General features: G+C 58.0%; 5 protein-coding genes and 1 pseudogene across 10 annotated transcripts; 2 read left to right on the top strand and 4 right to left on the bottom strand.

The window, feature by feature from the left end:
• Positions 1–7178: 7178 nt before the first annotated feature.
• Positions 7179–48667, bottom strand: LOC140911996 (B-cell differentiation antigen CD72). The gene is made up of 8 exons (XM_073346150.1): positions 48568–48667; positions 48386–48484; positions 33243–33332; positions 28166–28522; positions 26426–26574; positions 21632–21732; positions 8542–8693; positions 7179–7950 (listed from the first exon to the last, which is right to left on the bottom strand). The coding sequence occupies exons 1-8, from the start codon at positions 48650–48652 to the stop codon at positions 7937–7939; spliced, it is 1047 nt and encodes a 348-aa protein (XP_073202251.1). The 5' UTR covers positions 48653–48667; the 3' UTR covers positions 7179–7936.
• A 13977-nt stretch (positions 48668–62644) lies between these two features.
• LOC140911994 (killer cell lectin-like receptor subfamily B member 1B allele C) lies at positions 62645–67737 on the bottom strand (annotated as a pseudogene).
• Positions 67738–84912: 17175 nt separating this feature from the next.
• Positions 84913–95407, bottom strand: LOC140911058 (beta-1,3-galactosyltransferase 5). Of its 2 annotated transcripts, none has more exons than XM_073343280.1 (2): positions 95361–95407; positions 84913–89667 (listed from the first exon to the last, which is right to left on the bottom strand). In XM_073343280.1, the coding sequence occupies exon 2, from the start codon at positions 89022–89024 to the stop codon at positions 87990–87992; it is 1035 nt and encodes a 344-aa protein (XP_073199381.1). In that variant the 5' UTR covers positions 89025–89667; positions 95361–95407; the 3' UTR covers positions 84913–87989. The 2 variants fall into 2 exon arrangements, with proteins under 2 accessions (XP_073199381.1, XP_073199382.1); XM_073343281.1 differs by lacking the exon at positions 95361–95407 and adding an exon at positions 91167–91436.
• Positions 95408–122005: 26598 nt separating this feature from the next.
• On the top strand, positions 122006–129368 carry GGT6 (gamma-glutamyltransferase 6). Its single transcript, XM_073343279.1, has 4 exons — positions 122006–122314; positions 124618–124886; positions 126368–126481; positions 127630–129368. The coding sequence occupies exons 1-4, from the start codon at positions 122091–122093 to the stop codon at positions 128817–128819; spliced, it is 1797 nt and encodes a 598-aa protein (XP_073199380.1). The 5' UTR covers positions 122006–122090; the 3' UTR covers positions 128820–129368.
• Positions 129369–132911: 3543 nt separating this feature from the next.
• On the bottom strand, positions 132912–190372 carry TMEM8B (transmembrane protein 8B). 2 transcript variants are annotated; one of them, XM_073343270.2, is made up of 13 exons: positions 190286–190372; positions 184943–185132; positions 184379–184586; positions 179602–179702; positions 178857–179128; positions 177946–178292; positions 177533–177629; positions 176892–177015; positions 145207–145349; positions 143939–144061; positions 134997–135143; positions 134151–134267; positions 132912–133618 (listed from the first exon to the last, which is right to left on the bottom strand). In XM_073343270.2, the coding sequence occupies exons 1-13, from the start codon at positions 190338–190340 to the stop codon at positions 133074–133076; spliced, it is 2469 nt and encodes an 822-aa protein (XP_073199371.2). In that variant the 5' UTR covers positions 190341–190372; the 3' UTR covers positions 132912–133073. The 2 variants fall into 2 exon arrangements, with proteins under 2 accessions (XP_073199371.2, XP_073199372.2); XM_073343271.2 differs by having other exon boundaries at positions 133193–133618; positions 143939–144117; positions 179602–179735.
• A 19294-nt stretch (positions 190373–209666) lies between these two features.
• On the top strand, positions 209667–231141 carry FAM221B (family with sequence similarity 221 member B). 4 transcript variants are annotated; one of them, XM_073346146.1, is made up of 6 exons: positions 209667–210114; positions 211637–211780; positions 211995–212105; positions 213197–213400; positions 214555–214674; positions 230924–231141. In XM_073346146.1, exons 1-6 carry the CDS (start codon positions 209730–209732, stop codon positions 231106–231108), a joined length of 1149 nt encoding a protein of 382 aa, XP_073202247.1. In that variant the 5' UTR covers positions 209667–209729; the 3' UTR covers positions 231109–231141. The 4 variants fall into 4 exon arrangements, with proteins under 4 accessions (XP_073202247.1, XP_073202250.1, XP_073202249.1 ...); XM_073346149.1 differs by having other exon boundaries at positions 231068–231137; XM_073346148.1 differs by lacking the exon at positions 211637–211780.
• Positions 231142–269429: the final 38288 nt, after the last annotated feature.

Genomic DNA, 269429 nt, shown 5'->3' with positions numbered 1-269429 from the left:
CTCCCTGGAAACCGTGGGGAGCTGAGAACACACGGGCCTGTGAGTCCACAACAACTTGGGAGGAGCGGAGTGATGGCCTGTCCCCGTCTCCTTAAGAAGGACATTGTAACCCTGTGCAAAAAGAGAGGGTTGAGCATTGGAAAGTTCACCAAAGCAGAGTTAATCGTGCAGCTGGAGGAGGATGACCGCTCTAAGGAACAGATTCCTGACCCCAAATGGGGCTATAGCAGGATCTGGGAGCAGCTGGAGTGGTAGCCAGGCATCGCCAAGACTCCTGTCCCCGACCAGACGGGGGTCTTCACGATCGGGTTCCCCACCGGGGGATCGGAGACGGACGGGATTGGAGCTGAGTCCGAGGGAGCAAGAGGACTATGGGAGACAGCGAGAGCCCGAGAAAGAGCTGCAGAAGCAGCAGCAGCATGAACTGGCGGTGGGGGAGCGGAGAGGCCTAGGGGACCTCCCCGGGGTGAGTGGGGATAGACCCCGGGGGGCCAGTTCCGCAGGGAACCTCGAGACTAAATTGCTGCCCCTAGTTAAGGAGGGGGGGGTGTAGATGCCACCTCACTGCCTTTGAGCAGGCTGGCGATTTGAACCAAGGGGACCCTGTGGAAAAGCCCCGGTGTCTAGCTCCCTTGCTGGGTCCCAAGGCCACAGACTCCGTCAGCCAGATGGGTGGGGAGGTGGACAGGCTCCCACTCCTGACCCCAACCTATATGTCTGTGTGGAGTTTCCTGGGGCCAGGCCCCTCGGACCCCCAGTGGGAGCAGAAGGTGATGGTCAATGGGGAGACATTCCTGGGGTGGCAAGATCCTGGGACAGAGAGAACTGGTGTCAGGCCCTGGGTGGTGCAGCCTCAGAGGCTGAGGGGCTGTGTGAGCTGGGTGAGGGTCCCAGGGACGAAGCCCCTCGCCCTTCCTATGGCCCAGATCCCTGTGCAGACCCAGGAGGGGTGGGGCTGGCTGGTCGTTGGGGTGCCCCAGGACACCAGCTGCGAAACCCTGTTGTGGGGTGACTGTGTCTCTTTGGGACAGGATCCAGGCCCTGTTCCTGTAACTGCCAAGGGTTTGAATTTGAATCCAGGGAACCAATCGGCGGAGAGGGAAATGGTCAGTGAAAATGCAGATGACCTGGCTGGCAGCAGGGAGGAGCCGCTAGGCTCAGGATACCTGCCTGCCTGTAACCAGACCCCTGGGGCTGGGTGGGACAGAGAGATGCTCCCTGCCCCCTTGCACACAAGAGTGGGGACTCTCGCTGGCTCTGATGCATTGAGGAAAGCAGTGGCCTGCCCCCACTGGGACAGCAAGGGCAGCGCTGAGCACAGTGGGAGCTGAGACCCCAGCTGAGTGGGGGGAGACATAGGCAGGGCAGGGGATCTGTGGGGAGTGGCAAGGTGCTTGGTAAGGAAAGTTTGGATGAGCCTAGGCAGCCTTGTGATCTGATGGCTGTGTCCAGTCAGCAGGGTGGGAAGGCGAGGAGAGTGGAAGATGAAAGTCCCTGGACCTTACCTGTTAGCTGGGTGGAGAATTGGGACAGTGAAGGAAATGGGTCTCTGTCTGTCAGGGGTATTGACTTGCCTATGGAGGGAGCTACCCTGATCTCCAAGCAGTTGTCTGTGACCAGCCTTGTGTGCTGGGACAAAGGGAATGAGATCCCAACCTGTGTGTCTGGTAAAGGAGAAAGTGTGTCCGGCTCTTCTTGGTCTGTGGAGCAGACAGAAGGGGCCTTTCAGCCTGTGATGGTTGAGGGTCATGCAGTTGTCACAGAGCTGGTTCTGGACTCAGCTAAAGCCCAGGAAGGGAAGGGTCCTAAGTTTCTGTCTGCTCGGGAGAATGGGCCTGTAACTAGGTCGCATCCAGTTAGGGTCTATGTAAAATCCCCGAGACCCGACAATTCTGGTGCTTGTATTTTGCCTGTTGCTAGTGTGTTGTTGGAAAGGGTGGAGCAACTCTGTCTAATCAGGGTGAGATCCTAGCCAGGGCACAAGGAGAGCATGAAGATGTGTGATTGTGTTACCTACTGAGGGTGTGGAAACCTGTAGCAAGGAGGAAAAGATTCCTGAACTTGTGTGTGGCAAAGGGAAGGAGAATGCTTCTAACCTTTTATCTAGGAAGTCTGTAAGTTTGCCTGAAAGGGGATTGTGTAGGAATCCGCCTGATGGACCAGAGGTGATTCTGGATATAAGGGAGACCCAGAAAGAGTCTGTTGTTGTTCAGGAAAGTGTTCCCCTAGAGCAAGCCCTAGGTAAAGAGGGTAAGAGCAGAATTTCTGGGAGGGGTGAATTGTTGCATAGAAAAGCCCTTGGGAAAGGAATCCTCATGGAGTCTTTGCAAGCAGTTTACTGCAAGTGAAGGGTGTGAAAATGATTTAATCAAGAAAGTTTCAGTTCCTAACAGCCAGAAATTTTCTGTTGTGAATGGATCCACTGACTTTCCTGTTGAAAGATCCAGTGTGGATAACTTTGAGAAGGTCTCAGATGGAGTGAAAGCTGTTAAGAAAGGTATACCGTCCTATAACCAAGTGGCTGTGTTTGGCCAGCTTGTTGGGGAGCCAAGGTTGTGGAGAAAGGGATGTCTCCATGCTAGTTCTGTAAGTGAACAGTATGTAGCCCAGGTCAAGATGGGGGCCCTTAACCAAGAGAGCCCGAATTGCAGCCCTCCAGACTGGAGCTCTTGGAGAAAACCCAATCCCCGTTTGACCCCCTGGGGTTTTGGGGTGGCCAAAGGGCACGGGCTGCAGAAACCTTCCCACATGTAGCCTGCTAGTGCTATCGACCACCCCCGACCTAAGGGAGGGCGTGAAACTGGAAGGGCCTGGTGTAACTCCTACCAAGGAATGGGAGAGATGCTGGGGCATCCATGGGAACATTGGTGGCTTCGAACTTCCCCAGGTCACGGGGTAAAGTGACCCCGCTCAGTTCCATCTCTAAGGGGGGAGAGATGTGACGAAGTGGGCCTGTTCTTAATGTTTCCTCCGAATATTGTGGGGGTGCCTCAGTTTCCCCTAGGCAGTTCTTAAGTATCTAGGGGGTGGGATAAGGGTGTATGATCATTGCAGAGCCCTAGAGGGCAGGTGTGTGCAGGGGTCTGGACACAGAGAATGGCCAACACCCTGTTTCCTGGCAACTGATGGCCTGGGCCCTTCTCCCCTGCAAGGTGAAAGCTGAAGGGTTGGAGAACAAAGGAATCAGGTGACCACCTGGCCCAGGAAAGGAACAAAGCCCAGAGGAGGAGGGGCTGGAGGGAGTTTCAGTTTGGGGCTGGCTGGGACATGGAGTGAAGTGCAGACGTGGTTGTCTGGCTCACTGGCCCCAAAATGGACCCAGCTGAGGGGTCCCGTTCTCTGCACCTGTAAGCTCTGTTTTAGACCATGTTCCTGTCGTCTAATAAACCTTCTGTTTTACTGGCTGGCTGAGAGTCCCGTCTGACTGCGGAGTTGGGGTGCAGGACCCTCTGGCTTCCCCAGGACCCCGCCTGAGCGGACTCGCTGTGGGAAGCGCACGGAGGGGCAGAGGATGCTGAATGCTCCGAGGTCAGACCCAGGAAGGTGGAAGCTGTGTGAGCTGTGTGTCCTGAAGACAGGCTGCTCCCAGAAAGGCGACTGCCCCAGAGTCCTGCCTGGCTTCATGGGGAGCAGTTCCAGAGCATCGCCCAGGGACTCCGTGACACAGAGTGTGGGAGAGTCCAGGCCCTGCACCCCTCTTCCTGGGATTCACCGTGACTCTCAGCCAGCCAGTTAAACAGAAGGTTTATTGGACGACAGGAACACAGTCCCAAACAGAGCTTGTGGCTACAACCAGGACCCCACAGTCAAGTCCTTCTGGGGGGCAGGGAGCTTAGACCCCAGCCCTGGGGTTCCCTGCGTTCCACCACCCAGCCCCAAACTGAAAAAAAAACCCTCCCGCAGGCTCTCTCCCCCTCCCCCCAGCTCCTCCTCTAGCCTTTGTCCAATTTCCCAGGCCAAGGTGTCAGCTCTCCCAGCCCCCCTCCTGGCTCAGGTTAGAGCCTCAGGTATCTTCCTTCAGGGGAAGTCTCCCATCGCCAATGCCAATGCCGACAGTCCCAGTGAACCTCCCCGGCAACCCTCCTGGGGCAAATCCGCCCCACTCCCTGCTGCGTCACATCTGGCGATTGGATTTGCCCCTGTTGTCTCAGATGCTCCACTGATGTGGGGATTAAGGCCCAGACACCTATGTCTGTTCACCTGCCATGAGAGGAAACAGTCCCCTTCCACCCACCAGGTAACAATGCAGCAGGTAGGGGAAACTGAGGCACACACAGGCTTCACACAAATATTACAAACGATTTCCAATTTTGTCACCGTCTCACTGCAGACACTGGCTGGCTGCGTCAATCACTAAAGAGTGGACGTGTCTCTCCCAGGGCTCTGTCTCAGTTGGACTCGCTGGGCAGAGCTCACAGCACGAAGCAGGGGGGCTGGAGCCCCAGAGACTCAGTCTCGGAGGCGGTGAGACCACGTGGCTTACTCTGGAGGAAGAGTGAGACCCGTAGAGGGCCTGTCCCACTGACGGGCGCCTCCTAGAGACTGGTCCAAAGCTGGGGGCGTAGCACCGATCCTGTGGGACTGGGACCACACGTCTTGAGACAAAGTTCTCCAGTCCAGACTGGGCGGGAGACACCTCCAGGGTGGACCAATGTGCATTGCACGTCCTACAATAGGTGTCTGTTAGCATTCAAAGTCTGATGCCACTGACAGCGGGCAGAGCCTGCAGAAGGACGCTGCCAGGAAGAGGTAAATAGTGGGGTGGGGGTGGGGACCCTAGGTGAACATCACAGGTCTGGTCTGGTGCATTTGGGGGAAGACACCCCAGCACCCTTCAACTAGGCAGTGATCTGACGGCAGGTTTTCTTCATGAAAATGGACTTCAGCCAGGCTTGGTTGTAAAGACCAGGGTGGATTCAGAGGCAGGCCACCCAGGTGACCTTTGGGTGAGAAACTTCGTTAGACAGGAGGAGAACTTGGTAGTTCGGTTCATGAGAACACGCCTTCTGATGTGTACGGAACTGTTTGCTCCCATCTCTCACGCTGGTTTCTGCTTGAATCGCTTGTGTTACTGTAGTTGAACTCAAGCGCTGTGTCTGGTACCGGGGAGGGAGCGAAGGGAAAGCTGGGGTACACTGCTCCTTTGGAACAGGGGATCTTGGATCTCTCGGGGGATGCAGTGACTGGGGCTGGATCACAGAGCGGAGGGGACACTTTGCAGGGCCTTGGGGGCTGGGGGGATCGGTTGGCAGCCTGCAAGGCAAAGGCAGGGCTGGTACAGCCTGGTGGAGAGGACTGGAGGGCTGCCAGGCTGGGGGCAGCAGGGGGCTGGCACCGGCAGGGATAACAAGGCGACTCTCAGCCCTGGGTGCCCTGAGAGGCGTCACAGTACGTGCACCCTGTCCGGGCAAACCCCTCAATTGTCCCTGTCTGCCTGGGGTTCTAGCCTGCATCTGCCTTGCAGGGGGACGTTTCTCCCAGGGACGCGAGAGAGCCACCCTCAGTTTTCTCCCTTGCTCCCACTTCGCGTCGGCCTTTCTCCTGGCCAGGGCAGCATCAATCCCCAGCCACCTGGCTTCCGGCTGCTCTTCCCGGGTTCGCCAGGGCTGCCTCCCTGGCTCCCCCGGCACTGCAGGGTACAGCTCTCCGCCCTGGCTCTGCCGCCAGCACAGGGCCTGGCTCCGGTGGGGGGAGACTGGGGGCTGCCACAGCGATGCTCAGTGCAGCCTGGCTGTGCTCTGCCTCGGTTGCTGCCGCTTGCGGCTGCCTCTGGCTGGGACTGCAAACCAGCCGGACACCCCCTGCCCTCCGCCAGCGCCTCGCCCTCCCCAGCACAAGCCCAGCGCCCCCAGCCGCTGCTCTCCAGCCTCTGCTGGCGCACGGGCAATGGACCATTGTGACGAAGTGGGACTGTTCTTAATGTTTCCTCTGAATAGTGTGGGGGTGCCTCAGTTTCCCCTAGGCAGTTCTTAAGTCTCTAGGGGGTGGGGTAAGGGTGTATGATCATTGCAGAGCCCTAGAGGGCAGGTGTGTGCAGGGGTCTGGACACAGAGAATGGCCGACACCCTGTTTCCTGGCAACTGATGGCCTGGCCCTTCCCCCCTGCGAGGTGAGAGCTAAAGGGTTGGAGAACAAAGGAATCAGGTGACCTCCTGGCCCGGGAAAGGGACAAAGCCCAGAGGAGGAGGGGCTGGAGGGGGTTTTCAGTTTGGGGCTGGCTGGGACATGGAGTGAAGGGCAGACGTGGTCGTCTGGCTCACTGCCCCCCAAAATGGACCCAGCGGAGGGGTCCTGTTCTCTGCACCTACAAGCTCTGTGTTAGACCATGTTCCTGTCGTCTAATAAACCTTCTGTTCTACTGGCTGGCTGAGAGTCACGTCTGACTGCGAAGTTGGGGGGCAGGACCCTCTGGCTTCCCCAGGACCCCGCCTGAGCGGACTCGCTGGGGGAAGCGCACGGAGGGGCAGAGGAGGCTGAATGCTCCGAGGTCAGACCCAGGAAGGTGGAAGCTGTGTGAGCTGTGTGTCCTGAAGACAGGCTGCTCACAGAAAGGCGACTACCCCAGAGTCCTGCCTGGCTTCATGGGGAGCAGTTCCAGAGCATCGCCCGGGGACTCCATGACAACCATCCCTTGCAGGAGTGAGGCGGGGCCTTCAGGATTCGGCCCCGCATCGGCGACCCAGGAGCCTCTCCGGCTGCAGGCTGCTGCCCATCCTGGCAGCGTGGGGCGAGTCCAGTGAGCCCATCAGCCCCAGCCAGCCGGGGACTGACCCCAGAAAAGAGCTGGGGCTCCCCTGTTCTGGGAAGGGGGCTCAGCCACGGCACGGCTCTGTGCTGTCCTGGGAGGAGCCCCCGGCCCGGGTCCCTCTGTCGCTCACCCTCTGCTGAGAGGTGGGTGGGGGAATGATGCTCCGCGCTGCCGTGGGGCTACCCTAGGCCTTGAGCGACTGGGCTCTGCCTGGGCTGTGAGCCGCTGGGGCACGGCTTCCCTGGGTGCTGGTGAGGGCTGCGTATGGGTGCGCTGAAGGGAATGGGTGCAGGGGTCCCCGACACACGGGCTCCCAAGAGAAGGTGAGACGGGAACATTTTAAGTGTTTATTGGTGAGCTTTACAGAGGTGGGGTGGGGGAAACAGCTTCCCCCTGGCTGCTGCTGCCCATCACCATTGCAGCTGGGTGCCTTCCCATCAAATCTAGAGCGACAGCACGGTCCTTAGGGGGCTTCACGGAGCCTCTGGCATCCTTCCCCTTTGGGGATAAAATCGGGGTTGGGGGATGCAGTGGGGGGCGGGGGGTTCGGACGGGGAAAGCCTTGTCGAAGAGGGAGGTGTTGCAGAGTTCCTCGGAGAGGCTCTGACTCCGGATTCACCTGATCTCCAGAAGCTCATGCCACCGCCGGTCCCCTCGCCCGGGCATGCCGGGTCCCGGCTCAGACACTGTGCCCTGGACTCTGCGGTCTGCACTGCCCCAGAGGAGCGCAGCTGCCGGGGGGCCAGAGAGCGACAATCTGGCTCTGGCGGAGCGGGGGCTTGATCCGGTGATTGCTCTGACGGTTAGGCCTGGGCAGGACCTGGGGGCCGCTGGATGGAGTGGAGCATGGGTCTGACGGGCTCATGGGAGCCCAGACCCTGGGGCGGGCGGTAGCGTGGGGGTGCATGGGTCACTGGGCTCCCAGGAGGGCAGGAGCACCGGGAGCAGAGGGGAGCAGGTCACCAGGTGCAGGGTCCTGGGTCTGGGCCCTCAGCCGCTCTCACTGGGGATCGAGGCAGGTGTAGGTCGTGTTCCCCACCAGGAAAGTGGGAGGGGCAGAGCCGTGGACCCACTGCAAGGTGAGGGCACTCTGCTCACAGATCCAGCAGCAGGGGTCTGTGCACGACCCGCCCGACAGCCCAGGGCCCGACAGCCTCCCACAAGCCAGGTAGGAGGCGGTGGAGCGCGTCACTGGGAAGAGCCTGGGCGGAGAGAGCAGAAAAGGCAGCGTCAGGACGTCTCCTGGGTCCTCCTTCATGGAGATCCCTGGGGGCAGCACCCAACCCTCCACCCCACAGGGGCTCGGACAGAGCCGCCCCACAACCCCCCCTCTCCACCACCCCGCGTGTGCCCTGCTCCCCAGCTCCGCCCCACAAACCCACGGCTCCCCCGCTCCCTCTGTCCTGCCCCCCAGCTCCACCCCGCAAACCCCCCACTCGCCCCCCATGTGCCCTGCCCCCCAGCCCCGTCCCGCAACCTTCTGCTCTCCCACCCCCCGTGTGCCCTGCCCCCCAGCTCTGCCCCGCAAACGCCCCACTCCCCCGCCCCCTGTGTGCCCTGCCCCCCAGCTCCGCCCCGCAAACCCCCCGCTCCCCCGCCCCCCGTGTGCCCTGCCCCCAGCTCTGCCCCGCAAATGCCCCACTCCCCCGCCCCCCGTGTGCCCTGCCCCCCAGCTCCGCCCCACAGGCGTGGACTTCGCCCGGGATGTCCCTAATATGGGGATGGTGCTCCAGACTAACAGGACTGTCCTGTCATCAGGGCCAGCGGCTCTCATTGATTGTCTCTCCGGGTACCGTAAGGAGGCAATGGTCTGTCTGGGCTGGGTTTGCCGGGTGCCTTCTCACAGATCCATGGCTTTCGATCATAGCACGAGTCCCTGTTTATGACGCCATTTCTTATTGCTCCACACGGCATATAACCCGTGTAACGCGGGTAGCTCCAGTCTCTGGAAAGAGAAGGGGCATTGCTGAGACGGCCCGGCCCGCCCTACGCTGGCTGTCAGCTCTGCCACCTGGCGCACTAAGGCCAGGTCACCATCGATTTCAAGGCCAGAGTCGCTTCACCCAGCGACAGCCGCAGCCCAGCCAGGAGCCCCTCCTTCAGCAAAAGCGACACCCACTCGTCACGGAAACCCGGGGGATGGAGACTCCGCCGCGTGCCTGGGTGAGTTGTTCCACTGGTTAATTCCCCGCCCGGTTTTCTGCCTTATTTCCTGTCTGATTTTTGTCTCTCTTCGTCTTCCAGCCACTGGGGCTTGCTCTGCTCTCGTCTGCAGCTAGATTGAGGAGCCGCCTGCCACCAGAAATCTGCTCTGTATGTAGGTGCCCTGGGCCCAGATCCACAAAGACACGCAAGTCCCAGGCCTCGGCACCCTGCGCTGCAGAAAATCCCCCCTCGGCTGCCGCTGAGCCCTGGAGGAGCCTAAAGTCACTCAGCACCTAACCTTTGGCTGTCAAGGTTTCCTGGCCCTGGCTGCTGTGGTCACAGCTGAGCTTCTGCCTTGGAATCCTGTCCCCCCTGGGCATTCACACCTCCCCTGCTTGCTGCTGCTTCTGCCGGCTCCCTTCAGCCTCTCCTGCCCTTCTGCCCCTCTCGGTGGGCTTGGCACAAGGCTCGTCTCCCTGTCCACCCTGGTCCAGTCGTGCTGCTTCTGCCCCCAGCTCTGCGGTGACTCAGCTCTGCCTCTCCATACTCAGCTTCATGGATTCCCGGGCCAGCAGGGACCACTGTGCAAATCTAGTCTGACCCCCTGCACAGCGCGGGCTAGAGACCTGCCCCTGTACGGGGAGACTTTGGCAAACCAGTAAAGTGCCTGAAACCACTATGGCTTATTGCGAAAAGCAGCCAAGTCAGCAGGCTTAGCTTAACAAAGGTGTGTGTGATGGCGGTGGTGGAGGGGGTTGGGTGCCACAGAAAGGGCAGCTTGACCCCGCGTCCTTCCTGATAAGAATTGTGTTGAAGTTGCTGATACATGCATCTTAGAAGAGCAGGATGTGCCCCAGGAATATCTATTGGGGCCTCAAAGCTGCAAACTCTGGAAAAACCCACACCTGGTTAATCGATAATCAGAAGGAACCTCTCGCTTCAGAAGGAGTGAAATCAGGAAGGCCACTCACAACTGGAGTTGTGGCTAGCAAGAGATGTTAAGAGTAACAAGAAGGGTTTCTACAGGTATGTTAGCAACAAGGTCATCAGGGAAAGTGTGGGCACCTTACTGAATGAGGGAGGTTTCAGAGTAACAGCCGTGTTAGTCTGTATTCGCAAAAAGAAAAGGAGGACTTGTGGCACCTTAGAGACTAACCAATTGACTTGAGCATGAGCTTTCATGAGCTACATCATCCGATGAAGTGAGCTGTAGCTCACGAAAGCTCATGCTCAAATAAATTGGTTAGTCTCTAAGGTGCCACAAGTCCTCCTTTTCTTTTTGTGAATGAGGGAGGCAACCTAGTGACAGAGGATGTGGAAAAAGCTAATGTACGCAATGCTTTTTTTCCCTCTGTCTTCACGAAAAAGGTCAGCTCCCAGACTGCTGCACTAGGCAGCACAGCATGGGGAGGAGGTGACCAGCCCTCTGTGGAGAAAGAAGTGGTTCGAGACTATTTAGAAAAGCTGGACGAGCACAAGTCCATGGGGCCGGATGTGCTGCATCCGAGAGTGCTAAAGGAGTTGGCGGCTGTGATTGCAGAGCCATTGGCCATTATCTTTGAAAACTCATGGTGATCAGGGGAGGTCCTGGACAACTGGAAAAAGGCTAATGTAGTGCCCATCTTTAAAAAAGAGAAGGAGGAGGATCCTGGGAACTACAGGCCAGTCAGCCTCCCCTCAGTCCCCAGAAAAATCATGGAGCAGGTCCTCAAGGAATCAATCCTGAAGCACTTAGAGGAGAGGAAAGTGATCAGGAACAGTCAGCATGGATTCAGAAGGCCAATGGCATTTTGGGATGTATACGTAGGGGCATTGCCAGCAGATCGAGGGACGTGATCGTTCCCCTCTATTCGACATTGGTGAGGCCTCATCTGCAGTACTGTGTCCAGTTTTGGGCCCCACACTACAAGAAGGATGTGGAAAAATTGGAAAGCGTCCAGCAGAGGGCAACAAAAATGATTAGGGGACTGGAACAGATGACTTATTAGGAGAGGCTGAGGGAACTGGAATTGTTTAGTCTGCAGAAGAGAAGAGTGAGGGAAGATTTGAGAGCAGCCTTCAACTACCTGAAAGGGGGGTTCCAAAGAGGATGGCTCTAGACTGTTCTCAGTGGATAGCTGATGACAGAACAAGGAGTCATGGTCTCAAGTTGCAGTGGGGGAGGTTTAGGTTGGATATTAGGAAAAACTTTTTCACTAGGAGGGTGGTGAAACACTGGAATGCGTTACCTAGGGAGGTGGTGGAATCTCCTTCCTTAGAAGTTTTTAAGGCCCAGCTTGACAAAGCCCTGGCGGGGATGATTTAGTTGGGGATTGGTCCTGCTTTGAGCAGGGGGTTGGTCTAGATGACCTCCTGAGGTCCCTTCCAACCCTGATAGTCTATGATTCTATGATAAGTAGACAAGAATAAAGGTATAACATAAAGTACAATAATAATAAAAATCAACTATAAATAAAAGTATATAACTGCAATGTTTTCAAATTTCATACCATGAAATGCGAATATGTTTTATTATTTTGCCTTTCAAAGTGTAGGAGTGCCATTTTGGTCGGTGGGGAGGCCGAAGAACAATGTAGAAAGCGATGGAACTTTTTAAAACTTCCTAGCTCACTCGTGAGAGTGTTTGAGACTGTTCTATCGTGGGAGTGGTTACCTCTACCACTCACCGTGCAAGACCAGCTACTTACCAGACTGGTGGTGGGGTATATGTAGGGCAGCACGCATCCGTACATAATTGTAGTAGTTTACCATTCGCGATAACTCAAATTAACTTGCGTCTGTTATTATTCACGAATCAGGAAAATTATTTTTATAGATTTTTTTTTATTGTGGCCACGATTAAGAAAAGGAAGTACGATGAAGACTACATTATGTATGGTTTCACCATCATGGAAAAAAACCAGGATCGATCATCCTCAATGCGTAGTATGCCATGCAGTTCTCAGCAATGATGACTTGAGACCTAGTTGTCTTGAGCGACGCTTGACAAAGAACCACAGCACTTTGAAAGACAAACGAAAAGAGTTTTTTGCTGCTAAACTTCAAAATTTAAAACGCATGAAGCTGGACACTACTGGAGCTTTTCACCAAGTGTCGGCCAAAGTGGTAGAAGCATCTTATGCACTCTCATTGCTCATCGCTAAAGCCAAGAAAGCGCACATAATAGGAGAAACTTTTGTGAAGCCTTGCTTGTTGAAAGCAGCTGAGATTGTGCTTGGTGCCGAAAGCAAGAAAAAAAATTTGGAAATTTCGCTTTCTGACAATTCCGTGAAACGTTGCGTCGATGACATAGCGAAAGATTTAAAACTTCAAGTTGTGGAGGCAGTGAAAGCTTCTTCTTTTTTCGCAATTCAGTGCGACGATACCACTGATGTAGCACAATGCTGACAGTTGCTCGTCTACGTTTAATTCATTAATGATGGAACTGTGAAAGAAGAACTGCTTTTTTCGAAGGAATTGACGACCACATCAAAGGCCTCTGATGTTGTTATGAAAACGGTTTCCGACTTTTTTGAAGAAAATGGACTTTCATGGGAAAAACTGGTTGGTGTATGCACAGACGGTGCGTCAGCGATGCTTGGCTCTCGCTCTGGATTTGTGACATTGGTGAAAGAAAAAAATCCAGCTGTAACCACGACTCACTGCGTCATACACATACAAGCGTTGGCTGCTAAAACTCTTCCAGATGACCTACGTGACTTATTGAATTTGGCCATCAAAGTTGTAGATTTTGTGAAGAGCAGCGCTTTAAATACGAGACTTTTTGCAGCTCTTTCCGCGGACTTGGGAGTGGATCATAAAATTGTTTTGTTTCACATGGAGATACGATGGCTTTCCAAAGGGAACATGCTTTTGAGATTATTCGAACTGAAAGACGAAGTGGAAATTTTCCTCAAGCAACAGAAAAAAGAAGAATTATATCATGCGTTTACGGACCAAACGTTTCAACTTTCACTGGCATACCTCGTGGACATTTTTGAATGTTTGAACAATCTCAATTTGAAGCTGCAAGGAAACAACGCTGCAAACATTATAGCGCACCACGATGCCATCAAAGTGTTTATGGAAAAAATCAAGCTTTGGAAACGTCAAACGCAAGCTCAGATGTCTAGCTTTTCGTCTTTTCCAACATTTTCATCACTCACTGAAAATGAAGGTTTCCAAGAACTTTGTAAAGAGGATGCGAAGAACAAAAGTGTGTTTCATCTGGACTGCCTTGCTGACAAATTCATCCGCTATTTTCCAGACAACTTTTCTGGCAACCCCTTTCATAAATTAGCACATAATCCGTTCAACGTTGATGTCGATTCATTGCCAGAAGTATTGCAAGTACAAGCACTCAGAATGAAATACGATTCAAGTGCGAAAGATATTTTTGAAAACTTACACCTGGAGGAATTTTGGATGAAATATTTCCCAATTTACCTGAAAGTTGGAGAAGAAGTGCTACGTATACTTCTTCCGTTTTTGTCAATGTACCTCTGTGAAAAAAGCTTTTCAAGTTTAGTCATAATAAAAACGAAACAGAGGAATGAACTGGACGTCGAAAACAATTTGTGTTGCGCACTTTCATCTTTCAAACCTAGGATTTCCCAACTCGTGAAGAAAATGCAGCATCATCCTTCACATTGAATTTGTTTTGTTTATGTTATTTCTTGTTTTAAATTACATTTTTGTTAAACTTTTGTGCCAAGAAAAACTATTTGTGCTTATTTTTAAATTTAAATACAAAATTTTATATCAAGTTTTTGTGTTTATTTTTAATTTTAAATCACTAATTGAATTTGTTAAAAGGGGGGTTGGATGATGGTGAAGGAGAGGTGGGGGCATGAGGGTTTCTCGAAAATTAAAAAGGGGGCGTGATGCCAAAAAGTTTGGGAACGAATGGTTTAAAAAGTTAGGAAAGAAGTCTGTGTAAAAAAAGAAGCAAAGCGAAGGGGTGACTGACCCCTCGGGCATGGCTAAGGCAGAGTACAGTGCATGGATCACTGCTCGTCTTATCTGCTAGTCTGATCTGTTTTTACAATGGAGAGCAGCGGTGGCCAACCTGGGGCTCCGGAGCCACATGCGGCTCGTCAGAGGTTAATGTGCGGCTCCTTGTCTAGGCACCGACTCCGGGGCTGGAGCTACGGGCACCAACTTTCCAGTGTGCCGGGGGGGCTCACTGCTCAACCCCTGGCTCTGCCACAGGCCCTGCCCCCACTCACCCTTTCCTACCCCCTCCCCTGAGCCTGCCGTGCCCTCGCTCCTCCCTCCCCCCAGAGCCTCCTGCACCCCAGGAAACAGCTGATGGGGAGGGAGGGGAGGTGCTGATCAGCAGGGCTGCCAGTGGGTGGGAGGCACTCGGAGTGGGGGGGAGCCGATGGGGGGCTGCTGACGTGTTACTGTGGCTCTTTGGCAATGAACGTTGGTAAATTCTGGCTCCTTCTCAGGCTCAGGCTGGCCACCCCTGATTAGGGAAAGCCACAGCTCCAGCCTGCGCTGTATTAATTTAATAAAATCTATGGACCCAAAACAAACACAGGAGCTTGTCCCTGTGTCTCAGCACAAGGGTTGCAAACATCTAAAAACAAAGATATTCGGGGGCCATTTAGGGATTTGGGCAAAAATTCGGGATTGGTCCTGCTTTGGGCAGGGGGTTGGACTAGATGACCTCCTGAGGTCCCTTCCAATCCTGATATTCTATGATTCTATGAGTCTAATAATGCAACAGAAAAATTCATTCTTAAATCTCAAAGTCCTAAAAAAAGGAAAGCTTAATAGAATTTTCACACGGATTTGTTGAAAAGTGGGGAGGAAAATCAACTTCTCTCTGATCCACTGGATTACAGAATAAGGGGAATATAAATTAGCTGTTAACACGGTTCTGTGCTTTTCACTCTGGGGCATTTCTCCATGCTCTCTCTTTCTCTCTCTCTCTCTTTTTTTATTGAAACACACATGTAAAAATGTTAAATAAAGGGATGTGTCTTCACATAGGCTTGTCTTTTAAAGTGTTTATTCCTTTACAAAACTTCATATAACTTTCACTTGCTTTTGTTAAAAAGTGGGGGAAGAAGCAGCCTTCTTCTCTCTGATCCACTGACTCACAGACACTGTTTTTGCTAATGGGCTTTGCTGCAGCTTCAAATTCTCCTCACTAAAAAATGACCAATGTTAGTCTAAAACATAGGGGGGGAACTTTAAAACCTGTTTGTTACGAAGGGTTTATGGTTTTAAGCTTTATTAAAGCACCTGTGTAAAAGTGCTGCCTGGCGGGAGAGATGCTTGGGCTCTGATTTTTTAGATAAGAGTAAGGCAGTTAAAGGGGGGTACTGAGGGGAGGGGAGGGAGATGGCTCATGTTTAAAAACCTTGGGACTACAGGATTGGTTCAGGAAAATGTAATCTATGACGCAGCTGTAAAGCAGCATCTGATTGGTCCGATCCAAAGGTGGCGATAACTAGCCTGAGGGGTTGTGAGCCTTGGGAGCTCCCTCTTTCCGCAGAACAACCCAGATATCTCTTTCTGACTCAATCATGTGCTGTCTATCTTTACCCTTTGCAAAGGGGGCTTTCTTTTCCTTTTCTTGCCCTGTTCTCTGTTTTAACCTATCGTTATATGTTTCTCTTTTATTTAATGTTTTTAAATGCTCTTTTCTTAACCTACCAGACCAGTGGGGTACAGGAGTCTGGTCCTGTTGGGATCCAGGACGTGGGCGGGCGAAGCTCGTCCACTATGAAAGGATCCCCCCCCAGCCTAAGGGGGGGATCCACAGGACCTGGAAAGCCAACTAATTACGGGGGACAACTCATGAAAAACAGGGACGGGAGTGCGGTCAAAGGGTCAAACGAAGGGAACCGGACGGGGACACCGAGCAGAGAACCCCAGACAGCACCCACCGCTCCTCAAAGGCGTCAAGGGAGTCGGTGGACGCCGCCCAGAGGAACTCCGCTCGGAGGCGTGAACGGACAGAGGATCGGAAATAGGCCCCGCAGTCGCAGGAGACTCCATCGGCCAACCTCCTCACCCTGGTTTTATAGATGGCCGCTTTAGCCAGGGCCAGGAGGAGGTTGACCAGGAGGTCCCACGACTTAGTGGGGCCACGGACAGGGAGTGCGTAGATAAGGAGGTGAGGAGAAAAGTGCAACCAAAACCATAACAAAAGATTGGTGAGGAGCCGGAATAGGGGCTGCAACCTGGCGCACTCCAGATAGACGTGCGCCAGGGTTTCCCTCACGCTGCTAACCACTAGACCACCAGGGATACAGGAGTCTGGTAGAAGGGAAATACACTGGCCACTGGATGAATAGTTTTCTGTTCCCTGAGTGACCAGAGCAGGGGCTGCACTAGAGCAATCAGGAACCCGCTAGATTAATTATGGCAGGTAGATTAATCAGGACACCTGGTTTAAAAGGACCTCCCATCAGTTAGTGGAGGGGTGCAAGGAGCAGGGAGTGAGAAGGCATGCTGCTGGCGGACTGAGGAGTACAAGTGTGATCAGGCTTCAGGAGGAAGATCCTGCTGTGAGGATACAGAAGGTGCTGGGGGGAGGCCATGGGGAAGTAGCCTGGGGAATTGTAGCTGTCACGCAGCTAATCCAGGAGACATTGTAGACAGCTGCTATCCACAGGGCCCTGGGCTGGAACCCGGTGTAGAGGGCGGGCCCGGGTTCCCCCCATCCCTCCAACTCCTCATCGGACACAGGAGGAGTTGACCTGGTCTGTGAGCAACACTAGAAGGGAAGGTCTCATTTGGAAAAGGATCTGGCCTGTCCCTGACCCGCTAGGTGGATCAGCAGAGACTGTGGAGACTGGTCTCCATTTCCCCCATGCTGACCAGCGATGAGGTTAGCTGAGTGAACGGCAGGTTTGAGCCTCTAGCAGAAGCGGCCAAACTGAGGGCTGCTGTGAACATCTGAGGCGACCAAATCTGCCAAAAAGCGAGGACCCACCAAGGCAGAGGAGGAACTTTGTCACACCTTGTATTTAATATTTTAAATGCTTTTCTATTAACCTCTCTTTACTTTTTTACCATGTGCTTACTAAATACTCTTTGCTTTAGTAAATGCCCTTTTTTGGCTTGTGTGTTCTTTTTTAACCCCTCTTTATATTTTTCTCTTTTATTTAACTCTTTGTAAAGGCTCTTAAACTACCCTTATATTTAATACACCTTTTAAATTTATCTCAAAAATTTTTATTCTTTAATAACATGCCAAATTAGGCATTTAAAATCATCTCTCCTTACTAACCCTAACCAAAAGTCTATTTTCTTTAATAACCATTCTTTCCTTTTTTCCTCTTAACCGTACCAAAGCTTTCTTTTTTTAATCTTTAAGCTCTCTCACTCTATTCTTTCAACCGTTTTCTCTAAACAATCAACCAAAAGTATCAAAGCACAAGCATGCAACATTCCCCCTATTCAAACATAAAAAATAATTTAAAAAAATTCAAAATGGCTGACAGCGCCAAACTTCTACACCAACGGAAACAGGAATGTAGGGTGGGACATGAGCCCTAAAGGGGGCATGGAAACCTGTCAAAAAATGCATGGTGATGAATACTATCGAGGCGTATACTACTCAGGGGGAGTGAAATGGTGTTATCCATGTTACCTTTATTGTATGACTAAAGGGCAGCCGAACCATGCTGAGCCTGTCCTGATTGAGGGGGTCACCCTCAACTGAAAGGAGCTTGCTAAGCCAGGGGCTTGAATGCCAGAGTCCTCCCCTGTGAAAGTAAGAGGGGTGGGGACAGGTGTCCCTGCTAGGAGGTGTGAATGATACTTAAGGGTCCCAGGTACAGTTTGACCTGCCCCTCCCCACTGTTCACAGATACAGCTGAGTGCAGCGTCTTTCGTTACGTGCTCACTAGCACTGACATCACTTGTGGGGGGCAGCGTTTCTGCCCAGCATGCTTCAGCAAGGCAGTTCCCCCTCCCCAAGAGCTGACAGTCCCTGAGAGCTGGGGGAGCCTCAAGGGACGGACCTGCCGAGGTCACAGCAGAGAGGAAGGAGGCAGTGGAAGATGACAGGGTGCAGCGGAGCAGCGAGTGGCTGGCAGAGCAGCAAGCGGGTTGGCCAGAGGAACCGCGGCTGGCAGGGCAGCCAGACAGAGCAAGTGCTCAGAGGCCGGAGCAAGCCAGGTGCCTTCTCCCCCGGGTGGGAGGGGAACTCACACAGCTGCGCCTCTGAACCCTGGGTCCTCACTGACCCAGGACAACCCCTGTGAATGGGGTGTGGTGAGGGAGCAGAGGGGGGCATAGAAAGGGAACTGTTCGTTGTAGATCTCAAGAACACGAGGCGGAAGCTCTGCCCCACGCACTCTGGGCTGGGCGTCCTGCTCACAGTTTAGGTTTATGAATCCTGCTTGTGGCATTTTCCCTAATTAATGTCAGGTGACTTTTTCCTTTCATTAAAAGTTTCTTTCCTACACTCAGACTCTGTGCTTGCGAGAGGGGAAGTATTGCCGCTTGAGGTGCCCAGGGGTGGGGGTGTAATTTTCCCAGGTCACTGGGTGGGGGCTCGAGCCAGTTCTGTGTTGTATTGTTGAAAAGGGACGCCTAGATATTGAACCCGGCCCTGGTTGCTGCTGGCTCCACTTGGCAGAAGGGTTGCAAATGGAACTAATAGGGCACATGTTAGATGGATTAAAAACTGGCTCACTGGGAGGTTGCAAAATGTCTTTGTTCCCAATGAGCGGGCCCATTTCTAGTGGGGTCTCCCAAAGATCGGTTCCTGGTCCAACACTTTAATATTATCAACAATCTAGATCATGATATAAAATCTTGGCTGGTAAATATGCAGGTGACACAAAGTTTGGTGGGGTGGTGAGTAGTGAAGAAGACAGGAGATTGTCACAGTCATCTGTATTGTCTGGTTAAATGGTCACTATCCAACAAAACGTGATTTAATACAGCCAAATGCATGGCAGTGCATCTGGGAACCAAGAACACTGGTTATTTCTACAGGACATGTGTAACGTTATTGACATGAACTGTTACCGTATAGATCATTGTTGCAACCACTGTTATATATTTGCAGCAGATTTTGTACAAAGGTTGTCGTGTGAGGTGTCTATGGAAAGGTTATAATTTGCTGATTATGATGATGCTATCTGTATGGGTGTGTCATTTTTGTAGTTGAAGTTATGAATATTGGCTATGTACTTGTATCTTAATGTGTTTTCATAGAATCATGGAATATCAAGGTTGGAAGGGACCTCAGGAGGTCATCTAGTCCAACCCGCTGCTCAAAGCAGGACCAATCCCCAATTTTTGCCCCAGATCCCTAAATGGCCCCCTCAAGGATTGAACTCACAACCCTGGGTTTAGCAGGCCAATGCTCAAATCACTGAGCTATCCCTCCCCCCTCAGTAGCCTCAGTGAAGCATTTGGTCAGCTTCTTGACAAAGGACTATTCTCAGTAAGTGCCCAGTCAAGAAACACCTAACTGACAATGAACTTTGGGGGACGCCAATCCACATCTGAGCTTTCCTGGGAACGTTCAAACTAACATGTAAACAATGGTGTTGGCCTGTAAAGAACTGAGTCATGCATGGACATGTGACTCCAAACTCCATCTTGCCGCTGTGTCCGTCTATGGGCAGAGAATATAAAATGCCCTGAAAACACCTCCATCTTGTCTTCAATCCTGCTTCTTAATTCTGGAGGAACCTTACTGCAAACTGAAGCTCTCAACAAAGGACTGAAAGACCACCCCAGCTGTGGATGTTCTCCAGAGACTTGATTTGAACCGGAAGTTTATTCCATCCCTGCTACAAGCCTGACCCAAGAACTCTGCCATTACTGGATGTCATTGATTCCATTGAACCACTTCTAGCTCTCATCTCTCTCTTTTCCCTTTTATGAATAAGCCTTTAGATTTTAAATTCTAAAGGGTTGGCAACAGTGTGATTTGTGGGTAAGATCTGATTTGTATATTGACCTGGGTCTGGGGCTTGGTCCTTTGGTACCACTGGTAGTGATACTGGGCAACTGGAGTGTCTGAGGGAATTGCTTGTATAACTTGTGGTTAGCCAGTGGTCCTCTTGTCTGGCTGGTTTGGTGTGCCTTAGAGGTGGAGAAACCCCAGCCTTGGGCTGTAATTGCTCTGCTTGAAGCAATTTGTCCTGAACTGGTACTCTCAGAAGTGTCCCACCAAGGGCAGAATCGTTACAACATGAGACTTTGTCTTGGGAAGCAGCGACTCACAAAAGGACTTTGTGTGGCCTCAACGTGAGCCGTGAGTGCAAGGCTGTGGCAGAAAGGGCTAACGTGCTCCATGGGTGTATAAAAAAGGGACTTTCCAGTAGAAATAAGGAAGTGATCTTAGCCTGACCATGCTGCGTACAGAGGGGATACTAGAATACTGTGTCCAGTCCTGGTGTCCGCACCTCAAGAAGGATGTGGAAATACCAGAGAATGTTCAGAGGAGGGTCACAAAAATGATCCAGAGGATGGAAAACAGGATGTATGATCCGAGGTTTGAGGAGCCCAATCTAATCCGCTTACCAAAGACAAGGTTGAGAGGTGACGCCGTCTCAGTGTCTAGGTTCTGACACATGGAAAAGAGAGCTGACACCAAGGGGCTTTTCAGGCTAGCAGACAAAGCCATAACAAGGTCCAATGGCTGGAAGTTGGAGTTGGACAAATTCAACCTTGAAATAAGATGCTGTTTCCTAGCTGTGAGGGTGATTAACCACTAGAACAGCTCACCATGGGAGGGGGGGGGTGTCTCCATGGATTGGAGTCTTTAAATCGAGGTCAGATAGATTTCTAGAAGATACGTTTTAGTGCATCTTTGGGGAGCAGTGCTCTGGCCTGTGTGTGACGGATGTCAGGCTAGATGAACATCGTGGTCCCTTCTGGTCTACGAATAAATTACTGGTTGGGACTGTCCTCTGTGTGCCCACACTGAATGTGATCAGGTCGTGAGACCTCCCACACCTCTCCCAGACTGAAGTCCCTCATAACACAGGTTTTCTTCCCACGTCACAGACAAGAGGTTAGTGAGTATCCCATTCTGTTCTCTGGTTTGATTTGGTGTCTGTAACAGACCCCACCCGTGCACCCGCTGGGCTTTGTTAGCACATTCATCCATAGGCATGATCCTGCACTTCTGAGTTAGCAACACCTCTAAAACAGGTGATGCTGCCTTTCATGCAGAGTGCCCCCCAAAAACCTTCCTAAAGAGGCTGTAACCAGTGAGTTTAACATCCCCGTCCTGTGACTCATCCCGCCAGGCCTCAGTGATGACAATAATACCTCATTTCTTCTCATCAGTGAGAATTTCCAATTCCTCTGGCTTGTTAGCCAGATTCCCAGCATTGGGTCAGAGACAATTAAGAAATGTCTCCTCTTCACGTTCCCTGCCAGCGCTGTTCAGTACGTTCCTGACATCTGGATTTGTGTTTTACACTCATTTGCTCTGTGGTTTTGCCCCTTGCCCTCCCAGGAACCACCTGACTTACGCTTGGGCGCTACCGATAAAGAATTTACTCAGAGGACTTGAAACTGCTTGAAACTCGTTATTTTGCAGCTTTCAAGTACATGGTGTTGCTTTAAATATTCCCCCCTGGCAAAGGGTCCACATGAGGAACTGCAGGCCCATTGGTTCCATTATGGGAAGCCACTTCTAACCCTTCCAGCGCACTTTAGTCAGTGGCTTTAGCTACAGCTACTAAAGTGCATATTTCTTTTGGATGGTGCCACTGGTTAGCACATGGAGCATCTAGCTTAAGAAATAAATATGATACTTACTCTTCGAAGCGTGAGTTATCAACCCACTTCCACTGCCACTGTGATTCCTGATTCCGGACTAGTCCAATCCAGTACTGGACATTAGTATTTTTCAGAAAATTCTAGGAAGAAAAGAGTCACATAATGACACCCCTGCATTCAAGTGACTGCGGTGAAGAAGCAGAGAACTGCAGGGAAGGGATTAGCTGGTGGAGAAAAGGATGTTTCCATGAGCATGATCACATTGCTCCAGAAGTGGGGTTACCCAGCTAGCCAGGTGTGGGGCAGCGAACAGCATCCTCCCAGCGCACCCTGCTATTAGTTATCCATCGTACTGGAGCCCACTCACCCCAGCTCCCAGAAATGAGAGGCCCTGGGTACTTTCCCTGCTGCGATCGGCTGTGCTAACTGGGCCTACGAGTTTCCCCGAAGTGTGAGCTCAGCTGTGAAAAGTGGGCAACGGTTCCTAAGATGTCACAATACCCCTAGGACAAGAAACGTGATGGGAAAAGGTGGAAAAAGGAGACAGACTGAATTAGTCCAAATAAAAAGGCCCCCTGGTGTAACTCAAGGACTGCGTTAAGGCCTTGCCTGATAAACAAGAGACGTGTGGGACAAAAGTCAAGGAGCCAAAATTGGTGTGTCAGAAATTAGGTCTAATTGGTAGACAAAACAAGGAGGGCAGGGGCTGTTCTACCCACTACTCCCTTCGGCATCCTTAAAGAAAGAGACTTTGGGAGACAAATTGCCTGCTGAAGCCAGCTTCACCATCCTGGCTGCCCTTCACCCATCTTCTGGGACCATCATTTGGACCCTGAGAGATGTCCTGTCCTGACCAGACTGGACCAGAGAGAGGGACCCAGATGACACCAGCTCTGGCTGAGTCCTGAACACCATTTGGGATGTGAGACTTCATCTCTCCATCTCCCTTGGGCGTCCCTTTCCTTCCCCACCTTATTTCTTCCCTCCCCTGTCCTTCTCCTTTTGACTTCTGTCTAATAAGAGTCTGGGTAGCCAGCCAAGACTGTACATTTTGCAGCAAGGCTGTGAGCCTGTGACCAGGGAGGCAGAGGAATGCAATGCCCTAACCAGCCCAATGGTGGTACGAGTTTGTCAGGTCTCAGAGTGGCCGATCAGACCTTGTGCTGGGCCTGAGTCTCTCCAGCAGTGAGGCTGCACGTGAGAGTCAGCACCAGAGAGAGAAGCTGCATTTTCTCTCTTTGCTGTTCTCTTCTCTCCCCCTTTGGGTGTTTGTCTCGTTTTGTCTTTTAGGAAACAGGACTGGACTTTAACAGCAGCGCTAGCCCATCTCAGCTAACGTCTTCTCCTCTCCCCAGAAGGACAGTTATCACCATCTTTGATACCATCTGAGACAGTGGTTGTCAGGCAGGGAAACATGTACCCCTGGGGTACACAGAGGTCTTCCAGGGGGTGCATCAATTCAGCTAGATATTTGCCTAGTTTTACAACAGGCAACAGAAAAAGCACCAGCGAAGTGAGGACAAACTAATATTTCAGACAGACACTGACTTGTTTGTACTGCACTGTATGCGATACACCAAAATGTCAGTACAATATTTATATTCCAGTGGATTTATTTTATAATTATATGGTAAAAATGAGAAAGTCGAAATTTGTCAGGACTAGTGAGCTGTGCCATGTCTGTATTTTTATGTCTGATTTTGTATTTAAGTAGTTTTTAAGTGAGGTGCAACTTGGGGGTACGCAAGATAAATCAGACTCCTGAAAGGGGCGCAGAAGTCTGGAAAGGTTGACAGCTGCTCATCTAAGAGACTGTCAAAAGGGAGACAGGTTCTTTTTAAAAACTCTCTCCAGCTGAAAGGAAAGGGAACAAGGGATGTTGTTCAAATGCAAGCCTTACATAATACTTTAATTCCAAAGGCTTTAACTGTTTTTCCCCCTTTTCTGTATCTTTAATGAAAGGTTAAGAGGCTGTTGAATGGGGTGTTTGCCGGGGCACTCAGCAGGCCGAGGTCTCTGTAGACCAAACCCTGAACGTTGTTTAAAACTGTTCAATGCTGGACAGTGACAGGGTCGTGTTAACACCTTTGACTCTTTGGGCTGGTACACTCCCTCTAAATCAATACAACAGACCTGCAGGCCCGGACCAGCCCAGCGCTCCCTGGCTAGAGCGGAGGCTGGGAACTGGCCAGTGGGAGCCACGGGGACGGCGCTTGCGGACGCGGGCAGCGCACGGAGACACACTGTCCCCTTCCCCGCAGGGGCCGCGGAGACGTGCTAGCAGCCGGCCACTTCCGGGAGCGCCGTGGGGCCACAGCAGGCAGCCTGAGCCCAGCTGTGCCGCCGGGCGGGAGCCGCCTGTAGTAAGTGCCTCCCGGCTGGAGCCTGCACCTCACACCCCCTCCCGCACCCCAACCCCCTGCCCCAGATCAGAATCCACCCCTGCACCCCAACTCCCTCCCAGACCCCGCACCCCAACCCCCTGCCCCAGATCAGAATCCCCCTCCTGCACCCCAACTCCCTCCCAGACCCCGCACCCCCTCCTGCACCCCAACCCCCTGCCCCAGATCAGAATCCCCCTGCTGCACCTCAACTCCCTCCCAGACCCCGCACCCCAACCCCCTGCCCCAGATCAGAATCCCCCTCCTGCACCCCAACTCCCTCCCAGAGCCCGCACCCCAACCCCCTGCCCCAGATCAGAATCCCCCTCCTGCACCCCAACTCCCTCCCAGACCCCGCACCCCAACCCCCTGCCCCAGATCAGAATCCCCCTGCTGCACCCCAACTCCCTCCCAGACCCCGCAACCCTCCTGCACCCCAACCCCCTGCCCCAGATCAGAATCCCCCTGCTGCACCTCAACTCCCTCCCAGACCCCGCACCCCAACCCCCTGCCCCAGATCAGAATCCCCCTCCTGCACCCCAACTCCCTCCCAGAGCCCGCACCCCAACCCCCTGCCCCAGATCAGAATCCCCCTGCTGCATCTCAACTCCCTCCCAGACCCCGCACCCCCTTCCGCACCCCAACCCCCTACCCCAGATCAGAATCCCCTCCTGGACCCCAACTCCCTCCCAGAGCCCGCACCCCAACCCCCTGCCTCAGATCAGAATCCCCCTCCTGCACCCCAACTCCCTCCCAGACCCCGCACACCCTCCTGCACCCCAACCCCTGCCCCAGATGAGAATCCCCCTGCTGCACCTCAACTCCCTCCCAGACCATGCACCCCAACCCCCTGCCCCAGATCAGAATCCCCCTCCTGCACCCCAACTCCCTCCCAGACCCCGCACACCCTCCTGCACCCCAACCCCCTGCCCCAGATCAGAATCCCCCTCCTGGACCCCAACTCCCTCCCAGACCCCGCACCCCCTCCCGCACCCCAACCCCTGCCCCAGATCAGAATCCCCCTCCTGGACCTCAACTCCCTCCCAGACCCCGCACCCCAACCCCCTGCCCCAGATCAGAATCCCCCTCCTACACCCCAACTCCCTCCCAGACCCCGCACCCCCTTCTGCACCCCAACCCCCTGCCCCAGCCCCTCCTGCACCAAACTCCCTTCCAGAAAGAAGACTTGTTTACAGGGACCCCACAATATCTAATAGCCCCGGGCCCACAGGAGAGTTAATCCGGCCCTGACTAGAAGTCATGGCCTATGAAGAAAATTATGACTCAATTGGCATTAAGGGGACTTAGTGGGACAGCTCCCATGACTCGAGTACCAGCACTGAGGGATAGAGCTTGTTCCAGAAGGACAGATATGGGGACAAAGGAGGAGGTGTTTGCTGTAGGTCAGGAACGTGCACACTTGCCGCGAGGCGAAGTACGTGGCAGAACTACGGAGAGTCTCTGGGTGAGGATAACAAGGGAAAAGAACAGCAGAGATCTTATGGATGGGCGTTGTCTGTTATAGACACCAGATCAGGACGAGGAAGTGGACAAGTCATTCCACAAGCAGGTAACAGGATTAGCTAACACGCATGAGCTCGTATTAATGGGGGATTTTAACTTCCCTGGCATCTGTTGTAAGACTGTTACAACAAGCCATAACATGCAAGTTCTTAGCACGTGTAGGGGACAGTTTTCTGATTCAGGAGGAGTTGAGCAAACAACGAGGGGGTCATCCATGTTGGATCTGGTGTTGACCAACAGGGATGAACCAGTTGCGACCGTGAAGGTGGGCGGGAGCTTGGGAGGAAGTGACCATGATCTGATGGAATTCAAGACCCTAAGGAAAGGAGGACACGAGAACAGCAAAACAAGGACACTGGACTTCAGAAAGGCGGATTTCAGCGGAGTCAGCCAAATCGCAGGCAGGGTCCTGTGGAGGGGAGAGAAGGAGTCGAAGGGGGCTGGCAGTTCCTAAGAGCTGTAACACTCAGGCTATTCGGAGGCAGAGGAGAGAGAAGAGGAGCGGCAGGAGGCCAATGTGGCTACACGAGGAGCTTTCTAGCTCTCTACAAACCCATAGGGACAAATCCAGGGAACGGAGGGCGGGGCACGGCTCCAAGAGAGTGGACGTGGCAATAGTGCAAGCATGTAGGGACAAAATCAGGAAAGCCAAGGCAAGGAACGAGTTACAGCTGGCAAGGAATGTTAGAGACAACAGGAAGGGGGGTTCTTCAAATCTGTCAGACACAAAAGAACAATCCAGGACAGTGCGGGTGCGCTGCTCAGTGGAGAAGGTGAGCTGGTAACGCTCCTCCAGCCCCTGGATCATTGCCATTGCTCTTCTCTGAGCCCCTGCCTATTTGCCAACGCCCCCCCCGCCCAGCCTGGAGACACCCCCTCTTTACGCAGTGTTCCGGCCGCGCTCGCTCCGGCCGTGCATGTACCGTACCGGCATTGCCCTCGAGTCCCAGGATTTGGTGATAAGAAGCCGAGCAGAGTTCCCTTTGCAGTCTTTCTTGCTTTCTTCCCAAGTCTTCTCCTCCTTCGAGACGAACAAGCACTTTCCTCTGTACAACACCCAGTCTGCCGGGCAGCAGCCTGGAGGGAAGAGGGAGTGAGAGGCTCAGAGGCGCTCCTGGCCCTGAGTTCAGCTAACAGGCTCATGCCCTGGGCCGTACAAAGAAGGCCTGGTCCCTCCCCAGGGGCTCACACTCCCCCAGACTCCAGGCTGCCCCAGGAGCTGCTCCGAGCAGGTGGAGGGCGGGGGGGGAGGGTTCTCGAGGGTTTGGGGCAGGCTGGGAGCTGAGTCCAGGGCTCAGATACAAGTGTAACTGTTCATGGGGTTCAACATTTCCCTGGTGGGGTAAACGAGCGGCATCTCCCTGTCCTTTTGCTCTCCCCCACCCCCGGGGATTCAGCCACCGTGAGGACGTGGACACTGCTCCGTTACAGCTCTGGCCGGAGGGCTGGGCAGTGATGCGCGGACAGACTGAGCCCTTCTAGGGATCGGGCTGTTTCCCTCGTTCTGACAGAGCTCCTTGTTCCGTGTGAGCAGACGGCGACGCGCTGCCCGTGTCACCTGGCAGCCGCCTCCTCCCCGTGCCCCGCTCTGCCCGTTGGCGAGGCCCCAGGCTGTCTGCGATGGTGCGTCGTCCTCAGGGCTGGGATTCTGCCCTTGGCGAGGGTGCAGGGCCCTGGGTGTCTCCACCGCACCAGAGCCCCGGCTGGAGAGTCGCCCAGCTCGCCTGCCTGGGAGCCCGGGCCAGGACTGGCAGGGGCAGCCTCAGGGAAGCTGATCTCATTTTTTATTGCCTGGGATAGTTTCTTTGCCTGGGGTGGTTGAAGCACCAAGCGCGTCATGGGCACAAAATATGACTCAACCTGCCCCGTGTGTGGGCATTTGCTACAAGAAGTCCCAAAGGCGAACGGGCCGTTGTGTGCTGGGCCCCATGGGCTGTTTGTGCGCGTCGCCCACTTCTGAACACATGGGAGAGAGGCCTGGACCTGGATTGTGGGGCTGCAGGTCGGGTCTGAGGAGCGCCAGCAGATCGGGGGGGTGGGGGCAGGGAGAGCAGGGGGGTGCAAGCAGAGCTCAGTGGTGGAGAAGCAGCCCGAATTCAGTTAGTCCAGGTGTTATCTCTTAGCCAGACTGAATCATGGGAGCTCGGCTGACTAATTAGCATGTTCATAGTTTGTATTTGGCCAGCACCCTTTCTCCAAAGATCCTAGCTTGTGTCTACAGATAAACCGTTAGACAGGCTACATGTGGCAGGCATTGCTTCGTGCACCCCTGAGACGCAGCCACCTCTGGGGTGGGATGCAGCGTGTTTAACAGCTGAAACAGCAGGGGGATTTAGGGGAGCTGGTTGGAACTGGGCCAGGACAACGGGTTCACGTCCCAACTCTTATTCCATGGAACCAGCCAGTGCCCACCACCCGGGGTTTTCTGTCTCGTCTCCAGCACTGATTGCCGCCCCCACCCCGCCCTCGCCATCAATACACACACACTCCCCTGCACCATGCAGACCTGGGGGCCAGCACTGCCTGGGGGAAGAGCTGCCCCTCCTGAATGACCAGAGCCACTTGCTGCAGCACGGCCCTGGCCCTGGGTGCTCCCCCGCCCCAGAGCTCAGCTGTCCCTGCTGGGGGGTGGGGTGCCCCAGTGACCCCCACCCCGGGAACCCAGTACCTGTTTGCTCGCAGGGGCGGATGCTGGACAGGGCGCTCTCCGTTTGGTTCAGCTTCTCTTTAATTTCTCTCTTCTCCTCCTGTACCCTCGCCAGCTCCTCCTTCGTTCCCTCTAACGCGGCCTCCCGCTCTCGCAGCTGCTCCTGGGTGCTGTTCTCCTCCTGCCGCATCAGCTCCAGCTCCCGCCTGGCCTGCTCCAGCTCCCTCGCCGTCTGCTCCAGCTCCCTCGCCGTCTGCTCCAGCTCCCTCGCCGTCTGCGCCAGGGTCGCCCCCTTGGTGCTGACTTGCTGGGAGAGGCGGCTGCTCTCGGCCTCGTGCGCTCGGGACGCCTGCTGCAGATGCTGGGAAACCTGCCAGTCTGCAGGGGACAGACAGCGTGAGCCTGGCCGGACGCATAGGCCGACGGGCACGTGCCAGCAAGGCAGGGTGGGGCCGGGAGGGCGACTCAAGAACTGGGCTCACTCATCCACCCCAGCAGGGCCCTAGGGGGACAGGGACCCTCCCGACCGTGGAGAACAGCCCCGTAATGCTGTTGTATCAACCAGGCAAGGTACTAACAAGCTTCAACAGGACTTTATTTTTGAAGTGGAAACCTCTTTACCAAGCTGCTGCTGCACCCTCGGTAGTTTTCTCCCAGCCTCTCAACTCCTCCCCGCTCCTTCCTGATTCCTGTCCTTTCAGACTCCCAACAGCCAGAGCTCCCAATTCTAATAATTACAAGCAACATCTAAACACCACATTCACGCCTCTCTTAAGAAACTCTCCCAATTAAAATAAACATTATTGTTCTAACCACAGGAACAAATATGAAACAAGACACTATACTGTTGGCAGAAATATGACACTGAAAACACTGTAGATACTACATAACCTAGTCTCTAGTCCAGACAGGTGGTCATCTGGGTCTGACAGGCCGTCTCTCAAGCCCCGGTTCCAGGTCAATGTCTTGTTGTGTTGGTACCACGGTGAAGTCATCCCATGCAGACTGGGCGTTGGCATAATCTCCTCTTGGTGCATAGGCAGGTGCAAGATAAGAAGCATTCCATACTCGCCCATCAGAAAGTCGATAGGTGTAAGGTCCCTTCTTTTCTATGATTTTAAGAGGAGCTGTGAATTTATGGTCCCCTTTGCGTAAAGCTCCAGGTTTTCGTATTCTCACGAAGGAACCACACTCAAACTTTGGTTGCTTAGCACCCCGCCGCTTGTCTGTGAAAGCCTTAGACTTTGCTTGGTTCTGTTCAACTGTTTTTCTGACATCATCCTCGGTTGGGGCATCAGGTCGTGCCTTTAACAATCCAACAATGTTCAGTTTAGTATTCATCTGTTTCCCATGCAGTAACTCTGCAGGCGATCTTTGCGTGGTGGCATGTCGTGTAGCCCGGTATGCTTGCAAGAAATCAGTTGTGAAGGGTATCCACAATCGCCCTTCCAGTTTAGCCATTTGCAAACTCTCTTTCAAACTTCTGTTAAATCATTCAATTTCCCTACTGGCTTGAGGGTACTATAGGGATGACCTTCTGTATAAAATGTTCCTCTGTGCTAGAAAAGTTTCAAACTCCAGGGAAGTAAATTGACGACCATTATCTGAAACCAGTTCTTTGGGGTTACCTTCCCTGCTAAAAACTGAAGAGAGGAACTTAATTACTGTAGCAGAAGAGATTTGCGATGTAAACGCTACCTCAGGCCATTTACTGAAATAGTCTATTAAGATGATGGCATAATGGCAGTCAATTGGAGCAGTATCAAAGGGTCCTACAATGTCAATTGCCACTTTTTCCCATGCAGATTCAGGAAGAGGAACAGGCTGTAATGGAGGGGTACATGTCACTGCTCTCTTATCATGCATTTGGCAAGTGACACAGGATTTTATGACTGCTTCAGTTTGAGAGTCCATCCCTGGCCACCAATACAGATCCCGTAGTCGTTGTTTGGTTTGGACAATTCCTGGATGAGTATCGTGTGCCAGGTGTATGAGTTTTGACTGTAATTCTTCTGGCACAAGGAGCCGGTGTGTACCTGGTAGCACACAGCCATCAAACAAAGTTCATCCTGAACTCTAAAATAAGGCAGCAAAACCGGGTCAAGGTTTTTAGGGTGACTGGGCCATCTCTTTGTCAGAAATTCCTGTAGTTTTTGTTGAATTGGACACGCTGAACAAGTAGCTTGAAATCGTTCTCTTGTAACTGCAGTGAGAGCACTTGTAATAAGCGCAACCACGACATCCTCATCCTCCGGTGGACCATCTGGTGAAGGCAAAGGCAGGCGAGAAAGGCAATCGGCGACCACGTTTTGGTTTCCAGGCTTATATTCCAGTTCATAACTGAAAGAGAGTAGTCCTGCAGACCCTCGAGCAATACTATATCCTGCTCTTCCCAGTCCTTTCGTGGTGAGCAACGTCGTCAAAGGGCTGTGGTCTGTGCGCAACTTGAACCTGCGGCCCCACGGGTAAGTTCTCCATCTTTCCATAGCCCAGACACAAGCAAGTGCTTCTTTTTGGACTGTAGAATATTTCCTCTCAGCATTACTTAGTCTCCTTGAACCAAACGCAAGCGTCCTCTCTGTGTTGTCCTCACGCAGTTGTGTGACAACAGCCCCAAGGCCATAATCAGAAGCATCAGTAGTTACAATTGAGGGCAATGCAGGACTGAACAGTGCAAGTACTGGACTATGAACAATCAAGTCTTTCACCGTTTCGAAACTAGCTTGTGCGTCTTCTTGTCCACACTAAGGTTGAACTTCTCCGTAGTAATTCCCGTAACAGTTCAATGACAGAAGCATAACTGGAAATGAGTTTTGCATACCAGGAGGTAAGACCCAAGAATGAATGTAAGGTTTGCAAATCTGTTGGAGAAGGAGCATTTGAAATTGCCAGGATATGATCTGGATCAGGTTTTAGTCCAGCCTGTGAAATTGTATGCCCCAGAAAGGAGAGTTCAGTTTGTCTAAATTTGCATTTGGACCTATTGCGTTTGAGGCCTGCTTTGCTGAGGCAGTTTAGTACAGACTGCAGGTTATTGTCATGCTCCTCAGAAGTATTTCCAAACATGATAATATCATCCAGATAGCACTGAACTCCATGTTGATTCTTCAGAATCAATGACATCATTTTTTGGAAGGCACTTGGGGCAGATGCGAGACCATATGGAACACGTTTAAAACGAAATAGTCCCTTATGTGTAATAAATGCTGTGAGGTCTCTGCTATCTTCATGCAACGTAACCTGGTGGTATGCACTCTGCAAATCAAGAGTAGAAAACATCTTTGCTCCACGGAGTTCTGCAAATGCTTCTTCTATGTGAGGAAGAGGATGGCTGTCAATCACAATAGCTTTATTTGGCTCCCTTAAGTCCACACAAAGGCGAATGCCTCCACCCTTCTTCTGCGTCACTACGACAGGTGAAACCCATTCCGAGGAGTCGATCTCTTCAATAATGTCCTTTTGAACAAGTTTTCTCAGTTCCTCTGAAACAGCTTCCCTGCCTGAAAATGGTAAGCACTGTAACTTCTGTTGCACAGGCATCACATTATTCCGCATTTTACCTTTATGCAGAAACCCATAAGCACAGCCGCATTTCTCCTCAACTTGGTGTTGGGTCCCAGCTGAAACTGGTGTGTGTACCGCAGGAGCGCTTTGCTGAGGAAGATCAATTCGTCCATTAACTACCCTGAGATTTAAAGCAGCCAATAAATCTCTGCCAAGGATAGGAGTGCCTTTGTGGACAATGTAGAACTCTGCAGTTACACAGCAATCACCAAAAGTAACTATTGCTGGCAGGCAGCCATGTACTGGAATATGGTTTTTCAAATAGCACACCAAGTGAAGTCTGGGTTCAGTAAGAGGCACGTCTTTAAAGTAAGGCAGAAAGATGGAATCAGGTAGCATAGATACTGCTGAGCCAGTGTCCAACATTAGCTGAATAGAGTGTGGTTTGCCTGAGGGTATACCGGAAACGTTTACAGTGCACTTTATTTGTTCTGGAATATGTGCAGTAGTGATTTTGTCCACGCTCAGCACAGTAACATCTGGTATTGTAACTGTATGCACCTGTTTATTGAACTGGCTACTGCGACATACTTGAGCAAAATGTCCAGTCTTTTTGCAATAATTGCACTGAGCTACTTTTGCTGGACATCCTGTGTAGCTTGCAAGGTGTTGTGGGGATCCACAGCAAAAACATGCTTTTCCTGTATTTTTAATTTGCTGATTCGGTGGTTTTAGCAACATCTAAACACCACAAATGCCAGAGCCTCCAGCAGCGGTGACGGAGACTCAGGAACGCTGGGCCGAGGCAGTTCAAACAGCTGGGAGGTGAGTGGGGGCTGCAGCCAGCAGGCAGCCTCCGAACCCACAGCGAGGGGCCCCGGGTGCCGGCCAGCGAGGGGCTGGGCAGAGCGCCCTGCAGGCAGCCAGCCAGGGCCAGCCGAGTGCCCGCCCAGCAGCCTTTCCTGGCCCTGCCAGGGACCCGCCTGTGCCCTACAGCCCTTGGCCAGCGGAGCTGGGGAAGCGTCAGCCCCACCATGCGCTGACTGGCCCCAGCAACATCTGTGCCGGTGGGCGGGTGCCAGGCGGGCAGCGGGTAGAGGGCCCAAGAAACAGGGCCCCGCCCCTCCCCCCATGGGCCCCTCCCCAGAGAGGATTCCCTGACAGGGGCTCCCATGGCTCCCTTGTGACAGGGCCCCCCACATTTTCCTGGTAACAGGGCCCCCACCTGCCCTGGGACAGGGCCCCCCACATCTCCTTGGTAAAAGGTCCCCACCTGCTCTGGGACAGGGCCCCCCACATCTCCCTGGTAACAGGACCCTGCCTGCCCCAGGACAGGGCCCCCAAATGCCCCGGACAGGGCCCCCCATGGCTCCTCAGCTGGATCCGTGTTGCTGCTGGGGAGGTTTCCTGAGCTGCAGCCCAAACTCTCCTTTGCTCGGGTTCACCCCTCCCCGCGCCCTGTGTTGCCCTGACCCCCCCCCATGGGGCCCCCTGCCCCCCACATCATCACTCCCCACATGCAGCTCCTTCCCTCTCTCCCCTGGCCGGGCGTTTTGTCCCCACAAGCCCCCCACAGCCCGAGTCCCCTACTCACAGCGAACCCCCAGGCCGATGGTGGTGGCCAGAAGGAAGAGGCAGGTCCCCAGCAAGCCAAGGGGCAGGTACCGTGTGCTCCACCATGGCTCTGCTGGAGAGAACCAGCTGCGTTAACGCAGGGGAACCCTGGGCACCAGGTCCCCCATCTCCTTCCCCCAAGAGGGCAGCGTGTCTGGGAACCCAAACCCACGGCCCAGCTCCCCCCTCTGGCCACCCAGGGAATGGGGCTCAGCCCCCCAGGAAGGCAGTGGGAGCCAGGGGAGAGCTCCCAGTGCCATGGGGCTGCAGGGACACGACCCACCCGGGCTTAGGCTACCAGCTCCGGTTCCCCCACAGTGCGTGGCTGGCAGCGTGGTGGGGTGGGCGCCGAAGCCCTGCCCATGCAGTGGGCCACGCACCCAGGCTTTGCCCTGTGCTCCTGCCCACCCAGCTGGGGCCTCTGCCCTCACCCAGCCACACTCCCCCATCCCCATCCCCACCAGGAACAGGGACACCCTGCCCAGGGGCCGGGACAGGCTCCTGGGGGCATGGCCAGCACCAGCTGCTGGAGTGCTGGGGAGCGCCCCATGGGCAGGTCTGGGCTAACCCCAGGTGCTGGGTCATTCCAACCTGATCCCTGAGCCAGCCGGGCGAGGACCCCGCAGACAGAAGAGCCCCAGCAGCCCCCCAAGCCCGTCCCCGGGGCTGGGCCAGGTATCGCCTGGGGCCTGGCCCAGCCCCCTAGGGAGACAAGGGACAGTTCACTATAGCGCCCGTCCCTGCCCAAGAGGTCTGTTCTCTCGCGTTCAGAGCCTGATGGGGGCCGTGTCGGAGGGGGCTGCGTGGGGGGTCTGAGCTCCTGTGAGTGGGCTCTCCCCACGCATGCCCCACCAGCCGCTGGATTTCCTCTCTGTGGCCAGGCGGCCTGCTCCAGACACTGGGCCTGGGGCCTCGTGCCTGGCTGGCTACTCTGGGCGCTCACAGCTCCACTCAGAGCTGGGTGAGCGGCAGGGCCCAGGCCCCAGCCCCTCCGAGCGGCAGCGGGAGGCAGCTCCAGCCGGGCACCCGCAAAGGAGGCTCCAGCGAGCATCGGCCGCAGCAGCTCTGTAGGGCTCCACGCCCCAGGGGCTCTGCAGCCAGTGGGGCACAGGACACAGCCCTTGTTATCCTATACGGCAATTCGTTACCATGGCCCGCTTGTGTTGAGGTGTGTGTGGATCTACCTCACGTACCTGTTATATGTGTAACCCTTCTGCCCATCAGCGTTGGCAGCAAGAAGGGCCGGGTTCAGTATCTAGGGGATCCATTCCCAATAACACAGTGCAACCGGCTCGAGCCCCCACCCAGTGACCTGGGACAATTACACACCACCCCCTGGGCACCTCTGAGAGGCAAAACTTCCCCTCTCGCAAGCACGGAGTCTGAGTGCAGCCAAAGTCTTTTGATAAAGGAGGGAAACAATGCAGCATTATGTTGGGGAAACACCCCCAACAGGATTCATAACACCAACCATGAGCAAAAGACCCACCCCCAAGTGAGTTGGGCAGTGTCCTCTTCCTCTCAGGGTCTTAAGTCCAGCAACCCAAAAGTCACCCAATTCTCAGCCCCTGTCCTTAGTCAGTGCAGCCCCAGAGTTCAGAACTTCATCTGCAGAGTTCACCTCCCAGCCCAGGTGGAAGGTACGGAGGCACCTTACACGCTCCGCTGCTCAGGGCCAATTGCCTCACTGCTGTGTGGGGTCCTGCTCTGGTCCTCTCCACCCGCCACTCACCAATGTGCCCTCAGGGCCACCCCCCACTTAACACAGCTCTCAGTGAGTTCAGCTGTTCGCAGAGGAGCCTCACTGCTAGCACACCTGCATAAGCTTCTTGCACCAGAATCACTCGCCCAGAGCAGATCTCACGCTTAAACCCAGGTCTCAACGATTTCAGCTCAACAGCATTTTACAAGACTCTTATCTGAATCAGCTCTATTATTACACAGTGTTTAAAAAAAAAAAACCCACCCCCAAGAAGACAGCATTTCAAAGCCCAACTACCTCTCCTAAGCCCCAGGCCTTTGGAACCCATGTCCCTTGCCTAGTGAGTGCTTCTCAGCTGAGGGAGAGCCCCTCAGGCATAAAATGCCAAGTACAGTTCTACTGTCCTGGATTCAAATAACCAGGATAAGAACACTTTATTACTCCTGCCCCAATAACAAAGAGACCGGGGATCCCACAGCAGGCAACGTGACCTTTGGGCAAGCAGTCCCATCATGCTAGGCGGGGTGGGTATGCCCATGCAAACGAGATCAGCCCCTGAAGGCCTTTTCAGCTCAGCACCAGATGTCAGGGGAGAGCTCATTCTGACTCTACTTACAGAGATGTCGATTCACTGCCACGACACTCTGGTGGTTGGTTGTTCCTGTGGTCAGAAATTCCCCTTAAACCCTCAACTTTCAGCTCCCCAATACTTGGTGTTTCCGTTGGGTCGTTGATCTCTTCAAAGCTCATAGACCTCAAGACGTATGCTAACTGCAGACGCTAATGTCTTACAGGAGACAGGCCTGTCGGCTGACTCTCACTACAGCAGCTAAATATCATGAAGGTGTGACCAAGTGGGACAGTTCTTAATGTTTCCTCTGAATAGTGTGGGGGTGCCTCAGTTTCCCTTAGGCAGTTCTTAAGAATCTAGGGGGTGGGGTAAGGGTGTATGATCCTTGCAGAGCCCTAGACGGCATGTGTATGCAGGAGTCTGGACACAGAGAATGGCCGACATCCTCTTTTCTGGCAACTGATGACCTGGCCCTTCCCCCCTGCAAGGTGAGAGCTAAAGTGTTGGAGAACAAAGGAATCAGGTGACCTCCTGGCCCGGGAAAGGGACAAAGCCCAGAGGAGGAGGGGCTGGAGGGAGTTTCAGTTTGGGGCTGGCTGGGACATGGAGTGAAGGGCAGACGGGGTTGTCTGGCTCACTGGCCCCAAAATGGACCCAGCTGAGGGGTCCCGTTCTCTGCACCTACAAGCTCTGTGTTAGACCATGTTCCTGTCATCTAGTAAACCTCTGTTTTACTGGCTGGCTGAGAGTCACGTCTGACTGCGGAGTTGGGGGCAGGACCCTCTGGCTTCCCCAGGAGCCCTGCCTGAGCGGACTCGCTGTGGGAAGCGCATGGAGGGGCAGAGGAGGCTGAATGCTCCGAGGTCAGACCCAGGAAGGTGGAAGCTGTGTGAGCTTTGTGTCCTGAAGACAGTCTAAACCAGTCGGAGAACACTTCAATCTCTCTGGTCATGCGATTACAGACATGAAAGTTGCTATATTACAACAAAAAAACTTCAAATCCAGACTCCAGCGAGAGACTGCTGAATTGGAATTCATTTGCAAATTGGATACAATTCACTTAGGCTTGAATAGAGACTGGGAGTGGCTAAGTCATTATGCAAGGTAACCTATTTCCCCTTGTTTTTTCCTACCCCCCCGCCCCCACAGACTTTCTTGTTAAACCCTGGATTTGTGCTGGAAATGGCCCACCTTGATTATCATACACATTGTAAGGAGAGTGGTCACTTTAGATAAGCTATTACCAGCAGGAGAGTGGGGTGGGAGAAGGTATTTTTTCATGCTTTGTGTGTACAAAAAGATCTTCTACAATTTCCACTGAATGCATCCGATGAAGTGAGCTGTAGCTCACGAAAGCTCATGCTCAAATAAATTGGTTAGTCTCTAAGGTGCCACAAGTCCTCCTTTTCTTTTTGCTCACAGAAAAGCGACTGCCCCAGAGTCCTGACTGGCTTCATGGGGAGCAGTTCCAGAGCATCGCCCAGGGACTCCGTGACAACTGGTGGCAGACATGGGATCTACTGCACCCCATGGGTGGCACTTCCTGCAGTAAGTGACTGGGGAGCAGTAAAACGAAGAGGGATTGACGAGAACCAGGCATGCTGAAGGCTCAGAGAGGAGCGGTTTCAGAGGGCGGTTAATCCCTGGGAGTGTGTGACCAGCAAGAAAGACTGTGCAGTAATGGGGTCCCCCTGGGGACTGCAGTGAGCAGTCTCACGGGCGGAGGAGCCTGCAGCTTGGCCCTGGGAGAGAGAATCATAGAATCATAGAATATCAGGGTTGGAAGGGACCCCTGAAGGTCATCTAGTCCAACCCCCTGCTCGAAGCAGGACCAATTCCCAGTTAAATCATCCCAGCCAGGGCTTTGTCAAGCCTGACCTTAAAAACCTCTAAGGAAGGAGATTCTACCACCTCCCTAGGGAACCCATTCCAGTGTTTCACCACCCTCTTAGTGAAAAAGTTTTTCCTAATATCCAATCTAAACCTCCCCCACTGCAACTTGAGACCATTACTCCTCGTTCTGTCATCTGCTACCATTGAGAACAGTCTAGAGCCATCCTCTTTGGAACCCCCTTTCAGGTAGTTGAAAGCAGCTATCAAATCCCCCCTCATTCTTCTCTTCTGCAGGCTAAACAATCCCAGCTCCCTCAGCCTCTCCTCATAACTCATGTGTTCCAATCCCCTAATCATTTTTGTTGCCCTTCGCTGGACTCTCTCCAATTTATCCACATCCTTCTTGAAGTGTGGGGCCCAAAACTGGACACAGTACTCCAGATGAGGCCTCACCAATGTCGAATAGAGGGGAACGATCACGTCCCTCGATCTGCTTGCTATGCGCCTACTTATACATCCCAAAATGCCATTGGCCTTCTTGGCAACAAGGGCACACTGCTGACTCATATCCAGCTTCTCGTCCACTGTCACCCCTAGGTCCTTTTCCGCAGAACTGCTGCCTAGCCATTCGGTCCCTAGTCTGTAGCTGTGCATTGGGTTCTTCCATCCTAAGTGCAGGACCCTGCACTTATCCTTATTGAACCTCATCAGATTTCTTTTGGCCCAATCCTCCAATTTGTCTTGGTCCTTCTGTATCCTATCCCTCCCCTCCAGCGTATCTACCACTCCTCCCAGTTTAGTATCATCCGCAAATTTGCTGAGAGTGCAATCCACACCATCCTCCAGATCATTTATGAAGATATTGAACAAAACCGGCCCCAGGACCGACCCCTGGGGCACTCCACTTGACACCGGCTGCCAACTAGACATGGAGCCATTGATCACTACCCGTTGAGCCCGACAATCTAGCCAACTTTCTACCCACCTTGTAGTGCATTCATCCAGCCCATACTTCCTTAACTTGCTGACAAGAATACTGTGGGAGACCGTGTCAAAAGCTTGCTAAAGTCTAGAAACAATACATCCACTGCTTTCCCTTCATCCACAGAACCAGTAATCTCATCATAAAAGGCGATTAGATTAGTCAGGCATGACCTTCCCTTGGTGAATCCATGCTGGCTGTTCCTGATCACTTTCCTCTCATGCAAGTGCTTCAGGATTGATTCTTTGAGGACCTGCTCCATGATTTTTCCAGGACTGAGGTGAGGCTGACTGGCCTGTAGTTCCCAGGATCCTCCTTCTTCCCTTTTTTAAAGATTGGCACTACATTAGCCTTTTTCCAGTCATCCGGGACTTCCCCGGTTCGCCACGAGTTTTCAAAGATAATGGCCAATGGCTCTGCAATCACAGCCGCCAATTCCTTCAGCACTCTCGGATGCAACTCATCCGGCCCCATGGACTTGTGCACGTCCAGCTTTTCTAAATAGTCCCTAACCACCTCTATCTCCAGAAGGACTTTTGCAGTAACAGGGTTCCCCTGGGGATCGCAGCGAGCAGTCCAAGGGGCGGAGGAGTCTGCGGCTCGACCCTGGCAAGGAGGTGGTGACCTCGAGAAGGGCTGGCACATGAGGGGTTCTACCTGGAAACCGTGGGGAGCTGAGAGCACACAGGCCTGTGAGTCCTCAACAACTTGGGAAGAGCGGAGTGACGGCCTGTCACCGTCTCCTTAAGAAGGACATTGTAACCCTGTGCAGAAAGAGAGGGTTGAGCATTGGAAAGTTCACCAAAGCACAGTTAATTGTGCAGCTGGAGGAGGATGACCGCTCTAAGGAACAGATTCCTGACCCCAAATGGGGCAAGAGCAGGATCTGGGAGCAGCTGGAGTGGGAGCCAGGCATCCCCAAGACTCCTGTCCCCGACCAGACGAGGTTCTTCGCGATTGGGTTCCCCATTCGGGGATCGGAGATGGATGGGATTGGAGCTGAGTCCGAGAGAGCAAGAGGACTGTGGGAGACAGCGAGAGCCCGAGAAAGAGCTGCAGAAGCACCAGAAGCATGAACTGGCGGTGGGGGAGTGGAGAGGCCTAGGGGACCTCCCCGGGGTGAGTGGGGATAGACCCCGGGGGGCCAGTTCCGCAGGGAACCTCGAGACTAAATTGCTGCCCCTGGTTAAGGAAGGGGGGGATGTAGATGCCCATCTCACTGCCTTTGAGCAGGCTGGAGATTTGAACCAGGGGGACCCTGCGGAAAAGCCCCGGTGTCTAGCTCCCTTGCTGGGTCCCAAGACCATAGACTCCATCAGCCAGATGGGTGGGGAGGTGGACAGGCTCCCACTCCAGACCCCAACCTATGTCTGTGTGGAGTTTCCTGGGGCCAGGCCCCTCGGACCCCCAGTGGGAGCGGAAGGTGATGGTCAATGGGGAGACATTCCTGGGGTGGCGAGATCCTGGGACAGAGAGAACTGGTGTCAGGCCCTGGGTGGTGCAGCCTCAGAGGCTGAGGGCCTGTGTGAGCTGGGTGAGGGTCCCAGGGACGAAGCCTCTGTCACGGAGTGCGGGGGAGTCCGGGCCCTGCACCCCTCTTCCTGGGATTCACTGAGACTCTCAACCAGCCAGTAAAGCGGAAGGTTTATTGGACAACAGGAACACAGTCTCAAACAGAGCTTGTGGGTACAACCAGGACCCCTCAGTCAAGTCCTTCTGGGGGAGCAGAGAGCTTAGACCCCAGCACTGGGGTTCCCTGAGTTCCTCCACCCAGCCCCAAACTGAAAATAAACCCCCCCAGCAGGCTCCCTTCTGCAGCCTCTGTCCACATTCCCGGGCAGAGGTGTTACCTCCCCGTCCCCATCCTGGCTCAGGTGACAGGCTCTCAAGTCTCCCATCCCCAGGACACATTCCCAGGTCAGCACTCCCCCCTCCTTGCTGCGTCACATCGTCACATCTCTCCCCCCTTCGAGACTGAACTGAGCGGGGTCACTGTTACCAGTGACCTGGGGAAGTTCAGGGCCCCCTCTCCGGGACAGCGCATCCGCTATCAGGTTGGCCCTTCCCTTCACGTGGACCACGTCCATGTCGTAATCCTGCAGGAGCAGGCTCCATCTCAGGAGTTTGGCGTTGGCTCCTTTCATCTGGTGCAGCCAGGTCAGGGGAGAGTGGTCGGTGTAGACGGTGAAGTGTCGCCCGAAGAGATAGGGCTCTAGTTTCTTGAGGGCCCACACCATGGCCAGGCACTCCTTCTCGATGGCCGCGTAGTGTTGCTCCCGGGGTAGCAACTTCTTGCTCAGGTACATGATGGGGTGTCTCTCCCCCTTTTCATCCTCCTGCATTAACACAGCCCCCAGTCCCGTGTCGGAGGCATCGGTGAACACCACAAAGGGCTTGTCAAAGTCTGGGTTTGCCAGAACTGGGCCACTGACCAGAGCCTCCTTCAGCGCCCGGAAAGCCTCCTGGCACTGCTCGGTCCAGACCACCTTGTCTGGCTTCCCCTTCTTGCATAGCTCAGTGATGGGGGTGGCTATGGCGCTAAAGTGGGGCACAAATCTTCGGTAGTATCCTGCCATCCCAATAAAGGCTTGGACCTGCTTTTTGGTGTGGGGAGCGGGCCAGTCTCTGATCACCTCCACCTTGGCTGGTTCCGGCTTTAGGCGGCCACTCCCCATCCGATGGCCCAGGCAAGATACTTCAGCCATCCCCACCTTGCACTTCTCCGCTTTTACAGTCAGCCCAGCCCCCTGGAGTCAGTCCAGCGCTTGTCTAAGCTGGGACACGTGGTCCTCCCAGGTCTGGCTAAAGACACAGATGTCATCAATATACGCCACGGCAAAACTCTCCATCCCCCTCAGGAGCTGGTCCACCAGGCGCTGGAAGGTGGCCGGCGCTCCCTTGAGGCCGAAAGGCAGGGTCAGGAACTCATAGAGCCCCAGAGGGGTGATAAAGGCCGATTTCAGTCGGGCATCTGCATCCAGCGGCACTTGCCAGTAGCCCTTTGTAAGGTCCATGGTGGTAAGGTACCGAGCTCCTCCCAGCTTGTCTAGGAGCTCGTCCGGCCTGGGCATGGGGTAGGCATCAGATACAGTGATGGCATTGAGCTTCTGATAGTCCACACAGAACCGGACCGACCCGTCCTTTTTGGGGACCAGCACCACCGGCGAGGCCCAAGGGCTGGCAGATGGCTGGATCACCCCCAAAGCCAGCATGTCCCGGACCTCTCTTTCCAGGTCCTGAGCAGTTTTCCCTGTGACTCGGAAGGGGGAGCATCTTATCGGCGGGTGTGACCCTGTCTGCACCCGGTGGACAGTCAGATTAGTGCGTCCAGGCTGGTTGGAAAACAGCTGTCGGTAGGGATGCAGCACCCCCCTGACCTCAGCTTGCTGGGCAGGGGTTAGCTGATCCGAGAGGGGAATTGTTTCCAGGGGGGAACCAGCTCTGGTCCCAGGGAATAGATCCACTAAAGGGTCATCTCCCTGCTCTTCCCACTGTCCACACACGGCCAACACCACATTCCCCCTGGCATAATATGGCTTCATCATATTCACATGGTACACCCGGCGGTGGCGCGCCCGGTTCGACAGCTCCACCACATAGTTTACCTCATTGAGCTGCTTGATGACCTTGAAAGGGCCCTCCCAGGCGGCCTGTAGTTTGTTCTTTCTCACGGGGATGAGAACCATCACCTGATCCCCGGTGGCGTAGGCACGGGCCCGTGCCGTGCGGTCATACCAGACCTTCTGCTTCCTCTGGGCTCTGGCCAGATTCTCCCTGGCCAGGCCCATGAGTTCAGCCAGTCTCTCTCGGAAGATCAGGACATACTCCACCACTGACTCTCCATCGGGAGTGGCCTTCCCCTCCCATTCGTCTCTCATCAGGTCCAGGGGTCCCCTCACCCTCCTGCCATATAACAGTTCGAAAGGCGAAAATCCGGTCGACTCCTGGGGCACCTCCCTGTACGCGAAGAGCAGGTGAGGTAAGTACTTGTCCCAATCCTGCGGGTGCTGGTTCATAAAGGTTTTCAGCATCATCTTCAGCGTCCCGTTGAACCTCTCCACCAGACCATTGGACTGGGGGTGATAAGCTGAGGCCCAGTCGTGCCGGACCCCACATTTCTCCCACAAGCACCGGAGCAGGGCCGACATGAAGTTGGAGCCTTGGTCTGTCAAGACTTCCTTGGGGAACCCCACGCGGCTGAAAATGGTCAGGAGCGCATCGGCCACGGTGTCGGCTTCAATGGAAGCTAAGGGCACTGCCTCGGGGTAGCGGGTGGCAAAATCTACCACCACCAGAATGTATTTCTTCCCCGACCGGGTCGTCCTGCTGAGAGGCCCCACGATGTCCATGGCCACCTTCTGGAAAGGCTCCTCTATGATGGGCAAAGGTTTCAAAGCTGCTTTCCCCTTGTCCCGGGCCTTCCCCACCCTCTGACAGGGGTCACAGGATCGGCAATACTGACTCTCTCTCTCTGCATCGGGGGGCGCCTGTTCTTTTGGGACTCCTCCCGGCTACCCCCTGACCGACTGTTCACAAACTCGTCGGCCAGCTGCCCTGCGTGCTGGGGGTTCTCGAGCTTTTTGTCCACCAGCCACAGCCTCAGGTCGGAAGGGCACTGATCATACAGTTGCTCCAGTACGATTAGGTCCAGCAGGTCCGCTTTAGCTCGGGCCCCAGCTGTCCACTTGCGGGCATATCCCTGCATCCGGTTGACCAGTTGTAGGTAGGTGACCTCAGGCGTTTTACGCTGACTCCGGAACCTTCTCCGGTACATCTCGGGGGTCAGCCCAAACTCACGGAGCAGGGCCTGCTTGAACAGTTCATAGTCCTCTGCCTCCGCCCCTGTCATCCGGCTGTACACCTCCACGGCTTTGGGGTCCAGTAAGGGGGTGAGGAACTGGAGCCTGTCTGCAGGGTCAACCCTGTGCATCTCACAGGCCTTCTCAAAGGCCGTCAGGAAGCTATCTATGTCCTCCCCCTCCTTCCGCTGGGCCAGGAAGCACTTATCAAAGCTCCTTGCAGTCTTGGGTCCCCCCGCACTCACCGCAGCCGCAGCCGGGGCCCCACTGCTCCTCAGCCTGGCCAGCTCCAGTTCATGCTGTCTTTGTTTCTCCTTCTCCTGACGTTCCCTCTCCTTCTCATCCTGCTCATGTTAACATTGTTTCTCCTCATGTTGACGTTGTTTTTCATGGACCTCCAGCTCCCTCATTTTCATCTCTCACTCCCATTCCAGCCGCATCCGCTCCAGGGATGGGGAGCTCCGCCGGGAGGATCCCCTGCTGGCTGCCGGGGTCAGGGTGCCCTCAGTATTCACTGGGCTTCCCCCAACCCCTTCCCCAGGCATAGGTAGGAAGGGTCTCGGGATGTCCTCGGCAGCAGTCTGACCCCTACCAGCCCGGTCAGACCCCAGGGCCCACGCTGCGTCTGCCGGGCGGCTTCCCTCCGGGACAGGGATCGGGTCATCCAAGCGATCCCTCTCCTCCAACTGGGCAATCAGCTGTTCCTTGGTGGACCTCCCGATGCGCAGCCCCCTCTGCCTGCACAGCTCCACCAGGTCGCTCTTTAGGCGTTTAGCGTACATCTCCCTGCTGGCCACTCGCAGGCCGGGCAGCTTTCCACGGTTTCCAGGAAAAGCCCCTCGTGTGCCAGTCCTTCTTGAGGTCACCACCTCTTTGCCAGGGTCGAGCTGCAGACTCCTCCGCCCCTGGGACCGCTCGCTGCAATCCCCCGGGGGACTCTGTTACTGCAAAAGTCCTTCTCTCTGGTCACACACTCCCAGGGGTTAACCGCCCCCTGAAACGGTCTCTCTCTGAATCTTCAGCACCCCTGGTCCCCGTCAATCCCCCTTTGTTTTACTGCTCCCCAGTCACTTACTGCAGGAAGCGCTGTTCACGGGGTGCAGTACATCCCACCGCTGCCACCAGTTGTCACGGAGTGTGGGGAGTCCAGGCCCTGCACCCCTCTTCCAGGGATTCACTGAGACTCTCAGCCAGCCAGTAAAACAGAAGGTTTATTGGACCACAGGAACACAGTCTAAAAGAGAGCTTGTGGGTACAACCAGGACCCCTCAGTCAAGTCCTTCTGGGGGAGCAGGGAGCTTAGACCCCAGCCCTGGGGTTCCCTGCGTTCCTCCACCCAGCTCCAAACTGAAACTAAACCCCCACACAGCAGGCTCCCTCCTGCAGCCTGTCTTCACATTCCTGGGCAGAGGTGTTACCTCCCCCTCCCCCTCCTGGCTCAGGTGACAGGCTCTCAGGTCTCCCCTCCCCAGGGCCCATTCCCAGGTCAACACTCCCCCCTCCCTGCTGCGTCACATCCTCACAGCCTCTCGCCCTGCCTGTGGCCCAGATCCCTGTGCAGACCCAGGAGGGGTGAGGCTGGCTGGCCGTTGGGGTGCTCCAGGATAACAGCTGTGAGACCCTGTTGTGGGGTGAGTGTGTCTCTTTGGGATAGGATCCAGGCCCTTTTCCTGTAACTGCCAAGGGTTTGAATTTGAATCCAGGGAACGATGCAGTGAGGAAAGCAGTGAGCTCGCTGCCTGCCCCCACTGGGACAGCAAGGGCAGCGCTGAGCACAGTGGGAGCTGAGACCCCAGCTGAGGTGGGGGAGACACAGGCAGGGCAGGGGATCTGTGGGGAGTGGCAAGGTGCTTGTGTGACGAAGTGGGACTGTTCTTAATGTTTCCTCCGAATATTGTGGGGGTGCCTCAGTTTCCCCTATGCAGTTCTTAAGTATCTAGGTGGTGGGGTAAGGGTGTATGATCATTGCAGAGCCCTAGAGGGCAGGTGTGTGCAGAGGTCTGGACACAGAGAATGGCCGACACCCTGTTTCCTGGCAACTGATGGCCTGGGCCCCCCCCACCCCCAAGGTGAAAGCTGAAGGGTTCGAGAAGAAAGGAATCAGGTGACCACCTGGCCCAGGAAAGGAACAAAGCACAGATGAGGAGGGGCTGGAGGAAGAGTCAGTTTGGGGCTGGCTGGGACATGGAGTGAAGGGAAGACGTTGTTGTCTGGCTCACTGCCCCCCAAAATGGACCCAGCTGAGGGATCCTGTTCTCTGCACCTACAAGCTCTGTGTTAGACCATGTTCCTGTCGTCTAATAAACCTCTGTTTTACTGGCTGCCTGAGAGTCACGTCTGACTGCGGAGTTGGGGTGCAGGACCCTCTGGCTTCTCCATGAGCCCTGCCTGAGCGGACTCGCTGGGAGAAGCGCATGGAGGGGCAGAGGAGGCTGAATGCTCCGAGGTCAGACCCAGGGAGGTGGAAGCTGTGTGAGCTGTGTGTCCTGCAGACAGGCTGCTCACAGAAAGGAGACTTCCCCAGAGTCCTGGCAGGCTTAGAATCATATAGAATCATAGAATATCAGGGTTGGAAGGGACCCCTGAAGGTCATCTAGTCCAACCCCCTGCTCAAAGCAGGACCAATTCCCAGTTAAATCATCCCAGCCAGGGCTTTGTCAAGCCTGACCTTAAAAACCTCTAAGGAAGGAGATTCTACCACCTCCCTAGGTAACGCATTCCAGTGTTTCACCACCCTCTTAGTGAAAAAGTTTTTCCTAATATCCAATCTAAACCTCCCCCACTGCTTCATGGGGAGCAGTTCCAGAGCATCGCACAGGGACTCCGTGACAGCTTGGTAAGGAAAGTTTGGATGAGCCTAGGCAGCCTTGTGAGCTGATGGCTTTGTCTAGTCAGCAGGGTGGGAAGGCGAGGAGAGTGGGAGATGAGTGTCCCTGGACCTTACCTGTTAGCTGGGTGGAGAATTGGGACAGTGAAGGAAACGTGCCTGTGTCTGTCAGGGGTATTGACTTGCCTGTGGCGGGAGCTACCCTGATCTTCAAGCAGTTGTCTGTGACCAGCCTTGTATGCTGGGACAAGGGGAAAGAGATCCCAAGCTGTGTGTCTGGGAAAGGAGAAAGTGTGTCCGGCTCTTCTTTGTCTGTGGAGCAGACAGAAGGGGCCTTTCAGCCTGTGACGGTTGAGGGGAGTGCAGTTGTCTCAGAGCTGGTTCTGGATTCAGCTAAAGCCCAGGAAGGGAAGGGTCCTAAGTTTGTATCTGCTCGGGAGAATGGCCCTGTAACTAGGTTGCATCCAGTTAGTGTCTCTGCAAAATCCCAGAGACCAGACAATTCTGGTGCTTGTATTTTGCCTGTTGCTAGTGTGTTGTTGGAAAGGGTGTCGCAACTCTGTCTAATCAGGGTGAGATCCTAGCCAGGGCACAAGGAGACCATGAAGATGATGTGATTGTGTTACCTACTGAGGGTGTGGAAACCTGTGGCAAGAAGGAAAAGATTCCTGAACTTGTGTGTGGCAAAGGGAAGGAGAATGCTTCTGACCTTTTATCTAGGAAGTCTGTAAGTTTGCCTGAAAGGGGATTTGCAAAAAGAAAAGGAGGACTTGTGGCACCTTAGAGACTAACCAATTTATCTGAGCATGAGCTTTCGTGAGCTACAGCTCACTCATGCTCAAATAAATTGGTTAGTCTCTAAGGTGCCACAAGTACTCCTTTTCTTTTTGCAAATACAGACTAACACGGCTGTTACTCTGAAACCTGAAAGGGGATTGTGTAGGAATCCGCCGGATGGGCCAGAGGTAATTCTGGATGTAAGGGAGACCCAGAAAGAGTCTGTTGTTGCTCAGGAAAGTGTTCCTCTAGAGCAAGCCCTAGGTGAAGAGGGTAAGAGCAGAATTTCTGTGAGGGGTGAATTGTTGCATAGAAAAGCCCTAGGGAAAGGAATCCTCATGGAGTCTTTGCAAGCAGTTTACTGCAACTGAAGGGTGTGAAAGTGATTTAATCAAGAAAGTTTCAGTTCCTAACAGCCAGAAATTTTCTGTTGTGAATGGATCCACTGACTTTCCTGTTGAAAGATCCAGTGTGGAGAGCTTTGAGAAGGTCTCAGATGAAGTGAAAGCTGTTAAGAAAGTTAAACAGTCCTATAACCAAGTGGCTGTGTTTGGCCAGCTTGTTGGGGAGAAGACCCAATCCCAGTTTGACCCCCTGGGGTTTTGGGGTGGCCAAAGGGCACGGGCCGCAGAAACCTTCCCACATGCATCCTGCAAGTGCTATCGACCACCCCCGACCTAAGGGAGGGCGTGAAACTGGAAGGGCCTGGTGTAACTCCTACCAAGGAATGGGAAGGATGCTGGGGCATCCATGGGAACGTTGGTGGCTTCGAACATCCCAGGTCACTGGCTAAAGTGACCCCGGTCATTTCAATCTCGAAGGGGGGAGAGATGTGTTGAAGTGGGACTGTTCTTAATGGCTCCTCTGAATAGTGTGGGGGTGCCTCAGTTTCCCCTAGGCAGTTCTTAAGTATCTAGGGGGTGGGGTAAGGGTGTATGATCGTTGCAGAGCCCTAGAGGGCAGGTGTGTGCAGGGGTCTGGACACAGAGAATGGCTGACACCCTGTTTCCTGGCAACTGATGGCCTGGGCCCTTCCACCCCCTCCCCGCCCCCCAGAAGAGAGCTAAAGGGTTGGAGAACAAAGGAATCAGGTGACCTCCTGGCCTGGGAAAGGGACGAAGCCCAGAGGAGGAGGGGCTGGAGGGAGTTTCAGTTTGGGGCTGGCTGGGACATGGAGTGAAGGGCAGACGTGGTTGTCTGGCTCACTGCCCCCCAAAATGGACCCAGCTGAGGGGTCCTGTTCTCTGCACCTACAAGCTCTGTGTTAGACCATGTTCCTGTCGTCTAATAAACCTTCTGTTTTACTGGCTGGCTGAGAGTCCCGTCTGACTGCGGAGTTGGGGGGCAGGACCCTCTGGCTGCCCCAGGACCCCGCCTGGGCGGACTCGCTGTGGGAAGCGCAGGGAGGGGCAGAGGAGGCTGAATGCTCCGAGGTCAGACCCAGGAAGGTGGAAGCCGGGTGAGCTGTGTGTCCTGCAGACAGGCTGCTCCCAGAGAGGAGACTTCCCCTGACTCCTGACTGGCTTCATGGGGAGCAGTTCCCGAGCATCGCCCAGGGACTCCGTGACACCTGCCTGGCTTGCTCCCCCCGGGACCCCGGGCTAGGGGCAGGGCGAACAGCCACACACTCACCTTTGCTCTGCTCCGCCCCTTGCCCCCGCCTCACCTCCCCAGGCTGGGCCAGCTGGATGTTCGCGTAGGTGAGCTCTGCCTCCTCCTCGTCTGCGGGCGCTGCAGGGAGAGGGCGCTGGTCAGTCTGCAGGCCTGGCTCAGGGCAGGGGGCGGCACCGCGCAGGGGGCAGGTCAGCTCTTACCTGCCTCCCGCGCCCTGGAGCACACGCTGCTCCCCACAGGGGCCTTCACGAACTTCAGGTCGGCATAAACGACGCTCTGGGCCATCTGGGAGCCGGCTGCAGCTCCGGGGCTCGCTGGGGAGGGGCTGGCAGTGCCTGTGCAGTGCTGGGAAGAGAGAACCCGGCTGTGCCCGCAGTGCCGGCTGTGGAGGGACCGGCTGTGTCCGCGGTGCCGGCTGTGGAGGTCCCGGCTGTGTCCGCGGCGCCGGCTGTGGAGGGACCGGCTGTGTCCGCGGTGCCGGCTGTGGAGGGACCGGCTGTGTCCGCGGCGCCGGCTGTGGAGGTCCCGGCTGTGTCCGCGGTGCCGGCTGTGGAGGGACCGGCTGTGTCCGCGGTGCCGGCTGTGGAGGGACCGGCTGTGTCCGCGGTGCCGGCTGTGGAGGGACCGGCTGTGTCCGCGGTGCCGGCTGTGGAGGGACCGGCTGTGCCCGCGGTGCCGGCTGTGGAGGGACCGGCTGTGCCCGCGGCGCCGGCTGTGGAGGGACCGGCTGTGCCCGCGGTGCCGGCTGTGGGGGAACCGGCTGTGCCCGCGGTGCTGGCTGTGGAGGGACCGGCTGTGTCCGCGGTGCCGGCTGTGGAGGGACCGGCTGTGTCCGCGGTGCCGGCTGTGGAGGGACCGGCTGTGTCCGCGGCGTCGGCTGTGGAGGGACCGGCTGTGTCCGCGGCGTCGGCTGTGGAGGGACCGGCTGTGCCCGCGGTGCCGGCTGTGGAGGGACCGGCTGTGTCCGCGGTGCCGGCTGTGGAGGGACCGGCTGTGTCCGCGGTGCCGGCTGTGGAGGGACCGGCTGTGTCCGCGGCGCCGGCTGTGGAGGGACCGGCTGTGTCCGCGGCGTCGGCTGTGGAGGGACCGGCTGTGTCCGCGGCGTCGGCTGTGGAGGGACCGGCTGTGCCCGCGGTGCCGGCTGTGGAGGGACCGGCTGTGTCCGCGGTGCCGGCTGTGGAGGGACCGGCTGTGTCCGCGGCGTCGGCTGTGGAGGGACCGGCTGTGTCCGCGGCGTCGGCTGTGGAGGGACCGGCTGTGCCCGCGGTGCCGGCTGTGGAGGGACCGGCTGTGTCCGCGGTGCCGGCTGTGGAGGGACCGGCTGTGTCCGCGGTGCCGGCTGTGGAGGGACCGGCTGTGTCCGCGGTGTCGGCTGTGGAGGGACCGGCTGTGCCCGCGGTGCCGGCTGTGGAGGTCCCGGCTGTGTCCGCGGTGCCGGCTGTGGAGGGACCGGCTGTGCCCGCGGCGCCGGCTGTGGAGGGACCGGCTGTGTCCGCGGTGTCGGCTGTGGAGGGACCGGCTGTGTCCGCGGTGCCGGCTGTGGAGGGACCGGCTGTGTCCGCGGTGCCGGCTGTGGAGGGACCGGCTGTGTCCGCGGTGCCGGCTGTGGAGGGACCGGCTGTGTCCGCGGTGCCGGCTGTGGAGGGACCGGCTGTGTCCGCGGTGCCGGCTGTGGAGGGACCGGCTGTGTCCGCGGCGCCGGCTGTGGAGGGACCGGCTGTGCCCGCGGTGCCGGCTGTGGAGGGACCGGCTGTGTCCGCGGTGCCGGCTGTGGAGGGACCGGCTGTGCCCGCAGTGCCGGCTGTGGAGGGACCGGCTGTGTCCGCGGCGCCGGCTGTGGAGGTCCCGGCTGTGTCCGCGGTGCCGGCTGTGGAGGGACCGGCTGTGTCCGCGGCGTCGGCTGTGGAGGGACCGGCTGTGTCCGCGGTGCCGGCTGTGGAGGGACCGGCTGTGCCCGCGGCGCTGGCTGTGGAGGGACCGGCTGTGCCCGCGGTGTCGGCTGTGGAGGGACCGGCTGTGCCCGCGGTGCCGGCTGTGGAGGGACCGGCTGTGCCCGCGGTGTCGGCTGTGGAGGGACCGGCTGTGTCCGCGGTGTCGGCTGTGGAGGGACCGGCTGTGCCCGCGGTGCCGGCTGTGGAGGGACCGGCTGTGTCCGCGGTGCCGGCTGTGGAGGGACCGGCTGTGCCCGCGGCGCCGGCTGTGGAGGGACCGGCTGTGTCCGCGGCGTCGGCTGTGGAGGGACCGGCTGTGCCCGCGGCGCCGGCTGTGGAGGGACCGGCTGTGTCCGCGGCGTCGGCTGTGGAGGGACCGGCTGTGCCCGCGGTGCCGGCTGTGGAGGGACCGGCTGTGCCCGCGGTGCCGGCTGTGGAGGGACCGGCTGTGTCCGCGGTGCCGGCTGTGGAGGTCCCGGCTGTGTCCGCGGTGCCGGCTGTGGAGGGACCGGCTGTGTCCGCGGTGCCGGCTGTGGAGGGACCGGCTGTGTCCGCGGCGTCGGCTGTGGAGGGACCGGCTGTGTCCGCGGTGCCGGCTGTGGAGGGACTGGCTGTGTCCGCGGCGTCGGCTGTGGAGGGACCGGCTGTGCCCGCGGTGCCGGCTGTGGAGGGACCGGCTGTGTCCGCGGTGTCGGCTGTGGAGGGACCGGCTGTGCCCGCGGTGCCGGCTGTGGAGGGACCGGCTGTGTCCGCGGCGTCGGCTGTGGAGGGACCGGCTGTGCCCGCGGTGCCGGCTGTGGAGGGACCGGCTGTGTCCGCGGCGTCGGCTGTGGAGGGACCGGCTGTGCCCGCGGTGCCGGCTGTGGAGGTCCCGGCTGTGCCCGCGGTGCCGGCTGTGGAGGTCCCGGCTGTGTCCGCGGTGCCGGCTGTGGAGGGACCGGCTGTGCCCGCGGTGCCGGCTGTGGAGGTCCCGGCTGTGTCCGCGGTGCCGGCTGTGGAGGGACCGGCTGTGCCCGCGGCGTCGGCTGTGGAGGGACCGGCTGTGTCCGCGGCGCCGGCTGTGGAGGGACCGGCTGTGTCCGCGGTGTCGGCTGTGGAGGGACCGGCTGTGTCCGCGGTGCCGGCTGTGGAGGGACCGGCTGTGTCCGCGGTGCCGGCTGTGGAGGGACCGGCTGTGTCCGCGGTGCCGGCTGTGGAGGGACCGGCTGTGCCCCCGGCGCTGGCAGAGGATCTAGCTCACTCGCTCTGTGGCAGAAGAAAAGGGATCTCACAGACAGCAGGAAGCAGAAGTTTGCATAGAGCTGGGAGTAGGTGGGGCCGGCCAAGCGCAGATGGGCTCTCGCCAGCAGCCAACTTCTCTTTTACTTTCTCCAAGCAGAGAAAGTCCCGACCCCTCCCCTGGAGCTAATGAACTTACAGGAGCAGGTTGGAGGGGCTGGAGCGATCCACCCCACGCTCTGTACGGAGATGCCCAGCCTGGCGGAGGCAGAGTTGGTCCAGACCCCACCGGGTTACCGGGGAGGGGCCTTTGTGGCTGGGTGACTCTGGGGAGAGCAGAGCAGCTTGTCTGCTGGCAAGAGCTGCAGCATTGATTTGCCACCCCTGGCCATGTGCAAGGCGCTGCTCAGACAGGGACGGAGACGCTCTCCCTGCCCTGGGAGCTACGCTCGGCACCGGCTCCATGCAGAGGGCAGGGCGCTGGGAAGAGAAGTCTCTGGCTTGGCCTGTGGTTGAAGCTGAAGACTTTGTGAGTCGCTGCCATGCAGGGCTGGGGCCGACGCTCACCGATCTGCCAGCCTGTCTCTGTTGGTTCAGAGCGTGACGACGTCACCCCGAACCCCAGCATGGATGCGGTTATCCCGGCTCCAGGGGCCGTAGCCGGGACAACGTGTTCCCTCCAGGGCACTGGTCTAAGCTACGCCGGCAGCCGCACCCTCTGGTCAGCCCAGCGGCGTCTCCCGCGTGTCGGGGTGTCTGGTCTGGCAGGGCCTCTCAGGGCAGACAAGGGCTCTGGGGCCCGTGGAGGAGGAGCGGCCGGCAGGGCCCGGTGGGGGTTTGGTGCCAGGCACAGGGAGCAGGCTGGCTTGGACCAGGCAGTGAGATGTTTGACTTTGGGGCAATAGCTCGGGGCAGCCGGCCCCTGTCTACCTGCGACGGGCTTCTTTCCGGAGAACCAGCCCATCTCAGCCCAGCTGTGAACAATCAACTGGCTGCTGGCTGGCGGCTGCCTGGCTAACAAGCCCCTGGGCCCCATAGGAGGCGACCGGAGCTCAGTGGACGAGGGGCTCGGGGAGAGAGATGCTCCGGGAAGGGAGGTGGGGCGGGACCTTCCCGAGAGCTGCGGGAGGCCCAGGCTGTGAGGAGCCGTGTGCTGGGAGAAGGGCTGAAGCTGGCAGGAAGGCCCTGGCTCCAGGGACGGGATAACGGGGGGTGGGGGGTGCCTTGGGGGTGCGGCCGGGGCGTGGCACTGCCGGACTCAGCCGGAGGCGTCCGGGGAAAGGTCTTTCTCATGTTCCTGGGAATTGTCTGTTCATGAAACCGGTGCCTCCGAAGGGGGCTGCTCTTGGACTGATGGCAGACTGGCTGAAGCTACAGGCGGGGCGACCCGCCTGGCACCCCTGCTCTCCGCATCTGGCCCCAAGGGGCGCCCAAGGGGCGGGTGTCAAGGAGTCCCCGGGTGATGCTCTGGAACTGCTCCCCATGAAGCCAGTCAGGACTCTGGGGCAGTCGCCTTTCTGTGAGCAGCCTGTCTGCAGGACACACAGCTCCCCCAGCTTCCACCTTCCTGGTTCTGTCCTCGGAGCATTCAGCCTCCTCTGCCCCTCCGTGCACTTCCCACAGCGAGTCTGCCCAGGCAGGGTCCTGGGGAAGCCAGAGGGTCCTGCCCCCCAACTCCGCAGTCAGACGGGACTCTCAGCCAGCCAGTAAAACAGAAGGTTTATTAGACGACAGGAACATGGTCTAACACAGAGCTTGTAGGTGCAGAGAACAGGACCCCTCAGCTGGGTCCATTTTGGGGGGCAGTGAGCCAGACAACCCCGTCTGCCCTTCACTCTATGTCCCCAGCCAGCCCCAAACTGAAACTCCCTCCAGCCCCTCCTCCTCTGGGCTTTGTCCCTTTCCCGGGCCAGGAGGACACCGGATCCCTTTGTTCTCCAACCCTTTAGCTCTCACCTTGCAGGGGGGAAGGGCCAGGCCATCAGTTGCCAAAAAACAGGGTGTTGGCCATTCTCTGTGTCCAGACCCCTGCACACACCTGCCCTCTAGGGCTCTGCAATGATCATACACCCTTACCCCACCCCCTAGATACTTAAGAACTGCCTAGGGGAAACTGAGGCACCCGCACACTATTCAGAGGAAACGTTAAGAACATTCCCGCTTCATCACACCCAGTCCTTTGATCTGGAGCTGGGGATTGTTCAGTTTCCCTAAGGAGAGACAGGGCAGTCCGTATCCACTGGGTCGTTGGATGCTAGGTGCCAATGTCTCGATGTCACAGAGTGTGACGAAGTGGGCCTGTTCTTAATGTTTCCTCCGAATATTGTGGGGGTGCCTCAGTTTCCCCTATGCAGTTCTTAAGTATCTAGGGGGTGGGGTAAGGGTGTATGATCATTGCAGAGCCCTAGAGGGCAGGTGTGTGCGGGGGTCTGGACACAGAGAATGGCCGACACCCTGTTTCCTGGCAACTGATGGCCTGGGCCCTTCCCCCCCTGCAAGGTGAAAGCTGAAGGGTTGGAGAACAAAGGAATCAGGTGACCACCTGGCCCAGGAAAGGAACAAAGCCCAGAGGAGGAGGGGCTGGAGGGAGTTTCAGTTTGGGGCTGGCTGGGACATGGAGTGAAGTGCAGACGTGGTTGTCTGGCTCACTGGCCCCAAAATGGACCCAGCTGAGGGGTCCCGTTCTCTGCACCTGCAAGCTCTGTTTTAGACCATGTTCCTGTCGTCTAATAAACCTTCTGTTTTACTGGCTGGCTGAGAGTCACGTCTGACTGCGAAGTTGGGGTGCAGGACCCTCTGGCTTCCCCAGGAGCCCCGCCTGAGCGGACTCGCTGGGGGAAGCGCACGGAGGGGCAGAGGAGGCTGAATGCTCCAAGGTCAGACCCAGGAAGGTGGAAGCTGTGTGAGCTGTGTGTCCTGAAGACAGGCTGCTCACAGAAAGGAGACTTCCCCAGAGTCCTGACAGGCTTCATGGGGAGCAGTTCCAGAGCATCGCCCAGGGACTCCGTGACAACTGGTGGCAGCGGTGGGATGTACTGCACCCCGTGGATGGCGCTTCCTGCAGTAAGTGACTGGGGAGCAGTAACACGAAGGGGGATCGCCGAGGACCAGGCCTGCTGAAGGCTCAGAGAGGAGCGGTTTCGGGGGGCGGTTAACCCCTGGGAGTGTGTGACCAGCGAGAAGGACTGTGCAGTAATGGGGTCCCCCTGGGGACTGCAGTGAGCAGTCTCAGGGGCGGAGGAGCCTGCAGCTTGGCGCGGGGAAAGAGAAGGACTTTTGCAGTAACAGGGTTCCCCTGGGGATTGCAGCGAGCAGTCCAAGGGGCGGAGGAGTCTGCATCTCGACCCTGGCAAAGAGGTGGTGACCTCGAGAAGGGCTGGCACACCAGGGGTTCTCCCTGGAAACCGTGGGGAGCTGAGAACACACGGGCCTGTGAGTCCACAACAACTTGGGAGGAGCGGAGTGATGGCCTGTCCCCGTCTCCTTAAGAAGGACATTGTAACCCTGTGCAAAAAGAGAGGGTTGAGCATTGGAAAGTTCACCAAAGCAGAGTTAATCGTGCAGCTGGAGGAGGATGACCGCTCTAAGGAACAGATTCCTGACCCCAAATGGGGCTATAGCAGGATCTGGGAGCAGCTGGAGTGGTAGCCAGGCATCGCCAAGACTCCTGTCCCCGACCAGACGGGGGTCTTCACGATCGGGTTCCCCACCGGGGGATCGGAGACGGACGGGATTGGAGCTGAGTCCGAGGGAGCAAGAGGACTATGGGAGACAGCGAGAGCCCGAGAAAGAGCTGCAGAAGCAGCAGCAGCATGAACTGGCGGTGGGGGAGCGGAGAGGCCTAGGGGACCTCCCCGGGGTGAGTGGGGATAGACCCCGGGGGGCCAGTTCCGCAGGGAACCTCGAGACTAAATTGCTGCCCCTAGTTAAGGAGGGGGGGGTGTAGATGCCACCTCACTGCCTTTGAGCAGGCTGGCGATTTGAACCAAGGGGACCCTGTGGAAAAGCCCCGGTGTCTAGCTCCCTTGCTGGGTCCCAAGGCCACAGACTCCGTCAGCCAGATGGGTGGGGAGGTGGACAGGCTCCCACTCCTGACCCCAACCTATATGTCTGTGTGGAGTTTCCTGGGGCCAGGCCCCTCGGACCCCCAGTGGGAGCAGAAGGTGATGGTCAATGGGGAGACATTCCTGGGGTGGCAAGATCCTGGGACAGAGAGAACTGGTGTCAGGCCCTGGGTGGTGCAGCCTCAGAGGCTGAGGGGCTGTGTGAGCTGGGTGAGGGTCCCAGGGACGAAGCCCCTCGCCCTTCCTATGGCCCAGATCCCTGTGCAGACCCAGGAGGGGTGGGGCTGGCTGGTCGTTGGGGTTCTCCAGGACACCGGCTGCGAGACCCTGTTGTGGGGTGACTGTGTCTCTTTGGGACAGGATCCAGGCCCTGTTCCTGTAACTGCCAAGGGTTTGAATTTGAATCCAGGGAACCAATCGGCGGAGAGGGAAATGGTCAGTGAAAATGCAGATGACCTGGCTGGCAGCAGGGAGGAGCCGCTAGGCTCAGGATACCTGCCTGCCTGTAACCAGACCCCTGGGGCTGGGTGGGACAGAGAGATGCTCCCTGCCCCCTTGCACACAAGAGTGGGGACTCTCGCTGGCTCTGATGCATTGAGGAAAGCAGTGGCCTGCCCCCACTGGGACAGCAAGGGCAGCGCTGAGCACAGTGGGAGCTGAGACCCCAGCTGAGTGGGGGGAGACATAGGCAGGGCAGGGGATCTGTGGGGAGTGGCAAGGTGCTTGGTAAGGAAAGTTTGGATGAGCCTAGGCAGCCTTGTGATCTGATGGCTGTGTCCAGTCAGCAGGGTGGGAAGGCGAGGAGAGTGGAAGATGAAAGTCCCTGGACCTTACCTGTTAGCTGGGTGGAGAATTGGGACAGTGAAGGAAATGGGTCTCTGTCTGTCAGGGGTATTGACTTGCCTATGGAGGGAGCTACCCTGATCTCCAAGCAGTTGTCTGTGACCAGCCTTGTGTGCTGGGACAAAGGGAATGAGATCCCAACCTGTGTGTCTGGTAAAGGAGAAAGTGTGTCCGGCTCTTCTTGGTCTGTGGAGCAGACAGAAGGGGCCTTTCAGCCTGTGATGGTTGAGGGTCATGCAGTTGTCACAGAGCTGGTTCTGGACTCAGCTAAAGCCCAGGAAGGGAAGGGTCCTAAGTTTCTGTCTGCTCGGGAGAATGGGCCTGTAACTAGGTCGCATCCAGTTAGGGTCTATGTAAAATCCCCGAGACCCGACAATTCTGGTGCTTGTATTTTGCCTGTTGCTAGTGTGTTGTTGGAAAGGGTGGAGCAACTCTGTCTAATCAGGGTGAGATCCTAGCCAGGGCACAAGGAGAGCATGAAGATGTGTGATTGTGTTACCTACTGAGGGTGTGGAAACCTGTAGCAAGGAGGAAAAGATTCCTGAACTTGTGTGTGGCAAAGGGAAGGAGAATGCTTCTAACCTTTTATCTAGGAAGTCTGTAAGTTTGCCTGAAAGGGGATTGTGTAGGAATCCGCCTGATGGACCAGAGGTGATTCTGGATATAAGGGAGACCCAGAAAGAGTCTGTTGTTGTTCAGGAAAGTGTTCCCCTAGAGCAAGCCCTAGGTAAAGAGGGTAAGAGCAGAATTTCTGGGAGGGGTGAATTGTTGCATAGAAAAGCCCTTGGGAAAGGAATCCTCATGGAGTCTTTGCAAGCAGTTTACTGCAAGTGAAGGGTGTGAAAATGATTTAATCAAGAAAGTTTCAGTTCCTAACAGCCAGAAATTTTCTGTTGTGAATGGATCCACTGACTTTCCTGTTGAAAGATCCAGTGTGGATAACTTTGAGAAGGTCTCAGATGGAGTGAAAGCTGTTAAGAAAGGTATACCGTCCTATAACCAAGTGGCTGTGTTTGGCCAGCTTGTTGGGGAGCCAAGGTTGTGGAGAAAGGGATGTCTCCATGCTAGTTCTGTAAGTGAACAGTATGTAGCCCAGGTCAAGATGGGGGCCCTTAACCAAGAGAGCCCGAATTGCAGCCCTCCAGACTGGAGCTCTTGGAGAAAACCCAATCCCCGTTTGACCCCCTGGGGTTTTGGGGTGGCCAAAGGGCACGGGCTGCAGAAACCTTCCCACATGTAGCCTGCTAGTGCTATCGACCACCCCCGACCTAAGGGAGGGCGTGAAACTGGAAGGGCCTGGTGTAACTCCTACCAAGGAATGGGAGAGATGCTGGGGCATCCATGGGAACATTGGTGGCTTCGAACTTCCCCAGGTCACGGGGTAAAGTGACCCCGCTCAGTTCCATCTCTAAGGGGGGAGAGATGTGACGAAGTGGGCCTGTTCTTAATGTTTCCTCCGAATATTGTGGGGGTGCCTCAGTTTCCCCTAGGCAGTTCTTAAGTATCTAGGGGGTGGGATAAGGGTGTATGATCATTGCAGAGCCCTAGAGGGCAGGTGTGTGCAGGGGTCTGGACACAGAGAATGGCCAACACCCTGTTTCCTGGCAACTGATGGCCTGGGCCCTTCTCCCCTGCAAGGTGAAAGCTGAAGGGTTGGAGAACAAAGGAATCAGGTGACCACCTGGCCCAGGAAAGGAACAAAGCCCAGAGGAGGAGGGGCTGGAGGGAGTTTCAGTTTGGGGCTGGCTGGGACATGGAGTGAAGTGCAGACGTGGTTGTCTGGCTCACTGGCCCCAAAATGGACCCAGCTGAGGGGTCCCGTTCTCTGCACCTGTAAGCTCTGTTTTAGACCATGTTCCTGTCGTCTAATAAACCTTCTGTTTTACTGGCTGGCTGAGAGTCCCGTCTGACTGCGGAGTTGGGGTGCAGGACCCTCTGGCTTCCCCAGGACCCCGCCTGAGCGGACTCGCTGTGGGAAGCGCACGGAGGGGCAGAGGATGCTGAATGCTCCGAGGTCAGACCCAGGAAGGTGGAAGCTGTGTGAGCTGTGTGTCCTGAAGACAGGCTGCTCCCAGAAAGGCGACTGCCCCAGAGTCCTGCCTGGCTTCATGGGGAGCAGTTCCAGAGCATCGCCCAGGGACTCCGTGACACAGAGTGTGGGAGAGTCCAGGCCCTGCACCCCTCTTCCTGGGATTCACCGTGACTCTCAGCCAGCCAGTTAAACAGAAGGTTTATTGGACGACAGGAACACAGTCCCAAACAGAGCTTGTGGGTACAACCAGGACCCCACAGTCAAGTCCTTCTGGGGGGCAGGGAGCTTAGACCCCAGCCCTGGGGTTCCCTGCGTTCCACCACCCAGCCCCAAACTGAAAAAAAAACCCTCCCGCAGGCTCTCTCCCCCTCCCCCCAGCTCCTCCTCTAGCCTTTGTCCAATTTCCCAGGCCAAGGTGTCAGCTCTCCCAGCCCCCCTCCTGGCTCAGGTTAGAGCCTCAGGTATCTTCCTTCAGGGGAAGTCTCCCATCGCCAATGCCAATGCCGACAGTCCCAGTGAACCTCCCCGGCAACCCTCCTGGGGCAAATCCGCCCCACTCCCTGCTGCGTCACATCTGGCGATTGGATTTGCCCCTGTTGTCTCAGATGCTCCACTGATGTGGGGATTAAGGCCCAGACACCTATGTCTGTTCACCTGCCATGAGAGGAAACAGTCCCCTTCCACCCACCAGGTAACAATGCAGCAGGTAGGGGAAACTGAGGCACACACAGGCTTCACACAAATATTACAAACGATTTCCAATTTTGTCACCGTCTCACTGCAGACACTGGCTGGCTGCGTCAATCACTAAAGAGTGGACGTGTCTCTCCCAGGGCTCTGTCTCAGTTGGACTCGCTGGGCAGAGCTCACAGCACGAAGCAGGGGGGCTGGAGCCCCAGAGACTCAGTCTCGGAGGCGGTGAGACCACGTGGCTTACTCTGGAGGAAGAGTGAGACCCGTAGAGGGCCTGTCCCACTGACGGGCGCCTCCTAGAGACTGGTCCAAAGCTGGGGGCGTAGCACCGATCCTGTGGGACTGGGACCACACGTCTTGAGACAAAGTTCTCCAGTCCAGACTGGGCGGGAGACACCTCCAGGGTGGACCAATGTGCATTGCACGTCCTACAATAGGTGTCTGTTAGCATTCAAAGTCTGATGCCACTGACAGCGGGCAGAGCCTGCAGAAGGACGCTGCCAGGAAGAGGTAAATAGTGGGGTGGGGGTGGGGACCCTAGGTGAACATCACAGGTCTGGTCTGGTGCATTTGGGGGAAGACACCCCAGCACCCTTCAACTAGGCAGTGATCTGACGGCAGGTTTTCTTCATGAAAATGGACTTCAGCCAGGCTTGGTTGTAAAGACCAGGGTGGATTCAGAGGCAGGCCACCCAGGTGACCTTTGGGTGAGAAACTTCGTTAGACAGGAGGAGAACTTGGTAGTTCGGTTCATGAGAACACGCCTTCTGATGTGTACGGAACTGTTTGCTCCCATCTCTCACGCTGGTTTCTGCTTGAATCGCTTGTGTTACTGTAGTTGAACTCAAGCGCTGTGTCTGGTACCGGGGAGGGAGCGAAGGGAAAGCTGGGGTACACTGCTCCTTTGGAACAGGGGATCTTGGATCTCTCGGGGGATGCAGTGACTGGGGCTGGATCACAGAGCGGAGGGGACACTTTGCAGGACCTTGGGGGCTGGGGGGATCGGTTGGCAGCCTGCAAGGCAAAGGCAGGGCTGGTACAGCCTGGTGGAGAGGACTGGAGGGCTGCCAGGCTGGGGGCAGCAGGGGGCTGGCACCGGCAGGGATAACAAGGCGACTCTCAGCCCTGGGTGCCCTGAGAGGCGTCACAGTACGTGCACCCTGTCCGGGCAAACCCCTCAATTGTCCCTGTCTGCCTGGGGTTCTAGCCTGCATCTGCCTTGCAGGGGGACGTTTCTCCCAGGGACGCGAGAGAGCCACCCTCAGTTTTCTCCCTTGCTCCCACTTCGCGTCGGCTTTTCTCCTGGCCAGGGCAGCATCAATCCCCAGCCACCTGGCTTCCGGCTGCTCTTCCCGGGTTCGCCAGGGCTGCCTCCCTGGCTCCCCCGGCACTGCAGGGTACAGCTCTCCGCCCTGGCTCTGCCGCCAGCACAGGGCCTGGCTCCGGTGGGGGGAGACTGGGGGCTGCCACAGCGATGCTCAGTGCAGCCTGGCTGTGCTCTGCCTCGGTTGCTGCCGCTTGCGGCTGCCTCTGGCTGGGACTGCAAACCAGCCGGACACCCCCTGCCCTCCGCCAGCGCCTCGCCCTCCCCAGCACAAGCCCAGCGCCCCCAGCCGCTGCTCTCCAGCCTCTGCTGGCGCACGGGCAATGGACCATTGTGACGAAGTGGGACTGTTCTTAATGTTTCCTCTGAATAGTGTGGGGGTGCCTCAGTTTCTCCTAGGCAGTTCTTAAGTCTCTAGGGGGTGGGGTAAGGGTGTATGATCATTGCAGAGCCCTAGAGGGCAGGTGTGTGCAGGGGTCTGGACACAGAGAATGGCCGACACCCTGTTTCCTGGCCACTGATGGCCTGGGCCCTTCCCCCCTGCAAGGTGAGAGCTGAAGGGTTGGAGAACAAAGGAATCAGGTGACCTCCTGGCCCGGGAAAGGGACAAAGCCCAGAGGAGGAGGGGCTGGAGGGAGTTTTCAGTTTGGGGCTGGCTGGGACATGGAGTGAAGTGCAGATGGGGTTGTCTGGCTCACTGCCCCCCAAAATGGACCCAGCTGAGGGGTCCTGTTCTCTGCACCTACAAGCTCTGTTTTAGACCATGTTCCTGTCGTCTAATAAACCTTCTGTTTTACTGGCTGGCGGAGAGTCCCGTCTGACTGCGGAGTTGGGGTGCAGGACCCTCTGGCTTCCCCAGGACCCCGCCTGAGCGGACTCGCTGGGGGAAGCGCACGGAGGGGCAGAGGAGGCTGAATGCTCCGAGGTCAGACCCAGGAAGGTGGAAGCTGTGTGAGCTGTGTGTCCTGAAGACAGGCTGCTCACAGAAAGGCGACTACCCCAGAGTCCTGCCTGGCTTCATGGGGAGCAGTTCCAGAGCATCGCCCGGGGACTCCGTGACAACCATCCCTTGCAGGGGTGAGGCGGGGCCTTCAGGATTCGGCCCCGCGTCGGCGACCCAGGAGCCTCTCCGGCTGCAGGCTGCTGCCCATCCCGGCAGCGTGGGGCGAGTCCAGTGAGCCCATCAGCCCCAGCCAGCCGGGGACTGACCCCAGAAAAGAGCTGGGGCTCCCCTGTTCTGGGAAGGGGGCTCAGCCACGGCACGGCTCTGTGCTGTCCTGGGAGGAGCCCCCGACCCGGGTCCCTCTGTCGCTCACCCTCTGCTGAGAGGTGGGTGGGGGAATGATGCTCCGCGCTGCCGTGGGGCTACCCTAGGCCTTGAGCGACTGGGCTCTGCCTGGGCTGTGAGCCGCTGGGGCACGGCTTCCCTGGGTGCTGGTGAGGGCTGCGTATGGGTGCGCTGAAGGGAATGGGTGCAGGGGTCCCCCTCCCCCGACACACGGGCTCCCAAGAGAAGGTGAGACGGGAACATTTTAAGTGTTTATTGGTGAGCTTTACAGAGGTGGGGTGGGGGAAACAGCTTCCCCCCGCCCCCCGGCTGCTGCTGCCCATCACCATTGCAGCTGGGTGCCTTCCCATCAAATCTAGAGCGACAGCACGGTCCTTAGGGGGCTTCACGGAGCCTCTGGCATCCTTCCCCTTTGGGGATAAAATCGGGGTTGGGGGATGCAGTGGGGGGCGGGGGGTTCGGACGGGGAAAGCCTTGTCGAAGAGGGAGGTGTTGCAGAGTTCCTCGGAGAGGCTCTGACCCCGGATTCACCTGATCTCCAGAAGCTCATGCCACCGCCGGTCCCCTCGCCCGGGCATGCCGGGTCCCGGCTCAGACACTGTGCCCTGGACTCTGCGGTCTGCACTGCCCCAGAGGAGCGCAGCTGCCGGGGGGCCAGAGAGTGACAATCTGGCTCTGGCGGAGCGGGGGCTTGATCCGGTGATTGCTCTGACGGTTAGGCCTGGGCAGGACCTGGGGGCCGCTGGACGGAGTGGAGCATGGGCCTGACGGGCTCATGGGAGCCCAGACCCTGGGGCGGGCGGTAGCGTGGGGGTGCATGGGTCACTGGGCTCCCAGGAGGGCAGGAGCACCGGGAGCAGAGGGGAGCAGGTCACCAGGTGCAGGGTCCTGGGTCTGGGCCCTCAGCCGCTCTCACTGGGGATCGAGGCAGGTGTAGGTCGTGTTCCCCACCAGGAAAGTGGGAGGGGCAGAGCCGTGGACCCACTGCAAGGTGAGGGCACTCTGCTCACAGATCCAGCAGCAGGGGTCTGTGCACGACCCGCCCGACAGCCCAGGGCCCGACAGCCTCCCACAAGCCAGGTAGGAGGCGGTGGAGCGCGTCACTGGGAAGAGCCTGGGCGGAGAGAGCAGAAAAGGCAGCGTCAGGACGTCTCCTGGGTCCTCCTTCATGGAGATCCCTGGGGGCAGCACCCAACCCTCCACCCCACAGGGGCTTGGACAGAGCCGGGCTGGGGCCCCAGAAACCAGGTGGAAACTGCAGCTCAGGGGCCCCTGGGCCCCCAGGAACCAGCAGCAGGGTGTCCGAGGGGATTGTACCTGGGAGCACTCGGTCATGAGAATGCTGGGTCCATCTAGTCTGGTCTCTTGACTCTGCTGCAGCCTGGCTGTGAGGCCATGGGCAAGGCGGGCACTGCCCCTTGCTGGTGCCAGCTGTAGGATGGGGGCACCTGGGAGTGCAGACAAATCTACCGTGTTCCTGCAGCTCAGGCATGACAGGACGTGAGGGGAGCCCCCAGGGATCAGCTACAGCCGGCTGGAGACCCAGCTCCCGGCCCCCCCGCGCGTGGAGGAGGTTGTGAGGGGGGAGCTCTGTGCAGCCGGCATAGCAGGCAGGGAGGGTGGGGGAGCTGGGGAGAGCAGGCTGGGGGCAGCTCCTCTGCCTGTATCGGAGGCAGGGGCATGTGGGAGCGTCCCAGCACCCCAGGGTCCTGGAGGAGGCCCCAGTGGGCAGTTCTCTCGGGAGCCCTGGGAGGGGAGAGCCGTGGGGCTGAGGCCTGGGCTTACCTGTTCAGTGCAGAGCCGTCCACCCACTTCCAGTCAAGCCTGGCATGTTCCTTCTTCAGCCCGATGTGGAACGTGTTGCTCTTGGACACACGCTGCAGGAAGGCCTACCACACAAGGAGCCGACGAGTGAGTCCCAGCTCCGTGTCACACACGTCCACATCCTCACACACGTGTGCACACACTCGCACACGCTGCACCACGCAGCCCAAGCCGCTGCGGGCAGAGCAGTGCGGATGGGCAGACCGGCGCAGTCCCAAGGGCAGCTCGCTCTCACTGGCGCGAGGTTGGGCAGTGCCCGCCTGCACAGAACAGCCGGCTGCCTGGCGAACAGCCGTGGTCTTGGGCCCAAACCCAGCCGGGCTCCGTGTGTCTGAACGGCACCTCTAGCAGCCCCCCGCCCCCCCCCCGGCGCTTGGCCGGGCCAGCACCCTCCTCGGAGAGCCCCACGCAAGGAGCCCACTCGGCCGGTTTATACCGACACGCCTCTTTTGGGCTGCCTTGTCTCCTGGCCAGTGCTGGGACAGAGCCGGACGTGGTTTTGCCTGGTATCAGATGGGGGGGGGGCATTTTGAACAGCTCGGTGCTGCGCCCCCCACTGGCGTGCTCTTGCATACACACGATGTGCAAGGTCAGCCCAGCGGGTGTGAGGGCAGCACGCTCGTGAAACCGTCTGGCGTCACCATCTGGCGGGATCCCACACGCACCATGCACACGGGGTCACCCCAGCAGGGGCGGGGTCACCCCTTTCCCAGAAGTGCTGGAATGTCCAGAATTCTGGGAGCGTGCGACCCCCACGCTCCCCGCAGCGCAGCGCCCCCTGATTGTGCGGGGAGAGCACCTCCTACTGCGCCCACCCTGCTCTCTGGGGCACGTGAGCGTCCCTGGAGAGCTCCCGTCACCATGCACCCCGCGCGGGAAGGGCGCCCCCTCAGTCTACATGCTGGAATTGCACTGGCAATGGCAAAATCCTCTGTGCCGGGGTGACCAATGAAATCTGCCAAGAACCCGCCAGCCCAGTGCCAGGCCCCTCCTCCCTGCCATAGGCCTTGCCCCGGAAAGCGTGGGGCGGGGCCCCGCACTCCCTTTGCCAGCTCCTCCAGGCATTCAGCGCCATGGCCAGGGAGGGGAGTGTAGCTGGGTGCAGGGCCAGGAGCAGGTTTGGGCAGCACACACAGTGCCCCAGTCCGTGCCCCTGGTGCAGCTGCCCTGGCCCCGGCCCCGAGCACTCACCAGCGTGGTGTTGGCTCTGATGGTGACAAGCTGGGCGCCTCGGGAGCAACAATCCTCTTGGCTCTTGGCCCAGGCCTGCTTGGCCGAAGAAAAGTAATAGCCCTTCCCAGCGTCCCAGAGCCAGCCGGCTGGCCAGAACTGGCACCGCCCCGTATGGAGAGAGCCCAGCCCACGCTACGGCAGGGCCAGCCAGAGCAGGAGGGAGCTCCAGACCTGCCTCTCTGCCCCAGCCCTGGGGTGCGTACAGCTCTGCCTCGGCCACAGAGGGGCCCACCCCAGGATCCCCCAGCTGACCGGAGCTCCTAGGATGAGCCGGCGGGGGGGTCTCCCAGCGCTCGGGCTCCCAGGCCGTTGAGGGCTTGGTGGGCTGGAAGCAGCAGGAGGTGATGGGCAGCCAGGGCAGAGCTGGGGGTGAGCGTGCTGGAGCACTAGACACGAGGCCTAGATGGTGGGTGCCCACAGCCAGTGGGGAAGAACTCTGGGCTCCTCAGTCCTACAGGGCTGGGAACTGGGCTGACTCTGGGGGGCAGCGAAACCCTCCCCAAGCCTTTCCCAGGACCCTGCCCCACTCGCGTACCTGCCAGGAACCTCTCCCACGGCTGCATCCTGTGTTCGAGGCTCTCTTCCATGCTCCTCAGCTTCGGGGCACAGCTCCCCACTTGCCCTAAAGTTGCAGACTATGAACACAGGAACTGCCAGCCTGGCTCAGCCTGGGGCCCCTCTAGCCTGGCCTCTGGCTCTGGCACTGCCCAGTGCCAGCTGCGACAGAGGACAGGACAGGGAACCACGGCATGGCCAGTTGTGGAATAACTAGCCCATGGGGGAGATTCCCCCACCCTGCCAGTTAGGGCTTGGCTCAGGCCCTGAGATCACAGGTATTACAGCCCATCTAAAAGCTCCTGTCTCCTCTCTGCTGGAGCTCTGGACGCCCTCGTTAGCCATGCAATGTTTAATCCTCATTTGGTTCCTGCTGAGCTTTTGGGCTCAGTGTGTCATGGGGCAGAGAGTTCCCCAGGTGCACGGCAAAGGTGTTTTCTTGTCTCAGTTTCAGGTTTGTTACCTCTGACTCCCCGGCTGGGCCCTTGTCCCTGTTTCATGAGCTAGGGAGAAGAGAAGTTCCCAGTGTCCCATCCCTACCGGGCGGGTTATTCTGTGCCCCTTTGTCCCCCTCAGGCCTCTCCTCCCTGACCCGCACAGGCTCACCTGTTCAGTCTCTTCGAAGGGCAATCTCACCAGGCAGTGACTGGTTTTCATTGCTAGTTTCTGAACACCCTCTGACCGCGCAGTGCCCAGCATCCCGGGGCTCGCGGCAGCCCACAGATCTATACAGTGACACTGGAGAATTCTCCAGTCTGGTCTCCAGCTGGGGTCTTTTGCAGCCGGACGTTTCGTTGGCTTTCCTGCCTGCAGCAGTGTGCTGAGCAGGTTTGGCTGAGGGTTCAAGTGACTCCTTTCTTTGGGCATGACTTTGCATTTGTCGTATTGAATTTCAACTGCCACCCTGCAGCCCGGGCAGCAGCCTGGCCAGGCTCTAGTGAGAGCATCCCCTAGACGTGCTGGGGTGGGGGGGCAAGAGGGGAGGCTGCAGCTCCCCCTCTCGAGGGGCTGAGGGAGGAGACCAGAAGCTGGCTGTGCCAGGCAGCTGCTTTGGGGCTACTTGCCCGGGGCTAGTCCTCTGGGAACCTTTGCACAGCCCCCACCCCAACACTCAGCTGGCCCTGGCTCTGAGCAGGATCCTGACCCCCCAGGGCCATGTGGGGCGGGTGCTGCAGGGGCCGTGGGGTGACAGTGACTGGCCGCTGCCCATACTCACGGTGCAGGCCCTGGCCGAGTACCGCTGCCAGGAGCAGGATGCACAGGAGAGCCAGGCCGAGAGCCACCCGCTGCCAGGGGGATGAGGGCAGCTGCTGCAGGGCTAAAGGAGAGGGAGTCCGTCGGGATCACCGCTGGGGGGGCTCAGCACAGCAGGGTCCCCCAGGTAACAACTGGAGGAGCTTTCGGGAGGCCTCAGCATGGTGGGGTCTCCCTGGGTCCCAGCACACGAATCGCTGGGGGGGAGACCGCGGCGGGACACTCAGCACAGTGGGTTCCCCTGGGTCCCAGCACACAGATTACTAGTGGGGGGAACTCTCTAGGGGGCTCAGTGTGGTGGGGTCAGGCTGCGGGAGGGCTGCCAGCTCAGCCTGCCCTGTCAGGGAGTCCCCTTTGGTTGAGTCTCTGATATAACCTGTGTTTTGCCCGTTCCCCGTCTCTGGCTGCCCGCCCAGGGAGCTCACAGCTTCACGGACATCAATGCCCTGGCTCTGGGAGAAGGACTTCAGCATCCGCAGCACGGCAGCATGGAGAAACCCAGGCAGGGAGAGGGGCCACAGAGCTGGGAATAGAAGTCAGATCCCCAGCGCCTTGTCCCCTGCTCCGAGACCTCCCGAGAGCAGCAGGTCTCACAGGCAGGGTGGCTGCGTGTGCGTGCCCGGGCATGTGTCCTCGTGTCTCTGGAGTGAGGGTCCCTTAGCTGGGACCCCAGCTTTAGTGATCCCCCTGTTCCGGCCTGTCCCCTCCCCAAGCCGCTAGCTCCTTCATCGTAGGCCTAGCCCCCTGAGAAGCGGGCGGGGTGTGAGCGCCGCAGGGGGTCCGTTACCTGCCGGTGGGGCTGGTGCGGGGAAGTGGATGTCGGCGTACATGACCCCCTCTGCCGTCTCATGGGCTCCATCCATGCTCCCTGCCACGGCAACACCCCCGCCCCCGCGCAGCCTGGTGTGATGTGAAATGGAAAGTGTCTCTGCACGTTTCCGTCCCCAGAGACGCCAGCTGGGCCGGCGAGTACTCGCGGGGGCGGCAGCCGGCTCGGCACAGCCCCAGCGGCTCTCCCAGGGGAGACAGGGCAGTCCCAGCAGAGACCTAGCCAGGGGAGACAGGGACTCCCAGCAGAGCCCTGGCACGGGGAACCGGCTAGGCTGGCCATGCTGGGCTCCAGCTGCTCTGCCAGGGCACGGCCATTGGTCCAGCCCCACACGGAGCGGCCCCGAAGGCGACAAAGCCCCCCTCGCTGGTGCCTGGCTGCTCTGTGATGCAGTACACACCTGCCGGGCTCTGGTTTCTCCCTGTCATGGCTGGTGGCTCATGCATGGAGCACATGACAGTGGCCCTGCGAGGACAGACAGATGTGTCGTGGGCGGCCTTCCTGCCCCCGGCCACCACTGCCACAGGCCTCAGGCTGCTTTGTCTTGCCTCTATGTGCCCAGGACTGAGGGGAACAGGGGCAGGGCAGGAGAAAGTGAGCAGGGAGCTGGCTGCAGCCCTGCCCATCGGGGCCCTGTGCCCGGCCCGACCCTGGCGCGGGGAGCCCCAGCTCAGCCCGGCCCATCGGGGCCCTGTGCCCGGCCCGGCCCTGGTGCGGGGAGCCCCGGCTCAGCCCTTGCGCGGGAAGCCCCGGCTCAGCCCTGCCCATCGGGGCCCTGTGCCCGGCCCGGCCCTGGCGCGGGGAGCCCCGGCTCAGCCCTGCCCATCGGGGCCCTGTGCCCAGCCCGACCCTGGCGCGGGGAGCCCCAGCTCAGCCCGGCCCATCGGGGCCCTGTGCCCAGCCCGGCCCTGGTGCGGGGAGCCCCGGCTCAGCCCTGGCGCGGGAAGCCCCGGCTCAGCCCTGCCCATCGGGGCCCTGTGCCCGGCCCGGCCCTGGCGCGGGGAGCCCCGGCTCAGCCCTGCCCATCGGGGCCCTGTGCCCGGCCCGACCCTGGCGCGGGGAGCCCCAGCTCAGCCCGGCCCATCGGGGCCCTGTGCCCAGCCTGGCCCTGGTGCGGGGAGCCCCGGCTCAGCCCTGGCGCGGGAAGCCCCGGCTCAGCCCTGCCCATCGGGGCCCTGTGCCCGGCCCGGCCCTGGCGCGGGGAGCCCCGGCTCAGCCCTGCCCATCGGGGCCCTGTGCCCGGCCCGACCCTGGCGCGGGGAGCCCCAGCTCAGCCCGGCCCATCGGGGCCCTGTGCCCAGCCCGGCCCTGGTGCGGGGAGCCCCGGCTCAGCCCTGGCGCGGGAAGCCCCGGCTCAGCCCTGCCCATCGGGGCCCTGTGCCCGGCCCGGACCTGGCACGGGGAGCCCCGGCTCAACCCTGCCCATCGGGGCCCTGTGCCCGGCCCAGACCTGGCACGGGGAGCCCCGGCTCAGCCCTGCCCATCGGGGCCCTGTGCCCGGCCCGGCCCTGGTGCGGGGAGCCCCGGCTCAGCCCTGCCCATCGGGGCCCTGTGCCCGGCCCGGCCCTGGCGCGGGGAGCCCCGGCTCAGCCCTGCCCATCGGGGCCCTGTGCCCGGCCCGACCCTGGCGCGGGGAGCCCCAGCTCAGCCCGGCCCATCGGGGCCCTGTGCCCAGCCCGGCCCTGGTGCGGGGAGCCCCGGCTCAGCCCTGGCGCGGGAAGCCCCGGCTCAGCCCTGCCCATCGGGGCCCTGTGCCCGGCCCGGACCTGGCACGGGGAGCCCCGGCTCAACCCTGCCCATCGGGGCCCTGTGCCCGGCCCAGACCTGGCACGGGGAGCCCCGGCTCAGCCCTGCCCATCGGGGCCCTGTGCCCGGCCCGGCCCTGGTGCGGGGAGCCCCGGCTCAGCCCGGCCCATCGGGGCCCTGTGCCCGGCGAGCCCCGGCTCAGCCCTGCCCATCGGGGCCCTGTGCCCGGCCCGGCCCTGGCGCGGGGAGCCCCGGCTCAGCCCTGCCCATCGGGGCCCTGTGCCCGGCCCGACCCTGGCGCGGGGAGCCCCAGCTCAGCCCGGCCCATCGGGGCCCTGTGCCCAGCCTGGCCCTGGTGCGGGGAGCCCCGGCTCAGCCCTGGCGCGGGAAGCCCCGGCTCAGCCCTGCCCATCGGGGCCCTGTGCCCGGCCCGGCCCTGGCGCGGGGAGCCCCGGCTCAGCCCTGCCCATCGGGGCCCTGTGCCCGGCCCGACCCTGGCGCGGGGAGCCCCAGCTCAGCCCGGCCCATCGGGGCCCTGTGCCCAGCCCGGCCCTGGTGCGGGGAGCCCCAGCTCAGCCCTGGCGCGGGAAGCCCCGGCTCAGCCCTGCCCATCGGGGCCCTGTGCCCGGCCCGGACCTGGCACGGGGAGCCCCGGCTCAACCCTGCCCATCGGGGCCCTGTGCCCGGCCCAGACCTGGCACGGGGAGCCCCGGCTCAGCCCTGCCCATCGGGGCCCTGTGCCCGGCCCGGCCCTGGTGCGGGGAGCCCCGGCTCAGCCCGGCCCATCGGGGCCCTGTGCCCGGCGAGCCCCGGCTCAGCCCTGCCCATCGGGGCCCTGTGCCCGGCCCGGCCCTGGCGCGGGGAGCCCCGGCTCAGCCCTGCCCATCGGGGCCCTGTGCCTGCCCCAGCCCTGGTGATCCGGCCCCGGGTCTGGCCCTGCCCCCACAGGCAGGCCCCGAAGGGCCCCCGTCCCAGCTGTTTCGCTGTGGTCCAGCGTCTCTCTGCTGCTCGGTGGCCCGTGACCTGTGGCTGGAAACAAGGCTGAGGCGGCCGTGTCTGACGTGCCGGGAATCAGACACCGGGGCCCAGCGCAGACGGAGCATGACTGCTACTGCCAACCCCAGGGAAACCCTGCGTAAAACTCCCCCCCGGGCCTGCGCAGGGCCCAGCTACAGCCCTGACCCACCACCCCCCGGCCAGGCCTGTACGGAGCCCAGCTACAGCTGGGGATGATATTAAAGCTTTGTTCAGTCAGGTTGACATAAATCAGTCACAGGAAAGAAATAATCCTGAACCTGTGTCTACTAGGGGCAAGGATTTGCCGATGGAGGGTTTCTCCAAATGTCTGTATGAGGAAGATAGCTGTTTATCTGTGCAAAGACGCAGTGCGTATGTGGAAGAAATTTCGGAGTGTCCATCTGGCATCCCAGAAGTGAATCTGGCATTAGATAGGGCTCAGGGAAATGTTTCTCTAGAGCAAATTAAAGTTGGTGATCAGGTTAAAGCCCTAACTAAAGAAGGAAGGGGGACAGTCTTGCTGAGTGATGGATTGCTGGCTAGTAAAGCTTGGGAAAGGAAGCCTGACGCAGGTAAAAGTGATGTGCTTAAAGTAGCTCGGTGTCATTAGACACTATTTGTGGAAACAGCCGTTTATCTGTTAAGGGTGGTATCATGGAGTGCAGCCTCACCCGGCAGCGCCTCCTGCCGGTCATCTCGGGGAATTAGCTTCCAGCCTCTGGAGCGCTCTCTTCAGGCCGGTGTCTCACCGCCCCGGCCCCCATGTCCCTCCCGGACCCCGGTGCCCTTGTCTTGGGTGCTGCCCCCTGGCAGTACCCCACAGTTCTGGGTCTCCCCCTCCCAGGGGAACCCCCACCCACTATCCCCACCTCATTCGTAGGCTACTGCCAGTCACCGACTAGCCCTGCTCCCTGGGGCAGACTGCAGTATGAGCCACTCATCACCGGCAAGGTTGGGTTTGGACCTGCTGCCTCTGCCTACCTGTGGCTGTCCCCCCTGCAATCCTGCACCTATTCGGCCTGTGGTCGGGCCGGCAGCCTGGGGCTTTCCAGGCCGGAGCTCCCAGCTCCTCTAGCCCTTCCCCAGCCCTGCTCCAGTCTAGGTGTCCTGCTCAGCACCTTGCAGCCAGGACCTTCTCCCTCTACAGGCAGAGGAAGCCTCTCCCTGGTCTCCTGGCTCACAGCCTTTATAGAGCCAGCTGGGCCCTGATTGGGGCGTGGCCCCCAGCTGCCGCCACCTCCCCCAATCAGCCGGGGTTTCACGCCCTTCCCCAGCCCCAGCCCTCTGCAGGGCTTTTCCAACCACTTCGGGGCTGGAGCGGGTGCTCACCCCGCTACAGAGGGGAAGGCAAAGGGAGTTTGGATGAGCCTAGGCAGCCTTCTGGGCTGATGGCTTTGTGTAATCAGCCGTTTGGGGCGGCAAGGTTAGTGGAAGATGAGTATCCCTACACCTTACCTGTTACCTGTGTGGAGAATTGTGACAGTGAAGGAAATGTTCCTGTGTCTGTCAGGGGGAAGGGAGCTACCCCAATCTCCAAGCAATGGTCCATGAACAGCCCTGTGTGCTGGGACAAGGGAAATGAGATCCCAAACTGTGTGTCTGGTAAAGGGGAATATTTCTCCAGCTCTTTTCTGTCTGTAAAGCAGACAGAAGAAGCCTGTCAGCCTATGACGGTTGAAAATTTATCAACTGACCCAGAGTTGATTCTGGATATAACTAAAGCCCAGGAAGGAAGAGGTCCTGAATTTGTGTCTGCTAGGGATGCTGACATTGCAGCTAGGTTGCATCCAGTTGATCTCATAAATAGCTCCCAGAGACCAAGGGATTCTGGTGTTTCTATTTTGCCTGTTGCTAGTGTGTTGCTGAGTAAAGATACGACAACCTTGTCTGATCAGGGTGCTATCGTAGCCAGGGCACAAGGAAAGCATAAAGGTGACTTAACTAGGTGTGGAAACTTGTAACAAGGAAGAGAATGCTTCCAATCTTGTGACTATGAAGTCTAGCAGTTTACCTGAAAGGTGTTTGTGTGAAAATCCTCCTGATGGGCCAGAGGTGATTGTGGATGTAAGTGAAACTCAGAAGGAGTTTGGTGATTTGTCTGTTGTGCCAAAGTCAGGTCTGGACATGAATAAAGCTCAAAAAGAACCTGTTGCAATGCAAGATATTGCAGAAGGAAGGAATTTCTGGGTGAAGTCTTTGAGGTCTGTGAAAAGGAATTGTTTCCATTGACTCTTCATGGGCCATGGTGGATAGTAAACCGTCTCTCTTCTGAGGAACGTGTGTTGGTGCCTAATGGCCAGAGTCTTTCAAATGAAAATGAAGCCACTGAATTTGCTTTGAAAAAATCCATTGTGGATAGCTTTGAGGAGATTTCAGATGGAATAAAAATTGTTAGAGAGTTTAAACAGCCCTATAAGCTTAACCAGCTTGTCGGGGAGACAGTGGTGTTGGGACAGGACTGTGTCCATGTTGATTTGTTGAGTGAGCATTCTGGGATCGAGAGAACCTTTTTTCTTTTACTGGGGTATTGGTTTTCATAACCATTCTTCCCCATAACGAGTGGCACTGGTGGGGATACTGGGAAACTGGAGCATCTAAGGGAATTGCTTGTATGACTTCTGGTTAGCCAGTGGGGTAAAACCAAAGTCCTCTCTGTCTGGCTGGTTTGGTTTGCCTTGGTGTGCAAAGGAACCCCAGCTTTGGGCTATAACTGCCATGATCTGAGCAATTTGTCCTGAATTGATACTCTCAGTAGTGTCCCACAAAAGGCCACTTCCTTACACTTGCCTGTAGTTGTTAGCAAAAAGGACACACCCAGCCAGCCAATGGATTCTGTGAAGCAAAGGAGCTCAGATTTTGACCCTCTGGAACAGGGAGAAAGGGAAAAAGTTCATCATGCTAATGAAAGCCACAGGTTAACCCTAAAATGTCAAAACCCCAATAGTATTGAGCCAAAGGTGTGGCATGAAAAAACGATTGTGAATGTACACCTGTAATACATTTCATTACTGTTACTGCTAATGAATGTTACTGCTAATGTTAACTTTTGTGACTGTTTCAGAGTAACAGCCATGTTAGTCTGTATTGGCAAAAAGAAAAGGAGGACTTGTGGCACCTTAGAGACTAACCAATTTATTTGAGCATAAGCTTTCGTGAGCTACAGCTCACTTCATCGGATGCATTCAAACTGGACAGTCTCTACGTAAAAGAATAAATGGACACAAATCAGATGTCAAGAATTATAACATTCATAAACCAGTCGGAGAACACTTCAATCTCTCTGGTCACGCGATTACAGACATGAAAGTTGTGATATTACAACAAAAAAACTTCAAATCCAGACTCCAACTACATGCTACAAGGGGCCACAGCAATGGTTCCCTCAACCCACCCAGCAATATTGTTAACCTATCCAACTATACTCTCAGCCCAGCAGAAGCAGCTGTCCTATCTCGGGGCCTCTCCTTCTGCCCCTCCACCCCCACGAACATGATACAGTTCTGTGGTGACCTAGAATCCTATTTTCGACGTCTCCGACTCAAGGAATATTTCCAAAATACCTCTGAACAACATACTAATCCACAGAGGCCTCCCTACCAACACTACAGATGGAGGGATTCTAGGTGGACTCCTCCTGAAGGTCGAAACAGCAGACTGGACTTCTACATAGAGTGCTTCCGCCGACGTGCACGGGCTGAAATTGTGGAAAAGCAGCATCACTTGCCCCATAACCTCAGCCATGCGGAACGCAATGCCATCCACAGCCTCAGAAACAACTCTGACATCATAATCAAAAAGGCTGACAAAGGAGGTGCTGTTATCATCATGAATAGGTCGGAATATGAACAAGAGGCTGCTCGGCAGCTCTCCAACACGAGTTTCAACAAGCCATTACCCTATGATCCCACTGAGAGTTACCAAAAGCAACTACAGCATTTGCTCAAGAAACTTCCTGAAAAAGCACAAGATCAAATCCGCACAGACACACCCCTGGAACCCCGACCTGGGATATTCTATCTACTACCCAAGATCCATAAACCTGGAAATCCTGGGTGCCCCATCATCTCAGGCATTGGCACCCTGACAGCAGGATTGTCTGGCTATGTAGACTCCCTCCTCAGGCCCTATGCTACCAGCACTCCCAGCTACCTTCGAGACACCACTGACTTCCTGAGGAAACTTCAATCCATCGGTGATCTTCCTGATAACACCATCCTGGCCACTATGGAGGTAGAAGCCCTCTACACCAACATTCCACACAAAGGTGGACTACAAGCCGTCAAGAACACTATCCCCGGTAATGTCACGGCAAACCTGGTGGGTGAACTTTGTGACTTTGTCCTTACCCATAACTATTTCACATTTGGGGACAATGTATACCTTCAGATCAGCGGCACTGCTATGGGTACCCGCATGGCCCCACAGTATGCCAACATTTTTATGGCTGATTTAGAACAACGCTTCCTCAGCTCTCGTCCCCTAAAGCCCCTACTCTACTTGCGCTATATTGATGACATCTTCATCATCTGGACCCATGGAAAAGAAGCCCTTGAGGAATTCCACCATGATTTCAACAACTTCCATCCCACCATCAACCTCAGCCTGGTCCAGTCCACACAAGAGATCCACTTCCTGGACACTACAGTGCTAATAAACAATGGTCACATAAACACCACCCTATACCGGAAACCTACTGACCGCTATTCCTACCTACATGCCTCCAGCTTTCACCCTGACCGCACCACACGATCCATTGTCTACAGCCAAGCTCTGCGATACAACCGCATTTGCTCCAAACCCTCAGACAGAGACAGACACCTACAAGATCTCTGTCAAGCTTTCTTACAACTAAACAGATTGATAAAGCCAGAAGAGTTCCCAGAAGTTACCTACTACAGGACAGGCCTAACAAAGAAAATAACAGAACGCCACTAGCCGTCACCTTCAGCCCCCAACTAAAACCCCTCCAACGCATTATTAAGGATCTACAACCTATCCTAAAGGATGACCCAACACTCTCACAAATCTTGGGAGACAGGCCAGTCCTTGCCTACAGACAGCCCCGCAACCTGAAGCAAATACTCACCAACAACCACATACCACACAACAGAACCACTAGCCCAGGAACTTATCCTTGCAACAAAGCCTGTTGCCAATTGTGCCCACATATCTATTCAGGGGACACCATCACAGGGCCTAATCACATCAGCCACCCTATCAGAGGCTCGTTCACCTGCACATCCACCAATGTGATCTATGCCATCATGTGCCAGCAATGCCCCTCTGCCATGTACATTGGTCAAACTGGACAGTCTCTACGTAAAAGAATAAATGGACACAAATCAGATGTCAAGAATTATAACATTCATAAACCAGTCGGAGAACACTTCAATCTCTCTGGTCACGCAATCACAGACATGAAGGTCGCTATCTTAAAACAAAAAAACTTCAAATTCAGACTCCAGCGAGAAACTGCTGAATTGGAATTCATTTGCAAATTGGATACTATTAATCTAGGCTTAAATAGAGACTGGGAGTGGCTAAGTCATTATGCAAGGTAGCCTATTTCCCCTTGTTTTTTCCTACCCCCCCCCCCAGACCTTCTGGTTAAACTTGGATTTAAACTTGGAGAGTGGTCAGTTTGGATGAGCTATTACCAGCAGGAGAGTGAGTTTGTGTGTGTGTGTGTGTGTGTGTGTGTGTCCCCGGGAAAAGGGGGGGTGGGTGAGAAAGCCTGGATTTGTGCTGGACATGGTCCACCTTGATTACCATGCACATTGTAGGGAGAGTGGTCACTTTGGATGAGCTATTACCAGCAGGAGAGTGAGTCTGTGTGTGTGGTTTTTGGGAGGGGGGTGAGGGGGTGAGAGAACCTGGATTTGTGCAGGAAATGGCCCAACTTGATTATCATGCACATTGTGTAGAGAGTTGTCACTTTGGATGGGCTATTACCAGCAGGAGAATGAATTTGTGTGTGGGGGGGTGGAGGGTGAGAAAACCTGTATTTGTGCTGGAAATGGCCCAATTTGATGATCACTTTAGATAAGCTTCAGAGTAACAGCCGTGTTAGTCTGTATTCGCAAAAAGAAAAGGAGGACTTGTGGCACCTTAGAGACTAACCCATTTATTTGAGCATGAGCTTTCGTGAGCTACAGCTCACTTCATCGGATGAAGTGTCTGCTGCAGTTTCCACGGTATGCATCCGATGAAGTGAGCTGTAGCTCACGAAAGCTTATGCTCAAATAAATGGGTTAGTCTCTAAGGTGCCACAAGTCCTCCTTTTCTTTTTGTGACTGTGGTACTGATACCAAGAACTGTAAAAATGTACAATGTCCCTGGTCTCTTGAAAAACCCCTTAAACATGTTAAGAGTGGTGCATAATAGAAACCCTTGTGATTACGCTGTTTGGTTCAGAAAGAACACACTTTGTATTAAAAAGCCTAATAATGTTAAGGTTTCACAGCTAATGCATAGACACATTTCTAAAACTTTCCACAGCAGAAAAACCACTACAAGCTTGAACTGCTGTGCACAAAGGGAAACAGCGGTACAGCACCTCACAGCCTTCATGGCTGAATATCAGAGTAAGTGCTCTTTGAACAACATTAACGGCTATGTTAAGTTAACCCATCGACCAAACCCTGGAATCACTAAAGTGTTTCACAGAGTACGGACTAAGTTTTTGGCTGGGCCCAAAGCATGCCTCAACAATTTGGTCTTACAGAGAATTCAATGTGAACACAGCTCATATCAATGTTGGAAGGTCCTTAGGGTGTATCCAGCAGCTCTAATTTCACCCTTCCACACCAGTTTCACGTTGGGGGTGTGACGCATGGCTAGAAAGGGTTAAACATCCTGCAAAATAAATAACCCACAGAAGACAAGTGGGGAGGTAATGTTTGTGTTTTTGTGTATTTACATATGTTTGAGTAGGGTCGACAGTGTACTCATCATCAGTCTCTGTCTGTGCTGTATTCTGATCATTCAGAGGTCAAAAGAAGATCCTAGCATTTAAATGCATTGTAAACACGGGCTGTCTTGGTATTCCTCTCTCTCTGAACTGTACTGTGAGTGGTGGAGGGACAAGCAAATGGCCTTGTGTTAACTCGTATAGCTCAGTACCGGTGATGGACCTCCCGCAAAGTCATCCTGATGACCTTTTGTTCCCTGAGGAAATTCCAGCTTGTCAAAGAGGACATGAAGTTGTATAAAAGATCCTTAGGACCTGATTCTGTCATCTCAGATCTGCTTAGGCTTTATCAGGGGAAGTTTGAGTAACAAGACTGAGGTCCCAGTTATGCTGGAACACTCTGAATATGAGATTTGGACATTGGACTATGACCTATGAACTGAATTCTAAAGGAACTCTTTGCAACTACAAAGCTCACCATCTCTGCTGTGAATCTGGACCTCAATGAACTGAACTCCTGTCTGTCTGTATATTGATCTTTTAACCACACTCTTTCTCTCTTGCTTTTTAATAAATTTTAGTTTAGTTAATGAATTGCCTGTAGCGTGTATTTGGGTAAGATCTGGAACATTCATTAACCTGGGAGGTGATGTGTCCGATCCTTTGGGATTGGTAGAACCTGTTCTTTTATATGATGAAATAAGATTTACAGAAATTTTCATCATATTTGAAGGGGGTACCTGGATGGAGGCCTGAGGCTGGATCACTTTACGGTAACTGTGTTGTTTGGACTTCTGAGTAACCAGCAAGGTAATAAAGAAACAGTTTTATGCTGGTTTGGTGAATCTTAAGTATTGGAATATCCACCAGTTTTATGGGGATTGTCTGCCCTGTTCTTTGCAGTTCACCCTAATTGAGTGACCACAGCTGGCTCCCCACTAGGACCCCGTCACACCCCCATATCTATCTATCCCTGTCCATCTGTCTGTCCATCCCCAAATCTATCTGTTCCCGTATCCGTCTGTCCGCCCACCCCCATATCTATCTGTCCCCATCCCCATCCATCCGCCCCCAAATCTATCTGTCCCCGTCCCCATCCATTCATCCGCCCCCAAATCTATGTGTCCCTGTCCCCATCCGTCCATCCGCCCCCATTACTATCTGTCCCCATCCCCATCCGTCCATCCGCCCCCAAATCTGTGTCCCCACCCCCATCCGTCCATCCGCCCCCAAATCTGTCTGTCCCCGTCCCCATCCGTCCATCCGCCTCCAAATCTGTCTGTCCCCGTCCCCATCCGTCCATCTGCCCCCAAATCTATCTGTCCCCGTCCCCATCCGTCCATCTGCCCCCAAATCTATCTGTGCCCGTCCCCATCCGTCCATCCACCCCCAAATCTGTCTGTCCCCCCATCCCTAGGCCCGCTCTCCCTCCGCCCTTCCCCACCCGGCCTGTCTGTGTCTGGCTGGCGGGGGCGGTGCCAGGCTCCCCCTGCCCGGCTCGGGGCCACCCCGGGACTACGTTTCCCTCGGGGTGCGGCCAGCCGCACATGCTCGGTGCCCGGGGCGAGCGCGGCCGGCGGCGGAGCCGGCGCGGGGACCGGCCAGGTGGTGGGTGGCGACTGCGGGCGGCGCTCGGGTCCAGGGCTGCCGGGCCGAGCTCGGTTAGGAGGGGGCAGGGACCCTGCGATGGGGCAGCTCAGCCGGCCCCGGGGTCGGGGCAGGGGAGCCGGGTCCCTGCGATGGGGCAGCCCGGCCGGCCCGGGGGTTGGGCCCAGGTCCTTGCGATGGGGTGTCCCTGCCAGTGCGGGGGTCAGTTCAGGGGGGTCGGGTCCCTATCACAGGGCATCCCAGCCACCCGTGGACAGGGGCAAAGGGGGCTGGGTCCTTGTGATGGGAGCGGGGACCAGGGGGCAATGGGCTGTCCCAGTTGGGGCGGGAGGGGGTGGGTCCCTGCAATGGGGCATCCCAGCCAGCCTGGGGATTGGGGCAGGGGGCCCTGGTCCCTGCAGCGGGGTCAGGGTAGGATCGGGTCCCCGCGATGGGGCAGCCCAGCCAGCCTGGGGATCCAGTGTGGGGGCAGTCCCTGCGATTGCCCTCTCCCCACCAGCTGCCTGAAGGGCGTCTCTTGTCTCGGCAGGTGCCCTTCCCGAGGACCCCCGCGCGGCGCAGGGGGGCGGCACACAGACCCCGGCCCGTGAACGGTGCCCAGGGGACGAGCCTGCACCCAGCAAGAGATCAGCTGCCTCCTGGCTCTCATCAAGGGCTCCAGGGAGGCGACGCTCCTGATGGCCTCCACGTCCCGGCCCAACGAGGCCCTGTGGCAGGAGATCTCCCAGGGGCTGGCAGCCGCTGGCTACAGCCACAACGTGGCACAGTGCCGCTCCAAGTGGAAGGCCCTCAAGCAGGCCGTCTACTCGGAGTGCCACTCACCGCGTGTGCCCCCGCACTACAGGACCATGAAAAAGATCTGGAAGGCGGGAGGACGGCCCGTCTTCGGGGAGCGGTGCCTCCCAGGTAAGGGGCCCCGGGACCCTGTGTTACCAGTGGACCCTTGTTGCTGGGCGTTAGTTAGGGGCGCCAGAACAGGCGGGCCGGGAGCCCAAGGCTCTCCCACTTTTTACCAGACATAAGGGCAAGCAACGGGGAATGGGGTGAAGAGCAGCAAGGGGGGGCAGGGCCTCGGGGGAAGGGGCAGCATAGGGGCAGGGCCATAGTTCAGGCGCCTGTGGCCTCCCCCACTTTTAGAGACCTTAGAATCATAGAGTATCGGGGTTGGAAGGGGCCTCAGGAGGTTCTAGTCCAACCCCCTGCTCAAAGCAGGACCGACCCCAACTAAATCATCCCAGCCAGGGCTTTGTCCAGCCGGGCCTTATAAACCTGCTGCCGCTCCTGGTGTTGGCCCAGCCACACTCGGCAGCCACGTTCCCTGCTCCCTCCCGCAGGAACGGCCCCTCCGCGACTCCGAGGTACCGGGCTGCGTCTCTCCTGTACCGGGGCAGGGGGCATGTGGCGGGGGTGTCCTGGGGCCGTCGTGCCCAGGCTGAGAATGGAGTGCGAGACTGACAGAGGCGAGCGGCTGAAGCGTTACTCCCTGGCTGCGGTTTCCATTGCCAGGTGGCTTTGCTGGCTCAGTCGTTCCCTGCCCTGGGCTGAGCCGCCTTTCCGTTCCAGACCTGGTGGACTTACCTCCCGGGAAGTGGAGGCCACGGCTCGAGGCCCAGCCTCCATCCTCACCGGGTGCCCGTGGGGCAGGGGAGATGGGGCATGGCCCGCTGTGACTTGTTGGGGCATGGGGATGCCATGGGGCAGCAGGGGCTGTGTCCTGCCCCAGCCCTGGAGCAGCGCCAGCACCGGAGGGGCAGGGGACAGCGTTACTAAGCAAGGGCTGCAAGGGTCCTGTGGGACTGGAGTGTGTTGCTGTCCCCGGATGGAGGGGGGAAGGGCTCTTGTTCCTCCCCTCCCCGCAGGGTGTTCCCTCTCTGCCATTTCCCCCCCACCGGCCCCAAGCGTGTTCTTGGCTCCTGCACCCCCCCACCTGTTCTGCCAGCCCCGCAGCTGCGCTCTGCCCCACACACTGTGGTGCTGGCCCGTTGCTGTAGCTCGTTTGGCTAGTGGGGGCCCAGAGCCAAGCATGCTGCTCTGTGTGGCTGAACGTTCCCGTGGCTGGGGCCTGCCCCCGAATGGGCCCGTAGGGCCGTTTGGCTGGTGACACTGGCTCTTGTGGCCAGAGGTGGTGTTGATCCAGCGGGCAGGTCGCTGCCTGAGAGCCCACAGCTGCCCGCTCCTGGAAGATGAGTGTGTCACTCCCCGCGGGTCTTTCCCCCACTGCACTGCGATGTTCTTTCCTTTCCCATGTGCAGGGCACGTCATCCACACGAGGCCACCGTCTGCACTGGGGCAGAGCACCAAGAGCGAGCCGGTGAGCCGTAAGTACCGCTCCGCCCGCCAGCCTCCTGGGAAGCGGAGCCAGGCCCTGTGGAGTGTGAGAACAGGGAATGGAAACCTTGGGGCCTGCCTGGCTCAGGACTCTGGTTCCGGGCTGCCCCAGGGTAGGGAGCTGGGGGGACTGGCTGACTCTGGGGTGTGTGGAACAGGGTATGGGGCCATTGCACTTCAGGGGGCACTGGCTCTGATCTGGCCCCAGGTGGATAGTAAGTAACCCAGTAGTAACATCAGATGGGGGAGCGCGTGGAAGGGGGGATGAGTCTACGCCACAAGACCATGCAGCTGGTTCTAGCTGCCCCCTGAACGTGAGCAGCCGGTCGCCCGCATCAGCAGCGCCAGGACGAGTTGTCTGTGGTTGGGAAATGACGGCGGTGACATGTCCATCGTTTGTACTGACCCAGAGCTCCAGCAGGGGGCACTGTGCTCTTGGAGCAACAGACAGTCCTTGGAAGAGATATAATATCGAGGTCTTGGCCATTAAAGATCCCACCACACTTCTCGCAAGTCAGGGTGTGACCCCTGCTAGATTCCATATTGGATAATTACATTCTGTCTCCCTAAATTCCCCCTGCAGTTTCAAGTGGACGTGGGATTCTCCTTCACTTCTTGACCTAAACTGTTGTGTAGCGTTGCTGTGCGCTGTTAAACAGCTGCTACGTTCCACCCCAGAGGTGGCTGCATTACAGTGGTGGGTGAGTGACTCCTGCTTTTGTATATAGCTTGTGGAATGCTTGAGACCCTGCAAGGGTCTGTGGAGCTGTGACTAGGGCGTCAGCCTACAGGGCTGGCCACAGGAGGTGTTCCAGACCCTGCGCCGGTTGTGTTCTCTCTGCAGCCCCCGTCAGGCTGGGGGTCTCTTCTCTTTGGTCTCTCCCAGCAGCTGCCATGGACGAGGCATCCCAGATGCAGACTGCTCCCTCTGCTGTTCCCAGTAAGACTTTCTTTACACTCCTTCGCCCCGGAAACTCTCCGCCCCGTGAGTAGAGGGCTCCGATGTCCTTAATTCTGTTCTAGTTCTCATTGCAGACGCCGGGCCCCCGTTCGCTCCCCTCCCCACCCTTGGTAAGTCTACCACTGCCCTCTCCGCTCTCCTTTGCTCACACCCTTGGGACTGGGACAGCACCACTGGCTTAGCCACAGCCTCCGCTCCCCTGGCAGACGCCCCCCCCGGCCTTCGCTGCCTTCCCACCGATGAAGCAGGAGAGTGCGGACCGGGAGGCTGGTAAGAGACCCTGCTGCTTCGCCCCATGTGCTCTGGCTGGGCAGGCCGCTGGGGCTGGCGCCTGTCTCCTGTCGTGGGTGGGTTAGACGTCGAGCCCGAGGCCACGTGCTGTTGGTGGCTCAGCTGGGATTTGGGGCTAAGGAGGGCTGAGCGCCTTGGAGCTATGCGAGCGGCTGGGCTCTGCCCTTGGCCCTGCAGCAGCCGCGCCGAGAACGTGGTGGCCCTTTGGCCCTCTTGGTGGTGCCACGGGGCTGGCTGGTCACATGGCTGGTGACTGTGTGAGACCTACTGGCCGAGGCTGCTGTGGAACCAGTGTCCACTGGCTAGTGGGTAGGTGGCCGTGGGGTCAGTGGGGATGGACGGGGGCTTGTTGAGCAGAGGGTCGGGTGTCCTAAGGGAGTCTTGCTCTCTCCCCACATGGAATGGTGCTCGCGCTCCCTCTGCGAACTGCACAGATTCTCCTGTGGCGTGCCAGGCGCCCGCGGGGCAGGGGGCAGGTGAGCGGGTGCTGCCAGTCACCGTCGGAGACCAGGGCTCACCTGAGACAAGAGCTGGCGGTGAGCACCCCCTGCTGGGTGACCAGGCCTTGGCTACAGACCTGCAAGGTACGCCTCCCCATCACACCCATCCCACTGGCCCCAGCCCAGCCCTGAACTGGCCAAGTCCCTCGGGCGCCTGGCACTGGTTCATCTCAGCACTAAGTGGCCATGCAACTAGGAGCCACTCTTTGTTGGCAAATAACTGTGGGAGTCTCTGTGCTGTGCCCACCCTGGTGGGCATCTCTGGCCCTTTGCTCCTGATTGGCCACCTTGATACCGTCCAGGGACATTCCCAGTGTGCAATGAGTTGGCTGGGGCTCAGTCTAGTACAGACCCGGCATCGCTCTGACTGCCCCGGCAGAAACCAGAGAGGCCACTGAGACCAGGCTCTACACCCCATCCCTGCCCCAGGGCACTTCTCCCGCTAGCTCCCCCATGCCTGTCGCAGGAGCAGGACAGGCCGTGGGATCCGGATGGAAGGGACCCTCGATGCTGGTGGGGAGGGGCGCAGTGGGGGTTTGTGCAGTTGGCACTGGTGGCGGAGGGGGATAGGGTGGGGGTCTGCGCGTTAACCCCTGCCCCGCAGCGCTGGTGGGGGGGGCTGCCCTGAGGCACTGGTGGGGGAGGGATGCGGGGGGTCTGCACGTTAACCCCTGCCCGTGGCACTGGTGGGGGAGGGATGCGGGGGGGCTGCCCCATGGCGCTGGTGGGGAAGGGATGGGGGGGCAGCCCCGTGGCAGTGATGGAGGAGGGATGCGGGGGGGGGCTGCATGTTAACCGCTGCCCCATGGCGCTGGTGGGGCAGGGATCTGCCCGCTCACCCTGGCACTGTCTCGTTGCAGGCCCCAGCGTGGTAAGCCTGCTCCAGAGCATGCAGCAGCTCCTGGTGCAGATCCTCCGCACCTCGCAGCAGGTGCTGCTGGAGAGCCTGGCCAGCGACACCCTCTCCCACCTCATCTCTGAGAACGTGGTGCAGGTGGGCAAGACCCTGCACGAGCTGCTGCTCCAGGCTCACGCCCGCTCCGCCGACCTGCCCACCCCGCTCAGCCACTACGCCCCCCTGCCCCCAGTGCCCCGCTCGCCCTGTAGCCCCAATCCCCCTCCCAATTCCCACGACCACAAAGAGGAACCTGTGGTGTCATCCGCCTCTGGTTTCCACCCCCACCAGCTGCCCCCCCCCCCGAGAGCCCCTGCAGAGACTTGGTGCACATAGCAGGGGGCTGCCTGCCCCCTTTGTAAACATGTACAGTGGTGGAGGGGTTTTAATTTTTTAAATAAAATAAAGGGTTTTTTTTAAACTAGTAAAAATAATCCCCCCCCCCCCCACATGCCCTGTCCTGGGGGATCCTCTGCCCTTTCTCCCTCGGGAGGACAGCAGCAGGAGTCGACTGATCACAGCCTCGGGGATGAAGGGAAAGCCCCGAGCCAGAGCACTGAGAGGAGCCTTCTTCAACTGATATCAGCAGGCTTGGTCCCACAGCTCCCATGGTGCCCCATCTCCAGGGGCCTTGGGGCTCAAAGGAGAGAAGCCAGGCCAGGCTGGAAAGGGAGGGGTCCCAGCCAGGCCAGTGTATCAAGGGGGGAGAGCCTGGGAGGGCAGGCAGAGAGAAGCCCAGCAGGGAGCTGTGTTGCCCTGGGACGGGGGCCTGCAGCCCTGGAGAGGCTGGCTGAAGGACTGGCATGGGCTTTGGACTCTCGTTCAGGCCAGAGGAGCGGGAATGTATCGGAACGCTAAACGAACCTGCCACGGGCAGGACCGCTGAGGGGAGCGGCCCTGGGGCAGGCAAGGGGAAATCGCCCGTCGCTGGGCCATCGCTGACGTGGCAGCTCCTTGGCAGAGGCCTGCAGCGGAGCAGCTGCCCAGGAGACCTCGCTTGGGGCTCTGTCCTCACGCTGCCCCTGACCCCCAGCCTTGCCTCAGCCCCTGCTTATCTTCGTGCTGGGACCCAGGGAGCCCCCTACACTCCTGGAGAGGAGCGTGGGGCCGGGCAGGAAAAGCCAGGCCAGAGCTCCAAGGAGTAGCATTTCAGTCAGGGAAGAATGACCCCAGTCCCCCAAAAAGTACCTCTCCCACGGGCAGCTATTGGTAACCTTTATTGCAGGACAAAGCCTCAGTGAAAGGCAGCTGTTAGCTACCATCTCCCTCCCCCAACATCTCTGTCCCTTCTGACCGTTCAGAGAAAACAGCACCCAGCACTGGCTGTGGCCCTCCTGCTCCCTGGCCATCACAGGATGGCCCCTCGCTCAGTGGCTCTGTGCCGAGTGGCCAGGTCCACCCCGAGGGAAGCGGTGTGGCTAGGAATGTTGAAAACCAACTGGAGAAGGCCCTGGAGAGTAACCTGCCAGGAGCAGCTGCACCCGCCTTCCTGGCAGAGGGGGAAATGGGTTGTTTGTACAGCACCTCACGCTCCGGGTCCTGGGCCATAACCCAGGGGCTACAGTAATGCAAGTTCTCTAGGCCTTAGGGTCCGGCTCTGAGCAGATTGCAGCCGAGGTGGGAGCAGCATGCCCGGCTGGTAAAGCACCAGGTTTGAATAGAGTTTCCCTTCCCCGCTTTTCCCTACAACTCTACTGAGTTGGGCATCAGCTTCCTCTAGTGTCATTGATGCAGATTATTTACAGAGCACCGGCACTATCCGAAGCCCCCTTCCCAAAGCCAAGGGCCTTGGACGCAGAGACCTGCTGCAGAAGGGCAGGCCCCCGGCCTGCAGCGGCTCTAGTTCTTTTCCAGCCTCCCCGGCAGCAAGCCTTGCTGGGAGCAGGGATTACACAAATGCCACGGGCCTACCCTACCCGAGCAACTGTCCAGCATCATGTGCTCAGGGGCCCTAAGCTCATCAGTAAGGCTGGGAGGCAGAATTGGGTGGGCCTGTCCCCCCAGCAAGGGGACCCCAGCTGCACAACAGTGGCAAAAGCATGAGGTAACGCTATTGGATGGTCGTAGGGTTGGGAACCGCGGGGCAGGCTGAGCTGGTGTGGGTTGTTTGGCACCTGCTGCTGGGATGTCAGTAACACTGATTGAGTGCTGGGCACCAGAGGAGGGTGTTATCCTCGATGGGCCAGAGGGGAGCCCTTTCTAGGCACGGTGGGGCAGGAATCAGGAACCATGGGATATCTCACACTACAGGCTAACTAGCTGTAGCCTTCCTGTGCCCAAGGGGCAGGAGCCCACTCCCATGACTAACTTCCTCTCCCCAGTTGACTGCTATCGCTGAACTCCAGGGAAGTTCGGGCAGGGCAGGGCTGGGCTGAGGGAGGTGGGCGTGGTTAGCATTGGTTTGTAAAAGCAGCTATTCCCTTCCCAGTAGCACTCTGCACAAGGCTAATTGGAGGAGAATCATAGAATATCAGGGTTGGAAGGGACCTCAGGAGGTCATCTAGTCCAACTCCCTGTTCAAAGCAGGACCAATCCCCAATTAAATCATCCCAGCCAGAGCTTCGTCAAGCCTGACCTTAAAAACTTCTAGGGAAGGAGATTCCACCACCTCCCTAGGTAACGCATTCCAGTGTTTCACCACCCTCCTAATGAAAAAGTTTTTCCTAATATCCAACCTAAAGCACCTTGATATGGGAGATCAGTGGGAGTTTGGCTTCACCCCCTGCCTGGGGATGGGAAACTGAGGCAGAGAGAGGGGAAGCGTCTTGCCAAGGGAAAGGAACAGAGCCCAGCCCTTACTTAATACAGTTTTGTAGTTAGCTTCTGCATAGATTAACCCTTTCCTAGTGTCCTTTCAGTCCGGAAAGTGCTCCAGGCTCGTTAAAACAACAGGTACCTGGGTCCCCCGTGTGCACTGAGCGGGAAAGCGAGTACCATTTACACCTGACACACATCACTAGCACCCATGGGGCCTGGCAGCCTGAACAAGCTGCATGCCCAGGTGCTGGTGAAGTGCAGGCCATCCTGGGCCTTCCTTCAGAAAGATGCAGCATGAGAAGGTGCAGTTCATTTTGCTTGTGCTATTGCACCAAGCACAGGTAAGTCCCGTCCCATCCCCCTACCATGGGAAGGTGATAGAGATGGGGGAAATCAGGGTCACTCCCTGCAGGGGTTCTGGGCTACCCCGCTGTTTTCAAGCCTCACCAGCAGCATACAGAGAGGCTAGTAATGCTGCTCTTTTGGTAGGTCACACATCCAGCAACCCCCCTTCATAAAGCAGCCAGTGAGCGCCTCAGCTGTGGGAGGGTTGGAGACACCGGGCATGAGGAGAGAGTCCTCTTCTGGAGGCAGAGGCCATCCCCACTCCCATTTGTCATGGCTGGTGTCCTCCCCTCTCAGCTCCAGGGCTCACCATGCCCTGTGCCCCAGGGCACTGTAGGGTTAGAGCTAGAAAAGTCCTGGTGACCTTGGACCTTCCAATTTAGCTCAGCTAAGGGCTGCCAGCAGCTGGCCACAAACTGAGGCAGACTGCAGCCAGCCTGTGGGGATTACAGGTCCTAGCATGCCACGATGCATCTAAATGGCAGGAGCCTCAGCTGGGCATGACATACCGAGACCTTAAGTCCCTCTGTATTAATGATGTTTGGCCCCTCCCACACCACTTTTTCAGAGCCCTACAGACATGAACCAATTAATCTCCACAGGCCTTAGGAGCTGAGTCAGATAGTTATCCCCACGTTACAGGTGGGGAAACCGAGGCACAGGATCAGTCAGTCACTGGCCTGAGGTTAGTAGCAGAGCTGGGACTCCCACTCCAGAGCTCCTGGCTCCCAGCCCCAACCTCATGGCGAGTAAGATGCTGCCTGTCAGGCAAGCCAGGCAGGGCCATTTCACTCTCTAGAAGTCCATAACACTAGAAGGGTAAGACAGCTAGGGTGCCAGGCAAGAGTGCATGGCAGGGGCTGACCTAGACTCATAGAAGATTAGGGATGGAAGCGACCTCAGATCATCTAGTCCAATCCCCTGCTCAAAGCAGGACCAACCCCAACTAAATCATCTCAGCCAGGGCTTTGTCAAGCCTGACCTTAAAAACTTCTAAGGAAGGAGATTCCACCACCTCCCTAGGTAACCCATTCCAGTGCTTCACCACCCTCCAGAGCCTGGGATGGGGCCTTGGGGTAGGGGTAACCCTGAGCACCGGTTGCATAACCCCCTTCAGACTGTGCTACAGGCATGAGGTTGCCCCGTCCCTTGCCAGCCCTCCTGGCAGACAGTGGCTCACTTCCACCTGGTGACCTCCAGACTGTCATGGCAGGCACTCCGAGCCTGTAGCATGTTCCCCTTAGCCACCTCCTGCTCATGTGGGCTCAGGTGATGAATTACCATCAGGTAGCGGTAGTTACACACCCGCCACCTCACGTTGTGCTTGGCGAAGCGCGCACTGGATTTCATCCGGATCCCAGCTTTCTCAGCCAAGATGCCGACGTAGGCATCTTCTACCGGGATGGGGTGGACGTGTTCTGCTGCCCACAGGATCTGCTCAATGGCATCCAGAGACAGGATGTAGCCGATGCCACTGGCATATGGTGGGTATTCATCTGGGTGGTAGTCTTGCCTGGAGACAAACCATTTGCTGGAAGGCTCTCTGATGACCTGCCGCTTCTCCCTGGAGAAGAGGGATCCTGCATACAGGCCCGTCTTAATAGTGTTGTGCTCCAGCAGGAACTCCGGCAGCCGGTCTGTGTTGACGAAGCAGTCATCATCTGTCTTTAGAATGTAGCTGGGCCGGCACTGCTTGGCCACCCACTTAAACCCATGCATGACCTTCAGGGTGAGGTTCCGATAGGTGTCCTGATAATTCCCAATCAGGATGTCCCCAAACTCCTGCTGCTCTCTCTGGATGCCCTGGGCTACCCCAACATCTGCAGACTGGCCAACTAAGAACACAGACTGCCATTGGTATGCTGTCGGTCCCTCATGGGCAGCCCAGGTTCTCCTGATCACCTGCCTGGGCTCTGAATTCCCTGGGGCTGAAGTCACGAGGATCAGGAGCAGCTGCCCAGGCTCACAGTGAGGATCTGTGAGAGAGTTAGTGAACAGAGATGGAAAGTCCACGCCTCTCTGGACAGATTCAATGGCCCCAAAGCGAGACCTTCTGGGCAGCTTCCCTTGGATGATGGGGAAGCGACTGGAAAGCTGCCATCTCTTCTGGACATCAGCTGTCATGACCAGCAGGCACCAAAGCAGGATGAGTGAGAGAAGGCCGCTGACACAGATCAGCCCTTTTAAGCACCACGGATGCATCAGTGCCATGGGAGAAGGAAACAACAGGCATTGTAAGCACGACAGCTCCAGCAATTATACCAACCCTGCCTGGCTAGGGAGAGAAGACAAGGCAGGGAGGGAATTCCTCAGCACCATGCATCTCTCCTGCCCCGCTGCCTGTCAGCTGCAGGACACATAGGGCAAGCCTGAGCAAGAGAGCCAGTGAAGCACATGGAAGAGGCTTTACTAAGCTGGGTCACTGGCTGCCTCATGCATGTGCTGCACCACGGGGTAGGTGTGATGGAAAGGTCATCTGGAACATGCACGGGCAAAGCAGTCAGAAAGGACACTGTGACCCAGCTACTGCAGAGGGGCAGGACACACATCTCACACCAAGTCTGGATCATTGCTGTTCAGTGACTATAGGCTCCTTTCATGCTGGGCTGCAAAGCCTAATCTGACAGGAGCATCCAAGTCAAGCCCCCACTGTGATTCTTGGGCCATGAATAGTTCTGAGTGGATTCAGTGCAAGTAAGATGAATGCTGTATGGACTGCAGCTGATGGTCTCCCCTTGGGCTGGGACTAGAGAGCTTTGAAACGCTGCAGGTCATGGCAGAATCTCAGGAGATCCAGTTACTCCTTGCAGTGTCTTCTTCTGGGCTTTGTCCCATTGCACTCTGGCTTTGCTTCCTGAGAAAGAGAGAGAGAGAGAGAGAAGAAATCAAACTCCTGAGATTGGAGACCTTGCGTTTCCAGGCAGAAGAGACTGCATCTTCAGGCCCCAGATACTATAATGGACAAGAGATTCTCCTGCCCTAGCCAGAGTGAGATCAGAAGTAGGAGAATTCAGCCAGTGATGCTCCAAGGGGTCCTATGTGTTCTCTTCCCCCTTATATCACCTCTTCTCAGAGTTCTCTGGGTAACTGTAGTAATAAATAAGTAATCACCTCTTACCTCCTTCTGTCTGAGTAGCTCAAAGTACTTTACTAACACTGACTGTCATGTTTCTTTGATGCGAGGGACAGGATTGTCACTCTGATTTTACAGATAGGGAAACTGAGGCACTAAGTGAGGCCGGGACTGTCCTGAACTCACACGGCAAATCTGTTCCATTAGCCTTTTCTGTGCTTTCAAGAGCAGGACATAGAAAGTGGCTGTCTCCCAGTCCTGTGCTTTAGTCACAAGCCCAAACAAGGGGCTCGTCACTTGCAGAAGATGCATGAGGCCCATTGTGACAGGATGTCAGGGAAGGTCAAGACCAGGAATGTGGAGTCCAGTGGTTTTAGGAGAAAGGGATCCTGAGCTCAGTCACATGGGAAGGCAAGGGACCATTCCAGCTCCAGGCACTGTCTTGCCAAAGCCACAATGGGTTCTCCCTCCTCTCCATCCAGCATGGCTGTTTGGGTGGGACAGTGCAACCACATGGAGCCTGCACTGCTGTTGGGAGGTCTGGCCTGATTGCTGTCTGGGCTCCTGACCTTCCAAATAGCACCTGCATACAGGTCTCCCATATTGCCCCTTACACCAGGGAGGTGCTTCCTGTAAACTTCCACAAAACCACCTCATTGCCTCCTTCAAACTTGCCTTTGCCAGGGAAATGCTTGGCAAGAATTAGGCTACTGGTATACAGAGCCCATAGCCTGTCACACTCACCAGAACCATCTGTTTTGTTACGCTCCCCTCTCCATCTGCATTCATCTATTGTCGCTTGTCTTACTCCTTAGACTGTAAGCTCTTTGGGGCAGGGACCTTCTTTTTGCTGTCCCTACAGTGCCTAGCACCAGGGGGTCCTGCTCCACCACTAGGGCTCTCCCACCCACTGAGAGTTTCTGTTGCTCTTCTCTGAGCTCCCCAGAGGGAAGAATTTCTCTGGTATTAAGGTGGGCAAAGTGGAAAGCAACAGTCCATGGGTGGTCATGCGAGAGCCACATTCAGACACAGCATCAGTTCTGTGGGGATGTCTTTGTGGCCCAAAGATTTGAGGCAGTCACATCAAATTGGAAATACCTTTCTCATTTCTTACCCACTCTCGGTGCCGGGTTTCTCTCCGCCATTCTGGTGTCTCAGGCTTCTCCCACCCCCTGCCAAGTTGCTGGGATTATCTTCCCCGGGGTTGGCTCTCCGGAGCCGGCTCTCCGGAGCCCTGACTCCCTTGTCGTCCCTCCCACCTGGTCGCAGGCATCACTCACCTGTTCGCTCTCCTCTGCATCACAGGTGTTACAGGAAATGGCTTTACAGGCGAGGGCCCCCCAGACTCGTCCTGGCTGCCCCATGCCCAGGGCTGCGCCCCAGCACCTGTCAGTGGGCTGCAGCAGAGTCACTGCGAGGAGCCCTCTTGGCCCCTCCCTGCCCTGCGGCTAACGACTGGGGCTGCTGCCTCAGGCCCTTGGGCTTGGCGAGACAGTCACAGGGTGAGTGCAAGGGAGGAGTAATCCCTACCCCCTCCTCTTCTTAGCCCTCCCCCCATGTGTCTCTTTGCCCCCCCTCCCGCTCCCAGCCCCCACTTGGCCCTTTGCGGCATCCCCGCCCCCTCCACATAGCTCTTCTTAGCCCTCCCCCGCATGCCTCCTTGGCCCTCCCCAGCACCCCGCCCTGCCGTCTCCTTGTCCCCCCCAGCACCCCTGCTCCCCCACAGCTCTTCCTAGCCCTCCCCCCTTGGCCCCCCCAGCACCCCTGCCCCCCACAGCTCTTCTTAGCCCTCCCCCTTGTCCCCCCAGCACCCCTGCCCCCCACAGCTCTTCTTAGCCCTCCCCCTTGTCCCCCCCAGCACCCCTGCCCCCCACAGCTCTTCTTAGCCCTCCCCCTTGTCCCCCAGCACCCCTGCCCCCCCACAGCTCTTCTTAGCCCTCCCCCTTGTCCCCCAGCACCCCTGCCCCCCCACAGCTCTTCTTAGCCCTCCCCCTTGTCCCCCCAGCACCCCTGCCCCCCCACAGCTCTTCTTAGCCCTCCCCCTTGGTCCCCCAGCACCCCTGCCCCCCACAGCTCTTCTTAGCCCTCCCCCTTGTCCCCCAGCACCCCTGCCCCCCCACAGCTCTTCTTAGCCCTCCCCCTTGTCCCCCAGCACCCCTGCCCCCCCACAGCTCTTCTTAGCCCTCCCCCTTGTCCCCCCCAGCACCCCTGCCCCCCACAGCTCTTCTTAGCCCTCCCCCTTGTCCCCCCCAGCACCCCTGCCCCCCCACAGCTCTTCTTAGCCCTCCCCCTTGTCCCCCCCAGCACCCCTGCCCCCCACAGCTCTTCTTAGCCCTCCCCCTTGGTCCCCCCAACACCCCTGCCCCCCCACAGCTCTTCTTAGCCCTCCCCCTTGGTCCCCCCAACACCCCTGCCCCCCCACAGCTCTTCTTAGCCCTCCCCCTTGTCCCCCCAGCACCCCTGCCCCCCACAGCTCTTCTTAGCCCTCCCCCTTGTCCCCCCAGCACCCCTGCCCCCCACAGCTCTTCTTAGCCCTCCCCCTTGTCCCCCCAGCACCCCTGCCCCCCACAGCTCTTCTTAGCCCTCCCCCTTGTCCCCCCAGCACCCCTGCCCCCCCACAGCTCTTCTTAGCCCTCCCCCTTGTCCCCCAGCACCCCTGCCCCCCACAGCTCTTCTTAGCCCTCCCCCTTGGTCCCCCCAACACCCCTGCCCCCCCACAGCTCTTCTTAGCCCTCCCCCTTGTCCCCCCCAGCACCCCTGCCCCCCCACAGCTCTTCTTAGCCCTCCCCCTTGGTCCCCCCAACACCCCTGCCCCCCCACAGCTCTTCTTAGCCCTCCCCCTTGTCCCCCCAGCACCCCTGCCCCCCACAGCTCTTCTTAGCCCTCCCCCTTGTCCCCCCCAGCACCCCTGCCCCCCACAGCTCTTCTTAGCCCTCCCCCTTGTCCCCCCCAGCACCCCTGCCCCCCCACAGCTCTTCTTAGCCCTCCCCCTTGTCCCCCCCAGCACCCCTGCCCCCCCACAGCTCTTCTTAGCCCTCCCCCTTGTCCCCCAGCACCCCTGCCCCCCCACAGCTCTTCTTAGCCCTCCCCCTTGTCCCCCCAGCACCCCTGCCCCCCCACAGCTCTTCTTAGCCCTCCCCCTTGTCCCCCCAGCACCCCTGCCCCCCCACAGCTCTTCTTAGCCCTCCCCCTTGGTCCCCCCAACACCCCTGCCCCCCACAGCTCTTCTTAGCCCTCCCCCTTGTCCCCCAACACCCCTGCCCCCCCACAGCTCTTCTTAGCCCTCCCCCTTGTCCCCCAACACCCCTGCCCCCCCACAGCTCTTCTTAGCCCTCCCCCTTGTCCCCCCCAGCACCCCTGCCCCCCACAGCTCTTCTTAGCCCTCCCCCTTGTCCCCCCCAGCACCCCTGCCCCCCACAGCTCTTCTTAGCCCTCCCCCTTGTCCCCCCAGCACCCCTGCCCCCCACAGCTCTTCTTAGCCCTCCCCCTTGTCCCCCCCAGCACCCCTGCCCCCCCACAGCTCTTCTTAGCCCTCCCCCTTGTCCCCCCCAGCACCCCTGCCCCCCACAGCTCTTCTTAGCCCTCCCCCTTGGTCCCCCCAACACCCCTGCCCCCCACAGCTCTTCTTAGCCCTCCCCCTTGTCCCCCCCAGCACCCCTGCCCCCCACAGCTCTTCTTAGCCCTCCCCCTTGTCCCCCCCAGCACCCCTGCCCCCCCACAGCTCTTCTTAGCCCTCCCCCTTGTCCCCCCAGCACCCCTGCCCCCCACAGCTCTTCTTAGCCCTCCCCCTTGTCCCCCAGCACCCCTGCCCCCCACAGCTCTTCTTAGCCCTCCCCCTTGTCCCCCCCAGCACCCCTGCCCCCCCACAGCTCTTCTTAGCCCTCCCCCTTGTCCCCCCAGCACCCCTGCCCCCCACAGCTCTTCTTAGCCCTCCCCCTTGTCCCCCAGCACCCCTGCCCCCCACAGCTCTTCTTAGCCCTCCCCCTTGTCCCCCCAGCACCCCTGCCCCCCCACAGCTCTTCTTAGCCCTCCCCCTTGTCCCCCCCAGCACCCCTGCCCCCCACAGCTCTTCTTAGCCCTCCCCCTTGGTCCCCCCAACACCCCTGCCCCCCACAGCTCTTCTTAGCCCTCCCCCTTGTCCCCCCCAGCACCCCTGCCCCCCCACAGCTCTTCTTAGCCCTCCCCCTTGGTCCCCCCAACACCCCTGCCCCCCCACAGCTCTTCTTAGCCCTCCCCCTTGTCCCCCCAGCACCCCTGCCCCCCACAGCTCTTCTTAGCCCTCCCCCTTGTCCCCCAGCACCCCTGCCCCCCCCAGCTCTTCTTAGCCCTCCCCCTTGTCCCCCCCAGCACCCCTGCCCCCCCACAGCTCTTCTTAGCCCTCCCCCTTGTCCCCCAGCACCACTGCCCCCCACAGCTCTTCTTAGCCCTCCCCCTTGTCCCCCCAGCACCCCTGCCCCCCCACAGCTCTTCTTAGCCCTCCCCCTTGTCCCCCAGCACCCCTGCCCCCCCACAGCTCTTCTTAGCCCTCCCCCCTTGGCCCCCCCAACACCCCTGCCCCCCCACAGCTCTTCTTAGCCCTCCCCCTTGTCCCCCCAGCACCCCTGCCCCCCCACAGCTCTTCTTAGCCCTCCCCCTTGGCCCCCAGCACCCCTGCCCCCCACAGCTCTTCTTAGCCCTCCCCCTTGTCCCCCCCAGCACCCCCTGCCCCCCCACAGCTCTTCTTAGCCCTCCCCCTTGTCCCCCCCAGCACCCCTGCCCCCCACAGCTCTTCTTAGCCCTCCCCCTTGGCCCCCCCAACACCCCTGCCCCCCCACAGCTCTTCTTAGCCCTCCCCCTTGTCCCCCAGCACCCCTGCCCCCCACAGCTCTTCTTAGCCCTCCCCCTTGGCCCCCCCAACACCCCTGCCCCCCACAGCTCTTCTTAGCCCTCCCCCTTGTCCCCCCCAGCACCCCTGCCCCCCACAGCTCTTCTTAGCCCTCCCCCTTGTCCCCCAGCACCCCTGCCCCCCACAGCTCTTCTTAGCCCTCCCCCTTGGCCCCCCCAACACCCCTGCCCCCCACAGCTCTTCTTAGCCCTCCCCCTTGTCCCCCCAGCACCCCTGCCCCCCACAGCTCTTCTTAGCCCTCCCCCTTGTCCCCCCCAGCACCCCTGCCCCCCACAGCTCTTCTTAGCCCTCCCCCTTGTCCCCCCAGCACCCCTGCCCCCCACAGCTCTTCTTAGCCCTCCCCCTTGTCCCCCAGCACCCCTGCCCCCCCACAGCTCTTCTTAGCCCTCCCCCTTGTCCCCCCAGCACCCCTGCCCCCCACAGCTCTTCTTAGCCCTCCCCCTTGGCCCCCAGCACCCCTCGGCCCACCCCTACTCGGCTCTTTGCAGCACCCCTGCTCCCCCCCCCCGGCTCCAGGCTCGCGGGGGCGGGTACCAGCTTCCCACTCGAGGAGCCGTCACGCGGGGGGGAGGGGCTCGGCGTTACTTACGGGACACGCTCCTCGTCCAACCTTTGCTCCAGCTCGAGTGAATGACGGCGCTGGACTACAGCCAATGGGGGCTCGGCGGGCTAGGGATGGGCGGGGCCGGAGCGAGATTAGACCAATCCGGAGAGATACCGAGAGAGGAACGGGCTGGAAAGGGCGTGGTCACAGTGAATCTGGACCAATCCAAGAAGAGTCCGAGGAGGAGGGGCGGGACGTGGGAGCATTGACCAATCCGAGGAGGAGCCACGGATATGGGGCGGGATTAGAATCCCCCGGACCAATCCAGAGAGGGGTCTCTGGGAAGGGGGTGGGGTCCTGAAGGAGTGGGCGGGGCCAAATGGCAGGGCGGGGCCTGAAGGAAGGTGGATCCGATTACCCAATCAGGATGCTAAGGGCGGGCCCGTGCGCTTCAGATTAACTAGGTTGGAAGGGGGGGAGGAGCTTGAATATTGCCGCGGCCGTGGCCAATCAGAGAGCGAGCCGGGCGTCGTGGGGCGCGCGCTTTGGGCGGGAAGCGGAGAGGGAGGTTGAGCGGCCGTTGGGTGCGCGCGCGCTGTGGCTGAGGGGCGGGGCGGACTCTCCTCAGGCGGGGGAGGGGCTCGGGGCTCAGCGTGCGGGTCCTGGCGGGGCTGAGAAGAGGGAGCGGGAACCCCGAACTGGGGGGGGCCCCAGGAGCCTGTGTGGGGCGCTGCCCCGAGTCCAGCCTGGGGGCGGGTTTCCCACCACCCAGCTCGCCCCCAAGGCTGACAGGGCTCCCCGAGGGCAGGCGCTCTGCGGCCCACGGGCCTGCCCCGGACACCCCCGCTGCTAAGGCGTGTGAGGGGAAACCAGGACCCACCGAGCTGCTGGGCTTCTTGGAGGGGCCCGAGGAGCCCGTGGGCAAAGGGGGCCAGGGGGCAGAGAGTCCTGGGGCTTTCAGACCGCCTGTGACAAGGTCCCGGGCCAAAGGCTCTTATGCAAAGGAAGCTGAGACGCGGGGAGGTTGTCTCGGGGGTCAGTAACGGGTTACAAGGCAGGAAACCGAGGGTACAAATAAAAGATCCATTTCAGACTGGAGAGCGGTAAAGAGCAGATGGCTCCAGGGATCAGGCCTGGGACCAGTGCTCCTCATTGTATTCATAAATGATCTGGAAAAAGGGGTAAACGGGGTGGCAAAATTTGCAGATGACACAACGTTATTCAAGATAGTGAAGTCCCAGGCAGACTGTGAAGAGCTACAAAAGGATCTCACAAAACTGGGTGGGCCACAAAATGGCAGATGAAATTCATTGTTGATAAATGCAAAGCAATGCACCTTGGAAAACATCATCCCAGCTATGTATGTTAAATGATGGAGTCTAAATTAGCCATTACCACTCAAGAAAGCGATCTTGGAAACAGTGTGGATAGTTCTCAGAAAACATCTGCTCCATGTGCTGCGGCAGTCAAAAACGCGAACAGAATGTTAGGAACCGTTAGGAAAGAGAGAGACAATAAGACAGAAAATAGCATAATGCCATTATAGGAATCTGTGGTATAACCACACCTTGAACAGTGTGTGCAGGTCTTCTCATCCTATCTCAAAAAAGATATATTAGAATACAGAGAACAGCAACAGAAATGATACGGGGTATGGAACAACTTCCGCATGAGGAGAGACTGGGACTTTTCAGCTTGGAAAAGAGATGACAAAGAGGGGATATTGTAGAGGTCTATAAAATTGTGAATTGTGTGGAGAAAGTGAATAGGGAAGTATTATTTACCCTTTCACATAAGCTTTACCAATTTCTCTAGGTATCTGAAGCAGTATTTTCCTGTGAGTTGAACACCACATGACTCGCAATAATAATCTTGCTTCACATTCTCTGTCTACTTATTCATAGCTCTTTAACAGACCTGCTGACTTATTCTAGCCAAGCAGTTCAGTTAGGATATCTTCCTACAATTTTCCTCATACCCTTTTGTAATGATGGTGCCCCTGGTGGGATGCTTCTGAGAGTGTCAATTCAGGACAAATTGCTTCGAGCAGGGCAGTTGCAGGCCAAGGCTTTCCCAGTATCACCACCGGTGCCACTCATTATGGGGACGAATGGTTATGAAAACCAATACCCCAGTAAAAGAAAAAAAGGTTCTCTCGATCCCAAAGGACCAAGCCCCAGACCCAGGTCACTATACAAATCAGATCTTACCCACAAATCACACTGTTGCCAGTCCTTTAGAATTTAAAATCTAAAGGCTTATTCATAAAAGGAAAAAGAGATGAGAGCTAGAACTGGTTAAATGAAATCAATGACATACAGTAATGGCAAAGTTCTTGGGTCAGGCTTGTAACAGTGATAGAATAAACTGCAGGTTCAAATCAAATCTCTGGAGAACATCCACAGCTGGGATGGGTCATTCAGTCCTTTTTTCAGAACTTCAGTTTGTAGCAAAGTCCCCCCAGAAATAAAAAGAAGGATTGAAGACAAGATGGAGGAGATGCAGCAGCCTTTTATAGGCTTTGTCTTGTGGGTGGAAATCCCTTGGTTCTCCTGTGCAAGATCACAGCAAGATATAGTTTGGAGTCACATGGGCAAGTCACATGTCCATGCATGACTTCGTTCTTTACAGGCCAACACCATTGTTTACATGTTAGTTTGAACATTCCCAGGAAAGCTTAGATGTGGATTGGCATCTCCCAAAGTCCGTTGTCAGATAAGTTTCAGAGTAGCAGCAGTGTTTGTCTGTATCCACAAAAAGAACAGGAGTACTTGTGGCACCTAAGAGACTAACAAATTTATTAGAGTGTAAGCTTTCTTGGGCTACAGCCCACTTCATTGGATGCATCGATAAGTGTTTCTTGATTGGGCACTTACTGAGAATAGTCCCTTCTCAAGAAGCTGACCAAATGCTTCACTGAGACTACTTAGAATCAAAAGAAATTATATACAAGTACATAGCCAATATTCATAACTTCAACTACAAAAATGATACACTCATACAGATAGCATCATCATAATCAGCAAATTATAACCTTTCCATAGACACCTCACACAACAACCTTTGTACAATATTTGCTGCAAATATATAACAGTGGTTGCAACAATGATCTATACAGTCACAGGTTATGTCAGTAACATCACACCTTTTCCTTCTCTTGTTACATTACTTACATGCTATACAAGTTTCTGGGAAGCATACTAAAAAAATGTAAAATGGCTGCTTTTTAATAACAGTTTCTTCATTTCAAAATCACTTATCTGAAGATAGCTAATGTAATGCCAATATTTAAAAAGGGCTCTAGAGGTGATCCTGACAATTACAGACCGGTAAGTCTAACGTCAGAACTGGGCAAATTAGTTGAAACAATAGTGAAGAATAAAATGGTCAGACACCTATAAGAACACAAATTGTTGTGCAAAAGTCAACATGATTTCTGTAAAGGGAGATCATGTCTTACAAATCTATTAGAGTTCTTTGAGGAGGTCAACAAACATGTGGACAAAGGGGATCCAGTGGATATAGTGTCCTTAGATTTCCAGAAAGCCTTTGGCAAGGTCCCTCACCAAAGGCTCTTATGTAAATTAAGTTGTCATTTGATAAGAGGGAAGATCCTTTCATGGATTGAGAACTGGTTAAAAGACACGGAACAAAGGGTAGGAATAAATAGTAAATGTTCAAAATGGAGAGGGGTAACTAGTGGTATTCCCCAAGAGTCAGTCCTAGAACCAATCCTATTCAACTTATTCATAAATTATCTGGAGAAAGGTATAAACAGTGAGGTGGCAAAGTTTGCAGATGATACTAAACTGCTGAAGATAGTTGGGACCAAAGCAGACTTTGAAGAACTTCAAAAAGATCTCACAAAACTAAGTGATTGGGCAACAAAATGGCAAATGAAGTGTAATGTGGATAAATGTAAAGTAATGCACATTGGAAAAAATAACCCCAACTATACATACAATATGATGGGGGCTAATTTAGCTACAACTAATCAGGACAAAGATCTTGGAGTCATCGTGGATAGTTCTCTGAAGACGTCCACGCAGTGTGCAGTGACAGTCAAAAAAGCAAACGGGATGTTAGGAATCATTAAAAAACGGATAGAGAATAAGACGGAGAATATCTTATTGCCCTTATGTAAATCCATGGTACATCCACATCTTGAATACTGTGTACAGATGTGGTCCCCTCATCTCAAAAAAGATATACTGGCATTAGAAAAGATTCAGAAAAAGGCAACTAAAATGATTAGAGGTTTGGAATGGGTCCTATATGAGGAGAGATTAAACAGACTAGGACTTTTCAGCTTGGAAAAGAGGAGACTAAGGAGGGATATGAGAGAGGTCTATAAAGATCATGAGTGGTGTGGAGAAAGTGAATAAGGAAAAGTTATTTACTTGTTCCCATAATATAAGAACAAGGGGCCACCAAATGAAATTAATGGGCAGCAGGTTTAAAACAAATAAAAGGAAGTTCTTCACACAGCGCACAGTCAACCTGTGGAACGCCTTAGAATCATAGAAAATCAGAGTTGGAAGGGACCTCAGGAGGTCATCTAGTCCAACCCCCTGCTCAAAGCAGGACCAATCCCCAACTCAATCATCCCAGCCAGGGCTTTGTCAAGTCTGACCTTAAAAATATCTAAGGAAGGAGATTCCACCACCTCCCTAGGTAACGCATTCCAGTGTTTCACCACCCTCCTAGTGAAAAAGTTTGTCCTAATAATATCCGACCTAATCCTCCATCACTACAACTTGAGACCATTACTCCTCGTTCTGTCATCTGCTACCACTGAGAACAGTCTAGATCCATCCTCTTTGGAACTTCCTTTCAAGTAGTTGATAGCAGCTATGAAATCCCTCCTCATTCTTCTCTTCCGCAGACTAAACAATCCCAGTTCCCTCAGCCTCTCCTCATAAGTCATGTGTTCCAGTCCTCTAATCATTTTTGTTGCCCTCCGCTGGACTCTTTCCAATTTTTCCACATCCTTCTTGTAGTGTGGGGCCCAAAACTGGACACAGTACTCCAGATGAGGCCTCACCAATGTCGAATAGAGGGGAACGATCACGTCCCTCGATCTGCTGGCAGTGCCCCATCTATACATCCCAAAATGCCATTGGCCTTCTTGGCAACAAGGGCACACTGTTGACTCATATCCAGCTTCTCGTCCACTGTCACCCCTAGGTCCTTTTCTGCAGAACTGCTGCCGAGCCATTCGGTCCCTAGTCTGTAGCGGTGCATGGGATTCTTCCGTCCGAAGTGCAGGACTCTGCATTTGTCCTTGTTGAACCTCATCAGATTTCTTTTGGCCCAATCCTCTAATTTGTCTAGGTCCCTCTGTGTCCTATCCTTCCCCTCCAGCGTATCTACCTCTCCTCCCAGTTTAGTGTCATCTGTGTACTTCGAACACATACACATCCTGACTTAACTATTATTAATTCGGAAGTATTGACCAGCTGCACCTCAAAATTGAAATGGCATTTACCCTGATTGGATACTAAACTGGGAGGAGTGGTAGATACGCTGGAGGGGAGGGATAGGATACAGAAGGACCTAGACCAATTGGAAGATTGGGCCAAAAGGAATCTGATGAGGTTCAATAAGGATAAGTGCAGGGTCCTGCACTTAGGACGGAAGAACCCAATGCACAGCTACAGACTAGGGACCGAATGGCTAGGCAGCAGTTCTGCAGAAAAGGACCTAGGGGTGACAGTGGACGAGAAGCTGGATATGAGTCAGCAGTGTGCCCTTGTTGCCAAGAAGGCCAATGGCATTTTGGGATGTATAAGTAGGGGCATAGCGAGCAGATCGAGGGACGTGATCGTTCCCCTCTATTCGACATTGGTGAGGCCTCATCTGGAGTACTGTGTCCCGTTTTGGGCCCCACACTTCAAGAAGGATGTAGATAAATTGGAGAGAGTCCAGCGAAGGGCAACAAAAATGATTAGCAAAAAGAAAAGGAGTACTTGTGGCACCTTAGAGACTAACCAATTTATTAGAGCATAAGCTTTCGTGAGCTACAGCTCACTTCATCAGATGCATATCGTGGAAACTGCAGCAGACTTTATATATACACAGAGAATATGAAACAATACCTCCTCCCACCCCACTGTCCTGCTGGTAATAGCTTATCTAAAGTGATCATCAGGTGGGCCATTTCCAGCACAAATCCAGGTTTTCTCACCCTCCACCCCCGCACACAAATTCACTCTCCTGCTGGTGATAGCCCATCCAAAGTGACAACTCTTTACACAATGTGCATGACAATCAAGTTGGGCTATTTCCTGCAAAAATCCAGGTTTTCTCACATCCCCCCCACCCCCATACACACACAAACTCACTCTCCTGCTGGTAATAGCTCATCCAAACTGACCACTCTTCAAGTTTAAATCCAAGTTAAACCAGAACATCGGGGGGGGGAGGGTGTAGGAAAAAACAAGAGGTGTTACCTACTACAGGACAGGCCTAACAAAGAAAATAACAGAACGCCACTAGCCGTCACCGTCAGCCCCCAACTAAAACCCCTCCAACGCATTATTAAGGATCTACAACCTATCCTAAAGGATGACCCAACACTCTCACAAATCTTGGGAGACAGGCCAGTCCTTGCCTACAGACAGCCCCGCAACCTGAAGCAAATACTCACCAACAACCACATACCACACAACAGAACCACTAACCCAGGAACTTATCCTTGCAACAAAGCCCGTTGCCAATTGTGCCCGCATATCTATTCAGGGGACACCATCACAGGGCCTAATAACATCAGCCACACTATCAGAGGCTCGTTCACCTGCACATCCACCAATGTGATCTATGCCATCATGTGCCAGCAATGCCCCTCTGCCATGTACATTGGTCAAACTGGACAGTCTCTACGTAAAAGAATAAATGGACACAAATCAGATGTCAAGAATTATAACATTCATAAACCAGTCGGAGAACACTTCAATCTCTCTGGTCACGCAATCACAGACATGAAGGTCGCTATCTTAAAACAAAAAAACTTCAAATCCAGACTCCAGCGAGAAACTGATGAATTGGAATTCATTTGCAAATTGGATACTATTAATTTAGGCTTAAATAGAGACTGGGAGTGGCTAAGTCATTATGCAAGGTAGCCTGTTTCCTCTTGCTTTTTCCTACACCACCCCCCCCAGATGTTCTGGTTTAACTTGGATTTAAACTTGAAGAGTGGTCAGTTTGGATGAGCTATTACCAGCAGGAGAGTGAGTTTGTGTGTGTATGGGGGTGGGGAGGATGTGAGAAAACCTGGATTTGTGCAGGAAATAGCCCAACTTGATTGTCATGCACATTGTGTAAAGAGTTGTCACTTTGGATGGGCTATCACCAGCAGGAGAGTGAATTTGTGTGGGGGGGTGGAGGGTGAGAAAACCTGGATTTGTGCTGGAAATGGCCCACCTGATGATCACTTTAGATAAGCTATTACCAGCAGGACAGTGGGGTGGGAATAGGTATTGTTTCATATTCTCTGTGTATATATAAAGCCTGCTGCAGTTTCCACGATATGCATCTGAGGAAGTGAGCTGTAGCTCACGAAAGCTTATGCTCTAATAAATGGGTTAGTCTCTAAGGTACCACAAGTACTCCTTTTCTTTTTGCGAATACAGACTAACACGGCTGTTACTCTGAAACCTGTCAAAAATGATTAGGGGACTGGAACACATGAGTTATGAGGAGAGGCTGAGGGAGCTGGGATTGTTTAGCCTGCAGAAGAGAAGAATGAGGGGGGATTTGATAGCTGCTTTCAACTACCTGAAAGGGGGTTCCAAAGAGGATGGCTCTAGACTGTTCTCAATGGTAGCAGATGACAGAACGAGGAGTAATGGTCTCAAGTTGCAGTGGGGGAGGTTTAGATTGGATATTAGGAAAAACTTTTTCACTAAGAGGGTGGTGAAATACTGGAATGCGTTACCTAGGGAGGTGGTAGAATCTCCTTCCTTAGAGGTTTTTAAGGTCAGGCTTGACAAAGCCCTGGCTGGGATGATTTACCTGGGAATTGGTCCTGCTTCGAGCAGGGGGTTGGACTAGATGACCTTCTGGGGTCCCTTCCAACCCTGATATTATATGATATGATTATATATATATGATAGACAGATATGGGGGCCGATATATATTTTAGTGGGGACATAGATAGCCTGCCCTAGGGTGCCATTGGCATGTGTCTAGGTCAACCTGATGATATTCATTATCTTTTAAAGTGACCCAGTGCGGAAGATCTTGTGGAAGCATTAAAGTGGGCTTAATGTATAACCCTAAAGGAAGAACTGGCCACACCTTGAAAACTTCCCCTTCATAAAAAGAAAAGGAGTACTTGTGGCACCTTAGAGACTAACCAATTTATTTGAGCATAAGCTTTCGTGAGCTACAGCTCACTTCATCGGATGCACAGTTCATCTTGGTGAATTCATGCTGACTGTTCCCGATCACTTTCCTCTAAGTGCTTCAGAATTGATTCCTTGAGGACCTGCTCCATGATTTTTCCAGGGACTGAGGTGAGGCTGACTGGCCTGTAGTTCCCAGGATCCTCCTTCTTCCCTTTTTTAAAGATGGGCACTACATTAGCCTTTTTCCAGTCATCTGGGACTTCCCCCGATCGCCATGAGTTTTCAAAGATAATGGCCAATGGCTCTGCAATCACATCCGCCAACTCCTTTAGCACTCGCGGATGCAGCGCATCCGGCCCCATGGACTTGTGCACGTCCAGCTTTTCTAAATAGTCCCGAACCACTTCTTTCTCCACAGAGGGCTGGTCACCTCCTCCCCATGCTGTGCTGCCCAGTGCAGTAGTCTGGGAGCTGACCTTGTTCGTGAAGACACAAGCAAAAAAAGCATTGAGTACATTAGCTTTTTCCACATCCTCTGTCACTAGGTTGCCTCCCTCATTCAGTAAGGGGCCCACACTATCCTTGACTTTCTTCTTGTTGCTAACATACCTGAAGAAACCCTTCTTGTTACTCTTAACATCTCTTGCTAGCTGCAACTCCAGATGTGATTTGGCCTTCCTGATTTCACTCCTGCATCCCCGAGCAATATTTTTATACTCATCCCTGGTCATTTGTCCAATCTTCCACTTCTTGTAAGCTTCTTTTTTGTGTTTAAGATCAGCAAGGATTTCACTGTTAAGCCAAGCTGGTCGCTTGCCATTATCTTTACTATTCTTTCTACACATCGGGATGGTTTGTCCCTGTAACCTCAATAAGGATTCTTTAAAATACAGCCAGCTCTCCTGGACTCCTTTCCCCCTCATGTTATTCTCCCAGGGGTTCTTGCCCATCAGTTCCCTGATAGGCTCCTCTGTCAAGCGGGGGGCTGATTATTTCTTCCTGATGATGTTGCTTATATGATTCAGTCTCACTCTCCCTTTCACATTCTTCCTCAGAGCTCCCTTCAGAATCACTATTGTCATATTTCAGAGTAGCAGCCGTGTTAGTCTGTATTCACAAAAAGAAAAGGAGGACTTGTGGCACCTTAGAGACTAACAAATTTATTTGAGCATAAGCTTTTGTGAGCTACAGCTCACTTCATCGGATGCATTCAGTGGAAAATCAGAGTGGGGAGTGCTCACTTCCTCAAGCTGAGCAGAACGCTGCCCTTGAGCACCACCTACTGACCCTTTCACGGTACACGAAATGGCACCAAACCCAGCCAGACCCCGAGCTTGTGCCCCAGAGAAACCCTTCCCTGGTTCCGTATACTCGGACTCTTATCCCTGAGGTCCCACTACAAGACAGGCCACCTTAGAGTGTTCAACTGTGAGTAGCTAATGTGCCAGTTGCCTCCCTAATCGACCCTCCCCTTCTGGGCCTGAGCCCAGCTGAGAGTATGGGACACTGACAGTTCCCTAAATGGCACCTTGTACCAGAGCTGTCCTGGAGTCGTTACAGCAACAGCCCTCGGCGGACTGCCTGTATGAGGTCTCAACAACCCAGTCTGCTTCCCTAGGCTGATCAGCTCCAAAACTCCTTCTGGTAACTGATCCCTACAAGCCTGTTTCTCTGGTTGCAGACACCTTGGCCTGCCCTCGTGGAACAAACAATGTCTGATCGCCGGCTGCCTACCGCCTCCACTAACAGTCTGAACCCACACAGGTAGTCTGGGGTTGACACACTGCAGACACACTCCACTCATTCTAATCTGTTGGGATTTACTCTTCAGTATAACGTAACCATAAAAGGGTAACTTAAATACTAGAAGGGGAGGGAAATCTTATCATGGCTTAATTATTAACCTGAGGGTCCTGCTGCAGTTGGTCGCCAGTACTGTTAATTTATTAGTCTTTATTATTTCAGGATTTCAGGACCCTATTTCCGCAAGACTGCGGGGAGCTAACAGAAATCTCCCAAGATTCCCTCAGTATAGCCCATCTATCAGAGTTTATCCGAACTAATCACAGAGACCACAACTTAAACAATCGATTCTTTATTAACTAGGGAATTAGGAATAGAACAGGCAAGAAGGGAATAGGGAGGGAGGATTAATAATACTGAACAGATGTTATAACCCTGCACTCTTTCACACAGGGATTACAAAAGGGTAAATGATGGCTGCTCTATACAGTGTCCAGACACTGCTGCTGAGACCAGGATTCAATGGATGACTCTGTGACGAAGTGGGACTGTTCTTAATGTTTCCTCTAAATAGTGTGGGGGTGCCTCAGTTTCCCCTATACAGTTCTTGAGTGTCTGGGTGGTGGGGTAAGGGTGTATGATCACTGCAGAGCCCTAGAGGGCAGGTATGTGCAGGAGTCTGGACACAGAGAATGGCCGACACCCTGTTTTCTGGACCCTGATGGCCTGGGGCCTTCGCCCCTGCAAGGTGAGAGCTAAAGGGTTGGAGAACAAAGGAATCAGATGATGAAGTGAGCTGTAGCTCACGAAAGCTCATGCTCAAATAAATTGGTTAGTCTCTAAGGTGCCACAAGTACTCCTTTTCTTTTGGCCCGGGAAAGGGACAAAGCCCAGAGGAGGAGGAGCTGGAGGGAGTTTCAGTTTGGGGCTGGCTGGGACATGGAGTGAAGTACAGACTTGGTTGTCTGGCTCCCTGCCCCCCAAAATGGACCCAGCTGAGGGGTCCTGTTCTCTGCACCTACAAGCTCTGTTTTAGACCATGTTCCTGTCGTCTAATAAACCTTCTGTTTTACTGGCTGGCTGAGAGTCCCGTCTGACTGCGGAGTTGGGGGGCAGGACCCTCTGGCTTCCCCAGGAGCCCCGCCTGAGTGGACTCGCTGTGGGAAGCGCACGGAGGGGCAGAGGAGGCTGAATGCTCCAAGGTCAGACCCAGGAAGGTGGAAGCCGGGTGAGTTTGTGTCCTGCAGACAGGCTGCTCACAGAAAGGAGCCTTCCCCAGAGTCCTGCCTGGCTTTGTAGGGAGCAGTTCCAGAGCATCGCCCGGGGACTCCGTGACACTGAATAAAGCTGAAGAAAAGCACAGCGTCTTCCGCTGGGAAACGAAGCACGATGACATTGCACGGACACGTACCTGTGCCACATGAACCTGCTTTGCTGCAAAGGGCAGGTGGGGGAGGGGCTAGCCACCATAACAAACAGGTTGAACATTAAGGCTGTACTAAGCAAGGTCTGTCGCTGTGTTTGCAGGTTTGCTGTGGAAAAATAACGGCCCTTTGAAGCTTTTCTGCCTACCTCTGCGCACCCCTGCCCTTCCGTGGCTTCTGTGCCCCCCCAACCCCCCATGGCCTCTGCGCCCCCGATGCCCCCCCACGGCCTCTGCTGCTTCCCCCCCAGGGATTGCAGCCTACAGGCTGGAGAATGCTGGCGCTGCTTTTGTTCCAGTTCACAGGGATCCCCTTGGGAGGAGCTGGGGGATCTGCCTGGGGGGACCTCTGGCTGCAGAGGAAATCCCAGCCGAGGGGATGCTGTTTGCCTTCAGCAGAAGAGAGACTTTCATTCGTTAGTGAGGAGAAATACTTTCACACTCGTTTGAGATGTATATGGAAGCCAGCAGCAGCCGTTAGTGTCTACAGGCAGACGTCTGGGTCCCCAAAGCGCTCCCCTGATAACAATATGGCACTGGTTATAATTACTTATGTAACAGGCTGCTACCTCCCTCCTTCCTTTGGTCATACGAAGCTGGTCCCTGTCCCCTCTGGTTCTCTCTGGCGTTTGGCGAGTGATTTAGCATCTTATCCACCATTCTGTGCAGGGTTTGACCTGCTCTTTCTGAAATGGATCCATTTCTTGCCAATAACTTGCCAATAACCCCAGCTGTCCTAATGCCACTCTTGTGTTTTCTCTTTTATAGCCTCATGCAGGCTGACACTCCAGGGCCAAATGTGAAGATTTCCATCATGGACACTTCAGACTGAGATATGTTCGCTCTCCCCCGCTTCCTCTCTTGGAACAGCTGAGGAGTTAACATTCTTAACACAAAGGTATTGGGCAAGTGTGTTGAGATCAACCTCCTCGCCTGCAAAAAGTGGTGTATAAACTGCTAATCACCCCATGAGAGCAAGGACAACAACCGCCTGCTTCACAGTATTTTTAAAAATAGCTTCCTTATTTAATATGATTGACAAAACTAACCCGAACATTAACTAATCGGGTGTTGTCACTGTGCCGCAGTTGCTCTCAGGCCTTTGGCCATGACGTCTCTCAGGGTGGGAACCTCTCCCTCCAGACCAGAGTTGTAGGGCTGCAACCCCCTGCAAAGCACTGTGCTTATCCCAGCAGGTCTGAGGTTAGGTCAGCACTGCAATTCTGCTCTCTGTTGGGGACAGTGACCAGCCAGTTGTCACAGAGCACAATACATTTATTTAGAACCAAAGCCTTACAGAGAAAGCCGATAATACAATAGTACATCTGCACCCCTGCCAGACTGACCAGGTTCTGTCCATCCCGGGTCGGGCATCCTGGTAGGTGTGTGTATGGACTTGTCAGCTCTTTGTGCCAGGGTGAGGCTTTATACAGTTTTTGGGGCTGTTGTCTCCTAGGCCTTCTGAGCTAGGTAAAACCATGATGCCATTTCCCAGGGGGTGAAGCTTCAAGGGGCTGGGTATCTGCCTGGCCCCCTGTCATAACCATAAGGGTAGCCTAAAATTCCTCCTTACCTGTAAGGGGTTAAGAAGCTCAAATAACCTAGTTGGCACCTGACCAAAGGAACCAAAGGGGACAAAAGATACTTTCAAATCTGGGGGTGGGGGGTGGGGAGAGGGTTTATTTTGGGTTCTTTGTTTCTGGGGCCGTTCTCTCTTGGGACTGAGAGGGGCCAGACAGAAATCCATCTTCTCCAAACCATCCTAATCCAAGTCTCCAATATTGCAACCAGTATAGGTAAAACAGGCAAGGCGGATTAGTTTATCTTTTGTTTTGCTTGTGAATTTTCCCTGTGCTAAGAGGGAGGTTTTTTCCTGTTTTCTGTAACTTTAAGGTTTTGCCCAGAGGGGGATCCTCTGTGTTTTGAATCTGAATACCCTGTAAAGTATTTTCCATCCTGATTTTACAGAGATGATTTTTACTTTTCTTTTTTTTCTTTTTAATAAAATCTTTCTTTTAAGAACCTGACTGATTTTTCCATTGTTCCAAAACCCAGGGGTTTGGGTCTTTGATCATTTTGTAAGCAATTGGTTAGGATATTATTCTCAAGCCTCCCCAGGAAAGGCTTGGGGGGATTGCTGCGGGAAGAGGAACTCCAAGTGGTCCAAGGACAAATAGAGATTTGTGCCTTGGGGAAGTTTTTAACCTAAGCTGGTAGAAATAAGCTTAGGGGGTCTTTCATGTGGGTCCCCACGTCTGTACCCTAGAGTTCAGAGTGGGGAGAGAACCCTGACACCCCCATTGGGACTTTGCACTGATTGCCCCCAGAGGTTCCACATTTCACAGGAAGCCCCCACCAGTGAGCCGGGGACACAGATACCTACCCTGCTTACTGCTACAATAGCCTATGAATATCCTGTGTGCCCATAGTGTCTGGCACAGCTCACTGGCATAATGGTGGAAATTTCCAGGCTTCCAGATGCTTGGCCTCTGCTTAGTCCTTATGTGATCGTTGATGTATTAGTTCATTGTTGTGGCTGTTACTGCACTCGACTCAGTCTCTCCTTGTCCCTACAGTAATTCCTGTAATGGATATTGTTCTCAGTTGGCAGAGGATTTTGTTTCCTGGCATTGACTTTCTCCCTGCCCCCTCCCCATGACACCCACCCCTTTATTCTAATTACGACAAAAATAAAAAGCTTTCAGAACTGAGCTGCTGTCAGTGCTTGCTAATAGGAGCACTTCTGGGAGAGAAGCAGCATGAGGACAGAAGCCTCTGATGCCAAAGATTTTATTTAGCTAATAGCCTAGTAAGGAAGAATGACAGGCCATGGTTGTGTGGAGCCCTCGGTTCTCATTCTATTTCTAGTACTGACTCACTGCGTGACCTTGGGTGGCTCATTAGCATTCTGTGCCTCAATTTCCCCCGTTGTAGAATATGTATGTATCTCACCAAGGATTTAACCTGGGAACTGCCATAGCGGATCAGACAGCTGTTCAGCATCCTGTCTCTGACAGTGGCCTGCATGAGATGGTGTAAGAGCCCTGCAGAAGGCAGATTACAGTGTAATCTTCCCTATCTAGGTCTCATCTTGTTCTCTAATGGAGATTGTCTTAAATCCTTCATTGCCATTAATTATAACAACTCTGGAATATTGATAATAGCCTTATGTCATGGCGTGACGGGGACTCAGGGCCCTGCACTCCCACTTCCTGCGATTCACCGTGACTCTCAGCCAGCCAGTAGAACAGAAGGTTTATTGGAGATGACAGGAACACAGTTCAAACCAGAGTTTGCAGGCATAAACAGGATCCCTTAGTCAGGCCCTTCTGGGGGGCAGGGAGATTAGACTCCAGCCTTGGGCTCCCTCCTCTTCCCCAGCCAACTCCCCCAAAACTGGAAACCCCTCCAGCCATCTCCCCCAGCCTCCCCACAGCTCCTCCTCAAGCCTTTGTCCAGTTTCCCAGGCAGAAGGTGTCACTTCACCCCAACCCTTCTCCTGGCTCAGGTTACAGGCTCAGGTATCTTCCCTCAAGGGAAGTCTCCCATCGCCAATGAAACTCCTCTGCAACATTCCCAGGTCAAATCTGCCCCACTCCCTGCTCCCCACACCTTATAAATGGCCAATCCCTTTTTGAATCATGTTACTTTTTTGGCCTCAATGGCTTCCTGTGGCAATGAGTTCCACAGCTCCATTATATGTGTAAAAAAGTATTTCCTTTTATTGGTGTGGAATTTTCAACTTTTTAATTTGATTGACCGTCCCCTTGTTCTGGTGCTAGGAAACAGGGGAACACCACCTTTAACTCTTGTATCAAGATTTGTATCATGTCCCCTAGTTCCTAAGGTAATAAACCCAGTCTGTTCAGTCTCTGTTCATCTGAGAGTTTTTCCAGGCTTTTGATCATTCTTGTTGCTTGTCCCTGAGCCACCTTCCAGTCCTGAAATATCCTTTTTGAGGTGGGGTTGTGCTGCACACTGTTTTCCAGGGGAGTTTGCCCCACTGATTTATATAAAAGCATTAGAATATCTTAGTTATTGTTCTTCAGCTCATTCCTTATGCATCCTAACATCATGTTAGCTTCGAGTACAGCCGTGCAGTGAGCAGAAGTCTCCATTGAACGGTCTACAGTGATGTTGAGGTCTCTTTCCTGGATCAATACAGTTCATTGAGAACCCTGTCAGGTGTAAGAGCAGTTTAAATTTTTCTCTTCATGAGCATTGAGACTCCTTAGTGCAGCAATCTAGTGAGAGTGTCTGAATAGCTTGAAGGCGACAGGGGAGATGTCCCGGCACTTTGTGGACTATAAATGACACCCCAAGAGTAGTAAAGCCTGATAGCTGTGATTCACGAGACAACACACTTGGTCAGACCTGAGACTTCCGCCTGCCATCTGAGCTAACCACCCGTCACCAACCACCCCAGGACCCGAACTGGGAACAAAAGCCTTGCAGCACAGGCTAGAGATGGAGTTTTCACACAGCCGTATGCACGTGGCGCTTGCGAACATTTAAGAAATGTGCCTAGCTGAAGCTTTTATGCTGCTAAGCCCTAAAACATTAGCATTGAAACTGCTGACATTGGCCACCTGTCTTTTAGAGGAGCAGACGCCTGCCAGCTGAGGTTAACAGCCAGAGAAGGTGATTATGTATCTCTTGGGGGACGACTGAATACCCTCAACTAAACTAAAAAGCACGTCAATATCAAAACCATGGCCAAGGCTTTTAATCATTTATAAACATGATGCTGGACTGGGAGTATATCATTCCCTGACAACCCATGTTTGGAAAAGATAAGGAAGTGTTTCTATTAAAGAGGCCAGTGAACCCCATAACTCCCCTATTCAAACAAAACCGAAAGGTTACTGACTCATTTAGGCTGGTGTACATGATACACACATACTGAACTGCGACACAGAACTAAACTGATGAAAAATTGCTGAATGATAAAAATAAGGGTTTGTTAGTTGACTAGTTTATAATTATGGACACTGCATGAATTTGGCGGGGTAATGCTTATGCCAGCGTCTTGGCCTGGCTTTTGCCTGACGTGAGCGTTGTCTCGTCAATCTCTTCCTTTTATGTAGGCTTGTTTGGATAATGCTTACAGCTTACAGGACAAAGGTGACTTTGTTGTTGCGTGGGAGGACTGAGAGAAGAGGAAGTTAATCAGTATAATAAAATACACAAAATGTTATGCTAAAAGTCCCTCTGTTGGGAAAAGGAGGGATGAAGACACAATGACATGAAAATAGTGTAGTCAGCAAAAGTTGTGCAAATTGAAGTGTGTATTGTATGGGTTACATAAGATACAAAGCTTAATGCTGACTGAAGGAAAGCTAATGAATATGGAACGTGAAAAGGTATAAGAAACCAAGGGAATAAGGGCCCAAGCTGGAGAAATTCCAGACCAGAAACTGATAAAACGAGACTGAAGGAACAAAGACTGAGACAACCATGGAGTGCAGGATTGCTCCCTGGTACCCAGAGCTTGGTAATTTGGGAACCTAATTGTTCCACCTTATCTGCTTATTCTCTATCATAAATAGATGATCAGAAGCTTGTCCCATCCACCAACAGATGGTGGATATTACCTCACCTCTTTAAAAAGATAATGACACCTAATTCTTTACTCACTATAAACCATGAAGTTACGGGTGAGGATGACATGGACACACCAACTCAAAGCAGCACCAGACCCTGCCAGAACAACAGATGCAAAACCTGCAGCCATATCTCCACTGCTACAATGATCAACACCCTCCACATCACAACTTATAGGATCCATAAAAAGAAAAGGAGTACTTGTGGCACCTTAGAGACTAACCAATTTATTTGAGCATGAGCTTTCGTGAGCTACAGCTCACTTCATCAGATGTTTACCGTGGAAACTGCAGCAGACTTTATATACACACAGAAATCATGAAACAATACCTCCTCCCACCCCACTGTCCTGCTGGTAATAGCTTATCTAAAGTGATCAACAGGTGGGCCATTTCCAGCACAAATCCAGGTTTTCTCACCCTCCACCCCCCCACACAAATTCACTCTCCTGCTGGAATTTGTGAATTTGTGTGGGGGGGTGGAGGGTGAGAAAACCTGGATTTGTGCTGGAAATGGCCCACCTGTTGATCACTTTAGATAAGCTATTACCAGCAGGACAGTGGGGTGGGAGGAGGTATTGTTTCATGATTTCTGTGTGTATATAAAGTCTGCTGCAGTTTCCACGGTAAACATCTGATGAAGTGAGCTGTAGCTCACGAAAGCTCATGCTCAAATAAATTGGTTAGTCTCTAAGGTGCCACAAGTACTCCTTTTCTTTTTGCGAATACAGACTAACACGGCTGTTCCTCTGAAACCTGTCATTATAGGATCCATGCGTCCTACACATGCCTATCACAACACGTGGTGTACCTCATCCCATGCACCAAATGCCCCAACAACAACTATGTGGGTGAAACCAGATACTCACTATGCTCTTGAATGAATTCACATGGAAAAGTGATAAAACACAAATACACTATATAACCTGTGGGTCAACACTTTTCACAACACGATTTCTCCATATCATAGAATCACTGAATATCAGCGTTGGAAGGGACCTCAGGAGGTCATCTAATCCAAACCCATGCTCAAAGCAGGACCAATCCCCAACTAAATCATCCCAGCCAGGGCTTTGTCAAGTCTGACCTTAAAAACTTCTAAGGAAGGAGATTCCACCACCTCCCTAGGTAACCCATTCCACTGCTTCAGCACCCTCCTAGTGAAAAAGTTTTTCCTAATATCCAATCTAATCCTCCCCCAATGCAACTTGAGACCATTACTCCTTGTTCTGTCATCTGCTACCACTGAGAACAGTCTAGATCCATCCTCTTTGGAACCACCTCTCAGGTAGTTGAAAGCAGCTATCAAATCCCCCCTCATTCTTCTCTTCCGTGGACTAAATAATCCCAGTTCCCTCAGCCTCGCCTCATAAATCATGTGCTCCAGCCCGCTAATCATTTTTGTTGCCCTCCACTGGACTCTTTCTAATTTTTCCACATCCTTCTTGTAGTGTGGGGCCCAAACTGGACACAGTACTTCAGATGAGGCCTCACCAATGTCGAATAAAGAGGAATGATCACGTCCCTCCATCTGCTGGCAGTGCCCCTACTTATACAGCCCAAAATGCCGTTAACTTTCTTGGCAACAAGGGCACACTGTTGACTCATATCCAGCTTCTCGTCAACTGTAACCCCGAGGTCCTTTTCTGCAGAACTGCTGCCGAGCCATTCGGTCCCTAGTCTGTAGCAGTGCATGGGATTCTTCCATCCTAAGTGCAGAACTCTGCACTTGTCCTTGTTGAACCTCATCAGATTTCTTTTGGCCCAATCCTCCAATTTCTCTAGGTCCCTCTGTATCCTATCCCTACTCTCCAGCGTATCTACCACTCCTCCCAGTTTAGTGTCATCTGCAAACTTGCTTAGGGTTCAATCCACGCCATCCTCATTAATGAAGATATTCAACAAAATCAGCCCCAGGACCAACCCTTGGGGTACTCCACTTGATACTGGCTGCCAACTAGACATGGAGCCATTCATCACTACCCGTTGAGCCCGATGATCTAGCGAGCTTTCTATCCACCATTCATCCAGCCCATAGTTCTTTAACTTGCTAGCAAGAAAACTGTGGGAGACAGTGTCAAAAGCTTTGCTAAAGTCAAGGAATAACACGTCCACTGCTTTTCCCTCATCCACAGAGCCAGTTATCTCATCATAGAAGGCAATCAGGTTGGTCAGGCATGACTTGCCCTTGGTGAATCCATGCTGACTGTTCCTGATCACTTTCCTCTCCTCGAAGTTCTTCAAAATTGATTTCTTGAGGACCTGCTCCATGATTTTTCAAAGGACTGAGGTGAGGCTGACTGGCCTGTAGTTCCCAGGATCCTCCTTCTTCCCTTTTTTAAAGATGGGCACTACATTAGCCTTCTTCCAGTCGTCTGGGACTTCCCCTGATTGCCATGAGTTTTCAAAGATAATGGCCAATGGCTCTGCAATCACATCCACCAACAACTTGAGCACCCTCGGATGCACCGCATCCAGCCCCATGGACTTGTGCTCGCCCAGCTTTTCTAAATAGTCCCGAACCACTTCTTTCTCCACAGATTGCTGGTCACCTCCTCCCCATGCTGTGCTGCCCAGGGCAGTAGTCTGGGAGCTGACCTTGTTCGTGAAGACACAGGCAAAAAAAGCATTGAGTACATTAACTTTTTCCACATCCTCTGTCACTACGTTGCCTCCCTCATTCAGCAAGGGGCCCACACTTTCCCTGATGACCTTCTTGTTGCTAACATACCTGTAGAAACCCTTCTTGTTACTCTTAACATCTCTTGCTAGTTGCAACTCCAAGTATGATTTGGCCTTCCTGATTTCACTCCTGCATCCCCGAGCAATATTTTTATACTTCTCCCTGGTCATTTGTCCAAGCTTCCACTTCTTGTAAGCTTCTTTTTTGTGTTTAAGATCAGCAAGGATTTCACTGTTAAGCCAAGCTGGTCGCTTGCCATATTTATTATTCTTTCTACACATTGGGATGGTTTGTTCCTGCAAACTCAATAAGTATCCTTTAAAATACAGCCAGCTCTCCTGGACTCCTTTCCCCCTCATGTTATTCTCCCAGGGGATCCTGCCCATCAGTTCCCTGAGGGAGTCAAAGTCTGCTTTTCTGAAGTCCAGGGTCCGTATTCTGCTGCTCTCCTTTCTTCCTTTTGTCAGGATCCTGAACTCGAACATCTCATGGTGTGAGGATGTGATGCAGCAGGGAGGGGGGAGTGTTGACCTGAGAATGTGCCCTGGGGATGGGAGACCTGAGAGCCTGTAACCTGAGCCAGGAGGGGGAGGTAACACCTCTACCCGGGAATGTGGATGGAGGCTGCAGCAGGGAACCTGCTGGGTGGGTTTAGTTTCAGTTTGGGGCTGGGTGGAGGAACACAGGGAACCCCAGGGCTGGGGTCTAAGCTCCCTGCTCCCCCAGAAGGACTTGACTGAGGGGTCCTGGGTGCACCCACAAGCTCTGTTTTGGACTGTGTTCCTGTTGTCCAATAAACCTTCCACTTTACTCGCTGGCTGAGAGTCTCAGTGGATCCCAGGAAGAGGGGTGCAGGGCCTGGACTCCCTCACACTCCGTGACAACTGGTGGTAGCGGTGGGATGTATTGTACCCCGTGAACGGCGCTTCCTGCAGTAAGTGACTGGGGAGCAGTAAAACGAAGGGGGATTGACAGGGACCAGGCATGCTGAAGATTCAGAGAGAGACAGTTCCAGGGGGCTGGGCTGACTGTAAAAGCGGAGAAGTGCAAGGTGGGGATGGCTGAAGTATCTTACCTGGGCCATCGGGTGGGGAGCGGCCGCCTAAAGCCGGAACCAGCCAAGGTGGAGGTGATCAGAGACTGGCCCGCTCCCCACACCAAAAAGCAGGTCCAAGCCTTTATTGGGATGGCAGGATACTACCGAAGATTTGTGCCCCACTTTAGCGCCATAGCCACCCCCATCACGGAGCTATGCAAGAAGGGGAAGCCAGACAAGGTGGTCTGGACCGAGCAGTGCCAGGAGGCTTTCCGGGCGCTGAAGGAGGCTCTGGTCAGTGGCCCAGTTCTGGCAAACCCAGACTTTGACAAGACCTTTGTGGTGTTCACCGACGCCTCAGTACACAGGACTGGGGGCGGTGTTAATGCAGGAGGATGAAAAGGGGGAGAGACACCCCATCGTGTACCTGAGCAAGAAGTTGCTACCCCGGGAGCAACACTACGCGGCCATCGAGAAGAAGTGCCTGGCCATGGTGTGGGCCCTCAAGAAACTAGAGCCCTATCTCTTCCGGCGACACGTCACCGTCTACACCGACCACTCTCCCCTGACCTGGCTGCACCAGATGAAAGGAGCCAACGCCAAGCCCCTGAGATGGAGCCTGCTCCTGCAGGATTACAACATGGATGTGGTCCACGTGAAGGGAAGTGCCAACCTGATAGCGGATGCGCTGTCCCGGAGAGGGGGCCCCGAACTTCCCCAGGTCACCGGTCACAGTGACCCCGCTCAGTTCAGTCTCGAAGGGGGGAGAGATGTGACGATGTGACACAGCAGGGAGGGGGGAGTGTTGACCTGGGAATGTGCCCTGGGGATGGGAGACCTGAGAGCCTGTCACCTGAGCCGGGAGGGGGAGAGGGAGGTAACACCTCTGCCCAGGAATGTGAAGACAGGCTGCAGGAGAGAGCCTGCTGGGTGGGTTTAGTTTCAGTTTGGGGCTGGGTGGAGGAACTCAGGGAACCCCAGGGCTGGGGTCTAAGCTCTCTGCTCCCCCAGAAGGAGTTGACTGAGGAGTCCTGCTTGTACCCACAAGCTCTGTCTTGGACTGTGTTCCTGTTGTCCAATAAACCTTCTGTTTTACTGGCTGGCTGAGAGTCTCAGTGAATCCCAGGAAGAGGGGTGCAGGACTCCCCCACACTCCGTGACACATGGTCACTGCCTCCCAGGTTCCCATCCACTTTTGCTTCCCCTACTAATTCTTCCCAGTTTGTGAGCAGCAGGTCAAGAAGAGCTCTGCCCCTAGTTGGTTCCTGCAGCACTTGCACCAGGAAATTGTCCCCTACACTTTCCAAAAGTTTCCTGGATTGTCTATGCACTGCTGTATTGCTCTCCCAGCAGATATCGGGGTCATTGAAGTCTCCCATGAGAACCAGGGTCTGTGATCTAGTAACTTTTGTTAGTTGCCTGAAGAAAGCCTCATCCACCTCATCCCTCTGGTCTGGTGGTCTATAGCAGACTCCCACCACGACATCACCCGTGTTACTCACACTTCTAAACTTAATCCAGAGACTCTCAGGTTTTTCCATAGGTTCATACCGGAGCTCTGAGCAGTCCTACTGCTTTCTTACGTACAATTCAACTCCCCCACCTTTTCTGCCCTGCCTGTCCTTCCTGAACAGTTTATATCCATCCATGACAGTACTCCAGTCATGTGAGTTATCCCACCAAGTCTCTGTTATTCCAATCACATCATAATTCCCTGGCTGTGTCAGGTTTTCCAGTTCTCCCTGCTTTTTTCCCAGGCTTCTTGCATTTGTGTATAGACACTTAAGATAACTCACTGATGTCCTGCTTTCTCACAGGAGTCCTCCCCTCTCACGCTCTCCTGCTCATGCTTCCTCCTGCTATCTCACTTCCCCACTTACCTCAGGGCTTTGGTCTCCTTCCCCCGGTGAACCTAGTTTAAATCCCTCCTCACTAGGTTAGCCAGCCTGCTTGCGAAGATGCCCTTCCCTCTCTTCGTTAGGTGGAGCCCGTCTCTTCCTAGCACTCCTTCTTTTTGGAACACCATCCCATGGTCAAAGAATCCAAAGCCTTCTCTCCAACACCACCTGTGTAGCCATTCGTTGACTTCCACGATTCGACAGTCTATACCTGGGCCTTTTCCTTCCACAGGGAGGATCTGACCTCTCAGTCCTCATCCTCAAAGGAAACCTGCACAACTGCTTCAAAAGACGAGCTTAGGAACTTAAATTCATAACTCTGCTGGACACAACAAAACCAGGGACTAAACAGACACCAGTTTTATGGCTCATTAATAATTGTAACACTGCCTGCTAACTCTTAATTGTCTTCTTCTCAAATGGTCTCCTACAACCTGTGTGAACCCCTTATGCTTAACAATCTGTCCCCCCTTGTATTTACCTCAGACTCACGCATTTCACCACCTCTCAGTGGGAAAGTGGAGTAGAGACCCCAGCTTGGCAACAAAGGGCTGGAAGGTGTGAGGTGGGGGGTATGTGTTGGTGCCTGGAGGATGCTGGAGGGCTGTCACCTGGAAACTGGCTAAGGAGGTCAGACTGGAAATGGAGTTACTGCAGCTTGGCTGGGCTCTGGCCTGACCAGAATGGGCGACACTTTAACCATCAGTTCTCTCTGCTAACCTAAGGGCTTCCTGTGCTGTGTGCCCCGTGACTAATAGACCCCACTGTTCTGGCAGCACTGCCTGAGTGTCACTGTAAATATTGGTGAGGTGCCTCTGAAGAGCGTACGAGTCTCTACCCAGAGGCTGTCTGTCGGACTTGCTGAACAGTGAAGCAGGAGAGCTGAAGCCCCAGAGGTTCTGTCTCAGGAGGCATTGAGACAGTGTGGCCTGCCCTGTAGGAAGAGAGAAACCCCTTGAGCGTCTGGCACATCAAAGCGATTTCCCCAAAGAGGCTGTTTCAAAGCTGGAGGCGTAGCGCTGATCCTCTGAATCCATGACACTGGTTCACTGGCGATACGCAGTTCTGTGAATTCTTGAGTGCAGAATGATGGACGAGCACAAGTCCATGGGGCCGGATGCGCTGCATCCGAGAGTGCTAAAGGAGTTGGCGGATGTGATTGCAGAGCCATTGGCCATTATCTTTGAAAACTCATGGCGATCGGGGGAAGTCCCGGACGACTGGAAAAAGGCTAATGTAGTGCCCATCTTTAAAAAAGGGAAGAAGGAGGATCCTGGGAACTACAGGCCAGTCAGCCTCACCTCAGTCCCTGGAAAAATTCATCCGCTATGTCCTGCACATTGCTGCGAGTCACAGTCCTGAGTAGGAGGCCATGATTGATGGCCCTGACCGCTGGCATGACAACAGCCCCCACTGTGGATTGGCCAGCTCCAGAATGATTTCCCACCGATCTGAACAGCACCTGGGCCGTGAGACATGGGTACCTACCCTCACCCCTTCCTGGTGTGTCACTTTCCTTCCCCACCTTATTCCTCCTCTTTCCTCTCTCTCTCCTGTCATCCGTCTCGTAAGAGTCTGGCTGAGCCACCAAGCTGATGCCATTGTTTGTAACGCTGCGTGGAGCGCTTGGCCAGCGAGGCAGCTAAAAGCTATGCCTCAAACAGCCCAGCGCTGGGCCAAGATCACCAGCCTTGGAGTGGCCGATCAGGCTGTGCTGGGCCTGTGTCTCTCCGGCAGCGAGGCTGCATGTGACAGGCAGCCCCAGCGTCACCAGCTGCATGCCCCCATTTCTCTCCCCTTGCAGGTGCAACTCGTTTTGTGTTACAGACAACAGGGTCGGACTTTAACAGCAGCAACCAGCCCCTCTCGGCTCACTTCTCTCCCCCCAGCAGGGCAGTTCTGAACCCATTTCGTGCCAGCGAAAAGACTGTCACGTGCACTGTCCACCAAACAGCCCAGGGTACGAAGGCCATTGAACCGCACCGCAGACTTCACATTGCAAAGGCTTTCACTGCTCTTTGTCTTTTTCTGCATCCTCAATGAAAGGTGAAGGCAATGTTAGGTGTCCAGCTGCCAGTCCGGGCTGCACCCTGTCCCGTGGGCCCAGCGCCCCTGTGCGGGCCACATCCTGTCCCGCGGGCCCAGCGCCCAGACCCAGCTTCCCGCTTTCCCTTCTGCCAGGAGGCCTGCGTACAGTTAGTCAATCCTGCAAACTGCCTCCTGTTGGCCAAGATGCTCACAACTGTCCCCTCCTCGCCAAGAAGAGAGGCTGGGGGGGTTTCCAGGCAGGGGCAGGAAGATCCTCAGGGAAGCGGGGCTAGAGCGCCCTGCCCTGCCGCAGGGCCAGGGGAGCAGCCTGGTGGAAGGGCTGGCTCCAGAGGGGGGCAGTTGTCTGCAGCACATGGTGGGTGCCAGCCCCAAGGATGGATGGAGGCTGGGAGCTCCGCAGCAGCCACCTCCCCTTGCTGCCCCACTGCTAAGCCGTGCCCCAGCCAAGCTGTAGGGCCAGGTGGCTAAAGAACGGCGGAGCAGGGCAGGCAACTGCCAGGAGTGGCCAGGAGCCCATCAGAGTGGGGCTTCTGCCCCTCGCGTGGCTGCATGCCCCCGCGGCACACTGCCCCAGGCTCCTGCCCATGGCCAGACTCAGCCCTAGGAATGACCCTGGATGCAGCCCCCTCTCTGGAGCCCAGGGATGGACGCAGGACTCAAAGCCAGGGGGAAGGGGTGACTGGCTCCCAGGCTGTAGGTACCTGCAAGGGGAACAGCTATTCCGTACTGGGCTTGCCAGCCTCGCAGAGGAAGGGCTAACGCTGTCCCCTGGCTGGGAGCTGAGGCCCGGACATGAACTGACGGTGAGCCGTGACCCTTTGTGCCATTTGCACGAGGTCACATGAAAAGGGGTGGGTGTGTGTGTCCCTGTGAACCAGCCAGTCGTCCTGGTCATTGTGAGACGTTTGTGGGGGGAGTCTGTGCCCGGCAGGCTGCTGTGTGCCACGCCGGTCGGAGTGGAGCCCACGGTCTGGGAGGGGGAGGCAGAGCTGACCCCCTCTCCCCCCAATGTGAGAACGGTGGGCGTCCCGCCACGGAGCCTGTCTGTGCTCACTGCCTGGACCAGCAGCAGGCTCCAGCACTTCCAGAGCCAACGAACCCCAGGAAAGTCACTGGGCAGCACCTGTCCCTGTGCGAGGGGGGGACTCTCCGGCGGGAACAGGCGCAGGGGGGGGGAATCTCATGAAAAGTGGATCCCAGTTCCTTGGACCGGACAGGTGCTGCAAGGAGCAATCAGCGGGTGAGAAAGGCCTTGTTGGGACAGGAACCTGTTCACACGGGCCGGCTCTGCACGGCGTGGTTTGTTCTTTTGCCCGTAACCTGGTGATTCCAGATCCTCTGACTTGCTTCTGTTTGACTCTTTACCTCGAGCTCTGGTCAAGAAACATCCCCTTGGTTTTACTCTGACGGGCCTACGAGCCTGGCGCTCAGGAGAGCGGGCCAGAGGGGAGAGCGGTGACCTGGGGGGCACTGCTTCCCGGAGGCAGGGGATCTGTGCATGGCAGGTGTGCGGAAGACGAGGGGCTGGGCACTGGTGTGACAAAGGAGTGTGCAAACCGCTAGCCTGGAGAGGGCGAGAGCGGGGTTCCCAGACCCAGAGAGCAGAGCGTCTGAGCCGTCGGCAGCTGGCACCTGGGCAGCGTTTCCCTGGTGGGCACAGCCAGGGCTGCCTCCCCCCCGGAGCGACTCGCCCCGACACCCCGGTACCCCATGCTGTGTCAGCCCCCTCCAGGCCCCTGCCCCTGGGACAGCGCCCAGCACCCGCCGAGCCTGCAGGGCCAGGGCAGGGGCCAGACAGGATTTAGGGCTAATAGCCACGGGGCCTTTAATGCCAGCCCCACCCCCCATGCTGTGGCTGAGGCCCTGATCCCTCCCCCCGGAAAATCCCCCCTCTGCCCCGGGGGCGGCGGCGGCTGCTCCCCCCTGCCCCGGCTCCCCAGACGCGGGCACCTCCGGCAGCTCCCGGTCACCGAGGCGTCGGGGCGGCTGATGCGGGGCGGGGTGTCCCCGCTCCCCGACGGGCCGGCTCGGCCCTGGCGCTTCCCCGGGCGGGGCCGGGGCCGGGGCGGGGGCGGACCCGGAAGGCCGCGGCAGGTGCTGGTCCCGGCCGGCATGGAGGCGGCCCCGGCCCGGTACCAGGCCCGGTACCAGCGGCTGCGGGGCAGCGACAGCGACGGGGAGGAGGCGGTGGAGCTGCGGGCCGGGCCGGGCCGGTGAGTGCGGGGCGGGGCGGACCGGACCGGAGCAGAGACCTGCCCCGCCCGCAGATCCCCCGGCAGCCGGACCCCCCCAACCCCGTCCAGCCCCCGCGTGCCCCCCACGGGCTCTGCCCCCCGCGGCCCGGGCAGGGCTGTGCACATGCCAGCTGCAGCGGGGGGCTGCGCCCTACACAGGGCTGGGCACCTGGTGGGGGGCCAGGCTGGCTGGGCAGGGTGCCCCCGTTTGCAGGCTGCCCCCCACCCCCGTCAGAGATCAGCTCCGAGCCGGGTCAAGGCCATGCGTCCCGCCTGGGCAGCTGGGGCGGGGGACCGGGAGGGGCCCCCCTTGGCCAAGGAGGGTTGTGGGGAGCAGGGGGGCAGCACCAGCGTTAACAGGGGGCTGCCGCCACCCCAGCACTCAGCGACTGACCACGTGCCGAAGACGAGTCAGCGATGGGGGGCACCAGTGGGCACAGCCTGTGCCAGGCCCCTCCGCCCTGCTCCCCACGCCAGGCTCCTGGCTTGCCTGCATTGCCCCTCAGGGGCCCACAGGCTCCTGGGACCTCCTGGGGCCAGGGCTCCCCTCCAGCATGGGGACTCTTGGCCCCGGGTGGTGCGGCTCGCCAGACACGGGTGGAGCCCAGGACCCGCCGTGGTGTGTGAGGAGCAGTGAGGGCTCAGATCTGAGAAGAACGGCGAGCCCTTTGCCAGCTGGCACCAATGGGCCCACGTCCCAGACGGGCTACGAGGCTTTGCCTGAGGCCGGGCACTGCTGGGGAGGGACCAGACGGGCGGCCCAGGGAGCTGCTGGGTCTGGGCCACCGTGTCTGCCCCAGCGAGGTGCTGGCTGCTGGGAGCTCTGGGCCCCATGGCTGGGGAGGGGAACGTGTAACACACAACGACCCGGGCCCCGTTAGGATCAGGCCCTTGGCCTCAGGGGAGGGGCCTAGCCCGTGGGGGATGGGGACATTGGCTCAGCTGGCCCCTCCCCGGGCTGGCTGCCTGGCCTGCTACCCCATTGGTGCCAGGCCCCGGGGGCAGTCGCAGCCCAGCTCCCCCTTCCCAGACTGCACCAGGCGCGAGCCCAGAGCGAGGCACCTGCGTGGGTCCGGGCACGGCTGGGTGCAGATTGAGTGGCCTGCTCCAGCCCCTGCCCCACCCCTTGTCTCTTCCTCCCTGCCCCTCTTGGCACCGGGAGCCCCCTCCCGCTGAGCCCCTCTGAGCTCTGTAAGCCGCTGGCCGTGGCTGCAGCTCAGCTCCTGGTGGGGGGCCCAGACCCCAGCAGGCTGGTGAATTTGGCTGTAATCCTATTACGGGAGCTGAATGCAGCCTCACTAATCCCATCAGGCAGCGGCAAATCTCCCCCCTTCCTTCCAGCCCTCCTGGGGCCAGGGATCAGGCTGGCGGCTTTGCTGGTTACTGTCGGGAGCTGGTGCCCTGGCCGGGTGTCCTCCTGCGCTAGTCGTGTCGGGAGGGGCTGGGGTCCCTGTGCCGCACCAGGGACAGGCCCCTGGATGGGGACAGGTGGAGCCCGTGTGGAGTGTCCCAGCTGCGGTGACCTATGGCAGCGGGCACACGGCAAGGCCCCCCAGCCCAGGGTATCTAGCTGGGCCCTGGGCGCCTGGGGCATTGCGTGTGGCACTGAAGGTCTCACCAGCCTGGCCTGCCCTGGTGAAAGGGGTGCTGGGCGCCCCATCCTAGCCATGCTGGGTGGAGTTTGGGGGGCGTTTGGAGCCATAGGGAGGCTGCTCGACCTGCATGGCTCCTGCCAGGCCAAGCCAAGGCCTCTCTCTGGTCAGCTGCATGCACCTGACCATGAGCAGAGCGTGCCTGGGCGGGGCCAGCGTTGGCCCCGGGGGGAGCGGAGCATGGCCTGGCCTGGGCTGAGTGGGTACGGCACCCTCGCCCCACAGACCCCGGAGCCTCAGAGCCAGGGCCATGTCGCTCGGGTGCCCAGAGAGAGCCCCAGGCTGAGGGGCTGGCAGTGGGTACTCTAGCCCCCCGGAAGTCTGCCAGCAGCTCAGTCCCGTCCCGTACCCCCAGCGCTGCCAGTGCCCCTCAGTCCTGACCCCCACCCCTGCTCCCCCAGCTTGGCACCTCTAGCTCTGCTGATGCCCCTGAGTCCTGACCCACAGCCCCCCGGTTGTTCACCCCTGGACTCCTGCCCGTACACCCAGCGTTCTGCCACTGCCTCCTCCCTGCTCTCCAGCGCCCCCCGCAGGCTGTGGGGAGCGTCCCTCCCGGGCGTGCACCTGGCTGGCTGGGGCGGCAGGGAGTTGCCATGTGGGCTGATCTCTGTTCTCTCTGCCTCTCTGCAGATCCTCGCTGCAGGTCCTGCTTCACCAGCACCACTGCGAGACCTGCGCCCGCATCTCCTCGGCCCTGGTGCTGCTGGCACTGGCCTTGGCCTTGGCCTTTTCCCAGATGACCTCCGGGGGCTCCTCGCGGCTGGGCGGCACCCAGGCTCACAGGCAGGGTGATGGCGCTGGGCAGATGGGGGCGCAGGAGGAGCCCGGCGACATCCCATCTGCGGCTCACATGCATGCCCCGGGCGTTTACCATCATGCCACCCTCATCACCAGCTCAAGTGAGCATCGCGCAGCATGGGGTGCAGGCCCGGGCCCCCAGTGGCACCGCTTCCTCCTGCCGTGTTCGGGCTGGGTACCCCTCGGGTCGCTGTGACGGGCTCCCCGGGGTGGAATTGGAACTGGGGTAGTGCTGAGCCCTCTGTCTTACCAAACCTGGGCTCCCTCTCACACTGGGATGCTGTGAGAAGCTGCAGACCCCTCCAGGTCCCACACTCACACAGCTATTTACAGACAGGGACACACCCAGCTGAGTTACATTCTTACTTTCACCAGCCACTCATGAACCAACAAGAGAGACGCTCCAGCCAGCTCCCCCCAGCCTAGGACCCCAGAACTGAACCGTCTCGCCCTGGTCAGAAGCCTGACCAGTGTAAGTTATTACCCAGTCTGCCCTCCCGCAGTGTGGAGAGGACAGCTCACTAGCCCCTGTTCCTGAGCAGATTTCCCTTTGCACTTTAAACAACACTGTTTTAGATAAAAAATATCAAACAGATTTATGAATTACAGAAAGAGAGATTGTAAGTGATTATAAGTATTAGCGAACAGATCAACAACAACGCAGTCTGGGTTCTATCCACTAAACGGGATTTGATTTCAGCAGCGTCTCGCCCTGATGGTCCAGGCACTTCACAGATCCGCCATACGCAGGCTGGAAATCCTCCTTTCCAGCCTGGGACCCCCTCCCACGTTCCAAGTCTTTTGCCTCGAGCCGTGGTTCCAGGTGTTGAGTTGTGGGGGGAGTGAGGCCAAGTGATGATGTTGCTTCCCCCTTTTATAGCTTCTCTCATGTGGAGGGAACCTCATTGTCCCAAACAAAAGCCCCCAGCCCAGTTTGTGGAAAGGTGCCGGCCCAAGATGGAGTCCAGTGTCACGTGATCTAGCCACCTGGCCTCCCGTGGTTCCGTGAGTCACAGCGGCCATTCTCCAGACACTGGCTGAAGCGTCCCCGGGAAGGCCCCCCCGGGGGGGATAAGCTTCTTCTCTTGTGTTTCTTAATGGCCCATCACCTTGTGTGGTTCATCCACAACCCGGCTGGGTGTGGACCACCGGGGGGTGTTACCCCGGAGCAAAGACCTCTGAAATATCCGCACATAGTCAATATTCACCACTTTAGATAGAAGAACGAGACCTGCGCACAACCAGGGTAATCATACTCAGCAAACCCGAACTTTTCCATTGATCCCTTCCATGACGTACTCCGTGTAAAACACACCGTGCTCATATCACCCTGGTAAATGCCGGGGTGCCAGGCCATTGCTTTGGGGTACAGAATGTCCCAGCTGCCCTGTGCTCCTGGCTGGGCTGCAGAAGGGCCTGAGGGGCAGGGGGGCTGTGCCCAGGGCAATGGGCCCACGCTGCCCCCTGCAGGAGGGCGCTGGGAGTGCAGGGCTGGGGTTGGCACAAGCTCTGCCATGCCAGCCTGGCCCCACGGTGCCCGCGCCACCCACCCCTGACGCCGGGGCCTGTCGGTGCCTTGCAGAGACCTGCTCACGCCTGGGGAAGGACCTGCTGGTGGCCGGAGGGAACGTGGTGGATGCTGGGATTGCGGCTGCGCTCTGCCTGGGGCTGGTCCACCCGCACGCCGGGGGGCTGGGTGAGTGTGGGGCTCGGGCGAAGGGGTGGAACTGCCCCCAGGCCGGTGCAGCTAGGGTCACCGCTCCCTGCATGGGGAGCTGTCAGCCCCCGGGTCCCCCTCACCCCACCATAGCCAGAGCTGCGGGATGTGATGTCAGGCCAGGGAGCGCTGGGGGGATGGACATGGCCTGGGCGAGCTCTCAGAGAGGGGCCTGGGAAGGGCTGCCACAGCCCCCCAGGCCACCCAGCCGTAGCCAATGGGTGCCGAACGGGACCCGCCTGTAATGCCCAGAACCCTCTGCCGTGCATGCTGGGGGGGCGGGTTGTGGGGGGAGGTCGGTGTGGAGGGAATGGGGGAAGGGAAGGCTGTGGTACATAGGGGACCCTAATGGGGTCTGGGGGGGTAAGGTGTCCAGGAGCCCTCATGGGGACCTGGAGGCAGTGTCTGGGGGGCCCTGACAGGATCTGAGGGGCTGCAGTGGGCGGGTATCTCGGAGGTGCTGGTGGGGGTGCAGTGGGGGGGTGTCTCAGAGGCTGCTGGTGGGGGTGCAGTAGGGGGATGTCTCAGGAGGTGCTGGTGGGGGGGCACAGGGTGGGGGGTGTCTTGGGGGTCCTGGCGGGGAGATACGGTGTGGGGGTATCTCAGAAGCTCTGTTGGGGGGGTACAGTGAGGGGGTGTCTCGGGGGGTGCTGGCAGGGGGTACAGTGGGGGGGTGTCTCGGGGGTGCAGTGGGGAGGTGTATAGAGGGGTGCAGTGGGGGGTATAGTGGGGGGTGTCTCAGAGGCGCTGGCGGAGGATACAGTGGGGGGTATCTTGCGGTGTTGGTGGGCAGGTGCAGTGGGGGGTGTCTCGGGGGTGTTGGTGGGGGTGCAGTGGGGGGTGTCTCAGAGGTGCTAACGGGGTGCAGTGGGGAGGGTGTCTCGGGTGCTGGTGGGGCAGTACAGGGGGGTGTCTTGGGGGTGCAGTGGGGGGTCTCAGGGGTGTTGGGGATGCAGTGGGGGGCATTGGTGGGGGCGCAGCGGGGGGTGTCTCGGGGGCGTTGGTGGGGGCGCAGCGGGGGGTGTCTCGGGGGCGTCGGTGGGGGCGCAGCGGGGGGTGTCTCGGGGGCGCGGTGGGGGCGCAGCGGGGGGTGTCTCGGGGGCGCTGACGGGGTCTGTCTCTTGCAGGCGGCGTGTTCTCAGCCCTGCTGCACAACGCCTCGTCGGGCCGCACCGTGGCGCTGAACGCCATCCCGCGCCGTGGCTTCTCCCAGCGCTATGGGCTCCCCGTGGCCCTGCCGGGCCTGCGGCTGCTGCACCGGCATTACGGGCGCCTGGCTTGGCCGCGCCTGCTGGAGGGGCCGGCGACGCTCGCGCAGCGAGGCGTCCACGTGGGCCGGGAGCTGGCTGCGGCCCTGCGGGAGAGCGCGGGCGCCGTGAAGGCCTCAGGGCTCTGCAGCCTCTTCTGCGACGGGGCCGGCGAGCTGAAGGGCCAGGGCGCGCTGGTCACCCACCCCCAGCTGGCGGCCCTGCTCCGGGCGGTGGCATCGGGGGACGACGCCCTGCCCCGGGCCCTGGCCCCGGACCTGCCCCCGGCCGAGCGGGAGCCCTTCCTGCAGGCCATGGGGGACTTGGGCCTGGAGCTGCAGAGCCCCCTGGCCATGCGGCTGGGCAACACCTGGCTCCACGGAGCCCCGGCCCCTGCCGCCGGCAGCCTGCTGGCCAGCGTACTCGAGGAGGTGCGGGCAGCCAGGCCCGGGGACGCGCCTGATCCCTGCCTGAGGGCCCTGAGTGCGGCCCGGCGCGGCTTTTCCCGGGGGCTTGCGGGGGCAGGCCCCTCACCCCGGCCCCCTCGCCCTGGCAGGGGCCCCTCGCCCGTGGGCAGCCACCTGGCAGTGGCAGACAGCCAAGGGAATGTCCTGCTGCTCTCGGCCTCTCTCAACAGCTCCTTCGGCTCCAAATTCCTGGCGCCCGCCTCGGGCATCGTGCTGAGTGACCTGACAGCGCCCGCGGGGCCCGGCCTGCTCTCCTGGGCCTGCCCCGTGGTGCTGAGCCTGGGGGAAGAGGGGACAGTGGTGGGGCTGGGGGCCACAGGGGGCAGTGCGGCCCCACTGGCCCTTGCCCAGGCCATTATAAACCAGGTGTACCTGGGGCAGCCCCTGCAGGAGGCGCTGGAGAGCCCGTGGCTGCAGCTCCGGGGCAGGGGGGATGGGGCCTCCCAGGGCTGTGGGCCGGGCACCCCGTCAAATCGGTCCCGTGGTGAGTGGGCTGGGGGGGGCCCGCAGGCGGGCCCCTGGGTGCTGCAGGTGGCATCACAGGGTGAGCACGCACGTGCCCTCGCCGCCCCAGCCGCGTGCTGCCATCACGAGGGGTATTAGCCCCAGGGGCCCGGCTCAGAGCCCAGGGCACTGGCGTGGGCAGGGCTGGCGTGCCCGGTGAGCCGGCCCTGACCACTTAGTGCTGGCGCAGGGTGAGTGGCTGGTTCTGGCAGCCCCGGTTGGACTCCCACGCCCAGGGGCCGGTGCTGACCCCACTCCTGGCTGGCCCCCTTCCCCTCCTTGCCGGGCATGGCAGGGCTATGTAGGGCCCCCCCGTCACGGAGGGGTCGGGCTACTGCCCTGTCCCTCAGGCCAGCCCAGGTTCCCTGGGGCTTGGGGCACGCCAGGGGCTGGTTCCTCCCTGCTCTCCACTGCGGGGCCCCACTGCCACCTGGCACCGCTCTGGAGGTTTCCGAAGGGCTGGGCGGGGGGTGGCAGGGCTCTGGGCTGGAGAGCTGGGCTGCACTGGGGGAGAAGGGGCAGGAGCTCCCCCTCCCCCCGGTCCTGGAGAGGTGGGTTGGCTGCCGGGCACAGGCTCGGAGCGGGGGGCTTGTGGGCTCTCTGTTGTGTGTGTCTGTAAAGGGAGAAATAAACTCTCTGGGTGCCGTGCGGCCTGGTTTGTCGCTCGTGGCGCGTCGGCCCTGGGCCACTGGCCCCAGCCCAGGGGCCTGGTGATCCAGCCAGGGAGGGGGGCAGGAGCCCCTGGGGTGAGTCCCCCACCCGACCAGGAGCTCTCGGGCAGGTTGGAAAGGAGGCTCCTAGCCCGGGAGAGCCTGGGCCGTCTCGGGTCCTTGGCTGGGGGGTTAATGTGAGGACACAAGGGAAGGGGCCCGCCCCGGTTGCCTGGCCACCCGCCCCCAAGCTGCTGTAACCCAAACCCCTCCCTGGCTGGGGCGGTGCCCGCTGCTCTGGGATTTAGACATGCCCAGTGGGTACGGGGAGTGGGGCAGGGAGCCCGGACTCCTGGGTTCCATTCCCACCAACTCTCTCTGAGACCTTTGGCAGGGTCCTTCCCTCTGCCTCAGTCTCCCCCACATGATGTTGCCAAGGGGGCGCTGGGGAACAGGGCTGCACTAGGCTCTTGGGCCAGGCCCTGCTGCACCGCAGGGGTCAGTGCTGACGGGGCAGCTGCCCCCAGCTGCTCCTTGGCACCTCCTGCCCTGGCGCGTGGCCATCCCCATGAGCCCAGGGGGTCTGGGTGGGACGCAGGGTCTGGGCGGGAGGGCTGGGAACAGGTTGCTAGGGAAGGGGGATTACCATGGCTGTGGCTGAGGCCATGGGCCCCTCCCCACCAGTCTCTGGCCCGCGGAGGGCGGGTGGCAGCGAGCCAGTTAGCCGTGGCTGAGTGTGGAAACCCTTGTGCTACCAGGGCACAAGCCTGGGGGGCAGCACGGTGAGGGTGGGGGCACTGGGAGCTAAGAGCATGCAGTGGTGTGGAGACAGGCCTGTGCCCAGTGCAACGCCCCCCACTGCACCCCCACCAACGCTGCCGGGCTCCCCTCAGGCCCTGCGGCCGAGAGCCACAGACGTACACAGGGCCTGGGTCCGCAGAACTCCCGCCCCACACGCCCGATGCCAATGGCTTCAGGGTAAACGTGTCTGGGTGCCCGGTCCTGCCTTGGCATCAGGGCACCTCGCGCCCGCCTGTGCCCCAGAGCGTGCCCCGAAGCAGGGGGAGATGGTGTTTGGCCCGTGACGCGTGTGCAGGGCCCAGTAGCTGCCTGCCCCAGAGCAAGTGTCGCTCCAGTCAGAGTGGGAGGCACTGGGGTGGTGCTAGCCCAGGGGTAGAGCGGGGGGGCGGGGAGCCCCTGGTTCAACCCCCCCGCCTCTGTGGGGGTCATTGGGTCAGCAAGCGAGAGTGGCTCCAGTTTTTTGGGCTGGCTCGGGGTAGTGGGGCTGAGCCCCCGTCTGGGCGGCATCTCCCTTGGACTGGCTTCGTGGAGCACGTTCGTAGGCACCCGTCTCTGCCCCGTCATACGGGGGCCCAGATGCCCAGCACAGCTCTGTGTGCATCACAGCCTGGGCCTGTGATGGTCCAGGTGTCGGGCCACTCAGGCTCACACCTACGGCCTTCACAGCGCCCACCCTGAGTTTGTGACCTTGGGCAAGGCATCAACCTTGTGATTGCAGAGCCATTGGCCATTATCTTTGAAAACTCATGGTGATCCGGGGAAGTCCCAGACGACTGGAAAAAGGCTAATGTAGTGCCCATCTTTAAAAAAGGGAAGAAGGAGGATCCTGGGAACTACAGGCCAGTCAGCCTCACCTCAGTCCCTGGAAAAATCATGGAGCAGGTCCTCAAGGAATCAATTCTGAAGCACTTAGAGGAGAGGAAAGTGATCAGGAACAGTCAGCATGGATTCACCAAGGGCAAGTCATGCCTGACTAATCTAATTGCCTTCTATGACGAGATAACTGGCTCTATGGATGAGGGGAAAGCGGTGGACGTGTTATTCCTTGACTTTAGCAAAGCTTTTGACACGGTCTCCCACAGTATTCTTGCCAGCAAGTTAAGGAAGTATGGGCTGGATGAATGGACTATAAGGTGGATAGAAAGCTGGCTAGATTGTCGGGCTCAACGGGTAGTGATCAATGGCTCCATGTCTAGTTGGTAGCCGGTGTCAAGTGGAGTGCCCCAGGACTCGGTCCTGGGGCCGGTTTTGTTCAATATCTTCATAAATGATCTGGAGGATGGTGTGGATTGCACTCTCAGCAAATTTGCGGATGATACTAAACTGGGAGGAGTGGTAGATACGCTGGAGGGAAGGGATAGGATACAGAGGGACCTAGACAAATTGGAGGATTGGGCCAAAAGAAATCGGATGAGGTTCAATAAGGATAAGTGCAGGGTCCTGCACTTAGGATGGAAGAACCCAATGCACAGCTACAGACTAGGGACTGAATGGCTCGGCAGCAGTTCTGCGGAAAAGGACCTAGGGGTGACAGTGGACGAGAAGCTGGATATGAGTCAGCAGTGCAGTCCCTTGTTGCCAAGAAGGCCAATGGCATTTTGGGATGTATAAGAAGGGGCATAGCGAGCAGATCGAGGGACGTGATCGTTCCCCTCTATTCGACATTGGTGAGGCCTCATCTGGAGTACTGTGTCCCGTTTTGGGCCCCACACTTCAAGAAGGATGTGGATAAATTGGAGAGAGTCCAGCGAAGGGCAACAAAAATGATTAGGGGTCTGGAACACATGAGTTATGAGGAGAGGCTGAGGGAGCTGGGATTGTTTAGCCTGCGGAAGAGAAGAATGAGGGGGGATTTGATAGCTGCTTTCAACTACCTGAAAGGGGGTTCCAAAGAGGATGGCTCTAGACTGTTCTCAATGGTAGCAGATGACAGAACGAGGAGTAATGGTCTCAAGTTGCAGTGGGGGAGGTTTAGGTTGGATATTAGGAAAAACTTCTTCACTAGGAGGGTGGTGAAACACTGGAATGCGTTACCTAGGGAGGTGGTAGAATCTCCTTCCTTAGAAGTTTTTAAGGTCAGGCTTGACAAAGCCCTGGCTGGGATGATTTAGTCGGGGATCAGTCCTGCTTTGAGCAGGGGGTTGCACTAGATGACCTCCTGAGGTCCCTTCCAACCCTGATAGTCCATGATTCTTTGAACCTCCCTGTGCCTCAGTTTCCCTCTGGCACGGCCCCCTCGCAGGGCTACAAAACCCCCCTTACTGCGTTGAACTTTGGGAGCACCTGCCTGGGGCCACCTGTGCCTGACACGGACACGACTGGGCCCCACTGGGGCCTGCCCAAGGCCTTTGGAAGCCCAAGGTCCCCGGGGCCCTGGCGTGCTGCCAGATCAGGGTGATGGGGTTGCCCGTGGCTCGGTGCCACCCGGAGCCCAGCCTGGCAGGATCATCGGGCTGCTCGGTCGCTGTATCGGCCGGTCTCATTCCAGCCCCTGCCCTCGGGCTCCCAGCCCTGCCCACGTCCAGGGGGCCCTCATGCAGCTGGGAGCCAACGCTCCACGCAGGAGCCGCACAGCTCCGGCCCCGGCCCAGGCTGGGGCCGCGCTGCCTGCCTGTGGATCCAGTTTCCCAGCCCCTCCCGCCCCTCAGGCCCCGGCAGCGCCCCCCCCCGAGCCACGGGCACCTCCCAGCGTCCTTGGCTGCCCTGCCCGGCGGAATGGAGCAGCACCGACACCATGGGCCCAAGTTCCAGGGGGATGTAATTGCAGTTACACAGCAGAGCCGCCCGGCCGGGGAGGCAGGGGCCCTGGCACGGGAGGGAGCCGGGCTGGGCTGGGCGTGGCGGCCCTGTGTTGCCCCGCGGCAGCCCCATATCTGCCCCAAGCAGGGGATTCGCAGCCCCGTCACCGTGAGCGGAGGGCTGAGCCAGTCCTTGGGGCAGCAGCAGGCAGAGACCACCCGGGGGTGCCACAGGGCTCAGGCCCTCCCCGGAGGCTGGTGACTATGGCAGTGGGGGGGGGGGGACGCCCCTCGCTGTGGGTCCATCGCCCTGGGGCTGCTCTGTCCCACGCCCCCAGCGTGGTGCCCGCAAAGGCCGGGGGGCCTGGCGCTGTCAGCTGGCACAGACGCTGCTGACGGAGGCCGTGGCGGGGCCCACCAGCCCCAGCTCCTCCTGCTCGTTGACGCAGAGCCGGTAGCCGCAGCCCTTGCGGCGGGGCAGGGGGCCCAGGCGCCCGGCGGCCTTGGGGCGCGGGGGCAGCAGGAAGCCCACGCTGCCGGCGATCAGCATGTGCCAGATGCTGTGGGTGTAGAAGTAGTTCTCCTCCGTCTCCACGCAGGCGTAGAGCAGCACGGCGCCTGCCGCGATCAGCGCGCCCGGGCCCAGGTAGAAGGCCCAGCGCTGCCACGTGGGGGGGTAGCAGTGACGCCGGCGGATGCTGCGCGCCGTCTGGGGGGGCAAGAGACAGGGTGAGACGCACAGGGCAGGGACCCCGGGGGTGGGGGGGGCACAGGATGGATGGGGGAGGAGTGGGGGGGATGCGGCAGGGCAGGGACCCCAGGGGGTGGGGGGGGCACAGGAAGGGCGTGGGGGGAGGAGTGGGGGGGATGCGGCAGGGCAGGGACCCCAGGGGGTGGGGGGCACAGGAAGGGCGTGGGGGGAGGAGTGGGGGGGGTGCGGCAGGGCAGGGACCCCAGGGGGGGCACAGGAAGGGCGTGGGGGGAGGAGTGGGGGGGGTGCGGCAGGGCAGGGACCCCGGGGGGTGGGGGGGCACAGGAAGGGCGTGGGGGGAGAAGTAGGGGGGATGCGGCAGGGCAGGGACCCGAGGGCTGGGGGAAAGGTGCTGAGCTGGAAGAGCGGACCGGCAGCTGAGGCTGACAGCGGGGGGAGCTGGGGGGGCAGGGGACACAGGCAGGGGTTGGGGGACAGCAGCCCCTGTAGCTCCCACGTGCCCCCCCCCGCTCCAGCTCAGGGGCCTCACCCAGGCGATAGCCATGATCCCCACGGCGAAGAGACTGGGCCCGAGGAGGTTCCAGAGCCCGTGGCGGTCCAGCTGCAGGGCCATGGAGAGCAGCATGGCGCCCAGCAAGTACAGCACCTGGCGCGGAGAGCAGGCAGGGTTAGCGGGGGGGGCCAGCGCCACATGATCCCCCCCCCCCCCGACGCAGGCTCTGGGGTGGGGCAGGGTGGGACTGAGGGCGAGCGCTCTGGGTCACACAGCCCCGGCTGGCTGGGCTGGCAGAGCCCGAGGCTGCCGCGCACCGGCGAGGGTGCCAGCACCAGGGTCCTAGGGCTGCGGCTGGGGACAGAGGGATGAGGGGAAAATGGGGGGCTACGGAGAGCAGGGATGGGGGGGCCCGGTTCCCACCACCTGGGCCTGTGTCTGGGGTTCACCCGCCCCCCGAGCTGAGCTAAGCCCCGTCTGACGCTGGCCTCCAGGGGGCAGGGGTCTGGGGGGGGCAGCGTGCCCTGGAGGAGGGCAGGAGTGCGGGGCGGGCAGCGTGCCCTGGAGGAGGGCAGGGGTCCGGGGCGGGCAGCGTGCCCTGGAGGAGGGCAGGGGTCCGGGGCGGGCAGCGTGCCCTGGAGGAGGGCAGGGGTGCGGGGGGGGGGCAGCGTGCCCTGGAGGAGGGCAGGGGTCTGGGGGGGCAGCGTGCCCTGGAGGAGGGCAGGGGTCCGGGGCGGGCAGCGTGCCCTGGAGGAGGGCAGGGGTCCGGGGAGGCAGCGTGCCCTGGAGGAGGGCAGGGGTCCGGGGGGGCACCGTGCCCTGGAGGAGGGCAGGGGTCCGGGGAGGCAGCGTGCCCTGGAGGCAGAGCCGCGCCCTGTTCACCTGCTTGGCGAGGGGCTGGAGCCGCGCCATGGCGATGACGGTGACCCAGACGGACATGAGGGAGCCCAGGAAGTCGCAGAACTGCAGCACGTCGTACTCCATGATGCAGAACACGGCGATGCCCGGCTGGTCGCAGGCGTGATAGAACTGGGGAGAGATCGCGGCTCAGCCCCACCGGCGGGCAGCCCCCATCGCCTCCCCCTGGCCAGACCCCTGCTCAGCCCCCGAGGACACCACCTTCACCCCCGGCACCCCTACCCGGCTCTGCCTGCAGCCCGTCCCCGCGCCCGGCTCTGCCTGCAGCCGGTCCCCGCGCCCACGCCCGGCTCTGCCTGCAGCCCGTCCCTGCGCCCGCGCCAGGCTCTGCCTGCAGCCGGTCCCCACGCCCGGCTCTGCCTGCAGCCCGTCCCCGCGCCCGGCTCTGCCTGCAGCCCGTCCCCGCGCCCGCGCCCGGCTCTGCCTGCAGCCGGTCCCCGCGCCCACGCCCAGCTCTGCCTGCAGCCGGTCCCCGCGCCCACGCCCGGCTCTGCCTGCAGCCCGTCCCCGCGCCCATGCCCGGCTCTGCCTGCAGCCCGTCCCCGCGCCCGCGCCCGGCTCTGCCTGCAGCCCGTCCCTGCGCCCGCGCCCGGCTCTGCCTGCAGCCCGTCCCCGCGCCCGCGCCCAGCTCTGCCTGCAGCCGGTCCCCACGCCCGGCTCTGCCTGCAGCCGGTCCCCACGCCCGGCTCTGCCTGCAGCCGGTCCCCGCGCCCACGCCCGGCTCTGCCTGCAGCCCGTCCCCGCGCCCGCGCCCGGCTCTGCCTGCACCCGGTCCCCACGCCCGGCTCTGCCTGCAGCCCGTCCCTGCGCCCGCGCCCGGCTCTGCCTGCAGCCGGTCCCCACGCCCGGCTCTGCCTGCAGCCGGTCCCCGCGCCCACACCCGGCTCTGCCTGCAGCCCGTCCCCGTGCCCACACCCGGCTCTGCCTGCAGCCCGTCCCCGCGCCCGGCTCTGCCTGCAGCCCGTCCCCGCGCCCGGCTCTGCCTGCAGCCCGTCCCCTCGCCCACGCCCGGCTCTGCCTGCAGCCCGTCCCCGCGCCCGGCTCTGCCTGCAGCCCGTCCCCGCGCCCACGCCCGGCTCTGCCTGCAGCCCGTCCCCGTCCCCATGCCCGGCTCTGCCTGCAGCCCGTCCCCGCGCCCGCGCCCGGCTCTGCCTGTAGCCGGTCCCCGCGCCCGCGCCCGGCTCTGCCTGCAGCCGGTCCCCACGCCCGGCTCTGCCTGCAGCCCGTCCCTGCGCCCGCGCCCGGCTCTGCCTGCAGCCCGTCCCCGCGCCCACGCCCGGCTCTGCCTGCAGCCGGTCCCCGCGCCCACGCCCGGCTCTGCCTGCAGCCGGTCCCCGTCCCCGCGCCCACACCCGGCTCTGCCTGCAGCCGGTCCCCGTCCCCGCGCCCGGCTCTGCCTGCAGCCCGTCCCCGTCCCCGCGCCCGGCTCTGCCTGCAGCCCGTCCCCGTCCCCACGCCCGGCTCTGCCTGCAGCCGGTCCCCGCGCCCACGCCCGGCTCTGCCTGCAGCCCGTCCCCGTCCCCACGCCCGGCTCTGCCTGCAGCCGGTCCCCGCGCCCACGCCCGGCTCTGCCTGCAGCCCGTCCCCGTCCCCGTCCCCGCGCCCGGCTCTGCCTGCAGCCGGTCCCCGCGCCCACGCCCGGCTCTGCCTGCAGCCCGTCCCCGTCCCCGTCCCCGCGCCCGGCTCTGCCTGCAGCCGGTCCCCGCGCCCACGCCCGGCTCTGCCTGCAGCCCGTCCCCGTCCCCGCGCCCGGCTCTGCCTGCAGCCGGTCCCCGTCCCCACGCCCGGCTCTGCCTGCAGCCCGTCCCCGCGCCAGCGCCCGGCTCTGCCTGCAGCCTGTCCCCGTCCCCACGCCCGGCTCTGCCTGCAGCCGGTCCCCACGCACGGCTCTGCCTGCAGCCCGTCACCGCGCCCACGCCCTGCTCTGCCTGCAGCCGGTCCCCGCGCCCGCGCCCGGCTCTGCCTGCAGCCCGTCCCCGCGCCCGCGCCCGGCTCTGCCTGCAGCCGGTCCCCGCGCCCACGCCCGGCTCTGCCTGCAGCCGGTCCCCGCGCCCACGCCCGGCTCTGCCTGCAGCCCGTCCCTGCGCCCGCGCCCGGCTCTGCCTGCAGCCCGTCCCCGCGCCCACGCCCGGCTCTGCCTGCAGCCCGTCCCCGCGCCCGCGCCCGGCTCTGCCTGCAGCCCGTCCCCGCGCCCACGCCCGGCTCTGCCTGCAGCCGGTCCCCACGCCCAGCTCTGCCTGCAGCCCGTCCCCGCGCCCACGCCCGGCTCTGCCTGCAGCCCGTCCCCACGCCCGGCTCTGCCTGCAGCCCGTCCCCGCGCCCACGCCCGGCTCTGCCTGCAGCCCGTCCCCGCGCCCGGCTCTGCCTGCAGCCGCTCCCCGCGCCCACGCCCGGCTCTGCCTGCAGCCCGTCCCCGCGCCCACGCCCGGCTCTGCCTGCAGCCCGTCCCCTCGCCCGGCTCTGCCTGCAGCCTGTCCCCGTGCCCGCGCCCGGCTCTGCCTGCAGCCGGTCCCCGCGCCCACGCCCGGCTCTGCCTGCAGCCAGTCCCCGCGCCCACGCCCGGCTCTGCCTGCAGCCGGTCCCCACGCCCACGCCCGGCTCTGCCTGCAGCCCGTCCCCACGCCCACACCCGGCTCTGCCTGCAGCCCGTCCCCACGCCCGGCTCTGCCTGCAGCCCGTCCCCGCGCCCATGCCCGGCTCTGCCTGCAGCCGGTCCCCGCGCCCGGCTCTGCCTGCAGCCGGTCCCCGCGCCCACGCCCGGCTCTGCCTGCAGCCCGTCCCCGCGCCCACGCCCGGCTCTGCCTCCAGCCCGTCCCCGCGCCCGCGCCCGGCTCTGCCTGCAGCCGGTCCCCGCGCCCGGCTCTGCCTGCAGCCCGTCCCCGCGCCCACGCCCGGCTCTGCCTGCAGCCTGTCCCCGCGCCCACGCCCGGCTCTGCCTGCAGCCGGTCCCCGCGCCCACGCCCGGCTCTGCCTGCAGCCGGTCCCCGCGCCCACGCCCGGGTCTGCCTGCAGCCCGTCCCCACGCCCAGCTCTGCCTGCAGCTGGTCCCCGCACCCACGCCCGGCTCTGCCTGCAGCCGGTCCCCACGCCCGGCTCTGCCTTCAGCTCGTCCCCGCGCCCACGCCCGGCTCTGCCTGCAGCCCGTCCCCGCGCCCACACCCGGCTCTGCCTGCAGCCGGTCCCCGCACCCGCGCCCGGCTCTTCCTGCAGCCGGTCCCCACGCCCGGCTCTGCCTGCAGCCGGTCCCCGCGCCCATACCCGGCTCTGCCTGCAGCCGGTCCCCGCGCCCGCGCCCGGCTCTGCCTGCAGCCGGTCCCCGCGCCCGGCTCTGCCTGCAGCCCGTCCCCGCGCCCACACCCGGCTCTGCCTGCAGCCGGTCCCCGCGCCCGGCTCTGCCTGCAGCCGGTCCCCGCGCCCACGCCCGGCTCTGCCTGCAGCCGGTCCCCACGCCCGGCTCTGCCTGCAGCCCGTCCCCGCGCCCACGCCCGGCTCTGCCTGCAGCCCGTCCCCGCGCCCACACCCGGCTCTGCCTGCAGCCCGTCCCCGCGCCCGAGCCCGGCTCTGCCTGCAGCCGGTCCCCGCGCCCACGCCCGGCTCTGCCTGCAGCCGGTCCCCACACCCACGCCCGGCTCTGCCTGCAGCCGGTCCCCGCGCCCGCGCCCGGCTCTTCCTGCAGCCGGTCCCCACGCCCGGCTCTGCCTGCAGCCGGTCCCCGCGCCCACACCCGGCTCTGCCTGCAGCCGGTCCCCGCGCCCGCGCCCGGCTCTGCCTGCAGCCGGTCCCCGCGCCCGGCTCTGCCTGCAGCCCGTCCCCGCGCCCACACCCGGCTCTGCCTGCAGCCGGTCCCCGCGCCCGGCTCTGCCTGCAGCCGGTCCCCGCGCCCGGCTCTGCCTGCAGCCCGTCCCCGCGCCCGCGTCCGGCTCTGCCTGCAGCCCGTCCCCGCACCCGGCTCTGCCTGCAGCCGGTCCCTGCGCCCGCGCCCGGCTCTGCCTGCAGCCCGTCCCCACGCCCGGCTCTGCCTGCAGCCGGTCCCCGCGCCCGCGCCCGGCTCTGCCTGCAGCCCGTCCCCGCGCCCGGCTCTGCCTGCAGCCCGTCCCCGCGCCCGGCTCTGCCTGCAGCCAGTCCCCGCGCCCGGCTCTGCCTGCAGCCCGTCCCCGCGCCCGCGCCCGGCTCTGCCTGCAGCCGGTCCCCACGCCCGGCTCTGCCTGCAGCCCGTCCCCGCGCCCGCGCCCGGCTCTGCCTGCAGCCCGTCCCCGCGCCCGGCTCTGCCTGCAGCCGGTCCCCGCGCCCACGCCCGGCTCTGCCTGCAGCCCGTCCCCGCGCCCACACCCGGCTCTGCCTGCAGCCCGTCCCCGCGCCCGGCTCTGCCTGCAGCCCGTCCCCGCGCCCGCGCCCAGCTCTGCCTGCAGCCCGTCCCCGCGCCCGGCTCTGCCTGCAGCCCGTCCCCTCGCCCACGCCCGGCTCTGCCTGCAGCCCGTCCCCGCGCCCACGCCCGGCTCTGCCTGCAGCCCGTCCCCGTCCCCATGCCCGGCTCTGCCTGCAGCCCGTCCCCGCGCCCGCGCCCGGCTCTGCCTGCAGCCCGTCCCCGCGCCCGCGCCCGGCTCTGCCTGCAGCCGGTCCCCACGCCCGGCTCTGCCTGCAGCCCGTCCCTGCGCCCGCGCCCGGCTCTGCCTTCAGCCCGTCCCCGCGCCCACGCCCGGCTCTGCCTGCAGCCGGTCCCCGCGCCCACGCCCGGCTCTGCCTGCAGCCGGTCCCCGTCCCCGCGCCCACACCCGGCTCTGCCTGCAGCCGGTCCCCGTCCCCGCGCCCGGCTCTGCCTGCAGCCCGTCCCCGTCCCCGCGTCCGGCTCTGCCTGCAGCCCGTCCCCGTCCCCGCGCCCGGCTCTGCCTGCAGCCGGTCCCCGCGCCCACGCCCGGCTCTGCCTGCAGCCCGTCCCCGTCCCCGTCCCCGCGCCCGGCTCTGCCTGCAGCCAGTCCCCGCGCCCACGCCCGGCTCTGCCTGCAGCCCGTCCCCGTCCCCACGCCCGGCTCTGCCTGCAGCCGGTCCCCACGCCCGGCTCTGCCTGCAGCCCGTCCCCGCGCCCACGCCCGGCTCTGCCTGCAGCCGGTCCCCGCGCCCGCGCCTGGCTCTGCCTGCAGCCCGTCCCCGCGCCCGCGCCCGGCTCTGCCTGCAGCCCGTCCCCGCGCCCGCGCCCGGCTCTGCCTGCAGCCCGTCCCCGCGCCCGCGCCCGGCTCTGCCTGCAGCCGGTCCCCGCGCCCACGCCCGGCTCTGCCTGCAGCCCGTCCCCGCGCCCACGCCCGGCTCTGCCTGCAGCCCGTCCCCGCGCCCGCGCCCGGCTCTGCCTGCAGCCTGTCCCCGCGCCCGCGCCCGGCTCTGCCTGCAGCCGGTCCCCACGCCCAGCTCTGCCTGCAGCCCGTCCCCGCGCCCACGCCCGGCTCTGCCTGCAGCCCGTCCCCACACCCACGCCCGGCTCTGCCTGCAGCCCGTCCCCACGCCCGGCTCTGCCTGCAGCCCGTCCCCGCGCCCACGCCCGGCTCTGCCTGCAGCCCGTCCCCGCGCCCGGCTCTGCCTGCAGCCGGTCCCCGCGCCCACGCCCGGCTCTGCCTGCAGCCCGTCCCCGCGCCCACGCCCGGCTCTGCCTGCAGCCCGTCCCCGCGCCCACGCCCGGCTCTGCCTGCAGCCCGTCCCCGCGCCCGCGCCCGGCTCTGCCTGCAGCCCGTCCCCACGCCCGGCTCTGCCTGCAGCCTGTCCCCGTGCCCACGCCCGGCTCTGCCTGCAGCCGGTCCCCGCGCCCACGCCCGGCTCTGCCTGCAGCCGGTCCCCGCGCCCACGCCCGGCTCTGCCTGCAGCCGGTCCCCGCGCCCACGCCCGGCTCTGCCTGCAGCCGGTCCCCACGCCCACGCCCGGCTCTGCCTGCAGCCCGTCCCCACGCCCACACCCGGCTCTGCCTGCAGCCCATCCCCACGCCCGGCTCTGCCTGCAGCCCGTCCCCGCGCCCATGCCCGGCTCTGCCTGCAGCCGGTCCCCGCGCCCGGCTCTGCCTGCAGCCGGTCCCCGCGCCCACGCCCGGCTCTGCCTGCAGCCCATCCCCGCGCCCACGCCCGGCTCTGCCTCCAGCCCGTCCCCGCGCCCGCGCCCGGCTCTGCCTGCAGCCGGTCACCGCGCCCGGCTCTGCCTGCAGCCCGTCCCCGCGCCCATGCCCGGCTCTGCCTGCAGCCTGTCCCCGCGCCCACGCCCGGCTCTGCCTGCAGCCGGTCCCCGCGCCCACGCCCGGCTCTGCCTGCAGCCCGTCCCCACGCCCACGCCCGGCTCTGCCTGCAGCCCGTCCCCACGCCCGGCTCTGCCTGCAGCCCGTCCCCGCGCCCATGCCCGGCTCTGCCTGCAGCCGGTCCCCGCGCCCGGCTCTGCCTGCAGCCGGTCCCCGCGCCCACGCCCGGCTCTGCCTGCAGCCCGTCCCCGCGCCCACGCCCGGCTCTGCCTCCAGCCCGTCCCCGCACCCGCGCCCGGCTCTGCCTGCAGCCGGTCACCGCGCCCGGCTCTGCCTGCAGCCCGTCCCCGCGCCCATGCCCGGCTCTGCCTGCAGCCTGTCCCCGCGCCCACGCCCGGCTCTGCCTGCAGCCGGTCCCCGCGCCCACGCCCGGCTCTGCCTGCAGCCGGTCCCCGCGCCCACGCCCGGCTCTGCCTGCAGCCCGTCCCCGCGCCCACGCCCGGCTCTGCCTGCAGTCGGTCCCCGCGCCCACGCCCGGCTCTGCCTGCAGCCGGTCCCCGCGCCCACGCCCGGCTCTGCCTGCAGCCGGTCCCCGCGCCTACGCCCGGCTCTGCCTGCAGCCGGTCCCCGCGCCCACGCCCGGCTCTGCCTGCAGCCGGTCCCCGCGCCCACGCCCGACTCTGCCTGCAGCCCGTCCCCGCGCCCACGCCCGGCTCTGCCTGCAGCCCGTCCCCGCGCCCACGCCCGGCTCTGCCTGCAGCCGGTCCCCGCGTCCGGCTCTGCCTGCAGCCGGTCCCCGCGCCCGGCTCTGCCTGCAGCCCGTCCCCGCACCCACGCCCGGCTCTGCCTGCAGCCGGTCCCCGCGCCCGGCTCTGCCTGCAGCCCGTCCCCGCGCCCACGCCCGGCTCTGCCTGCAGCCCGTCCCCGCGCCCACGCCCGGCTCTGCCTGCAGCCCGTCCCCACGCCCAGCTCTGCCTGCAGCCGGTCCCCGCACCCACGCCCGGCTCTGCCTGCAGCCGGTCCCCACGCCCGGCTCTGCCTGCAGCCCGTCCCCGCGCCCACGCCCGGCTCTGCCTGCAGCCCGTGCCCGCGCCCACACCCGGCTCTGCCTGCAGCCCGTCCCCGCGCCCGAGCCCGGCTCTGCCTGCAGCCGGTCCCCGCGCCCACGCCCGGCTCTGCCTGCAGCCGGTCCCCACACCCACGCCCGGCTCTGCCTGCAGCCGGTCCCCGCGCCCGCGCCCGGCTCTGCCTGCAGCCGGTCCCCACGCCCGGCTCTGCCTGCAGCCCGTCCCCGTCCCCATGCCCGGCTCTGCCTGCAGCCCGTCCCCGCGCCCACGCCCGGCTCTGCCTGCAGCCCGTCCCCGCGCCCACGCCCGGCTCTGCCTGCAGCCGGTCCCCGCGCCCACGCCCGGCTCTGCCTGCAGCCGGTCCCCGCGCCCACGCCCGGCTCTGCCTGCAGCCCGTCCCCGTCCCCGCGCCCGGCTCTGCCTGCAGCCCGTCCCCGCGCCCACGCCCGGCTCTGCCTGCAGCCCGTCCCCGCGCCCACGCCCGGCTCTGCCTGAAGCCCGTCCCCGCGCCCACGCCCGGCTCTGCCTGCAGCCCGTCCCCGTCCCCGCGCCCGGCTCTGCCTGCAGCCGGTCCCCGCGCCCACGCCCGGCTCTGCCTGCAGCCGGTCCCCACGCCCACGCCCGGCTCTGCCTGCAGCCCGTCCCCACGCCCACACCCGGCTCTGCCTGCAGCCCGTCCCCACGCCCGGCTCTGCCTGCAGCCCGTCCCCGCGCCCATGCCCGGCTCTGCCTGCAGCCGGTCCCCGCGCCCGGCTCTGCCTGCAGCCGGTCCCCGCGCCCACGCCCGGCTCTGCCTGCAGCCCGTCCCCGCGCCCACGCCCGGCTCTGCCTGCAGCCCGTCCCCGCGCCCACGCCCGGCTCTGCCTCCAGCCCGTCCCCGCGCCTGCGCCCGGCTCTGCCTGCAGCCGGTCACCGCGCCCGGCTCTGCCTGCAGCCCGTCCCCGCGCCCATGCCCGGCTCTGCCTGCAGCCTGTCCCCGCGCCCACGCCCGGCTCTGCCTGCAGCCGGTCCCCGCGCCCACGCCCGGCTCTGCCTGCAGCCGGTCCCCGCGCCCACGCCCGGCTCTGCCTGCAGCCCGTCCCCGCGCCCACGCCCGGCTCTGCCTGCAGCCGGTCCCCGCGCCCACGCCCGGCTCTGCCTGCAGCCCGTCCCCGCGCCCACGCCCGGCTCTGCCTGCAGCCGGTCCCCGCGCCCACGCCCGGCTCTGCCTGCAGCCCGTCCCCGCGCCCACGCCCGGCTCTGCCTGCAGCCGGTCCCCGCGCCCACGCTCGGCTCTGCCTGCAGCCCGTCCCCGCGCCCGGCTCTGCCTGCAGCCGGTCCCCGTCCCCGCGCCCACGCCCGGCTCTGCCTGCAGCTGGTCCCCGCGTCCACACCCGGCTCTGCCTGCAGCCCGTCCCCGTCCCCGCGCCCGGCTCTGCCTGCAGCCCGTCCCCGCACCCACGCCCGGCTCTGCCTGCAGCCCGTCCCCGCACCCACGCCCGGCTCTGCCTGCAGCCCGTCCCCGCGCCCGCGCCCGGCTCTGCCTGCAGCCCATCCCCGTCCCCACGCCCGGCTCTGCCTGCAGCCCGTCCCCGCGCCCACACCCGGCTCTCCCCGCGCAGGGGAGCCGCGGCGGTGCTGCCCTGACTCACGGTGGAGAAGAACATGGTGAAGACGTAGACCGAGGCCTCGAGCAGGTAGCGGCTCCGCAGGGCGATGGCCACGGGCGGCAGGAACATCAGGTTGCTGAGGCACAGAAGCAGCGTGGCCAGGAGCTGGAAGCCGTAGGAGAAGGCCTCGGCGCTGTCCGTGCAGCCCCAGCCGTTCCAGCCTGCGGCGAGGGCCCGTCAGCCGGGCAGGGCTGCCAGTGCCCAGGGAGCCCGGGGCCGGCGGGGGGGACGGGGGGGCGTGCAGCAGGGCTGGGGACCAGGCCGAACGCGGCAGCCCCGGGGCTTAGAGAAAGGGGCTGCCGGGCTGGGGGGTCCTGGGACCACATGGGGGGTAGCGGGGCCGGGTGTGACGGACGCTCCAGCCACACGGCTCAGTCTAGGGGGGCAAGGAGGGGCCCCGTCCTGGCTTCCAGGAGATGGCCCGGAGCGGGCTTTGCCAGCCATAATGTGAGGGGGCAACGTGCTGCCGGGGGCCGATTCCAGACTCTGTGGAGCTGCCCCGGGAGGCTGCCCCCTCACCTGCCCCCCCTCCTCCCTCACCTGCCCCACCCCCTCACCTGCCCTCACCTGCCCCCTCCTCCCTCACCTGTCCCGCCCCCTCACCCGCCCCCACTTCCCTCACCTGCCCCGCCCCCTCACTTGCCCTCACCCGTCCAGCCCCCTCACCCGCCCCCCACCTCCCTCACCTGCCCCGCCCCTCACCCACCCCCTCCTCCCCCACCTGCCCCACCCCCTCACTCACCTCCCTCCTCCCTCACCTGTCCCGCCCCCTCACCCGCCCCCACTTCCCTCACCTGCCCCACCCCCTCACCCACCCCCTCCTCCCTCACCTGTCCCGCCCCTCACCCGCCCCCACTTCCCTCACCTGCCCCGCCCCCTCACTTGCCCTCACCCGTCCAGCCCCCTCACCCGCCCCCCACCTCCCTCACCTGCCCCGCCCCTCACCCACCCCCTCCTCCCCCACCTGCCCCACCCCCTCACTCACCTCCCTCCTCCCTCACCTGTCCTGCCCCCTCACCCGCCCCCACTTCCCTCACCTGCCCCACCCCCTCACCCACCCCCTCCTCCCTCACCTGTCCCGCCCCTCACCCGCCCCCACTTCCCTCACCTGCCCCGCCCCCTCACCTGCCCTCACCCGCCCCCTCACTCACCTCCCTCCTCCCTCACCTGTCCTGCCCCTCACCCGCCCCCACTTCCCTCACCTGCCCCACCCCCTCACCCACCCCCTCCTCCCTCACCCGCCCCCTCACCTGCTTTGCACTCGCAGGCCGCGTACAGATAGTTGTTGGTGCTCAGGAGCTTGCACTGGCCGTAGGGGCCGCAGTCCTCGATGCAGGGGGAGAGGTAGGTCCGTAAATACACCTCCGCTGTCACGTTAGCGCAGGGCTCGAACCTGCCACACACAGCCTGGCGTCAGCGCGGGGAGGGGACAGGAGCCGTACCCGCGACAGAGCCTGCCACTCGCCCGCCCCCACAACCTGCCGCGTGGCGGGCGCCGGTGCGGCTCCAGGCCCCACACTCATAGCCAGGGCCAGGCCTCGGGCGTCACGCCAGCACCCAGCACCGGCTGGAGGTGCCGAGCCAACGAGTCGCCCACCACCAGCCGGCAGGGCCCTGACCCCGCGCTGACGCCGCCTGGCTCCGGCACTGACAGACAGACGGAGACATGGACCCAGGGACCTACACGCAGAGCTCTGGTCTTTCCTGGAAGGAAAGGATTTCTCCAGCCCTGTGTGACGTTATTAATATGAACTGGGACCGTATAGATCATTGTTGCAACCAAGGTTCTGCAGTGGCACCAAATCTTGTATAAAGGGGGTCAAATGAGGTGTCTCAGACACGGTTATGCTTTGCTGGTTAGGATGATGCTGTCTATACGCATGTATCTTTTTTGCATTTAAAGATATAAGTATTAGCTCTACACTGTCTGTAGTTCAAACTTGTGCTGTGCTTCTGGGGGACACCTGTCACAGAGTGTGGGGGAGTCCGGGCCCTGCACACTGTGACGATGTGACTCAGCAGGGAGGGGGGAGTGTTGACCTGGGAATGTGCCCTGGGGATGGGAGACCTGAGAGCCTGTCACCTGAGCCGGGAGGGGGAGGGGGAGGTGACACCTCTGCCCAGGAATGTGAACAGAGGCTGCAGCAGGGAACCTGCTGGGTGGGTTTAGTTTCAGTTTGGGGCTGGGTGGAGGAACACAGGGAACCCCAGGGCTGGGGTCTAAGCTCCCTGCTCCCCCAGAAGGACGTGATTGAGGGGTCCTGGTTGTACCCACAAGCTCTGTTGTGGACTGTATTCCTGTTGTCCAATAAACCTTCTGTTTTACTGGCTGGCTGAGAGTCTCAGTGGATCCCAGGAAGAGGGGTGCAGGGCCTGGACTCCCCCACACTCTGTGACAACTGGTGGCAGGGGTGGGATCTACTGCACCCCGTGAACGGCGCTTCCTGCAGTAAGTGACTGGGGAGCAGTAAAACGAAGGGGAATTGACGGGGACCAGGCGTGCTGAAGATTCAGAGAGAGACGGTTTCGGGGGGCAGTTAACCCCTGGGAATGTGTGACCAGAGAGAAAGACTTTTGCAGTAACAGGGTCCCCCGGGGGATTGCAGCGAGCGGTCCCAGGGGCGGAGGAATCTGCAGCTCGACCCTGGCAAAGAGTCGGTGACCTCAAGAAGGACTGGCACACGAGGGGCTTTTCCTGGAAACCGTGGGAAGCTGCCCGGCCTGCGAGGGGCCAGCAGGGAGATGTACGCTAAACGCCTGAAGAGCGACCTGGTGGAGCTGTGCAGGCAGAGGGGGCTGCGCATCGGGAGGTCCACCAAGGAACAGCTGATTGCCCAGTTGGAGGAGAGGGATCGCTTGGATGACCCGATCCCTGTCCCTGAGGGAAGCCGCCCGGCAGACGCAGCGTGGGCCCTGGGGCCTGACCGGGCTGGGAGGGGTCAGACTGCTGCTGAGGACATCCCGAGACCCTTCCTACCTATGCCTGGGGGAGGGGTTGGGGGAAGCCCAGCGAATACCGAGGGCACCCTGACCCCGGCACCCAGCAGGGGATCCTCCCGGCGGAGCTCCCCATCCCTGGAGCGGAGGCGGCTGGAATGGGAGAGGGAGATGAAAATGAGGGAGCTGGAGGATCATGAAAAACAACGTCAACATGAGGAGAAACAACGTCAACATGAGCAGGAGGAGAAGGAGAGGGAGCGTCAGGAGAAGGAGAAACAAAGACAGCATGAACTGGAGCTGGCCAGGCTGAGGAGCAGTGGGACCCCGGCTGCGGTGAGTACGGGGGGACCCAAGACTGCAAGGAACTTTGATAAGTGCTTCCTGGCCCAGAGGAAGGAGGAGGAGGACATAGATAGCTTCCTGACGGCCTTTGAGAATGCCTGCGAGCTGCACAGGGTTGACCCTGCAGACAGGCTCCAGTTTCTCACCCCCTTACTCGACCCCAAAGCCGTGGAGGTGTACAGCCGGATGACAGGGGCGGAGGCAGGGGACTATGAACTGTTCAAGCAGGCCCTGCTCCGTGAGTTTGGGCTGACCCCCGAGATGTACCGGAGAAGGTTCCGGAGTCAGCGTAAAACGCCTGAGGTCACCTACCTACAACTGGCCAACCGGATGCAGGGGTATGCCCGCAAGTGGAAAGCTGGGGCCCAAGCTAAAGAGGACCTGCTGGACCTAATCGTACTGGAGCAACTGTATGAACAGTGCCCTTCCGACCTGAGGCTGTGGCTGGTGGACAAAAAGCTCGAGAACCCCCAGCACGCAGGGCAGCTGGCCGACGAGTTTGTGAACAGTCGGTCGGGGGGTAGCCGGGAGGAGTCCCAAAAGAACAGGCCCCCCCCGATGCAGAGAGAGAGTCACCAGGGGGCCTCCCAGCGGGGAAATAGGGAGAACCCCCTCCCACGGGGAACGCCTGGCGTCGGGCCCCTCCGACCCGCTCGAGGGGACCAACGTGACCTGAGCTGCTATCACTGTGGCCAGAGAGGCCACGTACGGTCCCAGTGCCCAGGGCTCAGGGACAAACTGAGCAGACCCAACCTACCCAGGGTTAACTGGGTAGGGACCCAGCTGGACAAGGGGCAGACGACCCAGGAAAGGGGGCCTACCAGTTTACCACCGGCCCCGGAGGGAAGAGTACCCCAGGCCAGCTCCACCAGAGGGCTGGAGGCTCTGGACTCAGGGTGCTCGGTTTACAGGGTGGGCGCGGGGCTGTCTCTCCGGAGAGAGTGCCTTGTTCCCCTGGAGGTGGATGGGAGGAAGGTCAATGGATACTGGGATACGGGCACGGAGGTGACGCTGGCCCGGCCCGAGGTGGTGGCCTCAGATCGGGTGGTGCCCAACACCTACCTGACCCTGACGGGGGTGGGCGGGACCCCATTTAAGGTGCCCGTGGCAAGGGTACACCTGAAATGGGGGGCCAAGGAGGGCCCCAAGGATGTGGGGGTACACCACCATTTGCCCACTGAAGTTTTGATGCGGGGAGACCTAGAGGACTGGCCAAGCAAGCCCCAGGCCGCCCTGGTTGTGACGCGTAGCCAGAGCCGGCGAGGGGCACTGCGCCCTGACCTCGGGGAGGGTATCACACCGGAGGCGCAGGACCCTACCCTGGTGGGGAGGGAGGGCCGAGGGGCACGGCTCAGAGAGGCGGAGGCCTCAGACCTGGCCAGCGAGAGGGAACCGGGCCCCATCCCTTCCCCAGCCGCTGAGTTCCAGGCCGAGTTGAGGAAAGATCCCTCCTTGCGGAAGCTCAGGGACCTGGCCGACCTCAGTGTGGTACGGACCATGAGGAGAGGCTGCCAGGAGAGGTTCCTGTGGGAGAAGGGGTTCCTGTACCGAGAATGGGCTCCCACAAGGGAAGTAGAGTCCTGTGGGATCAGGAGGCAGCTGGGGGTCCCCCAGAAGTATCGCCGCAGGCTCCTGTACCTGGCCCATGACATCCCCCTCGCAGGGCACCAGGGAATCCGGCGCACCCGGCAGAGGTTGCTACAGAACTTTTACTGGCCCGGGGTCTTTACCACGGTCCGGCAGTATTGCCGATCCTGTGACCCCTGTCAGAGGGTGGGGAAGGCCCGGGACAAGGGGAAAGCGGCTTTGAGACCTTTGCCCATCATAGAGGAGCCTTTCCAGAAGGTGGCCATGGACATCGTGGGGCCTCTCAGCAGGACGACCCGGTCGGGGGAGAAATACATTCTGGTGGTGGTAGATTTTGCCACCCGCTACCCCGAGGCAGTGCCCTTAGCTTCCATTGAAGCAGACACCGTGGCCGATGCGCTCCTGACCATTTTCAGCCGAGTGGGGTTCCCCAAGGAAGTCTTGACAGACCAAGGCTCCACCTTCATGTCGGCCCTGCTCCGGTGCTTGTGGGGAAATGTGGGGTCCGGCACGACTGGGCCTCAGCTTATCACCCCCAGTCCAACGGGCTGGTGGAGAGGTTTAACGGGACGCTAAAGATGATGCTGAAAACCTTTATGAACCAGCACCCGCAGGATTGGGACAAGTACTTACCTCACCTGCTGTTCGCGTACAGGGAGGTGCCCCAGGAGTCTACCGGATTTTCGCCTTTCGAACTGTTATATGGCAGGAGGGTGAGGGGCCCCCTGGACCTGATGAGAGACGAGTGGGAGGGGAAGGCCACTCCCGATGGAGAGTCAGTGGTGGAGTATGTCCTGATCTTCCGAGAGAGACTGGCTGAACTCATGGGCCTGGCCAGGGAGAATCTGGCCAGAGCCCAGAGGAAGCAGAAGGTCTGGTATGACCGCACAGCCCGGGCCCGTGCCTACGCCACCGGGTATCCGGTGATGGTTCTCATCCCCGTGAGAAAGAACAAACTACAGGCCGCCTGGGAGGGCCCTTTCAAGGTCGTCAAGCAGCTCAATGAGGTAAACTATGTGGTGGAGCTGTCAAACCGGGCGCACCACCGCCGGGTGTACCATGTGAATATGATGAAGCCATATTATGCCAGGGGGAATGTGGTGCTGGCCGTGTGTGGACAGTGGGAGGAGCAGGGAGATGACCCTTTAGTAGATCTATTCCCTGGGACCAGAGCTGGTTTCCCCCTGGAAACAATTCCCCTCTCGGATCAGCTAACCCCTGCCCAGCAAGCTGAGGTCAGGGAGGTGCTGCATCCGTACGGACAGCTGTTTTCCAACCAGCCTGGACGCACTAATCTGACTGTCCACCGGGTGCAGACAGGGTCGCACCCGCCGATAAGATGCTCCCCCTTCCGAGTCACAGGGAAAACTGCTCAGGACCTGGAAAGAGAGGTCCGGGACATGCTGGCTTTGGGGGTGATCCAGCCATCTGCCAGCCCTTGGGCCTCGCCGGTGGTTCTGGTCCCCAAAAAGGACGGGTCGGTCCGGTTCTGTGTGGACTATCGGAAGCTCAATGCCATCACTGTATCTGATGCCTACCCCATGCCCAGGCCGGACGAGCTCCTAGACAAGCTGGGAGGAGCTCGGTACCTCACCACCATGGACCTTACAAAGGGCTACTGGCAAGTGCCGCTGGATGCAGATGCCCGACTGAAATCGGCCTTTATCACCCCTCTGGGGCTCTATGAGCTCCTGACCCTGCCTTTCGGCCTCAAGGGAGCGCCGGCCACCTTCCAGCGCCTAGTGGACCAGCTCCTGAGGGGGGTGGAGAGTTTTGCCGTGGCGTATATTGATGACATCTGTGTCTTTAGCCAGACCTGGGAGGACCACGTGTCCCAGGTTAGACAAGTGCTGGACTGACTCCAGGGGGCTGGGCTGACTGTAAAAGCGGAGAAGTGCAAGGTGGGGATGGCTGAAGTATCTTGCCTGGGCCATCGGGTGGGGAGCGGCCGCCTAAAGCCGGAACCAGCCAAGGTGGAGGTGATCAGAGACTGGCCCGCTCCCCACACCAAAAAGCAGGTCCAAGCCTTTATTGGGATGGCAGGATACTACCGAAGATTTGTGCCCCACTTTAGCGCCATCGCCACCCCCATCACGGAGCTATGCAAGAAGGGGAAGCCAGACAAGGTGGTCTGGACCGAGCAGTGCCAGGTGGCTTTCCGGGCGCTGAAGAAGGCTCTGGTCAGTGGCCCAGTTCTGGCAAACCCAGACTTTGACAAGCCCTTTGTGGTGTTCACCGACGCCTCAGACACGGGACTGGGGGCGGTGTTAATGTAGGAGGATGAAAAGGGGGAGAGACACCCCATCGTGTACCTGAGCAAGAAGTTGCTACCCCGGGAGCAACACTACGCGGCCATCGAGAAGGAGTGCCTGGCCATGGTGTGGGCCCTCAAGAAACTAGAGCCCTATCTCTTCGGGCGGCACTTCACCGTCTACACCGACCACTCTCCCCTGACCTGGCTGCACCAGATGAAAGGAGCCAACGCCAAACTCCTGAGATGGAGCCTGCTCCTGCAGGATTACGACATGGACGTGGTCCACGTGAAGGGAAGTGCCAACCTGATAGCGGATGCGCTGTCCCGGAGAGGGGGCCCCGAACTTCCCCAGGTCACTGGTCAGCGTGACCCCGCTCAGTTCAGTCTCGAAGGGGGGAGAGATGTGACGATGTGACTCAGCAGGGAGGGGGGAGTGTTGACCTGGGAATGGGCCCTGGAGATGGGAGACCTGAGAGCCTGTCCCCTGAGCCAGGAGGGGGAGGGGGAGGTGACACCTCTGCCCGGGAATGTGGACAGAGGCTGCAGCAGGGAACCTGCTGGGTGGGTTTAGTTTCAGTTTGGGGCTGGGTGGAGGAACACAGGGAACCCCAGGGCTGGGGTCTAAGCTCCCTGCTCCCCCAGAAGGACGTGATTGAGGGGTCCTGGTTGTACCCACAAGCTCTGTTTTGGACTGTGTTCCTGTTGTCCAATAAACCTTCTGTTTTACTGGCTGGCTGAGAGTCTCAGTGGATCCCAGGAAGAGGGGTGCAGGGCCTGGACTCCCCCACACTCCGTGACACACCCCTCTTCCTGGACTTCACTGAGACTCTCAGTCAGCCAGTAAAGCGGAAGGTTTATTGGACAACAGGAACACAGTCCCAAACCAGAGCTTGTGGGTACAACCAGGACCCCTCAGTCAAGTCCTTCTGGGGGGCAGGGAGCTTAGACCCCAGCCCTGGGGTTCCCTGTGTTCCTCCACCCAACCCCAAACTGAAACTAAACCCCCCCACAGCAGGTTCCCTGCTGCAGCCTCTGTTCACATTCCTGGGCAGAGGTGTCACCTCCCCCTCCCCCTCCTGGCTCAGGTGACAGGCTCTCAGGTCTCCCATCCCCAGGGCACATTCCCAGGTCAACACTCCCCCCTCCCTGCTGAGTCACATCGTCCCATCTCTCCCCCCTTCGAGACTGAACTGAGCGGGGTCACGCTGACCAGTGACCTGGGGAAGTTCGGGACCCCCTCTCCGGGACAGCGCATCCGCTATCAGGTTGGCACTTCCCTTCACGTGGACCACGTCCATGTCAGGTTTCAGAGTAGCAGCCGTGTTAGTCTGTATCCGCAAAAAGAACAGGAGGACTTGTGGCACCTTAGAGACTAACCCATTTATTAGAGCATAAGCTTTCGTGAGCTACAGCTCACTTCATCGGATGCATACCGTGGAAACTGCAGAAGACATTATATACACAGAGACCATGAAACAATACCTCCTCCCACCCCACTCTCCTGCTGCTAATAACTTATCTAAAGTGATCATCAGGTTGGGCCATTTCCAGCACAAATCCAGGTTTTCTCACCCTCCGCCCCCCCCCCCCCCCCCACACACACACACAAACTCACTCTCCTGCTGGTGATAGCCCATCCAAAGTGACAACTCTCTTCACAATGTGCATGATAATCAAGTTGGGCCATTTCCTGCACAAATCCAGGTTCTCTCACCCCCTCACCCCCCTCCCAAAAACCACACACACAGACTCACTCTCCTGCTGGTAATAGCTCATCCAAAGTGACCACTCTCCCTGCAATGTGCATGATAATCAAGGTGGGCCATTTCCAGCACAAATCCAGGTTTTCTCACACACACCCCACCCCCATACACACACAAACTCACTCTCCTGCTGGCAATAGCTCATCCAAACTGACCACTCTCCAAGTTTAAATCCAAGTTAAACCAGAACATCTGGTTGGGGGGGGGGGGGGTAGGAAAAAACAAGGGGAAATAGGCTACCTTGCATAATGACTTAGCCACTCCCAGTCTCTATTTAAGCCTAAATTAATAGTATCCAATTTGCAAATGAATTCCAATTCAGCAGTTTCTCGCTGGAGTCTGGATTTGAAGTTTTTTTGTTTTAAGATAGCGACCTTCATGTCTGTGATTGCGTGACCAGAGAGATTGAAGTGTTCTCCGACTGGTTTATGAATGTTATAATTCTTGACATCTGATTTGTGTCCATTTATTCTTTTACGTAGAGACTGTCCAGTTTGCCCAGAGGGGCATTGCTGGCACATGATGGCATAGATCACATTGGTGGATGTGCAGGTGAACGAGCCTCTGATAGTGTGGCTGATGTTATTAGGCCCTGTGATGGTGTCCCCTGAATAGATATGTGGGCACAGTTGGCAACGGGCTTTGTTGCAAGGATAAGTTCCTGGGTTAGTGGTTCTGTTGTGTGGTATGTGGTTGTTGGTGAGTATTTGCTTCAGGTTCTTGATGGCTTGTAGTCCACCTTTGTGTGGAATGTTGGTGTAGAGGGCTTCTACATCCATAGTGGCCAGGACGGTGTTATCAGGAAGATCACCAATGGCTTGTTGTTTCCTCAGGAAATCAGTGGTGTCTCGAAGGTAGCTGGGAGTGCTGGTAGCATAGGGCCTGAGGAGGGAGTCTACATAGCCAGACAATCCTGCTGTCAGGGTGCCAATGCCTGAGATGATGGGGCGCCCAGGATTTCCAGGTTTATGGATCTTGGGTAGTAGATAGAATATCCCAGGTCAGAGTTCCAGGGGTGTGTCTGTGCGGATTTGATCTTGTGCTTTTTCAGGAAGTTTCTTGAGCAAATGCTGTAGTTGCTTTTGGTAACTCTCAGTGGGATCAGAGGGTAATGGCCACTATGGATGCAGAAGCCCTCTACACCAACATTCCACACAAAGATGGACTACAAGCCCTCAGGAACACTATCCCCGATAATGTCACGGCTAACCTGGTGGCTGAACTTTGTGACTTTGTCCTTACCCATAACTACTTCACATTTGGGGACAATGTATACCTTCAGATCAGCGGCACTGCTATGGGTACCCGCATGGCCCCACAGTATGTCAACATTTTTATGGCTGATTTAGAACAACGCTTCCTCAGCTCTCGTCCCCTAAAGCCCCTACTCTACTTGCGCTATATTGATGACATCTTCATCATCTGGACCCATGGAAAAGAAGCCCTTGAGGAATTCCACCATGATTTCAACAACTTCCATCCCACCATCAACCTCAGCCTGGTCCAGTCCACACAAGAGATCCACTTCCTGGACACTACAGTGCTAATAAACAATGGTCACATAAACACCACCCTATACCGGAAACCTACTGACCGCTATTCCTACCTGCATGCCTCCAGCTTTCACCCTGACCACACCACACGATCCATCGTCTACAGCCAAGCTCTGCGATACAACCGCATTTGCTCCAACCCCTCAGACAGAGACAAACACCTACAAGATCTCTGTCAAGCTTTCTTACAACTACAATACCCACCTGCGGAAGTAAAGAAACAGATTGATAGAGCCAGAAGAGTTCCCAGAAGTCACCTACTACAGGACAGGCCTAACAAAGAAAATAACAGAACGCCACTAGCCGTCACCTTCAGCCCCCAACTAAAACCCCTCCAACGCATTATCAAGGATCTACAACCTATCCTGAAGGACGACCCAACACTCTCAGAAATCTTGGGAGACAGGCCAGTCCTTGCCTACAGACAGCCCCGCAACCTGAAGCAAATACTCACCAACAACCACATACCACACAACAGAACCACTAACCCAGGAACCTATCCTTGCAACAAAGCCCGTTGCCAATTGTGCCCACATATCTATTCAGGGGACACCATCACAGGGCCTAATAACATCAGCCACACTATCAGAGGCTCGTTCACCTGCACATCCACCAATGTGATCTATGCCATCATGTGCCAGCAATGCCCCTCTGCCATGTACATTGGTCAAACTGGACAGTCTCTACGTAAAAGAATAAATGGACACAAATCAGATGTCAAGAATTATAACATTCATAAACCAGTCGGAGAACACTTCAATCTCTCTGGTCACGCAATCACAGACATGAAGGTCGCTATCTTAAAACAAAAAAACTTCAAATCCAGACTCCAGCGAGAAACTGCTGAATTGGAATTCATTTGCAAATTGGATACTATTAATTTAGGCTTAAATAGAGACTGGGAGTGGCTAAGTCATTATGCAAGGTAGCCTATTTCCCCTTGTTTTTTCCTACCCCCCCCCAACCAGATGTTCTGGTTTAACTTGGATTTAAACTTGGAGAGTGGTCAGTTTGGATGAGCTATTACCAGCAGGAGAGTGAGTTTGTGTGTGTGGTTTTTGGGAGGGGGGTGAGGGGGTGAGAGAACCTGGATTTGTGCAGGAAATAGCCCAACTTGATTATCATGCACATTGTGTAAAGAGTTGTCACTTTGGATGGGCTATCACCAGCAGGAGAGTGAATTTGTGTGGGGGGGTGGAGGGTGAGAAAACCTAGATTTGTGCTGGAAATGGCCCACCTGATGATCACTTTAGATAAGCTATTACCAGCAGGAGAGTGGGTTGGGAGGAGGTATTGTTTCATGGTCTCTGTGTATATAATGTCTTCTGCAGTTTCCACGGTATGCATCCGTGGAAGTGAGCTGTAGCTCACGAAAGCTCATGCTCAAATAAATTGGTTAGTCTCTAAGGTGCCACAAGTACTCCTTTTCTTTTTTCATGTCCATGTCGTAATCCTGCAGGAGCAGGCTCCACCTCAGGAGTTTGGCGTTGGCTCCTTTCATCTGGTGCAGCCAGGTCAGGGGAGAGTGGTCGGTGTACACGGTGAAGTGTCGCCCGAAGAGATAGGGCTCTAGTTTCTTGAGGGCCCACACCATGGCCGGGCACTCCTTCTCGATGGCCGCGTAGTGTTGCTCCCGGGGTAGGAACTTCTTGCTCAGGTACACGATGGGGTGTCTCTCCCCCTTTTCATCCTCCTGCATTAACACCGCCCCCAGTCCCATGTCGGAGGCGTCGATGAACACCACAAAGGGCTTGTCAAAGTCTGGGTTTGCCAGAACTGGGCCACTGACCAGAGCCTCCTTCAGCGCCCGGAAAGCCTCCTGGCACTGCTCGGTCCAGACCACCTTGTCTGGCTTTCCCTTCTTGCATAGCTCAGTGATGGGGGTGGCTATGGTGCTAAAGTGGGGCACAAATCTTCGGTAGTATCCTGCCATCCCAATAAAGGCTTGGACCTGCTTTTTGGTGTGGGGAGCGGGCCAGTCTCTGATCACCTCCACCTTGGCTGGCTCTGGCTTTAGGCGGCCGCTCCCCACCCAATGGCCCAGGTAAGATACTTCAGCCATCCCCACCTTGCACTTTTCCACTTTTACAGTCAGCCCAGCCCCCTGGAGTCGGTCCAGCACTTGTCTAACCTGGGACACATGGTCCTCCCAGGTCTGGCTAAAGACACAGATGTCATCAATATACACCACGGCAAAACTCTCCATCCCCCTCAGGAGCTGGTCCACTAGGCGCTGGAAGGTGGCCGGCGCTCCCTTGAGGCCGAAAGGCAGGGTCAGGAACTCATAGAGCCCCAGAGGGGTGATAAAGGCCGATTTCAGCCGGGCATATGCATCCAGCGGCACTTGCCAGTAGCCCTTTGTAAGGTCCATGGTGGTAAGGAGCGAGCTCCTCCCAGCTTGACTATGAGTTCGTCCGGCCTGGGCATGGGGTAGGCATCAGATACAGTGATGGCATTGAGCTTCCGATAGTCCACACAGAACGGGATCGACCCGTCCTTTTTGGGGACCAGCACCACCGGCGAGGCCCAAGGGCTGGCGGATGGCTGGATCACCCCCAAAGCCAGCATGTCCCGGACCTCTCTTTCCAGGTCCTGAGCAGTTTTCCCTGTGACTCGGAAGGGGGAGCATCTTATCGGCGGGTGCGACCCTGTCTGCACCCGGTGGACAGTCAGATTAGTGCGTCCAGACTGGTTGGAAAACAGCTGTCGGTACGGATGCAGCACCTCCCTGACCTCAGCTTGCTGGGCAGGGGTTAGCTGATCCGAGAGGGGAATTGTTTCCAGGGGGGAACCAGCTCTGGTCCCAGGGAATAGATCTACTAAAGGGTCATCTCCCTGCTCTTCCCACTGTCCACACACGGCCAACACCACATTCCCCCTGGCATAATATGGCTTCATCATATTCACATGGTACACCCGGCGGTGGTGCGCCCGGTTCGACAGCTCCACCACAGAGTTTACCTCATTGAGCTGCTTGACGACCTTGAAAGGGCCCTCCCAGGCTGCCTGTAGTTTGTTCTTTCTCACTGGGATGAGAACCATCACCTGATACCCGGTGGCGTAGGCACGGGCCCGCGCCGTGCGGTCATACCAGACCTTCTGCTTCCTCTGGGCTCTGGCCAGATTCTCCCTGGCCAGGCCCATGAGTTCAGCCAGTCTCTCTCGGAAGATCAGGACGTACTCCACCACTGACTCTCCATCGGGAGTGGCCTTCCCCTCCCACTCGTCTCTCATCAGGTCCAGGGGGCCCCTCACCCTCCTGCCATATAACAGTTCGAAAGGCGAAAATCCGGTAGACTCCTGGGGCACCTCCCTGTACGCGAACAGCAGGTGAGGTAAGTACTTGTCCCAATCCTGCGGGTGCTGGTTCATAAAGGTTTTCAGCATCATCTTTAGCGTCCCATTGAACCTCTCCACCAGCCCGTTGGACTGGGGGTGATAAGCTGAGGCCCAGTCGTGCCGGACCCCACATTTCTCCCACAAGCACCGGAGCAGGGCCGACATGAAGTTGGAGCCTTGGTCTGTCAAGACTTCCTTGGGGAACCCCACTCGGCTGAAAATGGTCAGGAGCGCATCGGCCACGGTGTCTGCTTCAATGGAAGCTAAGGGCACTGCCTCGGGGTAGTGGGTGGCAAAATCTACCACCACCAGAATGTATTTCTTCCCCGACCGGGTCGTCTTGCTGAGAGGCCCCACGATGTCCATGGCCGCCTTCTGGAAAGGCTCCTCTATGATGGGCAAAGGTCTCAAAGCCGCTTTCCCCTTGTCCCGGGCCTTCCCCACCCTCTGACAGGGGTCACAGGATCGGCAATACTGCCGGACCGTGGTAAAGACCCCGGGCCAGTAAAAGTTCTGTAGCAACCTCTGCCGGGTGCGCCGGATTCCCTGGTGCCCTGCGAGGGGGATGTCATGGGCCAGGTACAGGAGCCTGCGGCGATACTTCTGGGGGACCACCAGCTGCCTCCTGATCCCACAGGACTCTACTTCCCTTGTGGGAGCCCATTCTCGGTACAGGAACCCCTTCTCCCACAGGAACCTCTCCTGGCAGCCTCTCCTCATGGTCCGTCCCACCCTGAGGTCAGCCAGGTCCCTGAGCTTCCGCAAGGAGGGATCTTTCCTCAACTTGGCCTGGAACTCAGCGGCTGGGGAAGGGATGGGGCCCGGTTCCCCCTCAGTGGCCAGGTCTGAGGCCTCCGCCTCTCTGAGCCGTGCCCCTCGGCGCTCCCTCCCCACCAGGGTAGGGTCCTGCGCCTCCGGTGTGATACCCTCCCCAAGGTCAGGGCGCAGTGCCCCTCGCCGGCTCTGGCTACGGGTCACAACCAGGGCGGTCTGGGGCTTGCTTGGCCAGTCCTCTAGGTCTCCCCCATCAAAACCTCAGTGGGCAAATGGTGGTGCACCCCCACGTCCTTGGGGCCCTCCTTGGCCCCCCATTTCAGGTGTACCCTTGCCACGGGCACCTTAAATGGGGTCCCGCCCACCCCCGTCAGGGTCAGGTAGGTGTTGGGCACCACCCGATCTGGGGCCACCACCTCGGGCCGGGCCAGCGTCACCTCCGCGCCCGTATCCCAGTATCCATTGACCTTCCTCCCATCCACCTCCAGGGGAACAAGGCACTCTCTCCGGAGGGACAGCCCCGCGCCCACCCTGTAAACTGAGCACCCTGAGTCCAGAGCCTCCAGCCCTCTGGCGGAGCTGGCCTGGGGTACTCTTCCCTCCTGAGCAGGTGGTAAGCTGGCAGCCCCCCTTGCCTGGGTCGTCTGCCCCTCGTCCAGCTGGGTCCCTACCCAGTTAACCCTGGGTAGGTTGGGTCTGCTCAGTTTGTCCCTGAGCCCTGGGCACTGGGACCGTACGTGGCCTCTCTGGCCACAGTGATAGCAGCTCAGGTCACGTTGGTCCCCTCGAGTGGGTCGGAGGGGCCCGACGCCAGGCGTTCCCCTTGGGAGGGGGGTTCTCCCTATTTCCCTGCTGGGAGGCCCCCTGGTGACTCTCTCTCTGCATCGGGGGGGGCCTGTTCTTTTGGGACTCCTCCCGGCTACCCCCTGACCGACTGTTCACAAACTCGTCGGCCAGCTGCCCTGCGTGCTGGGGGTTCTCGAGCTTTTTGTCCACCAGCCACAGCCTCAGGTCGGACGGGCACTGTTCATACAGTTGCTCCAGTACGATTAGGTCAAGCAGGTCCCCTTTAGCTCGGGCCCCAGCTGTCCACTTGCGGGCATACCCCTGCATCCGGTTGGCCAGTTGTAGGTAGGTGACCTCAGGCGTTTTACGCTGACTCCGGAACCTTCTCCGGTACATCTTGGGGGTCAGCCCAAACTCGTGTAGCAGGGCCTTTTTGAACAGTTCATAGTTCTCTGCCTCCGCCCCTGTCATCCGGCTGTACACCTCCACGGCTTTGGGGTCCAGTAAGGGGGTGAGAAACTGGAGCCTGTCTGCAGGGTCAACCCTGTGCAGCTCACAGGCATTCTCAAAGGCCGTCAGGAAGCTATCCATGTCCTCCCCCTCCTTCCGCTGGGCCAGGAAGCACTTATCAAAGTTCCTTGCCGTCCTGGGTCCCCCCGCACTCACCGCAGCCGGGGTCCCACTGCTCTTCAGCCTGGCCAGCTCCAGTTCATGCTGTCTTTGTTTCTCCTTCTCCTCCTGCTTATGCCTACATTGCCTCTCCTTCTCCTGACATTCCCGCTCCTTCTCCTCCTGCTCATGCTTACATCGTTTCTCCTTCTCTTCCCGCTCATGCTGACGTTGCTTTTCATGATCCTCCAGCTCCCTCATTTTCAACTCCCTCTCCCATTCCAGCTACATCCGCTCCAGGGATGGGGAGCTCCGCTGGGAGGATCCCCTGCTGGGTGCCGGGGTCAGGGTGCCCTCGCTATTCGCTGGGCTTCCCCCAACCCCTCCCGCCGGGCCTAGGTAGGAAGGGTCTCAGGATGTCCTCGGCAGCAGTCTGACCCTTCCCAGCCCGGTCAGGCCCCAGGGCCCACGCTGCGTCCGCCAGGCAGCTTCCCTCCGGGACAGGGATCGGGTCATCCAAGCGATCCCTCTCCTCCCACAACAAGTGGCGCTGGTGGGGATCCTGGGAAACTGGAGTGTCTGAGGGAATTGCTTGTGTGACTTGTGGTTAGCCAGAGGGGTAAGACCAAAGTCCTCTCTGGCTGGCTGTTTTGGTTTGCCTTAGAGGTGGAAAAACCCCAGCCTTCGGCTGTGACTGCCCTGCTTGAAGCAATTTGTCTTGAATTGGTGTGACGCAGCAGGGAGCGGGGAGTGGTGACCTGGGAATCTGGCAGGGGAGTTTCACTGGGGATGGGATACCTGAGAGCCTGTAACCTGAGCCAGGAGGGGGGGTGTGATGAAGCGGGACTGTTCTTAATGTTTCCTCTGAATAGTGTAGGGGTGCCTCAGTTTCCCCTAGGCAGTTCTTAAGTATCTAGGGGGTGGGATACGGGTGTATGATCATTGCAGAGCCCTAGAGGGCAGGTGTGTGCAGGGGTCTGGACACAGAGAATGGCCGACACCCCGTTTTCTGGACCCTGATGGCCTGGGGCCTTCCCCCCTGCAAGGTGAGAGCTAAAGGGGTTAGAGAACAAAGGAATCCGGTGACCTCTTGGCCAGGGAAAGGAACAAAGCCCAGAGGGGGGGCTGGAGGGGGAATCAATTTGGGGCTGGATGGGGACATGGAGTGAAGTGCAGACGTGGTTGTCTGGCTCACTGCCCCCAAAATGGACCCGGCTGAGGGGTCCTGTTCTCTGCACCTACAAGCTCTGTGTTAGACCATGTTCCTGTCGTCTAATAAACCTCTGTTTTACTGGCTGGCTGAGAGTCACGGTGAATGTGAATTGCAGGAAACAAGGGTACAGGATCCTGACTCCCCCACTCTTTCTAACAACTGGTGGTACAGAATCATAGAATATCAGGGTTGGAAGGGACCTCAGGAGGTCGATGTGACGAAGTGGGACTCTTCTTAATGTTTCCTCTGAATAGTATGGGGGTGCCTCAGTTTCCCCTAGGCAGTTCTTAAGTATCTAGGTGGTGGGGTAAGGGTGTATGATCATTGCAGAGCCCTAGAGGGCCGGTGTGTGCAGGAGTCTGGACACAGAGAATGGCCGACACCCCGTTTTCTGGACCCTGATGGCCTGGGGCCTTCGCCCCTGCAAGGTGAGAGCTAAAGGGTTGGAGAACAAAGGAATCAGGTGACCACCTGGCCCAGGAAAGGAACAAAGCCCAGAGGAGGAGGGGCTGGAGGGAGTTTCAGTTTGGGGCTGGCTGGGACATGGAGTGAAGGGCAGACGTGGTTGTCTGGCTCACTGCCCCCAAAATGGACCCAGCTGAGGGGTCCCGTTCTCTGCACCTGCAAGCTCTGTTTTAGACCATGTTCCTGTCGTCTAATAAACCTTCTGTTTTACTGGCTGGCTGAGAGTCCCGTCTGACTGCGGAGTTGGGGTGCAGGACCCTCTGGCTTCCCCAGGACCCCGCCTGAGTGGACTCGCTGGGGGGAAGCGCACGGAGGGGCAGAGGATGCTGAATGCTCCGAGGTCAGACCCAGGAAGGTGGAAGCTGTGTGAGCTGTGTGTCCTGAAGACAGGCTGCTCACAGAAAGGCGACTACCCCAGAGTATGACTGGCTTCATGGGGAGCAGTTCCAGAGCATCGCCCAGGGACTCCGTGACAGTCATCTAGTCCAACCCCCTGCTCAAAGTAGGACCAATCCCCAACTCAATCATCCCAGCCAGAGCTTTGTCAAGCCTGACCTTAAAAACTTCTAGGGAAGGAGATTCCACCACCTCCCTAGGTAACGCATTCCAGTGTTTCACCACCCTCCTAGTGAAAAAGTTTTTCCTAATATCCAACCTAAACCTCCTACACTGCAACTTGAGACTATTACTCCTCGTTCTGTCATCTGCTACCATTGAGAACAGTCTAGAGCCATCCTCTTTGGAACCCCCTTTCAGGTAGTTGAAAGCAGCTATCAAATCCCCCCTCATTCTTCTCTTCTGCAGGCTAAACAATCCCAGCTCCCTCAGCGTCTCCTCATAAGTCATGTGTTCCAGACCCCTAATCATTTTTGTTGCCCTTCGCTGGACTCTCTCCAATTTATCCACATCCTTCTTGTAGTGTGGGGCCCAAAACTGGACACAGTACTCCAGATGAGGCCTCACCGATGTCGAATAGAGGGGAACGATCACGTCCCTCGATCTGCTCGCTATGCCCCTACTTATACATCCCAAAATGCCATTTGCCTTCTTGGCAACAAGGGCACACTGCTGACTCATATCCAGCTTCTCGTCCACTGTCACCCCTAGGTCCTTTTCCGCAGAACTGCTGCCTAGCCATTCGGTCCCTAGTCTGTAGCTGTGCATTGGGTTCTTCCGTCCTAAGTGCAGGACCCTGCACTTATCCTTATTGAACCTCATCAGATTTCTTTTGGCCCAATCCTCCAATTGGTCTAGGTCCTTCTGTATCCTATCCCTCCCCTCCAGCGTATCTACCACTCCTCCCAGTTTAGTATCATCCGCAAATTTGCTGAGAGTGCAATCCACACCATCCTCCAGATCATTTATGAAGATATTGAACAAAACCGGCCCCAGGACCAACCCTTGGGGCACTCCACTTGATACCGGCTGCCAACTAGACATGGAGCCATTGATCACTACCCGTTGAGCCCGACAATCTAGCCAGCTTTCTACCCACCTTATAGTGCATTCATCCAGCCCATACTTCCTTAACTTGCTGACAAGAATACTGTGGGAGACCGTGTCAAAAGCTTTGCTAAAGTCAAGGAACAACACGTCCACTGCTTTCCCCTCATTCACAGAGCCAGTTATCTCATCATAGAAGGCAATTAGATTAGTCAGGCATGACTTGCCCTTGTTGAATCCATGCTGGCTGTTCCTGATCACTTTCCTCTCCTCTAAGTGCTTCAGAATTGATTCCTTGAGGATCTGCTCCATGATTTTTCCAGGGACTGAGGGGAGGCTGACTAGTCTGTCGTTCCCAGGATCCTCCTTCTTCCCTTTTTTAAAGATGGGCACTACATTAGTCTTTTTCCAGTCGTCCGGGACTTCCCCCGGATCGCCACGAGTTTTCAAAGATAATGGCCAATGGCTCTGCAATCACATCCGCCAACTCCTTTAGCACTCTCGGATGCAGCGCATCCGGCCCCATGGACTTGTGCTCGTCCAGCTTTTCTAAATAGTCCCAAACCACTTCTCTCTCCACAGAGGGCTGGTCACCTCCTCCCCATGCTGTGCTGCCCAGTGCAGTAGTCTGGGAGCTGACCTTGTTTGTGAAGACAGAGGCAAAAAAAGCATTGAGTACATTAGCTTTTTCCACATCCTCTGTCACTAGGTTGCCTCCCTCATTCAGTAAGGGGCCCTGACTTTCTTCTTGTTGCTAACATACCTGAAGAAACCCTTCTTGTTACTCTTAACATCTCTTGCTAGCTGCAACTCCAGGTGTGATTTAGCCTTCCTGATTTCATTCCTACATGACCGAGCAATATTTATATACTCATCCCTGGTCATTTGTCCAATCTTCCACTTCTTGTAAGCTTCTTTTTTGTGTTCAAGATCAGCAAGGATTTCACTGTTAAGCCAAGTTGGTCGCCTGCCACATTTACTATTCTTTCTACACATCGGGATGGTTTGTCCCTGTAACCTCAATAAGGATTCTTTAAAATACAGACAGCTCTCCTGGACTCCTTTCCCCCTCATGGTATTCTCCCAGGGGATCGCTGCCCATGGTAGCTGTGGGATCTATTGCACCCCGCGGACAGCGCTTCCTGCAGTAAGTGACTGGGGAGCAGTAAAACGAAGAGGGAGTAACGAGGACCAGGCGTGCTGAAGAGTCAGAGAAAAGCGGTTTCGGGGTGGCGGAGGAGCTATGCTTAACCCCTGGGAGTGTGTGACCAGCGAGAAGGACTGTTGCAATAACAGGGTCCCCCTGGGGACTGCGGCGAGCAGGCTCAGGGGCGACTGAGTCTGCGGCTTGACCCTGGGAGAGAGGTGGTGACCTGGAGAAGGGCTGGCACACTAGGGGTTCTCCCTGGAAACCGTGGGGAGCTGAGAGCACACAGGTCCGCGAGTGGCCAGCAGGGAGATGTACGCTAAACGCGTTAAGAGCGATCTGGTGGAGCTGTGCAGGCAGAGGGGGCTGCGCATCGGGAGGTCCACCAAGGAACAGCTGATTGCCCAGCTGGAGGAGGAGGATCGCTCGGATGGACCTATCCCTGTCTCTGAGGGAAGCAGCCCAGCAGATGCAAGGCGGGCCCTGGTGCCTTACCCGGATGGGAGGGGTCAGACTGCTGCCGAGGGCATCCCAGAACCCCTCTTACCTATGCCAAGGGGAGGAGCTGGGAGGAGCCCAGCAAATACCAAGGGCATCCCGACCCTCGCGGCCACCAGGGGATCCTCCTGGCAGAGCTCCCCATCCCTGGAGCGGAGGCAGCTGGAATGGGAGAGGGAGATGAAACTGAGAGAATTGGAAGATTGAGAGAAGGAGCAACAGGACCGCGAAAGGCAGCGTCAGCATGAGGAAAAGCAGCGTCAGAACGAGCTGGAGCTGGCCAAGCTGAGGACCAGCGAGCCTCCAGCTGCAGTGAGTGCTGTGGGACCCAAGACTGCAAGGAGCTTTGATAAGTACTTCCTGGCCCAGCGGAAGGAGGGGGAGGACATAGATAGCTTCCTGACGGCCTTTGAGAATGCCTGCGAGATGCACAGGTTTGACCCTGCAGACAGGCTCCAGTTTCTCACCCCCTTATTGGACCCAAAGCCGTGGAGGTGTACAGCCGGATGACAGGGGCGGAGGCAGAGAACTATGAACTGTTCAAAAAGGCCCTGCTACACGAGTTTGGGCTGACCCCCAAGATGTACCGGAGAAGGTTCCGGAGTCAGCGTAAAACGCCTGAGGTCACCTACCTACAACTGGCCAACCGGATGCAGGGGTATGCCCTCAAGTGGGTGGATGGGGCCCAAGCTAAAGAGGACCTGCTGGACCTAATCGTACTGGAGCAACTGTATGAACAGTGCCCTTCCGACCTGAGGCTGTGGCTGGTGGACAAAAAGCTCGAGAACCCCCAGCACGCAGGGCAGCTGGCCGACGAGTTTGTGAACAGCCGGTCAGGGGATGGCAGGGAGGAGTCCCAAAAGAAGAGGCCCCCCCATGATGCAGAGAGAAAGTCACCCTGCGACCTCTCAAAGGGGGAACATGGAAAGCCCCCTCCCAAGGGGAACATTTGGCATCAGGTCCAACCGCCCAATTTGAGGGGACCAACGGGACATGAGCTGCTATCACTTTGGCCAGAGAGGCCACATCTGGACCCAGTGCCCCAGGTTCAGGGACAGACTGAGCAGATCGAACCCGCACAGGGTTAACTGGGTAGGGACCCAGCTGGATGAGGGGCAGATGGCCCAGGCAAGGGGGGCTGGCAGCTTACCACCTGCTCAGGAGGGAGGAGTTTCCCAGGCCAGCTTCTCCGGGGGGCTGGATGCTCTGGACTCAAGGTTCTCAGTTTACAGGGTGGGCGTGGGGCTGTCCCTCCAGAGAGAGTGCCTTGTTCCCCTGGAGGTGGATGGGAGGAAGGTCGATGGATACTGGGATACGGGCGCAGAGATGTCGCTGGCCCGGCCCGAGGTGGTGGCCCCAGATCGGGTGGTGCCCAACACCTACCTGACCCTGACGGGGGTGGGCGGGACCCCATTCAAGGTGCCAGTGGTGAGGGTACACCTGAAATGGGGGGCCAAGGAGGGCCCCAAGGATGTGGGGGTACACCACCACTTGCCCACTGAGGTGTTGCTGTGGGGGGGGACTTAGGGGACTGGCCAAGCAATCCCCAGGGTGCCCTGGTCATGACCCATAGCCAGAGCCGGGGAGGGGCACTGTGCCCTGACCTCGGAGAGGGTACCTTGCCAGAGGCGTGGGCCCTTCCTTGGTGGGGAGGGAACACCAAGCGGCACAGCTCAGAGAGGCGGAGGCCTCAGACCCGGCCACCAAGAGGGAACCGGTCCCCATCCCTTCCCCAGCCGCTGAGTTCCAGGCCGAGTTGAGGAAAGATCCCTCCTTGCGGAAGCTCAGGGACCTGGCCGACCTTGGTGTGGTACGGACCATGAGGAGAGGCTGCCAGGAGAGGTTCCTGTGGGAGAAGGGGTTCCTGTACCGAGAATGGGCTCCCACAAGGGAAGTAGAGTCCTGTGGGATCAGGAGGCAGCTGGTGGTCCCCCAGAAGTATCGCCGCAGGCTCCTGTACCTGGCCCATGACATCCCCCTCGCAGGGCACCAGGGAATCCAGCGCACCCGGCAGAGGTTGCTACAGAACTTTTACTGGCCCGGGGTCTTTACCACGGTCCGGCAGTATTGCCGATCCTGTGACCCCTGTCAGAGGGTGGGGAAGGCCCGGGACAAGGGGAAAGCGGCTTTGAGACCTTTGCCCATCATAGAGGAGCCTTTCCAGAAGGTGGCCATGGACATCGTGGGGCCTCTCAGCAAGACGACCTGGTCGGGGAAGAAATACATTCTGGTGGTGGTAGATTTCGCCACCCGCTACCCCGAGGCAGTGCCCTTAGCTTCCATTGAAGCCGACACCGTGGCCGATGCGCTCCTGACCATTTTCAGCCGAGTGGGGTTCCCCAAGGAAGTCTTGACAGACCAAGGCTCCAACTTCATGTCGGCCCTGCTCCGGTGCTTGTGGGAGAAATGTGGGGTCCGGCACGACTGGGCCTCAGCTTATCACCCCCAGTCCAACGGGCTGGTGGAGAGGTTCAATGGGACGCTAAAGATGATGCTGAAAACCTTTATGGACCAGCACCCGCAGGACTGGGACAAGTACTTACCTCACCTGCTGTTCGCGTACAGGGAGGTGCCCCAGGAGTCTACCGGATTTTCGCCTTTCGAACTGTTATATGGCAGGAGGGTGAGGGGCCCCCTGGACCTGATGAGAGACGAGTGGGAGGGGAAGGCCACTCCCGATGGAGAGTCAGTGGTGGAGTATGTCCTGATCTTCCGAGAGAGACTGGCTGAACTCATGGGCCTGGCCAGGGAGAATCTGGCCAGAGCCCAGAGGAAGCAGAAGGTCTGGTATGACCGCACGGCGCGGGCCCGGGCCTACGCCACCGGGGATCAGGTGATGGTTCTCATCCCCGTGAGAAAGAACAAACTACAGGCCGCCTGGGAGGGCCCTTTCAAGGTCGTCAAGCAGCTCAATGAGGTAAACTATGTGGTGGAGCTGTCGAACCGGGCGCACCACCGCCGGGTGTACCATGTGAATATGATGAAGCCATATTATGCCAGGGGGAATGTGGTGTTGGCCGTGTGTGGACAGTGGGAGGAGCAGGGAGATGACCCTTTAGTAGATCTATTCCCTGGGACCAGAGCTGGTTCCACCCTGGAAACAATTCCCCTCTCGGATCAGCTAACCCCTGCCCAGCAAGCTGAGGTCAGGGAGGTGCTGCATCCGTACGGACAGCTGTTTTCCAACCAGCCTGGACGCACTAATCTGACTGTCCACCGGGTGCAGACAGGGTCGCACCCGCCGATAAGATGCTCCCCCTTCCGAGTCACAGGGAAAACTGCTCAGGACCTGGAAAGAGAGGTCCGGGACATGCTGGCTTTGGGGGTGATCCAGCCATCTGCCAGCCCTTGGGCCTCGCCGGTGGTGCTGGTCCCCAAAAAGGACGGGTCGGTCCGGTTCTGTGTGGACTATCGGAAGCTCAATGCCATCACTGTATCTGATGCCTACCCCATGTCCAGGCCTGATGAGCTCCTAGACAAGCTGGGAGGAGCTTGGTACCTTACCACCATGGACCTTACAAAAGGCTACTGGCAAGTGCCGCTGGATGCAGATGCCCGGCTGAAATCGGCCTTTATCACCCCTCTGGGGCTCTATGAGTTCCTGACCCTGCCTTTCGGCCTCAAGGGAGCACCGGCCACCTTCCAGCGCCTAGTGGACCAGCTCCTGAGGGGGATGGAGAGTTTTGCCGGGGCGTATATTGATGACATCTGTGTCTTTAGCCAGACCTGGGAGGACCACATGTCCCAGGTTAGACAAGTGCTGGACCAACTCCAGGGGCCTGGGCTGACTGTAAAAGCGGAGAAGGGCAAGGTGGGGATGGCTGAAGTATCTTACCTGGGCCATCGGGTGGGGAGCGGCCGCCTAAAGCCGGAACCAGCTAAGGTGGAGGTGATCAGAGACTGGCCTGCTCCCCACACCAAAAAGCGGGGTGTGACAAAGCGGGACTGTTCTTAATGTTTCCTCTGAATATTGTGGGGGTGCCTCAGTTTCCCCTCTGCAGTTCTTAAGTATCTAGGTGGTGGGGTAAGGGTGTATGATCGTTGCAGAGCCCTAGAGGGCAGGTGTGTGCAGGAGTCTGGACACACAGAATGGCCGACACCCTGTCTCCTGGCCACTGATGGCCTGGGCCCTTCCCCCCTGCAAGGTGAGAGCTAAAGGGGTTAGAGAACAAAGGGATCAGGTGACCTCCTGGCCCGGGAAAGGGACAAAGCCCAGAGGAGGGGGGGCTGGAGAGAGTTTCAGTTTGGGGCTGGCTGGGACGAGGAGTGAAGGGCAGACATGGTTGTCAGGCTCACTGCCCCCAAAATGGACCCAGCTGAGGGGTCCTGTTCTCTGCACCTACAAGCTCTGTTTTAGACCATGTTCATGTCGTCTAATAAACCTCTGTTTTACTGGCTGGCTGAGAGTCCCGTCTGACTGCGGAGTTGGGGGGCAGGACCCTCTGGCTTCCCCAGGAGCCCCGCCTGAGCGGACTCGCTGTGGGAAGCGCACGGAGGGGCAGAGGATGCTGAGTGCTCCGAGGTCAGACCCAGGAAGGTGGAAGCTGTGTGAGGTTTTTGCCCTGCAGACAGGCTGCTCACAGAAAGGAGACTTCCCCAGAGTCCTGCCTGGCTTCATGGGGAGCAGTTCCAGAGAATCGCCCTGGGACTCCGTGACACAGGGTACTATCTTAAGGTTTGTGCCCCACTTTAGCGCCATAGCCACCCCCATCACTGAGCTATGCAAGAAGGGGAAGCCAGACAAGGTGGTCTGGACCGAGCAGTGCCAGGAGGCTTTCCGGGCGCTGAAGGAGGCTCTGGTCAGTGGCCCGGTTCTGGCAAACCCAGACTTTGACAAGCTGTCACGGAGTCCCTGGGCGATGCTCTGGAACTGCTCCCCATGAAGCCAGTCAGGACTCTGGGGTAGTCGCCTTTCTGTGAGCAGCCTGTCTTCAGGACACACAGCTCACACAGCTTCCACCTTCCTGGGTCTGACCTCGGAGCATTCAGCATCCTCTGCCCCTCCGTGTGCTTCCCCCCAGCGAGTCCGCTCAGGCGGGGCTCCTGGGGAAGCCAGAGGGTCCTGCACCCCAACTTCGCAGTCAGACGTGACTCTCAGCCAGCCAGTAAAACAGAAGGTTTATTAGACGACAGGAACATGGTCTAAAACAGAGCTTGCAGGTGCAGAGAACGGGACCCCTCAGCTGGGTCCATTTTGGGGGGCAGTGAGCCAGACAACCACGTCTGCACTTCACTCCATGTCCCAGCCAGCCCCAAACTGAAACTCCCTCCAGCCCCTCCTCCTCTGGGCTTTGTTCCTTTCCCGGGCCAGGAGGTCACCTGATTCCTTTGTTCTCCAACCCTTCAGCTCTCACCTTGCAGGGGGGGAAGGGCCCAGGCCATCAGTTGCCAGGAAACAGGGTGTTGGCCATTCTCTGTGTCCAGACCCCTGCACACACCTGCCCTCTAGGGCTCTGCAATGATCATACACCCTTACCCCACCCCCTAGATACTTAAGAACTGCCTAGGGGAAACTGAGGCACCCCCACAATATTCGGAGGAAACATTAAGAACAGGCCCACTTCGTCACATCTCTCCCCCCTTCGAGATCGAACTGAGCGGGGTCACTTTACCCGGTGACCTGGGGAAGTTCGAAGCCACCAATGTTCCCATGGATGCCCCAGCGTCTCTCCCATTCCTTGGTAGGAGTTACACCAGGCCCTTCCAGTTTCACGCCCTCCCTTAGGTCGGGGGTGGTCGATAGCACTCGCATGCCGCATATGGGAAGGTTTATGCGGCCCATGCCCTTTGGCCACCCCAAAACCCCAGGGGGTCAAACTGGGATTGGGTTTTCTCCCAGAGCTCCAGTCTGGAGGGCTGCAATTCGGGCTCTCTTGGTTAAGGGCCCCCATCTTGACCTGGGCCACATACTGTTCACTTACAGAACTAGCATGGAGACATCCCTTTCTCCACAACCTTGTCTCCCCAACAAGCTGGCCCAACACAGCCACTTGGTTATAGGACGGTGTACCTTTCTTAACAGCTTTCACTCCATCTGAGACCTTCTCAAAGCTATCCACACTGGATCTTTCAACAGGAAAGTCAGTGGATCCATTCACAACAGAAAATTTCTGGCTGTTAGGAACTGAAACTCTCTTGATTAAATCATTTTCACACCCTTCAGTTGCAGTAAACTGCTTGCAAAGACTCCATGAGGATTCCTTTCCCAAGGGCTTTTCTATGCAACAATTCACCCCTCCCAGAAATTCTGCTCTTACCCTCTTTACCTAGGGCTTGCTCTAGGGGAACACTTTCCTGAGCAACAACAGACTCTTTCTGGGTCTCCCTTACATCCAGAATCACCTCTGGCCCATCAGGCGGATTCCTACACAATCCCCTTTCAGGCAAACTTACAGACTTCCTAGATAAAAGGTTAGAAGCATTCTCCTTCCCTTTGCCACACACAAGTTCAGGAATCTTTTCCTCCTTGCTACAGGTTTCCACACCCTCAGTAGGTAACACAATCACACACCTTCATGCTCTCCTTGTGCCCTGGCTAGGATCTCACCCTGATTAGACAGAGTTGCTCCACCCTTTCCAACAACACACTAGCAACAGGCAAAATACAAGCACCAGAATTGTCTGGTCTCGGGGATTTTACATAGACCCTAACTGGATGCGACCTAGTTACAGGGCCATTCTCCCGAGCAGACACAAACTTAGGACCCTTCCCTTCCTGGGCTTTAGCTGAATCCAGAACCAGCTCTGAGACAACTGCACGACCCTCATCCATCACAGGCTGAAAGGCCCCTTCTGTCTGCTCCACAGACAAAGAAGAGCCGGACACACTTTCTCCTTTACCAGACACACAGGTTGGGATCTCATTCCCTTTGTCCCAGCACACAAGGCTGGTCACAGACAACTGCTTGGAGATCAGGGTAGCTCCCTCCATAGGCAAGTTAATACCCCTGACAGACAGAGACCCATTTCCTTCACTGTCCCAATTCTCCACCCAGCTAACAGGTAAGGTCCAGGGACTCTCATCTTCCACTCTCCTCGCCTTCCCACCCTGCTGACTGGACACATCCATCAGATCACAAGGCTGCCTAGGCTCATCCAAACTTTCCTTACCAAGCACCTTGCCACTCCCCACAGATCCCCTGCCCTGCCTGTGTCTCCCCCCACTCAGCTGGGGTCTCAGCTCCCACTGTGCTCAGCGCTGCCCTTGCTGTCCCAGTGGGGCAGGCCACTGCTTTCCTCAGTGCATCAGAGCCAGGGAGAGTCCCCACTCTGGTGTGCAAGGGGGCGGGGAGCATCTCTCTGTCCCACCCAGCCCCAGGGGTCTGGTTACAGGCAGGCAGGTAGCCTGAGCCTAGCGGCTCCTCCCGCCTGCCAGCCAGGTCATCTGCATTTTCACTGACCGTTTCCCTCTCCACCGATTGGTTCCCTGGATTCAAATTCAAACCCTTGGCAGTTACAGGAACAGGGCCTGGATCCTGTCCCAAAGAGACACAGTCACCCCACAACAGGGTCTCGTAGCTGGTGTCCTGGAGAACCCCAATGACCAGCCAGCCCCACCCCTCCTCGGTCTGCACAGGGATCTGGGCCATAGGCAGGGCGAGGGGCTTCGTCCCTGGGACCCTCACCCAGCTCACACAGCCCCTCAGCATCTGAGGCTGCACCACCCAGGGCCTGACACCAGTTCTCTCTGTCCCAGGATCTCGCCACCCCAGGAATGTCTCCCCATTGACCATCACCTTCTGCTCCCACTGGGGGTCCGAGGGGCCTGGCCCCAGGAAACTCCACACAGACATATAGGTTGGAGTCAGGAGTGGGAGCCTGTCCACCTCCCCACCCATCTGGCTGACGGAGTCTATGGCCTTGGGACCCAGCAAGGGAGCTAGACACCGGGGCTTTTCCGCAGGGTCCCCTTGGTTCAAATCGCCAGCCTGCTCAAAGGCAGTGAGGTGGGCATCCACATCCCCCTCTCCTTAACCAGGGGCAGCAATTTAGTCTCGAGGTTCCCTGCGGAACTGGCCCCCCGGGATCTATCCCCACTCACCCCGGGGAGGTCCCCTAGCCCTCTCCGCTCCCCACCGCCAGTTCATGCTGCTGCTGCTTCTGCAGCTCTTTCTCGGGCTCTCGCTGTCTCCCACGGTCCTCTTGCTCCCTCGGACTCAGCTCCAATCCCGTCCGTCTCGATCCCCCGATGGGGAACGTCTGGTCGGGGACAGGAGTCTTGGGGATGCCTGGCTCCCACTCCAGCTGCTCCCAGATCCTGCTATAGCCCCATTGGGGGTCAGGAATCTGTTCCTTAGAGCGGTCATCCTCCTCCAGCTGCACGATTAACTGTGCTTTGGTGAACTTTCCAACGCTCAACCCTCTCTTTCTGCACAGGGTTACAATGTCCTTCTTAAGGAGACGGTGACAGACCATCACTCCGCTCCTCCCAAGTTGTTGTGGACTCACAGGCCCGTGTGTTCTCAGCTCCCCACGGTTTCCAGGGAGAACCCCTAGTGTGCCAGTCCTTCTCGAGGTCACCACCTCTTTGCCAGGGTCGAGCTGCAGACTCCTCCGCCCCTTGGACTGCTCACTGCAATCCCCAGGGGAACCCTGTTACTGCAAAAGTCCTTCTCTCTCCCCGGGCCAAGCTGCAGGCTCCTCCGCCCCTGAGACTGCTCACTGCAGTCCCTAGGGGGACCCCATTACTGCACAGTCCTTCTCGCTGGTCACACACTCCCAGGGGTTAACCGCCCCCCGAAACCGCTCCTCTCTGAGCCTTCAGCATGCCTGGTCCTCGGCAATCCCCCTTCGTGTTACTGCTCCCCAGTCACTTACTGCAGGAAGTGCCATCCACGGGGTGCAGTACATCCCACCGCTGCCACCAGTTGTCACGGAGTCCCTGGGCGATGCTCTGGAACTGCTCCCCATGAAGCCAGTCAGGACTCTGGGGTAGTCGCCTTTCTGTGAGCAGCCTGTCTTCAGGACACACAGCTCACACAGCTTCCACCTTCCTGGGTCTGACCTCGGAGCATTCAGCATCCTCTGCCCCTCCGTGTGCTTCCCCCCAGCGAGTCCGCTCAGGCGGGGCTCCTGGGGAAGCCAGAGGGTCCTGCACCCCAACTTCGCAGTCAGACGTGACTCTCAGCCAGCCAGTAAAACAGAAGGTTTATTAGACGACAGGAACATGGTCTAAAACAGAGCTTGCAGGTGCAGAGAACGGGACCCCTCAGCTGGGTCCATTTTGGGGGGCAGTGAGCCAGACAACCCCATCTGCACTTCACTCCATGTCCCAGCCAGCCCCAAACTGAAACTCTCTCCAGCCCCTCCTCCTCTGGGCTTTGTCCCTTTTCCAGGCCAGGAGGGCACCTGATTCCTTTGTTCTCCAACCCTTTAGCTCTCACCTTGCAGGGGGGAAGGGCCCAGGCCATCAGTTGCCAGGAAACAGGGTGTCGGCCATTCTCTGTGTCCAGACCCCTGCACACACCTGCCCTCTAGGGCTTTGCAATGATCATACACCCTTACCCCACCCCCTAGATACTTAAGAACTGCCTAGGGGAAACTGAGGCACCCCCACAATATTCGGAGGAAACATTAAGAACAGGCCCACTTCGTCACACAAGCCCTTTGTGGTGTTCACCGACGCCTCCGACAAGGGACTGGGGGCAGTGTTAATGCAGGAAGATGAAAAGGGGGAGAGACACCCCATCGTGTACCTGAGCAAGAAGTTGCTACCCCGGGAGCAACACTACGCGGCCATCGAGAAGGAGTGCCTGGCCATGGTGTGGGCCCTCAAGAAACTAGAGCCCTATCTCTTCGGGCGACACGTCACCGTCTACACCGACCACTCTCCCCTGACCTGGCTGCACCAGATGAAAGGAGCCAATGCCAAGCTCCTGAGGTGGAGCCTGCTCCTGCAGGATTATGACAAGGACGTGGTCCATGTGAAGGGAAGTGCCAACCTGAGAGCGGATGCGCTGTCCCTGACTCCCCCATGCTTTGGAACAATTGGCATTCTCAGTTGGGTCCCACCAGAACCAGCATCATTACAACTTCTGGTTAGCCAGTGGGGTGGGACCAAAGTTCTCTCTGTTTGGCTGGTTTGGTGCCTTAGTAGTGAAGGACCCCCAGCCTTGGGCTGTGACTGCCCGGCTCTGAGCAATTTGTCCTGAATTGACACTCTCAGTTGGGTCCCGCCAAAGCCCGCTTCGTTGCACCCTGCCATGTGCCCAGTGCCCCGCAGTGTGTGGCCGAGTCAGCGGAGGTCTGGCCTGGGTTAGCTGGGGGGTGATCCCTGGCCCTCCAGGTCCCCAGGCCGGCACACACAGGCTGGCCATGGGGTTGCTCTGCAGTGATGGCTCTGTGGACCCGTCGCTCTAGCTGGTGGGGACTCCAAGGAAGAGCAGGCACCAAGTGGGACAACTAAGCCAAGAGATGCCCCGACCTGGGGGCAGGGGTTACCAGAGTGGGGAGGAGGAGTTGGCCTCTTGTGGGGGGCCTGTCGGGCGGGGGGGACGACCCTGGGAGCCTACACTCAGGACTCCAGCCAGAGGGGATTCCTGCAGAGGGGGGCCTGTCGGGGGGGTGTGACGTTCGGAGTGTAATATAATATCTCATTGAAAGGTGACAGGGCCAGAAAGAGTTAATTACCTCCCAGACTGACCTGACCCAGGGCCGGACTTTAGGAACTGGTTAGGAAGAGATGGAAATGGAGAGAGCTGTGAAATGCAGCCGGCATTGTGAGACAGAGAAGGGGAGCTGTGTGCTCAGGGCTTGTGATGTCCGCAAACAAGTCTTGTCTATGGCTGTAGCTTTAATTCAAAGAGGAATATTAACATTTAGGAAGACACTTGAGTGAAATAGAATTGTCTATGTCTCTTTGAAGGTTGTGGTAACCTGTGTCTGAAATGTTAATGGATAAGTTACCCTGTGCTAATGGCCAGGATGTTTGGAAGAAGGAAAGTTAAACCTATTGTTTTCTCAGGCCAAAAGGCTGCAGGAAATGTATAAAAACCTTGGGCCACGATCCTTCTTCATCTCAGATCTGCTCTGGGTTTCAAGAGGGGGAAACCTTAAGCCATAAGGACTGAGACCCCCAGTCACTGACTGGAGTCACCCTGAATATGAACTTTGGACTATAACCTCTGGACTATTTCTAAAAGGACTTTTGGCAAATACAAGCTCAGTTCTGCTCTGTATCTGAATCTGAAGAATTGAATTCAAGTCTGTCTGTATATTGATCTTTTAACCAACACACTCTCTCTTTTCTTTTTTAATAAACTTTAGTTTAGTTAATAAGGATTGACTGTAAGTGTGTATCTGGGGTAAGATCTCAGTTATCATTTAACCTGGGTTTGGGGCTTGGTCCTTTGGGGTCAGGGGAACCTTTTCTTTTATATGATGAAATAAGATTTTCAGAGTTTATCATCCTATGTTTGACGTGTGTGTCTGGATGGAGGCCGGAGGCTGGTACTTTAAGGGCACTGCATTGTTTGGACGTCTGAGTACCCAGGGAGGGGCTGAAGAGCTGGCTGGGTAAAGCTGTTTTGGGCTGGCTGGGTAAATCTCAGTATTGGAATATCCACCAGCGTTCGGGTTTGTCTGCCCCGCTCTGTTTGCAGATCACCCTGATTGAGTGACCTCAGCTGGCTCCCACGGGCAGCCCCGTCACAGGGGGGCTGCTTGGGGATCCAGCCTGGCACAGGCCCCAGGATGCTGCTGAAGCCAGGCCGGGCTGGTGCCCCTGGGGTGGCTGGGAAGTCACTGGCAGACCCAGCTGGTTTCCCCATTGTTCAGAGTAAGCAGCGCTGGGGGGTCGGGCAGCCAGGCAGCGCACCCCCATCTCCCAGCCCACGACGGGGAACCACGGACCCAGCCCTGTCAGACCTGCAGGCTCAGCACCGCGCCCGGAGCCCAGGCCTGACCTGGCAGAGGGAGAGGGGCAGGGCTCCCCACGGGGCGGCCTGGCATGGGAAGGGGTGCACTGGATGCAGGCATAGCCAGCCTTGAGCTGCCACTTGGCTCCATTGGCCAGGTACAAAATGGCCCAGGGAGCCCCTCAGCCCCCCTCCCGCCAGGGCCGCCCCCAAATGCCCCCTCCACATGGGCCATCCCCCGCTGTGAGCCCAGGGGCAGCAGGTCCCACCCCGCCCTCAGCCGCAGCTCACACCCCTGAGCTCCACCCCCTGACCCTCTGCATGCACCAGCCGCCCCCGGTGCGGCCCCGGCACGGCGCTCCCTTACCCGTGCTCCGTGGCGCAGAGCGAGCGCAGGCTCAGGTACCAGCTGCCCGTCTGGGGGTACGGGATCCGTAAGCGGGCCAGGCTGGCCGTGCTGTTGACAGACAGCAGGAACCCAGCCAGGGACCCTGCGGGGAGGCAAGCGGCAGTGAGCAGGGGCCGGGCTGCAGGACCTCCCCGCTCTGCGCTGGCAGCCCCATGGGGCCATGGGGGCAATGCTGTGTGGGGGGAGAGTCCCCCACTCCCTGTTATGGTCGCGTCTCCCATCCCCACGCTCCTGCTGCAGTATGCCGGGGACTGAGCTGCCGGGGCAGGAACCCCTTTCCCAGCCCCCTCCCTGCACTGTAGGGGGTGTGGGGCAGCCCATGCTGCAGTGATGGGACCCAGAGCCGCTCCGAGCTCTCCCCGCATGCGGCATGCAGCGGTCGGGGTGTTGCGCGGCCGGCTGGGAACAGCTTTCACTGAACCCAGAGCCGCTGGCTGCAGCTGGATCTGCGTCCTCATGGGGCTGCTCCGGGTTAGCCGGCCTGGTCTAAGCCAGTGACCCGCTCCTGCTCCAGCCCCCTCACCTGCCGATAGCCCCAGGCCCACGCCTCTGGCGCCACCTACTGGGGAGCGCGGAGGTGGGCGCAGGCCAGCCCTCACCTGTCTCACAGGTGACAGACGCGTTGTCTCCTGCCATCAGCGGGACCTCGTGGGTCAGACACCCAAAGACCGTCACGTTCTCCCCCCGCAGGGACGACTGAAAGGGACAGAGCCCAACACTGAGTTCCTGACACTCCAGCCTGGACCCCCACAGCTCTGCCACTGTCCCCCCAACCCTGAGCCGCTGTCCCCCCCATCCCAGCCCTGGGCTCCCCACAACCCCACAGCTCTGCTGGTGCCCCCCAACCCGCAGCCTGCCCATCCCAGCCCTGGGCACCCACCAACCTCCACAGCTCTGCCAGTGCCCCCCAATCCTCAACCCCACCATCCCAGCCCCAGGCTCCCCACAGCCCTGCCAGTGCCCCAGCCCCTGAGCCATGGTGCCCTGCCCTCGCCATGGGGGGGTCTCTCACCACATTGAGTTTGAGCTCCAGGTTGAGCACCCCCCCGCTGTCCAGCACTGGCAGCAGGCTAATGCCGAAGACAGCGGGCCGGTTGGGCGGCACCGAGACGTTGGGCCCGAAGAAGATGTAGAAGTGGACAGAGAAGGTGTCGAGCTCGTTGCGCAGCGTGGGCCGGATGGGCCAGCAGCACTCGCCGGGGGGCGGCCCAGCTGGAGGCGGCTGGGTGCCCTTCGGCGTGGCGGGGGGCAGGCTCTCCCCCAGCGACAGGCTGACTAAGGCACCGAAGGACTGAGGCATGTTCATGGCAGCAGCGGGGAGCAGGACAGGGGCCCGGGACAGACCGGGCCTGGAGCAGTCTGCAGGGAACGAGGGCAGTGCCGTCACCAGGCTTCTGGGCTGCCCTCCGGACCAGCCCCAGCACCTGGCCCCAGCCCTGCCCCCTGGCGGGTCTCTCTTTCCAGAGAGTCCCAGGCCAGAAGGCGCCGCTGTGACCAGTCTCCCCCAGCATCACCCAGGCCAGGGACCCACCCCGCCCCTGTGCTAACCGCTGGGCAGATCTCTCGGAAACCAGCCACTCTGGATTTCACAACTGCCAGGGATGGAGACACCACCCCAGCCCTTGTGAAGCTGGTTCTGCTGCCAGCAAAGACAGGCCTGGCGCTGCCCACAGCCGGTCTCAGAGGCACGGCCTGCCCTGCCCAAGTTCGGGGCGGCTCTGCCGCAGAGCTGGGGAGAGAACCCAGGCGTCCTGGCTTTCAGCCTCCACCCCCACACTCCTCCCAGAGCCCGGATGGGGCCCAGCCCCTGCCCCCCGGACTCCAGTGGGAACTGCACAGGGGCAGGTCCTGGGCTCTGGGGTGGTTACCCCGACAGCCAAGGTCCCCGCCAGCCACCCCGCGGCCCAGCCCCACGGCTCTCACCTGTGAGCTGCACAGTGAGCTGGAAGCGGATGGGGCCCGGCACGCCCAGGGCCTTCTCCAGCAGCACGTAGTACCAGTGGTGCCAGAGGGGCCGCTCCAGGGCCAGCTGGCAGGGCGCCCGCTCCCGGCAGTCCAGCGCGGTGGAGTTGTGCAGCGGGGGGGCCTTGGCTCGCACCTTCAGCCAGAGCGGGCAGCTCGCGGCGCTGCGGTCCCCCGCCCGGCAGCCCAGCACCTGCACCAGTACCTGCGACGTGTGGCTGGGCACAAAGACCCTGCCGGGGAGGGGAAGCGTGAGCCCCGCGGGGACCCCCATGGTGAGGCTGGTGCTGCCCCCCCCCCGAGACCATGTGCCCCATGCCAGGAGCCAGGCCCCCTCCTGTGGGCCACGCACAACCCAGGATGCTCCCCTCCCCCCTGGTCATGGGGGGCTGGTGCCCTGTGACCCCGGGGTCAGTGGGAGCTTGGACTGAGTCTGCCCGCGGGGGAACCGGCTTGGGGGACAGGTGTCCCCCTGAGAATGGGGGAGGGGGGCTGCTGCCATCCCCCCAAAGAGGGGGGCCACGTTCAGCCCTGGCTAGGCTCAGTTATTGGGGTGGGCAGGAAGTGGGGAGATCCCCTGCCACTGAAGGGGACCCCAGCCCCAGCCCCGAGAAGGGAGCTCGTCCCCACCGTTGAGCTGGGAGAGCCCCACAGCAGAGCCCCCGGCACAGAGCAGTGATCCCCCCGAGCAGGGGCCCCCCCTCACTTGTAGAGGCTGGAGCGGCTGTGGGGCGCGATGCTCTGGGCGCTGATGTAGCCGGGGTACAGCACGGCGATCCCCACGAGGCGCTGCACGATGAGCTGCGGCTGGAAGAGGTATTGGCATTCCTCGTACAGACCCTGCGGGTGGGGGCAGTCAGAGCGGGGCTGAGCACCGAGCCTCCCCACCCCGTCACGGCCTGACCCGGGCACCCCCTGACCCCTCCCCCACCGGCCTGCCCACTCCCTTACAGCCCGATCTGGCACACCCCCAACCTGCCCCCCACCCCCTCACAGCCGACCCCTCCCCCTTAGCGCCCCCCACACCCTCATGGCCAGATCTGGGCACCGAGCTTCCCAACCCATCACAGCCAGATCCAGGCACCCCCCCAACCCCTCCCCCACCGGCCTCTCAACCCCATCACGGCCAGATCCGGGCACCCCAACAGTCCCCCTACCCCCTCACAGCCAGAGCCGGGCAACAAGCACCCACGCACACACAATGGCCAGATCCGGGCACCCCTCCCCCTCCTCGATTGGCCTCCCCACCCCCCCACAACCAGATCCGGGCACTGAGTACCCCCACCGCATAACAGCCAGATTTGGGCACTGAGCACGTCCCGCCCCCACCCCCGCAGCCAGAGGAGCCCCAGGCTGCCAGATTGCCGCCAGCCCAGTGCCAAACTGCCCTGTGCCCGGTCACTCACTGACCCCAGCTACCTGTTGGCCTCCGGCCGGAGCTGAGCTGCCCCTCGGCCCCTCCTGGCCTCTGCCTGTGACACGTCACTGCCTGGTCTCCTGCTCCCAGTCCGGCTGGGGGGCTAGTGGGCGGCTGGGCCTGTGCTGTACAGTGGGTGGGACTGGGTGATCTGGGGCCCCTACTGGCCGTGCATTCTGACTCTACCCACTCCGCCCCCCGGTGCCCATGTGGGCCCTGCCCTGCAGCCTGCTGTAACGAAGAAAGGGAAGAAAGGAGAGCAGCAGAATACGGACCCTGGACTTCAGAAAACCAGACTTTGACTCCCTCAAAAACTGATGGGCAGGATCCCCTGGGAGAATAACATGAGGGGGAAAGGAGTCCAGGAGAGCTGGCTGTATTTTAAAGAAGCCTTATTGAGGTTACAGGGACAAATCATCCCGATGTGTAGAAAGAATAGTAAATATGGCCGGCGACCAGCTTGGCTTAACAGTCAAATCCTTGCTGATCTTAAACACAAAAAAGAAGCTTACAAGAAGTGGAAGATTGGACAAATGACCAGGGAGGAGTATAAAAATATTGCTCGGGCATGCAGGAGTGAAATCAGGAGGGCCAAATCACACCTGGAGTTACAGCTAGCAAGAGATGTTAACAGTAACAAGAAGGGTTTCTTCAGGTATGCTAGCCTGTGGGATAGTGTGGGCCCCTTACTGAATGAGGGAGGCAACCTAGTGACAGAGGATGTGGAAAAAGCTAATGTACTCAATGCTTTTTTTGCTTGTGTCTTCACGAACAAGGTCAGCTCCCAGACTACTGCACTGGGCAGCACAGCATGGGGAGGAGGTGACCAGCCTTCTGTGGAGAAAGAAGTGGTTCGGGACTATTTAGAAAAGCTGGATGTGCACAAGTCCATGGGGCCGGATGCGCTGCATATGAGAGTCCTCAAGGAGTTGGCGGATGTGATTGCAGAGCCATTGGCCATTATCTTTGAAAACTCATGGCGATCCGGGGGAAGTCCCGGACGACTGGAAAAAGACTAATGTAGTGCCCATCTTTAAAAAAGGGAAGAAGGAGGATCCTGGGAACTACAGGCCAGTCAGCCTCACCTCAGTCCCTGGAAAAATCATGGAGCAGGTCCTCAAGGAATCAGTTCTGAAGCACTTAGAGGAGAGGAAAGTGATCAGGAACAGTCAGCATGGATTCACCAAGGGCAAGTCATGCCTGACTAATCTAATTGCCTTCTGTGACGAGATAACTGGCTCTGTGGATGAGGGGAAAGCAGTGGACGTGTTGTTCCTTGACTTTAGCAAAGCTTTTAACACGGTCTCCCACAGTATTCTTGCCAGCAAGTTAAAGAAGTATGGGCTGGATGAATGGACTATAAGGTAGATAGAAAGTTGGCAAGATTGTCGGGCTCAACGGGTAGTGATCAATGGCTCCATGTCTAGTTGGCAGCCGGTATCAAGTGGAGTACCCCAAGGGTCGGTCTTGGGGCTGGTTTTGTTCAATATCTTCATAAATGATCTGGAGGATGGTGTGGATTGCACCCTCAGCAAGTTTGCAGATGACACTAAGCTTGCGGGGGAGAGGTAGATACGCTGGAGGGCAGGGATAGGATACAGAAGGCCCTAGACAAATTAGAGGATTGGGCCAAAAGAAATCTGATGAGGTTCAATAAGGATAAGTGCAGGGTCCTGCACTTAGGATGGAAGAATCCAATGCACAGCTACAGACTAGGGACTGAATGGCTCGGCAGCAGTTCTGCGGAAAAGGACCTAGGGGTGACAGTGGACGAGAAGCTGGATATGAGTCAGCAGTGTGCCCTTGTTGCCAAGAAGGCCAATGGCATTTTGGGATTTATAGGTAGGGGCATTGCCAGCAGATCAAGGGACGTGATCGTTCCCCTCTATTCGACATCGGTGAGGCCTCATCTGGAGTACTGTGTCCAGTTTTGGGCCCCACACTACAAGAAGGATGTGGATAAATTGGAGAGAGTCCAGCGGAGGGCAACAAAAATGATTAGGGGTCTGGAACACATGAGTTATGAGGAGAGGCTGAGGGAACTGGGATTGTTTAGTATGCGGAAGAGAAGAATGAGGGGGGATTTGATAGCTGCTTTCAACTACCTGAAAGGGGGTTCCAAAGAGGATGGAGCTTGGCTGTTCTCAGTGGTAGCTGATGACAGAACAAGGAGTAATGGTCTCAAGTTGCAGTGGGGGAGGTCTAGGTTGGCTATCAGGAAACACTATTTCACTAGGAGCATGGTGAAGCACTGGAATGCGTTACCTAGGGAGGTGGTGGAATCTCTTTCCTTAGAAGTTTTTAAGGTCAGGCTTGACAAAGCCCTGGCTGGGATGATTTAATTGGGGATCGGTCCTGCTTTGAGCAGGGGGTTGGGCTAGATGACCTCCTGAGGTCCCTTCCAACCGTGATATTCTATGATTCTATGATACTATGATAAGTGGGAATTCTGCATGTTGTGCATGAATTCGAGGTGTGCCTCAGTTTCCCCTCTGTGCTGCATGCGTAACTAGGTGGTGGCAAAAGGTGGTTTATTCTTGGTAGAGGCCCAGGTGAGGCTGCTGCCTGGCTCAGACAATGGCCTGGACATTTTGTTACCTAGCCACTGCCGGCTCTGGGGCCCACCCTCTGCAAGAGGCCAGGCGCCTGCAACCAGCAGGAGAACAAAGACCTGAGGGGGAAGCCAGGTGACCTGATATGCCTAGAAAACAGATCACGGGATGGCAGAGGGGCCCAGTGGGGATCAGTGCGTGGGCCGCGGGAAGCAGGACACACACTCCTGCCTGGGGACTTGAGGGGGGTCAGGAGAGCTTGGGGCTCGGCACGGTCTGTGCTTGTCCCACACAGCCAGGAACCCTCCTGCTGCTGCCCTGCTGGCTGGGAGTCACTGAGAGTCAGGAACTCGGGGGGCACCACTCCCTTTGGGGGTGCAGCCTCTCCGAGGGGTCTGGTTGAGGGGACTCGCTGCAGGGAGCTCCCAGCTTGACCCAGGCATGCTGGAGGCTCCGAGGGTTGGTCCCAGGAGGCAGGGACACTGAGGGGCTGACCCCAGTGAGAGTGTGACCCTCAGGGAGCTGAGGCACAGAGAGGTCCCCTGGCCTGCAGCTCTGTGACCCCTGGCCTCTCTGCGGGGTCCTTCCCACGGGGCTCGCCTGCTCTCACCAGGCCTTCCGCGACCAGCAGGCCTTCCCGGCCCTTCTCCTGGGGCCAGGCCTCCGGCCGCATTCCCAGGCCACCAGCATCTGGGCTCCACAGAGCTCCTGAACCCACACGTCAGCCCCTTGGTTCTGGGGCCCCAGCCCACCACCTGGGGCTGTGACTAAGGCAGGCCACCCCAGCCCAGGGAGCCTCTCTGAAGGCTTGCTGCTCCCCCAGCTGGTCACCCTCCTGGGGGTACCCCTGCAGCTGGCTTTTCAGGAGGTGGCTCCAGATTTACACTTGGCCCCATTTCCCCAGCAGATCTGCTGCTCCCCTGAACATCTGTTTCCTTAAAGGGGCCATGTCCCAGATCAGGGCTTGGCTGGCCCCGGGGCCACTACCCCTGAAAGGGGACAGACCCCCGGTACAGCACTCCTCTGCCCACAGGCTCACCTGTCACAGCTTGGCAGCCTCTGCCACAGAAATTGATGGGGAGCCCCCTGCCCCTCCCCCAGACAGAGCCATGGGCAGCCCCCTGCCCCTCCCCCAGACACAGCCATGGGGAGCCCCCTGCCCTTCCCCCAGACACAGCCATGGGGAGCCCCCTGCCTCTCCCCCAGACAGAGCCATGGGGAGCCCCCTGCCCCTCCCCTAGACACAGCAATGGGGAATCCTCCTCCCCTCCCGCAGACAGAGCCATGGGGAACTCCCCTCTCCCCTCCTTCAGACAGAACAATGGGGAACCCCCTTCTCCTCCCCCAGACACAGCCATGGGGAATCCCCCTCCCTCAGTCAGAGCAATAGGGGCCTTGCCCTCCACCGGCCCAGCCTGGGGCAGCTCTAGTGCCCCACAGGGCATTGGCTTGTCCCTGCCTCTGGTGTCGGGGGTGGGGACACGGCCATTAACCTTCCCCTGCTGGCCCCTCACCTTGACAGAGATCTTGCCCTCATCCTTGGGCAGGTGGGCGGCCAGGAACCAGTCTCCGGGCAGCGGGCTGGTGATGTTGAACACCCCGGTGGTGCGGTTCGGCAGGCTCCAGGTGAGGGTGAGCGTGAAGGAGCCGGGGACGGCTGTGTCCCGGGGGAAGTGGGTGTGGAGGGGGGCGATGATGGGGGGAGCCCCGGAGCGGAAATACCTGCAGGGCAGAGAGCGCGTGAGCGGGCGGAGGGAGGGCAGAGAGCAGCCCAGCAGGGCGATCCCGGGAGGTGGCAGGGAGAGACCCCGCGGTCCCAGTGTGGGGCAAGGCCCCCCTCGCCGTGTGTTGTGTCGCCCCGGCAGGCGGGTTTACAGCCCAGGCTCCTTTGCCCTAAGGGCAGGTGGGAGCGAGGGGCCTTGCAGCCCTAGGGGAGAGTCACGTGTCCCCAGAAGGGGGCCGATGCCTGCACGACACTCCCTATGTGCCAGCCCACCTGGGCCCCGCCCCAGAGGAATCCAGGCACCGGAGTCCTGGGCCCGCACCAAGCCCCCAGCCTCCCCCACCCCGACACCCACACGGTGACGCTGCGGTCCGGGCACCGGTCCCCGAAGGTGCCGCCCTGCTCCTTGAAGGTGATGAGGTTCCAGACGGCGACCAGGGTGTCCTCAGGGATGCGGAAGTGGAAGAGCTCGATGCTGGCAAAGGAGCGGAAGGGGCTCAGCTTGCGCGGCGTGCGGGTGAAGTAATCAGTCACAAAGAGCCCGTCTGCAAGAGGGCATGGAGGGGGGAGGGGAAGGAAGAGGGGCCATGAGCCAGAATGGCCTGGGATGTAGGAATTCCCAGCCAGCTGCCCATGGGCCCATCAAGCCCGGTCTCCTGGCGCTGACAGGGCCCAGCACCAGCTGCCTCAGAGGGAGGGGCAGGAAACCCCTGGTGGCCAGCTGCAGAACAGCTTGTCCATGGGGGAGTTCCCCCAACCCCCTCAGCTGCAGCTGGCTCATCCTATGTCCCTTCCATTCTCCTCCTCTCTGATGTGCCTGGCTGCCCTCCTGCTCCCCAGGAGTGGCTGATCCTTGACGGAGCCCTGTGGCAGTGAGTTCCGCAGGCCCATGGTGCACCATGTGCAGAAAGCTTTTCCGTTGCCCCTTACGAATTTGCTGCCCTTCAGTTCCTGGAGTGCACCCTCGCCTGGTGTCAGGAGGGCGGGTGAAGGGCAGCCCCAGCCTCCCGTCTCTAACCACTCGCTACCCTGTGCCCCTGTCACATCCCAGCCCTGATTCCTCCCAGCACTCCTAGACGCTTCAGATGGGAGGGAGGGGTTCTCGTGGCCCCACTCTGAGCCTGTCTCTGAGCCCCTTGAATTTCCAGCCTCCTTGATAGAGGTGACCCGCACTCGGGTCCATCACGCCCCTGTGACTCCTCAGCATCGCTCATGTCCCTGTCCCTTGCCCAGCTGCTGCGTCACACCCTGTCCTGCCCCAATCTCTCCACCCATCGACCCGGCTCCCCCACAAGCCAGGACACACGGCCCCCACCCCCCGCACAGCTGCCTCAGTGCTTCAAACTGACAGAGGTTTGGAAAGTCCAGATCAGCAGAGTCAGAGGGGTCTCCCCCCCCCAGCCCTCCCCCGGTGCTGAGCAAGCAGGTGCAGGGCTTGCCCGGGGCTCAGCGCTGGCCAGACCCCAGCCTGGTGGGGCTATCTGTCTGGCTGCTTTCAGGCTCCCAGTTCGGCTCTCCTCTGGGTCACCCTTGGGGGTGCCTGTTCCGGCACTCTGGGGCTGATCCCCTTTATATCCAGTGTCTCCCGAAGGGGGTGGGGGCAGGGCAAGCCACGCAGGGAGCGCGGCCTCAGGGCAGGTGGGAAACACTAACGCACAGGGTGCGGCGACACCAGCCAGGTACATGCACCCTGCACCCACAGCAGCCCTAGGGTGAACGGGGGCTGGGCACCAAGCCCTTCTGTGCCCCTGCACGGAGTCAGGGCAGACCTCTGAGCCAGGCCAGGATCGCTGTGGCCCCTACAACAGCTCTGGCATCAGACTCCGAGGAAGGGGACACGTGTGCCATGCACCCGGTGCCACGCAAGGCTGTGAACGCCGTGTGCCACGTGCCAGGCCGCACCATGCATGCCCTGTGCCACGCGGGGACATGCATGCCGTGCTATCCAGGCATGCAGAGCCACGCTGGACTGTGTTGGGCCAAGAAGGCCAAGCTCCTGGTAGCTGGGGCAAGGTGTGTTTGGAATGAAGCCTTCGCTCCCAGCTGCCTGCCTGCTCCATGCAGCGAATGGACCCAGCGGTCCCCGCAGCGCCCGGCAGCTGGTGCCGTGTGGGATCTGCCCGGGGTGAGATGTGTCCCCCGGCCCCTCATCCTGCCCCAGCAGGGGTTCTGCTGCTCCATCGCTGAGGGGCAGCACCTCTCCCCAGCCGCAGGAGCACGCTCCTTTGAACGTTTCAGGGGGGCCCTGAGGGCCTCATGCTGGGCCCCTGCAAGGAGGATTCTGCCCTGCAGCCCTGTTGAAAAGGCAGCCTTGTCCTCACTGCCCCATAGGAGCACATGCTGCCAGGTACCCACAGGGCCTCTGCCCCACGGCACCCACGTGGGAGCCCTCTGACAGCTCCGTGCCATCTGCTGCACCATGGAGGGACCTGGAGATCCTCCCTGTCCAGCACACGCCATGCCAACGGTGACCTCCTGCTCCCACCACCTCAGGCTGGGTCCGGTCCTGGCTCTGGCTGGCCCAGGGGCAAGCTTGCCTTTCCCCAAGCACCAGTCCCTTCCCGGGGCAGCGGGCATGGCCTTCTGGGGCTGCTTTGCCACAGCGCAGAGAAGAGGAATGAGACCATGATACAATGGAAGCAGAGCCAAGGGAGGCACCTCAGGACGCCCAGCCCCATCCAGAGGCAGAGCCGGCCTGGTGCAGGACGAGCACAGGGCAAACCACATGGGCCACGTTCTCTGGGGTGGGTGAGAAACAGACCGTCACACATGGGGGTGTTTGGGGGCCGGGGACACCAGGCTGTGAGCCAGCCTCTCCGTATTCCCCCATCTCGGCGGCGGGACTGGGCTGTGCCTCGCCGGCTCAGCTGACCTGCGCTGGGAATATTGCTGTAGCAAGCCCAGGAGTTCTCCGCCAGTCAGGGCAGAGGCTGCTCTGCCAGCCCCTGGCCCGGATGATGCTGCCTGGGGAGCAGACGCGCCGTGTCTCCTGCCCTCGGCCTGGGGGAGGTGGGATCTGGCTCCCACTGGCTGGGTTGCCATGGGCCTGGCAGTGATCGCATCAAAGCAGGAGGCTGGTGATGGGAGCTGAGCTGAGCATCACTGTCCCTGGTGGGACTGAGCTTCCTGCGCAACCATCACAAGAGCCGGAATGATCGTGGCCAAGTGTTCCTCCCCGGGAACTCGCCAGGCAATTGCCAAGCATCCCCGGCAGCACTCACGCCCGGGCTCCAGGGGGGACGAACAGGAGAGACATTAATTACAGCCCCCGCCAGCAAGCCTGCGAGCCACAGTGACGGGAAACCCCAGCAGGAGCCAGTCCCGGGCAGGGACCTCAGGCCTGGTGCTGGGGCTGTGGCCTGGGTGTCTGCTCAGCACAGTTCATCGCCGCGGGAGCAGGGTGGCCCGAGCAGCGTCTGGGCACTGAACCCACCACTCCTCGTGTGTGTGCGTGTGGGCTGGGGTGCGTGTGTAGATAGGTGTGTGCAGACGCAGCCAGCCGTACCCCGACAGACATACCCCTTTGCCTGGAGCAAAGGCTGTGTCTCCGATTGCCCTCACCGTCAGTACAAGTGCTGCCAAGCTGAGCCATAGCTCAAGGGAACCCACCCAATCTCCCCCTCCGCCCCCCTTCCCATGGGAATGCGCCCGTCATGTGCCCAAAGCCAGCCATTCTGCATTAACCCCATGCCCTGGGCGCTGGTGGAAATATCTCTACTTCCACCCTGAGAATAAACCCAGCTCCTGCTGCATGGCAGCTGCCCCCTGCCCAGGTGCGTCGGTGACCCTCGCAGGTGGGGTCAGTGATCCCACGCAGCCAGGCAGGGTGACTCCCCAGCCCTGAGTCTCACCCTCCCCATCACAGGGCTGGCTGGGGGCACAGGAACCTGGCCCAGACCCCCACGGGCGGGGATCCCCAATGGATGGAGATTGAGCAACTCCCCAGGCAGCAGCAGGGGGGAGGCAGGGACCTAGCTGCCGGCAAGGGCCATGAGGCTGGGTGGTGACACCACCCAGGGAGCGGATGGGATGCAGGGGGTGTCACTATGGGAGGGTGTCAGGGTGTGTGGGGATGACACGGGGTCAGAGCGGGGTAGGGTGGCATGGTGGGGGTAGGTACTGGGATGTAATGGGAGGAGGGGGTTCTCAGAATGGGGGAGGGGAGATGGCAGAGCGATTGCTTTGAAGCCTATGAGTGATTTGGGACTGTGGTCAACCGTACCCATCACCCCAGCGTCTGACCACCCAGTGCCAGGCCGCGAGCACCCAGCACTGTCACACCATGGGGCTCAGCACGGGGCAAAGAGACAGCTCCCCCTGGCCCCCCGGGGATCAGCACCGGGACAGGACAGCTCCCCCTGGCCCTCCCCCGCCGGGGATCAACACCGGGACAGGACAGCTCCCCCAGACCCCCCCGGGGATCAGCACAGGGGCAGGGACCCCCCCAACCTCCCCCTGGGGATCAGCACCGGGACAGGACAGCTCCCCCCGGCCCCCCCGCCGGGGATCAGCACCGGGACAGGACAGCTCCCCCTGGCCCCCTCCCCGGGAATCAGCACCAGGACAGGACAGCTCCCCTTGGTCCCCCTCCCCGGGGATCAGCACCGGGACAGGACAGCTCCCCCTGGCCCCCTCCCCGGGAATCAGCACCAGGACAGGACAGCTCCCCTTGGTCCCCCTCCCCGGGGATCAGCACCGGGACAGGACAGCTCCCCCTGGCCCCCTCCCCGGGAATCAGCACCAGGACAGGACAGCTCCCCTTGGTCCCCCTCCCCGGGGATCAGCACCGGGACAGGACAGCTCCCCCCGGCCCTCCACCAGGGATCAGCACTGGGACAGGACAGCTCCCCCCGGCCCCCCCACCGGGGATCAGCACTGGGACAGGACAGCTCCCCCCGGCCCCCCACCGGGGATCAGCACCGGGACAGGACAGCTCCCCCCGGCCCCTCCCCGGGGATCAGCACCGGGACAGGGACAGCTCCCCCCGGCCCCCCACCGGGGATCAGCACCGGGACAGGACAGCTCCCCCCGGCCCTCCACCGGGGATCAGCACCGGGACAGGACATCTCCCCCCGGCCCCTCCCCGGGGATCAGCACCGGGACAGGACAGCTCCCCCCGGCCCCTCCCCGGGGATCAGCACCGGGACAGGACAGCTCCCCCCGGCCCTCCACCAGGGATCAGCACCGGGACAGGACAGCTCCCCCGGCCCCCCACCGGGGATCAGCACCGGGACAGGACAGCTCCCCCCGGCCCTCCACCGGGGATAAGCACCGGGACAGGACAGCTCCCCCCGGCCCTCCACCAGGGATCAGCACCGGGACAGGACAGCTCCCCCCGGCCCCTCCCCGGGGATCAGCACCGGGACAGGACAGCTCCCCCCGGCCCCTCCCCGGGGATCAGCACCGGGACAGGACAGCTCCCCCCGGCCCCCCACCGGGGATCAGCACCGGGACAGGACAGCTCCCCCCGGCCCCTCCCCGGGGATCAGCACCGGGACAGGACAGCTCCCCCCGGCCCTCCACCAGGGATCAGCACCGGGACAGGACAGCTCCCCCCGGCCCCTCCCCGGGGATCAGCACCGGGACAGGACAGCTCCCACAGGATCCCCCCACCCCGGCCCCGCAGGCTCCCCCCCGCCCCCCCAACCCCCCGCCCCCGCCCCTCCCACCCCCCTCCCCGGCCCCGCAGCCCCCTCACCGGCCAGGGGCCCCGCGCCGAGCAGCAGCAGCAGCAGCAGCAGCCGCCGGGCCATGCCTCGCGCCGCGCTCCCGGGCCCCGCACCATCCCCGCAGCCGCCCGCAGCCATGACGTCAGGCCCCGCGCCTGCCCATTGGCCCGGCGCACGCCGGTCGCCCTGCAGGCCGCCGACGATTGGCCGAGCCGCTGCCACTCACCGCGTCGGCCCGCCCCTGATGCTGCTGCTCCAGGGGCCGCTGCTTCCCCGCTGCCCGGCGGCCGGGGCGGGAATGGGGCGGAGCGGGGCGGGGGGGAGGGAATGGGGTGGAGGTGGGTTGGGGTGGGATGGGGCGGAGCGGGGCGGGGGGGAGGGAATGGGGTGGAGGTGGGGCAGAGCAGGGGAATGGAGGTGGGGTGGGGCAGGGCGGAGCAGGGGCGGGGGGAGGGAATGGGGTGGAGTGGGGTGGAGGTGGGGCAGAGCAGGGGAATGGAGGTGGGGTGAGGTGGGGCAGGGCGGAGCAGGGGCGGGTGGCGGGAATGGGGTGAGATGGGGGTGGAGGCGGGTTGGGGTGGGATGGGGCGGAGTGGGGCTGGGGGGAGGGAATGGGGTGAGATGGGGGTGGAGGTGGGTTGGGGTGGGATGGGGCGGAGCAGGGGCAGGGGGAGGGAATGGGGTGAGATGGGGGTGGAGGCGGGTTGGGGTGGGATGGGGCAGAGTGGGGCAGAGCAGGGGAATGGAGGCGGGTTGGGGTGGGATGGGGCAGGGCTGGGCTGGGGGGAGGGAATGGGGTGGAGTGGGGTGGAGGTGGGGCGGAGCAGGGGAATGGAGGCGGGTTGGGGTGGGATGGGGCAGGGCTGGGCTGGGGGGAGGGAATGGGGTGGAGTGGGGTGGAGGTGGGGCAGAGCAGGGGAATGGAGGTGGGGTGAGGTGGGGCAGGGCGGAGCAGGGGCGGGTGGCGGGAATGGGGTGAGATGGGGGTGGAGGCGGGTTGGGGTGGGATGGGGCAGAGTGGGGCAGAGCAGGGGAATGGAGGCGGGTTGGGGTGGGATGGGGCAGGGCTGGGCTGGGGGGAGGGAATGGGGTGGAGTGGGGTGGAGGTGGGGCGGAGCAGGGGAATGGAGGCGGGTTGGGGTGGGATGGGGCAGGGCTGGGCTGGGGGGAGGGAATGGGGTGGAGTGGGGTGGAGGTGGGGCAGAGCAGGGGAATGGAGGTGGGGTGAGGTGGGGCAGGGCGGAGCAGGGGCGGGTGGCGGGAATGGGGTGAGATGGGGGTGGAGGCGGGTTGGGGTGGGATGGGGCAGAGTGGGGTGGAGCAGGGGAATGGAGGTGGGTTGGGGTGGGATGGGGCGGAGTGGGGCTGGGGGGAGGGAATGGGGTGAGATGGGGGTGGAGGTGGGTTGGGGTGGGATGGGGCGGAGCAGGGGCAGGGGCAGGGGGAGGGAATGGGGTGAGATGGGGGTGGAGGTGGGGCGGAGCAGGGGAATGGAGGCGAGTTGGGGTGGGATGGGGCAGGGCTGGGCTGGGGGGAGGGAATGGGGTGGAGTGGGGTGGAGGTGGGGCGGAGCAGGGGAATGGAGGCGGGGCTGGGTGACACCTGGCACCTGACGTGGGATCAGGGCCTGTCGCAGCCCTGTGGAGCGCGCAGGGCACCGGGCCTCATGCTCCTGCCGGGAGATTTGCTCTTCGGGACGGTCCGTGCCGGGAGCTGAGTGGGTCCGGAAGGGGAGGCTGCGGCACATGGTTCTCCACGGCTGGGATCTCGGCACAACGATGTCCCCTGAGCTCCCACAAAGGAGGCAGCCGGGGGTGCGTCTGGGCTCCCGCGTTCGTGTCAGAACGTGGGCTCCAGTGTTCAGCCTGCATTCACACTCGGCCCACGGAGGGAGGTTACGGCTCCGCCATTACTGGGAGAGGCCCAGTGGTGGGACCTAGCTGGGACCCCATAGCCTGGGGTCTATCCCCTGCGCTGCCCCAGACCCCAGCCTGCTCCCCTTAAAGTCAGTGGGAGGGAGAGGAGGAGTTGAGGGGTGAGCGTGAGGTCCTGGGCCCTGGGCTGATGTCATAGAGCCCGGGGGTGAGGTCATGGGGCCCGGGGGTGAGGTCATAGTGCCTTGGGGTGATGCCCTGGGGCCCTGGGTGTGCGCGCACTGGGTGTGTTTGTCCCTCAGTCAGTAACGTCCACCAGTCTTGCTGGCCTGGGGGCGACGCCCTCCAGGCTCCCCGCACCATGGCGCTGGCCCCAGGGGAAGCTGTGCTGGCTGGCGCACGGAATGACCTGGGGCTCTGGTCGCCTGAGGAGATGCCCTCCCTCGCCAGCCCTTCTCACTGCTCTCGGACCAGGCCCGCGGCTGCGCAGCTGCAGAGGGAGGCTCTGGGCCCATGAGTGTGAACACACAGCTGCCCACGGCCTGCCCCGAGGCCCTTCCTCAGCAGCAGCTGCAGCCTCTGGCGTGGGGGCCTGGCGGGGTGGCCCGTGGCCCTGGGATTTCACAGCAGCCCACACTGGAGCGGGGGCTCGGGTGGCCAGGCCAGGCAGGGGAGGTGCCCGCCAGGCCCTGCTGTGCAGCCAGAGGGGCTGAAGAGCCCCCGGGGGCAGTGCAAGAGGCTGGGGCTGGGCATGCTGCAAACATGCCACAGAGAGCTGGGCCAGAGCGGGGCATCGGCACTCGGGGGGCACAATGGGCCCAATCGCTGTGGGAGAAGGTCCTTGGGCACGTGCAGTGGGCCCCATGGAGCTGGGCCCGGGTCACATAGTCACTGTCAGAGACCGGAGACCCAGCTCTATGGGGACACTTACCCCTGTCTGGCCATTGACAGTTTGCAGCCCCTGCTCCATCATCCCAGGGCCCTTCCTGTTGGCCCCAGTCCCAATGGCCCATTCCCACCAACCCCAAGAGCCCCAGCCCCGGGGCCCTGATCCCTGTTGGGGCCTGTGAGGCACCCAGCTTGATGGGCCCCTGATCCCTCTTGGGCTGTGTAGGGCCCCAGGCCTGATGGGGCCCTGATCCCAGCTGGGAATCGAGAGGCATTAGCAATACCAAGGATGATGGCTCTGGTTTCGCTCTGGTAACCCTGCGACTGATTAGCCACACTGGTCGCCAGCGGGCCCTACGGCTGGCGGGGGGTGGGGCGGCTGTGGGGCTTCAGCTGCAGGGCAGGGAGGGAGGTGTGGGGCAGGGGTATGCAGATCCCACAGTCCCTGGTTAGCTGGTTTGCCTAGTATTTCCCCCAGAGACCCGGCCTCACGGTCGAGCGCAGGATCCCCGGGCAGGCAGTGCCCCCTGGTGGGGAAACAGCACAGAGCCGGCCAGGATGCACCGACCTCTTCCGCCAGCCGCGAAACAGACGGTCCCTCTCACCGCGAATCACAGCACTATTCCGCTTACTGCCAGGGCCAAAGGCCGCGTTGCGGCCCCCAGGTCAATTGCGCCACAGAACGGGGACATGTGACCTCGTTAGAGCCCCCCGAGAGGGGGATGTGTGACCCCGTTAGAGCCCCCCGAAAACCCGGTGGAACAGGAACGTGACCTCGTTAGAGCCCCCGGGAGCCCGGTGGAACGGGGGAGTGTGACCTCGTCAGTGCGGTCAAGCTGTCCTGCATTCGGAGCCATTGCTAGGCACAAGCATACTAAGCAATTGCTTAGGGCCCCAAGCTCAAGGGGGCCCGTGTGCTGTGTGGGTGGGGGGACCCCACCAAAAGATTCCTGCTTCCCGAGCATGGAACCAGCCTCAGGACAGCCCGCTGGGAACCAAGGGCACCCCCCAGACCGGCTGTATCACTAACCAAGTATCACGCAAAAAGAACAGGAGGACGTGTGGCACCTTAGAGACTAACCCATTTATTTGAGCATGAGCTTTCGTGAGCTACAGCTCACTTCATCGGATGCATGATGCAGATGCTTCATCCGATGAAGTGAGCTGTAGCTCACGAAAGCTCATGCTCAAATAAATGGGTTAGTCTCTAAGGTGCCACAAGTCCTCCTTTTCTTTTTGCGGATACAGACTAACACGGCTGCTACTCTGAAACCTGTCAAGTATCACGTGTGAACCCTCAGGCACCGCTGGAGTCCCAGACAGTCCCCGTGGGCGTGCCACGCTGTCGTCAGCTCCCTGGGACGGACGGTGTCACGGAGTGTGGGGGAGTCCGGGGCCTGCACCCCTCTTCCTGGGATTCACTGGGACTCTCCGCCAACCAGCAAAACAGAAGGTTTATTGGACAACAGGAGCACAGTCCCAAACAGAGCTTGTGGGTACAACCAGGACCCCTCAGTCAAGTCCTTCTGGGGGAGCAGGGAGCTTAGACCCCAGCCCTGGGGTTCCCTGTGTTCCTCCACCCAGCCCCAAACTGAAACTAACCCCCCACCCCCCGCAGGCTCCCTCCTGCAGCCTTTGTCCAGTTTCCCCGGGAAAAGGTGTCACCTCCCCCTCCCCCTCCCAGCTCAGGTGACAGGCTCTCAGGTCTCCCATCCCCAGTGAAACCCCCCTGCCACATTCCCAGGTCAACACTCCCCCATCCCTGCTGTGTCACAGATGGTCCCTCTCACCACGAATCACAGCACTATTCCGGTTACTGCCAGGGCCAAGGGCCCCATCATGGCCCCTAGATCCCTCCCCAAAGCTAGCGGCTGCAGCCAGTTATGTAATGAACTCTGGCCAGGCTGATGGCTAGGAAAGGAAAATAAAAGAGGCATTGACAAGGTTAAAGACAAACAAACACACAAACGAGTCCCAGTTGTAGGTTTCAAAGAGTAATAGAAGTGTCTATAAAAGCCAGCTCTGTGTGTCCTTAGGCCTAAGCCACGTGGAGCAGGGGGGATCTCTTGCCATGCCCCCCAGAGTGCAAGCAGCAGTGAGATACCGGCCCCCTTTGTAGCGGGATTTGTTCCCTTTTCCTTTGAGCATGCGCCAGGGGTCCCATCATGCTGCCTGTCACACTGCTCTTTCCGAGATGCCTTTCAAGGTCGGATGCACTAAGTCCATCCTAGCCTTTAACTTCTCTTTAAAATGAGGGACGGACTCCCCTCCCAGCTCCTGCCTCCTCTGTCCTGCCCTGCCAGAAGCCTCACATCACAGCTAGGAGGCCCTGTCATGGACTCCCAGGACTCGTGCTCTCTCCTGACCCCGTACGGTCCCTGAGGAGAACCCCCTTCAGTGTGACAGCTCTTCTTGGGGGTCCACTCACTCTCAGGGGTCCAGCCCCTCTGCCTCCTGGAACCGCACCTCTCTGAGCCTTATCCCGCTTGTCTCTGCCATGGGCCCCCTTGGGGAGCCCCCTCGCTCTGGACCCCCAGGGCCTCCACGGCCAGAGGAATAATCCCCCTGATCTCTAGGCTGGAGCGACTCTCAGACAGCATAACACAGGAGGGTTTATTGAACGTCTGTACACAACACAGGAAACTCTCTGGCCTCAGGCCTGGCCTCCCTCAGCCCAGCACATCTAGGGCCGTCCCACATCCAGGGGGGCTCTGGCTGCTGTCCCCTCCCAGCCCAGAGACGCCCCCCCTCCAGCTGGGCATCTGATATCACCCGTCCCCAACAGCTCCTCCCCTGCCCTTTGTCTTCAGTCCCAGGTAAACAGGTCATTGGGGCCCTCTCTCTTCCATCCTTTGTTCCCCTCTGGCCAGAACTGCTGGCTCCCGAGCGGGGGTGGGCCTCTTAGTCACCAGGGCAGCAGTTGTTGGGGTTCCCCATCTCCAGGCCGTTGTCTGGGGGTCCCAGCTGCTTGGCGAGGTCACACCTGGTCCTCTACAACAACAACCCCTTTCCCGCCACATTCTTAAACATGCAGCACACAGGGAAACTGAGGCGCGCACACGCTATTCACGTAGAACACTACAAACATCCCCACCTTTGGCACATCTCTCCCCCGTTCGAGTCTGAACTGAGCGGGGTCACTCCAGCCAGTGGCCTGGGGAAGTTCAGGGCCCCCTCTCTTCGGGACAACGAATCACCTATAACATTCATGCTCCTCCTAACATGGACCACCCTCATATGATCATCCTGGCGGATCAGACTCCACCCTGGGAGTTTGGCATCGGCCCCTTTCAGCCGGTGCAGCCACGTCAGGACGAGTGGTCAGTGTACACCACAAAACGCCACTCAAATAGACAGGGCTGCAGCTTTTTAAGAGACCAACCCAGGGCCCAACGTTCCGTCTCGATGGCCCCGTAGTTCTGCTCCCAGAGAAGCAGCTTCTTGCTCAGGTGCACAATGGGGTGTCGCTCCCCCTTTGCATCAGCCTACATCAGCCCCGCGCCCAGCCCTGCGCCTGAGGTGTGTCTGTGAACACCCTAAAGGGCTTGTCCAAGTCTGGGTTTACCAGCCCCAGCCCCTGGGTTAGAGCCTCCTTCGGTGCTCAGAGAGCCCCCCTGGCACTGCTTGGTCCAGACCCCCTCGTTTGGCTTGCCCAACTTACCAATCTTTGTAATGGGAGCTTGTCACAGTGTCCCCGGGCGATGCTCTGGAACTGCTCCCTGTGAAGCCAGGCAGGACTCTGGGGCAGTCGCTTTCCTGTGAGCAGCCTGTCTGCAGGACACACAGCTCACACGGCTTCCACCTTCCTGGGTCTGACCTCGGAGCATTCAGCCTCCTCTGCCCCTCCATGCGCTTCCCACAGCCAGTCCACCCAGGCGGGGTCCTGAGGAAGCCAGAGGGTCCTGCCCTCCAACTCCGCAGTCAGACGTGACTCTCAGTCAGCCGGGGAAACAGAAGGTTTATTGAGCATCTGAACCACGGGTGGTGGATATCATAGGCAAGGGTAGGCTGTGCCCTCCCAAACAGCCTAGAGTGGCCCCACCCACACCCACACTCCGCCCCTGGGCCAGGCAGGTCCCTTCCTCCTGTGGTTCCCTTCCCAGAGCGCTCTGCCTTGGCTGGCTGGGGCTGGCTGGCCTGACTCCCACAGAGACTCAGCGTGGTTCATAGAATCACAGAATATCAGGGTTGGAAGGGACCTCAGGAGGTCATCTAGTCCAACCCCCTGCTCAAAGCAGGACCAATCCCCAATTAAATCATTCCAGCCAGGGCTTTGTCAAGCCTGACCTTAAAAACTTCTAAGGAAGGAGATTCCACCACCTCCCTAGGTAACGCATTCCAGTGTTTCACCACCCTCCCAGTGAAAAAGTTTTTCCTAATATCCAACCTAAACCTCCCCCACTGCAACTTGAGACCATTACTCCTTGTTCTGTCATCTGCTCCCATTGAGAACAGTCCAGAGCCATCCTCTTTGGAACCCCCTTTCAGGTAGTTGAAATCAGCTATCAAATCCCCTCTCATTCTTCTCTTCTGCAGACTAAACAATCCCAGTTCCCTCAGCCTCTCCTCATAAGTCATGTGTTCCAGTCCCCTAATCAGTTTTGTTGCCCTTCGCTGGATGTTTTCCAAATTTTCCACATCCCCGGAGCACAGGGGCCTGAAGCGTCTGGTGCTTACAATGAGGGACACAGATGTTATTGGAGAAATTAACACCAACTCACCAGCATGCAATAAAGTCCAAACCATAACACATCCCTTGTAACAATGCTGCCTTTGGTGGGACACTTCTGAGAGTGTCAATTCAGGACAAATTGCTTAGAGCAGGGCAGTTAGAGACCCAGGCTGAGTTTTCTCCACTTATAAGGCACCAGACCAGCCAGACAGAGAGGACTTTTGGTTTTACCCCACCGGCTAACCATAAGTCACACAAGCAATTCCCTTAGACACTACCGTTTCCCAGTATCACCACCAGTGCCCCTCGTTATGGGGATGAACGGTTATGAAAACCAATACCCCAGTAAAAGAAAAAAGGTTCTCTAGATCCCAAAGGACCAAGCCCCAGACCCAGGTCAATATACAAATCAGATCTTACCCACAAATACCCTGTTGCCAATCCCTTAGAATCTAAAATCTAAAGGTTTATTCATAAAAGGAAAGAAATACAGATGAGAGCTAGAATTGGTTCCATGGAATCAATGACATACAGTGATGGCAAAGCTCTTGGTTCAGCCTTGCAGCAGGGATGGAATAAACTTCCGGTTCAAATCAAGTCTCTGGAGAACATCCACAGCTGGGATGGGTCTTTCAGTCCTTTGTTCAGAGCTTCAGTTTGTAGCAAAGTCCCTCCAGATGTCAGAAGCAGGATTGAAGACAAGATGGAGGAGTTTTCAGGGTCTTTTATACCCTCTGCCCATGGAAGGACACCACAGCAGCAAGATGGAGTCTGGTGTCCCATGGGCAAGTCACATGTCCATGCATGACTCAGTTCTTTGCAGGCGGATGCCATGTTTACATGTTAGTTTTAACGTTCCCAGGAAAGCTCAGATGTGGATTGGCATCTGTGACGATGTGACTCAGCAGGGAGGGGGGAGTGTTGACCTGGGAATGTGCCCTGGGGATGGGAGACCTGAGAGCCTGTCACCTGAGCCAGGAGGGGGAGGGGGAGGGGACACCTCTGCCCAGGAATGTGAACAGAGGCTGCAGCAGGGAACCTGCTGGGTGGGTTTAGTGTTCAGTTTGGGGCTGGGTGGAGGAACACAGGGAACCCCAGGGCTGGGGTCTAAGCTCCCTGCTCCCCCAGAAGGACGTGATTGAGGGGTCCTGGTTGTACCCACAAGCTCTGTTGTGGACTGTGTTCCTGTTGTCCAATAAACCTTCTGTTTTACTGGCTGGCTGAGAGTCTCAGTGGATCCCAGGAAGAGGGGTGCAGGGCCTGGACTCCCCCACACTCCGTGACAGCATCTCCCAAAGTCCATTGTCAGTTAATTGTTTCTTGATTGGGCCCTTACTGAGAATAGTCCTTTATCAAGAAGCTGACCAAATGCTTCACTGAGGCTACTTGGAATCAAATACATTTGAGATACAAGTACAGAGCCTATATTCATAACTTCAACTACAAAAATGATACACCCAGACAGACAGCATCATCCTAACCAGCAAATCATAAGCTTCTCAGAGACACCTCACATGACAACCTTTGTACAATATTTGTTGCAAATATATAATAGAGGTTGCAACAATGATCTATTTCAGAGTAACAGCCGTGTTAGTCTGTATTCGCAAAAAGAAAAGGAGTACTTGTGGCACCTTAGAGACTAACCAATTTATTTGAGCATGAGCTTTCGTGAGCTACAGCTCTCTTCATCGGATGCATGCCGTGGAAACTGTAGCAGACTTTATATATACACAGAGAATATGAAAAAATACCTCCTCCCACCCCATTGTCCAGCTGGTAATAGCTTATCTAAAGTGATCACCAGGTGGGCCATTTCCAGCACAAATCCAGGTTTTCTCACCCTCCACCCCCCCCACACAGATTCACTCTCCTGCTGGTGATAGCCCATCCAAAGTGACAACTCTTTACACAATGTGCATGATAATAAAGTTGGGCCATTTCCTGCACAAATCCAGGTTCTCTCACCCCCTCACCCCCCTCCCAAAAAACCACACACACAAACTCACTATCCTGCTGGTAATAGCTCATCCAAAGTGACCATTCTCCCTACAATGTGCATAATTAAGATGGGCCATTTCCAGCACAAATCCAGGTTTTCTCACATCCCCCCCACCCCATACACACACAAACTCACTCTCCTGCTGGTAAAACCCCTTCAAAACTGACCACTCTCCAAGTTTAAATCCAAGTTAAACCAGAACATCTGAGGGGGGGGTAGGAAAAAACAAGAGGAAACAGGCTACCTTGCATAATGACTTAGCCACTCCCAGTCTCTATTTAAGCCTAAATTAATAGTATCCAATTTGCAAATGAATTCCAATTCAGCAGTTTCTCGCTGGAGTCTGGATTTGAAGTTTTTTTGTTTTAAGATAGCGACCTTCATGTCTGTGATTGCGTGACCAGAGAGATTGAAGTGTTCTCCGACTGGTTTATGAATGTTATAATTCTTGACATCTGATTTGTGTCCATTTATTCTTTTACGTAGAGACTGTCCAGTTTGACCAATGTACATGGCAGAGGGGCATTGCTGGCACATGATGGCATAGATCACATTGGTAGATGTGCAGGTGAACGAGCCTCTGATAGTGTGGCTGATGTTATTAGGCCCTGTGATGGTGTCCCCTGAATAGATATGTGGGCACAATTGGCAACGGGCTTTGTTGCAAGGATAGGTTCCTGGGTTAGTGGTTCTGTTGTGTGGTGTGTGGTTGTTGGTGAGTATTTGCTTCAGGTTGCGGGGCTGTCTGTAGGCAAGGACTGGCCTGTCTCCCAAGATTTGTGAGAGTGTTGGGTCATCCTTTAGGATAGGTTGTAGATCCTTAATAATGCGTTGGAGGGGTTTTAGTTGGGGGCTGAAGGTGACGGCTAGTGGCGTTCTGTTACTTTGGAGAACGGCGGCGAGAGAGCGGCGGAGAACCAGCTGAGCAGCGGGGACAGCAGAGCAGCACACAGCAGGAGTTTGCCTGGGACTGGTAAGTATCCGAGTCTGTGTTTGTTTGCTTGCTGAGGAAGTATCCGAGCGTGTGTTTGCTGGGGGGGCAGTGTGAGAGCCTGAGTGAGTGTCTGATTGGCTGCTAGCCTGCAGGGGGCGGGCAGTAGGGTGTCTGTTTGTTTGCGACAGGGAAGCCTGGCTGTTTAAAAATAGCCAGAGCTTCGCGAACCAGCTGAGCAGCGGGGACAGCAGAGCAGCACACAGCAGGAGTTTGCCTGGGAGTTCGCCTGGAGGGAGCCCAGTGAGGCTTACGTCTTGCAAACTGCTCTGAGGAAGCTCATAGTAGGAAGGTGATATGGAAGGGGGGGGGTTCAGCTGTTGTGACCTGCACTGGATGTGCCATGTTTGTCTTTCTTCCACAGGACAGAAGGGACTTTGTCTGTACAAAGTGCAAGCTGGTCTCCATATTGGAAGAGAAGATTGAAGGTCTGGAGCAACAGATAACAACCCTGCGTTGCATACGGGAAACTGAGGATTTCCTGGACGAAACTCAGGATAGGCTTCTAGGGGCACAAAGCTCTACAGATATAGAGCAGGTTGCACAGAGGAGCCAAGAGACCAGTGAAGAAGCTTGGCAACATGTGACCTCCAGAAGAGGTAAGGGGAATGTCCGGGTTCCAGTAACACAGACACAGGTAACTAACCGCTTTCATGTTCTCTCCACAGGTATCGTTGCGGAGAGTGGACCAGATGATATGTCTGGGGCGAGAAAGCAGAAGGAGACTCTGCTGGTTGGAAGGCATGAGATGCGCTGTCCTGAGGTTGGGGGTTCCACGACCACCACCCCCAAGAGGAGAAGGCGGGTGGTGGTGGTCGGGGACTCTCTCCTCCGGGGGACTGAGTCATCTATCTGCCGCCCTGACCGGGAAAACCGAGAAGTCTGCTGCTTGCCAGGGGCTAAGATTCGTGATGTGACGGAGAGACTGCCGAGACTCATCAAGCCCTCGGATCGCTACCCCTTCCTGCTTCTCCACGTGGGCACCAATGATACTGCCAAGAATGACCTTGAGCGGATCACTGCGGACTATGTGGCTCTAGGAAGAAGAATAAAGGAGTTGGAGGCGCAAGTGGTGTTCTCGTCCATCCTCCCCGTGGAAGGAAAAGGCCTAGGTAGGGAGCGTCGAATCGTGGAAGTCAACGAATGGCTACGCAGATGGTGTCGGAGAGAAGGCTTTGGTTTCTTTGACCATGGGATGGTGTTCCATGAAGGAGGAGTGCTGGGTAGAGACGGGCTCCATCTTACGAAGAGAGGGAAGAGCATCTTTGCCAGCATGCTGGCTAACCTAGTGAGGAGGGCTTTAAACTAGGTTCACCGGGGGAAGGAGACCAAAGCCCTGAGGTAAGTGGGAAAGCGGGATACCGGGAGGAAGCACAGGCAGGAATGTCTGTGAGGGGAGGGCTCCTGCCTCATACTGGCAATGAGGGGCGATCAACAGGTTATCTCAAGTGCTTATATACAAATGCACAAAGCCTTGGAAACAAGCAGGGAGAACTGGAGGTCCTGGTGATGTCAAGGAACTATGACGTGATCGGAATAACAGAGACTTGGTGGGATAACTCATATGACTGGAGTACTGTCATGGATGGTTATAAACTGTTCAGGAAGGACAGGCAGGGCAGAAAAGGTGGGGGAGTAGCACTGTATGTAAGGGAGCAGTATGACTGCTCAGAGCTCCGGTACGAAACTGCAGAAAAACCTGAGTGTCTCTGGATTAAGTTTAGAAGTGTGTGCAACAAGAGTGATGTAGTGGTGGGAGTCTGCTATAGACCACCGGACCAGGGGGATGAGGTGGATGAGGCTTTCTTCCGGCAGCTCACGGAAGCTACTAGATCGCATGTCCTGATTCTCATGGGTGACTTTAATTTTCCTGATATCTGCTGGGAGAGCAATACAGCGGTGCATAGACAATCCAGGAAGTTTTTGGAAAGCGTAGGGGACAATTTCCTGGCGCAAGTGCTAGAGGAGCCAACTAGGGGGGGTGCTTTTCTTGACCTGCTGCTCACAAACCGGGTAGAATTAGTGTGGGAAGCAAAAGTGGATGGGAATCTGGGAGGCAGTGACCATGAGTTGGTTGAGTTCAGGATCCTGACTCAGGGAACAAAGGTAAGCAGCAGGATACCGACCCTGGACTTCAGGAAAGCAGACTTCGACTCCCTCAGGGAACGGATGGCCAGGATCCCCTGGGGGACTAACTTGAAGGGGAAAGGAGTCCAGGAGAGCTGGCTGTATTTCAAGGAATCCCTGTTGAGGTTACAGGGACAAACCATCCCGATGAGTCGAAAGAATAGTAAATATGGCAGGCGACCAACTTGGCTTAATGGTGAAATCCTAGCGGATCTTAAACATAAAAAAGAAGCTTACAAGAAGTGGAAGGTTGGACATATGACCAGGGAAGAGTATAAAAATATTGCTCGGGCATGTAGGAATGTTATCAGGAGGGCCAAATCGCACCTGGAGCTGCAGCTAGCCAGAGATGTCAAGAGTAACAAGAAGGGTTTCTTCAGGTATGTTGGCAACAAGAAGAAAGCCAAGGAATGTGTGGGCCTCTTACTGAATGAGGGAGGCAACCTAGTGACAGAGGATGTGGAAAAAGCTAATGTACTCAATGCTTTTTTTGCCTCTGTTTTCACTAACAAGGTCAGCTCCCAGACTGCTGCGCTGGGCATCACAAAATGGGGAAGAGATGGCCAGCCCTCTGTGGAGATAGAGGCGGTTAGGGACTATTTAGAAAAGCTGGACGTGCACAAGTCCATGGGGCCGGACGAGTTGCATCCGAGAGTGCTGAAGGAATTGGCGGCTGTGGTTGCAGAGCCACTGGCCATTATCTTTGAAATTTCGTGGCGAACCGGGGAAGTCCCGGATGACTGGAAAAAGGCTAATGTAGTGCCAATCTTTAAAAAAGGGAAGAAGGAGGATCCTGGGAACTACAGGCCAGTCAGCCTCACCTCAGTCCCTGGAAAAATCATGGAGCAGGTCCTCAAAGAATCAATCCTGAAGCACTTGCATGAGAGGAAAGTGATCAGGAACAGCCAGCATGGATTCACCAAGGGAAGGTCATGCCTGACTAATCTAATCGCCTTTTATGATGAGATTACTGGTTCTGTGGATGAAGGGAAAGCAGTGGATGTATTGTTTCTTGACTTTAGCAAAGCTTTTGACACGGTCTCCCATAGTATTCTTGTCAGCAAGTTAAGGAAGTATGGGCTGGATGAATGCACTATAAGGTGGGTAGAAAGCTGGCTAAATTGTCGGGCTCAACGGGTAGTGATCAATGGCTCCATGTCTAGTTGGCAGCCGGTATCAAGTGGAGTGCCCCAAGGGTCGGTCCTGGGGCCGGTTTTATTCAATATCTTCATAAATGATCTGGAGGATGGTGTGGATTGCACTCTCAGCAAATTTGCGGATGATACTAAACTGGGAGGAGTGGTAGATACGCTGGAGGGGAGGGATAGGATACAGAAGGACCTAGACCAATTGGAAGATTGGGCCAAAAGGAATCTGATGAGGTTCAATAAGGATAAGTGCAGGGTCCTGCACTTAGGACGGAAGAACCCAATGCACCGCTACAGACTAGGGACCGAATGGCTAGGCAGCAGTTCTGCAGAAAAGGACCTAGGGGTGACAGTGGACGAGAAGCTGAATATGAGTCAGCAGTGTGCCCTTGTTGCCAAGAAGGCCAATGGCATTTTGGGATGTATAAGTAGGGGCATAGCGAGCAGATCGAGGGACGTGATCGTTCCCCTCTATTCGACATTGGTGAGGCCTCATCTGGAGTACTGTGTCCAGTTTTGGGCCCCACACTTCAAGAAGGATGTGGATAAATTGGAGAGAGTCCAGCGTAGGGCAACAAAAATGATTAGGGGACTGGAACACATGAGTTATGAGGAGAGGCTAAGGGAGCTGGGATTGTTTAGCCTGCAGAAGAGAAGAATGAGGGGGGATTTGATAGCTGCTTTCAACTACCTGAAAGGGGGTTCCAAAGAGGATGGCTCTAGACTGTTCTCAATGGTAGCAGATGACAGAACGAGGAGTAATGGTCTCAAGTTGCAGTGGGGGAGGTTTAGATTGGATATTAGGAAAAACTTTTTCACTAAGAGGGTGGTGAAACACTGGAATGCGTTACCTAGGGAGGTGGTAGAATCTCCTTCCTTAGAGGTTTTTAAGGTCAGGCTTGACAAAGCCCTGGCTGGGATGATTTAACTGGGAATTGGTCCTGCTTTGAGCAGGGGGTTGGACTAGATGACCTTCTGGGGTCCCTTCCAACCCTGATATTCTATGATTCTATGATTCTATGATTCTACTTTCTTTGTTAGGCCTGTCCTGTAGTAGGTAACTTCTGGGAACTCTTCTGGCTCTATCAATCTGTTTCTTTACTTCCGCAGGTGTGTATTGTAGTTGTAAGAAAGCTTGACAGAGATCTTGTAGGTGTTTGTCTCTGTCTGAGGGGTTGGAGCAAATGTGGTTGTATCGCAGAGCTTGGCTGTAGACGATGGATCGTGTGGTGTGGTCAGGGTGAAAGCTGGAGGCATGCAGGTAGGAATAGCGGTCAGTAGGTTTCCGGTATAGGGTGGTGTTTATGTGACCATTGTTTATTAGCACTGTAGTGTCCAGGAAGTGGATCTCTTGTGTGGACTGGACCAGGCTGAGGTTGGTGGTGGGATGGAAATTGTTGAAATCATGGTGGAATTCCTCAAGGGCTTCTTTTCCATGGGTCCAGATGATGAAGATGTCATCAATATAGCGCAAGTAGAGTAGGGGCTTTAGGGGACGAGAGCCGAGGAAGCGTTGTTCTAAGTCAGCCGTAAAAATGTTGGCATACTGTGGGGCCATGCGGGTACCCATAGCAGTGCCGCTGATCTGAAGGTATACATTGTCCCCAAATGTGAAATAGTTATGGGTAAGGACAAAGTCACAAAGTTCACCCACCAGGTTAGCCGTGACATTACCGGGGATAGTGTTCTTGACGGCTTGTAGTCCATCTTTGTGTGAAATGTTGGTGTAGAGGGCTTCTACATCCATAGTGGCCAGGATGGTGTTATCAGGAAGATCACCGATGGATTGAAGTTTCCTTAGGCAGTCAGTGGTGTCTCGAAGGTAGCTGGGAGTGCTGGTAGCGTAGGGCCTGAGGAGGGAGTCTACATAGCCAGACAATCCTGCTGTCAGGGTGCCAATGCCTGAGATGATGGGGCGCCCAGGATTTCCAGGTTTATGGATCTTGGGTAGTAGATAGAATATCCCAGGTCGGGGTTCCAGGGGTGTGTCTGTGCGGATTTGATCTTGTGCTTTTTCAGGAAGTTTCTTGAGCAAATGCTGTAGTTGCTTTTGGTAACTCTTAGTGGGATCAGAGGGTAATGGCTTGTAGAAACTCGTGTTGGAGAGCTGCCGAGCAGCCTCTTGTTCATATTCCGACCTATTCATGATGACAACAGCACCTCCTTTGTCAGCCTTTTTGATTATGATGTCAGAGTTGTTTCTGAGGCTGTGGATGGCATTTCGTTCCGCATGGCTGAGGTTATGGGGCAAGTGATGCTGCTTTTCCACAATTTCAGCCCGTGCACGTCGGCGGAAACACTCTATGTAGAAGTCCAGTCTGCTGTTTCGACCTTCAGGAGGAGTCCACCTAGAATCCCTCTTTCTGTAGTGTTGGTAGGGAGGCCTCTGTGGATTAGTATGTTGTTCAGAGGTATTTTGGAAATATTCCTTGAGTCGGAGACGTCGAAAATAGGATTCTAGGTCACCACAGAACTGTATCATGTTCGTGGGGGTGGAGGGGCAGAAGGAGAGGCCCCGAGATAGAACAGCTGCTTCTGCTGGGCTGAGATTATAGTTGGATAGGTTAACAATATTGCTGGGTGGGTTGAGGGAACCATTGCTGTGGCCCCTTGTAGCATGTAGTAGTTTAGAAAGTTTAGTGTCCTTTTTCTTTTGTAGAGAAGCAAAGTGTGCGTTGTAAATAGCTTGTCTAGTTTTAGTAAAGTCCAGCCACGAGGAAGCTTGTGTGGAAGGTTGTTTTTTTATGAGAGTATCCAGTTCTGAGAGCTCATTCTTAATCTTTCCCTGTTTGCTGTAGAGGATGTTGATCAGGTGATTCCGCAGTTTCTTTGAGAGCGTGTGGCACAAGCTGTCGGCATAGTCTGTGTGGTGTGTAGATTGTAATGGATTTTTTACCTTCAGTCCTTTTGGTACGATGTCCATCTGTTTGCATTTGGAAAGGAAGATGATGTCTGTCTGTATCTGTACAAGTTTTTTAACGTCACATCCCTATAACTCTAACACCTATTTTAACAACCTATTTTAATGACACTAACACCCAGGTGAGTCAGACTTGGGCCATCCGAGTACTTGTCAGTGTTCAGCTGAGACCTGGGGACCTTGGCATGAGCTGGCATCTGGCTTGCTAGTGTCATGGTGTTCCATGGGCACAGGCTGCAAGGGCGAACGGGGTCAGAGGATCAATTAGAGAATCTTTAACACCATCCTGCAGCCAGACTCGGCCCGAGACCCATCAAGAAGGGGCTGAAATACCCACCACCCAGAGCGCAGGGCAGGGGGTGCAGCTAAGCACTTGGAATATCGGCTTCTAAGACGTCAGAGCTGCTGCGGCTCCATGCTGTAGTGGTCCCTCGCTCTCAAGTGGGGCGGAAGGCCAGTCAGCCTCACTGCACATCCCCACCAGAGTGCCCTGGGACAGCCTGGATCCCTGCCCCTCTGTAACTGCCTCTGGGCACTGGGTTGTCTATACAGGGACCCCTCGCTTGGGTCTGAGATGCCGTCACCTCTGGGGTGGGGCACAGGGATGTTCATGAAGGGACCCTTTGCCCAGTGCTGAGATGTGGCCCCTCTGGGGTAGGGCAAGGAGTTGTTTATACAGGGACCCTTTGTGATGAAGGGGGAATGGTTTGTAATATTTTTATGAAGCCTGTGTGTGTCTCAGTTTCCCCAATGTGCTGCAATGTTATCCAGTGGGTGGAAAAGGATTGTTTGCTCTCAGGGCAGGGTAAGGGCAAGTCTACACTACAAAATTAAGTTGACCTAAGTTACACTGACATACGGCCACTGCATCAGTGAATCAGTTTTACACATCCACACTACACTCCTTGTGTTGGTGGTGTGCGTTCTCACCAGGAGCGCATGTGCCAATTTAGCTGTCAGTGGCGGGCATTGTGGGATGGCTTCTGAAAGGCAGCAACAGTCAATGCAAGTGTAAGCAGGGGCTGAATCACTGCTTCCCTGACGGCTAGCTGGGAGGGGGAGACTTGGCTGTGTTTATGTTCCTACTCTGCTTACATATGCAGCAAAAAGTGATCAACTGTGGCTGATGTTGGGTACAAATCACCTTAGTACTGAACTCCGGGGTAGTGAAATATGGTTACCAACGCTGTAATTATTGTAGGACTACAGGAAACCAGGAGTGTGCTCAACCTGTCCCCCTCAGTTGCAAGAACCTGATTAAGTCGGGAGCTTGAATGTCAGAGTCCTCTGACAGTAACAGGGGTGGAAGCAGGTTTCCCCAGCTTGGAGGCTGCGTACACTGCAGGGGCCTCCCTGGTCTGCTCCCTCCACTGCTCAAAGAATAGAGCTAAATAGGCTTCCTTAGGCACCTCTTTGTTCTGTTAAATGCCCAGTCAGAACTGGAACGGGTTGCGGTAGGACTGTGTTTCTACCTTGCCTGCTAAGAGCTAAAACCACTGAGAGCTGGAATCCCTTGAGATGGGGCAGCCTGCACAGAGCTGGCAATCACTCAGAGACGGATGTGCCAAGGTCACAGCTGAGAGGCAGAAGGCGACTGACAGTCGGCTGGTGACCGAGTGGCTGGTGCAGCGGTGAGCAGGTGGCCAGTGGAAGCAGCGAGCGAGTGCCCAAGCAGCAGAGTGAGTAAGGTGCCTCTTTACCCCACGCAGGGGAGAGGTGAACTCTGGGTCTGCACTGACCGAGGACAGCAACTGTGAGGGGGGTGCAGAGAAGGGTCGGGCCTGGAATGTGAAAGGGACTTTTGGGTTGCTGGAGCTAAGACCCTGAGGGGAAAAGGGCACTGCCCGACCTACTTTGGGGGGGGGGGGGGGTCTTTACTCATGGTTTAGGTTTATGAACCCTGTGTGTGGTGTTTTCCCAAATTCACTCCGAGTTACTTCCCTCCTTTTATTAAAAGTTTCTTTTCTACCCTTGGACTCTGTGCTTGCGAGAGGGGAAGTTTTGCTTCTCAGAGGCCCTGGGGCTGGGGTGTAATTGTCCCAGGTCACTGGGTGGGGGCTCGAGCCGGTTCTGTGTTGGATGGATGGAAAGGAACCTCTAGACATGGAACCCGGCCCTGGTTGCTGCCGGCTCCACCTGGCGGAAAGGTTACATAAGCAACACGGTGTCTACACTAACACTGCATCAACCCAAGTACGTTGACCTCAGCACTACCCTGAGCCTAACCCTGCCTGATCCTCCTTCCCATTGTTCCGGTTGCTTTGGGGATGGCCCCCCTTCCTGTTGTTGTGGGAACGGGGCCTCCTTGCTGTGCTGTAGAGTGCTCGGCTGGGGCACTGCACACCCCCCCCCCCAGTAGATTAGCATCCCTGTGTAACCTAGACGGAGCCTGGGAACAGAACGCAGGAGTCCTGGCCCCAGCCCCCTGCTCTAACCACTTCCCCATACTGCCCCTCCTAATTAAAACATCACTCTGCTCCCAAGTAACCCCCGGCCCCTCTGACCCCACACCTGCCTCCCCCGCCTGTCAGTCTCCTGCACCCATCACCCTGGTATCTGATTCCCCCTTGGGCAATCATGAAACCAGCACTGTGACCCCACATCCCTGCAGGGACCTGGGGTGCTGCCCCTGTGACCCCGCAGCCCTGTCCCCCAGGGGGCTATCAGAGCTGGGCCAGTCAGGGGGTATCAAGCAGCCCAGTTCTCTCCCTGGCCAATCCCTGGCCTGCTCCCAGAGTCACCACGGCCACCGCAGTTACCTAGCAACAGACAACAGCCGTAACCTAGCATCCAACAACAGCTGGCCCCAGGCCCCAGGCTTGGCCCACCCTTTGTCTGGGCAGAACCAGCCATGGAGGGCGAGGAGTCCAGCATGGAGGGCAAGGGGGGCTGGTCGCCCCCACCGGCCGAGGAGCCCTTGGATCCGTCCCCCCCGCCAGGCCAGGAGCCCTCGGATCCGTCCCCCCCGCCAGGCCAGGAGCCCTCGGATCCGTCCCCCCTGCCGGCCGACGAGCCCTCGGATCCGTCCCCCCCGCCAGGCCAGGAGCCCTCGGATCCGTCCCCCCCGCCAGGCCAGGAGCCCTCGGGCCCGTCCCACGAGGAGCCGGCTGGGGCTGGGGTGGAGGCCGACGAGGAGGAGGACCAGGAGGAGGTGGAAGTGACCGACATCCACACCCAGACGAAGCACAAGCCCCTGGGGGGCACGAAGAAGAAAGCAGCGAAGACAGCGGTTGTGGGTAGGTCACCCCCACCCCCGGGAGTAACCCAGAGCTGGTGCTGGGGCCGGCAATGCCAAGGGCCGAAGGGGCCACGGGGCCCCATCTCCCCTCGATGGGGTGAGCTGAGGCCTCGGGATCCAGGGCTGCGAAGCCGCCTCCAGCACCAGTGCAACCTCCCGGCTCTGACCCAGCCGATCTCCCCCCGACCCTGAGCCCCACGCCCTGCCAGGTAAAAGGCTGCGGGAGGGGCGTGGCTAGGAGAAGAGGGTGTAAACGTGCCCCAGCACCCAAGGCGATGAATGGGGATTGAGGGGTCCAGGAGTAGGGGGACCCCCTAGCTTGGGTAGCAGAGGCTGCAGATCAGGGTTGAGGGCTCCGGCAGGGCTGTGTTTGGGAAGCCCAGGGCTGGGCTAGCAGGGGGATGTGGGTTGGGATTGAGGGGCACCGGCAGGACTGTGGGGAGCCCAGGGCTGGGCTAGCAGCAGGGTGTGGGTTGGAAGTGAGGGGCACCGGCAGGACTGTGAGGAGCCCAGGGCTGGGCTAGCAGCGGGGTGTGGGTCAGGAGTGAGGGGCATCAGCGGTGTTGTGGGGTGAAGGGCGCCCAGGGCTGGGCTAGCAGGGGGATGTGGGTTGGGATTGAGGGCCACCGGCAGGACTGTGGGGAGCCCAGGGCTGGGCTAGCAGGGGGATGTGGGTTGGGATTGAGGGGCACCGGCAGGACTGTGGGGAGCCCAGGGCTGGGCTAGCAGGGGGGTGTGGGTCAGGAGTGAGGGGCATCAGCGGTGTTGTGGGGTGAAGGGCGCCCAGGGCTGGGCTAGCAGGGGGATGTGGGTTGGAAGTGAGGGCCACCGGCAGGACTATGGGGCGCCCAGGGCTGGGCTAGCAGGGGGGTGTGGGTTGGAAGTGAGGGCCACCGGCAGGACTATGGGGCGCCCAGGGCTGGGCTAGCAGGGGGATGTGGGTTGGAAGTGAGGGCCACCGGCAGGACTATGGGGCGCCCAGGGCTGGGCTAGCAGGGGGATGTGGGTTGGAAGTGAGGGCCACCGGCAGGACTGTGGGGAGCCCAGGGCTGGGCTAGCAGGGGGATGTGGGTTGGGATTGAGGGGCACCGGCAGGACTGTGGGGAGCCCAGGGCTGGGCTAGCAGGGGGATGTGGGTTGGGATTGAGGGGCACCGGCAGGACTGTGGGGAGCCCAGGGCTGGGCTAGCAGGGGGATGTGGGTTGGAAGTGAGGGCCACCGGCAGGACTGTGGGGCGCCCAGGGCTGGGCTAGCAGGGGGATGTGGGTTGGAAGTGAGGGCCACCGGCAGGACTATGGGGCGCCCAGGGCGGCTAGCAGTGGGGTGTGGGTTGGAAGTGAGGGGCACCGGCAGAGCCAGGGTGGGCTGGCTGCCAGCTCTGCTACCCTGAGTGGGGGCTCCGGGCAGTCAGTCCCATGCAGAGCCTGGGCTCAGAGAGCCGGGCCAGGCCCCATGGGTCGGGGAGGGTCCCAGGTGGGGAGGCTGCCCCTGCCCACTCACCCCGCCCCGTCTCTGCCCAGGCTATTCGGTGCGGCCCATCGTCCCGGCCAGGAGGGCCGAGCTGGTGGCGGTGGCCAAGGCCATGCACCGGGAGCAGTTCGGCAGGGAGGTGCAGGAGCTGTTCCACCTGGAGAGGGAGGCGGCCCTCAAGGCCATGCAGACAGGTAGGGCCCTTCTCGGGGGGCGCAGGACCCCTCTGCTCGCTGGGGAATGGCGCCGAGCCCCGCGGGCTGGAGCTGGGGGGCTCAGGAGAGGCCAGGGAGCCTAGCCTGGGACTAAGGGGGCGCAGCATGTAACTCGGGAGCCCAGGACCTGGCTGGGGCCACCAGCGCAGGAGATGGAGGATCCTGGGCAGGGCTGACCTCCTCCTGCCCACAGGTCTCTACATCGGCTGGCGCTGCCCCGAGTATCTGTGGGACTGCTTCCGCGTGGGTGAGCTCTCCAAGTGCTTCTGCGGGCACCTCCTGCGGGAGCACCAGGTCTATGTCGGTAGGTGCGGGGCGGCCGGGTGCTCTGGGGCAGGGCTGGTGGGGCCTGGGGGGGTGCCAGGCCCGTGTTGGTGAGTACGGGGCGGCCGGGTGCTCTGGGGCAGGGCTGGTGGGGCCTGGGGGGGTGCCAGGCCCGTGTTGGTGAGTACGGGGCGGCCGGGTGCTCTGGGGCAGGGCTGGTGGGGCCTGGGGGGGTGCCAGGCCTGTGTCAGGGGGTACGGGGTGCCCAGGTGTCATGCAGAAGGGCTGGCAGGCCCATGTTGGTGAGTACCGTGTGCCCGGGGGTGCCATTGGGCAGGGCTGGCAGGGTCTGGTGGGGCACTAGGGGGTACGGGGGGCCTGGGTGTCGAGGGGCAGGGCTGGCGGGGTCTGGGGAGCACCAGGCCCGTGTTGGTGAGTATGGGGTAGTGAGGCGCCATGGGGTAGGGCTGGTGGAGGCGGGGAAGCACCAGGCCTGTGTCGGGAGTCTGGGCTGCCCGGGTTCAGTGGGGAAGGGCTGGCAGGAACTAGGGGTAGTGTGTGAGCTCTCCAGGCACCAGTTCCCCTCTTGGCCCTGCTCCCCGCCAGCCTCGTGCACTCTAGGCTGGCAGTGATGGGTCAGCCCCACTCTGTCCCATGGAGCCTGTGTGCCCATCCCCCAGGGCCAGGGCAGGGGTCCCTCATTGCACACCCAGCTCCAATCCCCTCCTGCTGCCTCTGAGCTTGTCTGCTGCTCGGTCCCCTTCTCTGTGGGCCCCAGGCTGTGGGGCAGGGGGTGCTGGGATGGGGCCCTTCATAGAGCAGGCAGGTCTCCTTAGCAGCAGCCTGGCAGTGTTCAAAGGCTGGGCTTTCTCTGGGGCAGAGTGGGGATCCTAGAGACAGCCAAGCCCCGAAGAGACTCTCCCCCTTGCCACACCCAGACTGCCAGCTCAGAGCCTGCCCCCCCCCAGCCTGGGGGGCTCTATGGGGCAGTGCCCCCAGCTCAGCACCCGTGCACCCCAGCCTGCAGGGCTCTATGGGGCAGTGCCCCCCGGGCAGTTCCTGGGGCTCTCCCCGGGGGTGGGGAGGGCTTGCTGTGTGTGGCCCAAGGGGTGACGGGCACTTGCTCTGCAGAGACGCGGGCGCGGATGCCCTGCATCGTGCCCAGCTGCAAATGCCAGAGCTTCATCTTCATCCCCTCCCGGCCCGAGGACGTGGGCGAGTTCTGGCTGAGGAGGAGAGCTGGCTTCGACCCCTCCACCTGGCAGGCCACGTGCCGCTGCCAGCACGGCCACGAGGAGCACGCGCCCAGCGCCCGCCGCGCCTGTCGAGCCGCAGGTGGGGGCAGCTACGGGCCGGGCGTGCGGCCGCGGGGCAGAGAGCGTGTGCGTGCCGGGGGGGTGGACATGTGGGCTGTCACTGTGTGTGCGTGTGCGTGTGTGTGGGTAGTATGCACACGGGCTGTGTCCCGGAGTCCCCGGGCGATGCTCTGGAACTGCTCCCCACGAAGCCAGGCAGGACTCTGGGGAAGTCTCCTCTCTGGGAGCAGCCTGTCTGCAGGACACACAGCTCACCAGCCTTCCACCTTCCTGGGTCTGACCTCGGAGCATCCAGCCTCCTCTGCCCCTCCCTGCGCTTCCCACAGCGAGTCCGCCCAGGCAGGGTCCTGGGGAAGCCAGAGGGTCCTGCCCCCCAACTTCGCAGTCAGACGTGACTCTCAGCCAGCCAGTAACACAGAAGGTTTATTAGACGACAGGAACATGGTCTAACACAGAGCTTGCAGGTGCAGAGAACAGGACCCCTCAGCTGGGTCCATTTTGGGGGGCAGTGAGCCAGACAACCCCGTCTGCCCTTCACTCCATGTCCCAGCCAGCCCCAAACTGAAACTCCCTCCAGCCCCTCCTCCTCTGGGCTTTGTCCCTTTCCCGGGCCAGGTGGTCACCTGATTCCTTTGTTCTCCAACCCTTTAGCTCTCTCCTTGCAGGGGAGGGGCCCAGGCCATCAGTGGCCAGGAAACAGGGTGTCACCCATTGTCTGTGTCCAGACCCCTGCACACACCTGCCCTCTAGGGCTCTGCAGTGATCACACACCCTTATCCCACCCCCTAGATACTTAAGAACTGCATAGGGAAACTGAGGCACCCCCACACTATTCAGAGGAAACATTAAGAACAGTCCCGCTTCGTCACAGGCTGTCACTGTGTGTGTACATGTGGGGGTGGGGGTGCGCGTGGGCTGTCACTCTGTGTGTGTGTGTGTCTGTGGGGTGTCTGTGTGTGCACGTGAGCTGTCACTGCATGTCCCCTGGGCGTTTCCTGCCAACCGTGTGCACAGAAAGTGTCTCCCTGGTGCCTGTGGCTGGGTGTGCTCTGGCTGGAGGCTGCCGGTGCTAGGGGGAGGGGGAGGGAGGGTGCTGGGGACTCTCGGATGCTCTGGCCAAAACCCAGGGGCCCTGAATCCCCACCGGGCTGAGCCCTGCCCTTCCCTACACAGGCTGTTGGTGCGTCTGCTTTGAGTCCAACTTCCTGTGTGCGGCCTGCGACCGGCGCTGGGAGGAGCACAAGACTTTCTTCGAGACGGCCGAGACTCGGAGAAAAGGGGGCCGGCCCTTTGGTATGCGCAGCGTGGGGGGTGCACATGCCTGGCCTCTCCCCCCCTCGCTCCCATGGCAGCACATAGGGTCTGGCCCATAGCAGTGCAGCCCCCAGCTCAGTCACCCCTGGAGCCCCAGGGCTTATCACGCTGGGGAGAACCCCCACTGCCCTGCCCCATGGCAGCGCTGTCACCCCCGGCGTAGCCCCAGGGACACGCCTGTCCTGGGACAGAGTAGCTGGCACGGAGCCCCAGGCATGTCTGGCCCCTGCCCCCCCGCACCATTCCCCCTGCACAGCCTGTCACGGGGTCCCCGGGCGATGCTCTGGAACTGCACCCTACGAAGACAGGCAGGACTCTGGGGAAGTCTCCTCTCGGGGAGCAGCCTGTCTGCAGGACACACAGCTCACCCAGCTTCCCCCTTCCTGGGTCTGACCTCGGAGCATTCAGCCTCCTCTGCCCCTCCGTGCGCTTCCCACAGCAAGTCCGCCCAGGCGGGGTCCTGGGGAAGCCAGAAGGTCCTGCCCACCAAATCCACAGTCAGACGGGACTCTCAGCCGCCAATAAAAGAGAAGGTTTATTAGACAACAGGAACATGGTCTAACACAGAGCTTGTAGGTGCAGAGAACGGGACCCCTCAGCTGGGTCCATTTTGGGGGGCCAGGAGCCAGACAACCACATCTGCACTTCACTCCATGTCCCCAGCCAGCCCCAAACTGAAACTCCCTCCAGCCTCTCCTCCTCTGGGCTTTCCCCTTTCCCCGGCCAGGAGGGCACCTGATTCCTTTGTTCTCCAACCCTTTAGCTCTCACCTTGCAGGGGGGAAGGGCCCAGGCCATCAGTTGCCAGGAAACAGGATGTCGCCATTCTCTGTGTCCAGACCACTGCACATACCTGCCCTCTAGGGCTCTGCAACGATCATACACCCTTACCCCATCCCCGAGATACTTAAGAACTGCCTAGGGGAAACTGAGGCACCCCCACACTATTCAGAGGAAACATTAAGAACAGTCCCACTTCATCACACAGCCCCCTCCAGCACTAGGCACTGGGCCTGCTCTTTGTACATGGGGAGGCGGTGTGGCCCCCCCATGCTGAGCCCCGTGTCACGGAGTGTGGGGGAGTCCAGGCCCTGCACCCCTCTTCCTGGGATCCACTGAGACTCTCAGCCAGCCAGTAAAACAGAAGGTTTATTGCACAACAGGAACACAGTCCAAAACAGAGCTTGTGGGTACAACCAGGACCCCTCAATCACGTCCTTCTGGGGGAGCAGGGAGCTTAGACCCCAGCCCTGGGGTTCCCTGTGTTCCTCCACCCAGCTCCAAACTGAAAACTAAACCCCCCCAGCAGGCTCCCTGCTGCAGCCTCCGTCCACATTCCCCGGCAGAGGTGTCACCTCCCCCTCCCCCTCCTGGCTCAGGTGACAGGTTCTCAGGTCTCCCATCCCCAGGGCACATTCCCAGGTCAACACTCCCCCCTCCCTGCTGCGTCACATCCTCACATCTCTCCCCCTTTCGAGACTGAACTGAGCGGGGTCACTGTGACCGGTGACCTGGGGAAGTTCGGGGCCCCCTCTCCGGGACAGCGCGTCCGCTATCATGTTGGCACTTCCCTTCACGTGGACCACGTCCATGTCGTAATCCTGCAGGAGCAGGCTCCATCTCAGGAGCTTGGCGTTGGCTCCTTTCATCTGGTGCAGCCAGGTCAGGGGAGAGTGGTCGGTGTACACGGTGAAGTGTCGCCCGAAGAGATAGGGCTCTAGTTTCTTGAGGGCCCACACCATGGCCAGGCACTCCTTCTCGATGGCCGCGTAGTGTTGCTCCTGGGGTAGCAACTTCTTGCTCAGGTACACGATGGGGTGTCTCTCCCTCTTTTCATCCTCCTGCATTAACACCGCCCCCAGTCCCATGTCGGAGGCGTCGGTGAACACCACAAAGGGCTTGTCAAAGTCTGGGTTTGCCAGAACTGGGCCACTGACCAGAGCCTTCTTCAGCGACCGGAAAGCCTCCTGGCACTGCTCGGTCCAGACCACCTTGTCTGGCTTCCCCTTCTTGCACAGCTCAGTGATGGGGGTGGCTATGGCGCTAAAGTGGGGCACAAATCTTCGGTAGTATCCTGCCAACCCAATAAAGGCTTGGACCTGCTTTTTGGTGTGGGGAGCGGGCCAGTCTCTGATCACCTCCACCTTGGCTGGTTCCGGCTTTAGACGGCCGCTCCCCACTCGATGGCCCAGGTAAGATACTTCCACCATTCCCACCTTGCACTTCTCCGCTTTTACGGTCAGCCCAGCCCCCTGGAGTCGGTCCAGCACTTGTCTAACCTGGGACACATGGTCCTCCCAGGTCTGGCTAAAGACACAGATGTCATCAATATACGCCACGGCAAAACTCTCCATCCCCCTCAGTAGCTGGTCCACCAGGCGCTGGAAGGTGGCCGGCGCTCCCTTGAGGCCGAAAGGCAGGGTCAGGAACTCATAGAGCCCCAGAGGGGTGATAAAGGCCGATTTCAGTCGGGCATCTGCATCCAGCGGCACTTGCCAGTAGCCCTTTGTAAGGTCCATGGTGGTAAGGTACCGAGCTCCTCCCAGCTCGTCTAGGAGCTCGTCCGGCCTGGGCATGGGGTAGGCATCAGATACAGTGATGGCATTGAGCTTCCGATAGTCCACACAGAACCGGACCGACCCGTCCTTTTTGGGGACCAGCACCACCGGCGAGGCCCAAGGGCTGGCCGATGGCTGGATCACCCCCAAAGCCAGCATGTCCCTGACCTCTCTTTCCAGGTCCTGAGCAGTTTTCCCTGTGACTCGGAAGGGGGAGCATCTTATCAGCGGGTGCGACCCTGTCTGCACCCGGTGGACAGTCAGATTAGTGCGTCCTGTCAAAGTTTGACTCAGACTCACAATTTATCAGACCACTCTGTTTTATTAGCAAAGCTGCTCTGCTAATACATTTAGAAGTGAGCCCCCCGAGTGGGGCTTGTGTCTCTTAATTTATACAGTTTTTGGAGAACAAGTTACAGAGAAGTTACAGACAAAAGAAGAAAAAGATTTTAGTCACCACCCTTCGAGATCCCTGAGACCAGTCACGTATCTTCAATTACCTGCCATCCTTAACAATCTCCTTTAACAGCTTCCAGTTAACTAATTGCCCTTCACACCTTCCATTCTGATGCCTGCTTCTTCGACGTGCTGGCTCTATCTTAATTGCTTCTCCATTCAAAAGCTAACTGTCCCTACGTGTGTTCCCTCAGATACTTTGTAACATGTTTTGTCATGCCCTCTCATATACAATGTATCCAGCATGTTCCCTTATACAATGTTATACTTCCACAATCCCCCCTTTTGGTCAAGGCTACGCCCATGACCAATGACTTACTGGATTCCATACATCAATCATTCTTTTTCATTACTTTCACTGGTGACATTTAACAACATTAGAGTAGCACTCTGGATTCCCCAGACCCTCAGGATACAGGAGCTGAGGATTAAGCTTCTCAAAGGACACATGTTGGAAGCAGGACCCTTTCTGGTTCCGACAACCCCTTTCGAGGGAACCGCAGTCACGGTTTTACGTCCACCAGGCAGCAGGCGCTAGGCTCACTACTGCTTCTTGTTTGTTCATAGAATCATAGAATCATAGAATATCAGGGTTGGAAGGGACCCCAGAAGGTCATCTAGTCCAACCCCCTGCTCGAAGCAGGACCAATTCCCAGTTAAATCATCCCAGCCAGGGCTTTGTCAAGCCTGACCTTAAAAACCTCTAAGGAAGGAGATTCTACCACCTCCCTAGGTAACGCATTCCAGTGTTTCACCACCCTCTTAGTGAAAAAGTTTTTCCTAATATCCAATCTAAACCTCCCCCACTGCAACTTGTTGGGTCCTGCTGCCTGCTTACCCTCTGCTTCTGGCAACCCTTACGAGAGCGCAGATTGTAAGGGGTTGCAGGCTGTTCCTCTTTGTCTTCTGGGGTTGAAGCTGGTTCGGCGTGGTCTTGCAGAGGTGCTTGGTCCCCGTGAGGTGGCGCTGGCTTACACTGTGGGGCGTGGATCCATGCAGCGATGCTGGATAATTTCACTGCTGTCTGGGTGGTGAGCAGTACCTGGTACGGACCCTCCCACCGGGGTTCCAAGGCGTGCTTCCGAAGGTGGTGCCGCAGGCAGACCCACTCACCAGGCTCAGGAGTGTGACAGGCAGCAGAGGTGGGTTCCCTCGGCCAAGCTGCTCGCACCTGCGAATGGAAGGAGCTCACCGCTTGCATTAACCCTTTGCAGTCCTGGAGGAGCGTGTGAATTGGGTTTAGGTCTGGGGCTGGGGTAATAGTAGCCATTGTTCGCATAGGGCGTCCCATGATGATTTCAAATGGACTCAATTTGTGTCTCTGGGATGGGGATGACCGAATTTCCATAAGGGCCAGTGGTAAAGCAGCTGGCCAGTTTAACCCTGTGGAACTACAGATTTTTGCCAGCTTATTTTTAAGCACACCATTTCGCCTTTCAACTGCCCCTGCACTCTGTGGATGGTAAGGGCAGTGCAACAGGTGGGTGACCTGGTTTAGATGTTGAACAATTTTGTTCCCCGGTCACTAGACAAAGTGGCAGGAATTCCCTTGGTAGGGATAATGTGGTTTAACAGACATTTTGCAACAGACAATGAATCAGCTTTGCGACAGGGAAAGGCTTCAATCCAACCCGAAAACAGACATAACTAAAATGAATTCATATTTCTGACACTTTGGCATTTGTACAAAAGCAAGTTGCCAGTGTAGGAAAGGTGCTTGAGGCAAACCCCGGAACCCTTGTGTTACTTTTACAGATTTGCCTACATTGTGGCTTTGACAAGTAACACAAGCGGCACAGTGGCGGGTTGCAAAGGGGCTGAAATGGGGAGCCCACCACCCCGCCTTACTCATAGCAGAGACCATCCCCTCTTGCCGACATGTGAAACACCATATAGCAGGGCGGCTAGAGACGGGTAGAGTGAGAGGGGGGCTACAAAGGTACCGGTGGGCGATGGCCAAAGGGAATCAGATTGCAAAGAGCAACCCAAAGCACTCCAGGAGTCTCTCTGTGTTTCTGGGGCAGAATCCTGGAGCTGAGCGAGATGAGACAGGGATGGTGGCATTACAGAGACAGAGAGGGGACCAAGAAACGCTTCTGGTGAAGGTTTTATAGTGGCAGCATGTTTTGCAGCAGCATCAGCAAGTGCATTATCTTTTGCCACCTCGGTGTCTGCCGCTGAGTGGCCAGTACACTTAACAATTGCCAAGGCAGACGGTAGTAAAACTGCCTACAGGAGGGCGGCAATGTAGGGGCCATTCTTGATGGGGTACCAGTAGAGGTAAGAAAACCTCGAGCCTGCCAGAGGGTGCCAAAGTCATGCACAACCCCAAAGGCATACCGAGAATCAGTAAAAATAGTGGCAGAGAGCCCCTCGGCTAGAAAGCAGGCACGGGTTAGAGCAATCAGTTCAGCCACCTGGGCAGAGGTCACAGAGGGTAAGGGCGCAGCTTCTATGGTCTCAGAGAGAGAGACCACAGCGTACCCTGCAAGAAGGTGGCCTTGGTCATTTCTATAACAGGACCCATCAGTGAATAATACCAGGTCAGAGTTAGGGAGAGCTACATCTGAAAGGTCGGGGCGCGGGACAGTGATAGCAGAGACAGTTGCAGGGCAGTCATGGGATTCACCATCACTAGGTAAAGGAAGGAGGGTAGCAGGGTTTAACCGGGAGCAGCACTTACTAGTGATATGTGAGGCTGAAAGCAGCAAAAGTTCACACCTAGTGAGGCGAGCAGAGGAGAGATGAGCAGTAAATAGTACAGCCAAGTTTGCATAGCAAGTCCCGTCCCAGAAGGTTTGCGGGGTGGAATCAGAGAGGAGGAATACATGCTCCTCAGAGAGGGGACCGACTTGAACAGACAAAGGTTTTGAGAGGGGAAAAGAGGTAGGGATCCCTGTAATGCCAACAGCAGACACGGATTTTCCAGATCGGGGAACCTCAGGCAAGTCAGTGGTGCGGATTGTAGAAAGAGAAGCTCCAGTATCAACAAGGAAAGGGAGAGAGAGATCATTTACAGTCAGGACACATTCTCCAGTAGGGGACAGAGGTAATAAGGGAGCTAAAACTTTGTGAGGTTCCCCAGCATCCCGTCATTGTTGGGGTGAAAAATAGGGTTGGGGATCAGCTGGAGGAACCAGTGGGGGTTCACTTGATTTCCCATACAATTATTAGGTCGTCTTGGACACTCTTTTTTCCAGTGTCCAGGCTGTTTACAGTAGTTACAAACCCCAGTTAATCCAGCCCCCCGCCCCCTTCCGCAACCCCGTCCCTGTCCCCGGTGTGGTCGGCTTAGTCCTGAATAATGCTGTATCTGCAGAGCCATTAACTTTTGGGAGGACTGTTCCTCCTATCCTTTTAAAGTGCGGTGGCAATGCTCTGCTACTGCCAGCAATTTGTCCATGGTTTCAGTCTCCCATCCCACACTTATTCGTTTTAACATGCTGCCTGTGGCAGGGAGAAGACCATCAACAAATGCGTGTGCCAAGGCCCCCTGCCCATTTACACTGGGCTCTTGTATTCCTGAATGTTGTAGGAAAATATCAATTAGCCGGGACCTATAGTCGCCTGGGCTTTCTCCTTGCCCTTGCTTACAGCAACGTATTGCTGTCCAGTTTGTTTTAGGAGACCACACTTTGGGAATGGCTTGATGCAGGCGCTTCCAAAGAGCCATACACCGGTCTCTGTATGCCGAATCTGGGCCAGTACTTTTTGTGGTTGAGTGGCGTGCCTCAGCTGGCCAGTCTGCGGCAGCCAACCATTTTTCATAATAACTGGCAGGAGCTAACAATTTACAGAGTTGGAGGAGATCTGTCTCAGAGGGTTCATAGGTTTCACAGATTAACAGAAACTCCTCAGCAAATTTGACAGAGTTTTCCTGTGGTTTGGGAAAACTTTTAACTATAGATAAAAGTTCCGTACGAGTCCAGGCTTATAATCCCATATGGACTCACTTTCTCCCATCTTAAGGACTCGTAAGGGTGCCACAACAGTTTGATCAGAGTCTCTCATTAACCTCCCATCAGGTTCTCTTTTCCAAGAAGAGATGTCAAGAGAATCTTTGCAGTCTGCTTTGGATTTCTTCTTCATAATATTTTGCAGGGCTGCGAGGCCAATGAGGGTATCTTCTTCACTTTCATTATCTGTAGTCACTGAAGATTTTTCCTTTTCTGATTTCTTATTTGCGCAGGAGTATGGTGGGGGTCGGGTTTGATCCGGATCATTGCACAGGACTGGGCAAAGGGGAGCGCTCGGACTAGTGATGGGAGAGACTGCATCCAATTGAACTGTTAGTTTTTTGATAGAATTTTTAAGAGAGGTGAGTTTTGACTCAGTCCATCTACGATTTGCCTCTTCCCACCACTGCATGAAGCAGTCTACTTCTCCTCTCTCCAATTTGGTTTTTGGGAGGACGAGTTTGCTTTTTAAAGCGTCCACTCAATCCTTGTCCCAAAAACCTAACAGTGGCCACTGTAATTTGGGGTTCTCTAGAGCTAATTTGGACCATTTTTCAAGAAACCTACAAGAGTCCGGACCCCTCCTAAAATACATAAAATAAGCTGGAGTTCCCTTCGGGAACTGTTCTACCTTAGACTTCTGATTATCCATCCAGGAGGACTTCACACAGCACTCACACAAGAAGGAAATTCGGGCTCAGCAGAGCGGTGCCCGGTGCAACACACAGAAAGGAGCCCACAGGCTACGGCCTCAACAGCCCTTGCTTTCACACCAGGGGTTATACCCAAGGCGTGGTGCGGCTGCAGCTGTGCAGATTCCACTTATTCAGACCGTGGGGACGGGGATCCCTTGGTCAGCCAGTCTCCGGACAGAGATGGCTCCCAGATTCACACACACACCACGGGGAAGACGGATAGACACAAAGACAAGACAGTCCTCAAACCGGTTAAAGCACAAAAATAATAATTACCTGAGACGTCTGATTCCAGAAGCTGGGTCCAAAGACCCCTACCCGAACAGAGTGGGAACGAACAAGTTCAATGGCGTAGACTGCGCTGCTGCTGTGTACCTTTCTGTCTTGTGGAGGATCGCTTGGACTAAGCGTCCAGGCGCCGGCTGTCACGATCGTCCTGCAAGGCAGTTAGGGATCACACAGCCTCAGTGAAGCCGCTTGCCATCTCACTGGGGCCTCCCAGTTGTCAAAGTTTGACTCAGACTCACAGTTTATCCGACCACTCTGTTTTATTAGCAAAGCTGCTCTGCTAATACATTTAGAAGTGAGCCCCCCGAGTGGGGCTTGTGTCTCTTAATTTATACAGTTTTTGGAGAACAAGTTACAGAGAAGTTACAGACAAAAGAAGAAAAAGATTTTAGTCACCACCCTTCGAGATCCCTGAGACCAGTCACATATCTTCAATTACCTGCCATCCTTAACAATCTCCTTTAACAGCTTCCAGTTAACTTAACTAGTTGCCCTTCACACCTTCCATTCTGATGCCTGCTTCTTCGACGTGCTGGCTCTATCTTAATTGCTTCTCCATTCAAAAGCTAACTGTCCCTACCTGTGCTCCCTCAGATACTTTGTAACACGTTTTGGCATGCCCTCTCATATACCATGTATCCAGCATGTCCCCTTATACAATGTTATACTTATACAGTGTTATACTTCCACAGTCCAGGCTGGTTGGAAAACAGCTGTCGGTACGGATGCAGCACCCCCCTGACCTCAGTTTGCTGGGCAGGGGTTAGCTGATCCGAGAGGGGAATTGTTTCCAGGGGGGAACCAGCTCTGGTCCCAGGGAATAGATCTACTAAAGGGTCATCTCCCTGCTCCTCCCACTGTCCACCCACGGCCAACACCACATTCCCCCTGGCATAATATGGCTTCATCATATTCACATGGTACACCCGGCGGTGGTGCGCCCGGTTTGACAGCTCCACCACATAGTTTACCTCATTGAGCTGCTGGACGACCTTGAAAGGGCCCTCCCAGGCGGCCTGTAGTTTGTTCTTTCTCACTGGGATGAGAACCATCACCGGATCCCCGGTGGCGTAGGCACGGGCCCGCGCCGTACGGTCATACCAGACCTTCTGCTTCCTCAGGGCTCTGGCCAGATTCTCCCTGGCCAGGCCCATGAGTTCAGCCAGTCTCTCTCGGAAGATCAGGACATACTCCACCACTGACTCTCCATCGGGAGTGGCCTTCCCCTCCCACTCGTCTCTCATCAGGTCCAGGGGGCCCCTCACCCTCCTGCCATATAACAGTTCGAAAGGCGAAAATCCGGTAGACTCCTGGGGCACCTCCCTGTACGCGAACAGCAGGTGAGGCAAGTACTTGTCCCAATCCTGCGGGTGCTGGTTCATAAAGGTTTTCAGCATCATCTTTAGCGTCCCGTTAAACCTCTCCACCAGCCCGTTGGACTGGGGGTGATAAGCTGAGGCCCAGTCATGCCGGACCCCACATTTCCCCACAAGCACCGGAGCAGGGCCGACATGAAGTTGGAGCCTTGGTCTGTCAAGACTTCCTTGGGGAACCCCACCCGGCTGAAAATGGTCAGGAGCGCGTCGGCCACGGTGTCTGCTTCAATGGAAGCTAAGGGCACTGCCTCGGGGTAGCGGGTGGCAAAATCTACCACCACCAGAATGTATTTCTTCCCCGACCGGGTCGTCCTGCTGAGAGGCCCCACGATGTCCATGGCCACCTTCTGGAAAGGCTCCTCTATGATGGGCAAAGGTCTCAAAGCTGCTTTCCCCTTGTCCCGGGCCTTCCCCACCCTCTGACAGGGGTCACAGGATCGGCAATACTGCCGGACCGTGGTAAAGACCCCGGGCCAGTAAAAGTTCTGTAGCAGCCTCTGCCGGGTGCGCCGGATTCCCTGGTGCCCTGCGAGGGGGATGTCATGGGCCAGGGACAGGAGCCTGCGGCGATACTTCTGGGGGACCCCCAGCTGCCTCCTGATCCCACAGGACTCTACTTCCCTTGTGGGAGCCCATTCTCGGTACAGGAACCCCTTCTCCCACAGGAACCTCTCCTGGCAGCCTCTCCTCATGGTCCATACCACACCGAGGTCGGCCAGGTCCCTGAGCTTCCGCAAGGAGGGATCTTTCCTCAACTCGGCCTGGAACTCAGCGGCTGGGGAAGGGAAGGGGCCCGGTTCCCCCTCAGTGGCCAGTTCTGAGTCCACAGCCTCTCTGAGCCGTGCCCCTCGGCGCTCCCTCCCCACCAGGGTAGGGTCCTGAGCCTCCGGTGTGGTACCCTCCCCAAAGTCGGGGCGCAGTGCCCCTCGCCGGCTCTGGCTATGGGTCACAACCAGGGCGGTCTGGGGCTTGCTTGGCCACTCCTCTAGGTCTCCCCCCATCAAAACTTCAGTGGGCAAATGGTGGTGTACCCCCACATCCTTGGGGCCCTCCTTGGCCCCCCATTTCATGTGTACCCTTGCCACGGGCACCTTAAATGGGGTCCCGCCCACCCCTGTCAGGGTCAGGTAGGTGTTGGGCACCACCCGATCTGGGGCCACCACCTCGGGCCGGGCCAGCGTCACCTCCGCGCCCGTATCCCAGTATCCATTGACCTTCCTCCCATCCACCTCCAGGGGAACAAGGCACTCTCTCCGGAGGGACAGCCCCGCGCCCACCCTGTAAACCGAGCACCCTGAGTCCAGAGCCTCCAGCCCTCTGGCGGAGTTGGCCTGGGGTACTCTTCCCTCTTGAGCAGGTGGTAAACTGGTAGGCCCCCTTTCCTGGGTCGTCTGCCCCTCGTCCAGCTGGGTCCCTACCCAGTTAACCCTGGGTAGGTTGGGTCTGCTCAGTTTGTCCCTGAGCCCGGGGCACTGGGTCCGTACGTGGTCTCTCTGGCCACAGTGATAGCAGCTCAGGTCACGTTGGTCCCATCGAGCGGGTCAGAGGGGCTCGACGCTAGGTGTTCCCCGTGGGAGGGGGTTCTCCCTATTTCCCCGCTGGGAGGCCTCATGGTGACTCTCTCTCTGCATTGGGTGGGGGGCCTGTTGTTTTGGGACTCCTCCCGGCTACCCCCTGACCGACTGTTCACAAACTCGTCGGCCAGCTGCCCTGCGTGCTGGGGGTTCTCGAGCTTTTTGTCCACCAACCACAGCCTCAGGTCGGAAGGGCACTGATCATACAGTTGCTCCAGTACGATTAGGTCCAGCAGGTCCTCTTTAGCTTGGGCCCCAGCTGTCCACTTGCGGGCATACCCCTGCATCCGGTTGACCAGTTGTAGGTAGGTGACCTCAGGCGTTTTACGCTGACTCCGGAACCTTCTCCGGTACATCTCGGGGGTCAGCCCAAACTCACGGAGCAGGGCCTGTTTGAACAGTTCATAGTCCCCTGCCTCCGGCCCTGTCATCCGGCTGTACACCTCCACGGCTTTGGGGTCCAGTAAGGGGGTGAGGAACTGGAGCCGGTCTGCAGGGTCAACCCTGTGCATCTCGCAGGCATTCTCAAAGGCCGTCAGGAAGCTATCTATGTCCTCCCCCTCCTTCCGCTGGGCCAGGAAGCACTTATCAAAGTTCCTTGCAGTCTTGGGTCCCCCCTCACTCACCGCAGCCGGGGCCCCACTGCTCTTCAGCCTGGCCAGCTCCAGTTCATGCTGTCTTTGTTTCTCCTTCTCCTGACATTCCCTCTCCTTCTCCTCCTGCTCATGTTGACGTTGTTTCTCTTCATGTTGACGTTGTTTTTCATGATCCTCCAGCTCCCTCATTTTCATCTCCCTCTCCCATTCCAGCCGCATCCGCTCTGGGGATGGGGAGCTCTGCCGGGAGGATCCCCTGCTGGCTGACGGGGTCAGGGTGCCCTCGGTATTCACTGGGCTTCCCCCAACCCCTCCCCCAGGCCTAGGTAGGAAGGGTCTCAAGATGGACCAGGAGCAGGTCCTCAAAGAATCAATCCTGAAGCACTTGCATGAGAGGAAAGTGATCAGGAACAATCAGCATGGATTCACCAAGGGAAGGTCATGCCTGACTAATCTAATCGCCCTTTATGATGAGATTACTGGTTCTGTGGATGAAGGGAAAGCAGTGGATGTATTGTTTCTTGACTTTAGCAAAGCTTTTGACACGGTCTCCCACAGTATTCTTGTCAGCAAGTTAAGGAAGTATGGGCTGGATGAATGCACTATAAGGTGGGTAGAAAGCTGGCTAGATTGTCGGGCTCAACGGGTAGTGATCAATGGCTCCATGTCTAGTTGGCAGCCGGTATCAAGTGGAGTGCCCCAGGGGTCGGTCCTGGGGCCGGTTTTGTTCAATATCTTCATAAATGATCTGGAGGATGGTGTGGATTGCACTCTCAGCAAATTTACGGATGATACTAAACTGGGAGGAGTGGTAGATACGCTGGAGGGGAGGGATAGGATACAGAAGGACCTAGACAAATTGGAGGATTGGGCCAAAAGAAATCTGATGAGGTTCAATAAGGATAAGTGCAGGGTCCTGCACTTAGGACGGAAGAACCCAATGCACAGCTACAGACTAGGGACCGAATGGCTAGGCAGCAGTTCTGCGGAAAAGGACCTAGGGGTGACAGTGGACGAGAAGCTGGATATGAGTCAGCAGTGTGCCCTTGTTGCCAAGAAGGCCAATGGCATTTTGGGATGTATAAGTAGGGGCATAGCGAGCAGATTCAGGGACGTGATCGTTCCCCTCTATTCGACATTGGTGAGGCCTCATCTGGAGTACTGTGTCCAGTTTTGGGCCCCACACTTCAAGAAGGATGTGGATAAATTGGAGAGAGTCCAGCGAAGGGCAACAAAAATTATTAGGGGTCTGGAACACGTTGTCACGGAGTCCCTGGGCGATGCTCTGGAACTGCTCCCCATGAAGCCAGTCAGGACTCTGGGGTAGTCGCCTTTCTGTGAGCAGCCTGTCTTCAGGACACACAGCTCACACAGCTTCCACCTTCCTGGGTCTGACCTCGGAGCATTCAGCATCCTCTGCCCCTCCGTGCGCTTCCCCCCAGTGAGTCCACTCAGGCGGGGCTCCTGGGGAAGCCAGAGGGTCCTGCCCCCCAACTCCGCAGTCAGACGTGACTCTCAGCCAGCCAGTAAAACAGAAGGTTTATTAGACGACAGGAACATGGTCTAACACAGAGCTTGCAGGTGCAGAGAACGGGACCCCTCAGCTGGGTCCATTTTGGGGGGCAGTGAGCCAGACGACCACGTCTGCACTTCACTCCATGTCCCAGCCAGCCCCAAACTGAAACTCCCTCCAGCCCCTCCTCCTCTGGGCTTTGTCCCTTTCCTGGGCCAGGTGGTCACCTGATTCCTTTGTTCTCCAACCCTTTAGCTCTCACCTCGCAGGGGGGAAGGGCCCAGGCCATCAGTTGCCAGGAAACAGGGTGTCGGCCATTCTCTGTGTCCGGACTCCTGCACACACCGGCCCTCTAGGGCTCTGCAATGATCATACACCCTTACCCCACCACCTAGATACTTAAGAACTGCCTAGGGGAAACTGAGGCACCCCCACACTATTCAGAGGAGCCATTAAGAACAGTCCCACTTCGTCACACACATGACTTATGAGGAGAGGCTGAGGGAGCTGGGATTGTTTAGCCTGCAGAAGAGAAGAATGAGGGGGGATTTGATAGCTGCTTTCAACTACCTGAAAGGGGGTTCCAAAGAGGATGGCTCTAGACTGTTCTCAATGGTAGCAGATGACAGAACGAGGAGTAATGGTCTCAAGTTGCAGTGGGGGAGGTTTAGATTGGATATTAGGAAAAACTTTTTCACTAAGAGGGCGGTGAAACACTGGAATGCGTTACCTAGGGAGGTGGTAGAATCTCCTTCCTTAGAGGTTTTTAAGGTCAGGCTTGACAAAGCCCTGGCTGGGATGATTTAACTGGGAATTGGTCCTGCTTCGAGCAGGGGGTTGGACTAGATGACCTTCAGGGGTCCCTTCCAACCCTGATGTTCTATGATTCTATGTCCTCGGCAGCAGTCTGACCCCTCCCAGCCCGGTCAGGCCCCAGGGCCCACGCTGCGTCCGCCGGGCGGCTTCCCTCAGGGACAGGGATCTTCCCTCAGGGACAGGGATCGGGTCATCCAAGCGATCCCTCTGCTCCAACTGGGCAATCAGCTGTTCCTTGGTGGACCTCCCGATGCGCAGCCCCCTCTGCCTGCACAGCTCCACCAGGTCGCTCTTAAGGCGTTTAGCGTAGATCTCCCTGCTGGCCACTCGCAGGCCGGGCAGCTTCCCACGGTTTCCAGGAAAAGCCCCTAGTGTGCCAGCCCTTCTTGAGGTCACCACCTCTTTGCTAGGGTCGAGCTGCAAACTCCTCCACCCCTGGGACCGCTCGCTGCAATTCCCCGGGGGACCCTGTTACTGCAAAAGTCCTTCTCTCTGGTCACACACTCCCAGGGGTTAACCGCCCCCTGAAACTGTCTCTCTCTGAATCTTCAGCACGCCTGGTCCCCGTCAATCCCCCTTCGTTTTACTGCTCCCCAGTCACTTACTGCAGGAAGCGCCGTTTACGGGGTGCAGTACATCCCACCGCTGCCACCAGTTGTCACGGAGTGTGGGGAGTCCAGGCCCTGCACCCCCCTTCCTGGGATTCACTGAGACTCTCAGCCAGCGAGTAAAACAGAAGGTTTATTGCACAACAGGAACACAGTCCACAACAGAGCTTGTGGGTACACCCAGGACCCCTCAATCAAGTCCTTCTGGGGGAGCAGGGAGCTTAGACCCCAGCCCTGGGGTTCCCTGTGTTCCTCCACCCAGCCCCAAACTGAAAACTAAACCTCCGCAGCAGGCTCCCTCCTGCAGCCTCTGTTCACATTCCCGGGTAGAGGTGTCACCTCCCCCTCCCCCTCCTGGCTCAGGGGACAGGCTCTCAGGTCTCCCATCCCCAGGGCACATTCCCAGGTCAACGCTTCCCCCTCCCTGCTGCATCACATCGTCATACCAGCCGGTTCCGTAAAGACCCGATTCATTGCACCCCAACAGGAGGCGACCCCCCTGCCCCGTGTCCCCCGTGCTGGGCAAGGGGCAGCGTTAACCCTTTTATTCCCACTGAGTAACAATATAACGTAGAGAGGGAAACTGAGGCACACATTGGCTTCATAAAAATATTACCCAAAAATCCTGCTTCATCAGCCCTCCCATGGCATTGGAGTGTGCCACGCCCCAGGGCCACTGGCCACCAGGAGTTCCCAGCCAGTGAGGGGAATCCTTTCTGTCGTCAAGGAAACACCATTCCCCAACTCAGCTAGCCGACTGCCTCCTACCCTGTCCCTGTCCCAGGAAATAAATTTACCCCTTCACTCCCAGAGGGTTACAGTACAGAGTGAGTGGGGAAACTGAGGCACACTTATATCGTCCATAAAATTAATACAGCGTTTTCCTACATCCTCTGCCCTGGCTTTCTCTGATGTCCCTTTGGGAGGGATTGAAGCTAAGCCGGAAGGCCACTCATGCCAGAGTCAGAGCGTCCACATGGGGCGTTGTGTAGTTCTGTGGGGCACCATCCCCGTGTCACACACACTCTGCAAAGCTCAGCTCCAGACTGGGGCCCCACCCCGTGTCCTCAGCCCCACACCACCCCCCACTCCCGCCACCTCCCACCTTCCCCTGAACCCCCCTGGCCAAGCTCAGAGAGCTGGGCGCCCCTCCTGTGGGGCCAGGATGGACCCATTGGGCTGTTCGGGGGGGTGGGAGAACACTGGGCTGGGTGGGACCATTGATCTGTTCTGGGGGTGGGAACCCCTGGGCTAGATGAGCCCATTGGTCTGATCTGGGGGGGACCCTGGGCTGGAGGGGCCCATTGGTCTGATCTGGGTGGGGGGGGTGACCCTGGGCCGGACGGGCCCGTTGCTCTGATCTGAGGTGGTCCCGGCTGACAGGGGCTGGGGTGGGTTGATGACCTGGCTCCTCCCACACCAGCAGTAACTGAACTATTGGTGTCCGGTCCGTACATCTGACCGGACACTGCTCGGGTCCCTTTTTGACCAGACACCGGGCACCTGGCAACCCTACCTGTTACCGCCTCCCCCTCCCGAGTTACCCTGATGCCCCGTGGCCCCCGTCCCATGTCCCTGTCTTTCCCCTCCACGCCGTGCCTCCCGCCCCTCCCCATGACTCCCCATTCCTCCTCATGTTACCCCCACTGCCATGGCCCCCGCCCCTTGCTGTTACCCCCATGCCCTGCAGCCCCCATTCCATGCCTCTAGCCCTCTCCAGGGCCCTCATCCTCCCTGTGTTACCCCCAGCCTGTGGCCTCCGTCCCATGCCTGCCTCTCTCTTCTGTCCCCAGGAGAAGCCTACTTGCCCTTTGCCGAGATGCCTGAGCTGCGGAACACCGTCCTGACGGGACACCCGGGGCACAGCTCTGCCCCCCAGGCCCCGCTGGGGGAGCTCCCTGCCCCATCCTCACACGATCTGCCTTTTCCCTCCCCAGGACTGCGAAGCCCAGCCAAGCAGAGCGGCAAGAAGGCGTGAGGCCCGCCCCGGGGCAGCCACCAATAAAGGGACTTGGCTCTGCACGTGTGGAGGTCGGACGTGGGGCAGATCTCTGGGCTGGGGAGCGCCACACATGAGGGATGGAGGGGGGACAGAGCGAGCGAGCCAGGTGGGGGCGATACCCTGGGAGCAGCCCTGTGTGCTGCCAGCCTGGAGGCTGAGCACCAACTCCGGGCACAGCCCAACAGTCCAGCCCGGAGCCGCTCGGCGCCTGTGTGAGCTGCCGCGTGCTCCCAGCCTGGCCGTTAACCCCACGGCAAGGCTCCCCCGTGACGCACGGAGAGCTGGCCTAGGGGGAGTGTGACCCCTACAGCTTGTCAGAGAGCCCCAGCGTGGCCGGGACCCATGGATGGGGGGGCCCACAGCAGCTCTCACTGCACCAGATGGCAGGATGAACGGGCTTGCAGCCCCCAGCTCCACCCTGCTCGTCAGCTGTCATGGGCATGGTCAGGGCTGGAGCACTCTGGGGCTGGGGTCTCACTGGGGCCAGGATGGTTGGGGTGGGTCTCAGGGTTGGGGCACTCTGGGCCTGGGGTCTCACTGGGCCCAGGGTGGTCGGGGGGGTCTCAGGGCAGGGGCATTCTGGGGCTGGGGTCTTCCTGGGGCCCAGGATGGTCGGGGCGGGGGGGGGTCTCAGGGCTAGGGCTGTCTGTCTGCAGACCAAATCACAGGTGCTGATGCTGCGCAAATGCCCCAGCCGCAAGCGAGGGTACCTGGGACCCGCTCTGGTGCTGAGGCCGGGAGGCTGGCCTGGCCCACCCAGGGCTCATGGTGAAGAGGCAGCAGGGGTCACCCATTCACCCCACTAAGTGAGGGGACCCCACCAAGCTCTGCCTCAGGCCCCGCCTGACCAGCGACACACACAAGCTGTGAAGCGCCCAGGCCAGGGAGGAGCTCAGGCTGCGCTGGGTAGCTGCGTGCGGGGCCCTGGGCTGTCACCTGGGTGAGCGAATGGGCCCTTCTGACCTCCCACCTCAAGGGCGACGCTGCCTCCCGCCGGGTCCCTGGGGGTGAAGCATGGCCGCAGGGCTCAGTACTGCCAGGCGGGAAGAGCTTGCAGGGCTGTCAAGGTTCCTTCCCCACTCTGAAGTACAGATGGGGGGACCGGCATAGAATCATAGAATATCAGGGTTGGGAGGGACCTCAGGAGGTCATCTAGTCCAACCCCCTGCTCAAAGCAGGCCCAATCCCCAATTTTTGCCCCATATCCCTAAACGGCCCCCTCAAGGATTGAACTCACAACCCTGGGTTTAGCAGGCCAAAGCTCAAACCACTGAGCTATCCACATGGCATGAAAGACCCCCTAAGCTTATTCTTACCAGCTTTGGTTAAAAACTTCCCCAAGGTACAAACTTTGCCTTGGCCTTGAACCCTACGCTGCCACCACCAAGTATGTTAAACAAAGACCAGGGAAAGAGCCCACTTGGAGACGTCTTCCCCCAAAATATCCCCCCAAGCCCTACACCCCCTTTCCTGGGGAAGGCTTGATAAAAATCCTCACCAATTTGCCTCGGTGAACACAGACCCAAACCCTTGGATCTTCAGAACAATGAAAAAGCAATCAGGTTCTTAAAAGAAGAATTTTAATGAAAGAAAAAGATAAAAGAATCACCTCTGTAAACTCAGGATGGTAAATACCTTACAGGGTAATCAGATTCAAAACACAAAGAATCCCTCTAGGCAAAACCTTAAGTTACAAAAAGACACAAAAGCAGGAATCTACATTCCATCCAGCACCACGTATTTTACCAGCCATTAAACAAAAGGAACTCTAACACATTTCTAGCTAGATTACTTACTAACTAACAGAAGTTTTGAGGCTGCATTCCTGATCTGTTCACGGCAAAAGCATCACACAGACAGACAGACCCTTTGTTTCCCCCCCACTCCCGATTTGAAAGTAACTTGTCTCCTCATTGGTCATTTGGGTCGGGTGCCAGCTAGGTGACCTGAGCTTCTTAACCCTTTACAGGTGACAGGGTTTTGCCTCTGGCCAGGAGGGATTTTATAGCACTGTATACAGAAAGGTGGTTACCCTTCCCTTTATATTTATGACAGGGGCTGTGACCCTAGAAGTGCATGGCCCAGCCTGCTCCTGGCTCCAACGGGGTGGGCATGCTCCCCCGCCAGGCGGGGGCTGATCCATACCAGACAGGCCAGCAGCAGCCAGGGCTCACCTGGGCTACCTCGGTGCTGGTGTCCTGGAGTCCTCGGGCGATGCTCTGGAACTGCTCCCCATGAAGCCAGTCAGGACTCTGGGGAAGTCTCCTCTCTGGGAGCAGCCTGTCTGCAGGACACACAGCTCACACGGCTTCCACCTTCCTGGGTCTGACCTCGGAGCATTCAGCCTCCTCTGCCCCTCCGTGCACTTCCCACAGCGAGTCCGCCCAGGCAGGGTCCTGGGGCGGCCAGAGGGTCCTGCCCCCCAACTCCGCAGTCAGACGGGACTCTCAGCCAGCCAGTAAAACAGAGGTTTATTAGACGACAGGAACATGGTCTAACACAGAGCTTGCAGGTGCAGAGAACAGGACCCCTCAGCTGGGTCCATTTTGGGGGGCAGTGAGCCAGACAACCCCGTCTGCCCTTCACTCCATGTCCCCCGCCAGCCCCAAACTGAAACTCCCTCCAGCCCCTCCTCCTCTGGGCTTTGTCCCTTTCCAGGCCAGGAGGGCACCAGATTCCTTTGCTCTCCAACCCTTTAACTCTCACCTTGCAGGGAGGAAGGCCCAGTCCATCAGATGCCTGGAAGCAGGGTGTCGGCCATTCTCTGTATCCAGACCCCTGCACACACCTGCCCTCTAGGGCTCTGCAACCATCATACACCTTTACCCCACCCCCTAGATACTTAAGAACTGCCTAGGGGAAACTGAGGCACCCCCACACTATTCAGAGGAAACATTAAGAATTGTCATAGAATCATAGAATATCAGGGTTGGAAGGGACCTCAGGAGGTCATCTAGTCCAACCCCCTGCTCAAAGCAGCACCAATCCCCAATTAAATCATCCCAGCTAGGGCTTTGTCAAGCCTGACCTTAAAAACTTCTAAGGAAGGAGATTCTACCACCTCCCTAGGTAACGCATTCCAGTGTTTCACCAACCTCCTAGTGAAAAAGTTTTTCCTAATGTCCAACCTAAACCTCCCCCACTGCAACTTGAGATCATTGCTCCTCGTTCTGTCATCTTCTACCACTGAGAACAGTCTAGAGCCATCCTCTTTGGAACCCCCTTTCAGGTAGTTGAAAGCAGCTATCAAATCCCCCCTCATTCTTCTCTTCCGTAGACTAAACATCCCCAGTTCCCTCAGCCTCTCCTCATAAGTCATGTGTTCCAGTCCCCTAATCATTTTTGTTGCTCTCTGCTGGACTTTCCAATTTTTCCACATCCTTCTTGTAGTGTGGGGCCCAAAACTGGACACAGTACTCCAGATGAGGTCTCACCAATGTTGAATAGGAACGATAACGTCCCTCGATCTGCTGGCAATGCCCCTACTTATACATCCCAAAATGCTATTGGCCTTCTTGGCAACAAGGGCACACCATTGACTCCTATCCAGCTTCTCGTCCACTGTCACCCCTAGGTCCTTTTCCGCAGAACTGCTGCCTAGCCATTCGGTCCCTAGTCTGTAGCGGTGCATTGGGTTCTTCCGTCCTAAGTGCAGGACTCTGCACTTGTCCTTGTTGAACCTCATCAGATTTCTTTTGGCCCAATCCTCTAATTTGTCTAGGTCCCTCTGTATCCTATCCCTACCCTCCAGCGTATCTACCTCTCCTCCCAGTTTAGTGTCATCTGAAAACTTAATGAAGATGCAATCCACACCATCCTCCAGATCATTTATGAAGATATTGAACAAAACCGGCCCCAGGACCGACCCCTGGAGCACTCCACTTGATACCGGCTGCCAACTAGACATGGAGCCATTGATCACTACCCGTTGAGCCCGACAATCTAGCCAGCTTTCTATCCACCTTATCATCCATTCATCCAGCCCATACTTCTTTAACTTGCTGGCAAGAATACTGTGGAAGACCGTGTGAAAAGCTTGGCTAAAGTCAAGGAACAATACATCCACCGCTTTTCCCTCATCCACAGAGCCAGTTATCTCGTCATAGAAGGCAATTAGATTAGTCAGGCATGATTTACCCTTGGTGAGTCCATTCTGACTGTTCCTGATCACTTTCCTCTCCTCAAAGTGCTTCAGAATTGATTCCTTGAGGACCTGCTCCATGATTTTTCCAGGGACTGAGGTGAGGCTGACTGGCCTGTAGTTCCCAGGATCCTCCTTCTTCCCTTTTTTAAAGATGGGCACTACATTAGCCTTTTTCCAGTCGTCCGGGACTTCCCCCGATCGCCATGAGTTTTCAAAGATAATGGCCAATGGCTCTGCAGTCACATCCGCCAACTCCTTTAGCACTCTTGGTCCCACTTCGTCACACTGGTGACAGGTCTGTGGCTAGCTGGCCGTCACTGAGAGCTTGTCCAGAGCCGCAGGATGGGGGTTGCAGCCTGGCAGTTAGTTCCTTGGAGGTGCCCATCTGTGGGCCAGACCCTCCCCCTTCAGGGTCTCCCTCTTCCTCCAAGGGAGGCCCTGCAGCCCCAGCACTCCTAGACAGAGCCCTTGGGCTCCAGCCTCCTGCTCCACCCCTGAGCCCTAGTCCAGCGAGTCCCACCCAGCCAGACTTTAGGCCGCAATGAGCCTTAGCCTGTGTCTGCGGTGACAGCAGCCGTTGGCTGGGCCCCAGCCAAGGGGAAGCCACCCAGCAGGCCAGCCAGCACTCGGGTCCACCCGCCCCACTGCATAGATACCACCCTGGCTTCCTTCCTCTTTCTCTGCTCTTTGCTCCAAGTCCCTGCTGAGAGGCCTGGTGTCTGAGTGAGCCCAGCCCCCATCGCTGCCTCCTGCCCCTCTGGCCATGCGTCGCTTAGCCCTTGTGTCCGCTGTCCTCTCGCTAGCCAACCTTGCCCTCTGGGATCTGGCAGGAAATATACAATCCCTGCTGACCAAACCTGCCGATGGGACAGGCCGTGGAGCGGTAGCTAAGGGCAGCCCTGCAGAGCGGCTGGGTCCCTCGATGCACTCGGTCCCTTCCAGCCAAACGTGTTAATACAGCCAGGCTCAGGAGCCAGCACCCAGGAACCAGGAATGCGGCCAGCCCTAGAGCCGGGGGGGCTGTGCCCTGGGAAGCAGCAACTCTGAACAGGATGTACAGGCTGTCACAGCTCCCCAGGATCCAGCCTACCCCCCAACTTTGGAACAGTCACTTGGAGGAGCCTGTCAGTGGGCCAGACCCTCCTCTGTCCCAGGGGTCCTACCCACCCTACAGGAGAGGCCATGAGGACTCAGCCCTCCCAGACAGAGCCCCTGGGCTCCAGCCTCCTGCTCCACCCCCGGAGCCCTGCCCAGCGAGTCCCACCCAGCCAGACCCTGGGCAAGACGTGTCCCCTCCGCAGGGACCAATGCCCCCTGCCCGGCAGCCTGTTCCAGCCAGAGCAGGGTTTGTCAGACACCTGGAGCCCCCATGGGCAGCCCTAAGCTCAGCCCAGAGACCCGCAGGCTGAAGCATCGTCCACCTGGCCGAGCAGGGCAGCTCCCCAGCCGGGCTGGCCTGGCCCCAGCTCAGGCCCTGGCCCTCACAGGAGCACTGAACACGAGCTCCCGGAGCGATGCTGTGGTGCCAAGAGCTGACGTGACCCTGGGGTGTTGGGATGGGAAAGGTAGAATCTCTCCCCATGACAGCAGCCCCTTGCAGACGGCCTGCCGCAGCGACCGCCAAGGGGGGAGCGTCCCCCTCTCCCTGCATATGGACTCCGAGGCCTGGTCATTCCCCTTGACTCTGTTGGGCTACCCCAGCAGGGGACGGCCCGTGGACTGCGCTGGCCCGGGAGGGCCGTACTGCGGGAGGGGGCAGCTACCAGTGAGAGAGGATGAGAGCTGCCCCGCTACCTGCAGCCCCTGGAGATGGCCAGGGGTGGGCAGACACCCCCACGCTCCTTCACCCGGGCGGCGACCTGGAGACGAGCGCGGGGGGATAGGAAGAGGCCACGGAGGGCAGCTGTACGGAGCCCCGACTGTCAGAGCACTGGGGGGCCTGGATCAGAGTCCAGTGGAGCGGGAGGGCCCGGGCTCCCCTACCAACAACACCTCTGCAAGTCACGGGCCTAAGCCCTGACCACTAGGTGATGCTACCTGACCAAATTCCCCCCCGGCCCGAGTGAGGGAGCGGGGGTGGTGGTGGGGAGTTACCTGTGTACTCGGTGTTGGCAAGACCGATCCTGGACCCTGTGCCCAGGTCTGGTGCCTACGGATTAAACAGGGTGTTGAAAGGTGTCACGGAGTGTGGGGGAGTCCAGGCCCTGCACCCCTCTTCCTGGGATCCACTGAGACTCTCAGCCAGCCAGTAAAACAGAAGGTTTATTGGACAACAGGAACACAGTCCACAACAGAGCTTGTGGGTACAACCAGGACCCCTCAATCACGTCCTTCTGGGGGAGCAGGGAGCTTAGACCCCAGCCCTGGGGTTCCCTGTGTTCCTCTCCCCAGCCCCAAACTGAAACTAAACTCACCCAGCAGGTTCCCTGCTGCAGCCTCTGTTCACATTCCTGGGCAGAGGTGTCACCTCCCCCTCCCCCTCCTGGCTCAGGTGACAGGTTCTCAGGTCTCCCATCCCCAGGGCACATTCCCAGGTCAACACTCCCCCCTCCCTGCTGAGTCACATGGTCACATCTCTCCCCCCTTCGAGACTGAACTGAGCGGGGTCACGCTGACCAGTGACCTGGGGAAGTTCGGGACCCCCTCTCCGGGACAGCGCATCCGCTATCAGGTTGGCACTTCCCTTCACGTGGACCACGTCCATGTCGTAATCCTGCAGGAGCAGGCTCCATCTCAGGAGTTTGGCGTTGGCTCCTTTCATCTGGTGCAGCCAGGTCAGGGGAGAGTGGTCGGTGTAGACGGTGAAGTGTCGCCCGAAGAGATAGGGCTCTAGTTTCTTGAGGGCCCACACCATGGCCAGGCACTCCTTCTCGATGGCCGCGTAGTGTTGCTCCTGGGGTAGCAACTTCTTGCTCAGGTACACGATGGGGTGTCTCTCCCCCTTTTCATCCTCCTGCATTAACACCGCCCCCAGTCCCGTGTCGGAGGCGTCGGTGAACACCACAAAGGGCTTGTCAAAGTCTGGGTTTGCCAGAACTGGGCCACTGACCAGAGCCTTCTTCAGCGACCGGAAAGCCTCCTGGCACTGCTCGGTCCAGACCACCTTGTCTGGCTTCCCCTTCTTGCATAGCTCAGTGATGGGGGTGGCTATGGCGCTAAAGTGGGGCACAAATCTTCGGTAGTATCCTGCCATCCCAATAAAGGCTTGGACCTGCTTTTTGGTGTGGGGAGCGGGCCAGTCTCTGATCACCTCCACCTTGGCTGGTTCCGGCTTTAGGCGGCCGCTCCCCACCCGATGGCCCAGGTAAGATACTTCCGCCATCCCCACCTTGCCCTTCTCTGCTTTTACAGTCAGCCCAGCCCCCTGGAGTCAGTCCAGCACTTGTCTAACCTGGGACACGTGGTCCTCCCAGGTCTGGCTAAAGACACAGATGTCGTCAATATACGCCACGGCAAAACTCTCCATCCCCCTCAGGAGCTGGTCCACCAGGCGCTGGAAGGTGGCCGGTGCTCCCTTGAGGCCGAAAGGCAGGGTCAGGAACTCATAGAGCCCCAGAGGGGCGATAAAGGCCGATTTCAGTCGGGCATCTGCATCCAGCGGCACTTGCCAGTAGCCCTTTGTAAGGTCCATGGTGGTAAGGTACCGAGCTCCTCCCAGCTTGTCTAGGAGCTCGTCCGGCCTGGGCATGGGGTAGGCATCAGATACAGTGATGGCATTGAGCTTCCGATAGTCCACACAGAACCGGACCGACCCATCCTTTTTGAGGACCAGCACCACCGGTGAGGCCCAAGGGCTGGCCGATGGCTGGATCACCCCCAAAGCCAGCATGTCCCGGACCTCTCTTTCCAGGTCCTGAGCAGTTTTCCCTGTGACTCGGAAGGGGGAGCATCTTATCGGCGGGTGCGACCCTGTCTGCACCCGGTGGACAGTCAGATTAGTGCGTCCAGGCTGGTTGGAAAACAGCTGTCGGTACGGATGCAGCACCCCCCTGACCTCAGCTTGCTGGGCAGGGGTTAGCTGATCCGAGAGGGGAATTGTTTCCAGCGGGGAACCAGCTCTGGTTCCAGGGAATAGATCTACTAAAGGGTCATTTCCCTGCTCTTCCCACTGTCCGCACACGGCCAACACCACCTTCCCCCTGGCATAATATGGCTTCATCATATTCACATGGTACACCCGGCGGTGGTGCGCCCGGTTTGACAGCTCCACCACATAGTTTACCTCATTGAGCTGCTTGACGACCTTGAAAGGGCCCTCCCAGGCGGCCTGTAGTTTGTTCTTTCTCACTGGGATGAGAACCATCACCTGATCCCCGGTGGCGTAGGCACAGGCCCGTGCCGTGCGGTCATACCAGACCTTCTGCTTCCTCTGGGCTCTGGCCAGATTCTCCCTGGCCAGGCCCATGAGTTCAGCCAGTCTCTCTTGGAAGATCAGGACATACTCCACCACTGTCTCTCCATCGGGAGTGGCCTTCCCCTCCCACTCGTCTCTCATCAGGTCCAGGGGGCCCCTCACCCTCCTGCCATATAACAGTTCGACAGGCGAAAATCCGGTAGACTCCTGGGGCACCTCCCTGTACGCGAACAGCAGGTGAGGCAAGTACTTGTCCCAGTCCTGTGGGTGCTGGTTCATAAAGGTTTTCAGCATCATCTTTAGCGTCCCGTTAAACCTCTCCACCAGCCCATTGGACTGGGGGTGATACGCTGAGGCCCAGTCGTGCTGGACCCCACATTTCTCCCACAAGCACCGGAGCAGGGCCGACATGAAGTTGGAGCCTTGGTCTGTCAAGACTTCCTTGGGGAACCCCACGCGGCTGAAAATGGTCAGGAGCGCATCGGCCACGGTGTCTGCTTCAATGGAAGCTAAGGGCACTGCCTCGGGGTAGCGGGTGGCAAAATCTACCACCACCAGAATGTATTTCTTCCCCGACCGGGTCGTTTTGCTGAGAGGCCCCACGATGTCCATGGCCACCTTCTGGAAAGGCTCCTCTATGATGGGCAAAGGTCTCAAAGCCGCTTTCCCCTTGTCCCGGGCCTTCCCCACCCTCTGACAGGGGTCACAGGATCGGCAATACTGCCGGACCGTGGTAAAGACCCCGGGCCAGTAAAAGTTCTGTAGCAACCTCTGCCGGGTGCGCCGGATTCCCTGGTGCCCTGCGAGGGGGATGTCATGGGCCAGGTACAGGAGCCTGCGGCGATACTTCTGGGGGACCCCCAGCTGCCTCCTGATCCCACAGGACTCCACTTCCCTTGTGGGAGCCCATTCTCGGTACAGGAACCCCTTCTCCCACAGGAACCTCTCCTGGCAGCCTCTCCTCATGGTCCGTCCCACCCTGAGGTCAGCCAGGTCCCTGAGCTTCCGCAAGGAGGGATCTTTCCTCAACTCGGCCTGGAACTCAGCGGCTGGGGCAGGGACGGGGCCCGGTTCCCCCTCAGTGACCAGGTCTGAGGCCACAGCCTCTCTGAGCCGTGACCCTCGGCGCTCCCTCCCCACCAGGGTAGGGTCCTGCGCCTCCGGTGTGGTACCCTCCCCAACATCAGGGTGCAGTGCCCCTCGCCGGCTCTGGCTACGCGTCACAACCAGGGCGGTCTGGGGCTTGCTTGGCCACTCCTCTAGGTCTCCCCACATCAAAACTTCAGTGGGCAAATGGTGGTGTACCCCCACATCCTTGGGGCCCTCCTTGGCCCCCCATTTCATGTGTACCCTTGCCATGGGCACCTTAAATGGGGTCCCGCCCACCCCTGTCAGGGTCAGGTAGGTGTTGGGCACCACCCGATCTGGGGCCACCACCTCAGGCCGGGCCAGCGTCACCTCCGCGCCCGTATCCCAGTATCCATTGACCTTCCTCCCACCCACCTCCAGGGGAACAAGGCACTCTCTCCGGAGGGACAGCCCCGCGCCCACCCTGTAAACCGAGCACCCTGAGTCCAGAGCCTCCAGCCCTCTGGCGGAGTTGGCCTGGGGTACTCTTCCCTCTTGAGCAGGTGGTAAACTGGCAGCCCCCCTTTTCTGGGTCGTCTGCCCCTCGTCCAGCTGGGTCCCTACCCAGTTAACCCTGGGTAGGTTGGGTCTGCTCAGTCTGTCCCTGAGCCCGGGGCACTGGGACCGTATGTGGCCTCTCTGGCCACAGTGATAGCAGCTCAGGTCACGTTGGTTCCCTCGAGCAGGTCGGAGGGGCCCGACGCCAGGCGTTCCCCTTGGGAGGGGGTTCTCCCTATTTCCCCGCTGGGAGGCCCCCTGGTGACTCTCTCTCTGCATCGGGGGGGGCCTGTTCTTTTGGGACTCCTCCCGGCTAATCCCTGACCGACTGTTCACAAACTCGTCGGCCAGCTGCCCTGCGTGCTGGGGGTTCTCGAGCTTTTTGTCCACCAGCCACAGCCTCAGGTCGGAAGGGCACTGTTCATACAGTTGCTCCAGTACGATTAGGTCAAGCAGGTCCTCTTTAGCTCGGGCCCCAGCTGTCCACTTGCGGGCATATCCCTGCATCCGGTTGGCCAGTTGTAGGTAGGTGACCTCAGGCGTTTTACGCTGACTCCGGAACCTTCTCCGGTACATCTCGGGGGTCAGCCCAAACTCACGGAGCAGGGCCTGTTTGAACAGTTCATAGTTCCCTGCCTCCACCCCTGTCATCCGGCTGTACACCTCCACGGCTTTGGGGTCCAGTAAGGGGGTGAGGAACTGGAGCCTGTCCGCAGGGTCAACCCTGTGCAGCTCGCAGGCATTCTCAAAGGCCGTCAGGAAGCTATCTATGTCCTCCCCCTCCTTCCGCTGGGCCAGGAAGCACTTATCAAAGCTCCTTGCCGTCCTGGGTCCCCCCTCACTCACCGCAGCCGGCGCCCCACTGCTCCTCAGCCTGGCCAGCTCCAGTTCATGCTGTCTTTGTTTCTCCTTCTCCTGACGCTCCCTCTCCTTCTCCTCCTGCTCATGTTGACGTTGTTTCTCATGATCCTCCAGCTCCCTCATTTTCATCTCCCTCTCCCATTCCAGCCGCATCCGCTCCAGGGATGGGGAGCTCCGCCGGGAGGATCCCCTGCTGGGTGCCGGGGTCAGGGTGCCCTCGGTATTCACTGGGCTTCCCCCAACCCCTCCCCCAGGCATAGGTAGGAAGGGTCTCGGGATGTCCTCAGCAGCAGTCTGACCCCTCCCAGCCCGGTCAGACCCCAGGGCCCACGCTGCGTCTGCCGGGCGGCTTCCCTCAGGGACAGGGATTGGGTCATCCAAGCGATCCCTCTCCTCCAACTGGGCAATCAGCTGTTCCTTGGTGGACCTCCCGATGCGCAGCCCCCTCTGCCTGCACAGCTCCACCAGGTCGCTCTTCAGGCGTTTAGCGTACATCTCCCTGCTGGCCACTCGCAGGCCGGGCAGCTTCCCACGGTTTCCAGGAAAAGCCCCTCGTGTGCCAGTCCTTCTTGAGGTCACCACCTCTTTGCCAGGGTCGAGCTGCAGACTCCTCCGCCCCTGGGACCGCTCGCTGCAATCCCCCGGGGGACCCTGTTATTGCAAAAGTCCTTCTCTCTGGTCACACATTCCCAGGGGTTAACCGCCCCCTGAAACTGTCTCTCTCTGAATCTTCAGCACGCCTGGTCCCTGTCAATTCCCCTTCATTTTACTGTTCCCCAGTCACTTACTGCAGGAAGCGCCGTTCACGGGGTGCAGTAGATCCCACCGCTGCCACCAGTTGTCACGGAGTGTGGGGGAGTCCAGGCCCTGCACCCCTCTTCCTGGGATCCACTGAGACTCTCAGCCAGCCAGTAAAACAGAAGGTTTATTGGACAACAGGAACACAGTCCACAACAGAGCTTGTGGGTATAACCAGGACCCCTCAATCACGTCCTTCTGGGGGAGCAGGGAGCTTAGACCCCAGCCCTGGGGTTCCCTGTGTTCCTCTCCCCAGCCCCAAACTGAAACTAAACCCACCCAGCAGGTTCCCTGCTGCAGCCTCCGTCCACATTCCTGGGCAGAGGTGTCACCTCCCCCTCCTGGCTCAGGTGACAGGCTCTCAGGTCTCCCATCCCCAGGGCACATTCCCAGGTCAACACTCCCCCCTCCCTGCTGAGTCACATGGTCACAAAAGGTTGGAGGGGGGACAGGAAGAGCCACGAGGGTGCTTGGCCAGGCAGCGCGGGTGAGAGAGAGCTCTTCCCGGTTAGCTCTCACACAGCTGCTGGCGAGGTGATGTGCTCAGGGTGTGACCCAGCACAGCCAGAACCCCCGGCACTGCCCTGGGCGCTTGAACCTAGCCGGGAAAGGCAGCGCACGGCCCCACGGCCCAGGTCCGGTCAGCAATGAGGTGTCAATTGGCAGGAGGGAGGCTGATGAGCCCTGGGAACAGGCTGCTGGGGCAATGGTGGAGTCTCCGTCTCTTCGTACCTCCAGAGCCAGGCGCAGGGGGACCGCGGTGGGGGTCAAGGGCCTCGGCTACCAGCAGACCAGACTAGGTGAGCTGCCGGCCCCTTCTGCCTCTGCTGGGGGAGCTGCCCTGGCCCCCAGGCTCTGCGGGGGTGGGGTGGGGGACCTGCCTAGGCTCTCTGGCCCTGATACAGGAAACAATTCATGCCTGGTCGCTGAGCGTGTGTTTCTGACAAGCAGCAAAGAGTGAAAAAGGGAAGCACCCTCCCTCTACATCCCCCTGGGCCCGAGTGTGACACCCCCACAGCTCTGCCGGGGGATGGGGGGGCTTGCCCAGAGCCCCACCCTGGCCTGCTTGTGCCCTCTCCTAGACAAGGCTCACGAGGCAGGGACAGGCTGCTGGTGCCTGAGTTGTGCGGTGGGTGTCTGTGCCCCTCCATCTGTGGGCCTCTGGTTGCCCCCTCCACATCTCCTGACCAGCCTCATTCCCCTGAGAACGACTGTGGTTTTGCTGTCTCATAGGACAGGACATAATGAAATAGCCAGTCTGGGACTTCCCTTTCCTGCAGAGCCCAGACCCTCCGGTGCCTGGAGCAGACGGCGCTCAGCCCCTCCTGGAGCGATGGACCCCCGCTGCGTGTGCCTCTGGGGTCTGCTCACAGGTAGGTCTGGCTCTCACACCCTGCCCGGAGCAATGGACCCTCGCTGCCTCTGGCTCTGGGCTGTGGTGAATGGATCCAGTGACTTTCCTGTTGAAAGACCCAGTGTGGATAGCTTTGAGAAGGTCTCAGATGAAGTGAAAGCTGTTAAGAAAGTTGAACAGTCCTCTAACCAAGTGGCTGGGTTTGGCCAGCTTGTTGGGGAGACAAGGTTGCTGAGAGAGGACTGTCTCCATGCTGATTCGGTGAGTGAGTATGTGGCCCAGGTTCCGAGGGGAGACTGGGTAGCTGAGACTACAGACTAGGGACCGAATGGCTCGGCAGCAGTTCTGCGGAAAAGGACCTAGGGGTTATAGTGGACGAGAAGCTGGATAGGAGTCAGCAGCGTGCCCTTGTTGCCAAGAAGGCCAATGGCATTTTGGGATGTATAAGTAGGGGCATAGCGAGCAGATCGAGGGACGTGATCGTCCCCTTCTATTGGACATTGGTGAGGCCTCATCTGGAGTACTGTGTCCAGTTTTGGGCCCCACACTACAAGAAGGATGTGGATAAATTGGAGGGAGTCCAGCGAAGGGCAACAAAAATGATTAGGGGTCTGGAACACATGACTTATGAGGAGAGACTGAGGGAGCTGGGATTGTTTAGCCTGCAGAAGAGAAGAATGAGGGGGGATTTGATAGCTGCTTTCAACTACCTGAAAGGGGGTTCCAAAGAGGACGGCTCTAGACTGTTCTCAGTGGTAGCAGATGACAGAACAAGGAGTAATGGTCTCAAGTTGCAGTGGGGGAGGTTTAGGTTGGATATTAGGAAAAACATTTTCACTAGGAGGGTGGTGAAACACTGGAATGCGTTACCTAGGGAGGTGGTAGAATCTCCTTCCCTAGAAGTTTTTAAGGTCAGGCTTGACAAAGCCCTGGCTGGGATGATTTAGTTGGGGATTGGTCCTGCTTTGAGCAGGGGGTTGAACTAGATGACCTCCTGAGGTCCCTTCCAACCCTGATATTCTATGATTCTATGAGTCTGCAGAGTAGAACAGCTGTGTAGTTAATCTCTCGAGAATGCAGGGGATGGCAGGTAAACTCTCATCTCTAGACACTTTGGATATGACTTGTAGTCTCTCAGTCAATTTAACATCTAATCCCATGTGGAAGCAGAGGTTGGTAATGGAAGTGTGACAAAGCTCGACTGTTCTTAATGTTTCCTCTGAATATTGTGGGGGTGCCTCAGTTTCCCCTATGTTCAGTGCTGCCCTTGCTTCCCAGTGGGGGCAAGCAGAGAGTTATCTGCTCTCCTTACAGCATCAGAGCCAGTGTGAGTGCCCTTTCTGGTGTGCAGGGGGACAGGGAACATCTCTCTGTCCCACCCAACCCCAGACTCTGATTACAGACAGGCAGGTATCCTGAGCCTAGCAGCTCCTCCGATTTCCCTCTCCGCCGATTGGTTCCCTGGATTCAAATTCAAACCCTTGGCCGATACAGTAGCAGGGCCTGGATCCTGTCCCAAAGAGACACAGTCGCCCCACAACAGGGTCTCACAGCTGATATCCTAGAGAACCCCAACGGCCAGCCAGCCCCGCCCCTCCTGGGTCTGCACAGGGATCTGGGCCATAGGCAGGGCGAGGGGCTTCGTCCCTGGGACCCTCACCCAGCTCACACAGCCCCTCAGCATCTGAGGCTGCACCACCCGGGGCCTGACACCAGTTCTCTATGTCCCAGGATCTTGCCACCCCAGGAATGTCTCCCCATTGACCATCACCTTCTGCTCCCACTGGGGGTCCAAGGGGCCTGGCCCCAGGAGACTCCACACAGACACATAGGTTGGGGTCAGGAGTGGGAGCCTGTCCACCTCCCCACCCATCTGGCTGACGGAGTCTGTGGCCTTGGGACCCAGCAAGGGAGCTAGACACCGGGGCTTTTCCGCAGGGTCCCCCTGGTTCAAATCGCCAGCCTGCTCAAAGGCAGTGAGGTGGCATCCACATCCCCCCCTCCTTAACCAGGGGCAGCAATTTAGTCTCAAGGTTCCCTGCGGAACTGGCCCCCCGGGGTCTATCCCCACTCACCCCGGGGAGGTCCCCTAGGCCTCTCCGCTCCCCACTGCCAGTTCATGCTGCTGCTGCTTCTGCAGCTCTTTCTCGGGCTCTCGCTTTCTCTCACACACTCCCAGGGGTTAACCGCCCCCCGAAACCGCTCCTCTCTGAACCTTCAGCACGCCTGGTCCTCGTCAATCCCTCTTCGTTTTACTGCTCCCCAGTCACTTACTGCAGGAAGCGCCGTCCACCGGGTGCAGTACATCCCACCGCTACCACCAGCGGTCACGGAGTCCCTGGGCGATGCTCTGGAACTGCTCCCCATGAAGCCAGCCAGGACTCTGGGGAAGGCTCCTCTCTGGGAGCAGCCTGTCTGCAGGACACACAGCTCACACGGCTTCCACCTTCCTGGGTCTGACCTCGGAGCATCCAGCCTCCTCTGCCCCTCCATGCACTTCCCACAGCGAGTCCGCTCAGGCGTGGTCCTGGGGAAGCCAGAGGGTCCTGCCCCCCAACTCCGCAGTCAGACGGGACTCTCAGCCAGCCAGTAAAACAGAAGGTTTATTAGACGACAGGAACATGGTCTAACACAGAGCTTATAGGTGCAGAGAACAGGACCCCTCAGCTGGGTCCATTTTGGGGGGCAGTGAGCCAGACAACCATGTCTGCACTTCACTCCATGTCCCAGCCCTCCAGCCCCTCCTCCTCTGGGCTTTGTCCCTTTCCCGTGCCAGGAGGGCACCTGATTCCTTTGTTCTCCAACCCTTTAGCTCTCACCTTGCAGGGGGGAAGGGCCCAGGCCATCAGTTGCCAGGAAACAGGATGTCGGCCATTGTCTGTGTCCAGACCCTTGCACACACCTGCCCTCTAGGGCTCTGCAATGATCATACACCCTTACCCCACCCCCTAGATACTTAAGAACTGCCTAGGGGAAACTGAGGCACCCCCACACTATTCAGAGGAAACATTAAGAACAGTCCCACTTCGTCACATCTCTCCCCCTTTCGAGACCAAACTGAGCAGGGTCACTTTAGCCGGTGACCTGGGGAAGTTCAAAGCCACCAACGTTCCCATGGATGCCCCAGCATCTCTCCCGTTCCTTGGTAGGAGTTACACCAGGCCCTTCCAGTTTCACGCCGTCCCTTAGGTCGGGGGTGGTCAATAGCACTCGCAGGCCGCATGTAGGAAGGTTTATGTGGCCCATGCCCTTTGGCCACCCCAAAACCCTAGGGGGTCAAACTGGGATTGGGTCTTCTCCCCAACAAGCTGGCCAAACACAGCCACTTGGTTATAGGACTGTTTAACTTTCTTAACAGCTTTCACTCCATCTGAGACCTTCTCAAAGCTCTCCACACTGGATCTTTCAACAGGAAAGTCAGTGGATCCGTTCACAACAGAAAATTTCTGGCCGTTAGGAACTGAAACTTTGGTTAGTCTCTAAGGTGCCACAAGTACTCCTTTTCTTTTTGCGAATACAGACTAACACGGCTGCTGCTCTGAAACCTTTTTTGATTAAATCACTTTCACACCCTTCAGTTGCAGTAAACTGCTTGCAAAGACTCCATGAGGATTCCTTTCCCGAGGGCTTTTCTATGCAACAATTCACCCCTCACAGAAATTCTGCCCTTACCCTCTTCACCTAGGGCTTGCTCCAGAGGAACACTTTCCTGAGCAACAACAGACTCTTTCTGGGTCTCCCTTACATCCAGAATCACCTCTGGCCCATCCAGCGGCTTCCTACACAATCCTTTTTCAGGCAAACTGACAGACTTCCTAGATAAAAGGTCAGAAGCATTCTCCTTCCCTTTGCCACACACAAGTTCAGGAATCTTTTCCTTCTTGCTACAAGTTTCCACACCCTCAGTAGGTAACACAATCACATCACTTTCATGCTCTCCTTGTGCCCTGGCTAGGATCTCACCCTGATTAGACAGAGTTGCTCCACCCTTTCCCAGCCACACACGAGCAACAGGCAAAATACAAGCACCAGAATTGTCTGGTCTCTGGGATTTTGCAGAGACACTAACTGGATGCGACCTAGTTACAGGGCCATTCTCCCGAGCAGACACAAACTTAGGACCCTTCCCCTCCTGGGCTTTAGCTGAATCCAGAACAAACTCTGAGACAACTGCACTCCCCTCAACCATCACAGGCTGAAAGGCCCCTTCTGTCTGCTCCATGGACAAAGAAGAGCTGGACACACTTTCTCCTTTCCCAGACACACAGCTTGGGATCTCTTTCCCCTTGTCCCAGCACACAAGGCTGGTCACAGACAACTGCTTGGAGATCAGGGTAGCTCCCTCCATAGGCAGGTCAATACCCCTGGCAGACACAGACACATTTCCTTCACTGTCCCAATTCTCCACCCAGCTAACAGGTAAGGTCCAGGGACTCTCATCTCCCACTCTCCTCGCCTTCCCACCCTGCTGACTGGACACAGCCATCAGCTCACAAGGCTGCCTAGGCTCACCCAGACTTTCCTTACCAAGCACCTTGCCACTCCCCACAGATCCCCTGCCCTGCCCGTGTCTCCCCCCCCTCAGCTGGGGTCTCAGCTCCCATTGTGCTCAGCGCTGCCCTTGCTGTCCCAGTGGGGTAGGCAGCGAGCTCCCTGCTTTCCTCACTGCATCAGAGCCAGCCTGAGCCCCCTCTCCGGTGTGCAAGGGGGGCGGCGAGCCCCAGGGGTCTGGTTACAAGCAGGCAGGTAGCCTGAGCCTAGCGGCTCCCCACAGTCTCCAGGGAGAATCCCTCGTGTGCCAGCCCTTCTCGAGGTCACCACCTCTTTGCCAGGGTCGAACTGCAGACTCCTCCACCCCTGGGACCGCTCGCTGCAATTCCCCAGGGGATCCTGTTACTGCAAAAGTCCTTCTCTCTGGTCACACACTCCCAGGGGTTAACCGCCCCCTGAAACCGTCTCTCTCTGAATCTTCAGCACGACTGCTCCCTGTCAATCCCCCTTCGTTTTACTGCTCCCCAGTCACTTACTGCAGGAAGCGCTGTTCACGGGGTGCAGTAGATCCCACCGCTGCCACCAGTTGTCACGGAGTCCCTGGGCAATGCTCTGGAACTGCTCCCCATGAAGCCAGGAAGGACGCTGGGGAAGTCTCCTTTCTGTGAGCAGCCTGTCTACAGGACACACATCTCACACGGCTTCCCCCTTCCTGGGTCTGACCTTGGAGCATTCAGCATCCTCTGCCCCTCCGTGCGCTTCCCACAGCGAGTCCGCTTAGGCGGGGCTCCTGGGGAAGCCAGAGGGTCCTGCCCCACAACTCCGCAGTCAGACGTGACTCTCAGCCAGCCAGTAAAACAGAGGTTTATTAGATGACAGGAACGTGGTCTAAAACAGAGCTTGTAGGTACAGAGAACAGGACCCCTCAGCCAGGTCCATCAGTGGCCAGGAAACAGGGTGTCGGCCATTCTTTGTGTCCAGACCCCTGCATACACCTGCCCTCTAGGGCTCTGCAATGATCACGCACCCTTATCCCACCACCTAGATACTTAAGAACTGCCTAGGGTAAACTGAGGCACCCCCACACTATTCAGAGGAAACATTAAGAACAGTCCCACTTCGTCACAACAACATACCAACATTGTTATATACTGGAAAGTTCTGCTGTTCTTCTATTGCTTTTTTCACTTGGAGCTGAAGTCTTTCCACTTTTGCCTTATTTCTGCCAGTCTTTGTTCATGCTCAAGTTGCAGTTTACTTAGAATCATAGAATATCAGGGTTGGAAGGGACCTCAGGAGGTCATCTAGTCCCACCCCCTACTCAAAGCAGGACCGATCCCCGACTAAATCATATTTGCTGCCTCTTGCATTCCAATTGCTTCTGCAGCTTCTGTAGCATCAGCTAAGGGCTATGCTCCTGCCTCCTGATCATTAGCCATTAACAGATTTCTCAGTTCTTGATTTGTAGCTTTCTTTCTAAAGCTTATCCCCTTTTCTGAACACAAACCTTTCACGGCTTTTTTGCCAAGGCCCTCATAGGCTCTTTGCTCACCCATTGCAACTGCTCTTTAACCAACCAAACTCTCACTACTAAAATTCAAATTTGGATAGCGTGGGGTTCTGACCCAAAGCTTAATTGACCTGTGTCATAAATATAAAGGGAAGGGTAAACCCCTTTGAAATCCCTCCTGGCCAGGGGGAAAGCTCCTCTCACCTGTAAAGGGTTAAGAAGCTAAAGGTAACCTCGCTGGCACCTGACCAAAATGACCAATGAGGAGACAAGTTTCAGAGTAACAGCCGTGTTAGTCTGTATTCGCAAAAAGAAAAGGAGGACTTGTGGCACCTTAGAGACTAACCAATTTATTAGAGCATAAGCTTTCGTGAGCTACAGCTCACTTCACGATATGCATCTGAAGAAGTGAGCTGTAGCTCACGAAAGCTTATGCTCTAATAAATTGGTTAGTCTCTAAGGTGCCACAAGTCCTCCTTTTCTTAATGAGGAGACAAGATACTTTCAAAAGCTGGGAGGAGGGAGAGAAACAAAGGGTCTGTGTGTCTGTCTATATGCTGGTCTTTACCGGGGATAGACCAGGAATGGAGTCTTAGAACTTTTAGTAAGTAATCTAGCTAGGTATGTGTTAGATTATGATTTCTTTAAATGGCTGAGAAAAGGATTGTGCGGAATAGAATAACTATTTCTGTCTGTGTATCTTTTTTGTAACTTAAAGTTTTGCCTAGAGGGGTTCTCTATGTTTTTGAATCTAATTACCCTGTAAGATATCTACCATCCTGATTTTACAGGGGGGATTTCTTCATTTCTATTTACTTCTATTTTTATTAAAAGTCTTCTTGTAAGAAACTGAATGCTTTTTCATTGTTCTCAGATCCAAGGGTTTGGGTCTGTGGTCACCTATGCAAATTGGTGAGGCTTTTTATCCAACATTTCCCAGGAAAGGGGGGGTGCAAGTGTTGGGAGGATTGTTCATTGTTCTTAAGATCCAAGGGTCTGGGTCTGTGGTCACCTAGGCAAAGTGGTGAGGCTTTTTACCAAACCTTGCCCAGGAAGTGGGGTGCAAGGTTTTGGGAAGTATTTTGGGGGGAAGGACACGTCCAAACAGCTCTTCCCCAGTAACCAGTATTAGTTTGGTGGTGGTAGCGGCCAGTCCAAGGACAACGGGTGGAATATTTTGTACCTTGGGGAAGTTTTGACCTAAGCTGGTAAAGATAAGCTTAGGAGGTTTTTCATGCAGGTCCCCACATCTGTACCCTAGAGTTCAGAGTGGGGGAGGAACCTTGACAACCTGGTTCTGTGGATCCTAGCACGACTACGCCACTGTAACAATGCTGGTTCTGGCGGGACCCAACTGAGAGTGCCTATTCAGGACAAACTACTTCAAGCAGGGCAGTTACAGCCCAAGACTGGGGTTTTTCCACCTTTAAGGCAAACCAAACCAGACAGACAGAGAGGACTTTGGTTTTACCCCACTGGCTAACCACACGTCACACAAGCAATTCCCTTAGACACTCCAGTTTCCCAGTATCTCCACCAGTGCCACTCGTTGTGGGGACAAATAGTTATGAAAACCAATACCCCAGTAAAAGAAAAAAGGTTCCCTCGATCCCAAAGGACCAAGCCCCAGACCCAGGTCAATATACAAATCAGATCTTACCCACAGATCACGCTGTTGCCAATCCCTTAGAATCTGAAATCTAAAGGGTTATTCATAAAAGGAAAGAAATAGAGATGAGAGCTAGAATTGGTTCAATGGAATCAATGACAGACAGTGATGGCAAAATTCTTGGTTCAGGCTTGTAGCAGTGATGGAATAAACGGCAGGTTCAAATCAAGTCTCTGGAGAACATCCCCAGCTGGGATGGGTCATTCAGTCCTTTGTTCAGAGCTTCAGTGTAGCAAAGTTCCTCCAGAGTATGAAGCAGGATTGAAGACCAGATGGAGATGAGGCATCAGCCTTTTATAGTCTTTTCCAGGTGTAAGAACTCGTCTTTGTTCTTACTGTGGAACATTACAGCAAAATGGAGTTTGGAGTCACATGGGCAAGTCCCTGCCTACTTTACTGAGTCACGAGGCGTATCTGCAGGCTTCAGAACTGAGGGGGTGGGCAGGGGGTGCAGGACCGGGCCCAGGCTGGCACAGACACCATCTCTGACGTCTCCACACAGTAGTCACACAAGATAGTAAGACTCACATACAACGTAACAAGGGAAAATCTCAGTTTGTCACATCGGAATATTCAGGTTCACCCTCCAGGCCGTCTTGGTGTCATCACAAGTGATAGATCTGAGAAACAACGGTTCTTGATTGTCAGTAATACCAGCCAACTCCCTGACTGCTTTGGTGTGGCAAACAGCTGCAAAATGTCCATATTTCATGCGTTTATTACACCGTGTGCCTGTGGCTGGACATGCCTCATCTCTTGGGACATAACTTTTTCCACACCTTGGGCACGTAGGCTTGAATTTGTCCCTCTTAGTCAGGAAAGTTCTCTCTCTTTACCTTAGGTTTTTTTTTTTATGACAATGACCTTTAACAAGTGTCTGTTTACAGTTTCTAAGCTATTTCAGGTGTTTCAAGTCGCTCCTGCCTTTTGTTCTGTTCCTGGACTAGTTCAGCCTGCTTTGTTATCTGTACCGCTGGGGCTAGGGTTAAATCTCTGTTCAGCTGTAGCTGCTGTGAAAGGTTTTTATCTGTTAACCCAGTAACCAGCCTGTCTCTGATATTGTCATGTTCTGCATTCCCAAATCAGTTTTCAGCCAATGTGCACAGAGCTCTTATAAAACAGTCAACATTTCCCCTGCTCCTTGAATTCTCTGGTGAAAACACACCTTTCAGAGACCTCATTTCCCTGCAGTGTCAAGTGCACATCAAACACAGCCAGAACCCTTTCCTAGTCATCTTTGTAACTGTCTTCAGTAAAGCCAAAGGATTTAACTATCTGCTCTGCCTGCTTCCCCGTAGCACACATTAAAGTTGATACCTGTATATCTCCGGTGTCTTTGTGGAGTTTGTTTGCAATTCAACCCTTGCAAAATACTGATCTCAAAGCTGAAGTTCTCTGGGTCATTGGAGCGTGGCATGTTGATTAGATCCTGCAGCTTTTGTTGCTTTGTTCCTTCTGTTTGCAACCTCTCTTGTTGTTTTCTTTCCATCTCTGTTCTTAGTTTACTCCTGACACCATGTTCTTCCGTGCCAGATATGGGCTGGCTACAGAGCTTCCTTTCTAGAGAGAGACTGCACCAGATGTGTTGATCATAAGATCCTCTAATGCTCTGATAGGTAGGGCCCAGGTTAGCTTAGACTCAGCGCCCCCGGGTGGCTGAACGGTGTAATACAGTTCACATCCCATCACACCTTCTGTCTGTGTCTCTAGGGGGCGCACTGTGGGGCGGCTGGGCAGAGCCCATCTGGAACATGCATGTCCCCCCACGGATAACGGGGCTGAGAGGAGGTTCCATTGTGCTGCCCTGCACCTTCACACACCCGCTCCATGACTACATGGGTAAAATCCAGGTGATCTGGAAGCCCGATATTTTCCAATGCCTGGTGAACAACCGCAGCACTGAGACCAGCAGCTTCGAGAACTGCACGGCGGGTCAGGAGCCGAGTGGGCGCTTCCGCCTGGCCGGGGACCCCCGGCGACACAACCTCTCCCTGCACATCGCAGGGCTGCGCTTCGAGGACAGCAGGGAGTACAAGTGCCGCGTGGTGCTCGTGGGTGTAAAGGGAGCGGCCTACGAGCCCAGCGCTGGGGTAACGCTCACCGTGGAAGGTACCGTGCCCAGGGTCAGGGTGCTGAGCCCTTGGAGCCCGTCTAGGCAACCCTGGGGTCACGCACTCTCTGCCAGCCAGGGCCCTGCAGCTGGCCGCACCCTGGTGCGGGGGGCTCTGAGGTCCGTTCGCTCCCAGAGCTGGGGCTGCCCCCCTCTGAGAATGGCCCCAGGCAGAGCCCCCAGTGCCCGGAGCCATCTGCAGGCAGAGTGCAGCATGGAGCCTGTGTCAGGGCCCCCACCCGCCTGTCCCCTGCCTGCTGTGGGCACAGACGGGCAGCTTTCCTGGCATCTGCCCCCGTGCTGCGTGCCTGGGCAGGGCCTGCCCAGGGGATTGCTCTCTGCCATGGCTCAGACACCCTGAAAGGCCCCAGGCCTTTTCCCTGCCCCAGTGGGGGGTGTCTCAGTAGTGCCCAGCCCCAAGGCAGATGGGGAGGGTGATCCCAGCCCCCCACGGGCTGCCTGCTCCCCATCGTTCCCTCCTCTCCTCTCCCCGCAGCACAACCCAGCATCCTCAACCTCACGCTGTTCCCTGGGCCCCTCCCTGTGCGGGTGGCCTGCATGGCCGAGGGGAAGCCTGTGCCCAACATCACATGGCTGGGGCCGGCGGGGAGCGAGGTGGTGCAGCTGCAGGACACACCTGGGCTCTGGAACCGGACGACGCAGGAGGTGTCCGTGAGCCGGAACGGGACCTACACCTGCCGGGCGGAGAACATGCATGGCCGGGTTGAGAGCTCAGTGCTCGTGGGGCTCAAGGGACCCAAGGGGCCGCCCCTGCTGCTTACCATCCTCCTCCCAGCAGCCCTGTTCCTGCTCGCCGTCCTCCTGCTGCTTGCCCTCTGCGCCCGATGGAAAGGTAGGGGTGAGGCGCACCCAGCCCGCCTGGCACTGCAGCAGCCCCCGCAGCGGGCCCGGGCCAGGGCAGGCGTCGGCTGAGTGGCTGCAGCGAGGGCCTCAGCTCAGCGCCACCCCCAGTGCCCCCCAGCAAACCAGGCCACGCTGCAGGGAAGCCCTCCCTCCGCCCCACAGTGTGCTGCCCACGCAGGGCGATCCCCAGCAGCCCCCTGCCCAGAGCCCAGAACCCGATGGGCCCTGCAGGTGCCTGGGGGCTGAGTGGGGAGAGGGTCCCAGCGGGCACTGCTGGGAACCCCAGGGCTGAGGTGCGGCACTCCCTCCCCCAGCTAGCCCTGTCCGCCCCAGTGCTGTGGGGTGGGGGCGGATTCCAGGCACTGCCCCTTGTTCACAGCCATCTTTCCATGGCACCTGGTCCCTGCAGTGCCGCAGGCTCCAGAACTGTGGGGGTGGGCAGGGGGTGCGGGACCGGCACCATCTCCGACTTCTCCACCTTGTTCTCTTACAGTCTGTTGCCGGGTCCCGGGGAGGTGAGTATCCTCACGTGTGTCAGTGGGTGTCAGGGGTGTGGAAGGGGAGCGGGTGTGTCTAGGGGGTCTGTCAAGGGAGTGTGTCTTGGCAGATGTGCGAAGACATGGTGTGCATAGTGGGTGGGTGGGCAAGGCCTGTATGTGTCTGCCTGGGTGGGTGTGTGAGAGCTGGGGGGGTGTCAGTGTGTGTGTGAGGCCTGGTGTGTGTCTGGGTTGGTGTGCAAAGGGCAGGATTTGTGTCAGTGGGTTTGTGTCTAGGTGGGTGTGTGAGGGCTGGGAGTGCATAGTAGGCAGGTGTGCATGGCCTGGGTGGCAGTGTCAGGGGGTGGGTGTGCAAAGGCAGGGGGTGTGTGTGGGCAGGTGTGTCTAGGCAAGTGTGTGAGGGCAGGGTGTATGGAGTGTGTATGTGTGTGAGGCCTCAGTGGGCGGGTGTGCTAGGACAGGGGGTGTCAGTAGGTGCCTCTGTCAGTGGGTGGTTGCATGTGGGCAGGTGCATATGCGTAGGGGTGTCTGGCGGGCATGTGAGGGCAGGGGGGTGTGTGGGCAGGTGTGCAAGGACAGGGTGTGTGTCTGGATGTGTGTGCGGGGACGGGGGTATCAGTGGGTGGTCGTGTGTCTCTGGGTGGGTGTGCAAAGGCAGGGTGCATGTCTGGGCAGGTGTGTGGGGGCAGGGGTGTGTCTGGGTAGGTGTGCAAGGGAAGGGGGTATCAGTTGGTGGTTGTGTGTGTCTTGGCAGGTGTGTAACAGCAGGAGGTGTATCTGGGTGGGTGTGCATGGGAAGGGTGGGTGTGCAAGCAGGTGTGTGAGGGCAGGGGGTGTCAGTGGGTCGTTGTATGTGTCTGGGCAGCTGTGTAAGGGCAGAGGGTGTGTCTGGGTGGGTGTGCAAGGGCCGTGTGTGAGAGCGGGTGTGCGAGGCCAGGTGGGGTCTGTGACACCGTGATCTCTGCACTACCCTGTGCCATTCGCCCACTCGTGCCCCGCACTGGTGCTGCCCCCTGCAGACTGGTTCTTCGCACCCCTGACCACAGCAGGGCGCGGGGCTGAGCTGGGGACTTTGCTCTGCTCATGGCTGGAATGAGACTAAATGCCCCCCCCAGCTCCCCATGGGCTGGTGGGACCAGGCCGGGTCTGTCTGGGCTCAGCAGCTGGGCTGGCCCGGGGGCGCCCCCAGAGTGTGTGCCAGGGATGGTGCTATGGGGGGCTGGGCTGGGTCTCTCCCTGGGCAGTCGGGCCTAGCTCCCATGTCTAACCCGCTTCCTTCTCCCAGGGAGCCGGCAGCCCCGGTGGGCCTCACCCAGGATGCACCTTGCACAGGTAGAAGCCGGGCATGGCCCTGGGCCAGCTGCATGGGGCTGGGGGTCGGGGGGGGGCACAGGTAGCATTCCAGGCCAATGGCACCTCGCCACACCTCTTGTGGGCAGGCATGGGGGGCTGGGGAGGGCGTGTGGGACATTGGGGGTGGGGGCATGGGGGGCTGGGGAGGGTGTGTGGGACATTAGAATCATAGAATATCAGGGTTGGAAGGGACCTCAGGAGGTCATCTAGTCCAACCCCCTGCTCGAAGCAGGACCCATCCCCAACTAAACCATCCCAGCTAGGGCTTTGTCAAGCCTGACCTTAAAAACTTCTAAGGAAGGAGATTCCACCACCTCCCTAGGTAATGCATTCCAGTGTTTCACCACACTCCTAGTGAAAAGGTTTTTCCTAATATCCAACCTAAACCTCCCCCACTGCAACTTGAGACCCTTACTCCTTGTCCTGTCCTCTTCTACCACTGAGAATAGTCTAGAACCATCCTCTCTGGAACCCCCTCTCAGGTAGTTGAAAGCAGCTATCAAATCCCCCCTCATTCTTCTCTTCTGCAGGCTAAACAATCCCAGCTCCCTCAGCCTCTCCTCATAAGTCATGTGTTCCAGTCCCCTAATCATTTTTGTTGCCCTTCGCTGGACTCTCTCCAATTTATCCACATCCTTCTTGAAGTGTGGGGCCCAAAACTGGACACAGTACTCCAGATGAGGCCTCACCAATGTCGAATAGAGGGGAACGATCACGTCCCTCGATCTGCTCGCTGTGCCCCTACTTATACATCCCAAAATGCCATTGGCCTTCTTGGCAACAAGGGCACACTGCTGACTCATATCCAGCTTCTCGTCCACTGTCACCCCTAGGTCCTTTTCCGCAGAACTGCTGCCTAGCCATTCGGTCCCTAGTCTGTAGCGGTGCATTGGATTTTTCCGTCCTAAGTGCAGGACCCTGCACTTATCCTTATTGAACCTCATCAGATTTCTTTTGGCCCAATCCTCCAATTTGTCTAGGTCCTTCTATATCCTATCCCTCCCCTCCAGCGTATCTACCACTCCTCCCAGTTTAGTATCATCCGCAAATTTGCTGAGAGTGCAATCCACACCATCCTCCAGATCATTTATGAAGATATTGAACAAAACCGGCCCCAGGACCGAGTCCTGGGGCACTCCACTTGACACCGGCTACCAACTAGACATGGAGCCATTGATCACTACCCGTTGAGCCCGACAATCTAGCCAGCTTTCTACCCACCTTATAGTGCATTCATCCAGCCCATACTTCCTTAACTTGCTGACAAGAATACTGTGGGAAACCATGTCAAAAGCTTTGCTAAAGTCAAGAAACAATACATCCACTGCTTTCCCTTCATCCACAGAACCAGTAATCTCATCATAGAAGGCGATTAGATTAGTCAGACATGACCTTCCCTTGGTGAATCCATGCTGACTGTTCCTGATCACTTTCCTCTCATGTAAATGCTTCAGGATTGATTCTTTGAGGACCTGCTCCATGATTTTTCCGGGGACTGAGGTGAGGCTGACTGGCCTGTAGTTCCCAGGATCCTCCTTCTTCCCTTTTTTAAAGATGGGCACTACATTAGCCTTTTTCCAGTCATCTGGGACTTCCCCGGTTCGCCACGAGTTTTCAAAGATAATGGCCAATGGCTCTGCAATCACAGTCGCCAATTCCTTCAGCACTCTCGGATGCAACTCGTCCGGTCCCATGGACTTGTGCACGTCCAGCTTTTCTAAATAGCCCCTAACCACCTCTTTCTCCACAGAGGGCTGGCCATCTCTTCCCCATGTTGTGATGCCCAGCGCAGCAGTCTGGGAGCTGACCTTGTTCGTGAAGACAGAGGCAAAAAAAGCATTGAGTACATTAGCTTTTTCCACATCCTCTGTCACTAGGTTGCCTCCCTCATTCAGTAAGGGGCCCACACTTTCCTTGGCTTTCTTCTTGTTGCCAACATACCTGAAGAAACCCTTCTTGTTACTCTTGACATCTCTTGCTAGCTGCAGCTCCAGGTGCGATTTGACCCTCCTGATTTCATTCCTCCATGCCCGAGCAATATTTTTATACTCTTCCCTGGTCATATGTCCAACCTTCCACTTCTTGTAAGCTTTTTTTTTTATGTTTAAGATCCGCTAGGATTTCACCGTTAAGCCAAGCTGGTCGCCTGCCATATTTACTATTCTTTCGACACATCGGGATGGTTTGTCCCTGTAACCTCAACAGGGATTCCTTGAAATTCCATTGAGGGTGGTGGGGGCACGGAGGGCTGGGGAGGGCATGGGGGACATTGGGGGTGGGGGCATGGGTGGAAGGGGCTGGGGAGGGTGTGTGGGACATTGGGGGTGGTGGGGGCATGTGGAGGACTGGGGAGGGTGTGGGGGACATTGGGGGGGATGGGTGAGGGGGGCATACCAAGTATCTGCCGATCAGACCACTCTTTTCAAGTGATTCCCCTCCCCCCCGCAGAAGTACCAAACAATTAGGAACTTTAAAAAACAAAATATTTTGGCATCAAAACTTGCTCCCCCCGCCCCTGGCAACCAATCTGAATGAGCCAGGCAGGCCCAGCCCCCTGCACAGCCCCCAACCCCCAGCGCAAGTCAAAAGGGCCTTCACCAAGCGCGGCAGGTTTGACCAGCTGCCCCATTGCCATGTGTGTGTCGTGCATCCCTGGGGAGCTGCATGGAGCCAGGTGTCACCTCCCTGTTGCCCCAGGGTGCAAAGGGCACCGAGGGCTGCCCAGCCCTGCCCCCTTCCCCCCCACACAAATGAAGCCGTTCCCTGCCTGTACATAAGAACGGCCAGACTGGGTCAGACCAAGGATCCATCTAGCCCTGTGTCCGGGCTGCCGACAGTGCCCATGCCCGGTGCCCTGGAGGGAGTGCCCAGGACAGGTGACCCATCCCCGGTCGCCCATTCTCAATCGCACAGCAGTCAGAGGTTTAGGGACACCCGGAGCATGGGGTTGCATTCCTGACCATCTTGCCTAGTAGCCACTGATGGACCTGTCCTCCAGGAACCAATGGAGGCAATGGAGCCTGGTGCAGGGAGGTCAGTCCCCACAGCAAGGGGCCAGCCAGGGGCAATGGGGCATGGCATGGCAGGGGCGGCCCCGCTCCACCCAGCCCAGTGCACGGGCACTATTTACAAACCAGCAGCTGCCGGATGCACACTGGCCCGCCCGGCCCTGTGCTGTCAGCATGCCCTTCCCCTCGGGGGCTGGCCCATGCCACGCCACACAGCCCCCCTGCCCAACACAAGCACCCCCCCAAACTCCCTATGGCAAGAGTCCCCCTGGACCCGCTATGCCCAGTGCCCCCCAGGCCTCCTCCACAAATGCACAGCACCCTGCAGAACACCAGCCCTGCGCAGCACCCCCCCACCCACAGCCCCCCCACAAGTGCCCAGCACCCCCACAGAACCCCCAATCCCTAGTGCCCCAACAGCACATCTTCCCTGCCCCCTCACAGCCCAGCACCCCCCCCCCAGACCCCTAAGAGACCCCTTCCCCCACGCCCTGCCTCCCGGCCGCACTCCCCAGCCCTCTGGGAGGAGACTGTGTCAGCCGGGCTGAGCCGGCAGCACAGCCAGGGCTGGTCCGGGGGCGGGGAATCACTCCGGACCCTCGGGAGTGGTGCGATCAGCCAGGCCAGGACCTGCCCCAGCCGGGCCCCCTCAAGACGCCTTGCCTGGAGGGGCCCAGCCAAGCCCCCTGCATTGTCCCCCCAGCTGAGACTGGCCAGGCTTCTGCCCCAGTCCCAGACAGCTCAGCGCCGGGGAGACAGGTGGGGCCCCACAGGCGGTGGGAAGCAGAGACTGGCCGGAGCCGGAGGTGCCCTGGGGTCTGGCCGGGGGCAGAGAGGAGCCGACAGGCGAAGCCAGGGAGTGGAGAAGAGCCCTTGGCCAGCCGGTGGGCAGGCCGAGAGGAGCAGTGATGGGGGGGGGGGCAGCGGGCTGGCGGGGTCTCAGGGCACAGTGCGAGTGGAGCAGGCCGGGACCCCTTCTGAGCATGGGCCTGGCTCCATGGTGCCACTGGCACCATTGTAAACCCGGGACTGCCAGGAACTTAGTCTTTTACGAACCCAGCTATACGTTCGGCCTTCACAACATCCCCTGGCAAGGAGTTCCACCAGTTGACTGTGTGAAGTATTTCCTTATGTTTGTTCTAAACCTACTGCCTATTAATTTCATTGGGTACCCCTGGTTCTAGTGTTATGTAAAGGAGTAAATAACGCTTCCCTGTTCACTTTCTCCACCCCAGTCATGATTTTATAGACCTCTGTCATATATCCCCCCTTAGTCGTCTCTTTTCCAAGCTGAAAAGTCCCAGTCTGATTAATCTCTCCTCCTATGGAAGCTGATCCAAACCCCTCATCATTTTCGTTGCCCTTTTCTGAACCTTTTCCAATTCCAATAGATCTTTTTTGAGATGAGGGGACCACATCTGCACGCAGTATTCAAGCTGTGGGCGTACCATGGATTTATATTGAGGCAACATGATATTTTCTGCCTTATTCTCTATCCCTTTCTTAATGATTCCCAGCATTCTGTTCACTGTTTTGACTGCCGTTGCGCATTGAGTGGATGTTTGCAGAGAACTATCCACAATGACTCCAAGATCTTTCTTGAGTGGTAATAGCTAATTTAGATGCCGTCACTTGCTATGGCTAGTTGGGATGATGGTTTCCAATGTGCATTACTTTGCATTGATCAACACTGAATTTCATCTGCCATTTTGTTGCCCAGTCACCCAGGTTTGAGAGATCCTTTTGTAGCTCTTCACAGTCTGCCTGGGGCTTAACTATCCTGAGTAGTTTTGTATCATCTGCAAACTTTGCCACCTCACTGTTAACCCCTTTTTCTAGATCATTTATGAATGTTGGACAGCAGGGGTCCCAGGACAGATCCCTGGGGGCCCCCGCTATTTATCTCTCTCCACTGTGAAAACTGACCATTTTTCCTACCCTTTGTTTCCTCTCTTTTATCCAGTTACTGATCCCAGAGAAGACTTTCCCTCTTATCCCATGACAGCTCACTTTGCTTAAGAACTTTTGGTGAGGGACCTTGTCAGAGGCTTTCTCAAAGTCCAAGTACACTCTGTCCACCCTGGTCCACATGTTTGACCCCCTCAAAGAATTGTAATAGCTTGGGGAGGCATGATTTCCCCTTACAAAAACCATGTTAACTCTTCCACAACAAACGGCGTTAATCTCTGTGTCTGATCGTTCCGTTCTTTACTAAGGTTTCAACCAGCTTGCCCAGTACTGAGGTCAGGCTTACCGGCCTGTAATTGCCAGGATCCCCTCTGGAGCCTTTTTTAAAAATCATTTGTTACTTTAGCTATCCACCAGGCATCTGGTACAGAAGCTGATTTAAATGATCGGTTAAATACCACAGTTAGTCGTCCTGCAGTTTCACATTTGAGTTGCTGCAGAACTCTTGGGTGATCCCCTCTGGTCCTGGTGATTTATATCCATTTGTTCCAAAACCTCCTCTAATGACACCTCAGTCTGCAGCAGTTCCTCAGATTTGTCACCTAAAAAGAATGGCTCAGGTGTGGGAATCCCCCCCATGCTCTACAGTGGAGTCTGATGCAAAGAATTCACTCAGCTTCTCCACAATGACAGGTTTCAGAGTAACAGCCGTGTTAGTCTGTATTCGCAAAAAGAAAAGGAGGACTTGTGGCACCTTAGAGACTAACCAATTTATTAGAGCATAAGCTTTCGTGAGCTACAGCTCACTTCTTCAGATGCATATCGTGGAAACTGCAGCAGGCTTTATATATACACAGAGAATATGAAACAATACCTATTCCCACCCCACTGTCCTGCTGGTAATAGCTTATCTAAAACTATAAGCTATTACCAGCAGGACAGTGGGGTGGGAATAGGTATTGTTTCATATTCTCTGTGTATATATAAAGCCTGCTGCAGTTTCCACGATATGCATCTGAAGAAGTGAGCTGTAGCTCACGAAAGCTTATGCTCTAATAAATTGGTTAGTCTCTAAGGTGCCACAAGTCCTCCTTTTCTTCTCCACAATGGCCTTGTCTTCCTTGAGTCTCCTTTAGCACCTCCAGCGTCCAGTGGCCCAACTAACAGTTTGCAGGCCTCCTGCTTCTGATTTACTTACAAAATTTTTGGCTGTTAGTTTTTGTGTCTTTAGCTCGATGCTCATCACCTGCTTTCTTGGCCCCATTACACTCACACACGTGCCTTCCCGGAGTTCATGCTCCTTTCTCTTTTCCTCACCAGAAGGAAGGGAGAGCGTAGGGAGAGCTCAGCCCGGTGAGGCCGATACCTGCTTTCCCTGCCAGCCACCTGCTAATGCCAATGGGCGGCCTCCTGCCCAGGCCCTGCCCCAGCCTGGGCCCAGCTCCCCTGTAAGGCAGCTGCCTGTGTCTCCAGCAGAGGACCCAGACAGCTGCACCTACGCAGATCTGACCTTCCCCAGCCCTGGGGCCGGCAGGAGAGGTGAGTGGACTAGCCGGGCAGGGGAAGGATCCCAGACTATCCCTGCTCCACGCCAGTCTGCACAGGGCTGGTTCCCCACCCAGCCCCGCAGCCCTGTGCTCCTGTGCACCAACCCTCAGCCCAGCCCTGCGGCCCCAGACCAGGGTGTGTGCTGACCTGGCACCTGTCCTGTGCCCTGCACACCCCTCCCACGGCTCTACCAGCGATGGCCCACATGGACCAGGCATGCCCCTCCCGACCCAGCCATGCGCTCTCTGCGCCCATGGCCCACGCCCCTCGCTAGGCCAGGGCTGGCAGACGCTGGCATGGAGCTGAGCCTCTGAGCTTTGGGCTGGGTGACTCAGGGCAAACAGCAGCTTCCGGGGTGTTGGAGGGGGATCCCGCTTCCCCTGCTGTGCGGGGGCCCAGGCCCTGTGAGCCCGGGGGGCTGGAGCGGGAGCAGCTGGCATGGCAGTGTGTGCTTCTCCCGCAGCAGTGGGCCCCAGGTGGGGGCTTGTTGGGGGAGCATGGCCCTGGGGAGGGGCAGACCCAGAGGGAGGCAGGGTATGGGGGGCCTTTCCCTGGCACGCCTGTCCTGCTAACCGTGGCTCCTCTGCCTCAGGTCCCCAGCCCGCAGCCCAGAGCCCCCCAGAGCCAGCAGAAGGTAAGTGGCGCTTCTGGCCTGGTGGGGGCACCCGGAGACGAGTGTCCGCCGGGGGGAGAGCCTGGCCAGTGGCCTGGGTCACGCTGACCGCCCCCAGGGTCCCCTTGCAGGAGATTCGCTGGTTTCCTGTGGCCCTGCTGGGCACCATCCCCCGAGGGCAGCCGTGCCCTGGGGCTTGGGCTCCAGCACCATGTCTGTCTCCGGGCACCCAGGGCCTGAGAGGGGAGCCCCCTCGCCACGCGTTACCAGCGGGAGCTCTGCACACCATCCGAATGACCCCACACCACCTGGGAGTAGGGACACTCACCGCCATGGCCCTGACAGACCCCTCCTTCCCCACACACAGGCCTGGTGGGAGGCAGCCCCAGCAAGTCACCCCATGGGGGCAGGCGGGGGGAGCTGTGGTTCAGCGTTGCTGTGTGGTTATTAAACACCAGAGGCGGCTGGGTGAGGGGTCCCTGTATAAACAGCCCCTGTGCCCCACCCCAGAGGGGCCGCATCTCTGCACCGGGTGACGGGTCCCTGTGTAAGCTTCCCTGATGCCCGCACCCCAGAGGGGCTGCATCTCCGCACTGGGCGAGGGGTCCCTGTGTAAACAGCCCCTACGCCCCACCCTAGAGGGGCCGCATCTCTGCACCGGGCAAGGGGTCCCTGTGTAAGCTTCCCTGATGCCCCCACCCCAGAGGGGCTGCATCTCCGCACTGGGCGAGGGGTCCCTGTATAAACAGCCCCTGCGCCCCACCCTAGAGGGGCTGCATCTCCGCACCAAGCGAGGGGTCCCTCTATAAGCAGACCTGGTGCCCGCACCCCAGTGTTGGGCAAGAGGTCCCAGGACCCTTTGCTAACTCATTCAGGTCTCTCTGCAGAGGTCACCTATTGTGAGCTGATGCCGTACAGGGGACCCAGGTGAGCTGTCCATCCCGGGACCCTCCCTGCCCCGTTCCCTCTGGAGTCACTGCACAAGGCATTGGAGCCTGGAGCAACCCACCTCAGCGAAACGACACTCAGCAGCCTTCCCCTGGGGCTGTGAGCACAGCTGCGCTCCCTCCCTGACATGTTCTTCTGTACCAGACACGGGCCAGCTACAGAGCTTGCTTCTACACCAGCTGTGTTCAGCATCAGGTACCTTGCTCTGCCATGGATCGCTGAGGGTAGCTTCAATAAGGTGTGATACACACCGCTGCCTATTGACCAGACAGTACGATGCAGTTTAGCATCCCCTCACATCTCCCCCTTTGAGCTCTACGGTCCTCCCCTTTACCGTAGTTACACGGTCGCACTGCCTGTGAAGCATCTCTGAATCATCTCTAATTCCACGACTCGAACACATGGTGGCTCGCTCGTCAGGCTGTCCACTAGTTACAGTGAGTGACTGTGGCTGGTTTGGAATCCTTGAGTCGTCTTGTTCTGCATCCGCCATCCGCTGAATCTGCTCTGTCGATTGTTCTTTCTGCGGAACAAACTGCAGCTGTCGACGGTGCCCGTTGGACTCTGCACTTGGGGCTTGGTCTCACATGAGCTGGGCACTGAATTCTTTGTCTTTACGGCAGCTGGAGTTGCCCATTCATTTTCTCCATCCAGTTTGACATGGACACAGCCACTAGGTGCTAGGCCCGGCAGCTCTGTAACTGAATGATGTGTGTTGTAAAAGTGTTCGTAAAATGTGTGTTCATAAGATCTTCTAGCCCTTTTAGTCGATTTGGCTGCTCTCTGCATGTCTGGTCACTTTGGAGATAGATTCCCGCCTGGAAAAAGCTGGAACAGTCGTTCTGAGTTGTGTTCCTATCAGGAGTTGTGCTACACCGTACCCAGTAGCTGCTCTTGGTGTTGATCTGTAACTCAGCGGACCAAGGAGTGAATCTTCCTGCTGCAGGATTTTCTTGGCTGTCTGCAAGGCTCTCTCAGCCTCTCCACTCGCTTGTGGGGCATGTGCGCTGCTAGTAACAGGATAAAAACCCTAGTTTATTCCAAATAACTTAAATCCTGCTGCAGGGCACTGTGGCCCTCTGCTCGTCACTGGTTGTTCTGGAATATCAAATGAGCACAAGTGCACTTCAGTGTCAGTAACCCTGCGACACGTTATGTCTGTCAAGTACATTATCTCCATACACCTGGAGAAACAGGCCGCTATGACCAGATAGTGATGTCCTCTGAACTTGAATAAATCCGCAGCTAATCTCTTCCAAGGTCTCTCGGGTAGGGATGTTTGTACACTGTGTGGTTCAGCATTGTCTCTTAGAGGTGATTTGTATTGGGTCTCCTTTCAAAAGTCCAACATCACCAAATATTCCATCGAGTTCTTCCACCTTTCTCACTAGGTCCATCATGGTTGCCACACTGTGGCTGAGAAGGTTGTTGGTCTTCGATCCTTTGACCACATGCACAGTGAATGCGCAGCCTTTGTCTCTAAGATGAACTGGCCCATGCACTTCAGAACACCTCCAGGGCTAGTCAGAGCTGGGCCAGGTGATGTCAGCTCTGGGAGGGGTTGAAGGTGATTGTATGTCCCTTCTCAGAGGACTGTGACATCAGCTCCTGAGTCACTTTAAAAGTCAATAGTCTTGCCAGGAATATTCAGGTTCAGTCTCCAGGCAGGTGCGGTGTCATCACAAGTGACAGATCCCAGAAACAGCTCTTGATTGCTGGTAATGCCAGCCAACTCCCTGACTGCTTTGGTGCAGCCAACAACTCCAGAATGTCCATATTTCATGCATTGATTACACTGTGTGCCTCTGGCTGGACATGCCTCATCTCTTGGGATATGATGTTTTCCATCCCTTCTGCACATAGGCTGGATTTGTTCCTCTTAGCCAGGGAGTTCTCTCTCCTTGCCTTGGGGGGTTTATAATAACTTTTAACACTGAAGTGCTTTTTATAGCTTTAAAGCTAGTTTCCGGTTTTTCAAATCGCTCCTGCCTTTCGTTCTGTTGCTGGACTAGTTCAGCCTGCTTTGCTATCTGTACAGCTGTGTGTAGGGTTAAATCTCTGTTCAGCTGTAGCTGCTGTGAAAAGTTTTTTTCTGTTAACCCAGTAACCAGCCTGTCTCTGATATTTTCATGTTTTGTTTTTCCCAAATCAGAGTTTTCAGCCAATGCACGCAGAGCTCTTATAAAACAGTCAGCATTTCCCCTTGCTCCTTGAAGTCTGTGGTGAAAACATGATCTTTCATAAACCACATTTCTCTGAGGTATAAAGTATGAATCAAACATAGCCAGAACCTTTTTATAGTCATCTTTGTGACTGTCTTCAGGAAAGTCAAAGGATTTAAAGATGTCCTTTGCAGGCTTCCCCAGAGCATAAATTTAAAAAGATGTCTGTATATCTTCAGCGTTTTTGTGGAGTTCGTTTGCAGTTCAAAATCTTGCAATATATTGCATCCAGTCTGTCCACTGGGAAGGTTTGTCAAAGCTGAAGTTCTGGAGCACTGAAAAGTGGCATGTTGATGAAATCCTGCAACCTTTGTTTCTGTTCTTAGTTTACTTCCAACACCACGCCATGTTCCTCTGTGCCCGATACCGGCTGGTGACAGAGCTTGCTTATAGACCAGCTGTGTTCGTCATGAGATCCTTTAAAGCTCCGCCAGGTATGGCTGAGGATCATTTAAATAAGGTATTATATACACAGCACCACCGCGTGGCTGAACACTATCATGCAGTTTAGCATCCTATTTAACTCCTATGACCCAAAACACCCTTGCATTTGTTGCCGGCACCCAGTGCCGAGAGGCTGAACAACAGCTTGAGTTGGTTTGTTACCCGGTGTGCTACACCCAATAATCACAACGGGGTGGAGAAGCAGAAAAGTTTATTTGCAGCTGCAAAAAGGTACAGGGAGAATAAAATCTCAAATCCTGCACACAGAGCAGGAAGTTACACAGGCTTTTATACATCCTTTTTCCCAGCATACTTATCCAATAGCAAGCTGCCCCAAGTATCCATATAGCCAGCCAATCCAGTTCCCAGCTAGTTCCCTGATTCTCTGTATCATTTGTTAAACTATACATAAAGCTGCTTTATTCAGCATTGTTCTTCCATATCTGCCCTGTTTGGCCTTGCTTAGTTTCAGGCAGTCTGACTCTGCAACATACTGTTGCAGATTCTCAGCATAACTGCTGTGTGTGCCTCCAGGCGGGGGGGGGGAAGGACACTTGGGCCTAGCACGCAGAGCTGCTGCGAGTGCCTCCAGGCAGGAGGGGGGGCCAAGGACACCTGGGCCTAGTGCGAGGGGGCTTCATCGACACTCGTGGTCTTCCATCCCCTCGAGTTACCTAGTGGCCATGCCCCAGTGTCCCCAACACATTCACACCCTACACACCACTGTGATCATCTGTGTATGACATATACCATGGGGGCATCATCTGAAAACTAATAACCTGGCGGTCAATAACATCATGGAGAAATGTCGGTAGCACCAGTGCATGTAAAGTCATGAATTCCCTCTGTACAATGTTATTAGCACGTGTTCAAAATGGGCAGCCCTGCCAAGGCCACAGGTTGTCAAACAAGCCTATCCCCAGCAAAGGAATGTGTGTTTACCGCCATTTACACATGTAGTGAACAAGGTCTTCCAGACAGCAGGAGGAGGAGAGGGCTGGGAATGGAACAATCTGCATTTCAGCAAACTCAAGTAAGGGAAGAAATAGTCCAGAGCTCCCTTCCCCACCACACTCCATGTCGCCTTACTCACAGCTTGAATAAACTTTACTTTGAGGGTAACCTGCAGAAGAATCCACTTCAAAGGTTCACTGAACGATAAAAGCAAGAGGCAGAGAACCCCCAGTTCTCTCTCTTTCACCTAAGAAGACAAAGGCCCCAGCACCTTTGGTCTCCTGGGAGAGATCCGGCCTGAGGAGTGGGTCCATCACCATCTTGCTGGAAGATGGGGGGAGAAGACCAGCTTAAACAAAGCCTGGAACCAAAAGTTGCTAGGTTACGTTTCAGACTTTCAGATGCATGTTTTCACTTTTATTTGCTGGTAACTTTAACTCTTATACTTGAATTCACTTCAAATCCTGTCTTCTTTTGTTTTGTTTTGAATCCAAACCAGCTCAGTGCTGTGTTTGAACTGAACTGTTTGGTAGCTCTGTTAAACTAATAAACTGCTGAATATTGACTCCTTACAGGGCCAATGAACCTTAGTTTCCCTCTGATTGTTCCAGGAGAGGGCTGGCCATTTTAGAACACACGTTTTGGGGGAAACTCGGGCTGGTGAAAGCGTGGATCCCCCCAGCTGTTAACGCCGGCTGGTGGAGGCCAGTGGGAACCTGGTCTTGCGGCAGGCTCCGGGATCCAAAGCCAGACAGAGCCACAGTGGCACAGCAGTGAGAGGTGCTCACGGTCACAGGGTAAGAGGTTCCACAGCCCCAGAACCTGACCACGCCCCATTACCCCCATCCCCGCTCAGGGAGCGGTGCCTGGGCAGGGGCCTGTGGCTATGGCTCAGTCCCCGCTGTGGAGGCCCACAAGTGGTTCACTACCCTGTGTCCGCCGCGCGTCAGGCCTGACGTACTCCCCACACCTAACACACTGGGTCCTTCAACCAGGGGGCTCTGGGCTGGGCCCGAGGGGT

This window comes from Lepidochelys kempii, chromosome 5, assembly GCF_965140285.1.
Source record: "Lepidochelys kempii isolate rLepKem1 chromosome 5, rLepKem1.hap1, whole genome shotgun sequence".
NCBI lineage: Eukaryota > Metazoa > Chordata > Testudines > Cheloniidae > Lepidochelys > Lepidochelys kempii.
Note: the sequence above shows the minus strand (reverse complement) of the source record. Positions and strands in the feature narration are given on the sequence as shown.

What these genes read in the sequence shown, in the direction of transcription:
- LOC140911996 (XM_073346150.1), bottom strand. Translation starts at nt 48,652, where the DNA reads ATGGCCCAGAGCGTCGTTTATGCCGACCTGAAGTTCGTGAAGGCCCCT. An exon ending in CATCGGCCTGGGGGTTCGCT is followed by an intron (nt 28,523 to 33,242) that starts GTGAGTAGGGGA and finishes TGTCCCCTGCAG; the next exon opens with ACTGGCAGGTTTCCCAGCAT. An exon ending in CCGCCCCTGCGAGCAAACAG is followed by an intron (nt 26,575 to 28,165) that starts GTACTGGGTTCC and finishes TCTTCCCTCCAG; the next exon opens with GCTGCTGCCCGGCAGACTGG.
- LOC140911058 (XM_073343280.1), bottom strand. Translation starts at nt 89,024, where the DNA reads ATGGCACTGATGCATCCGTGGTGCTTAAAAGGGCTGATCTGTGTCAGC.
- GGT6 (XM_073343279.1), top strand. Translation starts at nt 122,091, where the DNA reads ATGCGGGGCGGGGTGTCCCCGCTCCCCGACGGGCCGGCTCGGCCCTGG. An exon ending in CTGCGGGCCGGGCCGGGCCG is followed by an intron (nt 122,315 to 124,617) that starts GTGAGTGCGGGG and finishes GCCTCTCTGCAG; the next exon opens with ATCCTCGCTGCAGGTCCTGC. An exon ending in CACCCTCATCACCAGCTCAA is followed by an intron (nt 124,887 to 126,367) that starts GTGAGCATCGCG and finishes GGTGCCTTGCAG; the next exon opens with AGACCTGCTCACGCCTGGGG.
- TMEM8B (XM_073343270.2), bottom strand. Translation starts at nt 190,340, where the DNA reads ATGGCCCGGCGGCTGCTGCTGCTGCTGCTGCTGCTCGGCGCGGGGCCC. An exon ending in AGGGCAAGATCTCTGTCAAG is followed by an intron (nt 179,703 to 184,378) that starts GTGAGGGGCCAG and finishes TACCTCTTCCAG; the next exon opens with CCGCAGCTCATCGTGCAGCG. An exon ending in TCCAGCCCCTCGCCAAGCAG is followed by an intron (nt 134,268 to 134,996) that starts GTGAACAGGGCG and finishes TCTCCGCGCCAG; the next exon opens with GTGCTGTACTTGCTGGGCGC.
- FAM221B (XM_073346146.1), top strand. Translation starts at nt 209,730, where the DNA reads ATGGAGGGCGAGGAGTCCAGCATGGAGGGCAAGGGGGGCTGGTCGCCC. An exon ending in CCTCAAGGCCATGCAGACAG is followed by an intron (nt 211,781 to 211,994) that starts GTAGGGCCCTTC and finishes TCCTGCCCACAG; the next exon opens with GTCTCTACATCGGCTGGCGC. An exon ending in CCGCGCCTGTCGAGCCGCAG is followed by an intron (nt 213,401 to 214,554) that starts GTGGGGGCAGCT and finishes TTCCCTACACAG; the next exon opens with GCTGTTGGTGCGTCTGCTTT.